Source organism: Cetorhinus maximus, chromosome 1 (genome assembly GCF_964194155.1).
Source record: "Cetorhinus maximus chromosome 1, sCetMax3.hap1.1, whole genome shotgun sequence".
NCBI lineage: Eukaryota > Metazoa > Chordata > Chondrichthyes > Lamniformes > Cetorhinidae > Cetorhinus > Cetorhinus maximus.
The window spans coordinates 86,435,523-86,697,883 of NC_135879.1; the positions used below are offsets into that span (position 1 = coordinate 86,435,523).

Consider the following 262,361-nt stretch of genomic DNA (forward strand, 5'->3'; position numbering starts at 1 on the left):
AGTTGTATAGAACCTTGTTGAGACCATAGCTGGAGTACTATGCACAGTTCTGGTCGCCACATTAGAGGAAGGATATGATTGCACTGGAGGGAGTGCAGAGGAGATTCACCAAAATGTTGCCTGGGATGAAACATTTAAGTTATGAAGAGAGGTTGGATAGACTTGGGTTGTTTTCGTTGGAGCAGAGAAGGCTGAGGGGCAACCTGATCGAGGTGTACAAGATTATGAGGGGCATGGACAGGGTGGATAGGGAGCAGCTGTTCCCCTTATTTGAAGGGTCAGTCACGAGGGGACATAGGTTCAAGGTGAGGGGCAGGAGGTTTAGGGGGTATGTGAGGAAAAACTTTTTTACCTAGAGGCTGGTGACGGCCTGGAATGCGCTGCCTGGGAGGGTGGTGGAGGCGGGTTGCCTCACATCCTTTAAAAAGTACCTGGATGAGCAGTTTGCATGTCATAACATACAAGGCTATGGGCCAAGTGCTGGTAAATGGGATTAGGTGGGTAGGTCAGGTATTTCTCACGTGTCGGTGCATGCTCAATGGGCTGAAGGGCTTCTTCTATGATTCTGTGATTTCTTGATATCACGTGGAGTGAATCAAGTTGGCTGAAGACTGGCACCTGTGATGCTGGGGACCTCAGGAGGTGGCCAAGATGGACAATCGACTTAACACTTTTGGTTGAAGATTGTTGCAAATGCTTCAGCCTTATCTTTTGCACTGATCTGCTAATCTCCCCCATCATTGAGGATGGGATATTTGTGGAACCCCTTCTAAAGTTAGCTTTTTAATTGCCCACCATTCACGGCCGGACGTGGCAGGATTTTAGAGCTTAGACCTGATCCATTGGGTGTGGGATCACTTAGGCCTGTCTATCACTTGCTGTTTATGCTAGTCAGCATGCAAGTAGTCCTGTGTTGTAGCTTCACCAGGTTGAAGCCTCATTTTTCAGTATGCCTGGTGCTGCTCCCAACATGTCCTCCTGCACTCTTCATTGGGCTAGGGTTGATCCCCTGGCTTGGTGGTAATGGGGGATATTCTGGGCCATGATACAAATTTTAGTAGAGTACAAATCTGCTGCTGTGAGTGATCCACATCATCTCTTGGATGCCCAGTCTCGAGTTGCTAGATCTGTTCAAAATTTATTCCATTTAGCACAATGGTAGTGCCACGCAAGACAATGGATGGTATCCTCAATATAAAGCCTTGAACATTTTAGTTCATTTCGCTTTCCAAAGGTAAGCTGCGGATTTTAGTGTCACCTCAAAAATGGCCTCACATCCCTGCCCTCTGAAATATCCTAGCAAACCACTCAATACAAGAGTGGTTACAGATGGGCATCATATGCTGGCATTACCAGCAACACCTACATCCCATGAAAGAATAAAGAAAAGGAAAGAATGATCGGGTGGGATGTACAAAGTGTATTCAATCTGTGTTTGCCGGTTTTACTCCATCACTGAAAGTTTAAAATTGAAGTTACAGAGGTGGAGTAGGAGCAGCTCTAAGGGATTTCCAGGCTTATAGGTCATATGATAATGCATTGTTCTATAAACTGTTTTTACTTGTCTTGTTTTACATTTGTCACATTGTATTTAAAGGTTCTCAGATTTTCATAAGTATATATTTTGTTAAGAAATTGAGATAGTTTAAGGAAGTCATATGTGTATTTGGATATGTAAAAATAAGGTTTATCTTCAAGTTTAAGTTAAATTTATATTGTTTTTCTATTTGTGGGTTAATGTGAAACCTGGGATGTAGTTTCATTTTTTGATTGGAGACAGCAGGCCTAAAGCTCTGTTTGTACACCTGCATTTCTAATGTGTTTTATGATCCTTGAAATGGAGGTCTGTGTTATCAAGGTGGGTAGTGATTTAGGGAAGTTAAAAGAAGGTTAAAAAAAAGTGTGCTGTTGCCTCACAACAGGGGTCCAGAGAGATAGGCCCCTCATACACACACACACAAAAAGAGGAAACTACAAAAACGGTTTTAGTTCAGTTGAAGCCAGGATTCCAGAGAGGCTGGACAGCAGAGGATCAGATAGCAAGTACCAAGCTAAAGTTGAAGCCAATTTCCAAGAGAGGCTGGACAGGAGAGGAAACTGCAGAAGCAGGTTCCAGAAACTAAAGAAGAAAGTCCCCAAACTCCCCAAAAAGGGGAGTGGAAGAGGGAAGATCCAAGAGGACAGTCTGGTCAAAGAACAAGGATGGGAATCTAGCAAAGGTCCTGTTCTGTGGAAGTGAAAGTGAGGAGCAGAGAGGAAGGTTCAAGCTTCAAGCTTAAGGGGGAAAAGCTGCAGGATGCAGATTTAAAGTAATATAGGCATGCAAGAAGCCAGGAGATCCAAGGGGACAGTCAAAGATCTGTAACTCATTACTATGGGCATGTGAAGCAGTGGTGTTCTGATGGCACAGCTGAACATTTGAGAGAAAGTGCGTGGAAAGAAGTTTGAATGCACGTGGTGATCCATGGGAGAGGAACATTGGAAGGAGAGTTCGAAACCCTGGAGCCTGGGGGTGGACCCTTGTGGAAGCTCTGAGAGAAAACGTTGTTTGAGGGAAGATTCCAAAGCGAGTTCTTCAAGAGTGAACATTGAAATCCCTGATGTGAAAGAGAGATTTCAGTGAGACCAGTTGGCTCACATTGTGACAAGCATCTGGGGGAGTTGATGAGAGATCCATAGCATCTGTTTGGGGTGGCATCTGTCACTTGATCTCAGAGTGCCGTGTATCTGACCCACAGGTCATCTATTGATTTACATGGACTGTGTACTTACTGGGAACATTAGAATATAAGATAACCTTTGAAACTTGTGTTACCCTTACAAACCTGTAAAGTTATAGTTGGAAGGAGTATTGTAATTTAGTTCATTTTTTTCTTGTTTAATAAATGTTCTATTCCTTTGTTAAAAGTTCATCAGCTGAGTCCTGTGACTCTGTTCGGTAGCCACTTTCCACGTATCTAAGCAAAAAATAAAAGTTAAGATCTATCAAGCCAGATTCCAACCTAGGATTTGGCTTGTTAGCAGTAACATCAGCTGGGATCATAACAATTTTTATTCTTTCACAGGGTGTGGGCAACACTGGCTAGGCCAGCAGTTTTTTTCCCATCCCTAACTGCTCTTGAAAAGGTGGTGGAGAGCTGCCTTCTTGAACTGCTGTAGTCCATGTGGTGTAGGTGCATCCACAGTGCTGCTAGGGACGGAGTTCCAGGGTTTTGACCCAGCAACAGTGAAAGAACGGTGATATAGTTCCAAATCAGGATGGTGAGTGGCTTGGAGTGTAACTCCCAGGTGGCAGTATTTCCATGTGTCTGCTTCCCTTGCCCTCCTAGGTGGTAGAGGTCGCGGGTTTCGATGGTGCTGTTGAAGGAGCCATAGTGAATTGCTGCAGTGCATCTTGTAGATGGTACACACTGCTGCTACTGTGAGTCGGCGATGGGGGGAGTGAATATTTATGGATGTGGTGCCAATCAAGTGGGCTGCTTTGTCATGGATGGTGTTGAGCTTCTTAGCTGTTACTGGAGCCGCACTCATCCAGGTAAGTGGAGAGTATTCAGTCACACTCCTGACCTGTACCTTAAAGATGGTGGGCAGGCTTTGGGGAGTTAAGAGGTGGGTTACTTAGCACAGAATTTCCAGCCTCTGGCCTGCTCTTGTAGCCACAGTATTTATCTAGCTAGCCCAGTACAGTTGCTAGTCAATGGTAACCTCCAGGATGTTGATGGTGGGTGATTCAGCAATGCCATTGAATATCAAGGGGAGATGGTTAGATTTTCTCTTGTTGGAGATGGTCATTGCTTGGCACTTGTGTGGCTTTAATGTTACTTGCTTCTTATCAGCCCAGGCCTGAATGTTGTCCAGATTTTGCTGCATATTGACATGAACTTTTTCAGTGCCTGAGGACTTGCGAATGATAGTGAACATTGTGCAATCATTAGTGAACATCTCCACTTCTGACCTTATGATGGAGGGAAGATCATTGATGATCTGAAGATGGTTGGGCCTGGGACACTACCCTGAGGAACTCCTGCAGCGATGTTCTGAGGCTGTATTGACTTCCAACAACCACAACCATCTTCCTTTGTGCTAAGTATGACTTCAAACTTCATGGGCAGGATTTTTTGCTGAGTGGGCAGGCACGCACCTGACCCGCTCAAGCGTAAAATGACACGCGATGACGCCAGGTGAGCGTCCCGACGTCATCGCGCACTCACGTGATATTTCAGTCATCGGGCGAGCACAGGAATCAGCAGCGCGCCCACTGACAATTAAGAGGCCTATTAAGGCCATTAGCAATGTAATTTAAATTTTTCACTGCCCGTCCAACCTTACAGTTGGCTGGCAGGCGAGAAGGCCAAGCGGCCTTTGCATTTGTTGCAAAACCTCATCCACGAAGCGGTATGAGGTTTCAATCTGTCATTAAAAAAAAACACATTTCACCCTAATTTCTAACATGCCCCTGCTCATGTGACAGTTACATGAGGGGACATGTTTTTCAACATTTCAAAAATCATCATTTTTAATTGTTAAAATTCTTCATCTCCCTGAGGCACAGAGCTTTTCCAGCGCGCACCCGCACGCATGTGCAAACTTGTGCTTTCGACCTCCTCCCCGCCACCCCCCACAACAGGTAGTGCTGAGCCTGCCAAGCGCGTTTCACACAGGGCAGGTCTTACTTGGCCTGCCAGCGTGAAATTGCTGTCTGGCCCCGATCATGGGCGGCAGTTGGCTTCCTGACCACTCCCACTGCCCCCGCCGAGCTCACCTGATGAGGGAAAAATCCTGGCCTATGTTTTTTTCCTGATTCCCATTGACTCCAGTTTTGCTCGGGCTCCTTGATGTCCCATTCAATCAAATGTTGCCTTCATGTCAAAGGCAGTCACTCTCACCTCACCTCTTGAGTTCAGCTCTTTTGACCATTTTTAGGCCAAGGCTGTGATGAGGTCAGGAGCTGAGCGGACCTGCCGGAACCCAAACTGAGCATCAGTGAGCAGATTATTGCTGTGTAAGTGCCGCTTGTTGGCACCAAATCTATAACTATGGAGAGAATATATTAGATGGTGAAAGCTATTTTGTGATTTCTTATTATCTCAGCTAGTGACACATTGATTTTGCATTGATTTTATGAAGTCTGCTATCTGCTGCATGTATTCCAAATCAACCAATTAATGGACATAGTCTGTCTACATGGGATCATATGTTCATTAACCAACTTTTACTAAAAATTAGAAGTAATACATAGTTAATGTCATTCAGTTAGGAGGTAGTCAACATTTTAAAAATATTTGTTTATATTTATCTATAGAAGGGCATATTTTGATATTAAAATGAATCCATAGGCAAACCTGAGTTGAATACAAATTAAGTATATTTTATTTGGCTTAAATTATGAATTATTATGAGACAGAGACTTTTTATTTATTTGAATACCACAACACAAGCCATATTGTACTTATAACCCCAAGAATTTCTGTATTTTGGAAGAAAATATTCACTCAAAAGTAACTGATGCAAGGAATCTCTGGGCTGTGGTAAATAATTATGTCTAAACGAATGTGTTGTCAGGAAGAAAATTTTGAAAATGTGAAGCTAAAAAAAGTGTTATTAGTTACACGTGACAAGTTCAGTGACAGAGCCAATGAAATATTCCATAATGGGTTATTATTCAACTGCATGCCACACAAAAAGTGATGGATTCCGTCTCAAAATAGTAAAAATAATTGCACTTCATCTTCCTCCTGACTTGATATTGACTTTATTTGGACTGTATTTTGATTAAACCGTATCAAATATCTCTTCTTATCTTGCCTCAACAATTACTGCATTGGGATAAATACTTTTAAACTGAAGTACATGAACTGTTCATAAATATGTGTCTTTTCTTATAATATAAGAGTCATATAAAGTGTCCTCTCACAAATTTCAAGATGTGATCAGATTTATTAGATAAACATTTCTTCCTTTTAAACACCAAAAGCTTTTTTTCAAAACTCAATCTCTCACTGTTTAAACTTTTTCTCAGAAAAAAACTATGCTTTTACAGACAGAGAACAGGATGTGAACTGAAAAGAATGCAGCATCTCGAAATGGAGTAGAAAGGAGTGCACATTAGGTAGGTGTCAGTTCCTTTTTTCATGGCTTTTAAGCAGACTCCTTTGTAAAGTTACCCCTATGGTATGTGTCACAGGAACTACAGCTATTTGGAAGAATTGATACCTGATCCAAGTGTGAGAGTACAAGATGTCTTTCCAATTTATTCCATTGCATTGTTTTGATCCTAAATATCACATTGATCACAGGATAAAATATTTTGGTTAGTTTGGTATATTTGTCAAAATGTAACCAAATCAACAAATATGGTGTGATGCGTTTTGGTAGGAAGAATAGAGCGAGGTAATATAAACTAAATTATACAATTTTAAAGGGGGTCCAGAAACAGAGAGGCCAGGGATGGATTGTATGTACACAAGCCTTTGGGAATGGCAGGATAAATTGAGAAAGCTGTGAAGAAGGCATACAGGATTCCTGACTTTATAAATACAAATTTAGAGTAGAAAAGCAATGAAGGTGTGTTAAGCTTTTACAAAATACTAGTTTGGCCTCAGCTAGAATATTATGCTTAATTCTGGGCATCTCAATTTAGGGAGGTTGTGAAGACTTTCAAGAAGGTGCAGAAAAGATTTGTGAGAATGGTTCCAAGGATGAGGGACTTCAGTTACAAGGATAGATTGGAGAAGCTGGGTGTTGTTCTCCTTAGAGAGGAGAAGGCTGGGAGGAGATTTGATAGAGGTGTTCAAAATCATGAGGGATCTAGACAGAGGAGATAGAAAGAAACTGTTCCCTTCAGCAAAGGAGTCATAAACCAAAGGACACAGATTTAAGCTGATTGACAAAAGAAACAAAGGGGACATGAGAAAACATTTTTTTATGCAATGAACATTTGGGATCTGGAGTGCACTGCCTATGGGTGGTGGATGCAGGTTGATCAATGATGGAAAGGTTTTTTGGGTAACAGCCAACATCTACATAAATAACAACAATATTATATCAATGGAAAGGGAACTATTATGAAAGATTTTTTTGCGAATAAAGTATGGTACTTTTTCTATGTATACTATTGATGCAGATTTGACTATTGACATTGGTGTCACACATACTGTAACAGCATAAGACAGAACCCTATGAGTGTCACAGGCTTTTGAGGACGATCTATCAAGAATAGGAGTACAGTTTTATGAGCTTGTATAAAATGTCAGAATGAGCAAGGCAATATAACTTTAAGAGATCTTTAAAGGCAATTAAGGTTAGTCAGGAATGACTCCCAGTCTGGAAGGATATAAGTCAGGGAAATAGTTGACAGAAGGTTGGAGAGGAAGGAAATGAGAATGAGAATGTGTATGTTTAAAAGTAGGTCCCTGTACTGTTTTATTCATCACTACAGCAAAAGACTCAACAGACATGGTGAATGAAGTCCATTTATTTTGAAAATATCTAATTATCTAATTAACCACTGGAGCCTAGGAAAAGGGGCAAAGGGACACATGAGGGAAGATGTGGTAAATTGGAACTCCTGCAGTGATGTCCTGGAACTGAGATGACTGATCCCCAACAATGACAACCATCTTCCTTTGTGCTAGGTATGACTCAACCAGCAGAGTTTTCCCCCTGATTCTCATTGACTCCAGTTTTGCTAGGGGTCCTTACTGTCACACTTGGTCAAATGCTCCTTGATGTCAAGGGCACTCACTCTCACCTCACCTCTGAAATTCAGCTCTTTTGTCCATGTTTGAACCAATTCTGTAATGAGATCAGGTGCTGAGTGATCCCGGCGGAACCCAAACTTGGCATCAGTGAGCAGGTTATTGCTAAGCAAGTGCCGCTTGATAGCACTGTTGATGACCCCTTCCATCACTTTACTGATTATGAAGAATGGACTGATGGGGTATTAATTGGCTGGTTTGGATTTGCCCTCCTTTTTGTGGACAGGACATACCTGAGCAATTTTCCACATTGCCAGTTAGATGCCAATGTTGTAGCTGTACTGGGACAACTTGGCTACAGGCGCAGCAAGTTCTGCAGCACAAGTCTTCAGTACTAATGCCGGAATATTTTCAAGGCCCATAGCCTTTGCAGTATCCAATGCCTTCAGATGTTTCTTGACATCACGTGGAGTGAATTTAAGGTTGTCAGTCAGGCTTGCAGTGTGGCATCATTGCATGTACTAGAAGTTACATATATTAATACACAGGGCCCTGTACTTTGCAGACAGAAAGAACATGTACACACATTGCACCTGTTTCAGTTAAACAAAATAAGTGACAACCATTTGCTGGTTCATTCCTCAGGGTAATGCCTTGACCAATCAGAGTCAAACTGCCTGCTTTAAATTTCAAATGATGCTTGGTGGTTAACTGTCAGTCATCATAAACTGGTACATTCTCCATGGCAACTCCTCTATCAATCAGAGTCCATGTACCAACCAATCAATACTCATTTCCCATATAGTATAAATTGTTGTTCCCTTTACATTCTTGCAAATTTTCCTGATTCATCTAAGACAAAAAGCTTCAAATGAAAAATGTCTCTTTTATCAGCAATAATCTATCATTAAGGAAGTTATAGCAGGGCACCTAGAAAATCTTCATGCAATCAGGCAGAGTCAACATGGTTTTGTGAAATGGAAATCATGTTTGATTAATTTATTAATGTTCTTTGAGGAAGTAACAAACAACATGGTGTTGCAGCGGGTGGTAAGTGCCAGGTGGACCAAATCCACAAGAGAAACTTGGCCACACTACCACAATGGTTTTGCAATTTGTATTTATTACAAGAATATTTGTGCAATTAATTCTTAAGTAATGAGTCCACTAACACCTTTAGAGATTTTAAAAATTAAATTAAACCAAATATTAACAAAAGAAAATAATCCAAACATCTACATAAGATTACAGTTACTTGATATTATAACAAATCCCAAAATTCCTAATTAACCTGACTCCCAACTACACACCCCTTTTAAGGCAACAGTCTAAAATAAATTTTAAATTTAAATAAGCAATCCAGCAAGGTTACTACAGCACCCACTCGGCAGTGCAATTCCAAAAGCTTTTAACACAACTTCAGTTACTGGAGCAGCATATCCTCAGAGTGGCTAGGGTTTCTTCTAAGTCTGTGTCACACAGTGTACCTTTCAAGACTTTACACAGCCACCCCCACATAGTCATCCATCCTTCTTCATACATGTTTCTCTCTCTCTTTAATGTGTAAAATCCCATTGTTCTACATGTTTTTGGAAATTTACTTTTCCCATAATATAGAAATCTTTCATGTCACCATTATGGTCAGCACTTCTGGGAAAAATAAACATATTGCTTTGCCTCACTTTTATTGTTAGTTGTAAACATTACACCATCCATTTGAAAATCAAACAACCCCTTCACTTATTTGTGGAACCCTCATCCTAGCTTATTCTTCTCCATTTCAAAAGCTTGTTTTGCGCCTACTCTTTTGATATTTTCAACCTTGCAGTTTCTCTGACTCTAATTCAATTAAATCAGCCACCCACATAAGCCTACCTTACAATATCCTACGATACTATTATGAAAAATATGATAGTTTTGTGACAGTGGATAAAGGGGAACCTGTAGATGTGGTGTACTTGGTTTCCAAAAGATATTTAATAAGGTGCCACATCAAAGGTTATGACACAAAATAAGAGTTCATGGTATAGGGTGTAACATGTTAGCATGGATAGAGGATTGGTTAGCTAACAGGAAGCAGAGATAGGAATAAATAGGTCATTTTCAGGTTGGCAAGCTGCAACTAACTCTCCCAGCAAACAGCCAGATAAATTGAAACCAGGGAACTTCCCTGATCTCCAGCCACCTCCATAACAACATCACAGACTCTGTGCTGTTCTCAAATTGACCTTTAGCTTAATTATCCCTTGTTTGCAATTTCTTCTTTGATATGATGAAGTAAATGGGTTTTACAACATTTCAGGGTTGACTGAATGCTTTTAAACTAATTTAGCTCTGCCTCCCAAAACAGAAACATCTCTCTGGACTACTATTACTGCAACAGTTACAGATATAATGTCTCCAGCTCTTTAGCTTAGTAAGCCCACCTGCTGTTACGTAGCTGTTGCCTTTCAAGCTGTTAAGCTCTTAAATCAACATGGCCCCAACCTTTTAAAAGTAATAGACTGCAAACTTGCTTTAATTGCATTTATTCCATTTTCTACAGTTAAAATTTATTTCCTAAAACTAAATGTTATATACTAAGACACTTGAATTATGAACTAGATATTCACAGCAGATGAAGGGGTTATATTATGAGGAATGGTTGTACAGGTTGGGCCTGTATTAAGTGGAGTTTCAAAGAACGAGAAGTGATCTTATTGAAACATCTTATTGATCCTGAAGGGGCTTGACAGGGTGGATGCTGAGAAGAATGATTCCCCTTATGGGAGAAAATAGAACTAGGGGACACAGTTTAAAAATAAGGGGCAGAATTTTACACCGGTGGGATTTTATAGTCCCGCTGAAGTCAATGGGCTTTTGAATGGCTCGCCATAGATTATGGCCCCTCCCACGTTGTAACGGGGCCGTAAAATTCTGCCCAAGGGGTCTCCTATCTCTCATTTAAGATAGAGATGAGGAGAATCTTTTTCTCTCAAAGTGTCATTAGTCTGTGGAATCTTCTTCCCCAAAGAGCAGTGGAGGCTGGGTCATCGAATATTTTTAAGGCTGAGTTAGATAGATTCATGATTGACAAGTGAGCCAAAGTGTATAGGTGGCAGACAGGAAAGTAGAGTTGAGGCCACAATCATGATCTTATCAAATGACAGAGCAGGCTTGAGGGGCCAAATGGCCTACTTCTGTTCCTGATAAATATGTTCATATGTAGGCCTGCTTCAATGTGTTATCATACCTGTTATATTAATGTCAATAAGTGGACCCCCACAATATGCCCAGATATTGTGATTATGCAATGCGAATGAGATATTTAATGGACAAGTGTTGCACAGCTGTAATATATTTGAATGATTGTAATCACGAGAGCCTCAATTTTCTGATGTTGATGCAGTTTAAACACAAAAGGTTTTAATTGAGTGCTACGCTGACTCAAAGTGAATTGTTCTGTTTGCAGTCACTCTTTGTAGTCAGTTCATTATAATAATTTTGCAGATTTCCAGGTGTAGATTTAAACATGTGCAGTGAACACACAATTGTGTAGGTTTTGATTTAGGATAAAATGGTTGACATCCAGTAGGCAGTCCATTTTGCATCTCTACTGATTTTTATTGCCATAAAAGTCATAGAAGTATAAAATAGATTATGTAAAATGGGCTGCTGGATTCCCATCATCCATTTTACACAAAGTCAAGATCTACCGCAAGTAGTGGGAGAGGCAAATTTCATCTAGATGGCATTTAAAATCATTCAATTAAAGGGAAGTGTCAGAATAGAGAGACATAGGGCTAAAAATTGAATAAAGTACATTAGAGGGCACAGGGATTGTGATGTGCAGTTGTCCGGGTGGGACTGGTGGAAGCAGCATGCTAACTTCAGGCTGTTCAATGATTGTGGCATGAATCCCAGTGGTACACATGCTGCGAGGGATTGTTCTAAGCCAGCACCAGTTAAAGTCAGCCTGCATTTCTTAACAGGCAGGTGTTTTCTAGCTCAACTGCAACTGGTCCTGGAAGAGGCTGGAAAAGACTCTGAGAAGCAAGAAACTAGAGCAATGGAGCAGTAGGTCAGGGAGAGGGCTCCAAGCTTCTCAGAGCTGGAATCGTTAGTGCAGCAGTGGTAAAGGAATAGGGTAAGAGGTGGAAAGGAGGAGAGAGATTATTGTTGCGCAGGGGATGAGGAGGCTCTCCTGATGTCCATTGCAAAGGCAATTCTGTATTTTGCCCCTCATTCCAACCCCTGTGCAGGAATTACCAGTTTATGTGATTTCAAGGCTCAAATGCATAATGGATAAAGGTCAAGGTTGAAAAAATATAATGTTATGATCAACTAATCATGGCTCACATCTATTAAGAGATATGTGACAAAGGTGGGTACATGGAGTTAGGTTGCAGAGCAGGGCATGATCTCATGGAATGGTGGAACAAGCTCCAAGGGCTGAATAAAGGGAGACACTGATGTAGTGGTAATGTCAGTGGGCTAGTAATCCAGAGCCCCAGGCTAATGTTCTGGAGATATGGGTTCAATTCCCACCATGGCAGCTGATGAAATTTAAATGCAGTTAATTAATTTAAAAATCTGGACTTAAAAGCTACTGTCACTCATGGTGACCATGAAACTAATATCCACCCATCTAGTCAGAAGCAATATTGGCCCAAGGATAAGTAGGAACTTTGTGAGGCAAAAATGGTTCCTTATCCTGATTTGGCATATTTTCCCGACATGCCTCCCAGTTCTTACCTGCGACATCAATGTGATTGTCCACACCCAGACAATAGACTGCCTCTCTTACTAGGCTCCTCGTCTGATCTATGCCAATGTGTGACTGATGAAGTTGCTGTACTATGTCATGTCATAATGATTTCGGTATGATGACCTGGTTGCCCTTTAAGATGACACCAGGGATATGCCTAGCTTGTCCCAATAAGACCAAAGCTGTCTCATATGCTTGTGGATGTCCTGATTGGAGTCTGGCCATCCTTCAATAATCGTTTTCCAGAGTTTCTGCAGCATTAAATCCTTTGCTGTCTCCACTTGCCTTCGCTGTCACATTTGATTTTTTTTTAATTCATGCATGAGATGTGGGCTTCGCTGGCTGGGCCAGCATTTATTGCCCATCCCTAATTGCCCTTTAGAAGGTGGTGGTGAAGTGCCTTCTTGAACCGCTGCAGTCCATGTGGTGACAGTGCTGTTAGGAAGGGAGTTCCAGGATTTTGACCCAGCGACAGTGAAGGAATGGCGGTATATTTCCAAGTCAGGATGGTGAGTGACTTGGAGGGAGAATTCCAGGCAGTGGTGTTCCCATCTATCTGTTGCCCTTGTCCTTCTCGACGGTAGTGGTCGTGAGTTTGGAAGGTGCTGCCTAAGGAGCCTTGGTGAATTCCTACAGTGCATCTTGTAGATGGTAAACACTGCTGCTACAGTGCATCGTTGGTGGAGGAAGTGAATGTTTGTGGATGTGGTGCCAATCAAGCGGGCTGCTTTGTCCTGGATGGTGTTAAGCTTCTTGAGTGTTGTGGTAGCTACACTCAGCCAGGTAAGTGGGGAGTATTCCATCATACTCCCGACTTGTGCCTTGTAGATGGTGGACAGTCTTTGGGGAATCAGGAGGTGAGTTACTCATCATAGGATTACTAGCCTCTGACCTACTCACGTAGCCACTGTATTTATATGGCTATTCCAGTTCAGTTTCTGGTCAATGGTAACCTCCAGGATGTTGATAGTACAGGATTCAGTGATGGTAATGCCATTGAATGTAAAGGGTTGATGGTTAGATTCTTTCTTGTTGGAGATGATCATTGCCTGGCACTTGCATGGCACGAATGTTATTTGCCACTTGTCTACCCAAGCCTGGATATTGTCCAAGTCTTGCTGCATTTGGACACTGTGTTGTGTGGCACTACCACCATGCTAAATGGGATAGATTTTGAACAGATCTAGCAACTCAAGACTGGGCATCCATGAAGCGCTGTGGGCCATCAGCAGCAGCAGAATTGTACTCGAGCACAATCTGTAATCTCATGGCCTGGCATATTCCCCACTCTACCATTACCATCAAACCAGGGGATCAGCCCTGGTTCAATGAAGAGTGCAGGGGGACATGCCAGGAGCAGCATCAGGCAAACCTAAAAATGAACAGTCAACCATGGTGAAGCTATAACGCAGGGCTACTTGCATGCCAAACAGCATAAGCAGCAAGTGATAGACAGTGCTAAGTGATACCACAACCAGCGGATCAGATCTAAGCTCTGCAATCCTGCCATATCCAGTCGTGAATGGTGGTGGACAATGAAGCAACTCACTGGAGAAGGTGGCTCCACAAATATCCCCATCCTCAAAGATGGGGGAGCCCAGCACATCAGTGCAAATTATAAGGTTGAAACATTTGCAACAATCTTCAGCCAAAGGTGCTAAGCGGATTGTCCATCTTGGGCTCCTTCTGAGGTCCACAACATCACAGGTGCCAGTCTTCAGCTAATTCGATTTACTCCACGTGATATCAAGAAACAACTGAAGGCACTGGATACTGCAAAGGCTATGGGCCCTGTCAATATTCCGGCAATAGTACTGAAGACTTGTGCTCCAGAACTTGCTGCACCCCTAGCCAAGATGCTCCAGTACAGCCACAACACTGGTATCTATCTGGCTACATGGAAAATTATCCAGATATGTCCTGTACACAAAAAGCAGGAAAAATCCAATCAGGCCAATTACCGCCCCATCAATCTACTCTCCATCATCAGAAAAGTAATGGGAGGGGTCATCACCTGTGCTACCAAGCATCGCTTGCTTAGCAATAACCTGCTCACTGACGCCCAGTTTGGGTTCCACCAGGATCACTCAGCTCCTGACCTCATTATAGCCTCAGTTCAAACATGGACAAAAGAGCTGAACCCCCGAGGTGAGGTGAGAGTGACTGCCCTTGACATCAAGGCCACATATGGCCAAGTGTGACGTCAAGGAGCCCTAGTAAAACTGGAGTCAATGGGAATCAAGGGGAAAACTCTCCACTGGTTGGAGTCATACCCAGCACTTCTGATGCGTGAAATTCAACAGGTCAATGTTTTGAATATCTTCAAGTTCAATGTAAATCAGGTCAATAGGTGGATCAATGGTCACATTAGTGTTCTTCGCTGGATAGGGCAGTCTGTTAAGCACATCAGATGTAGCTATGAAGTTACCAGGTTTATACTGAACCTCAGAATAACTTTGCTGGTAGACATTGCAGCTTTGGCAGTGCACTAATCAATAGTTTCCCCCAAATTACTTCTAGTGACTTGTGGTTGGTTTCTACCACAAATCTCTTCCTGAATAGGGAGATGTGAAAATGCATAATTCCAAACCTCAAGGCTAATGCTTCCTTCTCGATGTTCAAGTAATTGGACTGTGCTGCAGATTGGGTTTTTGAGTGAATGTGATGCGTTTACCCTTTCGCAATATGCATGCTCCTCAGCCTTTTTGGGTTACATCCACTTCTATACTGGTCACTTCTCTGGGATCGTAGAATTGCAATAACAATGCTTCTGAAAATCACTCCTTTAGTGCCTCACTAAATGTTGGTAGTCTTCATGCCACAGAAAGGACACCTCCTTATTTAACAATTCCCAGAAAGATAATGCTTTTTGCACAAAATTAGGAATGTAAGGAAACAAAATGTTGAAAAGACCTAAATATCCTCAAAAATCCTCATTATGTGGGGGTGTTAACATAACATATCCTCCAGTTTGCCTGTGTCAGGATGGATACCAGCACTGGAATAAATGAACAAAGAAATTGATTTGCTACACGTTAATGTTGCATTTGCGACTGTTGAACACCAGCCCTTCTTTCTATGTCACTTGCATCAGCAGATGTAAATTCTGATCATGCTCCTGTTCTGTCCTTCCCATAACAGCTATATCATCTGCAATGCATATGCATCTTGATACTGTACAGATGATATGACCCATAGGTACTTGAAAGGGCTCTTGGCTAATGGATAGTCCAAAAGGAAGTCATTGGAAGCAGTAAGGACCAGATAGCATATGAAACGTATTCAGCTCCTGTGACTTCTCTGCCAGAGGTCCTGAATACCTATTTTTTTGCATCAAATCTTGGAAAGAGCTTTGCTCCCTCGAATTTCAGATGAACTCTTCTAAAATAGGGATTTTAAGTGGACGTTTGGCACTTTGTTCAAATGTCTTGGATACAGGTAACCCATCCTTCTTGAGGACACGTGATTGAGTTGCAAATGTACATTCCAAATGATCCCATCCATTTCCATTTTGTCCAATTTGACTTTCAACTTGGCCTGCATGTGGACGCTACACTTGCATGGTGGATCAATCAATGGTATGGCATCATATTTTTCCCAAGATAAAAAAAAAATGTTTTGAATGAGGTTTTTCTAAATTTCTCAAAATTAATCTTGATTACTATGGTTACCACTATTCTCCCTTGAGGGGCAGATCTGAGGGGTTGGACAATAGCTTAGTTTCTGTCTCTGAAATAGGTGGCTATAGGTTCAAGCTCCACTCCTCAATTTAAGCACATAATCTAGGTTGAATAAGTATTGCCTTTTGGATGGTATGTAAGACCATGGGCCTTTCTGCCAATTCAAGCAGATATAATAGTTGTTATAGCACTATTGAGGATAGGTAGAAGCTGTGAAGTTGTCCTGGTTAACATTTATCCATGAATCAAAATAAATTACCTAATCATTTATTTCTTTGCTGATGGTGGGACCTTTCCATGTGCCAATTGGTAATTCTCCAAGACAGTATTTGTTCCTGGCAGAAATTATTATCAAATCAGTAATTTAGTTATTGACTTTTTCCTTAATATCTCTACTTTTACCTTACTGAATGCACAATCCTGAAATGAAAATAATGATGACCATGCCATTAAGATGTGCTTTATGCCAAATAATGTTTTTTAATCCACCAGCTAGAAACATGAATTGAACTTTTAAAAACAGACTTTTTAAAGCACAGACTAAAGTGACTTGAACTCACAGCCAATTTGGCTACCTAATTGCATTGCTGTACAATCCACATTCCAACCCCATTGAGATGGAGACAACATGTCTACAAAAGCCCATCAAAGACAATGACCTCAAAGCAATGGGAATGAACCATAAATAAGTAACTTTGTCTCTCCAGAAGAACAAATAGACCATCCATCTGCAGTTTTAAACCAAAACAGAATTACCTGGAAAAACTCAGCAGGTTTGGCAGCATCGGCGGAGAAGAAAAGAGTCGACGTTTCGAGTCCTCATGACCCTTTCCAGGTAATACTGTTTTTGTTTTGGAGACTATTTTCTTCTCCACCGATGCTGCCAGACCTGCTGAGTTTTTCCAGGTAATTCTGTTTTTGTTTTGGATTTCCAGCATCCGCAGTAGTTTTTTGTCTCTGCAGTTTTAAACCACCTTGATGCTGAAAGCAGGAGTCCACCAAATGAAAGCAGCAAGACAACCAGAATCAGCCTGAAGCCAGCCGGGTCACCAAACTACAGACTGTGAATTCCTTTTAACTTTTCTGGACTCTAATTTGGCCACCCTATCCTTCCCTACTCTGTAATCCGTATTTGCGTATGTGTGAACTTCGAGTGTGTGTGTATGTGTGGGGAAGAATTGATGTCATGGACTACTGATATGATGTCTTCTTTCATTGATCGAGTGGCCAGGGCCATGGACCATCATTCACTCCAATTAACTGAGTCCACGCAAACCCTCAACACCACTGTGTAGATTGTGAATGCCAGCATATTAATAACTTAAATCAATTTATGGATACCTTAGCCTGGGCCTTACAGGGCTGCACTGATCTCTACAAAAGTGTTCTCCAGCACAGTGGTAGCAGCAAAATGCAGATGGCTGTGAGAGGGATGGTTGTGAAAGGGGTGTGGAAACGGAGACTCCACACAAAATGCTTTGGCTTCTCACTCACAGCCCAACTGTAATCAATAGTCTTCATGCTGCATCACCTCCTGATGGCTGAATCTGCACAGGTGCAAGAGGAGTAGTCTTTGTTTCAAAGGTTCTAAAAGCTGGAGGCCAATGGGCAAGAACGTGACAGAGCAGGGATTGAGCAGCCTGTTTCCACTCCACTGAAGCAGCAGGAATTGCACTGCATGGGAGGAGCAAAAAAAGCCTTCATAGTTGTAGAAGGATATGCATATTGGTGTATGATGTTGTTTTGATAAGTTTTTTTCTTTATTTAGGTCACATAAATGCTATTCTTTGTTGGCTCTTCCCTTGTCCATCGTTGGACACAGGGCGGTAATGGCCTCCTAATTTGTTTGATGAATGTGGAAACATTAATTGATAGGACTAATGGAGGATTGTTGAAGGAGTGATTGGTTGTCAGACTGCTTGTGTCAGGGGCATTGACTGGGGGATGGCAGCATTGTTGGGCTTCAGTGGTCAGGTTTCTGCTGGGTGTCATGAGCAAAATTTGAAATGAGTATCCTTTTGTCACCTAGCAGCCAATCCTTATATCTGCTTCCGGGTTTGAAGAGATCAGAGAATGTGGACTGCCGCAGCATGAAATTATCATTGGTACCTGCCTGGGATTCTTGCACACACCTACATAAAGATCTTTTTGCAATTGCATATCAGCTGCATTTTGAGGCTCTTGTGGTTGACAAGTACTCCTGTTTGTGTTGGGGATGCATGGACTGCCATGTGTTGATGTACCTGATGACACCCTGCACCTGTAGGAAGCCAGCCAGAGGTGCAAACCTGAGCTCCCGTTCATTTTGACTTTCAACACTTCGGAAGTATACTCTATCACATCAGAATGGGTGCTGCTTACACTGCCTTAGATTGAACCTCAGACCAGGTCTAGATGACCAGAAATGGCACCTGCAGTAGCTCACATTGTTGTTAACTCTGGAAAATAGTCCATCAGTCATCTGTCTTATACATTTGTAGGCCTTTTCCTATTGGAAGTTCCTAGTTATGTCTTCTATAGACCCTTGGAAGAGACAACAAAGGTTGAGGGCAGTGTGACTTTGCGAGCCACATGTGGCCACTAGGAACAGCAGGGAGCAAGGCTTCTTCTAGGAGGCTGCAGGTGCCTTCTACCATCTGACATGACAGCCTGAGGCTCCTGAGACATTGGCGTTCAGACATGTTGAGGAAATTCAGCCTCCATCTGTGGTCGTTGTGTAGTGGGTAGTACCTTTTGCAAGCTGCACCTCTCTGCTGGTCCTCTCTCTGCTGGTCCTCTCTCTGCTGGTCCTCTCTCTTGCTCCCCCCATCTCTGCTGTACTCTTTCCCGATGAAGCTACAGGTCAGTGAGGAGCAGGTTGCTCTGGGTACTGTTGCAGGTGCTGTTTCTGGTCATCTTTGACCTGATCTGACATTCAATCTAAGGCAGTGTAGGCAGCAACCATTCTGATGTGATAGAGTAAATTTCCAAAGTGTTCCAAGTAACATCTCAGCAAAAGTACTGTGAACAAACCCCCAAGCAGGTAAGAAAGTAGCCATGAGTGATGAATATTTTTTGGGCATATTTCCCAGGGATTAATTCAGGCTCCTCAATTGCCATTGTATACTCACCTTGCTTTCACTGATGAGCTTCAGGAAAAGAAAAACCTACATTTATACAGCACCTTTCACATCCACTGGATGTTTTAAAGTGCTTTACAGCCAATTAAGCACTTTTGAAGTGCAGTCACTGTTGCAATGTTGGAAACACAGAAACCCAGCTGCGCACAGCAAACTTCACAAACAGCAATTAGATAATGAGCAAATAATCTGCTTTTGTGATGTTGACTGTGGGATAAATATTGGCCAGAACACCAGGGATAGCTCCCCTGCTCTTCTCTGAAGTGGTGTGTGGAACCTTTTACATCAACCTGATAGGGTAGACAGGCTTAATGTCTCATCTAAAAGATGGTACCTCAGACACTACAGGACTCCCTCAGTACTGGAGGGTCATCTTTGGTTTTTGTACTCAAGTTCTGGAATGGGATAGAATGATAAGCCCAGGAAGCCCATTGACCCAACAATAAAGTCAAAGGGTGAAACTTTCCCAAAACGAAACCAAGTGCGGTGGCGGGCGGTTCCAGCGACGCCCAGCCCGCTGTCTGTAATGGTGGATACTTGCGCCCTGTTCTGTACTTGGAGCCTCATTAATTATGCAGAGGCATGTTTCACTCTGAATCATCTGGCAGTCCTGGGGCTGATTCGTCCGCCCGCCGTCAGCTGGCGGGTTTGAAGTTCCGGGTGCCATATTTAAACACCAGTCCAACACACAATCTCAATCTCTCCAGCCCACCAGAGATGTCCGCAACCCATAAAAGAAAGGCCAGGAGCCTCAGCATGAAGTCTGCACCCCGCTTCCCCCAACAGACCCTCCGGGCCTTGGTCAGAGGAGTGCAGGAACAACGGGACATGTTCTACCCCAGGGATGGCTGCAGGAAGCACAGCAGCCTCACCTCTCGGCCTGGGACACGGTAGCGGAGCAGGTCAGTGCGGCTGACGTCCGCACCCAAAGTGCCACCCAGCACAGGAAGAGGGTGAATGATCTTATTTGCTCCACCAGGGTAAGTCATCCTTCAACACCCTCCAATATTAAACTCTCATCATGGCATCATGTCCTCAAACGGCTACTCTCTTCAGGGGTTTCACACAACCATTAGCCAGGGACACATATCAACACTCGTTCTCTCACTGAGATTGTCACATCACCACCATTCCACCTATGTTAGCAATACCACTATACCATCTAGCCAGGAAGGCGATAGCGTAGTGGTATTGTTGCTAGACTAGCAATCCAGAGACCCAGTGTAATGTTCTGAGAACCCGGGTTTGAATCCTGCTTCAGAGATGGTGGAATTTGAATTCAATAAAAATCTGCCTTCAGCTGGCTGGGGAAGACAAGGATCATTCCTGTGGGGAAGGGGAGATCGGCCTCTCCAACCAGCCTAGTATGGATCACAGATCCATCAACCCATCAAATCCTGACATTCACAGTGACTCACATGCAGTCTAGCTCGTGCTCATTAACCAAAACTCTCTTTTCCATTTCCTAGGCACAAGCACATCAAGGCCCCTCTGCCAGCCCAGCACCGCCCAAGTGCAAGACCCCGGACCTCACCCGAGGAGGAAGCCCCGGAAGAACTGTTACGGTGCTCACATGCACCCTCCACCAGCTCAGAGACACACGTCAATGGGGCACAGATGTAGATTAGGCTCAGACTCACTTTCTGGGGAACACCTCACTGACACGTCCCTGCAGCATCCGGAGGCAAGGACAGCCAGGTCTCCGGCACTCGGAGGGCTGCTGGAGTCCAACCACCCGCTCAGTCCAAGTCAGGTGATGAGCCTCTGGAAGTGGCTGACAAATCAATGCTGGTGATGTAAAGACAGGCGGCGGAACATCAGGCAGAGATTCGGTAATCACTCAGCAGACTAGAGCGGATAATAGAGGAGTCCTTCCACATTCTGTCTGATGTCGTGGCTCTGACATGCGAGCGCCTTGATGTCACTATGAGAAGGCTGGTGTCCGCCATGGAGACCTTGGTCCAGTGGACTTTGCCGGATTTGCGTTTGGCCCTGCACTCCATGGCCACACACCCTGGTGGGCACCATAAGAATGTAGGCGACATGGGGACGAGACACCTTGACCTTTCTCCGGGTGCACCATCTCCTGCAGGAGTCAGGGAGGGGCCCTCGGGCTCCCACAGGGAGGATGAGATTTAGCCGGACACCCTGGGGGTCTCCTCTCAGGACGCTCCAAGGGTATGCAACCGTTCACAGTCCCCTCTGCCTGTGACCCCTTCCACTCCAGCTTCTCAGGCCGCCAAGATTCTGCCCCTGAACAGGTGACCCTTATCAAGCCGGGGCCCTCCAGGCCTTGGGCCTCCAGAGGACATCTGGCAAGGTCATCACAGACATCAGGATGATGCAGCCAACAGGCTGCCTCCACCTATGCTGCGGATGTCGGGGCTGCATCCACAGGTAGCACTAGAGTAAGGAAAATATAAGAAAAACTGATGTCACTTTTGGGACACAGTTGTGCTAGACGTACAGCTAGATTGCACTTTTGTTAGTACATTTGATGGTTATATGAGCGTTCATGTCAACAGGAGGTGCTGTGATTTTGTACTTTGGAGCCGTCTTATTTTGAGGTTTAGCCTTCCTCCCACTGAGTGGTAGTGTCCCACTGTGCGATTCGCATTCCTGTGATGTCAACCTCAGTTGAACTAACCCTCGCACCCTTGTGTGATGTCAGGGAGATGTGTTTAAATATTTATTTGAGGTTTGTGCAGTCAGCGTTCCTACCCTTCTTCCTCATTGAGTGAGGGCAGCTCATCAGCGTTGATAATCTAGAGACATTTCTGTCTCTTCAGTGGTAGTGGCAAAAGAAAAGACGTGCATAAGAGGGGGAGATCCCTGGGCATGTCCACATCTCAGCCACAGCTGTGTTTGCATCATTAGATTGTGGCGAAGTCTTCAAGTCTTCTCTCGCATTGCTCTTGTCCCTCAGTGGGCTCAGTTCCCAGAGTGAGCTCACTCACAGGGCCCCATGGACCAAAGCAAAGATCATGGCCTGGCGATTCATGAGGCCAGAAAGGCGCGAGTGTGAATGTAGGATTCGTTCTCGCTGCAAGTGGCGGACATCTCCTTAGTTGAAAGAAGATCGCACTGAGGGCTAGGAGAGATGTGGCCATATTCCCTCACTTGACTTTACTCTTCCAGGAATCTGTTAGTGATTAATGTACCACAGGCATGTCTCCCACGTCTTCCTTCCTCCATGGCATGATCACGCTCATACTGACCCTCAGCAGGGGCCAGAGGTTCTTGGGCCTCTGGACCCTTATCCTCCAACGAGCTCACATTCTCCTCCAGGTCAGCTACTGGCAGGGATTCATCTCTTTGCATTGCCAGATTGTGAAGGGCGCAACACACTGCGATGATGCAGGAAACCCTCTCAGGAATGTATTGGAGTGAGCCACCTGAGTGGTCCAAGCATCTGAGTCGCATCTTCAGAAGTCCTATGGCCTACGCTGTAAGGGATCGTTTGGAGCTGTGAGCAGTGTTGTACCTCTCCTTGGAACGACTCTGAGGGCGACACACCGGTGTCATCAACCAGCGCTTCAGCTTGTACCCCTCATCCCCAAGCAGCCATCCCTGCAGACATAATGGCCCCTCAAAAATCTCAGGCACCTGGGAGTGTCTCAGGACATAGGAGTCATGGCAACTCCCAGAGTACCGTGCACAAACGTGCAGTATGTGCTTCCAGTGATCACACACCAGTTGTACATTGACAGAATAATAGTCCTTGCGGTTTATAAACATTAGGGGCTGCTGCCACGGAGTCTGTATAGCCACATGGGTGCAGTCTATTGCACTCTGCACATTTGGAAAGCCTGAGATGGTGGCAAAGCCAATGAATCTTGCAGCCTGGCTATCTTCATCCAGAGCAAACCTGGCATAATGATGGGCATTCCTGTAAAGGGCATCTGTGACCTCCTTTATGCATCGATGTGCTGCAGACTGAGAGATGCCACATAGGTCACATGTTGATCCTTGGAAATAACCAGGGACCAAGAAATTGAGTGCAGTGCTCATCTTCAAAGCCACTGGCAGGGGATACTCTCCAACTCCAGTGGTGTCAGGCCTTAACGAAGAATGTGACATATGTGATGTACCAGATCTCGGGACAAGCACAGACGTGCATTGCATTAATTCTCGCTCAGTTGTAAATAGGAGACTATTGGATGATAAACCTTAGGTCTGGTGAGTCACCCCCATTGCCTGGGTCTCGCCTCCTGAGCCTCCTGTTTATGCTCTAGCTCTGCTTAATCATGTCTCTCCTACTGGAGCTGCGAGTGGAGTCGCCCCTCCCTCCCTCACCTCCTCCATTGCATTAGGACCCGGACAAAGGCAGCATTGAGCCCTGGATCCATATGTGCTTTTGCTTTCTCTCTGAAAGGAAACATTAAATACAATAATGATTCAAGGGGCAAGGAAGTGAAGCTCAGAGGATGATACGATTGGAAACTATAAGTATCCATCATTTTTCCTGCCCTACTACATGGTGTCTGATGCTGCCTTGTCCCTGAGACATTAGCACACGCATTGAGGTGACCAAGATGGCATCGCAGATATGTAATATCTTGAGCGCTGCGTGGGATGATAAGGTTTAATTCAGATAAGTGACCCAACCTAGCTCTGCGCTCCAATCTCTGATGTGGCATATTAATGACCAATCAGTTGCTCATGGTCAATGACTGGATGCCCTTTGGCCTGTTAGGAGTGTTAAATCTGGTGAACATGTGACAGGCCTTCATTGATGGAATGCCATCTATGATACAACTGTGTCTCCTTCACTATTGCCTGCATTCCCAAATTCTACATTCCTGTGTTACTCTTGAGATGCAGCGATTGTGATGTGAAGCCACTGGGCAGGATTTTACCATCGGCGAACGGGGGCGGGGCCTGCTTGCCGACACGTAAAATGATACGGGATAACGTTGGGCGGAACTCCCGACGTCATCCCGCCCCATTTAAATTTTCAGGAAGGCGGGGGCGCAGCAAAATCAGCTGCGCACCCGCCGACCTGTCAATGGCCAATTGAGGCCATTGACAGATCAATTAAAGTAATTAGTGGACCTGCCTGTCCAACCTTAAGGTTGGCGGGCAGGACAGGAGCCCCGGCGGGAACTAGAAGAAACATGAAACCTCATCCACGGGCGGGATGAGGTTTCATGTAGCGTTTTAAAAATTTTAATAAAGTTTTGTTGGAAATTATGAACATGTCCCAACTCATGTGACATTGTCACGTAGAGCCGATCTCCCTGAGGCTTCACTTGGGCTCAGGGAGCTGAGTGCGCTCTTTCGTGTGCATGTGCGAAAGAGCGCACTCTCGATTTTAGGTATCCTCCCCACTCGCACATGGAACACACAGCGCTTCCCTGCGGATGTTACGCTGGGCGGGCCTTAATTGGCCCGCCCACGTAAAATGGCGTCATGCCTCCGATCGGGGGCACCGATCGGAAGCGTGCCCACATGCGCCCACCCATCAACTTCCGCCCCGACGGGGGGAAAATTCAGCCCACTGAGTTCTGAGTAGCCCTTTAACAGTGTCAATGAAGCCATTGGCTTTTAGTCGCTTTCATCACAAGGAGGTCTTCCTCATTTCTTTCTAAGCAGACTCCTGCTCACTCCAGCGGCAACAAGAAGTTAGAGGGCAACCCCAGAATGGCCTCCCTCATGTTCTCCCTTCCCCCGACTGCCATCCCAAAGCTTTCCCTCCTTGTTGACCCCCTCATGTTTATCAGCCTGACCCCTCACCTCACAGCCTACCCCCGGTTGAAGTGCCTGTCTCTGAAAGTGGAGGCCTGCATGAGTACCACGTAATTTCCCACTGGCATGGTGGAAGATTGGAAGGCGCAGCATGATTCCGACGAGCAGCTGTTTTAATGAGCATTCATGACATGCTAATGAATGCAAATGGAATTCGCGCCAATAGTCAGCCGGATAACCGACCCACCATGAAAACATTGTCGAGAGAAATGTGACCTGTTTTTACTATGTTGGGTTTCCAATTTTTTTGCCTCCGGCTGGATTCTCCATTGTCACCCGGCGCAAAACCCGCCGTGGGCGATATGGGAGAATTCTGGCCAGAGTGTCAGTTACTATCACTCTTATCATGTGATAAATATATTTAATTGGTAACCCACCTCTCCTGAGGGGATTGTGCACAAGAAGCCTAATGCACTTGAGTTAAATGTGGAAATCAACAGGTTTCCACTGACTTCCCAGTGTGCATTTTTCCGAGTTTTAACCTCCACCTGCACTCAAACCAATACATTCTTCTATGTTAAAATTCAGCCCACAGACTGTAAACTAGAAAATGTACATTAGAATGTTTAATTCAATACTAAATTACATACAGAAAGTGTAATAAAAAAGGGCAATAAAGGTAGGATTAAAAGAGAGATAAAGGACTCTGAAAGAAAAAGTTACAAAATTAAATTTTTAATATTTTAAAATACCGAACAATAATTAAAAACAGAAGGAATGCGATTCCATACTTTCAAAAGTTAATTTTCAGTGCCAGAGAAGTTGTTTGATTATACCTAAGGCCTCTATTGCTATTAAAAATTTAACTGTGCTTGAATGGACAAGCCCTAGCTTTTTCTGGCAAGTTTAGTATGTATCCAGGAAGCAAGTATCACAACTTCACACTCTTCGTGTATTTGAATGCTGAGTTTCTAAGCAAGATACTGGATAAGTTGGAGTGAAGCTTCTGGAAGAGCAAGGCAAATCGGTCAACAACTTCCTGATTTCTGTGTTTAACTGCACATGTGTATTCAGCCGAAGTTACTGTCTGATTTACTCATTAATACATGAACGCTGGTAGCTTCACCTTTATTCATCTCACAAAATATGAGCCATTGGCGTAGAAGTTGGATTGCATGCTAAAGGTGCCATAGAACCATGAAATATCACTGCTAGACTCATTCGTATATTACCAGTGTGGTGTGGCCCCCAGTCATGGCCCCAGAGGCATCTCAATGGTTGTGGAATGAATGAAATCAGATGGCTCGAACTAAGACCAGGGAAGGAGATGGAGTGTAGCGGGAAGGGGCTGTGGGAGGTGGAAGGGCAGAGACAAGCAGGAGAGGAGCAGTTAACGTTCCAGTTTTAATTTGGAGGCATGGAGAGCAATGCTGCTTCTTCTCACCTGTTAAGGATGGGAGAGAGATGGTGGGATAAATTTTCCCTCACCTCTCAATTGTTCACAACAAGGTGTATATCTTACAGGAAGTATTTTGAAACCGTTTAGGTGTTATGACTTTTAATAATAGACACGAGACAGGCTTTCTGACAATTTTAAATCAGAAGAAAAGATAAAAGTTTACTCGCACAGCACCACAAAATGTAAACACACAAACACACACGCAGGAAAAGAAGAATTCTAGAAATAAAATCCTGCACTCACGTTATTCACAGAATGACAAGAAGTAAAATCACATGTTTGATTCAGTCCTTTTTAAGATGCAGTGTTGTAGACCTAGATGGGTTCTCTCTCGTAGGTGTTCGGAGATAAATGAAAGTTGGACATCTCTGAGTTTCCAGATGAAGTTGTGGCCAACTTTCTGTGAGATTAATCCATACAGGTGAAGGCAAATTAGCCTCTGTCTTTCTGGGTTGACTGATTGTATTAGGCAGGGTTCCTCTCTTCTTGTTGGAGGATGGTCCCCCTTGTGCCCTGTTGGTCTCCAGACTGACTTGAATCTGGCTGGTTCTTGGAGTAATTAGATGTATTATCAGAAGTCAGTTTTACTCATGTGACCACATGATCACTACTTCTACGTCCACACAAGTTATTCAAATTTAGAAGCCAATCAAGCTACACAATGGAGGACGAATGATGGCTGTTCACACCTACTTGTGATAAATTGGTTTCTCTATACCAATCTTTGTTAAGTTTTGAGCTCACAGGCACTGAGGGGGAGAGGCCAAAAATCGGATTCCCACCGGTGGGAAATCAGTTCGGCATTTTCCCCTCATCAATTTCATGATGCGCTAATGGTGGGTCAGGTTTCCTGCTGATCCATGTCGGGAATGCCAGCTGCATGCATTACCACGTCATGAATGCTTATTATAAATGCTACTCGCCAGAATCATGTTCCCCCTCCAAATCTTGCACCAAGCCAGCGGGAAACTAGACTGGTCTAAATCATGTTCAGAAATGAATAGTATGCACCTGTCTACCTTCACTTCATTTGTGACTTTGAGGTGCGGGCAACATCCAAAGCTACTTGCAGCAGCGCTTCTCTGGTTTCTGAGCGATGGCGGTGTAACACCACACTGGTGGGGATGTAGGATTGGTCTGCTCATGCTGGGTGCCTCCATATCCCAGGAAGACACCATTGTGCAGCAGCTCTCAGCCAGGGCTGCACCCTGAAACAGAGACCAGCATTGTAACTGGTGGTGGGGAAGGTGGAAGGATGATGGAGACATGGTGGTCAATGGTGTATGGCAGGGTTGGAAAGGAGGGAAGGATGACAGCGACATGGGGGGGTCAATGGGGTACGGTGAGTTTGGAAGGGAGGGAAGGGTGATAGACACATGGGGGTCAATGGAGTATGGTGGGATTAGAAGGTTGGGGAGGAGGAGCAATGGCAGGCAGAGGCAAGACCGTGGGTGGAGAAGCTGGAGCCTGCATGGAAGTCTAGAATGCAGACAGAGAAGTGGGTGGATGGGAATTGAACTGTATGAATGGGAGGGGAATAGGAGTGGGGTGGGGATTGTGTTAGTGTTGCACAAGAGGGGTGGGTTGCACAGGCACTCATGGAATGGGGGGTCAGGTGGAAGGGAGACTGTGTTGTGATCCATTATGAGAGAACAGGAGAGCTCATTACAAGACAGTCATTGTCCCTGGCCTGGGGCCAAGAGGTCAGAATTTTTTTTTTTTTTTGTAAAAATATACTTTATTCATAAAAAATCTTCAATCACATTCAAAACCATTTCAAAAACAACATTACAAGGGTACAATCCAGGTTAAACTTTTACAAAATGTATCACCAGGTGCATCAGTACAAACAATATTACAATCATTTACAGCCTTTCATTTTGATCTGTACAGCCCGAGGGGCTCTAAACAGTTCCCAGTCTCTCGGTGCGCTGTGGTAGAAAGGTCTTAGACAGCGACCCTTCCCCATTGCGCCTTTGCGGCAGCTGCCCCAAGCTTTAGTGCGTCCCTCAGCACGTAGTCCTGGACTTTGGATTGTGCCAGTCCGCAACAATCGGTCGGGGACAACTCTTTGTGCTGGAAGACCAACAAGTTTCGGGCAGACCAAAGCGCGTCTTTCACCGAGTTGATGATCCTCCAGCTGCAGTCGATGTTTGTCTCGGTGTGTGTCCCTGGGAACAGCCCGTAGAGCACAGAGTCCTGTGTCACAGAACTGCTCGGGATGAACCTCGACAGCAACCACTGCATCTCTCTCCAGACTTTCTTTGCAAAGGCACAATCCACAAGGAGGTGAACAACGGTCTCTTCCCCACCACAGCCACCTCGAGGGCACCGTGCAGAGGGGGTGAGACTCCTGGCGTGTAGGAAGGATCTGACGGGGAGGGCCTTTCTCACCACCAGCCAAGCTACGTCTTGGTGCTTGTTGGAAAGTTCTGGCGATGAGGCATTCTGCCAAATGACTTTGACAGTCTGCTCGGGGAACCATCCCACAGGGTCCACCCTCTCCTTTTCCCTCAGGGCCTCTAGGACGTTACGTGCTGACCACTGCCTGATGGACTTGTGGTCAAAGGTGTTTTTCTGCATAAATTTTTCCACCAGGGACAGGTGGTACGGCACGGTCCAACTACTTGGAGCGTTCCGCGGCAGCGTGGCCAGACCCATCCTTCGCAACACCGGGGACAGGTAGAACCTCAGCACGTAGTGACACTTGGTGTTTGCGTACTGAGGGTCTACGCACCGCTTGATGCAGCCGCACACAAAGGTGGCCATCAGTATGAGGGCGATGTTGGGCACGTTTTTTCCCCCTTTATCTAGAGGCTTGTACATCGCGTCCCTGCGGACACGATCCATTTTCGACCTCCAGATAAAGCGGAAGATGGCTCGAGTGATCGCCATCGCGCAGGAGTGTGGAATGGGCCAGACCTGCGCGACGTACAGCAACAGCGAGAGTACCTCACACCTGATGACCAGGTTCTTACCCGCAATGGAGAGGGAGCGTCGCTCCCACATGCCCAGTTTCCTTTTCACCATAGCCACTCGCTCCTTCCAGTTTCTAACGCCTGCCCCGGTCCCTCCGAACCATATCCCCAGCACCTTCAGGCCGTCAGCCCTGACAGTGAAGGGGACAAAGGATCGGTCAGCCCAGTTCCCAAAGAACATGGCCTAGCTCTTCCCACGATTTACCTTGGCTCCCGAGGCCAGTTCGAACTGGTCGCAGATGTGCATCAGTCTGCGCACCGACAGCGGATCCGAGCAGAAGACGGCGACGTCGTCCATGTACAGGGAGGCTTTTACCTGAGTGCCTCCACTGCCTGGGATCGTCACTCCTCTTATGCCCGGATCCTTCCTGATGGACTCGGCAAAGGGTTCTATGCAGCACACGAAAAGGACAGGCGAGAGAGGACAGCCCTGCCTGACTCCAGATTTAATCGGAAAGCTATCTGTTTCCCACCCATTGATTGAGACTGCGCTACTGATGTTAGTGTAGAGCAGTTGGATCCAATTTCGAATTCCCTCCCCAAAGCCCATTTTGGAGAGCACATCCCCCATGTAGGTGTGCGATATTCTGTCAAAGGCCTTCTCCTGATCCAAGCTGATGAGGCAGGTATCCACACCCCTGTCCTGTACATAGGCAATCGTATCCCTGAGCAGCGCCAGGCTGTCAGAGATCTTCCTGCCTGGCACAGAGCAGGTCTGGTCAGGGTGAATCACCAATTCCAGAGCGGATTTGACCCGGTTGGCGATGACCTTGGACAGAATCTTATAGTCCACATTCAGCAGTGAAATGGGTCGCCAATTTCTAATTTCCTCCCTTTCCCCCTTGTGCTTGTAGATGAGGGTGATGATGCCTTTCCTCATGGATTCTGACATGCTGCCGGCCAGGAGCATACTCTCGTACACTTCTAGCAGGTCTGGGCCGATCAAGTCCCACAGAGCCGAATACAACTCCGCCGGCAGGCCGTCGCTTCCGGGGGTTTTACTCTTCTCGAAGGACTCGAGGGCCTTAGTCAGTTCGTCAGGAGTTAGCGGTTTGTCTAGGCTCTCCCGCGTACTGTGGTCTAAGACCTCCGTGATAGAGGACAGGAAGGACTGGGAGGCCGTGCTGTCCGTGGGCTTCACGTCATACAGACCGGCATAAAAGGATTTGCTGATCCTCAGAATGTCGGACCGTGATGACTTTACTGAGCCGTCTTCTTCCTTCAGGCTGCTGATCACAGAGCGCTCTCTGTGTACCTTTTGGAAGAAGAAACGTGAGCACGTCTCATCCTGCTCCACGGAGCGGACTCTGGAACGGAAGATGATCTTGGAGGCCTCCGAGGCAAAGTGCGAGGCTTGCTGGCCCTTCACCTCTTGGAGCTCCTCCTTGACATCGACCCCCATCGACTGCAGCCGGAGCAGATTCTGCATCTTTTCCTGGAGTCGGGACATTTCCCTCTGTTCCTTTCTAGCTTTCTGGGTGCCTTTGCGGATGAAAAACCTCTTGATGCTTCCCTTGGTCACTTCCCACCAGTGTGTCAGGGACTCAAAGAGGGGTTTCACGGTTCTCCAACCTTTGTAATCCCTCTTGAGCTCCTCAATGTTCTCTGGGGTCAGCAGTTGCACATTTAGCTTCCATGCCCCCCTGCCCACCCTCAGGTCTTCCTCCAAGTGGCAGTCCGCCAGTAGGAGGCAGTGGTCAGAGAAGAACACCGGCTTGACTTCGGTGGATCTGACTGTGAATGCACGGGACACAAACAGGAAGTCTATCCTGGAACGAATGGACCCGTCTGGCCGCGACCAGGTGTATCTACGCTGCGCTCCGTCTGCAGGGTTGCTGAAGACGTCGTGCAGCTTGGCATCCTTAACTGTTTCCATCAGGGATCTGGACGTAGCGTCCAATCTGCTTCCGGCCCTGCCGGATCGTCCAGCCGCATCGATGATGCAGTTGAAGTCCCCGCCCAGAATGACCGGCCTGGAGGTCGCCAGCAGCAGTGGGAGCTGCTGAAAAACCTCCAGCCGCTCAGCCCCTTGTGCCGGGCCGTACACGTTAATTAACCGGAGTGGAGCGTTCTTGTACATTACGTCTGCTACGAGGAGTCGCCCGCCCACCACCTCCTTGACCTCGGAGACGGTGAAGTTGCCTGCCCGCAGCAGAATACCCAGGCCGGAGGAACGAGAGTCGTTTCCGCCCGACCAGATCGATGGCCCGTGGGACCACCATCGTGACCATTGCCTGTAGGAGCTGAGGTGCGGTATCGCACACTCCTGCAGAAACAACAGGTCAGCTTTGACCTTGGCTAGGTAGTCCAAGGTCGCAACACATCGCGTAGTAGATTTAATGCTACGCACATTTATGGATACAATCTTTAAACCCATTTTAAAGCATTTATTCTCCTACCAAACCCACTGTCTCTGAGAGTCCCAGACCTTTAGTCTGCTCCTTCATACCCGTAGTGAGCTCAAATTCCTTCACTTTGGCTGGGCTGAGGTAGATCTCCTTGGCCGTGTTCTGCTCCAGTGGCATCTGGAGGTTCACGTAGTGAGCGGGTTTTGAGATGACCTTTGCTGGAGAAGCTTCTCCAAAACTCACCCCCTCTGGGGGGTTGCTGTTCCCGGCTTCCTGGAGCTGGGGTGCGATGATTGCCTCACTGCTCCCAGATTCCAGGGGCTGTGGTGCACTGGCCTCCTCAGGTTGCAGGCAAAGTTGGGGTGCGCTGGGCTCCTTGTTGTCTCCAATTTTCTGGAGCTCGGGTGTCTCGTCCTCCAACGCCCTGGAGCTTTGCCGCCTCTTCTGTCGGTGCCGCTCTGGCACTTCATCATCCGAAGAGCTGCTGCCCTTGTCAGAGGTCAGAATGAGAGATGAAAGGCAGTGCTGGGGTTTTGTACACCTCATAGTCAGGTTGAGAGATTAAAGGCAGTCCTGGGGCTTTGTGCACCTTTTGGTCAGGGTGATAGACTAAAGGCGCACCTGGGGCTTTGTGGGCCATGCTACAGGGCTGTGCATGGCACACATGTCACTGTCCTACTCCAGAGAGGGGCAAGCCCTGTGCATTCAACTGGAATAAGACACAGCTTGGTGTGCAGGGCGTGTTCATTGTCTTACAGTCACTGGCGATGGGCTGCCTGACTTGGTACTGGGCTGCGGATGGATGATCAGGGGAGGCATCTGCAGCCTGTGAATGCAGAAAACATAATAAAGCGGTGGGGGGTGGGGGGCTGGCGGCAGTGGGGGTGGGGTGGGGGGGGGCAGCAGGGTGGGTGGCCGGGGCACACAGTACTTGAAGCTCCCTTGCGGGTCTCTCCTTTTTATGTGACCATGCACACAGCCTCGAGATGGGGAGAGGTGAGGTCCACATGGGGACATCAATAGTGATGGGTTCAGGGGTGAGGGCTAGAACACCCACCACAATGACAATGGGATCCAGGGTTACTGGAGGACACTGGAGAATAACCCGAGGCAGGTCTACGTGCACATCGTGAGGCTCCAGGAAAATTGGAGGGACCTGAACACTGATAGGGGGAGGGTCGAGGTTGGTCTCAAAATAAAAATGGAGCACCACCATCTTGAAACCCCGAAGTTATTGTGCAGTTTAAAATCGAAACTGGAAAAGAATCTGCATGGGAGGGGTCTGGGGAAGCGTGGGATGAGCCCACAGTTGGACTAAGGGGCCCCTTCAGAAGTCATCCTCAAACTGCTTAGAGTCGCAACATTGAAAACGAGGCAGAGCAAAGAGAAAGGAGGATGACTTCCTTGAGAAGGTGCCATTGGAACCCATGCCTTTTGGTGCACTTTAACAAGACACTGCAGGAGTCATTGACTTCGCAATACAGTTGCTCCATTTGAGCATTAACTGAGAGGTATGTAAGAACGGGAAATGAAGACAACCTTAAGGAAGCACAGCTGCTGCATATCTGCCAGGTTATCAATGAAAGACTGTAATCTGCTTTCTCCAACTGGCATGGATCATGGGCTAAAGGGCATCCAGTCATTGCTCATGTGCAAGTTAACCTTCATCAGTATGCCAGATCAGAGATTGCAGGAGTGCCTTTGGTAAGGTGGAACACTTCATGAATGCATCCAAACCTCTTCCAAACTCTGTGGAATGGAGATGTCAAGTATCAGGGTTGGCATCTTGGCCACTTCGATCTGTGAGTTTGCACCTCAGCTACAAGGCTGTTATCAGCAAAAAGCTAGTAGCGCAGATGCAGCTCTAGGGCATGACAGTGGCTGTTTGTGAGTGGGAACTTTACTTTATTTGCTCAATATTCATTAATCTGTTGTATATATCAGTCCACAGTCAGAAGGAGGATTGAATAATGAAGTCTGAGCTCCATGCTGCCTTCCTGATGGCATTGATTTGATTAAGGAGGAGGAGAAGGAGGGCCTGGCACCACCTAGCACAGCCTCGAGAGGAGGCCTTGCCTGGGGTCCATGGTCCAGGGGAGCCCCAGCAAGAACCAGAGGACGATAAGGTTAGACCCATTCCACAGAGGCAACTCGGACATCCAAGGGTCTACCGAAAAAGACTTTCCTATCTGGAGATACAGAAAAAGGCAATGCCGTGCATGTCTATGCTTGTCTAGGATCATATCTGCCCAATTCTGCAGGAGGATCTAAAGCCCCATGGACTGGGAGGACGTCCCCTGCCAGTGTCACTGAAGGTCACCGCCATGGACAATTTTTTTGTCTGCCGATCATTCCAGGGATCCACAGGGGATATATGCAGCATCTCACAGTCCTCAACACATAAATGTATCAAGTAGGTGACAGATATCCTCCACAGTAAGGCACATCATTATGTAAAGTTTACACTTGATGAAACTAGCCAGGCTGCTAGAATTCTGGGGTTTGCAGCTACCTCTGGTTTCACTAGAGTACAGGGTGCAATCAATTGCACATATGTGGCTTTGAGAGTTCCATGGCAGCAGCCCCTGATGTTCATTAACAGGAATGGGTTCCACTCCATTAATGTTCAGCCAGCATGAGATCATCAGAAGCAGATCATGCATGTTTGTGCCAGGTACCCTAGGAGTTCCCATGACTCACAAATCCTGAGTCATTTCCAGATGCCTCACATTTTTGATGGGCCCCAGTGATTACAGGGTTGGCTGCTTGGGGAAAGGGCTACCTATTCAAACGATGGCTCATGACGCCCATGCGTCATCCTCAGATCTCCTCGGAGGAGAGATACAATATAGCTCCACACGACCCATCATCAAGAAGACCATTGGCATCCTGAAGATGTGCTTCCGATGTTTGGACCGCTCAGGTACTCTCATGGGCTCTGCAGTACTCTCCACAGAGGGTGGCCCAGATCATCATGGTCTGTTGTGCCCTTCACAACCTGGAGCTTCAAAGGGGGAATCCCTTGCCAGAGGGCGACATCAAGGAGGCTGAGAGCTCCTCAGACAATGAAGATCAGGAAGGGCAAGAAACTGAAGAGGGAAATGAGTGTCAGCTTCCACGTGAGGATGTTATCGAAGAAGCACAACGTGGAAGATGTGCCCATGCCAAGCTGATAGCCACAATGTTCCAGGGGGAATAAGGTGCAGGTAACGGGACATGGCCACATTCCTCCTGTCCCTCCGTGCCATGCCAGTGCACTGACAGGCTTTTACAACCAGTAACATTGAGAGCAAGTTCAGCATTCGGACTTGCACATTCAACCCTCATGATTCACCAAGCCCTAATCTTTGGAAAAATCAGCAGCGAAACCTGTATCCGTGCGCTCTGGGAAGTAAAAGTCGGCACAACAGCTCAAACGCTGCATCAAAGGACTTCATGCAGTCATCACCACCTTCATGAGAAATTTTTAGCAGACACTGAGATGCGCCCATGGTTGGAGAGAACATCATGGCTGCAGCTCTTGTGCTTTGGCACTAACAATGAAGACAGTCTTCTCAGTTTGAAAGGCAATTACAGCTAACCCTCATATTTAGCCTGCCTAGCTCCATGATGTATTGTAAGGAGTTGAGGTTACTAACGCTTTTTGCAAACACTTCCAATAAAGAGTTTGACACATCTCCCTGACATAACACAAGGGTAGAGTAACTATCATGAGTCAACTAGACAAAGGGAGGCAATCATGGAGTGTGAGTAAGGCTCGCCCTTGCAATAAAAGGGCATATAGATGTTATCTGCATGATGTTTTCAAATGATGAGACCATTCTCATGAACAGCAAATGTATTTACAAAGGTGCATGTTATACACAGTGATTGAACACCCGTGACCCAGAAGTGATGTCAAAGTTTCTAACCCTACCGCCATGCCTGGGTCCATCTCCGACATCCGCAGCAGAGGTGGAGGCAGCCTGCTGAATGCTACGCCATGTTCTTTTTGACGACTTTGGCAGGCATCCTCTGGTAGGGGGGGTGCTTGAGGCCTGCTTTGGGTCTTCTGCTGTGGGGCAGATGCACCCTCCTCGGCCTGTGCAGCTGGAGATGGTAGGGTCACAGGCAGAGAGGATTGGGATCATCTGGACACTCTCAGAATCACCTGGGCGGATGGTCCTGGGGTGTTCTGCTGCTGGTCCTCCTCCCTATGGGTACCCAAGGGCCCCTGCCTGACTCCCTTAAGAGAATGGGCTCTTGGAGGGATGTCAAGGTGCCCCATTCCCCTCTCACCTAGCTACAGGTGGACCCCACCAATGCCTATAGTGATGAAGCGCAGGTCCAAGCGCAAATCCAGCAGAACCTGCTGGACTAAGGTCTCCAAGGCACCCACCACCCTTCCCACGGTAACCCCGAGGTGCTCGCACGTAAGAGCTATGACATCAGACAGAATGCAGACAGACTCCTCTATCCTTTGCTCTGGTCTGTTGATTGCCTCTCGCAACTCTGCTTCATATTCCGCCACCTGCCATTGCATCTCCAGCATTTTTTCCACAGCCGTTTCCAGAGATTCATTATCTGCCTCGGACTCAGTGGGTGCCTGATCTTCAGCAGTCCCCCGAGTGCCAGAGACCTGGGCTGTGACTGCCTCTGACTGCTGCAGAGGTGTGTCAGTGAGGTGTTCTTCAGAAAGTGACCCCGAGCCTAATCTAGATCTAGGACCCACCGGGGTGTGTGTCTCTGTGCTGGTGGAGGGTGCAGGTAAATGTGGTGATTGGTCTTCAGTGAATGGATCCTCATCACCCCCTCCTGAGGTGGCCTAGGGAGCTGGGGCTTATGTTGTCTGTGCTGGTCTGTCTGGACCTACAGCTGCCTGTGAGAGAGAGAAGATAGATTTAGTTCATGAACAGGCTGAATACAATGCTGTATGTCATTCACTGAGAATGTCAGGATGTGAGCAACTCATGGAGGGTTCATCCACACTGTCTTTCTGGGAGAGGTCAGTCTCACCTTCCCTACAGAAGCGACCTCTCTCCCCACCCTGCCAACTCATCGAAATTGGAGAGCTCCTGAATGTCAGCCCTCCCTCCTCCAGTCTCTGATCTCCCTCTTGTTGTGGTCAAGCTTGGCCTGCATGAAGACAAATGGATTGAATGTGATGAGAAGGGATGGAGCAGAGGTTGGGAAGCATGCATGCCTGCTGTGTGTGCTGAGCCCTCCCCATTAAGGGCTGAGAATGGAGTTTGTGCAGCATGATAGATGAGATGGTGGTGATGTTAAAGTGCTTGTGAGACAATCAATGCTGATGCCTCCCCTGCTGACATTGCGTGAGATCTCTGGGCAGTGTAACCCTTTGAGTACATGATGCCATTATGAGAGTGTGAGATTGGAGTGAGCTGAAGGTTGACTCACCCTGGCAGATCAGATGAGATCATTCATTCTCTTCCTACACTGGTTGGCGTTTCTCTGGCAGTCTCCCTTGCAACCACCTCTCAGACCAGCGAGCTGAGGCTTGTGGGCCTCCTGGAGCCATCCACTGGGTAGAGGACATCCCGGTGCTGGTGGACTCCATGGATGAGAGCCTTGAAGGAGTCAATGCTGAACCTTGTTGCAGCCTTCTTCTTGTGCGCAGCCGCCTAGAAACATTTCCTCCAAGAAGCTGGGCTGGAGTGAATGTGTGTGTGTGTGTGTGTGTGTGTGTGTTCGGGTGGCGTTTAAACATGGTGCCCGGACATTTGACCCCATTAGATAATACCGGGGCGGATGAAGCAGATCCCGACCTGCCATGTGACTTGGAGAGCTACTCACCTATGCGTAATTAGTTAGCCTCACAACACGAAATTGGGTGCGAGTTCCCGCTGCATCACCCAACGGGAAACGTGCTGCAAAAACCCGCCCGCCACTGAACTTATTCTCCAAAAATGGAAAATTCTGCCCTGAGTCTGGGGTGGGGGAATTGAATTTGACTTTTGGTAATAGGAGGTGTAATTTCACAAGCGGGTTTGTGTTCAGCATGCCCATTCAAAGAAGGGTGCTTCATCCACAGTCATTTACATTTCAATGACTTTCCAGAAGCATGTTCGGACATAAGTTAACTCTTGTCCATATATAAATCACAAAAGGTCACCTGACCTTTGGAGGCCATCTTTGTAGCACATTGCACCACTTTTTAAAGAAAAAAATCAATTTCAGAGAGTCCACATTGAATTAAGTCTGTATCTTGAAAGTCAGGAACATAATATATCTTCATTAGGCATGATAGGCCATACATTGAGATTAGGTATAAACTTTACATCTTTTGAGACCAAACAATGAGCTCACAGAGAAAATGAATTCCAAAGCCTCCCTTCGTAACTGCCCCATTAAAACCCTGACATAGAAAAGAGTTCTCACTCAGCATTGCCGAATCAGATTATGTCCAGGGATTAATGGAGACTTTGCAAGTAGTTAAAACCCGGGTATACTTTCCTTCAGTTGGTCTTTCAAGTTGATGCATGAAAGCTGTTGCTAAATTATACAGGTAATTGCCAGCATCAATTCAACATAAGCTCAAACAACTGATCACAAAATCAGCGGACCTACACAGAATGTAATGTAAGTAATGAAAGCAACTAGTACGTTCATCTTGTCTCTAGCGATGGGTGTTGATTGCCTGTAGAGGCATTTTTAGTTTGTATTATCATAACTTTTCTCACTCAGAATTGTCTGCATAACTTTGGGAAAGTAAACTGATTAATATAATATCCAAATGTCAAAATTTAAATAAGAATGATGCTCTAAAAGCATGACTATTTGATATAGTGTTTCTCTTCCTATTAAGAATGTCAATGATGTATTACTGCTGTTATCAAATACATTAATGACATGCAGAGCAAAGCAATTAGTAGTGGTCTAATTATTGCTCCTTATGATTATTGATAATCAATGGCAAAGCCCCTAAGTGGCAAAACCTGAAACAATGGGTGTAATATGGTCTGTCACAATGGGAGGCGCCTTCCAGCCAAAGGAATACGTTTGAAATGTAATTGTAACATAGGGAATGCTGATAGATGTAGAGCGGGATTAGCAATGCTTGCAGTGGTAGGAGTAGCAAGGCCAGTGTCAGTGTGAGAAGGAACTGCAAGATATGAGGCTGTGGAAGTGAGAGTAGCAACGTCTCTGAAAGTAAAACAAGAAAGTTAGTTTAAAATTTAAAGGCATAAAATGTTATTTCTTTTACTATTTACTTGCATTCTAAATCCTCCTTTACCTTTAAAGGTAAAGATGGCAGACTATATTACACCCATTGCTTCATGCTTTGCCACCTTTACCTCTTCCCCACCCATCATAAACACCCAATTTCTGGCATTGCATGTGCCGAACATTTATCCAGTTTTATGATCATGCACTGACCATGGGAAATGGAACAGAATTAATGGTATAAGTGATGAGTGACTGGCTATCCTGCCCTGTCTCACTTCTGATGGGAGAATGAAGCCTGAGAAAAATCTGAGCCATGGAGAGAAACTCACAGAAGCAAACTTTTGGTATTATTATTAAAGAAAAACAATTAAAGCTCAACATGATCCAATTCTTTACAATGTTGGTAGGAATAGGCAATATGGATGCATGGAGATTCATGAGGAGCACAAACATACCAACAAAAACAGCTTGGATTGTGAAATCCCAAATAGATTTGCCAATAATTCTAAATTAAAGAGACAATAAATTCTGATGTAGCAGTCATAAAACCTACAGAAGGGTCAAGACAAAATTTGCAGGACAATGACAGATGAAATCAACAAAGACAATTACAAGGTGTTAGACAGAATTATAGAATAACAGCCCAATGTGTGTGTGCCAGCTCTTTGAATGGAATATCTAATTCCCGCTCTATGATACTTCCCAAATAGTCTGCCTTTTTTTCCCTTTTAAGTATATATTTCTCTTTGGAAAGATACTTGAAACTGCCTTCACCGCCTTTTCAGGCAATGCTTTCTTGACAACTTGTTGCTAAAACAAATTGCCCACATCTTTCCTCTGGTTTTTTTTACCAATTATTTTCAATCTACTCATTACCAACATTCTTGCCAGTGGATACAGTTTATCCTTCTTTAGTCTACTAAAATCTCAATGCCACTATTTCTCTTTACTGCCTTTGACATTAAGGCAGCATTTGACAGAATGTGGCATCAAGGAGTCCCAGTAAAATTGAAGTCAATGGGGATCAGGGGAAAATGTTCCAATAATTGGAGTCATACCAAGTACAAAGGAAGATAGTTGTGATTGTTAGAAGCTAATCATAGCCCTAGGACATCACTGCAGGAGTTCATCTGGGTAGCATCCATCTTCAGCTTTATCGTCAATGGCCTTCCCTCCAACATAAAGTCAGAAGTTGGATGACCTTTGATGATTGCACAGTGGTCAATTCCATTTACAACTCCTCAAATAATGAAACAGCCTGTGCCTACTTGCAGCAAGCTATGGACAGCATTCAGGTTCGGGCTGATAACTGACAGGAAACATTCACTCCACACATGTGCCACACAATGACCATCTCCAATAAGAGAGAAGCTAACCATATCTCCTTGACATTCAATGGTATTATAATCCCTGAATCCCCCACTGTCAACATCTTACGGGTCAGCATTGACCAGAAACTGAACTGGGCCAGCCAAATAAATACTGTGGCTACAAGAGCAGTTCAGAGGCTAGGAATTCTGTAATGAGAAACTCTTGACTCACCAGAGCCTATCCACTATCTACAAAACACATGTCAGGATTGTACTTTGCCACTAGCCACTCTCCACTTGCCTGGATGAGTGCAACTTCAACAACACTCAAGAAGCTCAACGCCATCCAAGACAAAGCAGCCTGCATAACTCAGCACCCCATCCTCCATCTTGGCAGCAGTGTGCACCATTCACAAGATGCACTGCAGCAACTCACCAAGGCTCCTTTGACAACACCATTCAAAAATATGATGTCTACCAGCTAGAAAACAAGGGCAACGGGTATGTTAGAACACCATCAGCTGCAAGTTCCCCATAAAGGCGCATATGATTCTAACTTGGAACTCTACCATTGTTCTTTCACTGTTACTGAGTCAAAATCCCAAAATGCCTTCCCTGACCACAAAGTAGGTGTATCAGTGGTGCAGATGACAGTATCGGTAGGAGTGACTGCCACACAGCCCTTGTGGAGCCAAAGTCCCATCTTCACATTAAGGATATCCTCAATCGTGCTGTGTAGCCTTACCACAGTGCTAAATAGGATAGATTTCAAACAGATCTAGCAAGTCAAGACTGGGAAACCATAAGGCACTGAGGGCCATCAGCTGCAGTAGAATCCTAATCTGTAACCTCATGGCTTGGCATATCCTCCGCTCTACCATTACCACCAAGTCAGAGGATCAGCATGGTTTAATGAAGAGTGCAGGAGGGCATGCCAGAAACAGCACCAGGCATATCTAAAAATGAGGTGTCAACCAGGTGAAGGTAAAATACAGGACTACTTGCATGACAAACAACATAAACAGCGAGTGATAGACAGAGCTAAACGATTCCACAACCTATTGATAATTTTTAAAAATTCGTTCTCTGGATGTGGGCTTCGCTGACTGGGCCAGTATTTATTGCCCATCCCTAGTTGCCCTTGAGAAGGTGGTGGTGAGTTGCCTTCTTGAACCGTTGCAGCCCATGTGGTGTAGGTATAACCACAGTGCTTTTATAAAGGGAGTTCCAAGATTTTGACCCAGCGACTGTGATATATCTCCAAGTCAGGATGGTGAGTGACTTGGAGGGGAACTTCCCGGTGATGGTGTTCCCATCTATCTGCTGCCTTTATCCTTCTGGATTGTAGTGGTTATGGGTTTGGAAGGTGCTGTCAAAGGAGCCTTGCTGAATTCCTGCAGTGCATCTTGTAGATGGTACACACTGCTGCTACTGTGCGTCGGTGTTGGAGGGAGTGAATGTTTGTGGATGTGGTACTAATCAAGTGGGCTGCTTTGTCCTGGATGGTGTCAAGCTTCTTGATTATTGTGGGAGCAGCACTCATCCAGGCAAGTGGGGAGTATTCCATCACACTCCTGACCTGTGCCTTGTAGATGGTAGACAGGTTTTGGGGAGTAAGGAGGTGATTTGGTCTTTGCAGGATTCCTAGCCTCTGAACTGATTTTGTAGCTACAGTATTTATATGGCTAGTCCAGTTCAGTTTCTGGTCAATGGTAACCCCCAGGATGTTGATAGTGGGGGATTCAGTGATGGTAATGTCATTGAACATCAAGGGCAATGGTTGGATTTTCTCCTGTTGGATATGATCATTGCCTGGCATTTGTGTGATGCGAATGTTACTTGCCACTTTTCAGCCCAAGCCTGGATATTGTCCAGGTCCTGCTGCATTTGGACATGGACTGCTTCAGTATCTGAGGAGTCACGTATGGTGCTGAACATTGTGCAATCATCAGTGAACATCCCCATTTCTGACCTTATGATGGAAGTAAGGCCATTGATGAAGCAGTTGAAGACGGTTGGGCCGAGGACACTACCCTAAGGAACTCCTGCAGTGATGTCCTGGAGCTGAGATGACTGACATCCAACAACCACAACCATCTTCCTTTGTGCTAGTTATGACTTCAACTAATGGAGAGTTTTCCCCTGATTTCCATTGACTCCAGTTTTGCTAGGGCTCCTTGATGCTACATTCTGTCAAATGCTGCTTTGATGTCAAGGGCAGTCGCTCTTACCTCACCTCGGGAGTTCAGCTCTTTTGTCCATGTTTGCACCAAGGTGGTAATGAGGTCAGGAGCTGAGTGACCCTGGTGAAACCCAAGCTGGGCATCAGTGAGCAGGTTATTGCTAAGCAAGTGCTGCTAGATAGAAAACAAAAACAAAAATAAAAATACCTGGAAAAACTCAGCAGGTCTGGCAGCATCGGTGGAGAAGAGCACAGTTGACGTTTCGAGTCCTCATGACCCTTCAACAGAACTAAGTAAAAATAGGAAAGGGGTGAAATATAAGCTGGTTTAAGTTGGCGGGGGGTGGGGGGGGTGGGGGGCGGAGGTTTGGGTCAAGAAGAGCTAGGTAAAGGGCCAGTGATAGGTGGAGATAACCAAAAGATGTCACAGACAAAAGGACACAGAGGTGTTGAAGGTGGTGATATTATCTAAAGGAATGTGCTAATTAAGGGTAGAAAGCAGGACAAACAAGGTACAGATAGCCTTAGTGGGGGTGGGGTGGGGTGATGGAATCTAAAAAGGCTAAAAGGTAGAGGTAAAACAATGGATGGAAATACATTTAAAAATAATGGAAATAGGTGGGAAAAGAAAAATCTATATAAATTACTGGAAAAAACAAAAAGGAGGGGGAAAAAACGGAAAGGGGGTGGGGATGGAGGAGAGAGTTCATGATCTAAAATTGTTGAACTCAATATTCAGTCCGGAAGGCTGTAAAGTGCCTAGTCGGAAGATGAGGTGCTGTTCCTCCAGTTTGCGTTGAGCTTCACTGGAACAATGCAGCAAGCCAAGGACGGACATGTGGGCATGAGAGCAGGGTGGGGTGTTGAAATGGCAAGCGACAGGGAGGTCTGGGTAATGCTTGCGGACAGACCAAAGGTGTTCGGCAAAGCGGTCACCCTGTCTGCGTTTGGTCTCTCCAATGTAAAGGAAACCGCATTGGGAGCAACGAATGCAGTAGACTAAGTCGAGGGAAGTGCAAGTGAAATGCTTCTTCACTTGATAGTATAGCATTGTTGATGATCAGCTCTCAACATCTTGAGGCCACTTGCACAGATCAACATGTGCCCCTGCACACATCCTGGAATACTCCCCCTTACCCCAGGCAAGCCCTAGCCCTGCAGCCGTTGAAAAGCCAAGCCCATCTTATGGCTGGCCTGGTAGGTAGAATCCTGCCCTTGAGCCCTCCTAAAAATGATGTGGTGCTGCCTGCGAAGCCTGGCACTGATGATTGTGAGTGCTGCCTGAAGCAAGGTCAGCAAACAAACCTCAAAGTCCTGAGCAAATTGCAGCTCGCCAGGTGCACATTGTCTGTTCTACCATTGTGAAACATGTCAGCATGCAATCATGCCAACGTACCCGGATTGTCCAGGGTGGGGCAGGATGATTCCAGTGAACAGGGCTTATAATGAGATGCTGAAGCATTGAAATACTGAAATTAGGTTCTCAACGTGCAACAGCTAGGCTGATGGGTGGAGTGGATGATTGCAAACTGGTTTTACAATGCTGTGAAGCCAATTTTTGCGATCTCCTGATATTTTCCGTTCCCGCCGCTATGGTGCCTGCACAAACCGGAACAGAAAATCTCGGCTGTTAACTCTGTTTCTACCTCTACAGATGCTGCCAGATCTGCTGAGTGTTTCCAGCACTTTTTTTTTATTACAGATTTCCTGCATCTGCAGTGTCTTGCTTTTACAATTTTAAAACTTAGACGGATGCAATTTACAATACTGTTATTAAATAAACACAGTTTCTCAAAAAATAATCATTGTACACACATAACAGCATCGAGAATGGTAGTTTCCCTAGCAGTCTGAAGGCTGGGCAAGCACATGATTTACAGCGATATGAATCAATAGCTCAATTATTGGCTGAATCCATGGTGATGAAGGCTCTCAGGCTGTGTACAGTAACAAAGAGAGGGAAAGAGTTAACTAGGAAGCTTTGCAGAGTCAGCGACTGACAGCTGTGAGAGGCATGAATGGTACAGGTGACCCACATGAGGAAAATTGAGACCAAATGCACTTAAACACAGCTCTGCTTAGTAACCCTTAGAAATTTTCTGTGCCCCAATCTCACTAAATCAAGTCTTAATGAGACTTTTAATGAAAGAACGTCAATAATAAACCCAGCTAAATTTACTTTCAATAATGGTGAGATATTGGCAGATTCATGTAACGTTAAATTAATCCTTGTGGAGTTCCCATTCCATTGCTCCTGGGAAGTCAGCAGAAATGTGTTTTATAAGGAATTGAATGCGATGTGGTGTTGGTGATGTTAAGTGAGAAGATGGTGTCAGAATAGTTTGAGGGGCTGTGAGTTGTTTGTGGAGAGTAGTTTGGAAGGAAATTTTTGAGGATTTGGAGAATAATGTATATCTCGTGTGTTTGTGGAGATTGGGGTAGTGATCGGGTAGAACATATGAGAATGCATTTTTGGGACAAATTGGTTATTACCTGGGGAGGCAATGAGTATGGAGTAGTGAATAACTGATGGGAGGAGCGGGTGGTGGAGAGTGGTTACTTGTCAGAGAAGGTAACAAGGGCAGGTAGCATAATTTTTATATCCACAAGCTGAGTTATACTGCAGAGAACACCACCAACTTTGAAGGTACAACTAGAAGGTCCACGCTTGGAAGTTTCTGATAGAACATGAGTACATGCATTTATTTTGTGACTGAAAAACATGACAGATATGTGTGACAGATAGAGTAATGAAAATAGGCATAACAGAGGTTCCAGCAATTGTTATGCAAGACCTTTAGATTTGCATATGTTTAACAAAAGAGTGGAATTGGGAGCTAGCTGGCTTTCAGAAACATCTTTTGCTGCACTCCAGTTAACCCTAAAGGTTTATTAGCAAACAGAACATTGTTGCAAAAATGCTCTAAATTTCAAAGAAAAGCAGATTGCTCAGGTTGTGTGTTTGACCTATGTGCACATTCTACCATCTACTCAGCATCTACCATCTACTGGCTGCCCCAAAGTTGCTTGGGTCGCACCAATAAGTAGTAGGCAGTTTTTGCAATAGACATTCCACAGCAGTTCAAGATGTTGAGGCAAAGCAAACACAACACTTCTCATGACTATAATTCAACTGTTCTATACTAGGATTTTAACACTAATTTTAACACCAAATTTATGTCACTACTCATGTAACTTCGCAAATGCTTAAAGGAAGTCAGCCCTGATAAGAAACGTGATCGGAATAGATTATTGATTAAAGACTCTAGGCATAGATTGTACATTTGTAAAAGCTGAAGCAGAAGGTCAAATAACAGCCAAGTAATGAAAAACCACTGCATCGTTGCCGATAGGGGATGACCTATTGAGCTGTCAAGGAGCTGAGGTTGTTTAAACAGAGTCTTACACAACTGTTATTGAAGAACTAAGGCTGCTTCAATTTGAAGAAGCAAGAATTATGGATGAATAAACATTGTACGGAAGGGCTCTTGAATGCTTGTTAAGAAGATAATTTCTTAGTCACCACCTAAATTAGAATGCAGCCATTTCATGAGAGACATCTTTTTCCTTTCCATGATATCATTGTGTTTCAAATAAAGCATATAAGCTGCACGTGTTTATGATTATAATGTATCCAAAACAGCACCATAACAGAACATGTTGTATTGAGGGATAGGTTTGCCAGTGCTTCCAGAGATGGGAGTAAGAGGTTAAACTCACTGACCTTTCCAACCCCGCAACCCTTACCACCATTGGAACACAGTTTGGGTGAGGTTGTCTGCACCCTTGATCTCAAAATTGTATTTTTTTCTTCTACGACATTGTGGCGTCAAAGGAGCCTGCTCCGCTTTGACAGCTTTTCGTGATTCCTTTTCTGCCTGTTTCCCCACTTAACTATCCTTCTTCAGCTTTAGTCGAGGAGGGGATGGATTAAATATTTTTAAAAATTAAAAATTTGAAATATAACCCCTAATCCATCTCCAACATGCACACTTTTATTTTTAATGGAGGTCCTAATTTAATTGTTTTAACAAGAAACTGTATCTCAAATTTTAGATGTGTTTTAAATTTAATGGTTGTGTTTGGTCTTTCCCTGTGCTCGGTAAACCCAATAACTGAAAGGAGGCATGAAAGGCTGGATCCAACAGATAAGTTCTTTTTCAGCACTGCTTGTGGGCCAAGAGGAGCAGAAGTGTTTCTTTCTAGCACCCCTGACTCCTGGGGCAACTTTTTCCCCCCGTCGGGGGAGATGTGCGGGAGCGGGAGTAGGCGTGGGTGGGCGGGTTCCCAATCAGCACCCCCAGTTGGGGGTGCGCTGCCATTTTACGTGGGTGGGCCAATTAAGGCCCGCCCAGCATGATGTCTGCCAAGAAGCGCTATGCGCTCCCTGTGCGGGCAGTGGGGGGGGATTCGCTGAGCCGGGACTGTGCTCTTTCATGCATGTGCATGAAAGAATGCACAGATCTCCCTGAGGCAAAGTGCTGCCTCAGGGAGATTGGTTCAGACTTGAAACTTTAAATAAAGATAAGGAAAAAATTTTGCTGCCTTGTCCCCTCATGTGACACTGTCACATGAGTTGGGACATGTCCATAACTTTTATTTTAACATGCTCTGAAATTTTAAAACCCCTCATGAACCCTCATCCCGCCCGTGGATGAGGTTTCATGCTTTTTCAGAAGCCCGCCTCGGCTCCCAGCCTGCCCGCCAACCTTAAGGTTGGACAGGCAAATGCACTAATGACTTCAATTACTTTTCTAATGGCCTTAACAGGCCATTGACAGGTCGGTGGGTGCACATCCAACTCGGCTGTGCCCCCGCTGACCTGAAAATGTAAATGAAACAGGGTGACGTTGGGAGTTCCCCTCTCTGAATTCTTTGGTCAGGATCTGCAGCCCACCTCGATCTATCTGACCTGAAATCTATCCTTGGCTGCAGACCTTCTTGCCTGACAGCCAGCGAGCTGATCTATCTGGCTTGCTGCTAGCCAGGAAACAGAGACAAACCAATTAACTGAGATAAAAGCAAAATACTGCGGGTGCTGAAAATCTGAAACAAAAACAGAAAATGCTGGAAAAACACAGCAGGTCTGGCAGCATCTGTGGAGAGAGAAATGGAGTGAACGTTTCGAGTCTGTATGACCCTTCTTCAGAGGGCCAATCTGACTGGCCAGCAACTCTCCAGTCCCTGCAGCGACAGTGCTGCAGTGGACAGAAGAAGACATTCAGGAGTATGTCAGAGCCTAAGTCCAGGCACCAGAGGTCCAGCTAAGCTCAAGAGGTCCCAGGGCGGGAAGGGTAGGTAGGGCCTGGTGGGGGCGCGAAGGGGGTGATCGGAGCCTCAGGGAAGAAGCCTGGGGGGAGGGGAGGGAGGGCCGGAGGCCACTGGACCTTAAGGAGAAGGGTGCCCCCAGTCTGAAGGGGGCTCCGGAAGAAGGTGCCCCTCTCCCTCCTCCCACCAACTTCCCGTCCAGGATCGAACTCTGTTCTCTTTCAGCATTCCCCCACGGATGTTCAATGCCCCTGCCAGCCTAGGAAATGAGGATGGGCGGGAAATGGCCTTAATGGCCTCAACTGGGGCAAGGGCAGGCTCCCCAACTGAAGCCTTGCCCACCCCAGCATAAAATCGCTGTATAGTTGGGGCAGGCGAGAACCCAGAGGGAATCCCACCCCTTCAATTTCACGCTCCCTCCCTGCCTAAAATCCTGCCGGTGGGGGAGCATTAAATCCTGGGCCCAAGTGTCTCAGGTACCTCTTCGACCTCCCCTTTGACCAGAAGCAGTCTTTGAGATGATGACATTTCACCAGGACCAGTGGTGCAGTGGCAATGTTACTGGACTAATAATTCAGAAGTCCAGGCAAATGCTTGGGGACATGAATTCATATCCCACCACAGCAGCTGGTGAAATTTAAATTCTAAAAAAACTGGAATTGAAAACTAGCCTCAGCAATGGTGACCATCCTGCTGATTATCACTTACAGCCCACCCCTCAGCTGATGAATCTGTATTCCTCCATGTTGAAGACCACTTGGAAGAAGCATTGAGGGTAACAAGGGCACAGAATGTATTCTTGGGCGGGGGACTTCAATGCCCATCACCAAGAGTAGCTCAGTAGCATCACAGCTGACCAAACTGGCCGACTCCTGCAGAATATAACTGCTAGACTGAGTCTGTGGCAGGTGAGAAGGAAATCAACAAGAGGGAAGAGCCTGCTTGACCTCTCCCTCACCAATCTACCTGTTGCATATGCTTATATCCATGACAGTGTTGGTAGGAGTGACACTGTGCAGTCCTTCTGGAGATGCAAGTCTATCTTTACTTTGAGGATACCCTATATCGTGTGGTATGGCACCATCAGCATGCTAAATGGGATAGATTCAGAACAGATCTAACAGTTCAAAACTAGGCACCCATGAGGCACTCTGGGTCATCAGCAGCAATAGATTTGTATTCAACCACAATTTGTACCTCATGGCCCAGTACATCCCTCACTCTACCATTGCCATTAAGCCAGGGGATCAACTCCGGTTCAATGAAAAGTGCAGGAAGGCATGCCAGGAGCAGCACCAAGCATACCTGAAAATGCAGTGTCAACCTAATGAAGCTACAATACAAGACTACTTGCACACCAAACAGTAGAAGCAGCATGCGATAGATAGCGCTAAGTGATCCCACAGCCAATGGATCAAATTAAAGCCATGCAGTCCTGCCACACCCATTCATAAATGGTGGTGGACAATTAAGTAAGCAGGGGAGGAGGAAGCCCCACAAACATCCCCACCTTCAATGATGGGGGAGCCCAGCACAGCAGTTCAAAGGACAAGGCTAAAATGTTTGCAATGTCTTCAGCCAGAAACAGATGATCCATCTCACCCTCTTCTGGAGGTCTCCAGCATCACATATGTCGGCCTTCAACCTATTTAATTCACTCTACATGATATCAAGAAACAGCTGAAGGCACTGGATACAGCAAATACAATGGGCCTGACAAAATTTCGGCAATAGCACTGAAGACTTGTGCTCCAAAACTAGCCTGGCCTGTGGCCAAGCAGTTCCAGTACACTACAAACACTGAATCCACTCAACAATATGGAAAATTGCCCAGGTATGGCCTGTCCACAAAAATCAGGACAAATCCAACCCAGCCCCATCAGTCTACTCCCAATCATCAGCAATATGACCAAAGGTGGCTTTGACAATGTTATCAAGTGGCACTTTACTCAGCAATAACCTGCTCACTGACACTTAGTTTAGGTTCTTTTTTTAAAATTCATTTACAGGATGTGGGCTTCACTGGCTAGGCCAGCATTTATTACCCACCTCCCCTTGGGAAGGCGGTGGTGGGCTGCCTTCTTGAACCACTACAGTCCCTGTGGTCTAGGTACACCCACAATGCTGTTAGGAACAGAGTTCCAGGATTTAACCCAGCGACAGGGAAGGAAGGGTGATATATTTCCAAGTCAGGATGGTGTGAGGCTTGAAGGGGAACTTCCAGGTGGCAGCGGTCCCATCTATCTGCTGCCCTTGTCCTTCTAGATGGCAGCGGACAAGGAGCCTTGCTAAGTTTCTGCAGTGCACCTTTTAGATGGAACACAATGCTGCCATTGTTCGTTGGTGGTGGAGGGAGTGAATGTTTGCGGATGGGGTGCCAATCAAGTTTTGTCTTGGATGCTGTCAAGCTTCTTGAGTATTGTTGGAGCTGCACTCATCCAGGCAGGTGGAGAGCATCCCATCACACTCCTGACTTGTGCCTTGTAGATGGTGGACAGGCTTTGGGGAGTCAGGAGGTGAGTTACTAGCTGCAGTATTCCGAGCTTCTGACCTACTCTTGGAGACAAAGCATTTTTATGGCTAGTGCAATTCAATTTCTTGTCAATGGTAACCCCCAGGATGTCGAGAGTGAGGGATTCAGCGATGGTAATGTGTTTTGATATAGCGGGTGGTAATTGCCTGGCTGACCAAATCCCAAAGGAAAACTTGACCAAGCTATAACAATGATTTGCAATTTATATTTTTATTATGAGAAGGTATGTGCACTGAAGTCAGAAGTAGAGTCCACTACCACTTTTGGAGATTTTAAAAATTAAATTAAAACATTCATTAACAAAAGAAAAGAAAACTTAAACATACAATATTACAGTTACACAGTTAAATTTAGTCTTACAACATTTCCCAAAAGATTTCTACTTAGCTAGACTCCCAAATAAACACCCTTCTCCCAGGCAACAGTCCAAATAGATTCTTAATCTATTGAATTTCCAGTAATATCACCACAAGGCACCCACTGTTGCTGTAAGGAAGCTATTTCACAGCTTCTCTCTTCCACTCACTCGGAACAAGCAAGCACTTCTCCGGGGTGTCTACAGGTAGCTTTTTCACAAGTCTGTCTTCGCACAGCCTGCCTTTCAAGATCTCACATGGCCACCCCTCAAACAGTTTTCAATCTTTACATAAATATATTTTCTCACCTTTTATTCTTTAAATCCATTGTTTTAAATTTTCTTTGAAACTCAAACTCTTCTAAATATAAGATCTTTCATGTTTCCATCTTGTCTTTGATTTTGGGTCAATAAAACATGATACCCCCACTGTTTACCTATGAACTCCTGCAAGATGCAACTATTTTCTTTGTAACCTTCTAATCCCCTTTTGAAATTCAAACAACCTCTCAACTTATCTACAAATGTAAATGTTAGCTCATCCATTTCCATTTGAAAATGCCTGCTTTTACACCTAACCCCTTTGATGATTTAAATCTTGCAGTCTGACTATCTTCCATTTAATTAAATTAGTGTCACACACACACACACACACACACATCCTACAGCAATATTAGAGAAAAAAAAATTACTAATGCCATTGAATGTCAAGGAGCGATGATTAGGTTCTCTCTTGCTGGAGATGGTCATTGCCTAGCACTTATGTGGCACAAATGTTACTTTCCACTTTTCAGCCCAAGCCTGGATATTGCCCAGGTCTTGCTGCATTTGTACATGGACTGCTTCAGAATCTGAGTCACGAATGGTGCTGAGCATTACGCAATCATCAGCATACATCCCCACTTTTGAACTTGTGATGGTAGGAATGTCATTGATAAGGCATCTGAAGACGGTTGGGCCTAGGGCACGACCCTGAAGAACTCTGCCAGGGTTACTCAGCTGCTGACCTCATTAAAGCCTTTGTACAAAATTGCTGAACTCAAGAGGTGAGGTGAGAGTGACTGGCCTTGTTATCAAGGTAGCATTCAACCGAGTGTGGTATCAAAGAGCCCTAACAAAATTGAACTTATTGGGAATCAGGAGGAAAACGCTCCGCTGGTTGGAGTGACATCTAGCAAAAAGAAGTGGTTGTTGGAGGCCACTCATCTCAGCCCCAGGATATTGCTGCAGAAGCTCCTCAGGTTAGTATCCTAGGCCCAATCGTCTTTGGCTGTTTCATCAATGACCTTCCCTTAACCGTAAGATAGAAGTGGGGATGTTCACTGATGATTGCTCAGTGTTCAGTATCATTTCCGACTCCTCTGATACTGGAGCAGTCCGAGTCCATATGCAGCAAGACATGGATCACATTCAAGCTTGGGCTGAATGGCAAGCAACATACGTGCCACACAAGTGCCAGACAATGACCATCTCCAAAAGAGATAATCTAAACATCTCCCCATGTCATTCAATAGCATTACCGTCGCTGAACCCATTGCATCAACATCCTGGGGGTTAGAAGCTTTTTCCCAGGGTGGAAGAGTCAATTACTAGGGGACATAGATTTAGGGTGAGAGGAGAAAACTATAGAGGAGAAGTGCGGGACAAGTTTTTTACGCAGAGTGTAGTGAGTGTCTGGAATTCGCTGCCAGAGGAGGTGGTGGAAGCAGGTACGATAGTGGTGTTTAAGAGGCAGCTTGACAAATACATGAATAGGATGGGAATAGAGGGATATGGACCCCAGAAGTGCAAAATGTTTTAGTTGATGGGCAATATGATCGGCGTAGGCTTGGAGGGCCGAAGGGCCTGTTCCTGTGCTGTACTTTTCTTTGTTCTTTGTTCTTTGTTACCAATGACCAGAAACTGAAATGCATCAGCCATATAAATACTATGGTTACAAGGGCAGATCAGAAGTTGGGAACTCCACAACAAGTAACTCACCTCTTGACTCCCCAAAGCTTCTAGGTGACATAATAGAAGATGCATGTAATATTGTTCTAATGCAGGTACTATAGTTCTGACAAAAGTCCGTTGACCTGAAACATTGGCTGGAATTTTACCATGGATGTTGGGACCCTGATGTTGCAGCAAAAAGTGGGTCCCAAGCTCACATTTGTGGGCAGCAGGACCTTCTTGACAATTTTCTGACAGGCAGTCTCCTGGTCTCCTTTCGGCCCACTGTCCAATTAAGGACAGCGAGTGGGCTCCTGATGCTGTCACCCAAAATTAGGGCCAGTACTCTGAAGCTGCAGCAGCACTGAGAAAGGTGGGCACTGCTGAGGCAGGCAGGAAATCTCGGGAGGTCGGCCAGGTAGGTAAGTTTCAAAAACTATATTAAAGAGTCCGAGTATCGGAAAGGAAACCTTCCAGGGAGATCAATGAAAAATTATCGGCGTGAAGTGTGAACTCTGTTTCTCTCTCCATAGATGCTGCCAAACCTGTTGAGAATTTTCAGCATATTCTGTTTTTATTTCAGGTTTCCAGCATTCTCAGTATTAGCTTTTCTATTATGTGGTACTTTGTCAAACGCCTTTTAAAAGCCCATTTACAGAGCATCAATGACATTACCTTCATCAACACTCTCCTTTATTTCATCAAAGAATTCAATCAAGTTAGTCAAACATGATCCTTGTTGAAGTTCATTATTTAGCCCATACCTTTCCAAGTGCCAATTAATTTTGTCCTCGATTATTATCTCTAAAAGTTTCTCCATGACTGACAATGGGCTGACTGCCCTGAAGTTCCTGGGTTTATCCCCCTGCCCTTTTTTGAATGGGGCATAACATTTGTAATCCTCCAGTCCTCTGGCACCACCCCATATCCAAGGAGAATTCAAAGATTTTGACTAGAGGCTCTATAATTTCCACTCATACTTTCCTCAGTAACCTAGGATAAATCCCATCCAGACTGGGAGACTTTCTTACTTTGAGGCTGCCAATATTTAAGTACCTCCTCTTTATACTTTTTTTATTCTATCCAATTCACCACTGCTTCCTTTCCTGCTACATTGACAGTATCTCTGGTGAAGATAGACGCAAAGTACTCTGCCTCCACAAGAAGACCTTTCTTGTCCCCAGTCAGCCCCACTCTTCCTTTGACTACCCTTTTACTATATATGTGATGCTGAAATTTTGAAACTTAGACAGAAACGGTAGAAATACCGAACAGGCCAGGCAGCATCTTTGGAGAGAACAAACAAGGCATTTTTTGTACATACCCAGCGTCTTCTGCTTCTCTTACAAATCAGCTGCAATGACTTCTGCTTTGAAAGAGCTACAGTAGAATGGAAATACAGCAGGAAAAACTTTAGTGCATACATTTCCATTTGGCTTTCTCATATGCTCAATGTTGAATTGAATTCCAAAAATCTGACCAACTTCCACACAGCAGAGAAATAAAAACCAACGACAGTGCAAATACGTTAGGTTTTAATAAAGTTGGAAAAGATTGCAATTATGCAATCTCAACAAAATTTTCAATAACACGTCACTCCCTGCCTGCCTAAGAAAAAGATACTTGGTTTTGCATCGCCACATTAATCAATAATTCTGGAACTATGTTCATCAGCTCATTAATTTAATTGGGTGTTGCTTTGACTTTACTCAGCCACATTCTCGCCTCCTGAATGTTTCCTTGGAATAAGGCTCATGTCAGAGAAAGCATTAAACGTCACGTTAGAAAATAGTCGCACTGGAAATTTCTGTGCGTTTTGATGTTTTTTCAGTGATTCCAGTCAGATCCTTCATTGAATATAACCAACGTTTTGGCATGATCTATCAATGTTCACGCTGTAAGATTTATTTTATCTTAGTTTCTGAGTTTAACAAACTTTCTAATTGTAGCTACTACAGGAGGAAGAGCACTGTGCCAAAGCAAATTGTTTATGGGAAAATGATGTGGAGGACCATCTCTCATTGGATGTTGCATTCAAAGGAAAAATAAACAGAATTGTTGCTGTCTAAATAAGCTCAAGACTTGTAAAAGACTCCACAGGTTGGGCTCAATGATCACACTCAGACCAACCTGGAACATTTAGTTCTGATGAAAAGGCTATTGAGACTCTTCCTCCCTCCACAGACGCCGCCTCACAGCCTGAGTGTTTCCAGAATTTTCTGTTTTCATTTCAGATTTCGAGCATCTGCAGCATTTTGCTTTTGGAACATTTTAGTAATGTGACAGGGAATTTATTACAGACAACATAGTTGGATGCGCTTTCAGATCAAACAAAGCACACAAAATGGATTAAGATTGAAAGAGAAGGTGCAGGGCTTAAGCAGGATTTATAAGGTATTGTTGGATATAAGGAATAGTACAGTATGGTAACAATATGCTGTATGGTTTAGTTAAACATGGCCACATCTATTTTATCAATAACTTGAGACCGAGCCTATCGCTAGTCATTGCATTGCCCATTTCCAAGTATCCATATTTCCAGAGTCTACTATATATTCAGAGTTGCCATAATCTGGTCATATATTTCCTGTAAATCATACTTTCATCTTTTCATTACTCCTATATATAAAATTATAAAATCCCTAAAAAGAAGGTAGAAACATTGAATGCTACTTCTGCACATTATTTGTTTCCATTTACATGTGTAGTCTTTTAAAACATACTATTATATTGCAGTAATTCTAATTTATGTTACTCAGTTTTGTTACTTAATTTGTATTCTGTTGGCACCCTTCCCAGTTACTTGAATCCCCTTGCTGTTTTGTTTGTCAAACTCAAATTCCCTGGCTTCTTGTTTTATGTTGTTTCCCTGGCTGCTCTTTGCTGTTCTCTTTTAATGAGAGATTTTCTGTTTCTTTACCACTGGTACATGACAGCAGTACATATCAAGAAACTGTGCATTCCCAAGCCATAAATTCTCATCCAACTGGATGGAAAGTCATGGGCCAAGGGTGCACAATTTCCTATTATGTGCTTGCAGCATGTGCCAGAAACACTGAAGTGGAAAACCTGCCCTATACTTTTCCTTTGCTATTTCTCTTTTCCATTCCTTTTCAGCTGTTTACATCTTCACTCAAGGCATAGTCAGGAGCGTGATGGAATACTCTCCACTTGCCTGGATGAATGTGGCAAGAAGCTCAACAGCATCCAGGACAAAGCAGCCTGCTTGATTGGCACCCCATCCACTACCCTAAAGATTCACTTGCTCCAGTGCTGCTGCACAGTGGCAGCGGTGTATTCCATCTACAAGGTGCCCTGCAGCAACTCACCAAGGCTCCTTTGGCAGCACTTTCTAAATCGTGATCTCCACCACCTAGAAGACAAGGGAAGCAGAGGCATGGGAACACCACCACCTGCAAATTCTCCTCCAAATCACATACCATGCTGACTTGGAACTATATTGCCGTTCCTTCACTGTTGCTGGGTTAAAATCCTGGAACTTCCTAACAGCACTATGGATGTACCTACATCACATGGATTGCAGTGGTTCAAGAAGGCAGCTCACCAATACCTTCAAGGCACCCACAAGGGCAATTAGGAACTGTTAATAAGTACTGGCCTTGCCAGTGACACATTCAATGAACAAACAAAAAAAAGTCTCCAATTCTCCTCCCAGTCCACCACTTTCTTCCCCCTCTGTACTCAATCTTCCTTGCCTTCCCTGAAAGTTAAGCAATACTATTGGAAAGTATATTGGAAATTAAGGTCCACATTATGAAATCAAATGTTTCACTGCCAGTTGAAACAAGGTTATCATTTATTAAAGGCCCCATGTAACAACATAAGCTCTTGATTTTCCTTGTAGCAGCAAAACTGGCAGGCAAATAAACAGAACAGGTAAGAGATGGCCTGGAGGTAACCAGGGAACAGGCAAGAGGAGATCAAGAAGAAAGGGAACAAGAGTCAGTCATAGAATGAGAAAGGAAAAAAGATGGGGAATACTGATCTGGAACCAGGACATTGTGCTTTTCCATTTTCTCTTCCACTCAACTTTCTACTAATCAACTAACCTAGTGGAGAAAATCACTCACCTCTAGTAGAACCATACAATTTTCACTCCATTGACTCTAAAATTAAAGTGTATTTGTTACTGAACAAATTCGCAAAATTAGTGACATTCCCCAGTGCACATTGTCTTGTTCTGCAAGCATTGGAGGCCTTATCCTTCATATGGCTCTGCAATTGAATTATCACCTCCATGGATCTCGTTGGTCTGCTGGAGACTAGCGGGTGACTTTGAATGTGAAAATGAGGATAAGAAACAGGGGGTCATTTTGTCCACCTCCTGCATCCCAACAAGCTGCACTGTCAAAATGTTTTACATTTTCATTCTTCACAGTTCTTACAACTGAACATACAGGAGGATAGATCCTTTGGGGGACATCTGAAATAATGGTGCGGGAGTGGAAGAGAAGCCAGTGTAGGTGCTTCTCTGATTACAATTAGGTAGGTAAGAATGGAACCAAGGTGAGCACAACACTGAACATTAAGCACTAAACATTGGTCAGTCAATAATACTGTTTAATATCTTGTCTTGTCTGCTAGTACATGCTATTTAAATGCAAATTCATTCAATACAATTTATGCTAATTTTGTTTTTATTCATTCATGGGCATCACTGGCTCGGCCAGCATTTATTGCCCATCCCTAATTGCCCTTGAGAAGGCGGTGGTGAGCTGCTTTCTTGAATGCTGCAGCCCCTGTGATGTAGGTACACCCACAGTGCTGTTAGGAAGGAAGTTCCAGGATTTTGACCCAGCAACTGTGAAGGAACAGTGATATATTTCCCAGTCAGGATAGTTAGTGGCTTGGAGGGGAACTTCCAGGTAGTGGTGTTCCCATTTGTCTGCAGCCTTTGTCCTTCTATATGGAAGCGGTCATGGGTTTGGAAGGTGCTGTCTAAGGAGTCTTGGTGAGTTTCTGCAGTGCGTCTTGCAGATGGCACTTACTGCTGCCATTGTGCATAGGCAATGGAGGGAGTGAATGTTTGTGGATGGGGTGCCAATCATGGGCTGCTTTCTTGTGGATGGTGTCAAGCTTCTTGAGTGTTGTCCAGGCAAATGGAGAGTATTCCATCACACTCCTGATTTATGCCTTGTAGATGGTGGACAGGCATTGGGAAGTCAGGAGGTGAGTTCCTCGCTGCAGGATCCCTAGCATCTGACCTGCTCTTGTAGCTACAGTATTTATATGACTAGTCCAGTTCAGTTTCTTGTCAATGGTAGCCCCCAGGATGTTGATAGTGTGCGATCCAGCGATGGTAATGCCACTGAATGTCAATGAGCGATGGTTAGATTCTCTCTTGCAAGAGATGGTCATTGCCTGGCACTTGTGTGGCATGAATGTTACTTTCTATTTTTCAGTCCAAGCCTGGATATTGCCCAGGTCTTGCTGCATTTTGACATGGGCTGCTTCAGTATCTGAGGAGTTGCGAATGGTGCTGAACATTGTGCAATCATCAGCGAACATCCCCACTTCTGACCTTATGATGGAAGGAAGATCATTGATGAAGCAGCTGAAGATGGTTGGGCTGAGGACACTACCCTGAGGAACCTCTGCAGTGATGTCCTGCAACTGAGATGATTGACCTCCTACAACCACAACCATCTTCCTTTGTGCTAGGTATGACTCTGACCGGCGGAGAATTTTCCCCCTGATTCCCATTGACTCCAATTTTGCTTGGGCTTCTTGATGCCACACTCAGTCAAATGCTGCCTTGATGTCAAGGACAGTCGCTCTCTCCTCACCTCATTCATATTTAAGTCATGTTAATCATATATAAGTCTATTAACAACAACTATTCATATTTATATTGCACTTTTAACAAATAAACATGTCTCAACACAGTTCAACAGAGCATTATAAAACAAACTTGATACCAACCATATAAAGAGATATTATGGCAGGGGAGGTAGGATTTAAGAAGCTTCTTAAAGGAGGAAAAAAAGGCAGGACATTTGTGCAGGAAATTCCAGCGCTTAGTGCCTGGACAACACAAGGTAGTTGACTGGTGGAACAATTAAAATCAGGGATGCTAAAGTGGCCAGAATTAAATAAGCCAGACATTTTGCAGGGCTTTGGGGCTGGAGGAGATTACAAAGATGGGGAGAAGTGAGGTTGTGGAGGAATTGAAAACAAAGATGAGAATTTTAAAATCAAGATGTTGCTTGACCAGGAGCCAATGTAGTTCGGTGAGAGCAGGGCTGGTGGGTGAACGGGACTTGGTGTGAATAAGGGCACGGGCATTAGAGATTTGGATGACCACATGTTTACAGAGAAGTAGAAGGTGGGAGACTGGCCAGGGATGCACTTTAGAAAGGATGTAAATGCTTTAGAGTGGGTGCATAACAGATTCATGAGAATGGTTCCAGGCATAAGGGACTTCAATTATATGACTAGATTGGAGGGGCTGTGGTTGTTCTTTTTAGAGAAAAAAAGATTAAGAGGAGATTTGGCAGAAGCCTCCAAAATCATGAGTTCAAGACAGAGTATATAGGGAGAAACTGTTCCCATTGGCAGAATGATCGAAAACCAGAAGACACCAATATAAGACAAATGGCAAAAGAACCAATGGCAACATGTAGAAAACCTTTTTATGCTCTGAGTGGTTAGGATCTGCAAGGCGCTACCTGAGGTGTGGTGGAGGCAGATTCAATCATTACTTTCAAAAACAATTTGGATGAGAGAAACAAATTGCAGGGCTACTGGCAAAGGGCAGGGATTAGGACTAGCTGAATTGCTCTTGCAGAGAGCCAGCATGGATATGATGGGCCAAACGGCCTCTTTCTGTGCTGTAACCATTCTATGATTCCATAAATATTCAAGTCTGGAAGTAACATGGGCATGGATGAGCATTAAAGCTGAGGCAGAAGTGCATTTGGATCATATGTTATGGAGGTGGAAATAGGTGGAGTCCACTCCCAATCATCAGTGCTGTGATAGAAGGTGTCATCACCAGTGGCACTTACACAGCAATAACCTGCTCACCAGTGTTCCGTTTGGGTAGTACCAGGGCTACTCGGCTCCAGACCTCATTACAGCCTTGGACATGGACAAAAAAAACTGAATTCCAGAGGTGAGATGAGAATCACTTCCCTTGACATCAAGGCAGCATTTAACAAAGTGCGACATCAAGGAGCCTGAGAAAAATTGAAGCTAATAGGGCTCAGGGAGAAAATCCTCCTATGGTTGGAGCCATACTTAGCACAAAGGAAGATGGTTGTGTTTGATTGAGGCGAACCATTTCAGTCCAGTACATTGCTTCAGGAGTTCCTTAGAGTAGTGTCCTAGGCCCAGCCATCTTCACCCTGTTTCATCAATGGCCTTCCCTCCATCATAAGGTCAAAAATGGGGATGTTCTCTGATGGCTGCATCATGTTCAGTACCATTCGCAACTCCTCAGATAATAAAGCAGTCTGTATCAATATGCAGCAAGAATTCGACAACATTCAGATTTGGGCTGATAAGTAGCAAGTAACATTTGCATCACACAATTGCTAGGCAACAACCATCTCCAACAAGAGAGAATCTAATCATCTCCCCTTGACATTCAACAGCATGATGATCGCTGAATCACCCACCATTAACATGCTGGCAGTTACCATTGAGCAGAAACTTAACTGGACCAGCAAGATAACTACTGTGACTACAAGGGCAAGTCAAAGGCTGGGAATTCTGTGGTAGGTAACTCACCTCCTGACTGCCCAAAGTTTTCCCGTCATGTACAAGGTACAAGTCAGGACTATGATGGAATATTCTCCTCTTGTCTGGATGAATGCAGTTCTACCAACACTCAGGACGCTCAACAGCATCTAGGACAAAGCAATCCACTTCACTGGCACTCCAACCGCCAACTTAAACATTCATTCCCTCCGTCACTGGTGCAATGTGGCTGCAGGGTGTACCATCTACAAGGTGCATTAGAGCAACTCATGAAAGCTTCTTCAACGGCATCTTTCAAATCCATGACCTTTAAGACCTAACAGGACAAGTGCATGGGAACACAACCACCTGCAAGCTCCCTCCAAGTCACACACCATCCTGACTTGGAAATAATTTGCTGTCCCTTCACTGTTGCTGTAGTAAAATCCTAGAATTCCCTCCCTAACAGCAATCTGGATGCACCTACATCACCGGGGAATTTGGGGCGGAATTGTCCGTGCCTAGTGGCGTAGGGTGTGTTCGTCAGTGTGAGCGGACAATATGGTGAGAAGGCCAAAAATCAGTTTCATGAAATCAGTTTTCGATCATCTGTTCAGCCCATCGATGGCAGATCGGGTTTCCCACCATCGGAGGTCGGGAACCTTATTGTAATATTTCTGCATATCATTAAAAGGCCAGCCTAGCGGAATCATCGGCCCCCCCGTTGGATCGTCTGTCTACATTGGCATGGTTGCATGCCGACATGTTTCACAACAGCGTATATAAGGCTTGCACTGGGAGGGCTGCAATTTGAGAGGAACTTGGAGGTGAGTGCACAGTAACGCTGTGCAGCACACACAAGGGTTGCATGTTGGACTTCAAGGGTGAGGCGCTTTGGGAGGTGGCAAGGGCTGCCCTGCAGTTGAGGCGAGTTGGGGCGAGGGGGGAGCAAGGGCTGTACTGTGGTTGAAGGTAGCACACAAGCACGTATGGGATGGGGGAGAAGTGGGCGAGGGAGGCGGCCATGCATTAGGGACGCCTTATATAAAGTGTCTATTTCTCTGCAGCTGAGACAGTTCAAGCGCAGCCACATTGACAAGTGTGGAGTTGGGTCTCTCGCTTATCTGCCTCTCAAGCAATGCAGGGGTATGAAAGTGACATCAAGTGCCCCAGAGCTTTTCACCCCTTGGGCACAGACTGCAAACTAATGAGATTTTAGTGGGCTGCAGAGCAGTTGGACGACTGGGTGCATTGTACAATCTCCTTACTAAAACAGGCCGTGGAGCAGTCACTGATGGTGGCGTTCCCAGCCCCTTGGAATGTCATCATCCCAGTTTGGACCAGATTCCCCATAGTTCAAGCTAACAGTGCAGTCTTTCAGTGTGGGTCAGGAGAATGCCTGTGCCTGAGCTGAGAGCACAACATGCAGTCCAGTGGGCAAAGCTGCCGTCCATTGGTCAGGTGGAGTGGGGCAGATGAGATGGGGTTTTGGGCAGCCATGTAGCACACTAGGCTCTGACCATCCACGTGGTGGCTAGCACTCTCTGGGATGCGTTAAGGAGCATCAGACTTAACCAAGGGAGGTTCTTAGTACACCCTAGCTAACCCACAAGTCTCTCCTTTTCATCCAGCAGGAGGAGTACATCAAGAGAATGGAGCCTGGTGACCTAGCTGTATGCTTCGTGGCGCATAGAGAGTGAAGACGATGGAGAAGAGAGCAACTGAGGTGCCTGTCTTGCAGAGGGAGGTGCAGCACCCTCTGGAAGAAGGGCGGCTGTGGCTCCCATGCACATCACCAAAGAGCCACAGTGAGCCATCACTGGTTGGCGCCTAGCTAGACCCAGAGTCTATAGACATCGCCTTTCATTCCTGCAGATGACTGAGAACAAGTGTTGCCGAACACTGCGCATGTCCTCACCTCATTCATATTTATTCACAAGAGGGCAGCCACCCAGTGCCTCAAGAGGATAAATTATCTCATCCGTTTTGCCAGGGTAATTCACTCTTCACATCACTCTCAACTCACACACTCACAAACCCATCTCACATCCACAGGGCCCTCACTCACTGCCAGTTCAAGGACATCACCATTCACTCTCTCACGCTCACCTTCATTGTCCTCATTCCGTCCATGGGACCATTCACCACCCAGGCACACTTATCATCTGGCCTGGTAGGCGTCCTGCTTACATTCTCTCCATCTCGGCAGGACAAGCTGCCACGCAACAACAGGGAGAGGTCACAGACCGATGGAGGAATGTCTGAGATCACGGTCCTCACCAACTTTGAAAACAGAGCCATCCATCTGGCCGGTGATGATCTGGACCAGTCCTGTGCTGATGGTGAGGTTGGCGCTGCTCTACCAAGTGAGGGTCCAGCAGTGCAGCCTCCATCAGACAACCATGCCATAAGTGATGTGTCCTCTTTCACAGGCCACTGCCATGCACTAATTATCTTCCCTTGCTTCCGCAGACACAGCCAAGAGTCCATGACCCAGGGCCTCCAATCAAGCCCCAAAGACACCTTGGAAAAGGAATCTGGAGGCACCCTCCTTGAAGTCCCATCACAGCGCTCACCCATACCCTCCACCTGCGCAGGAACACACACCTCAGTGGGACCTAGCTTTAGAGTAGCCAGGGTATCACAGTACATTACACATTACAGAGCACATTACACTGTCTGATCTACATCAGGTGGAGGCAGGGACTTCCCAGGTCCCCAGCACTCGGAGGACTGCTGGAGGCCAGAATGTTGCTGAGTCTGAGTCAGGTGATGAGTCTCTAAACTCGGTCATGTCACAGTCGCTGGAGCTGCAAAGACAAGCTAGGGAACATCAGGAATGGATGTCGCTGCACTCCTCAGATTGCAAGAGTCTGTCCGCCTTCTGACTGAGGTGATAGCGCTGACCAACGCAGCAAGGTCAACACTGGTAGGATAGTGGCCACCATGGAGACCTTGGTCCAGGATGTCGCTGCTGCACTGCAGCGCAGGCTCAACCCCATCATTGACGCCATAGTTGGCCTCCAACAGTGTGTACATGAGAAGTGTGGAGGGCAGACAGATTTCACTCCAGCTTCCCCTTCTCTTCAAAGAGTCAGCCTGGGGCCGTCGTGCAACCATAGGGAAGAGGGTCAGCTGCTGCACACTCTGGGGTCATCCACCTAGGTGAATCGGAGATTGTCCGGCCTATCCAAATCCCCTCTTCCTGTGACCTCAGCAGCTCCAACTCCAAAGGCTGAGGGGGGTCGCACTGCCACACAGCAGGACCCCGGAAGTAGACCAGGGCCCTCCAAGTCTCGGCTCCAGGGGACGCCCGCCAAGGTCATCACAGACAGGGCATAGCAGTCAGCAGGCTGACTCCACCTCTGTTGTGGATGTCCGGGGAGCACCAAGTAGCGGCAGCATTAGGAAAATTAAGGAGAATGAGTTGCACAGCCTGGGCACAGGTGTTAATCACTTGTACACAATGTTCACTATTGTCAATAAACTCCCAAGAATGTCTCCCTGCCTATGGTTCCTTGTTCTGATGAGCAGTGTTCGTGTCACTGAGATGTGAAACCTTTCTGCACAGGATAAAGGCAGATGTCTCAGTCCAGGGCCTCTTCCCTGTGCTCTGTGCAGCCTTCAGGCCAAAGCGATGGTCCAGCCTCACACTCCCTGGACACATTACTGATTCCTGCACCTCAATGGTGTTTGTCATTGCTGCCAGAATGTAGTGGGCAGGCGTCAGAGTTCCGTCATTCTCTCTGCGTGCTCTCACCACCTTTAAGGTGGGGCTGGCCCCCATCTCTCAGCATCTGTGACCAGTGATGCTGTGCTCCTGAAGGGGTCAGGTGTTGAAGGCGGACAAAGGTTCAGGTGTTTTTAAAGTTTCATGGCTGCGTTTCTATGATATGACCCTGATCACAGAGCACAAGCAAGCTGTCCTCAGCTAGACTGGAGTCAGACATTCTCAGAGGTTATGTCAAGATTTATGGAGTGTCCTCACTGCATGTCACCATTATCCTCCTGCAATCCGCTGCACAGGTGTCATCAGCCACAGCCTCTGTGGGTAGCCCTCATCCCTGAGGAGACATCCCTGCAGCTTCTGTGGACCCTGGAAGACCCCAGGGATCTGTGATCGACTGCGGATGTAGGCGCTGTGCACACACCCTGGAAAGTGCATTTCCATGACAAGAGCATTCTCACAGAGGGTATTCGTGCTGCCATAAGCTAGATTGGAGTCAAACATTCAAAGATGCAATGTGAGGACATATGGTGTCACCTCACTGCATGTTGTCATCATCCTCCACAAATCGGGCAGCTGCGAGGGCCTCCTGAGTGCCCCTGCCTCATCTAGCCAGTGCGAGGGCCTCATCCCTGTCATCATCTCCAAGGGTCTCCTCGCTCTGATCCCCATCGGCGTCCTCCTCATCGGAGAAGACGTGCAGCTCCTCCATCTCCTCCTCAGTCAGCTCACCTCCCCGCTGCAGCGCCAGGTTGTAAAGGGCACAGCAGACGACGATGATGCGTGAGACCTTCTGCGGACTGTATTGTAGGGCTCCACCAGACCAGTCCAGGCATCGGAACCGTATCTTCAGCATTTGCTCCACCAAGTTGTGAGCTGCAGCATGAGCCTCATTGCACTTTCTCTCTGCTGCAGTCTGAGGCTGCTGCATGGGGGTCATCAGCCACGGCCCCTGCGGGTAGCCCTTACATCCCTGCAGCTTCTGTGGACCCTGGAAGACTCCAGGGACCTGTGACCGACTGAGGATGTAGACGTCGTGCACACTCCCTGGAAACCGTGCACACACACCTGCAGTATGCGTTTCTGGCTGTCCACACCAGCTGCACATTCAGCGAATGGAATCCCTTGCAGTTGATGTAGCTCACAGTGTGTTGGAATGGAGATATGAGCACCACAAGAGTGCAGTCGATCGCACCCTAAACCTGTGGGAAACCTGTGATCTGGACGAATCCAATCGCTCTTGCATCCTGGCTGTCCTGGTCCCGAGTAAAATGCACAAAGTTGTGTGCCCTCGCAAAGATGGCATCCGTGACCTCATGGATGTATTTGCGGGTGGAGGCCTGTGATAGCCCACAGAGGTCACCTGTGGAGCCCTGAAAGGAGCCACTGGTGTAGAAATTGAGTGCAGCAATCACTTTCATGGCCACTGGGAGTGGATGCCCTCCATGTCCCCTTGGCACCAAATCCTACAGTAGCTGGCAGATGTGACCACCAGTTCCCTGGACATGCACAGTCTTTGGCGACACTGGTTCTTGGTCATCTGCAGGAATGAAAGGTGGTATCTATATACCCTGGGTGTCACTAGGCGGCAACCAGCGACAGCTCGCTGTGGCTCTTCAGCGCTGCGTGCGGGGGGCCACAGCCACCCCTTATTCCTGACGTTACTGCTCCTGCCTCTGCGAAGCCAAGAGCCTCAGTCGCTCTCTCCTCCATTGTCTTCGCTCTCTGTAGGCCATCAGGCATACAGCTAGTTCGCCAGGCTCCATGATCCTGATGTACTCCTTCTGCAGGATGAAAGAGAGAGACACGTAGTTAGCATGGGTGTAGTAACCTGATGTGTAATACACCTTTAAGACAAATGTTGTAATGTAAGATCACATGATCTTTGTACCCAATAGCAGAGTAGTGTGGGCTACCTCTGTAGTCAGTTAGAGTCTGAAGAGTGAAGACAGAGTTTTGAGTTGTAAGCACACAAGTGTAGCTGCCGAGTTGCTTTTGTAAATAAGCAGAATGTGCTTCTTCTAAGAATGGTCTACTGACCTTCTCTGTCTTGGTACCAACTCGGTCACTCCGAAACAAGCATACGACCCGGATCCTTGAGCCCCAACAAACCAGGGCACTGGATCCAATAATGGGTGCACTAAGAACCTGCCCTGGGTAAGTGTGATGGCCACTTAATGCTTCCCGGAGAGTGCTGGCCACCACTTGGATGACCAGAGATTAGTGCGCTGCATGGCTTCCCTGTTAGCTTAAACCATGGGGAGACTGGTCCAAACCGGGATGCTGACATTGCAAGGGGTTGTGAGCGCCTCCAGCAGTGACTGCACCATGGCCAGCTTTAGCGAGGCAATTGTACAATGTGTGCAGACGTCCAACTGTTCAGCAGTCCACGAAAATGCTCATGAATTTGCAGTCTGTGCCCACCCCAGTAGGAACCAACCCCAATCATATCAATGTGGCTGCTCCTGACCTGTCTCAGTTTCAGAGGAGTGGTCAGTTTATACAGGTTTCCCTAATGTGTGGCCACTTCCCTCCCCCACCCCCTACCACCCACCCCGAATGCTAGTGCGCTATATTGAATGGCAGGGTTTCCCTTGCACTTCCCCCACCCGTTGCCTCAATGGCAAGGCTGCCCTTAACCCTGACCCCCCAACACCCCTGAAGCTTGAAGTCCAACAGGCGACCCAGGCCAGCACTGCTAAGCGTTACTGTGTATTCGCCTCTGAGTTCCCCTCAAAGTGCAGGCTGCCAAGTGCACGCCTTTTATGTGCTACTGTGAAACACGTCAATGCGCTTTCCCGCTGACGTGGATGGATGATCCAGCAGGTGGGGGTCGATTCCGGCGGGCTGGCCTGATAATGATATGCTGATGTATTACGATGAGGTTCCCAATGTCCGATGGTGGGAAATGCGGCCCGCCATTGGCGGCTGAGCAGACGATTGTGAACTGGTTTCCTGTCGTCATAAAACCAATCGTGCCACATTGTCCACTGATGCCACTGATCATGCCCGACATCGGCGGACATGGAAAATTCTGCCCAAGGGCTACTCGCAGAGGATGTGGCTGATGATACCCTTGCAGCGGCCTCAGGCTGCAGCAGAGTGAAGGTATAACGTGGCGAACTTGGTGAAGCAAACCATCGGGATGATGAAAATGAGGTTCCGGTGCCTGGACCAGTCTGATTGAGCCCTGCAATATAATCCACGGAGGGTGTCACACGTCGCTGTTGCCTGCTGCGCAATTACAACCTGGTTCAGCAACGGGGGGAGGAGGCGGCTGAGGAGGAGATGGATGTTTCCTCCAATGAGGAGGATGTCGACGGTGATGACGACAGCGATGAGGCCTTTGCGCTGGCCAGACGAGACAGGCACACTCGGGAGGCCCTCCTAGCTGCTAGATTTGTGGAGGATGATGATGACATGCAGTGAGGAGACCCCATGGAGCCTCACATTTCATCTATCAACGTTTGACTCCAGAATGGCTTATGGTAGCGCATATACCTTCTGTGATAATGCTCCTGTATTGGAGACGCAGTAGAGGTCCTAATAGTCACTTGATCATGACAACATGCAGTGAGGACACTCCATAGATTTTCACAAAGCCTCTGTGAATGTCTGACTCCTGTCTGGCTGAGGGCAGCTTGCTTGTGCTCTGTGATCAGGGTCATATCATAGAGATGCAGCCATGAAACTTTAATGGCAGCTGATCCTTTATCAGCCTTCAGCAACTGACCCCTTCAGGAGCACAGCATCAGTGGAATTAGATGCTGAAAAGATGGGGGCCAGCCCCACCTTAAAGATGCCGAGAGCACACAGAGAGAATGATGGAACTCTGTGATGCCTTCCCACGACCTTCTGGCAGCAATGACAAGCACCATCAAGGTGCAGGAATCAATAATATGTCCAGGGAGTGTGAGGCTGGATCATCACTTTGGTCTGAAGACTGCACAGAGCACAGGGAACATAAGAACATAAGAACTAGGAGCAGGAGTAGGCAATTCAGCCTCTCGAGCCTGCCCCGCCATTCAATATGATCATGGCTAATCTCATTTCAGTCTCAACCCCAATTTCCCGCCCTCTCCCCATAACATTTCAACCCGTTACTCATTAAAAATCTGTCTATCTCCTTAAATTTATTCAGCGTCCTGGCATCCACTGCACTCTGAGGTAGTGAATTTCACAGATTCACGACTCTTTGAGAAAAGTAATTCCTCCTCATCTCTGATTTAAATCTACCACCCCTTAGCCTAAAACTATGGCCTCTCATTCTGGAATGCCCCACAAGGGGAAACATCTGCTCCACGTCTACTTTGTCTACCCCTTTAGCATCTTATATACCTCAATTAGATCTCCTCTCATCCTTGTAAACTCTAGCGAGTATAGGCCTAAACTGCTCAATCTCTCCTCATAAAACAAGCCCCACATCTCTGGAATCAATCTACTGAACCTCCTCTGAACTGCCTCCAGTGCAACTACATCCTTCCTCAAGTAAGGGGACAAAAACTGTGCACAGTACTCCAGATGCGGTCTCACCAATGCCTTGTACAGTTGCAACAACACTTCCCTATTTTTATACTCTATTCCTTTAGCAATAAATGCCAAAATTCCATTTGCCTTCCTTATTACCTGCTATACCTGCATACTAGCTTTCAGCGATTCATGCGCGAGGACACCCAGATCCCTCTGCACTGAATTTTTTTTTTTTTGCAAAAATATACTTTATTCATAAAATATCTTCATCAAAATTCCAAACCATTTCAAAATCACCATCACAAAAGTACAACCAGGTTCAACTTTTACAACATGTATCACAAGGTGCATCAGTACAAACAATGAATATTACAATCGTTTGCAGACATTCATTTTGAGCTGTACAGCCCGAGGGGCTCTACACAGTTCCCAGTCCCTCGGTGCACTGTGGCAGAAAGGTCTTAGGCTGCGACCCTTCCCCATTGCGCCTTTGCGGCAGCTGCCCCAAGCTTTAGTGCGTACCTCAGCACGTAGTCCTGGACTTTGGAATGTGCCAGTCTGCAACACTCGGTCGGGGACAACTCTTTGCGCTGGAAGACCAACAAGTTTCGAGCAGACCAAATAGAGTCTTTCACCGAGTTGATGATCCTCCAACTGCAGTTGATGTTTGTCTCGGTGTGTGTCCCTGGGAACAGCCCGTAGAGCACAGAGTCCTGTGTCACAGAACTGCTCGGGATGAACCTCAACAGAAACCACTGCATCTCTATTCAGACCTTCTTTGCAAAGGCACAATCTACAAGGAGGTGAACAATGGTCTTTTCCCCACCACAGCCACCTCGAGGGCAACGTGCCGAGGGGGTGAGACTCCTGGTGTGTAGGAAGGATCTGACGGGGAGGGCCTTTCTCACCACCAGCCAAGCTACGTCTAGGTGCTTGTTGGAAAGTTCTGGCGATGAGGCATTCTGCCAAATGACTTTGACAGTCTGCTCGGGGAACCATCCCACAGGATCCACCCTCTCCTTTTCCCTCAGGTCTTCTAAGACGTTACGTGCTGACCACTGCCTGATGGACTTGTGGTCAAAGGTGTTTCTCTGCATAAACTTTCCCACGAGGGACAGGTGGTATGGCACGGTCCAACTACTTGGAGCGTTCTGCAGCAGCGTGGCCAGACCCATCCTTCACAACACCGGGGACAGGTAGAACCTCAGCACGTAGTGACACTTGGTGTTTTCATACTGAGGGTCTACGCACCACTCTGATGCAGCCACACACAAAGGTGGCCATCAGTATGAGGGCGATGTTGGGCACGTTTTTTCCCCCTTTATCTAGAGGTTTGTACATCGCGTCCCTGTGGACACGATCCATTTTCGACCTCCAGATAAAGCGGAAGATGGCTCGGGTGATCGCCACCACGCAGGAGTGTGGAATGGGCCAGACCTGCGCCACGTACAGCAACAGCGAGAGTGCCTCACACCTGATGACCAGGTTCTTACCCGCAATGGAGAGGGAGCGTCGCTCCCACATGCCCAGTTTCCTTTTCACCATAGACACTCGCTCCATCCAGTTTCTAACGCATGCCCTGGTCCCTCCGAACCATATCCCCAGCACCTTCAGGCCGTCAGCCCTGACAGTGAAGGGGACAAAGGATCGATCAGCCCAGTTCCCAAAGAACATGGCCTAGCTCTTCCCACGATTTACCTTGGCTCCCGAGGTCAGTTCGAACTGGTCGCAGATGTCGATCAGTCTGTGCACCGACAGTGGATCCGAGCAGAAGACGGCGACATTGTCCATATATAGGGAGGCTTTGATCTGAGTGCCTCCACTGCCTGGGATCATCACTCCTCTTATGCCGGGATCCTTCCTGATGGACTCAGCAAAGGGTTCTATGCAACACACGAAAAGAACAGGCGAGTGAGGACAGCCCTGCCTGACTCCAAATTTAATTGGAAAGCTATCTGATTCCCGCCCATTGATTGAGACTGCGCTACTGATGTTAGTGTAGAGCAGTTGGATCCAATTGAGAATTCCCTCCCCAAACCCCATTTTGGAGAGCACATCCACCATGTAGGTGTGCGATATTCTGTCAAAGGCCTTCTCCTGATCCAGGCTGATGAGGCAGGTATTCACACCCCTGTCCTGTAGATAGGCAATTGTATCCCTGAGCAGCGCGAGGCTGTCAGAGATCTTCCTGCCCAGCACAGTGCAGGTCTAGTCGGGATGGATCCCTCTAGATCCCTCTGCACTGAAGCATTCTGAAGTTTCTCTCCATTTAAATAAGAAGTCACCTTTTTATTCTTCAGACCAAAATGGATTACCTCACACTTATCCACGTTAAATTCCATCTGCCAAATTTTGGCCCATTCACCTAACCTGTCCATATCCATTTGTAAATTTCTTATTTCTTCATTGCAACTTACTTTCCCATCCATTTTGGTGTCATCCACAAATTTAGCTATAGTACCTTCTATCCCTGAATCCAAGTCATTAATATAGATTGTAAATAGTTGGGGCCCAAGGACTGAGCCCTGTGGCACCCCACTAGTTACAGCTTGTCATCCAGAAAAAGACCCATTTATCCCAACTCTCTGCTTTCTGTTGGTTAGCCAATCCTGTCTCCAAGCTAATATATTACCCCTAACTCCGTGTGATCTTAGCTTGGACATCTAATCTGTCCAGAGAGTGTGAGACTGGATCATCACTTTGGTCTGAAGACTGCACAGAGCACTGGGAAGAGGCCCTCAACTGAGACACCTGCCTCTATCCTGTGCAGAAATGTTTCACATCTGAGTGACACAAACACTGCTCATCAGTACAAGGAGCCATAGGCAGGGAGACATTCTTGGGAGTTTATTTACAATAGTGAACATTATGTACAAGTGATTAATGCCCGTGCCCAGGCTAGGCAACTACATCTTCTTAACATTCCTAATCCTGCTGCTACGTCTTGGTCTCTCCCCCGACATCCACAGCAGAGATGGAGGCAGCCTGCTGACTAATACACCCTGTCTGTGATGACCTTGACAGACATCCTCTGGAGGGCTGAGACCTGGGGGGCCCCAGCCTGCTTTTGGGGTCCTGCTGTCTGGCAGTGGACCCTTCTCGGCCTGTGGAGCTGGAGCTGCTCGGGCCACAGGAAGAGGGGATTTGGATGGGCTAGGTAGCCCCTGGGTCACCTGGGTGGATGGGTGCGGGGGTGTGCACCTGCTGATCCTCCTCCCTCTGGGTGCCCGAGGGCCCCTGGCTGACTCCTTGAGTAGAAGGGGAAGCTGGAGTGGGATCGAACTGCCATGCACCCCTCTTGCGTACACAATGTTGGAGGCCAACTATGGCAACAACGATGGAGATCAGCCCACGTAGCAGTGCAGGGCCGATGTCCTGGACCAAGGTCTCCATGGTGGTCACTATCCTATCAATGTTGAGCTCGGTGTATTGGCATGCCAACGTTATCACCTCAGACTGAAGGCGGATGGACTTCTCCATCGTGCCTTGCAATCTGAGGAGTGCAGTGGACATCCCTTTCTGATCTTCCTGAGCCTGCCTTTGCAGCTCCAGCAACTGTGACATGACCGAGTCCAGAGGCTCGTCATCTGACTCGGACTCAGCAAACTTCTGGCTTCCAGCAGTCCTCTGAGTGCCGGGGACCTGGGAAGTCCCTGCGGCCGCCTGCTGTGGATCAGACAGTGTGATGTGCTCACCAGATTGCGCTCCCGAGACTACTCTAGAGCTAGGTCCCACCTAGGTGTATGTCTCTGCGCTGGTGGAGGGTGTGGGTGAGCGCTATGACGGGACTTCAAGGAGGGTGCCTTCAGATTCCTCTTCAGAGGCTTATTCGGGGTTTGAATGGAGGACCTGTGTCGTGGACTCCATCAGCTGTTTCCCAGCTGTGCCTGGGAAAGCAAGGGGAGATAATTAGTGTATGGCAGTGCCCTGTGAAACAGGACACATCACTCACAGCATGGTTGTCTGATGGATGTTGCACTGCTGGATCCTCACTTAGTAGAGAAGCACAGACCTCACCGTCAGCACTAAAATGGCTCGGACCCTCGCTGACCAGCTGGATGGCTATGTTTTCAAAGCCCATGAGGACCTTGATTTCAGGCTTTCCTCCACTGGTAAGTGGCCTCCCCTCTTCTTCTGTGCCAGCTTGTCCTGCATGAATAGAGATGGAGATGATATGTATGCCTGGCATGTGTGGGTAGTGAGTGGTCCCATGGATGGTATGAGGACAGTGAAGGTGTGTGTGAGTGAATGAATGGTGATGTCCCTTGAACTAGCAATGAGTGAGGGCCCTGTGGATGTGTGATGGGTTTTGAGTGTGAGTTGAGAGTGATGAGAAGAGTGACTTACCCTGGCAGAATGAAGGAGATCATCCATCCTCTTGGGGCACTGGGTGGCTGCCTCTTTTGAAGGGCGTTGGTGCTGACAACTGCTGCCACTGCCTCCCAAGCCAGATTGGTGATGTCGCTGACCATCTTACGGCCAGAGGACCTCATGGCGGGCATCCACTGTGTCCAAAAAGCGCTCAGCAAACGCATCTTTGAACCTGGGGCTGCAGTGTGTTTGCTTTTCAGGGCCATGTCTCCCGTGCAGCAGTCATGGGCTGGAAGCACTAAGAGGTGCGCGCGCAGCTGGACTTTTAAATATGGCGCCACCGTGATGAAGTGGCGAGGTGATGGCATGGCGGGCAAATAAGAGCCTGCCCACCATGGAAATGGCGTGTTTCCTGGGAATGCATGATTAATGCAGCAGGACTGGATGATACGGCTTGAGAAACCACCATTGCGGCCAGCGGGTAAAATGTCGTTTTTCCCACACGCTATCTCAATTAGTGCAAATCTGGGCCAATTCCACCCTTGACCTGCTCAATCTCGCTATTGTCACCACAAGGGAAAGTTATAGAATTGCTGGCTCTGGCAGAAAAAAAACTCCTTGAGTGACCTGCCATATACATTTATATGCATTTGGCAGGCAAATCTTGGATATTCTCTAGTAGTCCTCTGGTAGGGTCAGATGCGAAACACTGAGGACGGTGTTCAGCTTGACAACCGCTGGTAATGCCTGATCACCTGGTCCAGCAGGGAGCAGGTCTTTTCCTAGAAGGCTACATGTCTCTGATATGACCTGTGGGAGCACTGCTCTTCTGAGAGGTCAAAGAAGCTGAACCTCTGCCTGTAAAACCTGTAACATGGATAGTAGCTCCTGTGATCTCGGTCTCTCTCCTGTCCATTTCCCTTTCGCTCATCTCCCTCCTGTCCACTTTCCTCCTGTGCACCTCCTTCCTGTGCACCTGCCATCTGTGCACCTCCCTCCTATCTATGTGCTCATAAGGACATACAAACATAAGAAATAGGAGAAAGAGAAGGCCATTCAGCCCTTCAAGCCTGCTCTGCCATTTAATAAGCCCATGACTGATCTTGTATCTCAGCTCTACCTTCTCACACTATCCCTATATCACTTGATTTCCTTAAAACCTAAAAATCTATTGATCTCATATTGAATATATGTTATGACTGAGCATTCACAGCTCTCTGTGGTAGAAAATTCCAACGGTTCACACCGTTATATGTATTGCTGAAAAAAGAGGCATGCTGTCGGAGCTTTTCGTCTTGCGCTCATGTTATGGCAGATGGATGGTAAATGCTCAGCTGCTCAAAACCCAAAGGGAAACTTGAAACAATTGCCACAATTGTTTTACAATCTTTATAAATTGCGAGATGCATGCCTTGAATTCAGTCGTAATAAAACCACCGAGTTTTATAGGTTTCTTATAAAACTAAATTAAACCTTTATTAATAGAAGAAATGATTGTAAGTACATACATAGGTCCACAAATTACTACTATGATAACTTATAAATCCCCTGGTTAATCCAACCCCAGTTACACTTCCGTTAAGGCAACAGTGAGACACATGGGGCTGAATTTTGCATTTGTCGGGCGGGCGGGCCAATTAAGGCCCGCACAGCGCGTTTCAGACTCCCGTGTTCATCGGGAAAATTAAATTGGCGGCGGGCATGTTCAGACCACCGGTTCCAGTGGGGAACCGGCAGTCTGTATAAAGAACGGCTACGCAGCCTCCTTTAGGATGTTGACCATGGCCAGTGACCGGGCTCCACAAGAGGTGAGGGCAGAGGAGGAGGAGGGGGGCAGGCTGCAGGGTAGGCCAGCGGGGGGCCACTGTGCCCCTCGGTTCTCCGATGCCTGCCTGCTGTCCTCCTAGAAGAGGTGTCCAACCATCGGGAGGTCTTGTTTCTGGAGGATGGGAGGAGGAGGGCCCCCCACGTGACCAGGCAGGCGTGGCAGGAGGTGGCGGAGGCTGTTAGCTCTCAAGCTGCTGTGCGGTGCACAGGAACCCAGTGCCGCAAGCGCTTTAATGATTTGTTGTGCTCTGGAAGGATGTTAGCCTTGGCCATTTTACCCAGCAGGTAGCCTTTGCCTTTGAGGCCCCCCACCGCCCCCAATGTCTTAGTGTCGTTACTGCATTGGGCATTTGGCGCATGCTGGGTGGGCAAACAGATAGTGACCATGCTTACATCAGCCTTAGTGGTTGAGGAGAAGATGGGTTCTCCCCGCAGCATATGTTGGTGTTTGTCGCATTTGAGTAGTCTGGGGGCAACCTGCAGTGGAGGCGGCTAGACACATACTCAGAACTCCAACACATGTCTTATTGGTGTTGATGAGATGGTGGAAGGAGAGCCTCAAGGTGTTATGGCCAAGAGCCATCTGCTGGCCTCGGCGCTGCACCTAGTTGTGCCTCCTTGCCATGGGCGCTAAGACCCGTGTGTTATTCAAAGTGATGGACGCCGAATGTGTCCAAGGTGGCCGTTGGGGGAGGGGGTTGGGACCAGCCGTATCTTCTGGTGACTGATCACCAGTAGTGTGGACAGGAGCCACTGGAGGCTTCAGATGGGCCACTGTGGTTGGGGTGCGGTGTGCACGTGCAGAGTACATGAGCGATCAGCCCCAATAAATGCTCTCCTCTGTTCTGCAGGCAGAAACTGAGAGCAATATCCGGTAGCGTCGGCGTGGACAGGTGGTGGGCACGCCCTGCTGCAGCGCCTCACCACATATGAGGAGCAGGTCATGGAGCTGGGGAGGAGGCAGGCGCTGCACCCGGCGAGGTTGTGGTGCAGAGGCCAGGTATTTGAGGGCCACAGTCCCATCCACTCTGTCTCCCCACCATCCAAACCACTGATGGCTGCTGCAATCGTTAATGCAGCAACACTGCTCATTCACAGACTGATACAGTCAGACGTGTGAGTCATACACAAAGGTGCCTCGGCCCTTTGAGGATGCACGTCTCTAGCACCTTCCAAAGTCGCCTTATCCCATTTGTGACCACTATCCCCTTGGTCTAACATGCCATGGCATCGCTGATGCACATCGAAAGACTTATAGCATCTTAGGAGGGTTTGTACCTCCACCACCCTTTCAGCCAGTGCGTCTCACATTACTCTGTCCAAAAGGTCCTCAGGACCTCACCTGTCAACCTCATGGCACTCAACTTAAATAAACGCCACCACGTTAGTCATCCCTGCGCCAAGGGGAAATGTTGCCTTCTGTCCACCCGTTCTATGCCCCTCATAATGGTATGAAGGTCAATAATGTGACCTGTCAATCTCCTGTGCTCCATGGCAAATGTCGCAAGTGTTTGCAATGTTTCCTCATAACTCCAACTCTCCAGGCCAGCATGCGTCCAGGTCAGGAACCTCTGCAGTCTCCCCACTCCAATGCCATCCCTCCCATGAAGCACAGGTCACAACTGAACGCAGAAGTGTAGATGTGGCCTCGACAGCGTTTTCTGCATTTGCAACATGATCTCCCTTTTCCTACATTCTATCCCTTGGCTAATAAAGGCAAGTTTGGCTTTGACCTTGTTAAACGCCTTATGTTCTTGTTCTGCTACCTTAACAGGTCTGCCCAGCAAGATCCCTGTAATCGCCGTGACTTCCCACGGTCCTACCATTGCTCATGTATTTCCGTACCTTGTTTGTCTTGCCCAAGTGCATAACCTCACACTAATCCACGTAACATTCCATGTGGCATTCCTCAGGCCATCTGACCAGCCTGTCTGTATGCGCGTGTAATGTTTGGGCCTCCTCTTGGCTATTTACAACCCCGCCAATGTTCGTCTCCTTAGGTTCTTGAAGGGTGAGCGACTCATGAGGCTGGAGGGGAAAGGGATGAAAGGTGTTACTGACTGAACACTAACTGATGCAGTGTCCTTGTTAATTTCAGCATCACCACCACATGGCTACCAGGAACAAGTCCAGAGCCCCCCCTCCACACCTGAGGCCCAAGACTTGCAATTTGCATCATATCCTTTCAGCGAGCTAGGCACCAGCGCGGACACAAACACTTCAGTGGGGATTATGATGTCGGCTAGTGTCCCGGGGCACAGTGGAGAGGGCACTTCACAATCGCTGGAGGAGATGGCATGGACAGAGAGTACCGATGGCGCCAGCAGCAGGAGGACTGCAGGGGACCAGGCACATGCTGGGTCGGGCAGTGATGATGTGCTTCTGGAGATGTCAGCCATGCAGCAGCTGCAGGACAAGCGGCCGGGTGCGTGGGAGCATCTGACAGGGTTGCAAGATGGTGTGCTTCACTTGGTCCCTGTCGTGGAGGAATCCAGGCAGAGTGTCAGTGATGGCATGAACCTCAGGACAGAGTTTCAGGCTTCCTTCATTGAGAGATTGGCAATTCTCATGGAGAGGGGCTTCCAGCAGACTGAGAATTTTCTCATTGGGTTACGCTCTGACCTGCAAGCCCTCACAGCGCTAATGGCCACAGGTGGTCATTCACAAGGTGGGAGATGTTCTGGGCACCAAGTGTCGCTGCTCAGTGCCCATCCATCTGCAGTGAGCAGGGAGACCCAATGTGACCTCACGTCGGTGCAGCAGCTGCCTGTCGTCGCTGCGAGCTCCTCTCAGGGCGCTCTGGATGAGGGCAGCAGCTCCTCTGCCCCTCTGCCAGTGACCGTTGCATCTGTTGAGGCTGCGACAACTGGGGAGGTGCTAGTTCTGGAACTGGACACTCCCTCCCAGGCGGGGCCAGCACAGGCTCCATGGGCCAGAGGACGCCCGCCAAGGTCATCGAGGCCAACAGGACAGCAGAGTCAGCAGGCTGTCTCACAAGCCACTCCGAGCGATGGGGCGGCACCTAGATGTAGCACCCGCAAACGTAAGCATAAGGCACGTTAGGCACTCCACGGGTTTGTCGCTGGTGATTTTGTCTTAGCCCTAGATTAGGGAATGTTTCATTATGTGCGTCAGAGCGACGTTTGTGCTTTATTTTGGTGGGAATAAAGTCCACTTTTCTGACCATGGCTGAGGGTGTTTCCTTTGTGCTGCATTTGTATGTTTCACAGACATATCATGAGTGTTTGAGTGGACATTGATGTTTCTGTACTAAGCCCTTAGTTGCAGCTGATGAGGTGGAAGATGTAGCACCTAAGTGCCGCGTGTGGATGCGCCAGGCAATGCTTGTCCTGCAGATCCATGTGTGTGGAGCTAGCTGAAGGTTCATTGGATTAAAGTGTCCCGGTTGTCCCTGCCTCCTCGGTGTAGTTGCGGGTCAGCGTGCTGCCCCTCATTATTGCCCTGTGCTTCCTCATCCTCCGAGCCACTGCTGGATTCATTATGTGCAGACTCATCCACTGTGTCAAGGTCTTCATCATCAACTGCATCCCCCCTTTCCAGCGCAAGATTGTGCAGAGTGCAGCATGCTACCACTATCACAGAGACGCGATCTGGAGTGCGCCCCTTGAGCTGTCCAGGCAACGGAAGAACATCTTGAGAAGACCGATGGCTCTCTCCACCACAGCCCTTATGGTGCCCTGGCTCCTATTGTAGCTTCTGTTCTTGGATGGCAGAGAGGTGTCATGAGCCACCTTCTGAGGGGATAGCCCTTATCACCCACCAGCCAACAATTAAGCCAAGCGGGAGCACTGAAGAGTGCCAGCACCTGGGAGTGTCTGAGGATGTAGGTGTCGTGGGAGCTGCCTGGGTACCTTGCACAGACTTGTAGAATCTGCATCCCGTGGTCACACACTATCTGCACGTTCATGGAGCAGAATCCCTTCCTGTTGACGAAGGCACAGGGCTCACCTGCTGGCTCCTTGATGGCCACATGTGTACAGCCTATTGCACCCTGGACGCGGGGGAAGCCAGAAATGGCCACAAAGCCTTTGACTCGTTGTGCTTGACTTGCCTGGTTGCAGTGTAAGTGGATGAAGGACAATGCCCGTCTGAACAGAGCGTCTGTAACCTGCTTGACACAAGTGTGTACAGCTGATTGGGAGACACCGCAAAGATCACCCACCGAGCCCTGGAAGGAGCCAGATGCATAGAATTGGAGGGCAACTGTGACCTTCAGAGCCACTGGCATGGGGTGTGCATCCACACAGTTAGGGGAGATCTCAAGGCCAATCATCTGACAGATATAGTTGATTGTTTCCCTTGACAGTTGGAGCCTCCTTCGGCACTGCACCTCAGTCATATTGAGGTAGCTACTTCGCCGCCTGTATACCCTGGCAGCAGGATAGTGGTGTCTTCTGCGGCCCCTTCCACCTTGGACAACCTCTTGGCTCTGAGCCCCTTGTTCCTGCACCTGGCCTCCCAAAGGTGGCTCCCCTGGAGGCTGATTGTCCACTCCTGGCCTCCTCCTTATTCTATCCCTCCCTTCCTCCTCAGAGGAGCTGTCTCCAGTGGAGTTGTCAGAACCTATAACCAGGCTAAATGGAGGCCTCCAGAAAGCTGCAGGCCCAATAAAGATTACTGTCTGCAGACTGCTGAGCTGAAGCTTCAAAGTACACAAAAAGCTATTGGAAATCGATCTGAACTGCTAACAATCACACAGGCAAGTTTAAAACACTTTCTGCATTAAATACTTCCTGAAAAAACATTAACAACCCCCCTGAGCCCACATATCCCGCCCGTGGTTGAGGTTTGTTAAAAAATCATTTACCTGCCTGCCCGATGGGCCATGCGCCGATGCGAAGATTGCACGGGCTCCTCAAAATCAGCTTCAATCACCGAGTTAAGGACCTTAACAAGGCCTTAAATTAATGGCGGGTGCGCGTCACACTGCATAGCGCACCCGCCCACCTAAATATCGCGATGCTGCGCGCTGACGTCAGGACGCTCGCACGACGTCAGTGCGCGACATTTTAAGCGCTAACTTGCAGGCTCGGCCATCCGTGCGTCAGCCATAAAATTCTGCCCATAGATTTTGAAAGACCCAGACAAAGTAACACGATACCCTGAACAGTCGAATTCAAAGTGAGTTTTCTTAGCTTCAATTCTTTGTAGGCAGCAGCTTGAGGCTCAGATGCTGGAGGCTTTTCACACTTGTTAGATCTTAGGATTCCTTCCCTTACACCCAGCCTTCTCTCCTTCAAACACATTTTCCCCTTTGAATGCAAATTCCCATTGTTTCACTATGTCTTTGGACTTTAACTCTCTAATAATAAAAATCTCTCTTGTTCAATTTTACCAGTAATCTTTGGGAAAAATAAACACTGTTTCTTAACTTCTCCCGGCTAGGTGTAATATTTCACCCCCTCTTTTGAATTCAAGCTAGTCTGGTTTATTTAAAAATGCAATTTTTCCCTTTACACCTCACATCCTAAAACTTCCCCCATGTTTACCTACTTAACATTTCAAACCTAGCTTATCTTCTGACACATCAAAGTCTTCAGACCAGCTGCCTTTAATTCAATTAAGTCCCCCACACACACAGACAGACACAGACCCCACTGTTACTCTACAATAAATTCAAAATAACATTATGAAAATTATTATATCTTCCTGACACTCATCAAGACAGATCCGCAAGAATACCACATTTCAAAGGGAACAACAATTTATACTGCATGAGGAGAGGGTGCTGATTGGTTGGAAATTGGCCAACAGCAGTAATAAGTGAGCATATATTCAGGTGCAACAATGATTAACTTAAATACAGACTTAAACTGCTGCTCAGTTTCATCTCTGTTTTCCTGGTCAGTTTCACAAGCCCTGGGAAACCTGTGCTGCACACGTTAAATTTGGAGCAAAGTTAAAAGGCAATTTGCAAAGACCTCATTAATTTTGGAGAACTTTAATTGCACCAATAACTACTTGGCAGCCTGCAGCGGTTAAATTTTCAATTTTGGTGTATAATTTTCTCACCGGCATCCAAACGTACCTCTGTTAAACTCAAAAGTGGGCTCATTGCAGCTAGGTCACACTCCTGATTGAAAAAACAAAAATTTAGTTCTATTGCCCTCTCTTTTTACTTTAGAAATTTGTGGTTATATTTCTCTTTCGCAATAAACACCATGGGCAGAATTTTGCCCTTGATGGGCTGCCGGGTCCGATTGGCTCGGCGGCTGGCGGGCGGCCGATCACCGCTGCCAAAACGGGCCCCGCCGCCATTTTAAGTGGGCGGGCTGCCCGACCGGAAAGACTATGCGCTTCCTGTGTGGAGGGGGGAGGAATTCCCCGACTGTCAAAGTGCGTTCTTTCGTGCATGCGCGTGAAAGAGCGCACTGCTCCCTGAGACTAAGTGCTGTCTCAGGGAGATCGATGAAATGTTTATAAAGTTCAAAAATAGAAAAATAAAAAAATTATTAACATGTCCCCCTCATGTGACAATGTCACGCGAGATGGGACATGTTAATAAAAAGCACAGAAGCTTTATTAAACTTTTTAAAAACAGGCATGAAACTTCATCCCGCCAGTGGATGAGGTTTCATATTTTTTCAGAAGCCTGCTGGGGCTCCTGGCCTGCCTGCCAGCCTTAAGGTTGGACGGGCAGGGCCTTAAATTGGGTTAACTACCCTGTCAATGGCCTCAATTGGCCATTGACAGGTCGGCGGGCAGACAGCTGATTTCGCTGTCCGCCTGCCTTCCAGAATATTTAAATGGGGCGGGATGATGTCGGGGGGAATCCCTGACGTCATCCCATGTCATTTTCGCGTCGGTGAGCGGGCCTCGCCCCCAACGTGCCAACAGAAAAATTCTGGCCCATGTCAGCTTTGGAGGCCAAGCCTAGGGCACTGATTGCTCGTTTTTCAAACCGACATTTTCTTACTTCTAGAAAAGCCTATATTTTCTGATCCTTTTTTGTTTATGCTTCCAGAATGCACTCTGTCACATCCATCCTACTCAGGGCCAATTGGAATTAAATCTATGGGCTGAATTTTCTAGGCCCTGGGTGGCAGACTAGAAGGGCGGGGGTGGAGTGCTGGGAAAATAGTGGAGAGCCACATCAGGATTGTTCCCTGATGCATTCCTGCCACTGGGGAAATTTCCCAGGGGCGGGGGCGGGAAGAAAACAGGCTGACAAGTTTAAATACCCACGTGACCTGCTGCCTAATCTTACCTCCATTTCCCTGGTAAGTTTCTTGAGCCCTGGAAAATCTGTGCTGCACACGTTAAATTTGGAGCAAGGCTAAAAAGCAATTTGCAAAGACTTATTTAATGCCTTCGGAGGCAGGCAGCCAATTTACATATTTAAGGCACCACTTAGGGGTGATTTTACCAGCTCACTGGCATTTTGCCATTGGCAGAGCAACCAACACCCAGTCCCCCTCTCCACCAACCCCCACCCACTGTATACGGAGGATGCCAGCTTAATGGTGTTAGGCTCTCAATTGCAATTTAGGAAGCCTTCAGAAATGGAGGCTCCATCTCTCATAAAGGGGGATGTGGGCAGGAAAAGATGATCCATATCTTCAACAAGCAATCTGAGGGATCTACTTGCTTCCCCCTCTGATTAACATTGTTATAATCCATTTAGGGACCATTAACATTTAAAAAGAAATCCGAACACCTTGTTTTAACCAATAGAACCAATACACCAAATGATTTCATTATTCAAACAAAAACAAACTTTACTGTATATAAAAGACACAAACAAGACAAGCATTATTAATCTAACAATATGGTTTATAACTGCATTTGTATTGTACTCAGTTTTACTTCTTATTTCCCGCAAGAATTATCTTATGCTTTATGATATCTTAGAGTTATTTACTTCTGTCAGGACTACCCAAAAGTGTTCCACAGTCCTCTAGAAACTACTTTAATTCTCCTCAGTTCTACCTATTCTCAGAGATAAGACTTTCATTTGCTACCTCTTGACTGTGGATGCCTCAGTTCCTTGTTCTAGTTGCCTTCTCAATGCTTCCAAGCAAATCTGCTGGGTACTTTATTTTGCCACAAGACTCTATGAGGACCACTGTAGATTTTTCCACTAGCTTCAAACTAGACAATCTTCCAGCTTTTTTCCCCTCATGAAATCCAAACTGAGAATAAGCCCTAATGCATTCCATACAATATATGATGAAGTTAACTTTTTCTCTGCTTAGAGTGCAAGCCTACTAACTTTTACTTACTTTGGCTAGCTTCTCTCAATGAGCTGCAAATTGCACACCCCAGGTCCAAGCTGCAGCTAACTCTCTCAGTAACCATTCAGATTAATTGAAACCAGAGAATCTCTCTAAGCTCCACCCATTTCCATGATACTCTTTTCGAGTTATCAACAGTCACAGATTGCAACTCTGTCGAGTACAATCACAGTTCTTGGTTTGCGGGAGTGGGACATGAACCCACAACCCTCTGATTCAAAGGCGAGGGTGCTATGAACTGAGCCACAGCTGACACCATGTACCATGCTCTGGGATGCCCTTAAACAGATCGTTAAGTTAAGTATCCTTCATTTAAAATTCCTTCTTTGATCTGATGAAAGAAATTGATTTTACAATCCTTCAGGGTTCACTGAATGCTTTTAAACTAATTTAGCTCTAACTTCCAAAAACAAAACAGGACTGCCTTTACTGCAAGGATTGCAGACGTCATATCTCCACTTCTTTAACTAAGTAAACCAACTGCTGGTTTATGATCTTATCTTTCTAGCTGTTAACCTTTTAAATCAGCATGGCCCAAAACTTATAATTGTTCAAACTTGTTTTAAGTAATTTATTTTCAGGCTGCTTTTACCAGCTTCTCAACCAGACCCCCAGTTCTACAGCTGAAACTTTAATTCCTAAAACTACAAGTTATATTCTAAGACATATGAACCATGAACTAGATATTCGCAACAATATATTTAATCTTATGCCATTTACCTGAAACTTCCCTCCTGGTGAGGCTGCCAAGGTTTCAGAACTGTCAACCCAGTGACTGGGCCAGCAGCACTGGGAGCCCGTCCACCATGCTTATTTAATTGGACAGCAAGCACAGAGGCAGCCAGTTAGGAGACCACCTCCGTAAATATTGTTGAGCCAGTTTTGCTGTCATTGAGCACGGGCTTGGGACCCCATCCCTGCCATTTGGTCATGACTTTGGGGGCCTGAAGCCTGTGAGAAAATCCTGCCTTAGGTGCTTGAGAGATTTTATTTTCTGTCTATATATGAACTACATTAAGAGAAACATTAACAACTTTTCAGGGTCTATTTTAATATGGAATAAATATTTGTCATTCAGCAACGGGTTCACTTTACTCCATTTCTTCTCTTGCTATTACAAAAGCTTGGGTTTCTTCAAACAGTTATCCTACACACAGTCGTCTCAGTGCCCTGACCAGAGTTTCCACTCCCTTGCCCCACACCGGGACTTTCAATGGCTTGTCATTCTCGGCCCACTGTAGGACAACAGTGTCAGAGAAGTGGGAAGATGACGATAAGCGCCTGGAATAACAATAATCGCTTGCATTTATATAACATCTTTCATATAGAAAAAACATCTTAAGATGCTTCACAGAGATACAATCAGCCAAAGAAACTTGAATAAAGATGTGATTTAAAATTACTCCAGATTTTGAGGCCTAGGCAGTGAAGGCAAAGCTACAAATAGTGCGCTGAAGTGGGAAGCTGATACACAAGGGAACAGAGCTGGAGGAACAGGGAGTTTTGAGGAAGTCGTGGGTGTTGTGTATTGCACTGAGTAAGACTAACAGGTGCTCAGCTGCAGGCAACCATTATTGAACTGGCTTTATTTACACCTCCATTTACACCAGAGAGGGCAGCAGAGAAGGCAATATCATAAAATGGTCAGATCTTGCAATATACAACACTCCCTCCCACTTAAAAAACAACTTATATATTAAAATGTAAAACGGTACAAGCACAAATGTTCCCAGAATACAATATGACTAAACCATCATCAACAGAACATGAAAATTTAACAGGTTGGGTTGAATACTTGTTTTTACTGTAATCACAATCAAAACATATTTAACCCATACTTCCAGAGTAATTTCAGGATTTTATAAAGTTTCCCCTTAATACCAACATGCGTTTAACAAAAATATTATTTGTCAGAAATAATGAAAAGAACAACATTTTCTTCTTCCTTCCTACATACTTTCAATTAACATAACTGGCTTCTTTCTCTTTCTGTTTGGATATATCCTATTTCCATTTGCTTGACTCTACTCTCTCAACATCTCAGACTGTGTCAAATCTGAGCTTTGACTTTGACGACCAACTCCACTTAATGTTTGGGACTGTTACATTGATTGATTAACCTTAATCAAAGATTCTGACTGACTTTGCTCGACTGGTGGATTCTGTCATACTGGCAAACTTTCAGTATCTTTGTGATGCTTACTTTCTTTCTGACTTTCACTTGGGACTGTAGGAGGAATTTGGACTATAGGAGATTTAACATGCCCTTCCTGAGTAAGATTTCCACCTTCAAGCATTGGGTGGATACCTTCACCATCTATTTGATGGCCCAGACACTTGACACCGTGAAACAACATTATGCTTATTAGCTTTGATGCCATACTCTTGAAGTCGATATAGGACTGTGTTCAACCTTTCAATATGCTCTTTCTCCATCTTATTGTTAATTAGAATGTCATCTCAGCAGCACACTCCTTTCATCCTACCTAGTACCTGAGCTATGACACTCTGAAACACTGAGGGAGCAGTAGACAACCCAAATGGTAATCTTTCGTACTCTTTGTGTGTATAAATGGTAAGCAATTCCTCCCACTTGTCAGTTAATTCTAATTGAAAATGTACATTTGACAAACCTATTTTACTGAACGTCTTTCCATTAGTTAAATTAGAAAACAAATCTTCACTGTTAGGCAGCGGGTATCATTTTTGATCACCTTATTTACCTTTTGCTTATAATCTCCACAAATCCAAGCAGACCTGTCTGCTTTTTGAATTTCCACAATGGGTGTGGCATGTTCACTGCCCTTCACCTTCTTAATTGTTTTGCGGAAGTTGAAAGCTGGAGGAGGTTACAGAAATAGGAAAGGGTAAGGCCATGAAAGGGTTTAAAGACAGGAATGTGGATTTTAAATTGGAAGTGTTGGAGGAATGGGAGCCAACATAGGTCAACAAGAAAAGGAGAGGTGGGTGAGCAGAATTGAAGATGGGCAGCAGAATTTTGAACAAACTAAAGTTGATAAAGCATGGAGGATGAAAGGTCAGCAAGGAGAGCACGGAAAAGATGTGTCTGGAGCTGATAGGGCTCCAATTTCCTTGTTAGAGGGAAAGAACCTCCTCCCCTCCAATTCAATTCCAGCAATTATGCATTGCAGAACTCAAAAGGTTTAAGCTGAGACCTATAGTAGGTGTCATGAATCGATCTTCTGGTCACTCTGTCCCTTTAAGGTGTTCCTTTGGCTCTTCCAGTGCTGCATTTGCTTCCCTGCTGCAGCACTACCAGACTTCCCTCATTGCACAAATGGATTCTTTCTTGAGGGTGGGAAACTCTGCCATGCATATTGAATGAACCTCAAACAAGAGAAAGCCAGAGATCTGTGTGGACACCCTGCTCCACCTGTCACCAATTCCCCCACCCACGCGCGGTGGTGAGCTACAACCCTCATACATCAAGCTTGGCAAGTCCCATTCAGGAGTTACAAGATTAACTCAGATTTCTGTGAAACCTTTTATTCGTTCTCAATAATAAGTTTCCAGTCTGAGTAAATTCATGTAGAGGAAGCAATGCATAGCTTCTTATGAAGTAGCGTTGACAGGAGCTTGTCTGACCTATCTGTTGAACGATATTATATGGAATAGAAGACCTAAAGAGAGGCAGAGGCTAAAACTAATAATTCCCTTTAGGAGAGGACAAGATTAAGATTAAATGATTCATCAGTCAAAGGCACTGTCAATGTTGATAACAAGAAAATTCTAAATTCATAGGTAACTCATCAATCCTTGCACATTGCAATTATCCAGTCTCAATACCAACAACATTTTAATCTCAGCATGTCTCTAGAATCTTGGGATAGAATCATAACATGGTTCCAGCAGAGCAGGAGGCCAATCGGCCCTTTGTGTGAATGTCAGCTCTCTGCAAGAACAATTCACTTTGTGCCACTCCTCCATCTTTTCCTCATGGCTTTGCAAATGTTTCCTCTTCAGATAATGATCCAGTTCTCTTTTGAAAGCCACAGTTGAATCTGCCTCCACCACAATCTTAGGCAGTGCATTTCAGATCCTAACTATTTGCTACATGAAAAATCTTTCCCTCATGCCATCATTGCTTCCTTTCCCAATCACCTTGAATCATGGTCCTCTGTTTCATGATCCTTCCACCTCTCCAATGGGAACCATTTTCTAGGTAACGTACTTTGTTAAGTTTACTGGAATGCCGTCATGACTAGTACTTTAGCACCATTTAAAAATGTTATCTTTTGCATTAATTAGGACAAAGTATAACACAATAATTTGCAATTGTTTTTACAGTGAACTTTGTTGTGAGATTTTCTGAGTACCATTGTAATTTCTGTTATGGAGGCTACCAGATCTCTTATCTTGCAACTTAGTCTATTCAACACAAAAAGTTCTATGTCGAAGGGTGTCAGGTCAGGGCTGTAACTCAAGACAATAAGCTATGATATTGCAGAAGTAACAGCACCTTAAAGATGATGAAAAAACCACAATTCCAAAATCAAAAAGGAATTATCATAATTAAATTATGACATTTCAGTTCTGTAGGATTCTAGAGTTAAAAGAAAATGAAGAAAATGCATTTGAAAGTTTTCCTTGTCAGAGAAAAGAAACATCCAGAGTCAATTTTTTTCAATTTTCTTGAGGATTGTATTGTCAATTAGAAGCAAATATATTTCTGAATAAACCATTTTTGAGATGGCTCACTTCTGAATACAGCATCTACTTGTATGGATCAACAATGTTTTGACTCAAGTAGTTAGCTATTACAAAAGTAAAATACTGCAGATGCTGAAAATTTGAAATCAAAACAGAAAATGCTGCAAGCATTCAGCATGTTAGGCAACATTTGTGGAGGGAAAATCAGAGTTAATATTTCAAGTCGATGATCTTTCATCACATCTGGCAAAAGTTAGAGATGTAACAGGTTTTAAGCAAGTATAGAGGCATGGAAAAGGGTGAGAGGGATGAAAGAGCAAAAGGGAATATCTGTGATACGATGGAAGGCAGCAGTGATTAAATGACATAAGGAATGATGAGGAAAGGCAAAAGGAGTTTGTTAATGGGAGAAGTAAAGACACAAAAGATAGGTCTAGAGGAGCTGCAAACAACAACATCAGGATTATGACCAGCACATGCTATCCAAAATATGTGGTCATGCTCTGAAATTATTGAATTCGATGTTGAATCCACAGTCTGTAAAGTGCCTAATCAAAAAATGAGGTACTGTTCCTCGAGCTTTGTTAGATCAGTGCAGGAGGCTAAGGACAGAGAGTTGGGACTGGGACAGAGAATTAAGATAATAAGATAATATGATCATGTTTGCAGACTGAATGGAGGTATTCGGGGAAGCAATCACCCAGACTGTGATTGGTCTCCCCAGTTTAGGGGAAACAGCATTGCATGTTGTGAACAGGGCATACTAAATTGAAATAAGTACAAGCAAATTGTTGTTTCACCTGGAGGGAACATTTGGGGCCCTGAACAGTGGTAAGGACAGTTACAGTCAATGGTTATCGCTTTGGGTTAACAAGATCAGTGCTTGCTGATTTCATTAACCTAAGTGCAAAGGGAACAAAATCATATTTATTTTCCCTTGTTGACAATCTTTACTACTTATGTTCTCAATCTCAAGACATATCATTCTTGGTTTGACATTGTTTATAATTCTTGCTTGTATAAAAGAGTTCAGCGGCTTTGAGCCCAATTACCTATCCTACAACAATATATCCAAACAGAGAAAAGATAGAACAGACGCTAACCCAAATACTAGTACGTATTTTTAAAAAAATCTTTCAGTCTGCCAGGGTTTTGTTGAAGAGGTCTGCCTTTTTCTTCTAATGTCTTGCAGATTAGCATCGGTGTATTTTGCAGTTGGCAAAAGGATGTCCTTCACTTCCTTTACACCTCTTGTTAATGCCAGTGCAACTGCTGGTTCCTTTGTCCTTTCGAATACCCTTAGCATGTGGCACACCACTACGTTGCTTAAGACTCTCACCATATTATACCCCAGGTCATAACCAGATTGATCAGGACATCTGAAGTGCACATTCATCCCAAGAGCATAGATAACAAGGGCATTTGTGACTTTAACAGTCACATGGACAGCATATAGTATAGATGGGATTCAGGACTTCTTGCTGCATGAGGTATAACTTTGTCCATCTTCCTTTGTAAAGTAGAAGATCTGCAGGGCCCAACTGCAGGCAAGTGCATCCATACTCTGGTGTGAGGGTATTGGTGGGTGAGTGCAAACACTTCTGTTTTTCTGCCTCACTAGCCTGGTTTTGCTCTATTGATTCAAAGAAGCAAAGAAAGAAATCTTCAAGAAGCACCCATCTTGTCCTGTATAAAAAGTAAGAGGATTGTAGAAATGTAAACCCTTCATCAAAGGCAGATGGCAAAGAGTTGGCAATGTCAAGAAACTGAATAACATAATAATGAGATTTGATTATCAACAACTTAATAAGTTTGTTTCTTTAAATAGTATTTAGTGATCCTGAAGAGCAGTTTCAATTTTTCATAATTAAAGATCAGCGTAAATGAGGCAAATAATGGAGGTGCCATTACCATGTTCTTCGCACCTTATATCTTCCATCTGCCAAATATGACGATGAAAGATTTGTTAGCAGCCAAAGTGGACAGGGATCCCATTTCCTGACTCCCGCCCACAGTTGAAGAAGAATTGACAGACTGAAAGATAATTGAAAAGGTACAAAGCTAAAAAGCCTGAGTCTCACCTATTGCTATGGCACTGATACTGAAGCATTGTGGTAAGATTAGGCTAGGTGTTGTCATGAGTGTGCGCACTGTATTAGACAAAAATAAATTCTGTCTAGTTTTTTTTAAGTAGCTTGGTGACTGTTAAGCATCTTTATGGATTTGTGTGCATATTGGACATTTTAACTGAGAATGACTGTGCTGTCAGCTACTGACAGCTTTTAGCATGTCATCAGAAATACACACAGTAATAATAATACCTGGGGTACTCAGTATCAGAGATACAGTTTTGGTATTTGACATAAGGGGGAATATGATAGCTAACTCAAAGCAATCTGAATCTATACATAAAGAAATGTGAATACAATAAGTAGACTTAAGAGGGTAGTTTAGTGATCTTGTGTTTGGAACTCAGCCAATTAAAGGTATGTGGTTCTATAAAGGAATATTGCAGACTCCTCCTCATCTTGCTGCTTGCTCATTGCTTGAGCTGCACACAGATCACATCATAGTTCATAAGCAACATGCAGTAAGGCAACCTTATCATACTGGGGGAAAAGGTAGCCAGTTCCTCAAAGGGGAAGTTGGCAGATGGGTTCTGCTGCATGGGATTTGGGTGAGGACTTTGATGGGGCAGCCTACAGGAGAACCCTGATGGCGGTGTACACCAAGATGCTTCCAGACAGCCTCCATTCACTGACTAGTAACATGGAGATGTCTGGCTCCAAAATGGCATGGAGCATTGCACAGAGCTTGGAACCCAACCTTTCCAATATGGAAGCGATTGTCAACTCCATGAAAGCACTGGCAGGCAAGACTAGATTGGAGTGTCTGGTGGCTGATGTCTCAGCTTCCACTGCAGATGCCACCCAATGTCTCAGAGCTGTAGTGGAGTCCCTGACAGAGGTCACGAGATCCATGTTTGCTGCTATTATGGCTAAGGATCTCAGTGCTCAATGGGTCTCTCACAGCACCCCAGCAACCTGTGCTCCAGCAGATCGCTAGGTTCATCTGGCTCTGTTGATTGTTACTTTGTGTTGGTTGAATGTTGAGCATTGAGACTCCTGGGACATGAATTTGGGTACCGTAGCACCATCTACCACTGCTTTCCAAGTGTGCAATGCATCACTAGCCACTTCCTGTGTGGCACTTGCAGTATTCTGGGAAGATAAGGACACACACAGGGGCATCCCTAGCATGCACTGGGGAGTTCTGATTCAGTGATACACTGACGTCACAGAGCCTAAATGGCAATTATAAAGCCAAGATTCCAAATTTGGGCTACACTAGTATAGGCCGCGCATTCGTGCATCACTCAACAAAGATCAGATGTTCTGCTGCGAGATGGACAGAGAGTGCAGCAGTGATACTGTGGAAAATAGCCTGCTGTCCCCTTTCAGAGTGACATCATTCATGCTCCACCACTGCTATTCTGCCAATAGATGCAGAGAAGATGTCTTCACTTGTTGGGGGCACTAATACTAGGGGCCATAAATAACAATAATCACTAATAAATCCAAAAGTGAATTCAGGAGAAACATTTTTACCAGTTCAATAGCTAGAATATAGAACTTGCTACCACAAGAAGTAGTTAAAGCAAATAACATAGGTACATTTAAGGAGAAGCTAGATAAACACATGAAGGAGAAAGATAGAAAGTTATGCTCATGAAGTTAGATGAAGAAAGCTTTCAGGAGTTCTTGTGGAGTATAAACACCGACATAGACCCGTTGAACCAAATGACATTTTATGCAATTCTATGCAAATAGAGGGATTTTCTGATTCTAGATGGATAGGCTCAGATAGATTGAATAACATGTCTCATCCATAAATACCTTGAAATTTTGTAATGTGTTCCTTAAAAATAAGGTTAGGAGGTTTAAGCCAACTTTAAAAAAAGATAATTAGATCTGTAACACCAAGAATATTAGTAATGTTGCTTTAAGACTCTTCTGAAACCTACATAATTCAGAACATTTACATAATCGACTTAAAAATATAATCAGAGAGGACAGGCTGAAACCAATAATAGAGACTGAAAGAAAGTAAAATATTTAACTGACACTACTTGCAGTTCTTTGTAATTTGTTTTATTAATATATCTCTATTAACAATACACCACGAATGGCCAGCAGGCAGTCATGAGCCATTTGTGTCTCTCTTGTGGCGTAAGTGTAGCTTTTTGAATGTTTTGTTCAATTGTCCAATCCAAATGTCCCAATAAGAGATGCAAAAATAACAAAGTGCATGATCAGCTACAACAAGTATCCTTTCCTTCCATTCTGCTGATCTATTTTCTTTAATTGATTGTAATCTATGCATCATATGCGGCTCGTTCTGAAATCACATTTATGTTACAATGCACTTACTTTGAAGATATTCCAAATACTCTTATCCCAAGTACTGGCTATTATTTTTCTGATTTCAACAAACTTGCTAGTAGATTGCAACAAAGTAAATTATATGAAAAACAAGTTTTTCAGTTGATTCCTTTTTGGGGATTAAAAACAATGAATTATTATTATAGCATTAAATATACATTTTTTGAAACAAAAACAAAAATAGCTGGAAGAACTCAACAGGTCTGACAGCATCTGTGGAGAGAAAGACAGTTAACATTTTGAGTCTGTCTGACTCTTCATGTACAGAAAGCAGTATTTTGCTTTTGTACATTTTTTGAACTTTGATGCTCTATAATTAGTTTGTTACAAAGCACTACTTTCTAACTTGAAATATTATACACCCATGGGTCCATAATCTGTTTCCAGAGATATTAGTGAGCTTTTTTTTTTGCTACAATTCTGTTCGGTTCCTTATCTTTTTTCCCCATGGCAGCTGGTGGAATTTGAATTTGATTAATAAAATCTGGAATTAAAAGCTAGTCTGAGTAATAGTGACCATGAAACCGTTTTGATTGTCATAAAAACTGATCTGGAAGGAAATCAGACTTACCTGGTCTGACCTACACATGACTCCAGACCCACAGCAATGTATTTGGCTCTTAACTGCCCTCTGAAATGACCTAGCGAGCCACCTAGTCAAAGGGCATTTAGGGATGGGCAACAAATGCTGGCCTTGCCAGCAACACCCACATCCGATGAAAGAATAGATAAAGAAAAAAATTACAAAATGCCCAGGAGGCATAATTTTGCATGTGTCAGAAGATGAGAATATAATCGATGTTTTGCCAAGATCCTAATCTGATGTGCTGTAGGAAAAGATTTAGAATGAGTAACGTGCCCAATCTTCAGATTAAAAATCTCCATCATTTGTGCAGATCCCTCTCAATCAAAACTTGGTGTTTATTTTGGAATGGACAGAAACTAGACTAAATCCAAGTTCTGAACTATGTAGTTAAAACAGGCAATGGCTTTGTTGTTTGAGGAAACTGGAGACATTATGGAAAAAATTGACTTTTTGATTCATGTCAATTCTCATAGTAAACGGCAGTTAAAATGAGGTTTGGTGACTGAGGTTCTTTAATTAGAATAATCTTTCAATTCACCAAAGTGAAAATGGGAATGTATTCTCTTGATATCTGATGGAAAATTGAGTTTTTCACCCACATTCTAGTTCAAGGAACTAAACAACGCAAACAGATTAAGAGTTGAAACAAGACACTTGCAAATGTTTACCAAACAACAGGCCATATATTAAATTTGGAAGTATCATTTTTAATAACAAAAAAGTGGAATGCTGGTTTCACAGTTATATATTACAGGACAATATGTGTCTAACAGTACATATTTAATACACCTCAGGTCTGAGACAAATAAGGAATAGGGACAGCAATGTCAGACAGGGGTTCACAAGAGGCTATTACATCTTTTCCAGGGTTGGGTCACTTTTTGTGCAGCTTTTTGCCAAGTACCATTTAGAAGGGAATTTCCAATTTTTTTTGATAGTTGAAACAGTTTTAACTACAGGCACACAAATGATTCTGGAATGGACAAGTTTGAATATTGCTGGGATAATTTTTAATTCATCTATTTTAATTTGAATGCACCACATTATCCTCCAGGGGATTCCCCATTCAGCTTTCAAACCCAGTCTGGAACACAACAAAGGAGCAAATGAATGTCAATACCACAAGCACAGACTGCAAGAAAGAACTAAATGGTGTCACCGGAAGTAGAGGCAATAGTTGAGTCTACAAAATAAAGAGATGCCATCATTGAATATACGAGAAGCATGGGAAGAGTAAAGGGGGAGCGAGGCAAATAGAGTAAGAGGAAATGGGAATGAAGAAAGAGAACAAGGGGATTAAGACAAGATAGATTGAGAGAAAGGGGTAATAAGGGAGTGAAATAGGGAAAATGACAAAGATGGAAAAGTAAATGGGAAAGACAAAGTAAGTTAAACTGAGAAAGGAGAAGAAAGAAAGAATGGAGGTAATACAGAGATAACGAGGAAGTGGGAGAATAAGTGACAAAAGATGAAATGAGGGAGGAAATAGTGAAACTGAAAGCATAATAGGGAGAAACAAACAATAAAAACTAGTAAGCAACAAATGAGAGTGAATGAGAAAGACAAGAGGAAAGCAGACAGGAAATGAGAGAAAATGGGAAGAAGGAAGCAAAGAGGCAATGAAGGAGGGATAGAGAAATTGAGATGGGAAATGAGAAAGAAAGGATGAAATATGGCAAGGTGATAAGGAAGAAAAGAACAGAGAAGGTATGACAAAGGTATGCAGGACTGAGAGAATGACAGAGACAAGGATGGAGGAAACATCAGACATAATGAGATAATGGCTCAGATCTTCCGGTCAGCATTGATATTGAGTGTATTGATGCTACCCGCAAAGATTTATGTGACCCGACCCTTTTACAATTCTCCAGCTGTATCTTATGATCACGGTGGAAGCATTAAAGGGCCAGTGCAGCCTCTAAAGGGAAAGATCATCAGGCACACGAAAAAATGGAATAAGGAAGGACACACCCCTTTCTTTGACAGTTGTTGTTGTCTTCAAGTAAGTTTTTAAAGGACAAATATTAGAGTAAGTGAATGAGTTGGTGAGTGGATGAATGGGTAGGTGGGTGGGTGGGTGAACAGGTAGGTGAGTGAGTGGGTGAGTGGGTGAATTGGTGAGTGGGTGAATGGGCAGGTGGGTGAATGGGTGAATGTGTAGGTGGGTGAGTGGGTGAATGGGTAATTGGGTGAGTGGATAGGTGGGTGAGTGGGTGAATGGGTGAATGGGTGAGTGGGTGAATGGGTAGGTGGGTGAATGGGTAGGTGGGTGACTGGGTAGGTGGGTGACTGGGTGAATGAGTGAGTGGGTGAATGGGTAGGTGGGTGAGTAGGTGAGGTGGGTGAGAAAGGCAAGGCATGTGAGGTGGGTGAGGTGGATAGGTGGTTGGTGGGTAGGTGGATGAGTGAGAAAATGGGTGAGGTGGGTGAGGTTGGTAAGTAAGTATTCAGGCCGGGGGTAGTCAGCTGGTCGGAGAATGTTTGGGTGGTTGGGGGGTAGTAGGATGGCAATGAGAGTAATCAGATTGGGTCAGGGGGTACTCAGGTGGTCGGGGTGGGGGATTAGCCAACTGGTCGAGGTTAGTCGGATGATCAGGGGTAGTCGGGTGGTGGTTGGAGGCTAGTTGGGGGTAGGCAGGTGGTTGGGGGCTAGTCAGATAGTCGTGGCTAGTCAGGTGGTCAGGGGAATGATAGGGCAGAGGGCGATTGGGGTTAGTCAGGTGATGGGGGTGGTTGGGTGTTCAGGGGAATGGTTGGGAAGAAGCTGGGTGGTCGATGGGTGTCAGGTGGTCGGGGAAGAAGGTGGTGGGGGTTAGTTAGGTGGTTGGGGCTAGTTGGGTTGTCAAGGGTAGTTGGGTCGGTTTGTGGCGGGGGGGGTGGAGGGGGTGGTGTGGTGATGGACGAATGGGTTGTGTTGCTAAGTTGAGTTCCACTGGCTGATGAATGAGTTAGACCAGTAGAGTTCCACTGGTTGATGACTGAGTTAGACCAGGTATTTATCTTTGTAACATTTCCAGGGTAAATATCCAGTAAGTCACGTGTATCTTGTCCAACTCTCTGGCCTGAGCTCAGGGTCAGAGACATTCGTGGAGGGTCACGGGCGCAGAAATCAGCCCATCGGATGTTTAAACTTCCTGGGCAATTATGGCACATTTGTGTGCATCAGGTCTTCTGCAGGGCCCTGATGTGCACCTCCCAACTTACATCCCATCTCTGATGATCTGGAGACTGGAAGACTTTCGCCATTATATAAGAGGTGGATGTCCTAAATAGAGTGAATGAAAGAGAGCAAAGGAATGGGAGGTCGCGGTATGTTTGAAAGGAGTGATATAAAAGATAATTTTAATGATGGAGATAATGAAAGAATTTGAGAGACAGTGGGTTTGTATGTGTGTGTATGTGTGAGTGAGAGAGAGACAGGAAAAAAGAGGAAGTGAGGGTCAGAGAATGAGCAATGGGGGATGAGGCAGAGAGGGAAGGAGAAAATACAATCCAGATGCGAAAAACAAAGTATTGGAACATTCATGTTGATAGCTAAGGTTGCAATGTTTGGGATTAAAAAAATCCTGCAAGGCCTGCTGACCTCAGTGCTCAGATTTCCAATATGCATTCCTGGTGTGAGAAAATCTGTGCCAGGAACATGAATTTGTAAAGTCTGCCCTCCGATTTAAATATCGTGTCTCTATATTAGTAGATAGCTTCTTTTTCAAACTCCTGAGCTTTGAAAAGTTGTGCAATACAGGAAAGGACATATTTCAGGGAGGTGGCCTGTGAAGATTTCCAGGATTTGGTAAGTTTATACAAAACATACACTAATAAGATTGACATCATTTTGATTAACACAGGGGACAGTACCATGTTTTAAAAGCAGCATATTTATGAGTCAAGTCAAAAAGGCTGAAAAAAGATTCCAGAGTAAATATTATTAGAACAAAATCTAATTTCTTGGTGATTTTTGACACATTAATACTGGTGGTTGCCTACTGCTAAAATATATATACTTTAAATGGTCACTGCATTGTGAACAAATTTCTAAGATGACTGATGTGTTAAAAAAAATGCAATAAAATGATAAGTAGAGCCAAAGCAAAAATGAGGTCTAATAGCAGGCACTGTCTGACAGGGCCAAATATATATGTACCTCATATCCATGAATTGTTTGTGATAAATGATTATGACAGATCAGGTCAAACACGCTAGAGGATGTTTTGTGTGTGGGAAGCTGAAAGCCAGTCGATAGTGAAATCCTCATCCGTGTTTTGGGGGTGCTCCTCGTTTCGTTTGTTGCCGGTGACTTTTAGGGACTCTGCAGGCTGGGGCGGCCAGCTAACAACTGGAATTTTAGGGTAGGAGCGGGTGAAAGAGGATTTTCTTTTTGCTCCTGTGTTTGGGGGCGTCTCTCGCTCTCGCTCTCTCTCGCTCTCTCTTTTCGGCGGGGAGTTGCTTTCTCAGTCATCGGCTGCACTCGCCCGAGCTTCAAGGGCAGCAATGTAAAACCGGAGCGACCGGCCGAGAGGTTAAGCCCGGGAGAGAGAGAGTTACAGTCCGGGGAAGAGAGAGTGACAGCCCGGGGGGAAAGACTGACAGCTGGGAAAGAGAGAGAGAGAGACAGCCCGGGGAGAGAGAGACTGGCAGCCCGGGGAGAGAGCGAGAAAGTCCGGAAGAGAGGGAGTGATAGCCCGGGGAGAGAAAGAGTGACAGCCAGGGGAGAGAGAGAGTGACAGCCCGGGGAGAGAGAGAGAGAGTGACAGCCCGGGGAGAGAGAGAGAGAGTGACAGCCAGGGGAGAGAGAGAGTGACAGCCCGGGGAGAGAGAGAGAGAGAGTGACAGCCCGGGGAGAGAGAGAGAGAGAGAGAGTGACAGCCCGGGGAGAGAGAGAGAGAGTGACAGCCAGGGGAGAGAGAGAGTGACAGCCCGGGGAGAGAGAGAGAGAGAGAGTGACAGCCCGGGGAGAGAGAGAGAGAGTGACAGCCAGGGGAGAGAGAGAGTGACAGCCCGGGGAGAGAGAGAGAGAGTGACAGCCCGGGGAGAGAGAGAGAGAGAGAGTGACAGCCCGGGGGGAGAGAGAGAGAGTGACAGCCAGGGGAGAGAGAGAGTGACAGCCCGGGGAGAGAGAGAGAGAGAGAGTGACAGCCCGGGGAGAGAGAGAGTGACAGCCCGGGGAGAGAGAGAGAGAGAGAGTGACAGCCCGGGGAGAGAGAGAGAGAGTGACAGCCCGGGGAGAGAAAGAGAGAGTGACAGCCCAGGGAGAGAGAGAGTGACAGCCCGGGGAGAGAGAGACAGAGTGACAGCCCAGGGGGAGAGAGAGAGAGAGAGTGACAGCCCAGGGAGAGAAAGAGAGAGTGACAGCCCAGGGGGAGAGAGAGAGAGAGAGAGACAGCCCAGGGAGAGAAAGAGAGAGTGACAGCCCGGGGAGAGAGAGAGAGAGTGACAGCCCGGGGAGAGAAAGAGAGAGTGACAGCCCAGGGGGAGAGAGAGTGACAGCCCGGGGAGAGAGAGAGTGACAGCCCGGGGAGAGAGAGAGAGAGAGAGTGACAGCCCGGGGAGAGAGAGAGTGACAGCCCAGGGAGAGAGAGAGTGACAGCCCGGGGAGAGAGAGAGAGAGTGACAGCCCGGGGGGAGAGAGAGAGAGTGACAGCCAGGGGAGAGAGAGAATGACAGCCCGGAGAGAGAGAGAGAGAGAGTGACAGCCCGGGGAGAGAGAGAGTGACAGCCCAGGGAGAGAGAGAGTGACAGCCCGGGGAGAGAGAGAGAGTGACAGCCCGGGGAGAGAAAGAGAGAGAGACAGCCCAGGGGGAGAGAGAGTGACAGCCCGGGGAGAGAGAGAGAGAGTGACAGCCCAGGGAGAGAGAGAGAGTGACAGCCCAGGGAGAGAGAGAGAGAGAGTGACAGCCCGGGGAGAGAGAGAGAAAGTGAGAGCCCAGGGGGAGAAAGAGAGAGACAGCCCAGGGAGAGAAAGAGAGAGTGACAGCCCGGGGAGAGAAAGAGAGAGTGACAGCCCGGAGAGAGAGAGAGTGACAGCCCGGGGAGAGAGAGAATGACAGCCCGGAGAGAGAGAGAGAGAGAGTGACAGCCCGGGGAGAGAGAGAGAGAGTGACAGCCCGGAGAGAGAGAGAGAGAGTGACAGCCCGGGGAGAGAGAGAATGACAGCCCGGAGAGAGAGAGAGAGAGTGACAGCCCGGGGAGAGAGAGAGTGACAGCCCGGGGAGACAGTGATAGCCCGGGGAGAGAGAGAGTGACAGCCCGGGGAGACAGTGATAGCCCGGGGAGAGAGAGAGAGAGAACCCGGGAGCAGGGGTGTGTGACAGCCCGGGGAGAGTGGGAGTAACGGCCCGGGGAGAGAGAGAGTAACAGACCGGAGAGCAGGGGGGTGGGGGAGGGGGGGTGGGTGGTGGGTGACAGGCCGGAGGAAGCGAAGCCGAAGGCAAGGAAGGTCCCAGCCAGCCGGGACCATGGCGACTTACAACCCCACTGAATACGAACGCACGGAGGCTTGGCTGGATGATCATTTAGACTTTGCACATTCATACTTTGTCCGGAAGGCCACCAGGTAAGAAGGGTTAAACCAGTGTTTTTAATGAATTGTGCTCAACGGTTTAAAGTGTGTTTTTTTTAATTTTAATTATCTGCAGTTTGCAGAGGATTCATTGAGGCAAATTAATTTACAGGTCTATTGTGGGATGTGGTAGGCAACTTGGTGCGGTAACGATAAAATAACTTTGTAATGCTTAAATGGGAGATGGGACAGTGAAAAATGTTCATTACTGGTTAGGTGTAAATGCCGGCTATTATAAGTATTGCTGCACAATCATATCAATGATAATATTTTAGTGGAACATTTACTATTCCCTTATTGTGTCATGTGCTACTGGCAAGGTGCCAAGTTAGAATAATGTCGATTTCATGACTGTTCACGGAATATCAAGAAATCATCCTTTTTCAACATGTCCCCCCACATCCCCGACATGTATGACCAAATTTTCACTACAACGGTAAACAATGACAAGCCACAGTTAATAGTGAAGAGTGTCACACATTGCTGTAGGTAGGCACAGCACATGTCAGATTAAGGTTATTAAATGAGTATTAGATAAATAATCCCTGAAATTGAAATTCATGGTGAAAATATTGTGGTATGAGCACAATCTTTCAGAAGAAACAGTGAAGAAAGATTTGTTCACATCAATCATAATTATGCTTTATTAATTAACATAATTCCTAAGTAGCAACATGCAAAAAAGTGCCAGAAAGCACTGACATTTTTCTGACAATTTAATGTGAAAAATTAAAACAGCGTATGACACATCATTTTCAAATTATGCACCCACAGTGTTGTTAGGGAGTGAGTTCCAGGATTTTGATCCAGTGACAGTGATGTATTTCCAAGTCAGGATGGTGAATGACTTGGAGAGGAACTTCCAGGTGGTGGTGTTCCCATCTATCTGCTGCCCTTGTCCTTCTCGGTGGTATTGGTCGTGGTTTATAAGGTGCTGTCGAAGGAGCATAGTAAATTCCTGCAGTGCATCTTGTAGATGGTACACACTGTTGCTACTGTGCGTTGGTGGTGGAAGATGTGAATGTTTGTGGATGTGGTGCCAATCAAGTGGGCTGCTTTGTCCTGGACGGTGACAAGCTTCTTGAGTGTTGTAGGAGCTGCACTCATCCATGCAAGTGGGGAGTATTCCATCACACTCCTGATTTGTGCCTTGTGAATGGTGGACAGGCTTTGGGGAGTCAGGAGGTGAGTTACTCACTACATAATTCCTAGTCTCTGATGTGCTCTTCTATCCACAGTATTTATATGGCTTGTCCAGTTCAGCTTCTGGTCAATAGTAACCCCCAGGATGTTGATAGTGGGGGATTCAGCGATGGTAATGCCATTGAACATCAAGGGGCGATGGTTGGATTCTCTCTTGTTGGAGATGGTTATTGTCTGACACTTGTGTGGCGCGATATTGGATATTGTCCAGATCTTGCTGCATTTGGGCATGGACTGCTTCAGACCTGAGGAGTCAGGAATGGTGTTGAACATTGTGCAATTATCAGTGAACATCCCCACTTCTGACCTTATGATGGAAGGAAGGCCATTGATGAAGCAGCTGAAGATGGTTGGGCCCTGGACACTACCCTGAGAATAGTAAATGTCAAAAATTATAGTCATTATTCTTTTTCAATTTAGTTGTTACATTAGTGAAGAAAGCCATATGTAAATATATCACTTAATTGCTTTTATATTAATAATACATATACTTTGGATTTGCATCACATTTAAGTGAATAAAACATTCTGGCAATGCTGCTAGACAGTATTTGCTATATATTAATCGGGCTTTGATGTTTTCCCATCAAAAACATACTGTTTGTAGAGGCTTTTTGTTGAAGGAAATGGCAAACTAAATACAGTTCTCTTATTACTCTGAGATACTTTTTGAAGGTGTTTCTTTAATTCTCATAGCCCCAGCATTGTCAACAGATAACCATAGCAAGGCAGTGCTTCCATTAACAAACCACAAACAGATTGCATTTCCAGAAATCAATCAACGTTTTCAATATTTTTCTTTTGAATTTCTATTTACACTACCAGTTACTTTATGTTAATCAAATAGTAAACAACACAGATGAAGGTTTCAAAGAAATGGGAAACAATCAACAATTTGGCAACACCAATAGCATTCCGAGGTTATAACAAGAAGCAGAAATTAATGTCACTCTGTGGGCATCTGCATGACCAAATTGACTGATGAGATGATTAATGGATCTGTCTTCCGTAATAAGATATGTATGTTTCAGAAATTCATAAGTAAAACTGCTAACCTGTGAAAAATGATATCTCTTTCTGGTGATGGCACTATTGGATGTTGTGGTATAGAGGAATTATTGAGCCCGACATTATGTGGAATCTGAAGTAGAGCTGAATAAATGAATATATTGCTACTGATATTGGTTTGTCTCCTTTTTACTGGCAGCCTCAGTAACTCATCCAGGCCAGTAGCCACCGAGAATAGTTTACATTATGTTAAAGGATTTAAATTGACAGAAAAAGAGAAATACACAAAACGGTAAGTAGGTTGAAGTACATCTTTGTTTAGGTAACCAAGCTATGTTCATTAGAAAAAGGATTATGGGCTGGATTTTCCTGTGAGTTTGGGAAAACCTGACCTTTTGCATCTCTCGAAATGCATGCCTGACTCATGTCTGACTTCGCCTGGGATCTTTGTCTTTTCACCCAGGGGTCGGGTTTGCAGTGCATTTCATGAGCCGTGGTAGAGTTTGTGTGGAGTGTGGGTGGGCAGTGGGCCAGTTAGATGGCCCGCCTTGGTTCTCCAACACAGCAGCCCACCTCCCAACATAGTTTAAAGGCCCCTAAACTGCACCTCTCATCCCCGCCTACCCCATGCTACCTATGACTTCTCATGTCGCTCATGCCCCCTTGCCCCAACCCTCCCCCATGCCACTTCCATACCCCCCTATGTATCCTTCATGCATTCATCCAGTATGCACTATGTATAATCCCCAGTAGCCATGCAATAGGAATGGGAATTATTTTAAAATCATTGGAAAAAATTAAATCTTTAACAATCTAGTAAAACTCAGAATTCAGGGTTTAATTAAAATAATAGATCGCATTATCATTGATCCTGAAAAAATTATTCCAGTGCAATAAAAAAATTGGAATCCTTTAAGTGCCTATTGGGTTTGTGAACAAACAATAAACCATATCAATGGTATATTCTGCTATTACAGCCTCTTAAAAGTTTAAATCCTTCTTGGATCAAAAAACCACCTGTTAAGATGAAAACATTATCAGCTTTCAAAACCCAGCCAAGCATTCATAATCACTATAGCTGTCATAACAAAGGCTTCCAGCTATGTTGCCTGAAACTGACAGAACCGAATGGTGTCCTTTTTCCATTTCAAAGCAAAATACCTGTCAATCAATGGAGAGGAGCAAGTGCAGAGATTTTATTCAACTTTAAAAAGCACACCCACCCCCCCGTCCCTCCTGTCCCTTCCCCTCCCCCCACCCCACCCCCACGAGGGCTATCTGTCACGCTCATTCTGCTTTCTGCTCTTAATGTCACCATTAGCACCTCTTTTAGCCAGTACCACCACCGTTAACACCCCTTTGACCTTTTGTTTATGACATCTTTTGCAATCTCTCCTTTGTCTCCATCTATCGCTGGCCTTCTATCCAGCTTCATCTGTTCCACCCCCCTTAAACAGTATATATTTCACCACATTTGTACTCCTCTTTAGCTCTGAAGAAGTGTCATATGGACTCGAAATGTTGACTCTGGGCAGAGTTTTCCATTTGACATTCGGGGGGCGGGCCCCGCACGTCTGTGCATAAAATGACACGCAGTAACGTGGGGCGAGTGTCCCGACATCACCACGCACCATCGCGACATTTCGCTGGGCGTGCGCGCGATGAAGTCTGATCCGCGCGCACCATTAATTAACTGGCCACTTAAGGCCCTTTAGTGTTCAATCGACGTCGATTTTTTGGCGCCCGTGTGATTTTTGGGTCGGCGCATGGGCACAATGGGCAGGTGGGCAGGAGACATTTGTATTAACCTCATCCACGGGCAGGATAAGAGAGCTCAGTGGGGTCGTGAATCTGCTCTGTGAAGTATTTATTGCTGAAAGTTTTCCAAACTTGCCTGTGTGATCTGCAGCACTTCAGAACGCATCCCAGCTGCTTTTTCTGGACTCTTAAGCTTCAGGTCAGCACTCTGCAGTCAGGAATATTTTCCAAGTCTGTAGGTTTCAGGAAGCTTTTCCATAGCCTGGAGTGGGAGCTGATCTGTCCACTGGAGGCACCTCCTCTGAGGAGGGAGAGCTAGAAGGGGAAAGTGCCAGGAGTGCACATTCAGCCTCCAGGGGAGCCACCTTTGGGAGGAGAGGTACAGGCACAAGGTGCGCAGGGCCAAGAGGCAGTCTAAGACAGAAGGAGCCGCAGAAGACGCCACAATCCTGCTGCCATGGTATGCAGGCAGTGAAGCAGCTACCTCAATATGTCTGAGGTGCAATGCTGAAGGAGGCTCCGTCTCTCAAGGGAGACAGTCAACTATATCTGTCAGATGATTGGGCCTGAGATCTCCCCTAACTGTGTGGGCAGACACCCCATGCTAGTGGCTCTGAAGGTCAACATCTATGCCTCTGGCTCCTTCCAGGGCTTGGTGGGTGATCTTTGCGGTGTCTCCCAATCAGCTGTCTACACTTGTGTCAAGAAGGTTGCAGGCGTGCATTGACCTTCATCCACTTCCGTTGGGACCAGGCCAGCCAGACACAGCGAGCCAGAGGCTTTGCGGCCATTGCTGGCTTCCCCCGCGTCCAGGGTGCTATAGACTGTACACATGTGGCCATCAAGGCGCCAACAGGTGAGCCCGGTGCCTTCGTCAACAGGAAGAGCTTCCACTCCATGAACGTGCAGATAGTGTGTGATCACAGGATGCTGATTCTACAAGTCTGCGCAAGGTACCCAGGCAGCTCCCACGATGCCTACATCCTCAGACACTCCCAGGTGCCGGGGCTCTTCAGTGCTCCAGCCCGGCTGGATGGATGGCTGCTGGGTGACAAGGGCTATCCCCTCAGAAGGTGGCTCATGACACCTCTCTGCCATCCAAGAACAGAAGCTGAGCAGCGGTACAATAGGAGCCACACCTCCACAAGGGCTGTGGTGGAGAGAACATCGGTCTTCTCAAGATGCGCTTCCGGTGCCTGAACCGTTCAGGGGGCACACTCCAGGATCCCCCAGATTGTGTCTTGGTGACAGTGGTTGCATGCTGCGCTCTGCACAATCTTGCGCTGGAAAGGGGGGATGCTGTGGATGATGAAGACGTCGACGCAGTGGCTGCAGCTGCACACGATGAGTCCAGCAGTGAGTCCGAGCAGGCACAGGGAAATGCTGAGGGTGTAGATGCTCACCCGGGACTCCTCCAGGGAGGCAAGGACACCCAGGAGGCTTTAATCCAACGAACCTTCAGGTTGAACAATACAGATGGATCACCAGGACAAGCCTGGGCTGCCGCCTCGGTACTCGACACCTAAGTGCAAAATCTACCAGGTCAACAACACTAATTAAGGGCTTTGTAAATAATGCTGAATGTACAACAAATCACTCATTATATTTTTGCCAACCATACACATGCAGAAGAAACGAGGCACCCTCAGCCATGGTCACACATCTGCATTTAATGCATGAAGCAAAAGAACTTATCAAAAAGAGAAAACAATAGTGTAAACAATCAAAAAGAAATCATAAGGACCTCATCTCAGGCCAACACAAAAGCACCAGTGAAAAACCCGTGGTGTGCCTAAGGTGCCTTATGTTTTTGTTTTCGGATGCTACGTCCTGGTGCTGCCTCATCGCTCGGAGTAGCACCTGAGCCAACCTGCTGACTCTACTGTCCTGTTGGTCTTGATGACCTTGGCGGTTGTCCTCTGGCCCGTGGAGCCTATGCTGGCCCTGCCTGGGAGGGAGCCCCTTGTTCTGCAGCTGGCATCTCCCCAGTCGTTGCAACCTCACCGGATGATATGGTCACTGGGAGAGGGGCGGAGGAGCTGCCACCCTCATCCAGAGCACCTTGAGAGGTGCCCTCAGAGATGACAGGCAGCTGCTGCGCCGACGTAATGTCGCTTCGGACCTCCCTGCTCACCGTGGATGGAGGGCAAACTTGGTGCCCAGACCATCTCCCACACTGGCACTGACCAGCTGAGGTCAATGCCAATGTGAGGGCTTGCCGGTCCGAGCGCATCCCCAGGAAGCCCTGGCAGGTCTCCTGAAGGAGCCTCTCCACGAGAGTCGCCACTCTCTCTATGGAGGACACTTGGCACTTGAATATGTAGCTCATTGCTTCAGCGAGCATCCGCGTAGATTCCTCCACAATGGACAACAAGCCAAGCATAACCTCATGTACCTCCCCCAAATGCTCTCGCACACCCGGCTGCGTTTCCTGCACCTGCTGCGTTGCAGACAACTCCAGAGGCACATCATCAGGTTCCTGGTTCCCTGTAGTCCTCCGACTGCTGGCGCCATGGGCACTCTCTGTCTCTGCCAGCTCCTCCAGCAAGTTTGAAATGCCGTCACCACTGTGCCCCAGGACACTAGCTGTTGTTCTAATTCCCACCGAGCTGCTAGTATCTGCGCTGGTGCCTGCCTGGCAGAGATGGTGTGACGCTGGTGAGACTTCAGGCCCCTCGGGTGTGAGAGGGGGCCTCTGCTGCTCCTCCTCCCGGCCCTGCTCCGATGATGCTGAAAGGAAGAACAAAGACAGTGGATCAGTTAGCATGTAGACAATTACGAAGATCATCCCTGATCCCCCAGCTCATTATGAGCTCCACCTTCCATAACCAATGGCCCAACAATGTTGCAACAATAACTAATTTAACAATCTTCAGTACTTTGACTGTTGGGAGGACAATGCTGACCTCACTGTTGGGCATAAATACCTGGCCGTGGCATCCCAGCCTCACTGACACCAGTAGACCTGGGTGCATGGCGCCTCTTCAGTTCAAGGGCCTCCTGCTTGAAGTGGCTTAGTATGGAGAGCTGTGCCTGGCCGCCTCCAGTCCTCACACGCTCTGCCGCGTTCTGCGCATTCTTCTCCTGAGAAAGAGAGAAGAGCATTGATTAGGGAAAATTGCACATGGACTCTGTTCACGCATGGCACACCCCACCCAGAGTGGGACATGTCAGGCCTCCAGTGCCTCCTCACCCCGCTGCAGCCGATCACTCAGACAAAGTTGCTCCCCACCCCCCCACCCCGCACTTGGACACATGCTGCCTACATCACATTAGGAACCACAAGGTATTTCCTCCCATAGCAAGGAGGCACAAGCGCGCGCAGGGTAGAGGGCAGCAGCTGGTTCGTTGCCATGGCACCTTGAAGAACCCCTTCCACCATCTCACCACCCTGACTAGGACATGTCCTGGAGTTCTGAATCTGTGACCAGGTGCAGCTCTTCCAGGTTGCCCCCAAAACAATCATGTGGGACTCAGATCACCACATGCTGCGGGGGAAAACTCATCCCCTCATGACCCACTCAGGCTGACCTCAGCATGGGCACTATTTGCTTGCCCACCCAGCAAAGGAAAAATGCTGCCAATGATTCAATTCAAGTCACGACACTGAGACTTGTGGGGACGCAGCAGAGGGTAAGGCTACCTGCTGGATCAAATGCTCAATGCCAACATGGTACTCACCCTGCCAGAGCGTAACAAATCGTTGAAGTGCTTGCGCCGCACCATGTTGCGGGAACTCACCACCTCCGCCACCTCCTCCCAGGCACTTTTCATCATGTGGGAGGGCCTCCTCCTCCCATCCTGGGGGATCAACACCTCCCGCCGTGCTGCCACCTCCTTGAGGGGGGCAGCAAGGCAGTCATCAAAAAAACGAGGGGCGCACTGGCCCCCCTGCTGGCCCACCCTCCAGCCTGGCCTGCTCACCCAAACCCCTCTGCCACAGCCTAGCACCGGCCACTGTGAGCAGCCTACAAAAGGCTGCCAGGCCTTCTTTTAAACAGTCTGCTAGGTCACCATTGGACCCGGCGGTCTGTGTACGCCCGCCGCTGCCAGCCCATTCCCGCTATCCTCGGGAGTCGAGAAATACACTGGGTGGGCCTTAATTGGCCCAGCCGTGCCCGCTCCCAATCCACCCCCCACACCCCCCTCCCCTCGCCAGATGGAAAATTCTGCCCTCTGTCTTTCTCTCCACAGATGCAGTCAGACCTGCTGAGTTTTTCCAGCATTTTTTGTTTTTGTTTCAGATTTCCAGCATGTGCAGTATTTTGCTTTTATTTTGTTTTTATCTTAGGTTTTTTTTTAATGGCCAGCGTTGCCAGTCATTTTAAAGCACAGCACAGAACATGACAGCAGAGGCTGACAGGACATTTTCTTTTGCATTTTTAAATGCATTACGACACTCTCTTCAATGGAAAAAAAGTACTGTAATGCATGTAAAAGTAATGCATGATACATTGACCACCATTGTGTAAGTGTTAAGAGTCAACCTACCTTTGCAGGACAAATCCGTATGATGAATCATTGCGTTAAAAACCTCTACATTACAATGCAGCATCTAATAGTGACATTTGACGGTGTCAAAACATTTTATACTTATCTTTCAGAGTGTTCCTGACCCCTCAGTGGGTTTCCCCGAGTGGTCACAGACTCTCCAAGGAGGTGTGTCTTTTTTTAAGGGCTTCCAAAACCCACACCAGCAAACTAAAATAGTGTGCGGAAGGAGATACAATTTTCTCTGGTCCTCACTATGGGGACCCTGACCTTGGAAAAGGTGCATGTGCATTTTTCACTGAGCGGCGCAATGAAATCCCAACATGATTTTGGAAAATGACGTCAGCAAACAGGACCCGGCAACCTACCCGAATCTGGCAGATGTCTGATTAATCATGTCTTCTTCTTATCGTGTCCACGGACAGTCCATATATGGCCCAGCCAGAACTGGACACATTTTTGCACCTTGTTGTTGAATTCGGCAAGATCTGCAACAGTGCAGGGTTCCTCTAGCGATAGGCATTGCAGGAGATGTTGCATAGTCTGTGGCTCAGTTCCACATTCACAAGTTGTTGGGCAGGTTGTATATCCCCATTTGCTTAGTGACAACTTTGAAAGACCTACACCTGTCCTAAGTCTGTTAAGGCACTTCCAGGTTGCCCAGTTGCAATTAGCTCCTGGGGGAAGGCTTTCATCCAGTAGAATTTCCATCGCTGGGGTTGTTCAAGACTGGCGAGCCGGTCTTTCCACAAAGCGATGCGGGCTTCAGATGGGGTTGTTTGTAATGGAACGACACTGTTCATGAAGCTCTTCCTTGACTTTAGACGGCTGGGTGTAGGTGTATGACCATGCAGAGGGTGCCTCTCATCTGGTGTTTGATGGAGCCGCTCTTTCTTGCTGGCTACCGTTCTTCTTATATCGGGGGGAGCGATACCCGCCAGGATATATAGGCTGTTGGTGTTTGTTGGTTTTAAACAACCTGTGATAAGTCGGCAGCTTGCATTCAGAACGGCATCCATCTTCTTAGCATGAGTAGATCTTTCCCATGCAGGGCAGGCATCTTCGGCAGTGGAATAGCAAAGAGCAAGTGCACAGGTTCGCAATGTTTTCGAGCTTGCTCCCCATTTTGTGTTAGTGAGCTTATTCAGGATGTTGTTTCGTGCGCTCACTTTTGCCTTTGTCTTTTCGATGTGGATCTTGAAGGTGAGGCATCTGTCAAGGGTGACTCCTAAGTAGATAGGGTGCTCGCAATGCGTCAGTGTTGCTCCACACCAGGTTACTTTAAGCTGGCGTTTGGCTTCACGGTTTCTGAGGTGGAATGCACAAACTTGCGTCTTTGATGGGTTTGCGCAAAAGTGGTTTTCTTCATCATAGGATGTTAGTCCCTCCAAGGCCTCAGAAAGCGTTTTCTCCACGGTGTTAAAATCAGTGCTTTGGGCAGTGACACATAAGTCATCAGCATATATAAAATGGCGTGTGACTCCGTCTATAGGTTGGTCATTCGTGTAGATGTTGTACAGCAGCAATGCAAGCATGCTTCCCTGAGGAAGAGCAATCTTCTGAATACGCCACCTGCTGCGCTTCCCACCTAGTTCAACATAGAACCGATGATTCTGAAGCATGCTTTCTAACAGCTCTGTTAGTGAATATCTTTTGTCATCTGTAGGATCTTTCAGAGGAGACGTCTATGGTTCACTGTATCGTATGCTGCTGACAGGTCTACAAAAACAGCACCTGTTATCATCCCTTGCTCAAAACCATCTTCGATATGTTATGTGAGGTTGAGCAGTTGGCTTGCTGTTGATTTGCCGGGGCGGAAACCTGCTTGCTCTAGAATGATCTTCTCATCTACAGTTGGTACTATCCTATTGAGTATCAGGCGTTCAAATAGCTTATTGGTGTGGCAAAGCAGTGAAATTGGCCAAAAACTCTTAGGATCTGAGGGATCTTTTCCGGGCTTTAATAGTGCTATTACATGTGCCTTCTGCTAAATATTAGGTAGCTTGTGTGTTGCCAGTCAGTGGTTGAACAATTGTAGGAAGCTATTTCTTTGCTTGCTGTCCAAAATGCTTTATCTGCTCCGTTCTATGTTGTTAAGACCAATTGCTTTCCCGTGTTTTAGACTAGATATACCAGTTTCCAGCTCTTCCATGGTGAACGGTCCAGTGAAGCCAGGGTCATTGCTGTACTTCTTCCTATCTAATTGTGCTCTTGGTTGTTTCTTGTTGATTTTTCCATTTAGGAGCAACTGGTGTGCAACTTGGTTAGCAGACACATTTAGATGTTGGGCAGCTTTCTTGGGATCACCTCCAAGTTTGCGTATGAGAGCCCATGCCTTCTTGTTGTTTTTTGTAAGATCTGTTGTCTCTATCAAGGTGTCCCAGGTGTTCTGACGCTCTTGAGAGATACTTAACATCACCCTCTCACCGGTAGATATTGTTTCCTCTGAGAAGGGGTCAGATTCAAACATTGAGACATACTTCCAGTAGAGTTCAGCATTCTCCTTGGTGAGACCAGAGATGTAGTGTGCTCTACACCTCAGGGGATCTTCCTTCTGGCTGTTTTCTGGACAGCTTTTGCAAACAAGTTGTAGTGCTCAGGTAATGGTTTAATGCGTTTAACCTTACGGTCAAGTGCTCGTTCCATTCGGCTTTCTTGAAGCTGAAGCACCTTTTGAATGGTACGACGGTTGGTAACACTGCTGCATTTACCTGGATACCAATAGGACGGTGTTGTGTCTGTGGTATTGGGTCTGTGACAAGCTTCTTGCAGAGGCCAGCGATGTCGTTGCTGACAATGGCAAGATCTGGGTTATAACTACACTTCCATCGGGCACTGTGGAAGGAGGCTGGCAATTTAGGATCGTGGATGAGACTAAGCTGGTTAGCGTCCATCCATTCTTCGACTGCTTCTCCATCGTTGTTAGACTCCTTGTCCTCCATTGGGTACTGTCGCTATTAAAGCCTCCAATGATGATCTGTGGTTTACTTTGCAGGTTGGGTACAGGGTTAGAGAAGCTGAAATCTGTGCCAGGTGGCTTGTACACTGGGGTCACTACTACTTTGCTCAGCTCTACAGTTAGAATTTCGATGTTGTCCTCCTCTGTTTTAGAAGTGGCTTCTACAACTGAACCAGCTCTAAAAAATACAGCACTGCCATATTGTCGATGAGGTCTTTCAATAACCAGGAACATTCCTGGTATTTTTGGGCGGTTGTTCTCACTTCCTCTGTGTGTCTCCTGCAGGCAGAGGACATCACACTGCAACTCATTGCATAATGTGGCGAGGATGTTTTGTTTAGCTACAGAGAATCCTTCAACGTTAGCAGATATAACAGTCAATGCCGGTCTTGAAAAAGACCCGTGTTTCTGATATCGACAACTTCCGTCTTCAGGCATGATGTTGGTACTTGATCAAATCAGCGGTACGAAAATGTTGTATACACTACTTGCTGTGCGTGGTGTTGGTAGAATTGGTTGAAACAGGGCCGCGATGTGAACACTTCTACCTTGGCCCCATTAATCATGTAAACAAGCTATTTTTCATCTTGTTAAGGGCTGATTTATGATTTTAACAGGAGATACGGGAACCATAAGAGGCCTCAAACTTGTTGATGAGGAGGTGGAGGCAACGCTGTGGAAAACCAGCCGTGGCCGCAGGAGATTATCATAAGACAGCATAAACGGGGGAAGCTCAAGACAGAGAGATAAGACGATGCTGTTCTTCTTTGCCACTTCCAACGGTACAATCACATAAGATGTAACAGTCTTCAGTGTTCTCTACAATAGTGCTAGGGTCCTGAGCTCGGCTCAAGCTCAGCAACGCTCCTGGTCAAACAGTTCTCCTATGCTCACGAGCACCATGCATCCTCAGGCTGCTCAGCTTGTGTGTATGCTGGCGATACAGACCTGGAGGTATCACACCTGGCTGTTCTGTTACACTCACCTTGCCAAACCAAACAAGCTATCACATAAGCAATGTTTATAAATCGTAGAGAGGTGTTTTATTTTTTATAGGTTGCATTTATTGTTCAAAGTCTGAAGTCATTGGTGAATTTTATGGTGTTTTGCATTAATGTTTGGAGGCATTGATAAATTTTATAAGGCTCCCATAACTTCATGAACTTGATGCAACCAATACAGCCCATTAAATACAGCACTAATCATAAAAAAATTGCACTGAAGTAATTTTCAAGGACTATATCCTTAAAAGATGCAGAGTGATAAGAGATTTTTTTTAGGTTATATTGAAACATAGTTACATCATACTAAATTACTAAATAACAAGTTATGGCAGTTGAAATTTTGGACTTGGTTAAAAATGTCACGCCATCATTGTTTTTCAATCCAGTAAAACGGAATTTACATTTAAAAGTGACTTACATTTAGGGTTGTGTTTAAGCGGGAGCTCAAGGTGGCAGTGGCTCAGATTATGTGGGTGGGGTGTGAGGACGCAGTCTTACTCTGTGGCCTGTGGAATTGTTGGAGCTGTGAATACAAACACAGCGATTGGGTTTACTGATGACACCTCAACTGCACATTTAAAAGGACCGACAACCTGAAACAATCACTTTGGACACTTAGCTGTAGGCCAATTTCAAAATGACACCACTGCATCATCCAAAAGCAGCAATGTTACTGGCCCCATTCTGAGACCACAGGCGCAACAAGTTAAAACTGGTTCGAGGGACAGATATGCAGTCAGGTTAACCCTCCCCATGCACCATTCCTGCCATGGGGGATGGGGTGAAGGCAGGGGGAGGGAGCGGGGCATGGGTGGCTTATTCTCAGTTACGTATCTTTTAAAACATTTATTAATATAAATAAATATATGTATAAAAGCCTAGGATTACAATTGATTTTTCTGCCCTCTATTCCCTGTTCACTCATATGCTTGTCTCCCCTCCCCTTAAATGGATCTACACTATTCACTTCAACCGCTCCCTGTGGTAGTGAGTTCCACATTCTCATCAGTCTTTCAAGTAAAGAGGTTTCTTCTGAATTCCCTGTTGGATTTCTTGGTGACTCTCCTCTATTGATGGCCTCCTGATAGGCTCTTTCCCAAGAGTGGAAACGTTGTCTCTACTCCAACTACTCCAACAAATCTTTCATAATTTTAAAGGTCTATGTTAGGTCACCCCAGCCATCTTTTTTATCAAGCAAATGGAGGCACAGCCTATGCAGCCTTTCCTGATATTTTACACTCACTGCTGCTCTCAGGTTGAAGTATTTTCTGAAGTTTGTAGAATGCAAAAACAACAGCTGCAACTGGTGTGTGATCAATGCTTCCAGTGGTAGGAAGGTGTAATTGCAGCTTTTTGTGGGAGGAGTAAGTGGGGGCAATGTGGGTCATGGCACTCGATTTTACAGGTGGGGCATACTGAATCACAGAATTGTTACAGTGCGGAAGGAGGCCATTCGGCCCATTGTGTTTGCACAGCTCTCCAAATGAGCAACTTACTTAGTGTCATTCTCCTATCTTCTTTCTGTGACTCTGCACATTCTTCCTTTTCAGATAATAATCAAATTCCCTTTCTGCAGGCCCCGATTGAATCAGCTTCCATCACACTCTCAGGCAGTGCATTGCAGACCTTAACCACTCACTGAGTGAAAAAGTTTTTTCATGTTACCTTTGCTTCTTTTGCCAATTACTTTAAATCTGTGCCCTCTCGTTCTCAATCCTTTCACGAGCAGGAACAGTTTCTCCTGATCCACTTTGTCCAGATCCTTCATGATTTTGAATACCTCTATCAAATGTTCCCTCAACCTTCTCTCCTTCTTGGAGAACAGTTCCAACCTCTCCAATCTATCTATGTAATTGAAGTTCCCTATCCCTGGAACCATTCTCGTGAATCTTTTCTGCACTCTCTCCAGTGCCTTCACATCTTTCCTAAAGTGCAGCATCCAGAACTGTACACGGTACTCCAGCTGAGGCCAAACTAGTGCCACATACAACTTCAACGTAACCTCCTTGCTCTGTACTCTATTAATAGAGGCATAAAGTCTAGAATACTGCATGCTTTATTTAAGAGAGGTGTTGGTGGTGGTGTAGTGATATTGTCACTGGACTAGGATTCCAGATACCCAGGGTAATGCTCTGGGGACCTGGGCTTGAATCCCACCACGGCAGTTGGTGGAATAATCTGGACTTAAAAATCTAATGATGACCATAAAACCATTGTCAATTGTCATAAAAACCCATCTGGTTCACTAATGCCCTTCAGGGAAGGAAATCTGCCATCCTCACCTGGTCTGGCCTACATGTGACTCCATATCCATAGCAACATAGTTGACTCTTAACTGCCCTCAGTTGTATAATCGGCTACAAAGGAATGGAACTGGTCAGACTTGGCATCGACTTAAGGCACTGGAAACGACAAAGGCAAACTTGGCCCTACTGACACTCAAAGCCCTCCTGACAGCTGGGGGGCTTCTTCCAAAATTGGGAGAGCTGTCTCACAGACTAGTAGTCATACTCATGGAATCGTACCTTTACAGATAATGTCTGAGACACCACTATCAGCATCCCTGCTGGTTGGACAGGACAGACCCAGCAGAGGTGGCAGCACAGTGGTAAACAGTCGGGAGGGAGTTGCCCTGGGAGTCAACATCAACTCTGGACCCCACAAAGTCTCATGGCATCAGGTCAGACATGGGCAAGGAAACCTCCTGCTGATTACCACAAACTGCCTTCCCTCAGCTGATGAATCAGTGCTCCTCCATGTTGAACACCACTTGCAGGAAGCACTGAAGGTGGCAAGGGAGCAGAATGTACATTGGGTGGGGGACTTCAATGTCCATCACCAAGAATGTCTTGGTAGCACAACTACTAACCGAGCTAACTGAGTTGTAAAGGAAATAGATGCTAGACTGGGACTGCGACAGGTGGTGAGAGGACCAACAAGAGGGAAAACATACTTGATCTCATCCCCACCAATTCACCTGCTGCAGATATATCGGTCCATGACAGCATCGGTAGGAGTGACCGCCGCACAGTCCTTGCAACAATCTTCAGCCAGAAGGGCCGAGTGGATGATCCACCTCGGTCCCCAGCATCACAGATGCCAGTCTTCAGCCAATTTGTTTCACTCCACATGATATCAAGAAATGGCTGAAGGCACTGGATACTGCAAAGGCTATGGGCCCTGACAATATTCCGGCAATAGTACTGATGACTTGTGCTCCAGAATTTGCTGCACCCCTAGCCAAGCTGTTCCAGTACAGCTACAACACTGGCATCTAACGGACAATGTGCGAAATTGCCCAGGTATGTCCTGTACACAAAAAACTGGACAAATCCAGCCCGTCCAATTACTGCCCCATCAGTCTACACTCGATCATCAGTAAAGTAATGGAAGGGGTCATCAACAGTGCTATCAAGCAGCACTTGCTGAGCAATAACCTGCTTATTGATGCCCACTTTGGGTTCTGCCAGGGCCACTCAGCTCCTGGCCTCATTACAGCCTTGGTTCAAACATGGACAAAAAAGCTGAACACCAGAGGTGAGGTGGCAGTGACTGCCCTTGACATCAAGGCAGCATTTGACCGAGTGTGGCATCAAGGAGCCCGAGCAAACCTGGAGTCAATGGGAATCAGGGGGAACACTCTCCACTGGTTGGAGTCATACCTAGTACAAAGGAACATGGTTGTGTTTGTTGGAGGTCAATCATCTCAGCTTCAGAACAAGACTGCAGGAGTTCCTCAGGGTAGTGTCCTCGGCCCAACTATCTTCAGCTACTTCATCAATAACCTTCCTTCCATCATAAGGTCAGAAGTGGGGATGTTCGCTGATGATTGCACGATGTTCAGCACCATTCATAACTCCTCAGATACTGAAGCAGTCCATATCCAAATGCAGCAAGACCTGGACAATATCCAGGTTTGTGCTGACAAGTTACAAATAACATTCGCACCACACAAGTGCCAGGCAATGACCATCTCCTACAAGAGAGAATCAAACCATCACCCATTGACACTCAATGGCATTATTATCGCTGAATCCCCCACTATCAACACCCTGGTAGTTACCATTGACCAGAAACTGAACTTGACTAGCTATATAAATACTGTGGCTAAAAGAGTAGGTTATAGGATAAGAATCCTGTGGTGAGTAACTTACCTCCTGACTCCCCAAAGACTGCCCACCATCTACAAGACACAAGTCAGGAGTGTGATGGAATACTCTCCACTTGCCTGGATGAGTGCAGCTCCAGCAACATTCTAAAAGCTTGACACCATCCAGGACAAAGCAGCCCACTTGACTGGCACCACACCCACAAACATTCACTCCCTCCACCACCAATGCTCAGTGGCTGCGGTGTGTTCCATCTAATAGATGCACTGCAGGAACTAACCATGGCTCCTTAGACAGCATCTTCCAAACCCACGGCAGCTACCTGAAGGACAAGGGCAGCAGATGCTTGGGGACACCACCACCTGCAAGCTCCGCTCCAAGCCACTCACCACCCTAACTTGGAAATATATCGCTCTTCCTTCACTGTCGCTGGGTCAAATGCCTAGAACTCCCACCCTAACAGCACTGTGGGTGTACCTACAGCACATGGACTGCAGCGCTTCAAGAAGGCAGCTCACACCACCTTCTCAAGGGCAACGAGGGATGGGCAATAAATGCTAGCCTAGCCAGTGATTCCCACACTCCATGAGTGAATAAAAATAAACACTCTCTCAACCTGTCCTGTTGCCACCTTCAATGACTTTTGCACACGGACACCCAGCTCCCTCTGCCCCTGCATCACCTTTAGAGTTGTACCATTTATTTTATATTGTTTCTCCATGTTCTTCCTACTAAAAGTAATCACTTCACATTTCTCCACATTGAACTTCATCTACCACTTGTCTGCCGATTCCACCAATTTGCCTTTGTCTTTTGGAGTTCTGACTATCCTCCTCAGTTCATGATGCAAGTTCGTATTATCCGCAGATTTCAAACTTGTGCCCTGTACACCAAGGTCTAGGGTCATTAATATATATCTGGAAGAGCAAAGGTCCCAACTCCACGACAAACCTTCCTCCTGTCTGAAAAATATCCATTAACCACTACTCTCTGTTTCCTATCAGTCATCCAATTTCATATCCATTTATTTTTATGGTCCTTTTACTCCATGAGCTACTGCGCGGTCTCCAGGAAGAAAAGTGGGTTGGAAACCGACCAACTTTAAAAAAGGCCAGCCCACAGTAATAACATGCTGCAAGGCACCTTAACAAGCAGGGAATGGGAGATTGAGAGATGCTGGCCAATTTGATTGGCCGGCAACTGTTGCAGTCCCCGCAGTGCTCAGAACTCAGGAGTGGGCGCTGCTGGAATTGCAAACAGTAATCAGGCACCCAGGGAGGGTGGTGAGGAAGGTCAGCAGCGGGGGTGGGGTATGTTTTGGAGGCCAGGTGGGGAGGCACAAAGTGGGGTATGATCTTAGTGGGGGAGGTGCTCCCAATGCACATAGGTACCCACCACAAACTCCGCCCCCCCCCCCCCCCCCCCCCAAAGGATGTACACTGCCCCCCGCCTTCCATCCTGCCTTTTCACCAACTTGGGTGAAAAAACAGCCCTTCCCACTCTCACCCGCCTTCCACTGCTCGGTATATTATAGTGTGGAGGTGGATTGAGGGCCTTAAGTGGGCAATAATTGGCCACTTAAGGGCCTTATTTGGCTTAAGGGTGGGCGGGCCAGTGGGCACCTTACCCATCCTCCGTGTTATGCAGACCAGCCTGGGGGTCGGCGGAAGGGCGGTGGGATACCTGTGCAACATATTTTACACCCCCCTGCTGAAAACATGCCCGGTGGGGGACCCATATAATTCAGCCCATGGTGTTTAGTTGCACCATGATGATATAGCACAGGCACAAAAAACACTGGCTTTTACCTGACTATCACTTTGTATGCTTGCATTCAACTTTTACAGAAGATCAGCAGAAACACTCAGAAATGGCATACATGAGAGAACCCCTATGCAATTTGCTGGTGTCGATATGTACCTCCAATTAGTGCATCAGACCATTTTGACAGAAATTAAATACATAAGTAAAGGAAATTACATAAAATTAAGACTGCTCATTTACAGTTGTCACAAAAGCAAAGGATCGAATTGTGAAATTTTGTTTTTCCCACCGTCCCCATTTCACATGTTTAAAACCTATCACGTTTCTATTCTTTTCCAGTTCTGATGAAAGGATAGACCTGAAACGTTAACTCAGGATCTCTCCCACAATGCAGCTAGGCCTGCTAAGTATATCCAGCATTTTCAGTCTTTATTTATGATAGAATTATGAAATTCAATCCCCAAAAGAAAAAAGAAAATTCCCAGAAGAGCATTTAATAAAAATAGAATTTGACTTATTCAGTTACTGTAAATCAGTCGTCCTGATGTTACCCATACATAGCATAAACATCTGTGTTGTTATAAAACTCTGAATCCTCTGACTCATTATGAGTAACTCCATGGCTGATTGTCTAGTGTCATCAAAACTCCTTGAGGGTGAAATTCTTCTGTTCACCAATTATAGCAAAATGTCATTGCAAGAATTAATTAGTATTCATGGCTTTATAATCACAGCAGCTTTCTCAATAAAATTAATAAATCTTATCCTTCTGTATGTAAAGTAACTCATAGATGTGTTTTGAATTTAGAACTCAGTTTTCATTTATATCTCCCTCCCACCCTGTCTCCTCCCATGTCCACACCATAATATTCTGTACAAAGTTTCCTTGAATGGCCTTTAAAATGTCTCAATCATTAGGGAGGAGATTTTGTGGCGTAGTGGGCAGCATCCCTGTCTCTGAGCCAGAAGCTCTGTGTTCAAGTCCCACCCCAGGGTAATTCCATATATGACCAAGTTGCAAATTCTTCCAACATGCACCCAGTTGTAAGAGTAGAAGGGATTCCTGGTCAGCCATGTGATGGAAAGATTGTTGGAGCCTCTCCCATCGCTATGGTGCCACAGCAACTTGGACTCGCTGAGTGATCTATAACACACCACTAATAGTCAGGAATGCAAAGGATACAGAATAGAGGTAAAAAAAAACAAATAGAATCCACGATTGCTTTCTACTGTTATTGCTCTTCTGCTTATTTGTATCTAAATCTAGAAATTGCTGCAACTGTTGTTAGAAGACAAACTCTTAATCTATTTGTATGACATTTTCCTGTCGGCAGTTGTGATGCAGGCATTAATTGGTTGGAATAAATGACTTAACATTTCCTCTCAAGTAATAAATTGAAAAGTTTTTGTCCACTAACATTGGCAATAAGAATTCCTTGCTTTTCTTTTTGTTCATGTTGCTAGCCAGATGAAAACATGACCTTGAGTTACATGTAAATATTTGATGGTGAATAGGTGCGTTGTACTGTGGAGGGGTGATAACAAATGCATAAGGAATATTTGAGATGACAAAAATATGTCCTATGTTTGATGTCTTAACATTGATAGAAATGCAGTTCAACTATACAGTTCTTTATAATGCATGTTTTGACTGAGGAACAGACTGGTTAATCTCATCGTTGTAACTTCACAGTGTAGCAATTAGTTATAGGATGTCAATTAATCACTGCTCTTTATTGTGCCAGTGGTATTGGAAAGATATCTACAAAATCCTGAGAGCACCATAGACTTTTCTCGACTGCAAAGGCACAATAAAATTGTTTTAGGAATTACAGAAGCTAATCAAATAATAATGATGGCTGTGCCAGTCTTAGTCTCATATCCTTTCGATCAACCTTTCCCATGACCCAAATTACAATTCAGGAGCTGGATTAAATTACTGTTAACATTCTTATGTGAAATTTTGAATATATTTAGGGTACAATTCATGTGAATAATTGGCAATTCAACCTACAAAAAATATGACTTAAATAGACCCATGAGCTGTTAACAGGGTAGATCATATTGCCACAATACACAGATCATCACTGATCATAACTTTGCGTGACAGTGAATGAAGGATTTGATTGCTACCGCTGTAGGGAAAATAATTATCTAACTTTTTAATGTCTATAAATATATCTTTTATATATTTACTTTTGGTTTCTGTCCAGTATTTATCTCATTTTTTTACCTTATGTATTTGATGTTATAAATCAATTGCGAAATATTTTGATAATCCACTGCAAATTAGTCATGGACAAGCCAACAGGAATGACACCACTATTATTAAAAAAGTGAATATAATGATTGGTGTGGGATATACTGCCAAAGCCTGTATTGACAGCAACTGTCAGTATCAGCAGAACCCCGAATCAGCTTATTGTAGTGTGTTTATGTCTAATATAACAAAGCTTTATCTTTGTTTGCATTTAATGTCAAATCATTCATAATTCCAGGCAAATTTATTGTGTGTACATTTCTTGCATCATTTTCATATGTCTTCCCACCGGTCCCTCCTCTCTTTCCTATCCTCTCTTCCGATTTGTTTCCCACAGATAAGCTTATTTGATTTCAAAATTGTGTTCTAAAAAAAGATGCTACAATGAGGAAAGTAATTATCTATCCACCTTTCTCTTTATTTGTGCCTTTCCCTTTATATAGCTGATTAAATGCCCACCGTACCATCAATCTCACCGCAGGGAAGGATGATAATTCAGCCTATTATTTCCTCCATACCACTACTCATTACTTGCTTACAAAAAAATGAAGTTCATAGCTTTTTTAAAACTCTTTTCTTCCTTATGGCTTTGCTGATGGGCTTTCCTTTAAAGATATTGGATAGAATTTTCAGGTTGGCATGCGGGCGTGCGCCCGACCCGCTCGAGTGTTAAATAGCGCGTGATGACATTGGGCAAGCATCCCAACGTCATCTCGTGCTCGCACGATATTTCGGTTGGCGGGCGTGCGCAAAAGTCAGAAGCGCGCCCGCTGACGTCAAAGAAAACAATTAAAGTTGTTAAGTTTCCAATTGTCCCCGATTTCTTGTGGTCCGTCCAACCTTATGGTTGGCGGACTGGCAAATCTGCCAGGCGGACTTTGCATTTTTGATGAAACCTCATCCAAGGGTGGGGTGAGGTTTCCATTATTAAATTTATAAAAATGTATGTGCAGAATTTTCATCATGGCCTGAATTTTTCAGGCGGCAGGCGGGCTGGACGGGAGCGGGCGCGGGCAGGTGTGCAGCTGATCGATGCCCGCGAACGGTTGCGCGCCGCCATTTAACGTGGGCGGGCCAATTAAGGCCCGCCCAGTGTGATGCACACCCGGAAGCGCTGACTGCTCCCTGTGCGGGTGGGGGGAGGAGGGAGAGTCGGGGCCTGCGCTCTTTCGCACATGCACACGAAAGAGCACAGAAATCTCCCCGAGGCACGAAGCTGCCTCAGGGAGATCACTTTGATGTTAAAAAATTGAAATAAAGAAAAAGAAGAATTATTCAGACATGTCCCTTCATGTGACAGTGTCACGTGAGCTGGGACATGTCAATGAATTTTAATAAAATTTTTTATTACATTTAAAAACCCTTCATGAAACCTCATCCCGGGCAGCCCTGTCAATGATTTTAATTGCTATTTAAATGGCCTTAACAGACCTTTGATAGTTTGGCAGGTACGCAGCCGATTCTGGTGCGCACCCGCCGAACTGAAGATCGGAATGATGCGCGGTGACATCGGGACACACGCCCAACGTCACCGCGCATCATTTTATGCATCGCGAGTGGGGCCCGCCCCCACACACCAACCAGACGATTCAGGTATATGTTCAGGTGACTGATTCTGACGTGTGGACATTTTTTTCCCGGATTTTAAAATCTTTATTTAATTGTTTTGAAGTCTTCAGCTCCCTGAGTCAGCTCTCTGCCTTCAGGGAGCTTTAATTCCACGCTCATCCGTGCCTGTGCTTACATCAGTGACCACCCTCCTCCCACCCCCACCCCGCAGTTGAGGGCCGATTGCAGGCGGCAGTTCGTTCCCTGGCCGCTCCTGGGCCCGCCGATCGCATCAGCATACCAACCTAGGAATCCTGCCCATTGTTGTTTTCTTGGCAAAATTAAATGACCATGTAGTAATTAGCACAGCTGATAGGGCAAGAGTTAATTCAATGATAGAGCAGCTAAATACTTCGGAGAGTAGTTTTTCAGTTATTAGTAACTGGTCAAGCTTCACTGACCCCTTGCATCCCCAAAAATTGATTTCAATATCTTTTTCCTCACTTTCACCCTGTTGTTCTAATCTTATCCCCTATGTTTACCTCCCACCTTACTTCCATGCACATCATATTCTCCCTCATGCTATCCTATTCCTCATTCACTCTCCTCTTCCATTTTGGCATCCCTTTCAGTCAGTATGAACTCTTCAATCTTGTTATTTCCTTCCCTGTTTCGACTGAAAAACTTTTCTACTGTGTTTTTAAGCACCACACCCCACTTTTTCTATTCTTCCTCTTGTTGCTCCTTGATGCCCAGTTTCTTTTACATTGTCCTGTAATGCATAGTTATTTGTTCTACTGAAGAGTGCATTAGAAATATATATTGTTATTTTCAGTAAATGTTTAACGACCATAACAGTTGGATGGAAACGCTCTGGATTTTTGCCTGGGATTTCTACAGTGGCTGTTGAAGAACAGGGGATGGTGGTTGGGGAGGCGGGGGTTGCTGGGTGGCTAGAAGGAAGGGAGTGGGAGATGTGTGGAACACCCATAATAATGGTGTAAATAGGGGAGGCAGTAGTGTAGTGGTATTGTCACTGGACTAGTAATCCAGAGAAACAAAAATAAAAATACCTGGAAAAACTCAGCAGGTCTGACAGCATCTGCGGAGAGGAACACAGTTAACGTTTCGAGTCCATATGACTCTTCAACAGAACTAAGGAAAAATAGAAAAGAGGTGAAATATAAGCTGGTTTAAGGGGGGGGTGGGACAAGTAGAGCTGGATAGAGGGCCAGCGATAGGTGGAGATTGCCAAAATATGTCATAGACAAAAGGACAAAGGTGTTGACGGTGGTGATATTAGCTAAGAAATGTGCTAATGGTGACATTAAGGGTAGAAAGCAGGACGAGCAAGGTACAGATAGCCCTAGTGGGGGTGTGGTGGGGGGAAGGGATTGAAATAGGCTAAAAGGTAGAGATAAAACAATGGATGGAAATACATTTAAAAATAATGGAAATAGGTGGGAAAAGAAAAACAATATATAAATTATTGGAAAATAGGGGGATTGGAAAGGGGGTGGGGGTGGAGGAGAGACTCTCTCACATTTCTTAGCTAATATCACCACCGTCAATACCTCTTTGTCCTTTTGTCTATGACATCTTCTGGCAATCTCCACCTATTGCTGGCCCTCTATCCAGCTTTACTTGTCCCACCCCCCCCCTTAAACCAGCTCATATTTCACCTCTCTTCTATTTTTCCTTAGTTCTGTTGAAGAATCATACGGACTCGAAACATTAACTGTGTTGCTCTCCGCAGATGCTGTCAGACCTGCTGAGTTTTTCCAGATATTTTTATTTTTGTTTTAGATTTCCAGCATCCGCAGTTTTTTGCTTTTATTTTAGTAATCCAGAGACCTAGGGTAATACTCTGGGGACCAAGGTTTGAATCCTGCCATGGCAGATGGTGGAATTTGAATTCAATAAAAAATTGGAATTAAATAATGATAACCATCTGGTTCACTAATGCCCCTTTAGGGAAATACATCTGCTGGCCTATATGTGACTCCAGACTCACAGCAATGTGGTTGACTCTGAAGCAAGCCACCACTCAGTTGTGTCAAACTGCAACAAAGCCTCAAAAAAGGAATGAAACTGGACAGACTGCCCCCAGAAACGTAGCCCTGTTGACCCTGCAAAGTCCTCCTTACTAACATCTGGGGGCTACAGGCTAGTGCTAAAATTGGGAGAGCTATCTCACAGACTGGTCAAGCAATGCCTTGCCATAGTCATCCTCACAGAATCATACCTTACAGATAATGTCCCAGACACCATCATCACCAGCAGAGCAGAGCTAGCGGCACAGTGGTATACAGTCGGGAGGGAGTTGCCCTGTGACTGTATTACCCAATGGCTATGTAGTACGGGCTACAACGTTAATGAGTAGTTTAGAATAGGGTCTGGCTGGAGAAGCATACATTGTGTTAGTGCTCTGTCACTTGTCTGCAGTATATTGTTTGCCAACTCACCCACCTGTAGATAGGCATGCAACTGTGTTCGGGAGCAAAGCAACCCAACAGAAGGAACATAATACTCTGGGAGTCCTCATCATCGACTCCAGACCTCATGAAGTCTCATGGCATCAGGTCAAACATGGGCAAGGAAACCTCCTGTTGATTACCATGTACCGCCGTCCCTCAGCTGATGAATCAGTGTGCCTCCATGTTGAACATCACTTGGAGGAAGCACTGAGGGTGGCAAGGGCGCAGAATGTACTTTGAGTGGGGGACTTCAATGTCCATCACCAAGAGTGGCTTGGTAGCACTGCTACTGGTCAAGTCCTAAAGGACATAGCTGTTAGGCTGTGTCTACAGCAGGTAGTGAGGGAACCAACAAGCAGGAAAAACATACTTGACCTCATCCTCACCAACCTGCCTGCCGCAGATGCATCTGTCCATGACAGTATCAGTAGAAGTGACCACGGCACAGTCTTTGTGGAGACCAATCCCACCTTCACAGTGGCACTACCACTGTACTAATTGGGTTTCCTAGCCTCTGGCCTGCTCTTGAAGCCACAGTATTTATATGGTTGGTCCAGTTCAGTTTCTGGTTAATGGTAACCTCCAGGATGTTGATTGTAGGGGATTCAGTGATGGTTATTCAACTGATAGAGTTCAAATCATCTCTTTATGCTGGCTTGAGCATCATACCTGAAATTAATTTTAGAATAGTCTGGGCCCGGTTCTTAATTGGGCCAGCTGTTCAAAATATATTGCCATTCCTTTACTGTCACCGAGTCAAAACCCTGGAACTCCCTCCCTAACAGCACTGTGGGTACCCACACATGGACTGCAGCAGTTCAAGAAGGTGGCTCACCACCATCTTCTCAAGGGCAATTAGGAATGGGCACTGAAAATGCTGGCCTAGCCTGTGAGGCCCACGTCACATGAAAGAATTTTAAAAATAATATTTATTGCCTATTTGCTACAAATCAGATTATTACGTAACCCAGGTTATAAATTTGATTGGTCTGGGGTATTGAAAAATTCACAATGGTGAAGATCGTGATAAAGGCTCTTTTTCGGAATGGAATAAAAGGAACTTGACGGTCGTGTTCTTGACCGAGGAGTGCTTGATGCAAACAGTGGTCTTTGCAGTAGTGCAAATGAATTGAAATTAATGGGGGAAGAAAAATTAGGCAGGGTGTAAACCTGAATGCCAATTCATTATTGCCCATATGTACACCTACTAAAGAGCAATTTCGCTCTGACTCTTCAGCTATTTTATCCTCAACCACTCATTATGGATGATTCATCACGTGTCCATACAATCATTCAATGCTCTCTCTTCACGTACTCAGTACTCACTGTATCCTCCTATAATCCCTTACCATAGAAACATAGAAACTAGGAGCAGGAGTAGGCCATTCGGCCCTTCGAGCCTGCTCCGCCATTCATTATGATCATGGCTGATCATCCAACTCAATAGCCTGCTCCCGCTTTCTCCCCATACCCTTTGATCCCTTTCACCCCAAGAGCTATATCTAATTCCTTCTTGAAAGCATACAATGTTTTGGTCTCAACTACTTTCTGTGGTAATGAATTCTACAGGCTCACCACTCTCTGGGTGAAGAAATTTCTCCTCATCTCAGTCCTAAACGGTCTGCCCCGTATCCTCAGACTGTGACCCCTGGTTCTGGACTCCCCCACCATCGGGAACACCCTTCCTGCATCTACCCTGTCTAGTCCTGTTAGAATTTTATAGGTTTCTATGAGATCCCCTCTCATTCTTCTGAACTCCAGCGAATATAATCCTAATTGACTCAATCTCTCATCTTTTACTACTTCATACTCTCTGTCACACATTACTCACTTTCCCTCATTGAATCTTAATACCACCATTCCCAGGCACAAACTAGCTCCTTTACTTCTCACCCTCACTCACCTATTGGTCGGGATTTTGTTGGGTCAATGGGGGAGGGGGTTCGCCCTCCAGTCAGAGAACTGGAGGGAACACCCAATCAGTTCTGTGGAGGAGGCCAGATGGAATTAAGTGTTCTTTAGGCACTTAATTCACTACCATTGGGACTTCTCTGTGATTGAGGTCCTCGCCAGTGTAAGTCCCACCCGCTGAGAGCTGCCGGCCAATCAGAGATCAGCAGCTTGTCATTGCTGCTGTGTCAATGGGAGATTGGCTACTGGCAACACTGCACCCACCTGAGGACCAGGATCACGGAGGGACCCCAGGCCACAGGTGAGTAAAGGTAGGATAGGGATCATGGGAGAAGCGGGGATGGAGGCTGGAGGCAAGGGTGATGGGGGGGTCTTACAGCAGCCCACTCGCCCAATGCCAGAACCCTCGATCGGGCACAGAGTGCCTGATCGTGAGCGAACCTCCCCCTGGGAGGCGACTGGCAAACCTGACAGGTTTAGCCGGATGGCCTTCTGAGGATGTGGGAGATCTGTGTGGGCCCCATTTAATCCCTGAGCCACCACTAAATTGCGGTGGGCTCAGGGATAATGGGTGTCAGTTGGCTCATTAAGAGCCAGATTGACATCTGACCATCGGCAGCTGGGAATCTCGTAACAATCTCTTGCACCCTCTGACTTAACCGGGGGAGGTTTCCCACCTCTGGGAGACTGACGTGAGGCCTCATCCACAATTAAGTGAGCCTGGCCACCATGATTCCCACCGTGATGGGCTGCATAAAATCCAGTCCATTGTCTCACTCCCATGGGGGGTAATTTTGACTTTAGGAGAAAGTGCAAAGTGGCGATATCACATCAGCTGCGTGTTATCATATCTCGCTCTTTTGCAAATGAAAGTCAGGAGAGATGTCTAATAGCCTCTGATTCAATATTACTCCCTTTACATCATTGTCCAATGTCAAAGTTACCCTCATACATCTTCTCTCCCTTACTCCCTCTGTTACATATCTATTCATCTCCGTTTCTTTCTCAAATATATTCTTTAGTAAATCACTGTCACATTTTAGCAATTTAATTGAGTATTTCCGGCAGAGTAAGAGAGAGCCATGGGTTTCAGAAGTTATATAACCCAATTTGTGTAAGAACACACTCCATACCTAGCTTGCATGCTATCAGATGCTCCAATTCTAGTTCCTATGTGGGCCTGAACATTGCACATTATGTCTGTTATGGGCAGATTGGCACTCTCCGAAAAGAATATGTGTGGAGCTGACTTTTATGCAACTTACATATATCTATTACAGTAGAGACTTGACTGAGGATTAGTGGCTTTTTTCTTATTTATTCTTTCATTGGACATGGGCATCATTGGCAAGGCCAACATTTGCTGCCTATCCTTAATTGCCCTTGAACTAAGAGGCTTGCTAGGCCATTTCAGATGGCAGTTAGGAGTCAACCACATTGCTGTGGGTCTGGAGTCGCATGTAGTCAAGACCAGATAAGGAAGGCAGGTTTCCTTCGCTAAAGGATGTTAGTGAACCAGATGGGTTTTTACAAGAAAAAAATGATAGTTTGATGGTAGCTTTATAATCCGTATTTATTAATTGAATTTTAAATTCCACCAGCTGCAGTGATGGGATTTGAAATTGTGCCCCCAAGATTAGCTTGGGCTTACTGGGCTACTAGTCTGGTGACATGATCTCTATGCCACGGTCAGCCAGGCAGGCTGTTACCTTAATGAACTCACTGCTAACATATGCTAATAGTTATATTCAATGTAAAGTTTCTGATGGCAACCCTCGAGGAGTAGGTGGTAACACAAATAAACAGCATTTCCGTTTTCCATGAGGTGATATGTTTATATTTCACAGGGAGATGGTCAATGCATGGTTTGCAGAAAGAGTGCATACTGTTCCCACTACAAATGAAACTGTGAGAGATCTCAGCCTTGTGAATCAAATGGCCCAGCCAGAGAGTGCCGCTCCTGGGACTCCTACGAGGAAAATTTCTGTTTCAGAATTTGACAGACCCCTGAGACCCATCCTTGTTAAAGATTCTGTCGGGGGTTTAACATTTGTCTTTGACTCGGATAAAAAGGAACAGATGCCATTCAAGTTTCCAAAGGCTGCCTGTGAAGCCATACCTGTGAACGATCAGTGTTCCAGGCTTTTAGAACTTGTCAAGGATATTTCCAGCCATTTGGATGTCACAACGCTCTGTCACAAAATCTTTCTTCACATCAATGAAGTTATTGCTGCCGACAGGTATTCACTTTTCCTGGTGCACGAGGACAGCTCAAATGAAAAGTTTCTTGTAAGTCAGCTCTTTGATGTTGCAGAAGGGTCTACTCCTGAAGAAGCTTCAAATAACTGCATCCGGTTAGAATGGAACAAAGGAATTGTTGGATATGTAGCAGCTACAGGAGAGCCACTGAATATTGAAGATGCATATAAGGTACGTGAAGAGCTCAATTTACTTTTACTGCAGAGGTTTAGGCTTAATCACTTCAAATTTCACTGATGGTACTTCTTCCTTTTCGTAACAGTTTTAGTGAGTGCAGTTACATTTATATATTTTTAAGTTGATCCTCTTGTCCAAAGGAAGCTATTTCTCCATATAACACTTGTAAGAAAAAAATCTGAACCTTTCTACTGATTGCTATAATGAAATAGACTTGGGAATTGCACAGAAATATAAAACTTATTGGAATTTCAGGGTGCTGGGAATTAATATAATAAAATTGTATTTAGTTTTGATTTTAGCTCCTGGAAATGTTGAAGATCAGGGACATGGAGTGTCTGGAGTGATCATGAAACAGCATACCCAGCAATAACAAATGATTCAGGCTTGATAAAAGCAAAATACTGCGGATGCTGGAAATCTGAAACAAAAACAGAAAATGTTGAAAAAACTCAGCAGGTCTGACAGCATCTGTGGAGAGAGAAACAGAGTTAATGTTTCGAGTCCGTATGACTCTTCCTCAGAGCTTGAAACTGTATCTAAATTAACAAATAAATATTGGGAAGTCTGCAGCCACAAACTCCACTCCCTTGCCATTGATTCTATCCCTTTCTTTGTCTGAGGCTGAACCATACTGTTGTAACCTCAGTGTCATATTTGACCCAGTGGTGAGGCTGCAATCATATATCTGAGCCGTCACTAAGACCACCTATTTCCACCTCCATAATGTCACCTGCCTCTGCCCCTTCCCCTGCTTCAGGACTCCTGTTACTGAAACCCTCATCCATAACTTTGTTACCTCCTGACTTGACTACTCTAACACACTCCTGGCCGGCCTCTCATATTCTACCCTCTGTAAACTTGGGGTCATCCGAAACTCTGCTGCCTGTGTCCTAACTCGCTCCAAATTCCATTCAGCCATCAACCCTGTGCTTACTTACCTACACTGGCTCCTGGTTAAACAATGTCTCAATGCTAAAATTCTCATCCTTATTTTGAAATCCTTTGTAACCGACAGTGTGGTGTCACCATACTCACAACTGAGGGGAAAATATGAAAAAAATAAAGCCAACCAGCAGAATAATTTTTTCATGTTTGTCTTAAATTATAACCCAGTTTAACTGAATTGAATATCAATATTATTTGAAGATGAGCTCTCCTCTAACACAGAGTTTACAAGGACTTTAATGTGATGCTAATTAAATTTGAGAACATAATCGATATATTGTAGTTACAGTCTCTGTGTTAAATCTGTATTCCTTGCTTCTGGTTACAAAAATGCTGCACTAGCACTAGAGTGTGAAAAAACACAAGAAACATCAACAGCAAGCTAATGCCAGTATAAGCAACTGACGGTAATAAACTCCAGCGTGTTTTCTTTTGCTAGCCGGTGCTACATTACTGCTTTGTAGGTGGTTATTTTCTAACAGAACGTCTTTTTGAAAATATATCATATCCTAGAACAAGTGATAAGAAAGCATCTGCAAAGCTACATATACTTTTGAAGAGAAGAATGTCATGGTGGCTACACTTTCAAGTAATAGACTAAAGGTCTCAAATGCACAAATGGATGGGAACAATCCAAAATGAAAAACTCAATCTGTGCTGGTTTATCGCTTTATATATTTGCAGCTCTGTAAAAATAGTGATAATATCTTACAGATCTGTCCTCTGACCCTCACAGGAGCCCAGGTTCAATGCAGAAGTTGACCAGATCACGGGCTACAAGACGCAGAGTATTCTATCGATGCCAATAAAGAATCACAAAGAGGAGGTGATTTCCATTTACTATCACAGTATGATTTATGATTGAGTTGTGATGTGATATAATGAGCAGGGGGCTGAGTCTTGTTATTGCATTCTGCACTACCCTTAGGCCCAACTTTTAATATTTTTGTGGCTAGAACTATATATAGTACAGTATTATAGCACTATATATAGTACAGTATGAACCGAACAGTGCACTTAGTATATTAGCATGGTGAGCATCAAGTTCATTACTGCTAGGTCTGTTTCAAATTGCTTTTAACAAGTTCTATCCCACCCAGAGTGTACCTAAGAACACAAGATCAGGAGCAGGAGTAGACCACATGGCTCATTGAGCCTGCTCCACCATTCAATATGATCATGGCTGATCTTGGGCTTCAACTCCTCTATCCTGCCTGCTCCCCATACACCTTGATTCCCTGACAGAGCAATAATCTGTCTATCCTGTAGCACTTATTTTTAACTTCAATTTGCATTTCCCCATATTGATAAATAAAAAACAAGATACAGCATAATGAAAAATTATTTTATAATTGATTAACCAAATACAAACCATGTTGGGCTCTCTTTGAGAAGTGTTTATGTCCACTGCCTCTCTTAACATTATGTCATCTGTTCATCTGTGAATTTAACTGTTGTGCATTAAGATTGTGGCTAAGATTACTTTCACATGCAAGAAATAGTATTTTTGTGTGTCAGAGCCAGGAGGAAAAATTCAGACATCCCATCTCATTATGTAACAGAAGCAGGAGGGACACCCTTTCATTCACCCCATTGTGAGTTAACTGCTCTTTAGCTATCCCCTGTTTTCTTCCCTTTAACTGTTTATCAATACATTATTTTTAACAACTTAATTCTTCAGATTTGGATGGTGCTGACAAATCCCCTATCATTATTGCTTTTCCACTCTCCTTCCTCCCCTCCTGTGCAGCTGAGCCACCTGTGCTGCCACAGACTTGGCTTTTGCTGCACTTCTTTGAGGAACCATCACCCTCACCAGTATCCAGAATGTTAGCAAGTGAGATAATCTCAGGGGACGCTTGCACTACCTGCCTGGTTCTTTTAGACTACCTGGCAGTCACCCATTCTCTCCCTGCCTGCATGCTCCTAATCTGCCGTATGACTACCTCCCTAAACGTGCTAAAAACCTAGGTCTCTGCCTCGTAGGTTCCCCACAGTGACTCCAGCTGTCACTCAGGTTCCAAACCCAGGAGCTCAAGCTTCTGCAGCCAGTGACACTTCCTGCACATGTTTGCCTATAAGACACATGGTGTGTCCATGATTTCTCACATTTCACAGGATGCACATTCCACTCGGCCGAGCTGTCCTGCCATACCTTAACTTACAAACTATTTATTATAAGTAAAATAAGTAGAATAGCTTACCAGTTGCTCACCAATCAGCTTGTTCCTCTGTACCAAAATAAGAACCTGAAAAAGGCAGAAAAAGAAGGGAGCACCTCCTTTCCCTCTTCACTGAATTCTCTCACTTAACAAACTCCCAGCTGCTCTCTCTGTCACGTCACACTCAATGTTGTGCAATCATCAGTGAACAACACCACTTCTGAGTTCATTGATGAAGCAGCTTGAAAATATTTGGGCCTAGGACGCTATTCTGAAGAACACTTGCAACAATCTCCTGACTTGTGTTTTGTAGATGGTGGATAGGCTTTGGGGAGTCAGGAAGTGAGTTAATTACTGCAGTATTCCCAGACTCTGACCTGCCATTGTAGCCACAGTATTTATATAGCTAGTCCAGTTCAGTTTCTGGTCAATGGTAGCCCCCAGGATGTTAATAGTGGAAGATTCAATGATGGTAATGCCATTGAGTGTCATGGAGAGATGGTTAGATTCTCTCTTGTTGGAGATGGTCATTGCCTGGCACTTATGTGGCTTGAATGTTGCTTGCCACTTATCAGCGCAGGCCTGAATGTTATCTAGATCTTGCTGCATATGAACATGCAAGTGTTCCATAAATAACTATTTGTCAATGAGGTCCTTTGTTCAGCTGCCTCCACCATACTTCTGCTCCCCAACTACCACCCCCCCACCCCCCTTTTCTCGTGCCTACCCAAGCCAAAACTCCTCTGAAGGTCTTTCCCTGCCCTAGCTCTGAGCCTGGATCTTTCTTTAGTGTCTCCCCTATCTACCCTTATGCTATTTCCAAACTTATCTTGTCCATGTTTCTGGACTCTTGACCTCATTGCTACTAAACCACCAACCTTCCCTCCTTGGTCCTTTGCTAAATGATTCCATGTTTCCAATATTGTTGTCCTCCCTTTCAATTCCCACCCTTAGGCCCTATATGCTGCCCTTTGCCACGGTCATCTGAGAACATTGGGTCACCCTTTACATCTATACCGGTGACACCCGACTCTAATCTATCTGCCATCTCTCTTAACCGTTCCATTGCTTTTGCTCCAATATTGTGAGACTGCTTGCCTGAAATCCAGTCATAGATGAGCTATAATTTCCTTTAGTTTAACATTAAGGAGAAGACCAAAGCCATTGTCTTTGGCCCCCACAACAAACACCCATATCCCTCCTCCCAATTCCATTCCCCTCTGCAACCACTGTCTCAAGTTGAGCCAAACTGTTTTTATTTTATTCATTCGCAAAGTGTGTGTCGCTTGAAAGGCCTGCCTTATTATCTATCCCTAATTGCCCTTGAGAAGGTGGTAGTGAGCCACCTTCTTGAACTGCTGCAGTCCACAGTGCTGTTAACTAGGGAGATCCAGGATTTTGACCCCAGTGATTATTAAGGAACAGCAATGTATTTCCAAGTTTGGATAGTAGGTGACTTGACGGGGAACTTGCTTAGTGGTGTTCATATGAATGCACTGCTGTTGTCCTTCCAGTTGAAGAGGGTCATGGGTTTGAGAGATGCTGTCGAACAAGCCTTGGTGATAGTGCACACTGCAGCTATTTGCACACGTAGTGGAGGGAGTGAATGTTTTAGGCGGTGGATGGGGTAAGGATTTTGTCAACTGGGCTGGATGTACCTTTGTTATGTCTGAATCCGATGTCTAGTTTGATACCAAGTTTTCCATAAATAAATTAATGATTTGATATAACTGAGTGGCTTGCTTAGCCATTTCAAAGGGCAATTAAGAGTCAAGCACATTGCAATGGGTCTGGAGTCACAATTCAATGCCACAATTCATGGGAAATTTCCTTCCCTAAAGGACAGTAGCAAAGCAGTTAGGTTTTTATGAAAATATAACAGTTTCATGGTCATTATTAACAAATACTAACATTTTATTCCATATTTATTTAATTAACTAAATTCACAAACTGCAGTGATGAGATTTGAACTCACTTCCAGAGCTCCCCGGATGAAAAAGGAGATTGAAATTAAGATAAAGAAGAAAAAGTGCGCTTATGACAGGTGTCAAGTAGAAAATACAATTGAGATCCAAGACCAATACAGAAGGTTCAAAGGGGAGGTGAAAAAGTATATTAGAGAAGCGAAGAGGGATTATGAGAAAAGACTGGCAGCCAACATAAAGTGGAATCCCAAAGTCTTCTATAGGCATATAAATAGTAAAAGGGTGGTAAAAGGAGGAGTAGGACCGATTAGGGACCTAAAAGAGAATTTACACATGGACAAAGGGGCCATGGCTGAGGTATTAATTGAGTACTTTGCATCAGGCTTTACCAAGGAGGTAGATGCTACCCAGGCCATGATGACAGACGAGGAAACTCTGTCGCTAGAAGGGTTCAAAATTGATAAGGAGTAAGTGTTGAATAGACTGTCAGTACTTAAGGTTGACAAGGCACCTGGACTGGATGAGATGCATCCAAGGATATTGAAGGAAGCGAGTGTAGAAATTGCAGGGGCACTGGCCATAATCTTTCTTTCTTACCTAGACTCAGGGGTGGTGCCAGAGGACTGGAAAATTGCACACATTAAGCCCTTGTTCAAAAAAGATTGTAAGGATAAGTCTAGCAATTACAGACCAATCAGTTTAACTTCAGTGGTGGGTAAAATTCTAGTAACAATTATTCGGGATAGAATTAGTAGTCCCATGGAAAAATATGGGTTGATAAGGAAGAGCCAGCATGGGTTTCTAAAGGGGAAATCATGTTTAACTAGCTTGCTGGAGTTTTTTGAAGAGGTAACAGAAAAGGTTGATGAGGGTAATGCTGTTGATGTGGTGTACATGGACTTTCAAAATGCATTTGACACACGTGTCTGTGCCACACAACAGACTTGTAAGGAAAGTTATTGCTCATGGAATAAAAGGGGCAGTAGCAACATGGATATAAAATTGGCTGAAAAATAGGAAGCAGAGAGTAATGGTCAATGGATATTTTTTGGGCTGGAGGAAGGTTTGTAATGGAGTTCCCCAGGGGTCATTATTGGGACCCTTGCTTTTCCTGATATATATTCATGATATAGATCTTGCTGTGCAGGGGACAATTTCAAAGTTTGCGGATGATACAAAGCTTGCAAATGTTGTGAACTGTGAGAAGGATGCTGTGGAACTTAAAGAGGACAAAGACAAGTTGGTGGAGTGGGCAGATAGGGGGCAGATGAAGTTCAATGCAGAGAAGTGTGAGGTGGTGCATTTTGGTATGAAGAACGTGGACAGATAATACAAAATAAGGGGTGAAATTTTGAAGAGCGTGCAGGAGCAGAAAGACTTGGGTGATAATGTGCATAGAGGTGATAATGTGCATAGACCATTGAAGGTGGCAGGACAGGCTATAAAGCATATAGCATCCTGGGCTTTATTAATAGGGGCATAGGGTACAAGACCAGGGAGGTTATGCTGAATTTATAAAAGACCCTCATTAGACCTCAGCTGGAATATTGTGTACAGTTCTGGGCACCATATTATAGGAAGGATGTGAACACATTGGAGAGTGTGCAGAAGAGGTTTACAAGAATGTTTCCAGGAATGAGACACTTCAGTTATGAGGATTGATTGGAGAAGTTGGAACTTTTTTCCTTGGAGAAGAGAAGGCTGAGAGGAGACTTGATAGAAGATTTCAAAATAATGAGGGGCTGGACAGAGTAGATAGGGAGAAGCTGTTCTCGCTTGTAAATGGATCACGAAAGAGAGGGCACAGTTTTAAATTGATTTACAAAAGAAGCAAATGTGACGTGAGAAAAAACTTTTTCACACAACGAGTGGTTCGGGTTTGGAATGCACTGCCTGGAAGTGTGGTGGAGGCAAGTTCAATCGAGACATTTAAGAAGGCATTAGATAATTATTTGAATAGAAAGAAGCTGCAGGGGTATGGGGAAAAGGCAGGGCAATGTCAGTAGGCCATAATGCTCCTTTGGAGAGCCAGTGCGGACATGATGGGCTGAATGGCCTCCTTCTGTGCCATTAAGATTCTGTGATTCTCTGATATTATTCAATCTCTGCCTCCCATTTGACCTGAACTTTGCTCCAGACTCCACATCCTCTCCATCAAAATTGTTGCCTACTTCCATCCCTGTAATCTTACCTACACTCTTTCATGCCGAGGCCATCTACCATGGAAACTCTCATCCTTGTGTTTGTCACCGTTAACCTCAACTATGCCAATGCTCTCCTGACCAGCTTCCCATCTTCCACGCTCCACAGACTTAAACCCATCCAAAACGTTGCTGCCTCTATCCAGCCCCACAGCAAATTCTGCTCACTCACCATGTCTGTGAAATCAATGGAATGTAAATTCAATTGGTTCAGTAGTTGCCATCTCTTCCAGATTGCCAGCCAGGCGATGAAGATGAAAATCTATGCCAATATCTTAGTTATTTGAAGAGGAAAGTTAGTAATCTTCTTATCAAATCTAGATATGAAAGATACCAGGGGTAGCGTTAATAATTCAATGTACTGGTCTGGTCTACACTCCAATAAGATGAGACTTATTTCTTTGAAAGTTTACAATTTTTCTTGGTACTTCCTCCATTTCTTTAAGAATCATTTCCAATTCACTGATAATATTTTATAGGTAGCAAGAGTGCAAGTTAAAGCTAATGAGATTGTTGTATTAAGACCTTTGTGTGTATCACTACCCAGGGGTACAATAAAATCAGTACAAAGCCGAATGACCTTTGCAGGATTTTACTGTAATTCTCAATCTATACAAATTCCTAGTAGTAACAACTGGTAATATATTTCTGAAGTCATGTTGTGTGAATTCTTAGCGCCCAGACCAAATGTGTCTTCACACAGGAGAGTCTAGGCACACCAGTAGAGAAAAAAGATTTATGTAAGGAATATTGGCTTGCAATGTCTTGTGCAGCTGTAACATACAATAGAGGAACTGACCTGATTCAGTATTGAAGTGCCTGTTTCCATCTGTGTTTGATTAATTGTGCAAGAATTATGCTTTAATTTGTTTGAATGCTATCCTCAGCCAGTTAGAATAAATGCATAGCTTAGATAAGAGAATTTGTTGTAATTTGCTCTTGAAATTTGAATGCTTTATCTTTCTATTAAAGAGAATAATTTGTGTTGGCCAGTAATTATCCCTCAACTAACACCACCAAAACATGTTTCTTGGTTATTTGACTGCTGGTTTTGGGACCTGGCTGTGTTTGGCTGTGCATACCTACATGTAACAGCAGTGACTACATTTCAAAACCAATTTATTGGCCGTAAAACATTTTGAGGCATTCTGAGGATATGAAAGGCACTTTATAAGTGCAAGTTCTTTCTTTCTGTGCTTTTTACAATTAGCCTAACATATAGCCACGTGACTCGGTAACAGCAGAGCCACATTTTTGATTGGTCATACCTGATTAATTGATGTGAAGTGGACATGACTGAACAGAAAAAATGGTGAAGGTCTGTTGCACCAGATTTCCACCTTTTTGGTGCCCCATCCAAATTCCGAGTCAACTTGTGGGGCCAGAAGTGTTCATCAGCATGTATTTACTCTGCATTAAATTAGGCCTGTTGATTCCATGAAATTTTCCAAGCATTTTCATCAGTGTAGTGTTGAGTCACCTACCCAACCAAATATAATGGGCAGAATGTTCTCCCCTTGCTAAACAGCAGAACCACTAAGTTGGCTGGGAACCCATTGAATTCATCAGCAGGCTTTGCCGAGGCTCTTTAAACTGAGGCACAATATTAGCATCTCACTTCCGGGTTCCTGGCCAGTCAGGGAGGAAGGGTGGGATGATGCATTGATTCTGTCAAAGGAAGGGTTAATAATTAAAGGGACCCCCGCATGGGTTAGAATGGTTCAACGGGACTTGGATTTTTGAGGGTTCATCAATGGTAGGAATGGAGAGAAACCCGGTTGCTCCCTGGCTGCCTCACACTTATCTGGAGGTCTGGCTGCAGGATCTGAGGGGCTGCAGTGAGGTGATCTTTCCAAAGGATAGGGGGAAGAGGACAACCTCACCAAGTAAGCTGTCATGGATGGAAGTGACCAAGGATGCCAGCAGTCGTAATCTGATCCCTTCAACCGAGAGACAGTGCACGAGATGATCCAGAATCTCAAGAGGGCTTGAAAGGTGCGCAGTACAGCAATTTCAGGTGTCAAGCTCCATACTCTGACTTTCCCAGAATTCTCCTGCACAGAATTCCTCAGAACAGCACATTAACATTCAAGAAGTTGTCAGTCAATAGCTAAGCACTGAAAGCACTCTCTGAAGAGATACACTATGAGCAGCAGACTCTCATCTTGCCATGGCTGCAACTCTTCAGTTTCACTGATCAAAATCTATTCCCAGCCTATGGGCAGAATTTTGGCCTTGGCGCGCGGGCTCAACGGGGGCGTGTGGGGGCAGTCGGGAAGCTGACCGCCACCTGTGATTGGCAGCACACCATAACTTTACATGGGCAGGCCAATTAAGGTCCGCCCAGCATGATACGCGAGCGGCAGCACTGAGCGCTACCTGTGCAGGCGGGGGGGAGGAGGGGGAGCAGGCCGAGCATTCAGTTCACACATGCGCGCAAAAGAGCGGCGAATAATCTCCCTGAGGCACAGAGCTGCCTCAGGGAGATGAAGAATATGTTGAACAACATGAGGAGGGACATATTTTTAATTAAAAAGTTAAGTTTTTATTTTATTTGTATTTGCTTTTGGAAACCTCATCCTAACCGTAGATGAGGCTTCCAAAAAAAATGCAAAGGCTGCTTGGCCTTTTTGCCTGCCTGTCAACTGTTAGGTTGAAAGGGCTATGATAAATCAGACTCAATTGATTACTTAATGGCCTTAACAGGCCTTTTAATTGTCTGAACTATCGCGTGACTGCGCATTGACGTTAGCACGCTCAACCGATGTCAATGAGCATAATTTCACGCTTGGTTGGGTCAGGTGCGTGCACGCCTGCCAAGCATAATTTTCTGCCCTATCGGTTTCAATGAAGTAATTCTCCCTGTTATGTACTCACCTCAGTGACCCTGGTGAATACAACACAGTTTGGAAATGAATTTTCTACCTGTTAAAAGCAGAGTAATTGACTGAAACAGCAGTTAATTGCTTATTATAATATTTGAACCTCTTACCTGCAGCTGCATAGAGTTTTTTGCTCACCTTCGAATGTGCCTAGGTGAAAGCCAGAAACAGGCATGATGATGTTGGGCTCTCTGCCGGATGTCACATTTTAGGGGGTTTAACTCCCCGTACACACCAAAACCCTCTCCCATTTGCTTGTGAAAACTCTCCACAATGGGTGTAGAGAACTTCTAAGACATGTAGTTTACAAAACCCTATAGTAAAATGTGTAGCAGCATGATGAGGCTTAAAATTTTCAACCTGTTTTTCTTATTTGGCTTCTTTTCTCTCCTCTTTCTGCTTAGTTGATCCAAAGACATTGTGCCAAGTGCTCCAGTATGTTCATAAAATTGGGACTTTAAGTTTCAGAATGGGACATTCTCTTTATTTCTGATTTTTGAAGAAGGAAGAGCAATGAGAAATGCCAGTCAGGTTTGGCTGAATCACAGGCAGACTGCTAGTAACCTCCAGTGCAGATTTACAGGCAGAGGTGATATGGACTTTCCTGATAGCAGTCAGGTGGAAATAAGTAGCTAGGCTCCAGGTCAGCAGTCTTACAGAAGCAGAGCCATGCCATCTGCTGCAAGGACACATGCAGCAACATACTCCGTTAGGTTTGTACTGGTAGTGGCACTGTTCATCTGCTGTGCCATCTTCCTCTAACTCCTTCCAGGCTTGCTTCAACATTGCTCTGCTGAAAGTTTGCCCTGAAATGGCAAGTGACACCATCATCCTTGCCAGAAGTTCTTTCTGACCGCATCCATTAAAATAAAATAAGGGAAGGCTTGCATTTATATAGCACCTTTCACGTCCCAGGCCACCTCAAGGAATTAACAGCCAATGAAATACATTTTTGAAGTGTAGTCGTTGTTGTAATGTAGGAAAGGCAACAGTCAATATGCCCACAGTAAGCTCCCACAAACTTCAATATGATATCAACCAGATAGTCTGTTTTTTGTAATGTTAATTAGCCAGAACATAACACCCCTGCTTTTCTATGAAATAGCATCATGGGATCTTTTACACCCACCTGCTAGGGTAGGAAGGTTCACAGTTTAACATCTCACTTAAAAGAGAGCACCTTCAACAATGCAGCACTCCCTCAGTACTGCATTGTAGCATCAACCTTGATTTTTATTATCTAGCCCCAAAGAGAGATTTGAACCCATAACCTTGTAGCTCAGAAGTAAGAGCTCTACCAGCTGAGCCACAACTGACACTTTGACAAATGTTTAGCTTGTGGTTGACAGAAACTTGGGGGGCTTTAGTTAATACTGAGGAAGACCGGACCAAAATACAAGAAGGCATTAAGAAGAATGGATGTGTAAATGGCAAATTATTTTCAATATAGATGAGTGAGAATTGGTGCATTTTGGTGGGAGGAATAAATAAACAATTTACTCCTTGGAAGACAAGAGTTTAAATGGGTTAGAGGCTCCAAAGAATTTCAGGGTACAGATTCACAATCAGTAGCAATGCAGGTTTACAAACAATAAAAAGTGCAAACAGGCACTGGAGTTCATTTTTGGAGGAACTTGTTAACTTATATTGCACTTTGGTTAGACCACACTTAAGTGCACAGTTCTGATCTTCATATTTCAAAAAGGAACACTGGAGAAAGTGCAAAAAAGATTCGCAAGGATGAGTGGGTACGATAATCAGGGCAGACTGAACAGGCTGATAGAGAACTTTAAATCTCTGAACAGCACTGTTAGGGTAAATGTAGAGATGTTTCTGCTTGTGGGAATGACTCAGTCTAGGGGCCATAAATGTAAAATAATTGTTAATAAATCAAATAAGGAATCCAGAAGAAACTTTGTTACTCAGAGTGGTGAGAATGTGCATACCACATGAAATGGCTGTGATGAATAGCAGAGATACAGTAAAGGGAAAGCTAGATAAATACATGAGGGAGAAAGGAGTGGAAGGATATGTTGATAGGGTGAGATGAAGTCGGTTGGAAGGAGAATCTTATGGAGGATAAACATTGGCTTAGACCATTTGGGCTGAATGACCTGCTTCTGCGCTGTAAATTTTACATAATTCTGTGTAATTGCTAATTTGCTCCATCCCTTGATCAACAGACTTGGGCCTGAATTTTGCGTAAGTCGTGCACGCCCGATTGGCGGGACTGGAAGTGGAGGGGTTATCCACTCCCGCCCACAATTGCAAAATGGAGGCAATTTCATGCTGGCTGGCCAGTTAAGGGCCAGCCAGTGTGAAACGCAGCTGGATATAAGCTCTGCACTGCTGGCGGTGCGGGATCTTGTGGGGTGCCAGGCCCAATGTGGACACGGCAGGGGCTTTAAACAGAGCAGAGGCAGCTCCCTAGAGGCTGCCAGGAGGTTCAGAGAACTCTGAGAGAGCTGTCCAGGGAAGAACTGAAGACTTTGATGTTGGAAGGTGTCATGGTGTCAGCACCCGCTGTGCACGACAGGTAGGAGGGCAGTATCGGCGGGCACTCTGCCCCCCACATTTTGAACGGCTACCTGCACACTGTAGCGGAGGCAGAGTGCCAGGCATGACATACTGATGCTGCAGGATGGCAAGAGGAGACCACCAGACCAGACGAAGAAGGCATGGACAGAAGTGGCAGCCCAGGTGAGTGGGCAGGATGTGGCGCAGGACACATGGATCCAGTGCTGCAAAAGGTTCAGTGATCTACTGCGCTATGCAAGGGTGAGTACCAACTTGGCATGGAACTATGTATAGATGTCTTGGAGAGTGGCCATTTATCATGGCATTCAAGGGTGTAAGATTTAGAGTGCCAAATTATACCTGTACCAGCCAAGGCTGGGAGATCTGCTAGCTAATGTTGAGTGCACAGAAGGGTGAGGTGTAATGTGACAGGCACCTTAATCCTGTTCTCCAGGATGGGGGTGCAGTGTAGGCTTGTATGGTGCTGCAGGTAGACTAATGAATGCACTTTTGTCCGTACAGGAAAAGAGAAGCCATAATGCTGTGGTGCGCACACAAATGGGTAGTGCAGTGCCCAACCTGCTCATACTCAGCAAGTTCGAGATGGACGCCCTGGAGTTGGAATGTAAGCGTGGAGCTCACGGAGAGGCAGGGGTCTCAGAGGAAGGCAAGAGTCCAGCAGACAGGTGAGAGACTGGGGGAGAGTGCAAGAAATGTAGGGTCATGTCATCTCCAATGGGATGTTCAAACCAAGAGTCTCCATTGCTTGCCAAATCACAATGCTTCAGTGAGGCAGGTGTCCATGGTGTCAACAAATTGTCTTGCATGCACAGTCACTTTGTGATGATGACATCTACTGACATATTGTCTTACTCCCTCAGATGTGCCATGTTCAAGATGCAGCAGAGACCCAGAGGATCCTCCATTGACAACCAACGAGGAGCCATGGACAGAGGCACCTGCGTCACATCCTCTCTCAGAACCCAGTGCCAGGGCACGCTGGTGGGCTTTAGCGCATTGGCTCTGTTGGTATTGGACATTCGTGAGGGCGCATGAGGAGCTGGCGTAGGCAGAGAGTGCCCAAGGTGCCAGTAATAGAACGATTATTGGAGACCAAGACCATGCTGAGTCTGAGGCAGATGATTAGCCTATGGAGTTGTCCATCAGGCAGCAGATGCTGGATATCAGTGGGATGCATGGGAAGATCTGGCGGAGTTCCTTAAGTGTTTTCTTGCCACGGGCTCTATCATGGAAGAGTCCATGCGGAGCGTGAGCACTGCGTTGACCCGGAGCTCCGATCTCATAGCCTCCTCCACCACGACTCTTGTGGAGAGGCAGTTCCAGGAACAGAATCAGGAGTTCCTGGGGCTGCGCAGGGACCGACAATCCCACACGCTGGCAGTGACATCAGCAGGTCACTGCCAGTGTGAGAGATGGATGAGGCACCTAGTCTCTCTGCCAGCTGTCCATCCATTGATGGTGAGCGGGGAGGTTCAAACTGACCTCGCGCTGGTGGACCAGCTTCATGTTGGATCTGCGGGCTCCTCCCAGGGTGTTGCAAATGAAGGCAGTAGCTCTTCCACCCCTCTGCTAGTGGCTGTCACATCTGATGAGGCCACGATGACTGATGAGTGTCCAGCCATGGCGCTGGACACTACCGCCCAGACACTACTGCACAGGCTCCGCCAGCCCGACGACATCTCCCAAGGTCATCAGGACTGACAGGGCAGCACAGTCAGCAGGCTGTCTCTAATGCTGCTGCCAGCAGGGGGGGTTGGCGGGGGAAGGGGTACCAAGACAGCACTTGCAAGTAGAAATTTAAGGCACTGTGAATGCAAGAGGGGTTGGCACGGGTGATATAAATTAAATTGATACGTGTTCAATGTTCAAATTATGTAAATGTGACCACCATTTAAAGATGTTATGATGTGTCATGGCCTGATTATGCTTTATGTTTCTCATAGGTGTTGGGCATGGGAGTGGCTTGTGACAGACGGAAAGGGCTGCAAAGTTTATTTCAGAGGTAGTTAGTTAACATAGGGGGTCACAGGATGGCCTCCTTAGGACCATTCAGTAAGGAGGTGTCACCCTTGCCCTCACTTTCAAGCTATGTTTTGGATGCCCAGCTGAATGAGCGGAGAACCCAGGCCTCCCTGGTCTCCCACTAGGTCCATCACTTCTGCAGCCACATCCTTGCCCTGGACCTCCTCCAGCTCCTCATCAGACACATCAGTTGAGACATCCTCTGCGATCTGGGGAGCTGCCTTGCTGTCTTCACCCTCCAATAGGTCCCCCCCTTGACAGAACCAAATTGTGCATAGCGCAGCACACAACGACAATAAGGAAGACAAGCATTGGAGGATGTTGCAGTGCTCCCTCTGATCAGTCTAGGCAATGGAACCTCATCTTGAGCAGGCCAATGGTTCTCTCAATTACCATCCTTATAGAGGCATGACTTCTATTGTACTTCTTCTCCACTTCTGTTCTTGGATGTCGGAGCGGCATCATGAGCCACCTTTTCAGGAGATAGCCTTTGTCACCCAGGAGCCAACCATCCAACTGATCTGGAGCGACTGAGAGCCCTGGCACCTGGGAGTTTCACAGGATGTAATGCATCATGGGAGCTGCCAGGGTATCTGGCACAGACCTACTAAATCTGTGCCTTGTGGTCACAAACAATTTGGATGTTGATGGAGTGGAACCTCTTTCTGTTGACAAAGGCCCCTGGCTCACCCGCTGGCACCTTTATGGCCCATGAGTGCAGCCTGTTACTGTAATTATCCAACTTGATGTTCATTTACCTAATGTTTGCGCTCCTCAGTTACCAGCCCATATTGTGTCTGGTATTTGGAACGGGGCAGCCCAGCAATTGCAGCAAAGCTTCTGGCTCGCTCAGCCTGACTGGTATCATTGGACTAGAAATGAATGAAGTTCACCATCCGTCTGAACAATGCGTCAGTGACCAGCTTGGAGCAGCTGTGGGCAGCAGATGGACCCGGGGAGTGAAGAAGTTCAGGGTCACTGTCACCGTCAGAGCCATTGGCACCGGGTGGCCACCAACACAGTTCGAGGCAATCTCTTGGCCAATCATGTGGTAAATGGAGGTCACAGTCTCCCTAGAGAAGTGGAGGCTCCTTCGGCACTGGACCTCCAGCATGTTCATGTAGCTGGAGTGCAGTCCATAGGCTGTTGCTGCAGGATAAAAGGTATCTTCTTTGGACCCTTCCACCTTGGACTTCCTGCTGGCCCTGCACCCTATGCGGCTGTGCCTCTCTTTCCACAGGTCACTTTGGGGACACTGCCTGTGGACAACTGCCTTCCTCTCCATTCTGGCCCTCTCCTCAGAGGTGGAGAAGGAGGGCCGTCCAGCAGAGTAGACAATCCCCATTTGCCGGGATACAGGTGGCACAGGATAGTGCCCTGAAGGGTGCACTTGGCAGAAAGCCTCTAGAAAAGCTTGTAAGCCAAACAGTCCTCTAGAAAACACAGAAAATGCAATGAACTGTTAGAGAAGCAACTCAACCACCTCTCACCGTAAGTCCTACCTACTTACATAGCCACGGCTCTGGTCGACTCTTATCCTGCCCTGGATTGAGTTTGTCTTAAAAACAGGATGGCCGCTTGCCCATGTGGCCCGTACGTGGACCACAAAATCACATGGGCCATGTATAAATTCAGGACAATTGCATGTTTAATGGGCTTAATTGCCTTATTAGTTGTTGGCGGGCGTGCTTCAGGCTCCCGCGCCTGCCCGCTGACGGTAATATTGCACAAGTTTGGGTCAGCCGCATGCCTGATCCAGCAACGTAACATTCTGCCCTTGGTTTCCCACTTCCTGTTTATTGTGGCAGGAACGAGGTTTCCAAAGCAGCATTTTATGTTTCCCAAAATTTTGTTACCCGATTTTTGTTACCAAACCTTTTCATAGCTAAAGTGTATGTTTAGATTATTAGCAACGTTTATAATGACTACCAACACTTTTATCTTCATACACATTCATTTCCCTTTAAGTGGCTATGCCTCTAATTGTACCCATCACCATCTGTAAAAAGAGTTGTAAATGCCAAACATAATAAGGGCTGGTAACTGAGGAAGGCAAATATTAGGTAAAGAAACATCATGCTAGATAAGTACAGTAACATTTGAGGAGGTATTAAGAACACTTCACCCAACTAACACCTGAAGGAGGATCAAATAGAATATCTGTCTCAGTGTCTTAGTTTATCCAACTTTAGAAAATCAAAAGCTAAAAGAAGCAGTTCATTTAAAAGTTTGAAAAACCTCTCATTACAAACTCTTGATACAGAGTTTGACTTGTTATTTTTCCATGCTTAATAAGTTACCTATATGTAACTTGGTTGGTCTCAGTTGAAGATCCATCAAGAAATTCAACAATCACTCTCAATGAAAAATCAAAATTCAAGTCAGTTTGGCTTAGTTGGTTGATCTCTTCTCTACCTTTTCTGAATGTAAAATGCATAAATTCTGTTACAATTTAAATCAAATAAAATGGATATAGTGTTACAACCGGTTCCCGGGTGAGGTCCCCCAACTTGTTAACTTCCTGAATGGGACCCCAATTTTGTTATGCTCCCAGGTGAGGAGGAATGAGCTGGCTCCCCTTCTTTATTCAACCCTCCCCCCCCCACCCCCATCACCTGGTTGGTCACAACAAGGTTAATTTAAAGGGATCTCTTCCCCCATGGATACCTTTTTCTTGTCCAAATGTATTTGTTTTTTTAGAAGGAACCAATTTAATCAGGCTTCTTTGAGTCAAAGAAAGAGTAAGTTTATTAGTTACTAAAGACCCAAGAAAAATAATAAAAGTGCAACATACACACACAAATTAGAAATGAGAAGGTATGAGTCCAAAAATAAAAATTTAAAAAAGATATACGAATCAGTCTTTGGCTTGTCTGTGAGGCATAGATGGTGATACATTGAGGCCATTAAGTTGGGTGATTCCGATAGAGCTAACACTGAGGATTTAGCAATTGGTTTGGAGCCACATGGTTCTGCAGGTTGGCTGAAGAAGCTGACATATTCCCTTTTCGATTGTGGCTTTGCTAACTTGTCTCCAGCAACAGAGAGAGGGAGAGAGACTTTGCCTGCAACAGCAGGGGTGACTAGTTGATCATCTTCTTGCTGTCACAGACACAGCAACCCAGCACAGTAGCACCGCTCTGTAGCTAGCCTTTTCAACCCATTTTCCCCTGTGTAGTTCTGTAAGGGAAAAAAACCTTGCCTTACTCCCAGGGTCTGTTTTCTTTGATCGCCAACCATTTTACACATTCTGAGATATGAATCAACAGGAGATGGATTTTAGATGCCTGCTGAGTCATGGTAATCAGTTTTTCGTCTCTACAACCGCAGGAGATTAAAGTTCAGTCTTTTGTACTTTTCTTATCCTCCTTTTAAGTGTCTCTGCTTGAAGAAGGCCATGAAACCTTTTCAGGTGGGACATTCTATATTCTCTCATAACAGGTCTGTCAGTATAATCACATAGGAATTTTCCAAAAAGTGATCACTTTACATTATCAGCCATCTTTTGCTCAGCATACTTGCTTGTATTTCTTTCAAAACATGCACGTCTTCTTTAAAAAGCTCAATATGCCTGTGAGTAATTTGTGGCTGTAATCGGCTTTTTATGACAATAAGAATCAGAAAAGTTAACACATCCTCAGGAACTTCAGTGTGCTCTGTTAACTACTTTGTATCCTTTGTTAATTTAGACTTCCAAATGCAATGGTGTGAGCTTTCTTTCGAATTAGTGTGCACATAGCTGTACCTAGTTTCTACTTAATCATTTTTGTCTTACCAGGTTGTTGGTGTTGCCCAAGCAATCAACAAGAAATGTGGAACAAATGGAGCATTCACCAAAAAAGATGAAAAGGTAAAATAAATGCAACAATTTGAGGTTGATTACTCATTTTTTTGTTGAGCAAGGAACCTTGCTTTGTTTAAATGAGAAGGGATTACAATATATAATAGAGTAAGCGAAGGGGCAGGGCAGGTAACCAATTTCTAAATTATAGATGTCTTCCAGTAATATTATGCCAGGTAGATTATTACCTTGTGTGAGTGCAAGAATGGGATCATTTATTACTTGCTGAAAGATTTGTTCTTTGGTATGTCAGTCAGGTTTATTTATATCTATGTATAACATAAAGTGAAATAAAGGAAAGCAAGTATTTGCAAAATTTAATTTAAAAGGTTGAAAGAAGGTTTTTTTTAAACATCTTAACATTTTATTTTGCATTAAAAGTGCAACATTCTGCTCTAGTATTTGATGTATCTAATTTATTATTTCTCATTGTTGTATTATACACTGCAACTATTAGTTTTATGTTAACATGCCTTCATGATTTGTATGTTTAGTTTTCCAACCAATGAAGCAGTCTAAAGGAGGCTTTCACGCAAACAGAATTGTAAAGCATTGGAATAATACTTGCTAGTAAAGTCCCAGTTGCTTTATTTAGGTGTTAAATGTTTATTAGATTGGCACCTAGGTTTCCAGAAGTAATTCCTTGGAGTAAGTAGGCCTGTTATAGCTGATTCACCTTGGGTGTACTTTCTCTTTCCCCTTCTCTACTTGTCACCTCTTCACCCTCCACAGTTGAAGGCAGTGAATCGTGCTGAGGTAAAGTTCCACAATGGTGTTGGGCACCTAATGTTTTTCTCAAATGGGCATTTGTGAATGTGAGACTGGACAGTGAATGTTGCTGGGCTATTTACCGCTGTGGGCCTTGACAGCTGATTGATTTGTATAGTAGACTCAAAATCATTAAGTGCCAGGCAGGAGTATGTTTAAGTCTGTATTAGTTCAGCTAAAGGCACAATGGCCTTTTGTCAGAGGTAGTATTTTCAAGTTCTACCCCAATACTTTAATATGGAATATAAGTTAACAATATTGAAAAAATACATAATTGTGACTGTTGTTAGAATCATAAAATGCTACAGCACAGAAGGAGGCAATTTGGTCCATCATGCCTCTGCCAGTTCTTGGAAAGAACTGTCCAAATTTGTCCCACTTCCCAGCTTTTTTGTGATGTTGCCTTTAGCTGAAATAATTAAGGTGCTGTTTACTTGTTTTAGTGATTCAGGTAGGCATTATAGATCCCTTGCATGATAGCAGGGAGCTGTTTTACCAAGTTGATTCTGAAGGCAATGCTTTCAGAGCAGATGGCAACCAAAAGGAGCGCATCTTGTCTGAGATTATCTTTATATGAATTCCATGTGGTGTTGCGGGCACTCGATATGTGGAATCACCCATTTGGTATCCTGACCAACATACTCCCTCAATCAGCATCATACAAAACAGATTTATTCAATTGTTCTTTATTAGATCTGCTGTATGCAAATTTTAACCTATTATATGTGACATATATTAGGATATTATTGAGATATAGTAAGGTGCTGTATAAATGCAAGATTATTATTTTTATATTTAACATTTAAATGTGTAAATATGCCTCTCACAGGAATGTAGCATCTAAACACTACTGGGAGAAATTTAACCTAAAATGCAGATGGGTTTGGGTTAGGTAAAAGGAGTTAAAGCCTTAAAAACAGATTCTGAAACTCACCTCCAACTCCTCCATTTCCAGCTTTAATTGAGGTCAAAATGTGGGAGGGCAACCAGCCCACTCCAAGAAGGCAGGCTGGAACTTCAGATATGGCAATGAAGTTGAGAGTCTCATTGCCACACAGCTTTTTAACTTTAATTCTGGTCAACCGAGTTACCTGAGTATCGGTGAACCCAGTAGCTCTTCTAGCTGAAATTTCTAATTGATAGCTGATTGAGGTTGTCTTCTGATCATAAAAAATTCATCGTATTTGATTTTAAATTGAAAAATGAAAATCTCTGTTAAAAATTTAAATTGTTATAGTTGTGGCTATAGAGCAATAGTAAGAATACTGCTGGGTGTAACTGGGAATATGTAATTTGATTCAAGAAGTCCACTTGTGTTTTACCTACTGGGAAGCTGGCTAGTCACCTTAACCACCTAAATTACTGATTATCCAATATTTAGACTTTAGAGCCTTTTTAAGATAACTATTGTGATTTATTTTTCTGTTTAAGTTGTGAATTGATTCTCCTTGTGGTCCAAGTCTTAATCTTGACTTATTTTTAAGTTATACAACAGGAAAAGTTAGAAATTGGAAAGTAAATTGATACTAATTGTATCTTCTTGATGTTGAATTCTATTGTGCAGTATCATTATTGTAATTTGTTTTTAGGATTTTGCTGCCTATTTGACGTTTTGCGGGATTGTCCTTCACAAAGCTAAAGTTTATGAGACCTCATTGCTTGAAAACAGACGCAACCAGGTACTGCCAAGGACGAATGTGATATTCGCCGGATCCCAGCATTAGCACATTGGTTGAGTACTAGGGATGGGGAGATGGATTCCTGTGGGGTTCCCTTGTTCATCCCCTAGAGCTACGTGGAAGAGCCCTTGGAACCCCCCAAAAATTGCATTCACGCCATTTTTCCATGGTATCTAATACTCTACCACCAAAAATACAGCGGCTGCATAGCAACCCATGAAACTTTCCTCTGTGGGTTCCTGATCAGATGTTGATTTGCTGATTATTTTATTTATCTATCTATCATGCCCGTTACAGCAGGTGTTACCTTTGCACAAAACGCTAACAAACCACAGCTGAAGAGACTCAAAAATATATACGAGAAAAGAAGAGCAGTAATTTGCTGACCTTCAGATAACCTGGTTTTCCCCAAGGACAGGGGGCATGCATCTACTCATCTCGTGAAACAGCCAACTTTTACGGCACTGGATTAAATTCCACAGGGGATGTCCCTTTGTTCACAGGGTCCCAGATGGCCTGTTGCCCTCACCGTATTCTTATCAACATGTATTTTCAGTAAAAGCAAAATATATTTGAGCTGAAGGGTAGGAAAATGTCTAGGATTGTTTGAGTGCCTGTTACCAATATTGTAAATGTGTTCTTGGAGGAGTTCTCTGATGCCAACAGCAAAATAATACATATTTTCATTTTTAATGTGTTTGTAATTCCACTAGAAATGCTAATCAGAGGAATGTTTTTGTTAATGTATTTACAATATCACTGCACATAATTACCAGAGATACTCTTATTCCATATCACAAACTGATACAAATGACCTTTTGGGGGTTTCCTTTGAATTAAAAAAATGGCTTGTTGAATTTTTGTCACTTTAATAAATATGGAGAAATAACAATGCTTCACTTACTTATTATTTATACTTTCTTTCACAAGGTTCTACTTGATCTTGCAACTCTGATATTTGAGGAGCAGCATTCCTTAGAAATAGTTTTGAAGAAGATTGCAGCAACTATCCTTTCATTCATGCAGGCTCAGAGCTGTACCATCTTCATTGTGGATAACAATTCCTCTGTGAGTATTATAATGTCATATCGGCCCACACCTGTCAAAGATATGGAAGTTGGGTGGGGTGGGGAGGGGAGTGCAAAAATTCCTCAGCTGCACTGGTAGATTCCCATGGTTACTTTAGCAGAAATTCACCAGGCTTGAGGGGCTGAATGGCCTGCTCGTGCTCCTGTTTCTTATATCTTTATGATCGCAAAATCTACCAGGATCCAGATGCATTTTCATGACCATATATGAGAATTTCTGCAATGCCTAGATTCTGCAAAGAGCAGAACCTAGCTCTCTGGTGTACCAGGGTCAGGTGGAGTTTGGACTCCATATGCTGGAAGTTTCTGCATCCTAAGCCTCATGGGTATCTAACATATGGCTGGCATGCTGAGTGAGAGAGGTAACAGACACCTGAAGGGCGGAAATAGGCTTAACTTTGAGGGGGTTGGGGGGAACACAATGGGATCATGGCTAGGACCCTAAAGGAGCATATTTTTAATTTATTAAACTGCAGCCCCCCTACAAAAAGATTATTTTCAGTGTTTCCAGGGAGTTGTTAGGAGTTGGGGATTATGTGGGGGGAAGCTGGAATCACCTTACTCATGCCTCCAACCCCCAGATCTGGCAGTAAGGTTGGATGCTCCAGTACTTTGGATTGGTAAGTGTCTGCAAAGCACTCTAGAGTCCTAGGTGCTTGGCAGCCCTATTCAGATGGGGCACCTTCTCCTTGACCCGGCATATTATTGCAGGGTCAGTGCTGGAGAGTGTTTCTGGTATTAGTTCTGTGAAAAGCACTGAGTCTGTGAAAATTCAGCCAGAGATCATTTAGGAAGAACTTTTCCTCATTCGCTCTGAAGTGAGTCACCATTTCACCCTATTTCTTTATATATTTTCGTTACTTTTCCAATTATGTTAAGCTTTTAATTGTGGGGGTTGCTTGATGAGGTAACAAACAGCTTATTGTTTTTCTGAGATATATGTCCCCTGGGATCAGATGCAATAGCTTTGTAAATTTTAAATGCAAGCAGTTAATAAAAAGCCCATTGAGATACTGGTGATAAGGCCACATGCAGTCTTTTCATTATTCATTTAGCCTTCCTTTTAGTAATTCCTATTATGGCCTCCCAAATCCCTGATGCCAGCTTCCTTCATTTATTCTCCATGAGACTATTTTTTCAGTATTGCTTACTTGAACTTCTTCAATGGCATCAGTGCCAGTCTCATAAGCAAGAAAGAATGAATATACAAAATAATCAACAGCTAAAGATAAGTTTCAGAGCAATAGAAAACAGAGGTTAACCTGTCATCTTTGGGGTAGGCAATGGCATGGTGGTCTTATCACTGGACTAGTAATCTAGAGGCCTAAGCTAATGTGCTGGGGGCATGGGTTCAAATCCCACCACAGAAGTTGGTGGAATTTATGTTAAACTAAAATAAATATCTGGAATTAAAAACTAGTCTTAGTAATAGTGACCATGAAACTTTCATCCATCTGGTTCATTAATGTCCTTTCAGGAAGGAAAGAAATCTGGTGTCCTTATCTGGTCTGGCCCATATGACTCCAGAGCCACAGCACTGTGGTTGACTCTTAACTTCCTTCTGAAATAGGCAGTTAATGCTGGTCTTGCCAATGACACTTGCATCCCATGAACAAATAAGTAATCCTAACTGTTTTTTAAAGAGCCCTTTAAGTTTTACTGGCCTCTTCCAGAATAAGCAATTTGGAATAGCCTGGCCTGTGTGCGCATGGAACTGGCTATCAGAAGGCACATGCCATTAGTCCCAGCATGCTTTGTTATGATCCCAGCTGATGTTACTGCTGAACAAGTCGGATTCCATGGTGAAACCCGGCTTGATAGATCCTGACTTTTGATTTTTGTTTAGAAATGTGGAGAGCGGCTACTGAACAGAGGAGTCAGCTGATGAACTTTTAACACAAGAATAAAACATTTATTAGACAAGAAAAGATGAACTATATTACAAAGCTCCTTCACCCACAACTATACCTTTACAGAAATATATGGGCTTATAAGGATAGCACAAGTTACAAAAGCTATCTTATACTCTAATGTTCACCACAATAAGTACACAGCCCATGTAAACCAATAGGTGACCTGTGGTCAGGCACACCACACTCTGAAACTAAGGGCGGGATTTTCCACACCCGCCCACTGCCGCGATCTTCTGGTCCCGCTGCAAGTCAATGGTCTTCTGGCTGGGCTGCTGCTTTACCCGCGGCGGGTCCCACCCGCGACAGGGCCGGAAAATCCCGACCCAAGTGACAGGTGCCACCCCAAATAGATGCTGTTGATCCCTTATCAGCTCTCCCCAGATGCTTGTCACACCATGAGCCAACAGGTCTCACTGAACTCCGTCTTTCACACAAGGGTTTCCAATTTCCACTCTCAAAGAACTCGCTTTGGAATGTTCTCCCAAAATACACTTTCTCTCCTTCCAATATTCCTCTCCCCTGCATCGCCATGTACATTCAAGCTTCCTTCCACGTATTCTCTATCAGATTCAGCCATGCCAGCAGAACACCACTGCTTCACATACCCATAGTAAAGAGTTATAGACCTTTGGCTACCTCCCTGGATCTTCTGGCTTCTTGCAAGCCGATTTTGCTTTATGACTGCATCCTGCAGCTTTCTCCCATTAAGCTTAGAGAATTCCTCTCTGCTCTTTATTTTCACTTCTACTGAACAGGATCTAGTTCTAAATTCCTGTCCTTGTTCTTTGAATTAACTTAAAGGGCTTCTTGGGGCCTTTTTCTTTTTCCTTTAGAACCTGCTCCCTACTGTTCCTTTCCTAGTAGACTGCTGACAACTTGGTATCTCCCTTGGGATCCAGAACTCACTTGACATATACTGTTAGTTTAACTTTATAACAACTCATCTAAGATTCTTAGACATATTATCCTCAGCAAACTGCTAGTATGTCAGCTGGAGAGAGACTTAAACTGTTTCCTTCACCTTAGAGCACGATCACCTACTGAACTCAAACTGCTTTCAGTTTCTCCCTGGGGCAACAGCACAGTTTTTTCTACCTTTTTTTGTTTTAATTCCCCTTCAAAAGTCATAAAACCTCATTGTAATGCTGGCATCTTTTCAAATGAAACTAAATCTCAAGGTCCCACCCTTGACACACAAATGCAGAAACACAAATCAAGCCTAAACTTAAAGCTAAAACTCATTCCTAATACCCACAAATACAAATAAAACTCACTTAAATTATCCCAAGTACCTAACAGATTTGTTTTCTGTTTATTCCCTTACTCCACTTGGAAGCCACCTTATTTCTACTTACACCTTCCCTGAAAGTACTGCAAGGAAGATTGAAAACTTAGTGTATGGTGGAATCAAACTTGCATTCCACTGTACTGTGACACCATGCTCCAATGTGATTTACCATGATTAATGCATTTACTAATGATTCACCTTGTCAAATGTGTGATGTGTACAATCTAAATAAAGTGTACCAACAGCTTTACAGAAAGCCAACTTTCATTAAGTAGAATAAAAATTGTTTTTCTGCTATTCAGTGACAGCCAAGACTTAAGGAGATATAATTTACCACATAAATGTTTTAACACAAATGAATGAAAATTATCGTTCATGCGTTTCATCGGGCTGAATTTTACGTTGATCGGGCGGGTGTTCATCCGACCCAATCGGGCATGAAATCGTGTGAGGTGATGTTGGGCGAGCAGGACTGCTCCTGGCGACAGATGGCCCCAAAAGCCAGGAAGCCAGCAGCCCCCAAATTTAGTGATGCCTCTCTGGGACACCTGCTGGATGCAGTGGAAGGCTGCTGCGATGTCCTCTACCCCCGCTGTGGCCGCAGGAGGTCCAGCGTGCACTTGCATGATATTTCGCTTGGCGGGCACGCGCAAAAATTGGAAGTGCGCCCGCCGATAATTAAGAGGGCAATTAAGCCCATCAATGGCGCAATTATTTACCATTTTTCATCACCCGTCCAATCTTATGGTTGGTGAATGGGTGAATTGGCCAGAGTCACCAGTCCAGCCTGGGAGGCGGTGGCAGCATCGGTCAGCACCACTGGAGCACAGAGGAGGTCAGCCATCCAGTGCAGGAAGAGGATGAATGCTCTCATCTGTTCCACCAGGGTAAGTCAACCACCTCACCAGTCTCAACTCTCTCACTCCCAAACCCATCACACATCCACAGGGTTCTCATGCCTCAAGGGACAACACCACTAACTCTCACACACACCCTCACATCTCCATCAGGCTCATATCCACTGGAGCTCGCGTCCCCATCCTGTCCATGGCTCCACTCACCACACAAGGCAGCAGAGCCATGCTTCCTGTTCACACTCTCTCCATCTGTTTTCATTCAGGAGAAGCTAGCTCAAAGCAGCAGAGAGAGGTCCAAGATCAGAGATGGAGTGGCCCACACTAGGCCCCTCACTCACTTTGAGGATTGTGCCATCACGCTGACTGGTGAGGACATGGATCGTGCCTGCTGAGATGGTGAGGTCGGCAGTGAACACCCTCATGAGGATCCTGCACCACATCATCCCTCTCTCAGTGCAACTGTGAGTGCTCTCTCTCCTGCTTTTGACTCTGCTGCCATGCACTAATTATCTTTACTTTGGTTCACAGGGAGCTCTGCCAAGCGACCGATACCCCCAGCCAGCCAGTCCCTCAGCTCCATCCACATCCTCACCTCTATCGAAGAGGACACCTCATCCGTTGAAGATCTGGAAATAAGAAGCCTGGAAGACTGGTCATAGTGCTCACCCACACCCTCCACCAGCGCAGAGACACACACCTCGGTGGGACCTAGATCTAGAGCAAGCTCGGGATCAGAATCTGGTGGTCACTGCACAGACACATGTCCACAGCAGGAGGAGACAGGTTCAGACGAGCTCCCCGGCACTCGGAGGACTGCTGGAGAAGTGGCATCTGTAAGGTCTGAGTCAGATGCTGAGCCTCTAGATTCGGCCTTCCAACTCATCGTGGAAAGTCAGCAGAAGGCGTGGGAACATCACCCAGAACTGTTGGAAGCACTCAACAGAGTGGCATGTGATGAAGTGGTGCCCACATGTACACATATGGAGCTCTCCATGGGAAGGATGGCAGACGTCATGGAGACCCTGGTCCAGCAGAACGCGGAGATGTGTGCAGACCTGCACTCCATCGCGGGAGCCATGGGTGAGTTCCTGCAATGACAATGCGAGAGGGAAACGGATCACCTTGACGTACCTCCAGGTGCTCCCTCCCCTGAAGAAGTCAGGCCAGAACCCTCGGGCCCTGAAGAGAGGAGTGGCAGCTGGACACCCCTAGGTCAGCCAGAGGCTGGAATCTAAGAGGCTGTCTGCTCCCTCTGAGTCCTCTTTGCTTGTGACCCCCTCAACCTTGTCTTCTGTCACCACAAAGGGGGCAGCTGGCCCACTGGAGGACAGCCAAAGCAAGCTGGAGCCCTCAATGCCTCCTTCTATTGTTAGTAATGCACCTTCACCCTCCCACCCTACCAGCTCCCTCTGCCCCTCTCACACTCACCATTCCCTCCAACCTTGCTCACCCTCAGTTCACTCCCCTGAAGACAGCCATTGACTCCACAGACCCCTCCCTTGCATTTTCATCTGAACATCACCCCCCTCCCCCCTCTTTGCTCCCATTTCCACCCTTACTCCCTCTTCCACCCTTACTCCCACCTTCACTCTTACTCCCTCCGCCCCCTGACCCTGACACCTTCCCCTCTCCAAAGCCCCCCCCCCCACCATCCTGAACGTCTTCCCCTCTTCCCCTCTCCGAACTCCTTACTCTCCCCAAACACCTAACCCTCTCCAAACTCCCTCCTCCCCCTGGACAGCTTCCCCCCTCCGAACTCCCTCCTCACCCTGGACACCTTCCCCTCTCTGAACTCCCTCCCTTACACCTTTGTGCCCCCTTACACCTACCTCCCCACTTATAGCATTCCTCCCCATTACATGCTCCTCCCCCATAATCTCTCCTCCCCCATACTCCGTCCTCACCCCGGACATCCTCCTTCCCCCTCCCAACCTCAACCTCCTGATACCTTTGTTTCCCGCCCCCTGCCAACCTCACCCATCCCCAACTCCTCAACAGCTTCATCCCCACCCCCAACATCATCCCTCAGTACATCTTCCTCTCCCACTCACACCTAGGCCTTCCTCTCCCCCACCACCCCCTTCCCCGATCATCTGTAGCAAGCCATGGCCAAGACCGTGATGTTCCGAAGCAGGTTATAAAGTGGAATCTTCAACTGTAGAGTGATGTTTAATAATTACACAGCAGCATGAAAATTAATTCACCTTTAGGAATATAAACAAAAGAAAAGACTTAAAAGTCCATCTGGCAAAATAGAATTTGTTCAATTTCTCTCCTCTGATGCAGGGCCAAGAAATCATCATCAGTCTTTTCCCGGCCCAAATAAGCTGATGACTAATAGCTAACATTTGTTATAGAAAATCTAATGCAGATACAAAATTAAAACAAGAAGGTTTGCTATTTCCTGCATGTTCCTGTAAGACCATAAGACCATGGGCAGAATTTTGCATGGGGCTGCCTCAGGGAGAAGAAGAGATATGAAAAAAATATTAAAATGTAATGAAACATGAAACATAGGGACATATTATTAATGAAAAATTAAAGTTTTTATTTTCATTTTATTTGCTTTTGGAAACCTCATGCCGTCCATAGATGAGGTTTCCAAAATAATGCAAAGGCCGCTTGGCCTTTTTACCTGTCCGCCAACCATTAGGTTGGACGTGCAGCGAAAATGTTAATTTAATTGATTACTTAATGGCCTTAACAGGCCTTTTAATTGTCAGCATGGCTCCGGCACGCGCCCGCTGACCAAACTAACACGCGTCATTTCAAGCTTGAGCGGGCCGAGCGAAAATTTCTGCCCCATAAGATGTGGGAGCAGAAGTAGGCCATTCAGCCCATCGAGTCTGTACCACCATTCAATGAGGTCATGGCTGATCTGCTAATCCTCAACTCCACTTTCCTGCCTCTTCCCCATAACCTTTGATTTCCATACTGATTAAAAATCTGTCTTTTGCAGCCTATTCTTAATGACCCAGCCTCCATAGCCCTCTGCAGTAAAGAATTCCACAGATTAACAACCCTCTGAGAGAAGAAATTCCTCCTCATCTCTGTCTTAAATGGGCAACACCTCACTCTGAGATAATGCCTCTGGTCCTAGACTCTCCCACAAGGGGAAACAACCTCTCAGCATCTACCCTGTAAGACAAATTCTAAATTCTGTAAATTTTTGTTTTGGAAATTTACGGTGCAAAAACATGCCAAATTTTGAGCTACCAATATTTAAATGCTTTACTGCTCATCTATCTGAAACAAAATTATATGTTGATTCATTTTTGGGCACCACACTTTAGGAAGGACATCAAGACATTGGAGAGAGTGCAGAAGAGATTTACTAAAATGCGACCAGGGATGAGGGATGATGAAGAGACTGGAGAAGCAGAAGTTGTTCTCCTTAGAGCTGGAGGGGTTAAGAGGAGATTTGAAAGAGGTGGTCAAAATCACAAATAGTTTTGATAACGTAACTAAGAATAAACTGTTTCCAGTGACAGAAGGCTTGATAACCAGAGGACACAGGTATAAGGTGATTGGCAAAAGAACCAGAGGTGATATGAGGAAACACTTTTTTACACAGTGAGTTGTGATCTGGAATGTTCTGACTGAAAAGGTAATGGAAGCAAATTCAACAACAGCTTTCAAAACAGAATTGGATAAATACTTGAAAGGGAAATTTTACAGGGCTGGAAAGTGGGATTAGTTGGATGGCTCATGCCAAAAAGCTAGTACAGGCATGTGAGGCCAAATGGCCGCATTCTGTGATGTATTATTCAATGATTCTGCAATAAATTTCACAATTTATATCATGAAGAAAATGCCATCTCTAAGGTATAAATTGTTTCATTGTTCATATTTTGTTTTGCTTGTTTTTGTGCTTAACAAGTTGAAGCATGATAGTCCTGGAAATGGAATGCCCAGTGACAACATCATCTACCCCCAGGTCAGGAATGACACAGGTCGGTTGTAATGTTGGCCTCTCCTTACATTTCCCTGACTATGTGTCTCAATTTTCAACTCCACCTCCACCCTTGCCCCTTATTTCTTCTCAACCAAGATTAGATAAGGATACTTTCAACATCTCTTGTCCCTCCTACACAAGGGTTATATTTTTCTTCTAAGCATTGTCATGTCGCTAAAAAGTACTGCAAAGTGGAGCTTCCAGAACTCTTTCCATTTGTAAACTGGCCTGGCTGTCTGTGAGGGCAGACGTTCATCCCGTCTGTGGAGGCTGGCGCATGGGAACATTAAGAGCATTGTCGTAGGTTCTTTATGGTCAGCCTGTTTTCCTTTTGGACATTGTTTTTTTATTCATTCACGGGATGTGGGCTTCGGTGGCTGGGCAGCTCACCACCACCTTCTCGAGGGCAACTAGGGATAGGCATAAATGCTGGTCCAGCCAGCAAAGCCCATATCCCGTGAAATTTAAAAATGCCCATAGGAAAGCAGGTTGACCATAATTTGTTGTAATTCATGTGGTCAGAGTCGGCATGGGAGAAAAACAACTCCGAGAGTAATAGAAGATACATAGAACAAACCAGATTTTAACAGAAACCAATTAGAAAATACTCAAGTATTGACATAGTAGCACAAAACTATCATTGCTGTTTAGCATTATGAAAATATAGCCTTGTAGAATTTGAGAATTGCTTGATGCCCCAGATTGAAATATTTTTCTGGAGCAAAAGACCCTTCCTTCTACAACGCTAGGGTATGCCTATACATTGATAATTACACCAATGTTTTCATATGGACATACCAAATTGACAACCAGGAAAAGACTTAACTGTACATCGAGCCTGTCCCGTACATTCATGTCATGACTGCTCAAGATCAATGAGCTATCCTGTCTTAAATGCAGGCCTGACATAGTTTATAAAATTCTTACAGGATGGATGGTTACAAAGGAATGGCGATTGCGCTCTGCCATATTAGCAACAAGCAGCATGTTCCTAAGAAATTCTTTGTCTGCTATTATAACAGGCATTAATCCCTTCAAAATAAAATGTCAGGGATGACACAGGTCAGTTGTCCTTACATTTCCCCGACTATGTAGCTCAATTTTCACCTCCATCTCCACTAAATAGCAGAGTAAAAAGAATTTCATACAAACATGATTAGTGTTACAAGCTCAAAGGCTACAGTCTTTCTAGTGTAATGTCTTTATCAAACTGAACGTAACATGGCTGCCCCCAGACATTCTCTCATGGCAGAGGTCACATGACTAGGGTAGGACACTTAGTAATGATTGCATTTCAAAATTCAAACAGCCCTTTCTATAATGAACAACAGACAATTTTGCATGTGCTATCATGTGTAATTGTAAGTTACCCACAACACCACAACTGTTCTCATGCATTAAGCTGTTTGTTATTCTCTTCAGTCTCTACACGTGCATTTCACACATAGTTGTTAAATCGTGCAGGTCTCTTAATGGTACACGTGCATGTTGTCATTGGCTGTTTGCCTGGATGATGTTCCTTCTTACCACGATAACAAGTGCCACGGGAATGACACTCGGGAGTGTCGTTCCCATGGCACTTGTTGCCGTGGTAACTTTTGTTGTTCCATTTCCATTGTTGGATACCAGTGGACCTCTGGGAGTGATGGTTGTTTTGTACTCTGTGCAGCTGGTGAGATCTCATCTTCCTGATTGGCTATCTGCAGTGAAGGACCAGCTTCTCTAGTTATTCATATATGCCTTCTCTAGTTATTCATATAAATCATTATTAAGTGTCCTACCTGGATTGCCATAGTCATGTGACCTTAACCATGAGGGAATGTCTGGGGACAGCCATGTTACATTCAATTCAATAAAGACATTACAATAGAAAGACTGTAGTCTTTGAGCTCATAACATGGTGTTAGAAGTGGAGCTGAGATTGAGTTTTGAAAAGCTGGAAGAGAAGCCATAGCTACTGAAAGAGGAACGCTGAAATGTTCCAACCTGCTAAAAGCTGCTGAAGAATAAAACAAAACACAGACAAGCAAAAGCTAACACAAGCTGAAGGCTGCAAGTAAAATACTGGGTGACATGAAAATGGCTGCAAATTTTCCACTTCCAGCTCCTGTGGAAATGAAAGGAGATATGTGGAAAATGTGGCAATTTTTCCACTTGCAATGGCAAAACTATGAGATTGCAACAGATTTAATTAACAAGCCAGGTAGGACACTTAGTAATGATGGCATTTCAAAACCCAAACAATTAGTGTTTTACAATACACACAATGTCAACCCAAGAATAGGTCTAATTTTAACGTGAAGCAGTAAATCAAAATGAATTTATCAGGTAAAATCGCTTCAATTGCAATGTGGACATTGTGTTTATAGCAGGACTGTAGATCAAAACTCTCAGCAGCTTCTGGTTTATGATTCAGTCATTAATATAAACCCTCCTATAATACCATCATGGCATTTTTGCAACACTATGGGCAGAATCACCCCAGAATTGCACTAAGTGCAGTAGTGGGCAGGAAAAATTACCTTGTATTCGCCGGCCGCAATGGCGGTTTCTCACACCATATAGTCCCAAACCCGTTGCATTAATTATGCGTTCCTGGGAAACATGTCATTTCGATGGCGGGCAGGATCTCATTTGCCCGCCACATCATCACCTCACCAGGCCCCATATTTAAAGTGCAACAGTGCATTCAGCTCTCAGGGCTCCCAGCCCAGAACCGCCACACAGAAGATAGGATGGCCCCGAAAGGCAAAAAGATTGTTGCCCTCTGGTTTCATGACACGTCCCTTAAGTGGCTTTTAAGCACGGTGGAGGCCCATGGTGGGACCTAGATCCGCCCACTCAATGATCACACTCCCATGCAGCACCTGATATTGCCCACCGCAACTCTCGTTTCACTTTCAATGAAGACAGCATGGCCGTGATTCAGCTTTCCATGCACTCCCCGTCTTTTCCCCTCCCCCAGTCACCCATTTCCTTTCCCCCATTACTGTTGTCTGCCCTGGCATCACCTTCCACCTCCCCTCTGTGACCTACCAGCCACAACCCTTTTCCTTCGCGGATGCGCAGGTGAACGTGCAGGTTTCCTTTCTTCCCGAAAATCCACATTCACCTCCCCGACCTCCTCCTTCCCACCCCCAAGGTCCATGTCTGTATCCGAGTCCCTACCAACCACCCTCGCCGTCCCTTCCACCACTGCTGTTGAACCCTCACTCTCTCACCCTACTGCCTCACTCTGCCCTCGGTCATTCTCAGCATTCCCTAGTTCCATCCCTACCCTCAGTTCACTACCCAGGTGGCCAGCATGGACTCATCAGAGCCCTCCCTTGCACTTTCACCTGGACATCTTCCCCTCTGGACGCCTCCCCCCCCCCAGAACTCCTACCGCCCTTGGAACTCCTTCCCCCTTGGCAACCCTTCCCCACTTGGAAACCCTTCCCCCCTTGGAACTCCTCCCCCAACTCCCCCACCCCTCACCAGACTCCCCCTGCACCTTAGTCCTCCCACCCCCTGGACTGCCCCACTCCTAAGTCCTCCCCCCCACCCTCCCGGACTCCAACCCCACTTACTCCTTCCCCCTTCTTGACTCCTTCAGACGCCCCTATTTCTTCTTCCAGCCTTATTCCTGCCCCTCTCCCTCCTTCCACCCCCTCCCCTGGACCCTCTACCCTCCCCAAACTCATTCCCCCCTCCAAAGTCCTTCCCTTACAACTTCCACCTACCTTACACCTACCTCCCCAGTTGCTGTCTTCTCCCCTGTTACCCACTCCTCCCCCAGTACTCCCTCTCCCTCCCAACCTCACCCCCCGACACCTTCCCCATCCCCAACCTCACCCCCTGACACCTTCCCCCCCCTTCCAACTTCACCCCATCCTGACACCTCTTCCTCTCCCAGTCGATCCTAGACCTTCCCCTCCCACCCCCTGGAACTTCTTCCTCTCCCAAACACAGCTGGACTTTCCTTTTCATCCCCTCGACCATCATCCCTTGTGAGAAGACCCTCAATGGTGACTTTCCGCCTTCCATGAGCTGCTTTGCAGCAGAGCCATGTCATTGAGAATCCACCTGGTATACCATGGATGTTCCTCCAATGTGCCATTGTTTTCAGGCTTCAGCATCTTCTGCTCCTCGGACGCCCGCGATAAGTCCTGACTTCTGCATGTCACACTTGTCAAGACATGTTCTGCACCGGCGTGCAATCATGCCGACATGGGCAGACGACCCAGTGGCGGGGGGTGGAGGTGGGATGAGTCCAGTGGGCTGGCATTATAATGATTTGCAGATGTGTTCCAATGAGGTTCCCGATGTCCGATGGCGGGGAACGCAGCCCACGATCGACGGGCTGAGCAGATGATCGCAAACTGGCTTCACGATGTCGTGTAACTGATTCCTGGCCTTCTCGTCATATCGTCCGCTCCCGCCACCGAGCACGCCCGACGCCAGTGGGCAGTTTATTTTGATTGTTCTGATTATTTTTTGAAGAGAGTGTGACCAATTAATCAATTAGGTGGTCTCTGTTACAACAAAACATCAAAATCAGTCTTAACAAAAGAAATGCGAATATTGAACTTTCTCCTTTGAGAAATGCAAAGTACAGCTCTGTGAAAAATTCTCCCTGGCCTGTTATGAATTAAGGGAATGTTTTTACATTTTTTCCCCGGTGATGGTTTTTGAACAGTCTCCTTCCGTCGAAGTTTTAAACAGGGATGAAAGGAGAGTGAATTTATCCTCAGAACATAGAGCTTGGTTAGATCATTAAAAGGTGTTTGGCTTCACATCCCTGCAGCACTCTCTTATTTTACAGAATTATCCCTTCGCTACATTAAAAATAAACTATCCAATTTAATTGCATTTTCAGGATTCATTTTCCAGCGTCTTTCACATGAATTCTGCAGAGCTGGAGGATCCGGCAGAGTTCCAGAGGAGGTAAAATACTATCTCATTAATCATTCTTCCATGAAACACAGAATCTGAATTAGAAATGATGACATTCGCTTTAACAATAATTAGCCACACAGCTTTTATCCCATCATCGAAGCTACAGTTAAAGCTTAAATCTAATTTATTTTATTCAGAAAAGACCCCAGAGGAACTCATGAAAGGAAACAATAAGTCCATTTTGTTATTGTGACAGATGATTCCCAGTGTCAGAAATAGGTTACTTGACATGTTTTGAAGCAAGCCGAGAAATGCTCATTGACTCTCAAACTAGGCTCTGTGCTGGTATTTATAAATTTTTGAACAAGGTTTAGCAACCTTCGCCAACTTCCTTAGCTGATTATATCCTTCCTGCTAATTCGGAGGAGATCAAGTGAAAAGGATATTCAAAAACTAGTGGTCATCATTTTAAAAATTAAGGAATAGAGTTTTATTTTATTTTAATTATTTATTGTTATTTATTATTTAATTATGGAGTAGAATTTTACGGCTCCTCCTGCCGGTGGAATTTTCTGCTCCCGCTCAAGTCAGAGGACTTTTGAATGGCTCGCTGCATTTATTGGCCCACCCCCACCCCGAGAGGGCCATAAAATTCCACCCAGAGAATAAAAATGCAATCTGGCTATAACTATTTCCTCCAAAGCATCTAGACGGGTGGATTTATGTCAGTCAAAATGAAGTCTATGCTATAAAGTTAATTATTAGTAAGAACCATTGAAACAAGTTGGTTCAGGAGGTCACGTTTGCAGTGAAGTGATGGTGATGCGAGTTGACACTGACACAATGGGCTGGAATTTCTTGGTCCTGATCGAGTCCAAATGGAGGCGGAATGAGGGGAAAAGGAATGGCCATAGAGGCACGTGGCCAGGAATAACAACTCCATTTCCACCCTCCGCCATTTCCCCGAGAGCTGGTTGGGGGAAGAGCGGGCCATGCAACAGGCCGTGGAACAGATCCACTGCTACTAAAAAGCTCATTAAAGGCCTTGTGGGTTCATTAAGAGCCAGTCCAAAGGAAGTTTTTTCTAGTTTTCAGGGATGCAGCCTTAGTTTGGCCACTGTCTGGCTTCAGACTATTATTTTATGAAAATAAAAACTTTATGCAAAGATATTCATGCATGTAGTGCATTCCTGCTGATTCCCCAGGAACAAGCCACGACATGGGCCACTACTTACACAGCCCTCTCAGCATGCTTCAGAACATAGGAGAGAAGAACTTCCTCCTCATCTCCACCAGCCCCCACATACTACAGCTGCAACACATCACATTGCCCTGCCATCTTTATTGGCCTGAATCTTCAGCTCCTAGTTGCACTGAAATGCAGCCACACTTTTCTCACCCGATCTACTGAATCGGGCCGGGTAAGAATGGTGCAGCAGGTTCCCGAAACCTTCAGTTGAGTGCAGGAGAGTCGAGGGTAAGGAAGACACACCCCCATTTTTACGGCACTAGCTGCCGTAAAGCAGGTAATTTTAAAGGACCAGCCACTTTCAGAAGCCAGGGAGAAGGTAAGCGTGCAAGATAAGTGGGTATGATGGTGGAGGGGGTGTGGTGGGTTTGGGGGGCTTGGGAGGTCAGTGAGAGGAGTGTCAGATGGCCAGTGGGGAGATTGGTTAGTCGGGGATGGTCACCTGGGCTGGTCCTTGCGGGGGGGGTGGGGGGGGCATCAGATGGTCGGTGGTGGGGTGGGGGGGGGTTTGGTCGCAAGGGGCTTGGTTAGTGGGGCAGCCAGGTGCTCAGTGGGGTGGTTAGTGGGGGGGGTCGGGTGGTCAGTGAGGGTGTGGTTGATGGGGATGTTAGATGGTCAGTGGAGGAGGTTGGTCAGCGGGGAGTGTCAGGTAGTCAGTGGAGGTGATCAGTTGGGGGGGTTGGGTGGTTAGTGGTGAGGGTCAGTAGTCAATTGGGGGGCTAGGTTGATCATTTGGGGAGTGCTCAGTAGGGGGGTCGTGAGGGTAGTTGTGGGTTCAGGGGGTTGGGAAGAGTAGCCGAAGGGTAGTTGGGTGGGGCGGATAGTCAGGGAGTCCCATGGGGTTCAGAAGGGTAGTCAGACTATTTGGTGGGTGTCCGGGGGTTGGGGAGGGTAGCCAAGGGGGTGGAGGGGGGGTCGGGGGGAGCTGCCAGTACTATAGTAACCCAAGAGTTAGAAGTGGTTTTATTTCTTCTAACTTCTCCTGAGTAACTATTCCTGCAAGAGAGTCAGAACGATCCGAAGGCAGCGATTTAAATCAGAGTTCCTGATGGTTCCCAGTGCAGGGTAATTGCCCAGTGGTAGTTTGAACTTCCTGGGCAATTGCCATGCAATCCTTTCATAGGGATTTACGGGGTGGAGGGGCGGGGTGGGGGGGTGGGTGATTGTCCCAGCACCTCTTTGGTGTACCCCGGGATGCTTTGGAGAATGGAAGTTGTGGCCATTGTGTTTTATTTTACTAATTAGGCTTCAAGTTTAGAAATGTCACTCAATGATTATCAGTAGTTATATTATGGAGTTTGACTGGTTATTTTATAAGTTTAATAGAACGTTTATATCTCCCCAGTACCAGTTTAAACTACTTAGAGAGGAAAAAATAACTTAAAACTCTCCAACCAACCATCGCCTGCTCACCTAAGTAACGCCTTCAGGCTTCAGCTCTCAGGTCTCGCTGTCTCCGACTCCCTCGGACCACTCCTTTTTTCTAAAAGATCAGAACATTGCACCAAATTCCCTCACTTACCAAATTTGCAGAGTTAAGCACTCAGTCAAGCTGCATCTTTGTGCTGCTTACTTTGTGTTACCTGCAAGGCTTGCACAGTTTTCTTCATCAATAAGGAGGATGGAGTGCAAAAGTAGGGAAGTCTTGCTACAACTGTACAGGACATTGGTGAGACCGCAACTAGAGTACAGCATTTAGTTTTGGTCTCCTTACTTAAGGAGCAATACATTTGCATTTGGGCAGTTCGGAGAAGGTTCACTATGTTGATTCCTGTGATGAAGAGGTTGTCTTATGAGGAAAGGTTGAACAGATTAGGTCTATATCTACTGGAGTTTAGAAGAGGTGATCTTATTGAACCATATAAGATTCTGAGGGGACTTGACAGGGTAGATGCTTATAGAGGATATTTCACATTATGGGGAAATCTAGAACTAGGCTACAACGTTTCAAAATAAAGGGACTCCCGTTTAAGATGGAGTTCAGGAGGAATTTCTCCCCATTTTTCTTGAATATTTTTATCGTTCTTTGTATTTGGCACTTTTATACCTTTCACTTAACTCTTGTTTGTGATCAAATCTTTATTCATTTCCTGTATAATAGTCAAATATAATACATATTTCCTGTTTTCTTGCTGTCTCTGAAGGTTCTTCAATCTAGTGTATTAAACAACTTCCTTGCTGGTTGTCCTGCTCACAGATCTCCTGTAGAATGTGCCCAATTTAAGCTGATGTCAGAAGTCTGGCAAGCTGCACTGACAAGCCCCCTAAAAGTCTGTGGACATTTGTACATGAGGTGAATGGCAAAAGTCATTCCATTGCCGCTCACAGCAAAATTAGTGCCAGTATATTATTAAAATCTTACACCTGCTTACACTTGCTTCAACTTTTTCAATTAGACATTCCTGTGACCATTTTTTGTAATTGAAGATTACCTGTATAAAATTGTTGAGCTGTTTTTTCACCCTCTACCCAATGGAGGTGCTGCAGTGCCACCACTGACAAGAGGGTGTAATTACAGTGTTCTCCATTACCTAGGCAGTTTCCATTATAAATGTGGACATAAGAATTTATAATTGCAATATGAAAATGAAGACTGAATAAATTACTTTAAAACAGGGACTGAATTACATCATTGCATTGTGTTCAAATATACCCTGTATCTACCCTGACTTATCATATTTTTTTCTTGGGATATGGGAAATCCTTGCAGGACAATGGACAGAATTTTACAATGGTGGGATTTTATGGTCCTGCTGAAGTCGATGGGCTTTTGAATGGCTTGCCACATTTTACAGCCCTGCCCCCACTGCAACAGGGCCATAAAATTTCACCCAATGTTTATTGCACATTTCAAGTTAATCTGAGAAGATGGTGGCTGACCATCTCTTCAAACTGCTGGCATCCTTGTGTTGGTGGTAGTTCCATAGCAGTATTAGATACGTAATTCCAGAATATTGACCCAACAATAATGTAGGAGTGGCATTATATGTCTAAATCAAGATGGCTTGTGACTTGAAGAGCAAGTTGGAGGTGATGGTGTTGCCATGACATTACTGCTTGTAATATGTCTTATCTGCAGATGAGCAAGAACCAGTGTCAATGACGGTTCTGCATGTCCAGGGATCTGGTGACTCACATTTGCCACATTCTCCAGGAATTGGTGCCATGAGGACTGGGAGGGCATCCGCTGCCAGTGGCTGAGAAAGTAACAGTCGCTTTGAAGTTCTACACCAGTGACTCCTTCCAGGGCTCCACTGGGCACCTCTGTGGGGTATCTCAGGCATCCACGCGCAAATGCATTCATGAGATCACAGACGGCCTTTTTGCCAAGGCTCACAATTACATCAACTTCGACAGAGATAAGCATGCCAGGATGCCAGAGCACTCTGCTTTGCTGAGATTGCTGGATTCCCACAGGTGCAGGGTGCCATCGACTGCACTTGTGCGGCTATAAAAGCTCCCTGTCAACAGGCACTGCAACATATAAACTGGAAAGACTACCGCTCACTCAATGTACAGCTGGTCTGCAACCATAAGAAACTAATCATGCAGGTTTGTACCAGGTACGCAGGAAGCATCCACGACGCATGCGTCTTGAGTAGATCACAGATCCCGGACATCTTCGAGGGACCAAATAGGATCCAGGGCTGGCTGCTCGGTGACAAAGGTACCCCCAAAGGATGTGGCTGATGACGCCCATGTGGCAGCCTCAGACTCCTGCAGATAGAAGGTACAATGAGGCTCTTGGTGCGAGTTGAGCGTTGGTGGAGCACACCATAGGGATACTAAAGATGTGATTCTTAGGCCTGGAGAGATCTGGCGGAGCAACCCAGTACAGTCTCCAGATGGTCTCATGGATCATCATGGCTTACTGCGCACTGCACAACCTGGTGCTGCAAAGAGGGGAGGACTTGCCAGATGTCGACATGGAGGAGTTGTATGTCTCCTGCAATGAGGAGGACCCTGAAGAGGATGAGGGTGATGAATTCAAAGAAGACGAGGCTGCAGGTGAAGAGGCCATAGCATGAGCCAGATGAGACAGGCATGTGTGTGAGGCCCTGATAGCCACCAGACCCCACCAGGAGGATGACACCTTCTAGTAAGTATCCTCTTGGACAAGAGCCCTCCATCATGGGCCAGCATGAGCTTCAGCGTTGCAATTCCTCTAATTTCAATATGAGAGTGAATAGTTACACATCAGGCTCACATTGTCCTGATCCTATGAAGGAGGATGAGGCCTCAGGAGCATGTGTCCTCGCTGAGATGAGGTGCTAGCTGGAGAAGGGCGACCCGGCATCAGACATCAGAAGGTGCTGCCTCTTCAAGCGTCTCTGCAGCATCCCAGCCTACAAAAGCCAGGAGCTGCTGCACGATCCTCAGTGGGCTCATAACTGTATGCCTTCAGTGTGACAAGGCTCCTCAAGGAGATCCATCTCCAGCAACGGAACTACGCACTCGGTGTAACATCAATGGTGAATCAGATAATTCACACTTGGGCAAGGCAGCCGATGACGTTCTGCTGCTGTGAATCCATTTGTAGGTGGCTCAGTCATCTGACGTGCAATCTTTCAAATCACAGTGACCTCCGGCACTCTCAGGGATCCTGACATATATCCTCAGCTTGATATGGATGTGGACCACTTGAGCACAACAACGTCAAGCATTGCCAGACTTTAAAATGCCTCCTCTTTAACACTGACATTGTGCCCTCATGGCCAGCCCTGGCCCTTGCCAAGTCCATAATGCACACACACCATGAAGCCCTCTTGGCTACGTATTGTGAATAAAGAGCAGCTTCAGTACATCCTTACTCCTATCCCATTGCTCCACTACACATTGTCTAAAACAACCATGTGCGCTTCCAGAGCCTGCTTAAAGCTTCTATTGCCTGCCAGAAATGACCATTTGGAATTAGCATCAGTAACCTCGGTGAGTGCTAAGGTGAGGGGATGCAGAGCGCTGCATCACTAGTTTGTGATGAGAGCCTTGTCCCCGCAAGACACACAACTACAGGATGAGAGACGCACAGGGTTGGATGTTCGAGCGCCAGGGCAATAATGTGGCTGAGAAGGGCTGAGCTTCATCACCTTGAGGTGGCAAGGTGCCCCACTTATTGGTGAGCTTAGCAGATGTACGCTGTAAAAGTTGAAAACACAGCTGGCTGATACCAGCGCACACGAGCTCTGAGTATGGGCTCACAGCATGAAAACCCTGCCGGATGAGAGAGCACATGGAGCTGCACGATACATGCCCCTTCTCCATGTGTGAACACATCCCTCCTTGTACACTACACCTTCACCTTTTAAGAATGCAGACGAGATAGGAGAACATATGTAGCCAAGAGTAAACATGACATGACCCTGCAAAACACGTGAACAAGGTTTGTTCCACAAGCACACTCAACATTAAGGCATCACTGATGTCAAGAACGATGTGCAAATGGTGCCATACACTGTGGTGTTATGGAAGCACACTACTTTGGCAAGAGGCTCCTGATAGCGGCATGTGTGATAATTTGTAGGAGGGACCATGGTGTACCACTTGAGTGACTGCAAAGCAGCTCATCATAACAAAGAGGCATACACAAGAGATGTGGAAAGGGTGCGATTCTATTTACAGTTGTGAACATGACATACATGTTGTGAAAACCCGTGCCACCGTTGTGCTTCTATTATTTTCTTGATTCCCTAATCCTACTGCTACATCTGGGTACCGTGGAGGTGGAGGCAGCCTGCTGACTGCTATGCTCTGTTGTCTGTGATGACTTTGGCTGGCGATCTCTGGGGGTCGGGGTGGGGAGGCGGGGGTGAAACCTGGAGGGCCCCAGCCTGCTTTGGGTCTCCTGCCGTGGGGCAGGTGCACCCTCCTCAGCCTGTGGAGCTGGAGGTGATGGGGCCACAGGAAGAGGGGATTGGGATCGAGTGATACTCCTGAAGTCACATGAGTGGATGGCCCCAGGGTGTCTAGCTGCTGGTCCTCCTCCCTCTGGGTGCCCGAGGGCCCCTGGCTGACTCCTTGAGGGGAAGGGACAACTGGAGTGAGATTGAGGTGCCCCGCAGCCCCCTTGCATTGACACTGATGGCCATCAATGCCTACACCAATGAGGTGCAGCTCCTGCAGCAGTGCATGACCAATGTCCCGGACCAAGGTCTCCATAGCGACCGCCATCCTACCAAAGTTGACCTAGGTGCATTGAAATGATGGCACAATCACCTCAGACTGAAGGTGAATGGACTCCTCCATCGTCTGTTGCAATCTGAGGAAAGCAGCTGATGACGCTTCCTGATATTCCCATGCTTATGGCTGCAGCTCCATCAACTGATTTAGAACCAAGTCCAGAGGCTTGTCATCTGATTCGGACTCAGCTGAATCGTGGCCTCCAGCAGTCTTCCCAGTGTCGGCGACCTCGGATGTCCCTGCCTCCAACTGCTGTGGACCAGATTGTGCGCTGTGCTCATCAGATTGTGGCCCCGAGCCTCCTCTAGATCTAGGCCCTACCGAGGTGTGAGTCTCTACGCTGGTGGAGGGTGTGGGTGAGCACTGTGATGGGTCTTCAAGGCTGCTGTGTTCTGGTTCCCCATCCGAGGTGTCCTCGGGGCTGGAGCTGAGGGCTTGGCTGGTTGAGGGCATCGGGTGCTTGGCAGAGGTGCCTATTAAAGAAAGTAAAGATAATTAGTGCATGGCAGCCGAGTAAAAAACGGGAGATTGCACTCACAGTAGCAAGGGCTGATAGATGATCGGGAGCGGGATCCTTACGTCTCTGCAGGCATGGTCCACATCCTCTCCGACCAGGTCATTGCCTCTGTTCTCGAGCTCCGTTAGGAACTTGAGTTCTGGAACTCCACCCCCCATCTGGGACTTTTCACTGCGGTTATGCACGATCTTCTCCTGCATAAAGACGGATAGAGAGCAAGACACATGCCAGGGCAGATGAGAAGGATGCCTGGCATGCGTGGGTGGTGAGTGGTGCCATGGACATGATCTGCAGAAGTGTGTGAGAGAGAGTGAGTGGCTTTGTCTCTTGAGCTGGCCGTGAGCGAGATCCCTGTGAATGTCTGATGTGTTTGTGAGTACGTAAGTTGAAAGTGATGAGATGGTTGACTTATCCTGGCGGCACTGATGAGATCATTCATCTTCTTTCTACACTGGGTGGCTGACCTCTTTTTTGCAGTGATGGCACTGACCGCCGTTGCCACTGCCTCCCAAGCCGGAGCGGTGAGGTTGGGGACCACCAGCAGCCAGAGCGAGGGTAGAAGACATTGTGGCGGGCCTCCACGGCATCCAAAAGGCCTTCCAATGAGGCATCACTGAACATTGGTCCTGCCATCTTATTGGTTTTCAGGGCCATGTTTTGAGTGAAGCAGCCCTGGGCTGTAGACATTGAAAATTATGCACACAGCTGCAGTTTAAACATAGCGCCCAGAGTGAGGAAGAGGTGAGGTCATGGCTTGGCAGGCAATTCACAGGTCACCCGTCAGTGATATGGCGCGTTTCTCGTGTCTGCATCATTAATGAGGCAGGAAGTGGACGATACAGTGTGAAAACCTGCCTTTGCAGTCAGCAGGAAAAACACCAATTTTTTTTATGCCTGTTGCTGCACTTAGTGCAATTCAAGGAAAATCCTACCCATAAGCTTTTACAAATTTCTGTTCAATTTATAGTGTACTTTCCTGCCTGAGTAAAACTCCATTGCGATGCCGAGACCCCCTTTAGAAAATATTTAAAATTGTACACAAGTCCAATGTTAAAATAAAGCAATTTACAAGTTGGTTTTCGATTTACTAAATGAGTGTAAAATTCATAAACGGATCACTTGAAAGGTACAGTGCAACTTATAATTTAATTAGACAAAGCGTTTCGGAAGGATGCAGAGAAAAAAAAAGATATTTAACATTTTATATCAAAGCCAGTATTAACTGTCTCTAAATGGTGGACAGCAGTCTTGATAACTACTGAGCTTGTTAACATATATTTGTTTGATTTTAACAGGAGTTATGATATAAATAAAATCAACTATATGTTTGCAAAGTATGCGAAAAACACCATGGAAACACTGAATATTACAGACGTTAACAAGGATGCACGTTTTATGTGGACGGTAAGTGAACTTTATGAACCTCAACAAATTTAAACTGATTTCGCCCAAGGATTTTATCGTTTAGCGGCATTTGGATATTCCCGGTAGCTTTTAACCCTATTTTTATTTGCTTGATAGAATGAAAATGCAGAAAGTACAAACAAACAAATAAAAAGCTTGCTCTGCACCCCAATTAAAAATGGAAAGAAGAATAAAGTGATAGGTACTGGAGCTTCTCTGAACATTTTAATGTACATTTGTGTTGGTTGTATGTGCGGGATCTGTTTGCATGTCTGCACATTTCATTCATCCTATGAGCAATGCTTCCAAATGATTCACTTCATTTATTAAAAATCACAATGTATTGCAATGAAAGGAAAAATATGAGATCCTTTGGCTTTCTGCTGTCAGCTGCTTTAATTTCACTGGGGTGCATCAATTATTGAAGTAGTTTTATCAACTATTGATACAGAAATTCAGGTTTCAGCCCAAACTCAGAAAGTCATGACTAAATAAACCATTCACGTTCGTAATGAAGCTTTTAACTCAAGAGATTTCTCTGTTCAAAGGAGGTTCTTCCATTCTGTACCAATCTGTTTTTTTTTTAAATTCGTTCACGGGATGTGGGTGTCGCTGGCTAAGCCAGCATTTATTGCCCATCCCTAATTGCCGTGGTTCAGAGGGCATTTAAGAGTCAACCACATTGCTGTGGGTCTGGAGCCACATGTAGGCCAGATCAGGTAAGGACAGCAGATTTCCTTCCCTAAAGGGCATTAGTGAACCAGGTGGGTTTTTAGGACAATCGGCAATGGTTTTATGGCTGCTATCAGACTTTTAATTCCAGATTTTTATTAAATTCAAATTTCACCATCTGCCATGGGATTTGAACCCAGGTTCATTACCCTGGGTCTCTGGAATACTAGTTAGTAACAATATCACTATGCCACCGCCTCCCCCTATTTAGTATAGTCTTAGTATAGCTATTATTTCTATTAACAAAAATAAAAACAGAGTGTGCTGGAAATACTCAGCAGGTCTAGCAGCATCTGTGGAGCGAGATATAGAGGTAACAGGCAGAATTTTGTTAGTGGTTCGCCATTCCTGACGGCAGAAAGGAACTGTGCGTGACTTCCGCTCTCTTGCTTTTTCCCATTTCCCACGCAATTACAATTAAAATTTAAAGTGTCGCTGGTGTGTACGGGAAAGACGTACTATTCCGATGTGGCGATGCTATTCAGTGGTGAAACCTGCCATCAGCTGACAATGCTGCAGCTGCAGGCGAGCTACATAAGAGCCTCCTGGTCAAACAGGTAGGCTCTGCATCACAGCCACAACTTCCCAGCCCAACTCCTTTGCCATTAACATAGGACTTATTGAGTGTACAAAGGTGGCAGGATGTTTTTCCAACTTTAAATTTCACTTGTAAATAATCTATATTATATTAGTTTCACTTTATTCATGTGTGCATCATTATTATTTGTTGAGATATCTTAGTCAAAGAGCTAAATGCAGTGTTACGCCTCATAGTGAGCATGCATTGTTGATTACAGGGGAGTTAGGGACATTTCCTTTATTGTGGAAGAAACAATGTTGTATTTTTTTTGTTCACTCTTTATTGAATGTTCATGTTAGTGTCCAGTATTGTACTCACCACTCTGTGAAACATGACTGACCTTGAAGGCCCTCCCTTCTATGCGTCATAAAGGATATTGTCTGAGAACTATCTCAGTGGGGTTTATTGAAATATTGTAGGTGAACTCAAAGCCCTGTAAGAACTCAGCCAACCAATACCCTGAGATGGACCCATGTTTGGACAGTCCTGATACCATCTTTAGGCCCCTCATTTTCTTACCTTCACTGATTGTCCCCAACAAACTCCCACTACACCCAGGAAATCAGACCCTTCCCACTTCACTCCTCCATGAACCCAACTCCAGCCTCTGCCCTCTCTTGGACCCCTCTTCAATTCCTCCATGCCCCTGACCCCTCTCCATATACACCACCCCCCAACCACTGACTCACCCTCGCCAGTCCCAAACCTCCATTCAAGCTGCCATTCTCCTTGTGCTGTGGAGTTAAACAAGGAAAACTGCTGACCTTAGACACAACTACACAAAGCCCTGTAACCAGCCACAGACCACCTTTAAACAAATGTGAACTGGGTGCGATGATATTCTTGTGCACTACTGACTTTATCTTGAAGGTAGGACTTTATTGAAAAAGATTTTTGCTAATGAGTACTTATAGCAATGAGTACTATATTACAAGCACAAGACCATCACAGGATGGTATGAGGTCCGGCACGCCACTGGCTTAATCTCTGCATCTCAACCCACCATTGGAAAATCATAATTTGGCATCCTGCCTAATTCAGTCACCCCCCAGAAGAGCCATATTTGACTCAAAACATTAATTCTGTTTCTCTCTCCACAGATACTCCCAGACCTGCTGAGTATTTCCAGCATTTTGTTTTTTATTCCAGATTTTCAGCATCCGCAGTATTTTGCTTTAATTTCTATAAGTAGATTTTGAATTGGGAATTATTGAAGAGATAAAATTAACACCTACTTCTTTAAGTTTAACTAGCTATTCATCGTTTTGAATTGCATAAACCGTACTTTCTGGGAAGAATTAATTGGTTTAATTGAAAGGATAATATAAGTGTTATAGAGGAGACAAGTAAATGCATGTTTTTTTACTCTAGTCAAGGAATGGAGCTCCAATTAAGAGCACTTCATATTTTCAAAAGGAAAATGGGATTGATTTTTCATAATAGAATGTATATTTTGAATGATTGGATGGATGGATGGATGGACGAACAGATGGACGGATGGATGTCACATTATATTTCTGTAGAGATCCCAGTGCCCTGGGAATCTGCACAAAGCCAACAAGGCAATGAACAGACAAATAGGAATGCAGCCATCATATAGAAAGCATAGAAGGGTTGTTCCTCAAAGGCACTATTTCTGTACTAATGGGCAGATTTTATTTCCCCCGATATGGGGGCAAGAAAGGATGCAGGTTGGCCAGCGTGGCAATTTGCCAGCACCATCCCACTCCCGAGCCATTTTCCCAGAGGTGGGATTGGACCTGCCAGGGCTACATGCTTGGAAGTGGCAGGTAGCCAACCAAGGTAAGTAAAAGGTCAATTAAGAGTCTGTAGGTTCTCTCAAAAGTCTGGAACAGGTCTGCTGTCCGGAGGTGGCCTCCCATTCCACAACGGTGGTCTGGCAGGTGTGACAATTTTTTATTTAGATTCTTTAAAGTTGCTGAGGTGGCACCTCAAGATGAAGGTGCCCATCAGTTCCCAAGTCTGCAGTGGCAAGCTTCCACCCTTTAAGTGTTGGAGGGTCTCCTGTTGGCCCTCCACTTTCAACAGCCCACCACGAGCAAGCCTTCTGGTCACTAAATGGCCAATTCAGAGAAAATCACTGCCAGGTGACTGCTTCCAAGGCAATATGGGGATGGGACCAACATTAGCCGCTGGCATTGGGATCCCCACCCAAAGTGCAAAATCCTGCCCAAAAAATTTATGTAATGAAGAAACTGAATTTAAAACAATGGATTGAAATATATGCACGTCAATTTTCAAACACTGAAAGGCACAAAAGAGAATGAACTTCATCATCATATTCATAATTATCAGCAGCATTTTACACACTACCCAATGTCTTTTTCATGTGTGGTGTGTACAACAAGCTGCTAATGTGCTCTTGCCTGTTTTGCTTAACTAACAAAGAATTCTAAAATCATATATCTGTATACGTAGGCCAATAACTACACCCTGTTTCAAGCAAAAGCCACCACTATTCATTTTTGTTTTGAACAGTGCACCAAGTATTCCAATTCTGTGTTTTAGAATGAAGGGCCTTGTCTAAAAATAGCTGCATGTTTGAAAAGAAAAGAAATGGATACCCAAACACAGAGATGTCCACCCCTTTAACCTTTGAGTAGTCTAACCCGCTAACATGGTACAAAATCTAACTCCGTAACTGAAATGAAGACAAAATACTGCAGATGTTGGAGATCTGAAATAAAAACAGAGGACGGGATCGCTCCTGCTGGTGGGATCGTCCAGTCCCACCAAAGTCAATGGACTTTTGGCTGGCGAGACCCACCACACCAGAGCTGGAAAATCCCAGCCAGAAAGCACTGGAAATGCTCAGCAGACCTGGCAGCATCTGTGGAGAGAGAAACAGAGTTAACATTTCGAGTCAAATATGACTGCTTCAGAACTGGAGAAGATTCTGAAGAAGAGTTGCATTCGACTTGAAATGTTGGCTTTGTTTCTCTCTCCACATATACTACCAGACCTACTGAATAGTTGCAGCACTTTCTGGTTTTAGCTCCATAACTGATGTTATGTGGATATCTTGGCTAAAGTTGGGGTTGGGGGTGAGCTAAAGATAATGCTTAAGATAAAATTGATATTTTCTGTTGGTTGCTGAAAATAACCTAAACATCCACCCAAGCTTTGGTCAAAGCATGGCCAGCAACATTTGTTCTGAAGTACTTCAATGCAACTATGGTAATAAGTATTGCAGGATGATTGGAGTACAAGAATAAAGAAGCCTTCCTACAAGTGTATAACACTTTGGTGAGACTACACCTGAAGTATTGTGTGAGTTTTCGTCTCCATAGTTAAGGAAGAATAAACTTGCATTTGAGGCAGTACAACAAAGGTTCACTGGGTTGGATCCAGTGATGAGAGGCTGAAAAAATTGGACGTATACCTTCTGGAGTTTAGAAGAAGCGATCTCATTGAAATATGCAAGGTTTTGAGGGTGCTTGACAGGGTAGACACTAAGAGGTTGTTTCCCCTTGCTGGGTATCTAGAACATGGGGGCAAAATCACAGGATAAGGAGATGATTATTTAGGACAGAGATGAGGAGAAATTTCTTCATTCTTGTACGTTGTCATTCTTTGGAATTCTCTACCGCAGAGGATTTTGATGCTCCAGTGCTGAGTGTATTTAAGGCTGAGATAGATAGATTTTGGATCTCCCAGGGAATCAAATGATATGGGGAGCAGGTGGGAAAGTGGAATTAAGGTAGAAGATAAGCCACAATCACATTGAATGATGGAGCAGACTCAAGAGTGGTCTACTTCAAACCCTATTTCTTATGTTCTATGTAGGTAACGATGAGTACCACAGTGCCACTTACATGATTGTTGCATATAGGTACAACATAAACTGCTTTTATCATTCCTTCAGAACTGAAAACAAATGTTATTACTGTAGCCCCCATGGATTGTATATCCATTATTCTAAATTAATGACAATTGTGTCGTTCTTGAACCAGTTTTTTCACCCCTATGTTTAACGATCATGAACTCTATTTTCATATTGCCAACTCAATTAAAATCTATACAATAAAAGACATGCATCCATGAGGCATGGGAAAATGTCTGTCTTATTTCATACTAGCGAAATGGCCATCATACATAAAAACCTGTTGGGCACAAAAATGCCACATTTAATATTCACGAAAAAACAACAAATTGCTCTTAACTGACCGATACTGATCGCCTCAAATATGTTTGAAGAAATATAAATGCTATCAATGAAGAACCAGAAAGTAACAAAAAATAACTAATTAACAACTAGAAAGCTATTTGTTCCCTAATAAAATTGCATAAGATTTTTTCAAAGTGATTTTAATTCTGTTATGACCCTTGACCAGACCCCAGGACATGGGGGTAGATTGGTCAGGGACCAATACCACTTTGACCTACTTTAAAGACACTTACTAAGTGAATAAAGCCACAAAGTTCTACGGGTTTTGAACAAACAAAAATGAACTTTACTATACATATTCATGAAGATAAAACAATTTACAATATCTATCTTATACGCTAACATTCAGGGTTAAGTATGAGGCATATGTGAATTAACAGGCGAACTGTGGTCGGACACACCACGCGACACAATAGATGACAGATACAGCCAGAATAGATTCCATGGATTTCTCAAAAACCCACCCAGACATTTGTCACATTATGAGTCAACCAATCTTCACTGAAGCTTTGTCTTTTTCACAAGGGTTTCCAAACTCCACCTCTGAAAATTTTGCCTTGGAATTTTCTCCAAATGTCGCTCCTACTTGGATGGCTTCAAGAATGACCCACCTCGCAGCATTTCAACCTCGCCTTCCAAGATTCCTTTCCCCTGGATCTCCAAGTATACTCAAACTTCACCTTCCACACACAATTTCAGACCTTTAGCCATGTCAAGCAGAATACCACTGTTCCAAAGAGGTATCTTTGTCCCAATGGCTCGCAGCGCGGAGTCACCAACCCTTGGCTGTCTTCTCGGATCTTCAGGGCTCCTCTCATGCCCACTTCACTTAAAATCTGCTCCCTACAGCTCTTTCTTGAATTTGGAGCCTATTACTCTGTCCCTTTCTTCAACTTCACTTAAGGGATATATTTCTGTTCCCTGGCTTTGGCCCATACCTGGGATTTCTTCTTGGGACCTCTCCCTGTCCCCCTCCCGTGTCCTGCTCCCTAGCACATCTACTTGATGATGGGTCTCAATATCAGGTCATCTGACCTGCCTCTTTGTGCCGTTTTCTCTTTCCCCTTCTGCGCAGGTGCGCAGAGCTGATCCTTGGCCCGAAGAATTTTTTTTAAAAACGAACAGCGCAAGTACTTCTGGCCAGCGCTTGTACCAGAGACCCAAGGTTTGTGGGGAATGGGAGTTCCCGACCACCAAAGGTGAGTATAGATTTGTTAACAATTCCCATTTTGGTTTTTCAGCCACCAAAGAACTGAATGTTCAAATTAAAATTGCTAACCTTATAAGCATATGAAAATGAAATAATTAATAACAATATCTGTGTCTTGAGTTCTATTGAACTCCTACTAATCAAGAGGCATGAGCAGAGAAGAGATTTCTATGTTGTAGAGTTCACCAGTGTAACGTTATACTCCAGCAAACAATGAGGCGAGTTTTCCCAGGCAAGGGGAGGTGGGTTTGTGCGTGGGAGAGTTCAATACCCTAAAAGTGACTTTGGTTTGGGATGCTGATGTTGCTCCTCTTGCTTTCTCCTGGATGGGTGCCAAAGCCAGCGGAGAACTCCCTTTGATCTGGTGGGAACGCAAGTAAAGCAGTTATAAAAGATAATTAAGAGCTTCTTTAACCCTGCGTTCTGACTTTCCCAGTCAACACATGGGTTCCATGCTGTGCTTGTACTTTAGGAGGTTGGAGCAGGAAAGTGGGAGCGGAAAGTCATTGTTGACTGAAACTGACCTGCTAGCAACGGCATAAGTGCTGAAATTGGCAACCCTGTGGTTAGCTGCAGTGAAAGGCGAGCGCTGACAGTACCAGTTCTTGCTGCCTGAATTCACTGATCACTTTGGGAACAGCAATTTTTTTGAGTAACTTCCAAGTGCCTTGGCGCCCATTGAGCTCAATCTCAACATCTTGCCTGCCAGGCTTCCCTGTAACATGGGAGATACATGCTGTTCAGTAGCTAGGAGCTCTGAGGAGGAGCTGCAACTTGATCCAGACCAGCAGCCATAACAAGGACAGCATCTCAGGCAGCAGCAGCAGCTGCCTCCTCCACAGCCAAGTGCAGCTTTGGGGAATGGATACAGAACTGCACCTTGAAAGAGATGATAGCCCCCATTATAGTGTATGGAGGCCATAGGTCAGCTCCCTCGACTTCTCCAAACAACTGTCCCTCGGAATGCTCAGGCTCTCATAAGAGGTAATCAGACAACTGCAGTCTTTTGGAAGCAGACCTCCAACCAAGAGGAGTATGCGGCAATTCATTATCTGTGGCTGCCAAGGTGATAACAGCCCTCAATTTCTTTGCATCTGGATCCTTCTGGGTAAGAGCTGGTGGCATTCACAGAATATTGCAGCCCACAACCATTACCCAGGACACCAATGGCCTCTTTGCCAAGACCTCCAACCATATTCACTTTGACACAGATGAGGTCAGTCAAACCCAGAGGACTGACAACTTTGCTTCACTCACGGGATTTCTACAGTCCCAGGGGGTGATTGATTGCACTCATGGCAGTCAAGGCACTATCAGATCAGCCAGGAGTCTTTGTTAATTGGATGTGCTTCCATTCCCTTGATGTGCAGCTGGCCTGTGAACACCACAAGAACATGATGCAAGTGCGTGCTAGGTATCCAGGGAGCTGCCAAGGACCTGCCATCCTTCAGCAGTGTCAAGTTCCACAGGTATTCTCTCCACTAAACACTCTCGGTGATTGGCTAATGAGAGATAAGGGACACCTACTCAAAACCTGGCTGCTGACCCCAATAAGGAACCCTACCACAGAGGCATGAGTGGTACAGCAGGAGCCATATAAAAACTAGGGCAATAATAAAAAAAAGTCATTGGCTTGCTCAAGATGAGGTTCCGGTTTCTTCACAGATCTTGGGGCCCCCTTCAATATGCCCCAGCAAGAGTATTCAGGATTTTTGTGGTCTGCTGTGCCCTTCACAACATGGCACTGCAGAGAGGATAGAACTGGCACTGAAGGAAGATGTACAGCATCTAGCATCCTCAGAGGAGGAGGATGATGATGAGGAGATGAAGGAGCTCACCAGTTAGTAGATCATGTCCCCCACCTGCATATGGTCCTGCTTTTCTCTTAGGATATAAGTGGAGAAAATTCTGCCCATTGCATCAAAACACTTCATTAATATTCATCTGATGGACAACTCCTAAAATGCAGCTTAAGACTGCTACCTTCTGCTCAACCAGGCCAACTCTTATGAACTGGAAGTCACTCCATGCTCCATCAATGAGCACTCTAGTTGTCAGCCAAAAAATACCCTGGTAAAAACACCAGGATGTGGTGGATAGAGCATATTTTTGAGGAAAGAATTGTCGAAACTGGTCATTCTCCCTAATTGTAAATCCCAAGATGAATGATTATTGAGTAAATAACTGAAAGAACATGTAGAAAGAGCAGGAGACATTGCCGAAGAATTATTTGAAAGAGAAAAAGAAAGAAGAGCAAAATGAGTGAGTAAAAAAGAGGCAAAGGCAAATGAAAACAGGGACAATGACAACAGAAAATGTGTGAGAAGTTTACAAAAACAGTAAAAGAAGTAGACAAAAAGAATAGAAAGTAAACCAGAAAGATAGAGGCATAATTTTAAAGAAAATGTGAAAAACATGATAAAACACACCGAACTTGAAATTCTATGGAAAGTTTGAAAGTGACAGAAGAATAGCAGGGCAGGCATTTTGCCCGTCACTTTGCCAGGCCTGTACCCAACTCATGGGAACAGGGTAATTTACAGACTCAGGGTAGATGCCCCCTTCCTGTAGAAATAGAACAGAGGTGTCCATGCTACAGTGCTGACAGAAAATCAAAGCACCCTCTCCTTAAGGCCCGTGGCATTTATCAGGCTAAAGATTGAAATCAAGGAAAAAATTTCTGTCCCCAGTGAAAATTATGGGGCTACATACAGTAAATAATTCTTCTGTAATCAATGACCTTAGGGCATTAACATCTCTGGGGCCTTTAGGAGGCTCACCATGAAGCCCACAACTACTCTGGGCACATATGGGATTACTTGGGCCTAATGTGTAAACAGGTTGTAATTTTGACATTAGCCTGGGAACATCCCAAGCTACACCCCCAAATTGCTGAGGAAGACATGCAAGCCCCCTCTCACGATTGGGAATTCTGAAGAAGGGCAAATGAAAGAGAAACCTTGTGGATCTGGGTTCCATGAAAAATGACAATCTCCCTGTCAGGTTGCACTGCATTCATGCCCTCACGGCCCTCCAGAATTTGGATACATTTTATACTATAGCAGATGAGATGTTTTATATAAAATGATAATTAATTCATTAATTACCCTGTCATCGTGAAACAGCAACCTCAGATTGCAACTTAAGTTCAAAATTCAGTAGATATCCATAAAACACTTAAGTTTGGTTTTCCTGGCATACGATATCGTCTGAACCCAGATTTTATGTTACACCTTTATTACTCCCCGACATTCCAAATTATATGGTTGCACTGTCAAAATATGAATAAAGTGGGGTTCAATTTTACCTCTCCACCTGGTTAGAAATCAATGAAATGAATATTAGATAGGTTCTACAGGTTATGGGTAATCCACTCGACTAGATAATCATTTAGATGCTGAAGTGAAATGACATTTAATATGTCAAGAAAAAACTTTGATGAGTTTAGGTTGGTGTAAAGAATCCACTAATACGTCAACAAATGCAGAAGTACATTGTGGCTGCACCTTAACAGAAATAATATTTGTTTGGCAGTGCAGAACTTGAATATTGCTGAAAAGGGAGACATGTTGCAGAAGCTTTTTGTCTTGCCGTCATCAGGACAAATACAAGAATGCCAAATTTCAAAGGTTTACAACTATTTTTACTACAGGAGAAAAGAGTGCTGACTTACCAAATTGGGTTTACTCAAGATTGATATGAGTTGAAATATCTTAACTAGGGTGGTTAGCGAAGGCAGGAGCGGGCTGGGGGCTGGGTAAGGGGTGTGGAGACCATGGTTAAATGGGTAGCAATAAAGTGAAGGAAAAGGTGACAAATGCTAAAATACCTTATTTGCAAATTGTATTACTGTTTTACAAAGAACCTTTTTGGCCATCCATGTGTTAAAAGATTAAAGTTGTCATCATTTAGCGTTATTTCTGTTTACTGTGAAAATGGGGATGAAATAATGACTCTTTAGGAAATTGTTGGCCGAACAGGAAAGATTTGATGATGGCATTGAATTAAAGGATGCTGCTATTAACATTTAATCAGCCAACAATGATTGGTGAATGGTGTTGATAAAATAATTATAGTTTCATAATTCTTGCACCCAAGTGTGTAGTGATATATACTTCTCTTATTTTGACAACCATGTGTCTTGCTGGGCCCATTTTTCAGTGCATGTCTCTCCCTGTACCCTCAGTGTATCCTGCCAGCAAAATTTCTGCTGCTGTCTATGTGTAGCTGTGTGAGGTTGTGTCATCTACATATTTGTCTGACAATAGCATGAATATTACGTGAGCAATGGCAACAATGGTTATGGCAGTTTGGTTAACATTATTCTGATTACCTTGATTTTATGCTGCAGATTTCTCATTAATGTGACAAAGATATATTTCCTTTTATAATCCAAAATGTCTATGTTACATTAAAATAAACTTAAAATCTAGGGAGATTTAGAATATGGTTGATAAAATCTTGCAAGCTTTCTTTCAAAATGATGTTTAAGAATTAGATTGTCGCGTAAAAACAATTTTCAATGATTGACATCATAATATTTTACAGAGGCTTCACCCTTCAGCCACTGAATCTTATTTTCACCTTTAAAACCCACTACTTTTTCAAGCAGAATCAGAAAAATTGACTCCGTGAGCATTCTAATGTTGTTCTAAATTTGAATAATATAAACAATCCATGAAGTTGCTTCATTAACTTGAACAAAGAACTGAATCAGTATCATTAGCCCTTTAGTGCAGCCATCTTTGTGCATTAGTGACAAACCACACCAGCGGTGGCACATTTAGCGACTGCAGCTGAAAATGTAATATTAATCTTAAAATCACATTTACAATCAACAGGATGTATTGTACAGTATTACAAAGCGGTTTCAGGAAAGCAGTCTCAAAGGGACATAGGAATTGCTGGACAAAAAGAGACCAAGGCCCATCTAATTTGCCTCCTATCACTCTGGTTGTTGCATGATACAATAATAATGGATTTTTGACTTATCATAGCAATTCATCTCTATCAACTAATCAAACCAGACCCAGACATGAGACAAGGAAACACCCAGTGGTGGAGAGTTTTGCAAACCATAGGTCTAAAGTATTTGGCCCTGATATTTACCGAGGCACTATATCAGAGTTGGCTGGGTGCAGGGGAGAGTTGTTTAGGATGGGAATCCCCAAATGCCCTGGAACTCCAGGGTATGCTTGAAATTTTTTTCTAGGTTTCCTAGCCAGTAGCCAGCCTGAATGACAAGCTTGGTTGCTTACTTGTCTGGTGGAAAGGCTGCAAGTAGATTTAGAAGTTTGGGGTTGTGGTGGGGGGTGGGGGGTGGAGGGTCGTGAAGAGATGAGGGAAGCAGAGACATTGTACAGTTGGGAGATCAGAGCCATCACGGAGTTGGAGAGAGCAGAGACAATGTAAGGAGTTCAGTGATTGCAGGGAGCTCGGTGGGATTTGTGGAAGTGGAGAGCTAGACAAATCATTGTGAGGAAGGTAGAGAAAACACTCCTGCTCCTCTTGACCCACAAGCAATGCTGTAAACGTGCTTACCTTATGGATCCCCAGTCATTCTTGCCTCCTTTTACCTGTTGGGTTTAACAAGGCCAGGGGAACCTATTGGACAGCAGTTAAAAGTACAAACCTTACTAATACAGAAGCATGCAGCTTGCTTAAAAGCTTTCAACTGTAACCCTCATAAGAGGGGATTGGTTGCCCACATTTATTTCCATTTCTATTAAAACCGATAGTTGGTGGTTTGGAGGTAGTTTAGATTTGAATTTGATTTTTTTTTAACATTTTAATTTCCCATCTGACCCAAATCCATCCGTTTTTAGTGGGAGAATTTTCTGTTTGGCGTGTGGAGGCGGGCTCTACACGCCAACGTGTAAAATGACACGTGGTGACATCAGGCAGGCGTCCCGACGTCACCGTGCGTCATTCCAATCTTCCGTCTGGCGGGCACGCACCGAGTCGGCTGCACGCCTGCTGAACTGTCAAAGGCCTGTTAAGGCCATTAATAAATCAATCAAAGATATTGACAGGGCTGCCCGTCCAACCTTAAGGTTGGTGGGCAAGCGAAATGTCCAAGCAGCCGTCGCAATTTTCATGAAACCTCATCCATGGGCGGGATGAGGTTTCATGAACGGTTTATTACATTAATAAATATTTTTGAAACATTTAATAAACATGTCCTAGCTCATGTGACGCTGTCACACGGGAGGACATGTGTGAATGATCTTTTACCTTCTTTATTTAAAATTCTCATTATGAAATTAATTTCCCTGAGTCAGCTCCATGCCTCAGGGAGATTTCTGCGCTCTTTTGTGCGCATGCGCAAAAGAGCGCAGGCCCTGACTCTCCCTCCTCGCCCGCACAGGCAGCGCTGAGCGCTACCGGGCACGCATCACACTGGGCAGGCCTTAATTGGCCCACCCACGTAATATGGCGGCATGCAGCCGTTCGTGGGCGGTGATCGGCTCCACACCCGCTCCCGACCAGACTGCCCAACGGGGAGAAAATTCTCCCCTAGAATTTAAAATTCCCCCCTAGAATTTAAAATTCCCTTCAGGTTCCTTCTCCTAAACATGCTGCATTTAGCACACATTTTGTCTCAAATTCCATATTTTAGAATTGAGATGAATGGTTGTAAACTGTTTGGGTTCTGCTGTCAGTGTTTATAATTTTGTTGAAAGTCCTTTGATGTGCTTATTGAATGGTAATTAGTCTTGTATTTAAAACTGATCACGGTAAATAAGAAAGAGCTATAAAAATAAATTGTTGAGTTTTTAGTATTTGGTGTAGAAATGTCACTGAGGTTTATGAAGGGCTAAAACAATAGTGAAATATTTTAACCACTAACTAAAAAATGCTTGCATTTGCTGTCCTGGAAAGAGCTGTTCACCAATAGAATATTGCTTATTCTTCCACCACCCAAATGCTGTGCAGCTAACATGACATCTTCTGTCAAAAGTATAATCACTAGCTGATGCACAACCAAATGTATGTTATAGAGGGCTGAATTATATGGGGCACCATGGTCTCCACACCCCGGCTAAGAAGTGGGGTGGAGTGAGCCCCCCAGGAGAAGAACAGCTGCCCCGTGGTTACTTTAGCTGTAAATAGTTTGGAAATAGGATTTCCACTCCTCGGAGACTGGAAGGCCCAACTCAGAGAACTGCTGGCCAACCAGAGGCCGGCAGCTCACAATGTACCAATAGCACCAGCAGGAGTGGTGGCCATTGTCGGTACTGCACCTGGACAATGAGGAGGCGAGTTGCACTGGATTGGAACCTTATAAGTGTTTGGGTGTCAGCCAGGAGGGTGTGACGACCAGGGTTTGAGAGGCCATGGGGGGAGGGCAACTTGGGGGTATTACACTTTTACCTCCTCTCTGAGGAGCCCAGGGGGCCAGTTATAGAGGGACACCTCCCCTGTCTATCACCAGCTCACACAGGGAAACCTGCTGGGCCGGCCACTTGGCATCAGCCTCCCCTGCCTCAATAATTACCCATTTAAAGGACTCAATTGACTCACTGGTGGGCTGGCCACCTGGCACCACCCCCGCCACTGGTATAATTGCAGTGGGGTCATGGGTAGGCAGCTATTGACAACGGGCTGGATTTAACATGTCGCACATCTTCAAACCCATCAGCGGGGAAATGTTAAATCCAAACTAGAAAGTCATTAAAACAGTAACCATGACTAAAAATATGTTGTACTGAGATGTTAGGGCTGAGTTTCTTATGGGCTACGATTAAAGTGAGTGCCAAATGGTCGAGTCTTCCCAGGTGTGATACCTGGAAGATTTAAACTCCTGGCCCACACCTGCATAGACCTCAGTAATAGTTGGCTGATGGGCAGGAGGGGATTACTGCAGAGTCAAAGGGATGGTACATTTAGTAAGCAGTTGGGGTGGAATGGTCAGGAGGGTCTTGCTTGGGGAAGGAGAATGATCACATCTGCTCGTCGTAACCCAGAAGGAAACTTGAAAAAAACACTTCCTTTCCTGGGCCTCTACTGGTCTTGGCTCCTCTTGCCAGCAGGTTGGTATGGCGGGAAAGCTGCAACAGGTCTCTACACAGGCCCTGGGTAAAATTGAAATCAGGCCCCTTCTTACCTGAGCCTGATTTGCATATTTAAAGAAGAACCCAATGGCCAGGTTGTCCCTTTCACCTGCTCAGGAAAGCAGGTTAACATTGCAACCTTCAGGAAGGCAGTGTGACTGATGCACATAAGTTGCACAAGCCAGTTTAAATATTTGGCCACTTGGTTTCTACAGTCAGACTTCTACCAGTTTATAAACACAGTAGGTCATATTTTAGGAACATCTTTACAACACTTAACAGTGAATGAGTCTTCAGCTGCATGTGATCTGTATTCAAGCTCATCACACACCAACAAAGGATTCAGGATATTTTTCGATGAAATGTTAAACTGAGGCTCTGTGGGATCCTCAGGTAGAGAAGATCCCAAGATACTATTTTGAAAGAATGCAGAGAGAAACACATTACCTGGTCACTACTTCATTTCTGTTTGTGGGACTATGTGCACAAATTGACTGTTGCATTTCCTACATTACAACAATAACTATACTTCAAAATATTTTATTGGGTGCAAAAGTACATTGGGGCATCCTGAGGTCATGAAAGTTGCTACATAGATGCAAATCCTTCTTCTACTAAAATCTCTGACAATAATACAATTTTTTTTTACACAAGTTATCCAAATTCCTCATTGTAATTTATTTATGTAAGAATTATGAATCAAGACAATAGGAATGGATTAGCAGAAGATGATGTTATAAATGCTGACTTTATAAGACAGTTATGTTTTAAACTGCCTCCTTTAAATCAATTTAAAATGGAGTAGTTTGGAGAGGAGGATGTGACCTCCTATGGGATCTGCCCAGAGACAAGTACATATGAACTGCTTATTATGGAGACAGAAACTCAAATTGAACTTATTCAAAGTCAGGTTCAAGTTTTAACATCTGGACACAAAGAAGAAGGAAACTGGCCTTACTCTTGTCCAGACTCACAGACTCTCAGAGGCTGTCAGGGAGAGAGAGAGATTTAGGAGGGAAGACCAAAAGTAGGTGCTGCTGTTCTAGGCAGAAGAAAAGGATTGTTTCTGAGTTAATCAACAAGTGGAGATCTGGTGAGGACAGAACCCCAATTTGAGAAAACACGGATTGTGAAGAGTTAAAAGCCAGGGAATCACCAGAGGGCACCTTGCTGCTGGAAGTCCATTTGATTATGCTCAAGATTGAGTGAAAGGGAAGGAGAGTGCATTATAATGTATAAATGTGGCATGGGGTTTTGATTGTTTTAAGCTAATAAGGAATATCTTTTCTGTGTTTTATGTATTAACTGTCTACTAAGTAATGTTTAGTTTCTGTTGATTTTAGTTTGTTTGTTACAGTAAAAGTCTTAAAATGTGAAATCTTGTCATATGATTCTTTGTGTTGGTCACTGGGAAATTCATATCTCTTTTAAAAATTATCGGTCTCCACAGGGATCATAACAATGGAGCAAGTTCGTTGTTACAATTTTATTTTATAAATTAATTTCTCTCCCAATGGATTAATTGCAGTTCCCAGATTGATCATAATCCTGTACAATCCAGGAGCTGTACCTTTACACTGATCTGTTCTTTCAGTGATGGCCAGGATGAGGTTTGCATTCTGAATTAACGCTTTGCTATCACACTCACATTGGAGAAGGCTGATATGAGTAGAATCATAGAATGATACACCACAGAAGGAGGCCATTCAGCCATTGTGCCTGTTGTGGCACTTTGAAAGAGCTGTCCAATTATCCTCACCTTCTCGCTCTTTCCCCATAGCCCTGCAAATATTTCCTTACAAGCATTGATTCCCTTTTGGAAGTTACAATTGAACCTGCTTCCACCGCTCTTTCAGGCAGTGGATTCCAGATCACAACAACTCAATAAATTCTCTTCATCTCCACATCTTTGTGAATATATTACTGTTTAGGTTAACTAGTACATTTAGTTACAAAGATAAAAACAAAAAGCTAAAAGCTACTGCGGATGCTGGAAATCCAAGTTGAATAGAAATTGTAGGCCCCATTAGAAAAAAAAGTTGGTAGATCAACATTAGCTACTTTGCGTAATACTATGTGGGACATTGACAGAGTTCTGCATGTGTTAAGCTGATTTTTAGTAACCATATAAATTTTTTTTTTACAACCACCATTGGTGACTTCATGTTACGTTATCAATGTGATAATCCAGTCCATGTGCTATCTGATGTTCAATATTTCATATGCCCGCATGAACTGAACTGACATTGAAACCATTAAATCTACTATCCGTTTTTTTTATTGGTTACAGTATGTCATTTGTGCATTGCAGGTGTCTGTCAGCTGATGAATAAAATGGGAGAAACTTTTGACAAAATCAAGGCCTTCAATAAAAATGATCAGCAGTTTTTGGAAGCATTTGCCATTTTTTGTGGATTGGGAATACAGAACACTCAGATGTATGAAACTGTCGAAATGGCCATGGCAAAACAGATTGTGACACTAGAGGTAAGTGACAAATAAGGGTAGATTTTAATTTTCACCACTAGTCATTCGACTATGCAGTGCAGATCAGCATGTCATCATGCACCTGACCTTCCTTTACATGGTCCTTTATATTTGAGTAGACCCCTCATACAGGGGTCTATGTTGCCAAAAGTGTGCTGTTACAATTATCCACCAGTTGCTGCATGCTGCTCATGGTAGACTCAAAGGATGTGATCAAGTCCTATTACTCCCCTGACTCATGGTTCAAGGTAAGCTCTTGTTCAGAGAAACACCTATGGCTTTAGCCTGCCTTTCTCTTCCCTGGCCTAAACAAAGTTATCAGTATTAGTTGGGGTGGGGGCAGGTATGGCTGAGAAAGAGGACTTGCAGTCTGGGAATTTAATCACCCTGTCCTGAGAATCCATGAGGTGCTAAATGAAAGATTGGTACCAGCTGCTGGCTAGGAGAAATGGAAGCCAGAAGATGATCAAGGCCTGGATCCTGCGGACTGTCATACATCAGAAACTGTTTCCCTTTACCAGAGAGATGATTAATACTGATCTAAAGACTGCTGAGTTTAGGGACTCCAGGATACCTCCTGGTGGAACAGAGGAGTTTATGGGGAGATTTGATAGAGGTGTACAAGATTATGACAGGTTTGGATAAGGTAGACAAGGAAAAGCAATTCCCATTGTCGGATAGTACAAGGACAATTATTATCAAGGGCCACTCATACATAGACAAAATGAGTCATGAGCCTGTCATAAAAACCAACTTAATTTAATTTTTTTAGAGAGAATACAGAACCATTCAACTCACCCACAGTTGTGATGGCTGAGTTTGCTTTTCCTTAATGAGCCTTTTTATGTTTGCCTGCACTGATGATGTTCCTACTCACAACAGACTTTTCTCTTTCTGTCTCTCCCTCTCTCTCTGTCTCTCTCTCTCTCTCCTTTTCCACTCTATGGCCGGGATTTTCCGTGCCCGCTGGTGTCCAGCATATTTGGTGGCGTGAGCGGACAATATGCGAGAAGGCCGAAAATCGGTTTCACAACAATGTGAAACCAGTTTGTGATCGTCCGCTCTGCCTGCCAACGGCAGGCCGCGTTTCCCACTATTGGACAACGGGAACCTCATTGTAATACATCAGTATAATATTGTAAGGCCAGCCCACCAGAATCGTCCCTCACCGCTGGATCGTCTGCCCACGCCAACGTGTTACACAACAGTATATAAAAGGCGTGCAATTGTTGTCTGCATTTTGAGGGGAACTCAGAGGTGAATGTGCAAGGAAGGTGCAATGTTGAGTCCATGGCTGCCTCCTGGGGAATGAACTGAGGGTGGGTATAGTAAGAGGGAATGGTGAGAATGAGAGAGGGCAGAGTGAGGTGGTAGGCTGGGAGGGTGAGGGTGCGACGGTATTGATAGAAAGGATGGCGAGAGTGGTTGGTGGGGACTCGGAGGCAGACACGGACCCTCTATTGGACAGAGGATATTGGGGAGGTGAATGTGGAAGGGGGTGGGATTTTCAGGAAGATAGGGAATGTGCATGTTCAACTCGACAACCCTGAAAGAAAAGGGTTGTGGCTGGTAGGTCACGGAGGGGAGGTGGAAGGTGATGCTGGGGGGTTCAACAGTGATGGGGGAAAGGAGATGGGTGACTGGGGGAGGGGAAAGGATGGGCGAGTACAGGAAAAAACTGTAGCACAACCATGCTTGCTAAATTGAAAGTGAAATGAGAGTCATGGTTGGCGAGATCAGGTGCTCCATGGGGGTGTGATCATTGGGTGGGCGGAGATGCAGCTCAGCTCAGATGGACAACTGAAAACGAACCCCAGCAGGCAGCATTGAAAATGCTCAGGACATTGAGATGAGGGTGAAATGGGAAGGATCTGCGTGTGTGGGAGAGTGCTTGCACGAGGCTCCGAAAGGCCCTGCCACACACACACTTGCCCCTCCAGAATCACTTGTGGTCCAGCTGCATGCAGTGGGAGGACCCTATTAGCCTGTCAATGAAGCTGAAAGATACTATTACACATTATTCAGTGACAGTTAATATATTTTCAGATTGTAAAGTGACAAAATGTGTTCACCCGTTAACCAACTGTGATCAGAATTTCTTAACTTTTAGACTTAGACTTCTAGCTGCTTCCCTGACATCTGCAGCAGGGGTGGAGACAGCCTGTGCAATGGTTGGCCTTGTTGCCTCTGATGACTTCGGCATGGTTCTTCTGGAGAGCTGAGGCCTTGGAGGTCCCGGATTGCTTTGGCTGTCCTCTTGTGGGCCATCTGCTCCCTCTGTGGTGACAGAGGACGAGGTTGAGGGGGTCACAGGCAAAGGGGACTCAGGGAGAGGACAGCCTCGGAGATTCCTAAGTGGATGACCCAGGGGTATCCAGCTGCCGCTCCTGCTCCCTTCGGGTGCCTGAGGGCCCCGTTCTGACTCCTTGAGGGGAAGGAGCACCTGGAGGGATGTCAAGGTGCCCTGTTGCCATCTCACGTTGCCACTGCAGGAACTCACCCATGGCTCCCACAGTGGAGTGCAGGTCTGCATGCAGCTCCACAGTCTGCTGGACCAGCGTCTCCATGGCATCCCCTATCCTCCTCATGGAGACCTCCATGCGCGCACATGTGGGCACCACTTGATCAGAAAGCAGGCGGACGCAATCCTCCGACTTGTGTACCACTCTGCTGAACGCTTCCAACAGCTTTGCGTGATGTTCCCCCACCTTCTGCTGACTCTCCATGATGAGTTGGAAGGCTGAATCCAGAGGCTCGTCATTTGACCCGGACCTCACAGATGTCTCTTCCCCAGCAGTCCTCCGAGTGCCGGGGAGCTCGGCTGAACCTTCCTCCTGCTGCGGACATGTGTCCATGCGATGACCACCAAATTGTGAACCCGAGTCTGCTCTAGATCTAGGTTCCACCAAGGTGTGTGTCTCTGCGCTGGTGGAGGGTGTGGGTAAGCACTGTGATGGGTCTTCCAGGCTGCTTATTTCCAGCTCTTCAATGGAGGAGGTGTCCTCTTGGCTGGAGGTGAGGATGTGGATGGAGCTGAGGGACTGGCTGGCTGAGGGTATCGGTCGCTTGGCAGAGCTCCCTGTGAACCAAAGTAGAGATAATTAGTCCATGGCGGCAGAGTCAAAAGCAGGAGAGAGAGCACTCACAGTTGTGTCGAGAGAGGGATGATGTGGTGCAAGATCCTTACGAGGGTGTTCGCCGCTGACCTCACCGTTGCCACAGGCACGTTCCACATCCTTGCCAGTCAGCGTGATGGCACATTCCTCAAAGTGATTGAGGGGCCTAATGTGGGCCACTCCACCCCTGGTCTGAGACCTCTCCCTGCTGATGTGAGCCAGCTTCTCCTGCATGAAAACAGATGGAGAAAGTGTGAGCAGTGCGTATGGCACTGGGTGGAATGTTTTTGTGGTGAGCAGGGCCATGGACAGGATGAGGACAAAAACTCCAGCAGATATGAGCCTGATGGAGATGTGAGGGTGTGTGTGAGAGTTAGTGGTGTTGTCCCTTGAGGTGTGAGATCCCTGTGGATGTGTGATGTGTTTGTGAGTGTGTGAGTTGAGAGTGATGAGAAGAGTGACTTACCCTGGTGGAACAGATGAGACCATTCATCCTGTTGCGGCACAGGGCAACTGCCCTCTTTTGCAGGGCATTGGCACTGACCACCGCTGCCAACGCCTCCCAAGCCGCATTGGTGACCTTGCTTTCTGGTCTTTGCCTGTAGCAGGGGTAGAGGACATCTTGACAGGCCTCCACTGCATCCAAAAGGCACTCAAGGGACTAGTCCATAAACCGGGAAGGGTGGCAGTGGGTGGGGTGGGGGCTGCAGTCTTCTTGCTTTTTGGGGCCATGTCTTCTTTGTAGCAGTTGTGGGCTGGAAGTGCTGAGAGATATGTGTCCGGCTGTAGTTTAAGTGCAAGGCATGATGAAATGGCGAGGTGTTGGCATGATGGGCGAATGAGAGCCCCCTTGCCCTGGAAACGGCGTGATTCCCAGGAATGCATAATTAATGAAGCAGGATTGGGATGATACAGCATGAAAAGCCACCATTGTGGCCGACGGGTAAAACGTCCTTTTTTCCGCCTGCTACCACACTCAATGCAAATCTGGGACAGTTCTGCCCTCTATCTATCTCTCTCTCACTCTCACTCTCTCTCTCTCTCTCTCTCTTTCCTTTCCCACCCTGTCTCACCTGCAAACCATCCCAGGGCAGTGACTCAACAACCCATGGCTCTGGCCAACTCCCAGTCCGAGGCTGCACCTGGGCCTGGAGCCTGGGCTTCTTCTTCAGTCTGTAGGGGCTGAGCCCCTGCCCTGGGGCACTAATGGAGGGGGAGACGGGGTTAACCCCCAATGGAACTGGGTGTCGGGCTCCCTTTCCCCCCTGATCCAGGTTACTCACACTTCACCACCCACTCCTGCTCCTAGATCTTGGACCTCGATCTCCTCCCACAGCTTGGGCATCTGTTGACTGCGGCCGAGGTTCAGGCACCAGGACATGGGAGTGGCTGAACCAGAGTGCAGCACGCGGGGGAGGGAGGGCGGCGGGGCCATGTGTTGAAATCCTGCCGCAGGCCGGATGATGAAGTGCAACGGGCCGGATTCAGCCCTGGGCGGGGGGGTTTCCCACCCCTGGTTTAGGGCAAGAGATACAGAGGGATCGTTGTGAACTTTTTTTCAAGTGTCATGAAGCCTCCCTAAAATATTTTACAGACGACACACCTCCTAAGAGCAGATTAATTGCTGCCCTGACCTGCCTACGTTAAAATGGAAAGTGTGCTAATTGGAGGCAGGTTGGAGTCGGGATCCCCATTTTTGAATTTTTAATCCCCCACCAACGTACCCACAATAAGTTAACCCCAAGACCTCAGTTTTGGACTTCAAGAGAGGCCCCACTTCTGTCAGTGGTTGACATCATACACCAAGTCTCAACATGCATATTTCCACTGACCCTAAAAAGGGCCCCTTGGAGGGAAAGCAAGTGGTAATGACCTGGAACTTGCTGAACACGTGGGTGGTGGAAGAGCAAACAATCGGTGATATCAAAAGAAAATTTGATGGGCACATGAAGGAAATGAACCTCCAGGGCCATGGGGATCTAGTGGCAGAACGAGACTGACTGGCATGGACTCCATGCCAAATGGCCTTCTTCGGTGCTGTAAATAATTCTTTATGACTCTGTGGTGCGCCCCTGCTGCTATTTCCTGCACCCCCACTCTCCCCACCACCACCCTTCATGAAATAAGAGAAAGAGATGTGCCCAGAGTGCTTTAGCTACCTCCTGGCGATATTTAAACTGGAGAACTCTTGCAACCTCACATTGTCTGGTGGCAGAGGCAGAGGACCCAAATGTTTGCTTTGGAAATATTGCAGGCCAAATAAGCCAGGAGGGCTAAAATGTCATAGCTCATTTGCCATACGCCAGCTGTAACTTGAGAAGGAAGGGTCGCAAAATAGGCCAAGACCCAGACACACATGGTTGTGGGCTAACATTGGAGAATCTGGTGTGGCATGTTGATAGTAGAACCTTCACCTGCCTGGGTCAAGTTTATCAATGTAAGCTGAGGCTCTTCTGTATGAATATATATTGATAGTCCTCCGAGGGACCCTTTTTAGGGTCAGTGGAAATATGCATGTTGAGACTTGGTGTATGATGTCAACCACTGACAGAAGTGGGGCCTCTCTTGAAGTCCAAAACTGAGGCCTTTGGGGTTAACTTATTGTGAGTAGGTGGGCGGGGGATTAAAAATTCAAAAATGGGGAACCCGACTCCAACCTGCCTCCAATTAGCACACTTTCAGTTTTATTGCAGGCAGGTCAGAGTGGACAATCAATGTGTTCTGAGCAGGTTTGGTGTCTATAAAATATTTTAAGAAGGCTTCATAACTCCAGTTTAGCATCACTTTTATTTTTTTAAGCCCATGTGCTCTGGGCCTTGGGCATGTTCATATTTGAAGAAAAGTATGAAGGGCTGGAGCATCAGTTTAGTGCCCTTATAGCACTGTTTGTGACCCAGAAGGCAAAACAATGCTTCCCTTAGCCCAGCAAACAAAGCTATAAACCCCACCGCAATCTGTCTAACCCTCTCCTCATGTTCTGTCCACTGCACCCTCAGCACCCTACCCACCCCACCAAAGCTCCACCCTCCATGACCTGAGCAAATCCCTCCCAATGACGTACTCCAGCCCATGCCAGATCCCTGGCTGAAGGTGGTGGTGAGCTGCCTTGAACCGCTGCAGCCCATGGCCAGAATTTTATGTTGAAAGTGCGGGCGTGTGCCTGATCCAAAATCGCACGAGAAGACGTCGGGCGTGTGCCCCGACGTCATCACGCTCGTGAGCAACATTACGGTCGGCGGGCGTGCACAGGAGTCAGATGCGCCCCAGCGACATTTAAGTGGGCAATTAAGCCCATTAACGAGCCACTCGTCAGCGATTTTACGCAGCCCGACCACTTTTGTGGTTGGTGACGGGCCAGTCGGCCAGGCAGTCTTCACGTTTTCACTACAAACTACATCCAGGGCGGGATGAAATAAAATAAAACAAAACAAGGCCTTTGAGGGTTGAGGTACTGTGCGGTTTGCTGTCAGGTGCTTGAATTTGCAGTACTGAAACAGTTTGCAGCAGTTTATTGAGCTCATTTCATTTTGAAATTACTGCAGCTCCCTGAGGCAGCTTCGCAGCAGCCGTCAGCCTTCAGGGAGCGCCTGCCCACACCCTCCATTCTCTCGGCGCCTGCCTTCTTCCTTCACCCCCCTGGCAGCGCTGAGCCTATCTCAGCGCGCATTTCACAGTGGCTGAAGTTAATTGGCCAACCAGCACGAAATTGGGGTTGGGGGCCAACCGTGGTCAGAGGCGCATATCGCGTCCGCTTCTGGGCCTGCCGATTGCGCATGCCCGACGAGTGTAAGGTTCAGGCCCATGTGGTGCAGGTGCACCCACAGTGCTATTAGGGAGGGAGTTCCAAGCTGTTTGAGGCAGTTCCCTTTTGTTTACTGGTGGTTAGAGGGGTTCAACACGTAAGGAGAAACTTCTTTACTCATAGATTAGTTAGAATGTGGAACCCACTATCCAAAGAATAATTGATGCAGATTCCATAGAGTCATTTAAGAGGAAGCTAGATAAGTGCATGAGGAACAAAGGGATCAAAGGATGTGTTGATAGCGGTAGATGAAGTAGGGTAGGAAGAACCTTGTGTTGACCATGAATACTGATCATTTGAACTGAATGGCCTATTTGTCTGTGCTGTAAATTCTATGAAATTCTATGTAGCACTTACATCCCACCATCCAGCTATGTTCTTCATTCTCTACCTACGCCCTGTGCACACTAGGCAGCCATTCCCAAATAAACAGTGAACGTTCCCCAGCCTAGCATGGTCATGATGCGGTCCTCACAGATTTTTAGCTTTCATTATGTTTGGTTCATTACTACAGCCCACATTGAAGTGTATCAATTAAACTTTAAACTTTAAAAACATATTATGGTGGATAATTAATAAATAATTAAACATAATCTTTCAATTGTCTATCCGAGAAAAATGTTTCCAAGTCATCTGTTGTTACTTAATTGGAAATTAAGACGTTGGTGATGCCACAGCTATCGTCTGCAGCCACTGCTACTTGTCTTTTAAAACCATGTAGGAAAAGCTGTCAGATTTGCCCCATTTTCTGATGGTGTAGTCTTGATGGAAAAACAAGGGTAATTTTCAAAAGCGACAAGTAACTCTGCTGTATCCAGGAAATGGCAGCTTGCTCAGAATATGTTTTGCTGTTATTTCAGGTCCTTTCATATCATGCATCTGCCACTGAAAGTGAAACTGAGGAGCTTCAGGTAACAGCGGTAAAAGCACTTTTCAGTTTCCATTTGACTCACAGTTGTTGTTCAGCATTTAATCTTAATTCCATATAGTCTGTGCCCACCCAACTAGTAACCTCCAATGTCAGAGCAAGGAGATGAAACCTTGACAATGTAATAGAATTTGCCAAAGACAATAGCTTCGGTCTATCCAATGTTTAACTGGAGGAAATGTGCCACATCCAAGACATCTGAGTGGCAGTCTATCAATGCAAAGGCAATGGAAGAGTTAAAAGAGAAGCTGGCAAGGTGGAGCTAGGTGCCATTGGTGTACGTGCTGAGTCCATGGATGAAAATCACCTAATGAAAAACATGGGTCTGGGTGGGTTTTGGAGGTTAGCGCTTCGGGAATCCCACCCCTGACTTCCGGGTTTTACTCCAGTGCATTAGGATCAGTGTGTGCAACCCCCTTGGAAGATGTGGGTTACAATTAACATGGTATTTTTTTTACCAAACTTTTGAGTTTAACATTAGGCCCATGTATTTCCTGGGTTTCCTAAAACTTGCTAGTGATAGCAAAGTAAGTACATAGTGGCAATTGGATAGGTTGAATCAATCTCAAAGCAAGTAAAGCAATAAATACAAACAAAAAATTCTGGAAATCTTCAGCAGATCAGGCAGCATCTGTGTAGAGAGAAACAGAGTTAATGTTTCAGGTTCAGAAGGAAGATAGAAATGTAAGAGTTTTTAAGCCAGTGGAAGGGGGGAGGGAGAGGAAGCAGGAAGAACAGAAAGGAAGCTCTGTAATAGGGAGGAGGGTGGGAGAGATTAACTACAAAGATCTCGTGATGTAAGAGACAAGGAGTGGGAATAGGTATAGGGAAGAAACAGGTTGTGTCCAGATGAGGTGTGAATGGTTATACAACAGCCATCTGAATGTAACATGAAGGGATAAAGAATTAAAGAAACAAGCCGCAAAACAAACACACATAGAACAAGATGGAGGCAATTTACTGAGCTCGACAACTTTAGACCATAACCTCTGCCTTCAAATCCTTCCGTGTCCCTGTTCCAGCCATATGCAGTATCTCCTCGCAGAAGGTCCACAAATACATAAAACTGGTGACTGCTGGGGTGTTTGCCAGAGCCAGCAATTATGTGAACATTTCCTGTGATGAAGATAGAGTGAGTGGGTGCTCGACTTTGTGGCTCTGGCTGGCTGCCACAGGTGCAAGGCATCATTGACTGCACACAAGCAGCAATTCATGCATCCCCAGAACAGCCAGTATCATTTGTTGAATGGAAAGGCTTCAACTCCATCAATATACTGGTGGTGTACAGCCACAAAATGATATTTATGCTGCAAGATTTCTGGACACCTATCATGATTCTTTCATCCTGCAGAAACCTAAGCTCCCTGATATCTTTGGACTTGGAAGCAGACTAAGGCAACAAGGAATACCCACTTCAAACTTTGCTCTTGACACCCATGAGAAACCTGACAACTGAAGCCCTCATCATTACAATAAATGCCAAATCATTATGAAATATGTGATTGAGCGTGTCATTAGTATGCTGAAGATGAGCTTCGGATTCCTTGACAGATCTGGAATTGCCCTTCAGTGTGCAACAGCCATATGTAAAATACGTCCCACCCCTGTTTCCCCCTTGGCAAAAATGGTGTGCCAGATATGGGGGCAGAACTTCCAGATTCCGTGCTGTGGTGCCGCTTTGGCTAATGCACAGAGCCCTTCAGTCTTTGCAAAAATTTGGCCCTTGGATGCAGGTCATGCAACACTGTAAGGCCAAGGCTAGGTATCTATCAACCTATTTAAAGTGACAGACATGTTGACATCCAGAGTTTGCGTGACATTGGTCATGGCATGTATGGACTAAATTGATTGAAGTGTTTGATGTTCCACACTGGTGGCCATTCAATCCATGGAAAAACAGATTATCCCAGTGGCCTGCAATGTCAATCCACTTTCACTTGACATGGACTCCCCTGGTCTCTCTGAGGAGAGATGTGATGACAATGGTTTCAATCTTTGGTTAAGTCAGCATAAGTGTTTAGCTTTGTACCAATATATATAAAACAGATAAATGTCTTCACAACTAAGCTTCATAGCACTGAAGGAATTTGTCTCTGAAAATTGGTGTCTGAGGAAAAGGACCCTCTTGCCAACTAACATAGGAGCTGGGAGAGGAAATTGAGTAGGGGATCAGTGGGGAAAAGGTGATCTTCATGGAAGAGAGTGCCTGGGAGGAGATGGGGGAAGCTGCCAAATGTGGGATTGTGGGCTAGAATGAATGGGAGAGGTCAGGAGCAAGGTGGGAGGGACAGATGACAGCAGAGGCAGACACTCAGATGGTCTCAATTTGAAATGCAAGGGCAATCATGAGCTCTATACATGGAGTTATAAATGAGCCTGGGGCAAAGGTGTATACAGAGGCAGTTAATGATATAGGATAGGAATGTTGGCTTCTCCTTGCATTCTGGAATAGTGAGTTATTTTGGAGCATGAGACCAAGGCATGATTGATCCAGGTGTGATGCTGGATGACTAATAAAAATTTGCTCAAGCCTACAGCCTTCTGACTGCAGAGAATCACGGTTACACCTATACAGGGAGATGGTAGGGATGGGAAATGATGAATGATTTGGAGGGAGTGAGGGAAATAAGTCAGAGGTGACAAAACAGTTAGGTAGGTCCAAAGCAGCAGAGATTTGGGGGTTTCTGCCAAACAGAGTGGGTCAAGCCATTGGGAACTTTCCAACAATAATTTTCATTTCACTGCTGGGTTTTGGCATCTCCAATGCATGTCGGCGGGCATGATGGACACCAGCATGTCATAATCTCAACTTGACTGTTTAAAGATGGAACTTTTAGGTGTTTGGAGGTTTTGCATAAAAACAGTATTATACGAGATGGACTCAGCATATCAAAGGTTGAAAATTCCAGTCATAGAGGGACCGCAACAAATCTGAGAGGTACTGTCAGTTTTTCCACTCACACTGTCCACAGAAGCAGAAAGAGGGAGCAGTCTTTCTCATGCATGTTTGGATTGATGTTGCAGGTCATTGTGAGAATGTCTTCTTCCATAGATGGACTGTCCTTCCCTGTGGAACCTCAATCACAGCAATAAGATAAGTCCATGCAAGCCATGACTATTACGATACAAACTTTGGATGCCAATATGCCTGTTGGCTTAAACAGGATGACACATTCCTTAGACATGGCTCTACAGCATGTCACTGATCCTCACCTGCCTGGCCTAGATCAGAGTGGAAGGAGTGATGTTGCTGCTGGCCCAGGAGACGGATGGTGTTGAAAGGAGACATGAAAATGGAGACTTTACTCAAAGCATTCCCACATTTCACCTGTTGCCTCCTCCCCCCAACTCCAGCCAATACCTGACGTGCTGCCTTTATTCCTGATTGCCAAGTACGCCCCTGTACTGAGGCAGGTGCAGCAATATCTTGCAAAGTCCTTACAGATTCCAACATGTAGAGATCATCAGTTAAGAGCATCGCAGCAGTTAGAACAGGGCTCTGAACAGCCTGTCTCAGCCTCTGCTGCAACCATAGGGGATGTACCATGTAGGAGTGGTAAGAAAAGGAGGAGTAAAGCTTTCTTGTTAATCATGTGTTTGTGAAAATGTTTTGTTATTAAGTTTCCCCTTTTTTATTCAAATTAAATAAAACGCATTCATTTGCACCACTTTTCTTTAATACCCATTCTTGCCTGTTGGGTATCAACTTGTCTTTCAGTTGCTTGTTGAAGAAGATGAAGACATAAATTGGCAGATACCAATAGGACAATGTGCAGTGGATGGGCAGTTGGCTGCTGGACTGTTTTGGGGGAGGGGAGATTTTTGGACTTCATTGGCTGGGCCAGCATTTATTGCCCATCCCTAGTTACCCTAGTGGTGGTGAGTTGCCTTCTTGAACCGCTGCAGTCCATGTGGTGTAGGCACACCCACAGTGCTGTTAGGAAGGGAGTTCCAGGATTTTGACCCAGCGACAGTAAAGGAACGGCGATATATTTCCAGGTCAGGAGTGTGAATGACTAACTGAAGCTTCAAGCAATTACAGAATACCTAGTGTCCCAAACAATAATGTGAATAACTTGGTGTGGTGCTGGGTGCCTCATCTTCATTTTCCTCTTCCTACTCCTCTTCCTTTCCATTAGAATGATAATCAGATGACAAGTAAAGAACAGCTTGTTCTTCCTCCTCCTCTAGTCCTCACAGCTGCACTCTGTTGTACAGACTGCAGCACACACCAATTACCAGGGCCCCTCAATGACGAATTATAAAGGGCATTGCCCAGTCCTATCCAGGCACTTGAACTGTAGCTTGAATGTGCCAATGATGATCTATGTGGTTGTCATATAGTTGTCATTGTCACAATCTTGGTGTTTATTGGTGGGTACCTCACAGTGTCATCAATCAGGTTTGAAGGAGGCTACTTTATTGACTATCAGTCACCTCTTTAGGGGTACTTTCAGGTAAGAACAAGCCAGGATATTGGACTGGTACAGTATGAAAACATATGTAAGCTCCCAGGCAATTTAGCGCAAACCTGCCTGAAATATGAACTCTGTTTCTCTCTCCATAGATGCTGCCTGACCCAGTGAGTACTTCCAGCATTTCCTGATTTTATCTCTATCTGTGCACCTGGTTACATAGATAGTGCCTCCTGTGATCTTGATGCCTCTGCTGCTACCATTTCTGTTGTCCACCGTATCTACCACCATAGTAGGCCCTTGCTTCTGTCGATGCCAATTGCCTTATTCATTTGAAGTCCAATCTTAAAGTACCATGGCACCACTCATCTTGATGTTCTTTGTGTGAAGACCTCCAAAGTATAGAAGCAAGGTTCTCACAACAAGTACAGTTAGAGGAAACTAAGAAAGCAATTTGAGCACTAAGCCGATATTAATCTTTGGGCTTCTGACCTTTAACTAGACCCGTGAAATGCAGGTCAATCTCACCTCTGTCATAATGGCAGAATCCATGCTGGAGTATTAAGTTCAAATAGCAGTGAAAATGCCTTCAAAAGTGCCTCATTGAAATGTTATAATCACTAACCCAACTCTTAGTTCCTTATTTAAGAAAAGATGTAAATGCATTAGAAACAGTTCAGAGAGGGTTTACTAGATTAATAACTGGAATGGGCGGGTTATCTTATGAGGAAAGTCTGGACAGGCTAGGCTTATATCCGCTGGAGTTTAGAAGAGTAAGAGATGACTTGATTGAAATATATAAGATCCTGAGGGGACTTGACAGGGTGAATGTGGATAGGATGTTTCCTCTTGTGGGACAATGTAGAACTTGGGGTCACTATTTCAAAATAAGGGGTCACCCACTTAGGACAGAGATGAGGATTTTTTTCTCTCAGAGGGTTGTGAGACTTTTGAATTCTCTTCCTCAAAAGGTGGTTGAGTCAGAGTCCTTGAATATCTTTAAGGCAGAGGTGGATAGGTGGCAAGAAGGTGAAAGGTATAGGCAGGAATGTGGGGTTAAAATTAGATCAGCCATGATCTTATTGGATGGCGGAGCAGGCTTGAGGGCTGTGGCCTACTCCTGCTCCTAACTTATACGTTTGTCTGTTCTTCAGAGAGGGTTACTTGTCCATATCCAAACTCACCTCCATTAAAAGCAGAGTGGGCATGTTGGAGACAGATTGAGTTAGGGTTCCAATTCCTGCCGTTTTAATCTACACCCTGCCTCTCTCCCACCCATTAAAATTGCCCCACCTCCACCCTAAGATGTCTCAAATGCAACCTTTGTGTCACAAGATAACTTGCCCTTGTTCAATCATTACTTAATTAGAAATAAAGATCGAAGTGGAAATAAGTATATAATCATTCATCATTCGTGTTTTTATCATGTTCACTCTTGTAAATATTGTTTTCTTTTTCAGGCCATGATTGTCCCTTCTGCTCATTCACTAAAGCTGCTAGATTTTAGCTTCAGTGATTTTGACTTGTCTGAAGTTGAAACGACGTTGGCTGCCATCCGAATGTTCACTGATCTGAACTTTTTACAGAATTTCCAGATGAAATATGAGGTATAACATTGTATGTGGCAGCCACGACTCAGGCAAATGATCAATTCTATAAACTTAAACTACATCTGTGTAACCTTTATTAGCACAAATATACGTGCCTTAACACCTTCATCTGATAAGATGGGAAAACATGCAACCTATTATAGCAGTGTTAAAAAAAAACTTACCTGAATTTGAACGATATATATTCTTTGGTAACACAAGAGCTTGTTTTGACTCGGGAACTAAATGTTTGAAATAGATTCTACTTTGGATGTTTTTTTTAAAATACAATCTGAAAGAATCTATAAGATCTTGAACCCATTGAGCCAGCCTGCTGCCACCTTGGCTCTGGATACCAGCGTTCTCAAGGGTTTTCAGGGTGTCACAGCAGTCCAATGTTCTGTCCTCCAACAGTTTACTAGGATTGCTGAGGTGCCATCCAGGGGAGTGGCACTGACACTGTGGAACACATACCTGCTGGCCCCTCTCAGAATGACAGCATTTGTCCCCCCACCACTGCCACTCGATCAGTTCCATTGCTGTTGCCTGTCAACCAGCCAGCCCAGACTGCTGCCACCCATGCTGTGGTGGTGCAGTCTGAAGCCTGGCCTGCTCTAGGGTATCCTGCAAGGTCATCTGCAGTCTTGCTCTGTGACAGTTGGCAACCTTCCACCAGCCAAACTGCAGCCACTATGAGCACTGCAAGGGATCATTAGGCCAGGCAAGGCTAGCACTTTGGGAGTGCATGAGTGATTAGTTAACTTTTGTATGGAATATTAAATGGCTTGTTTGATAAAGTTGGTTTAGGAATGGCTTGTTTGTGGTGGCTTTTATTTCAGAATTGTGGCCAAAGGAACTGTATGATTATCTGTGACAGAGGCAGGGTAAGGTATGTGCCTGTTGTAGACTGGGGATTTTAGGTTGTGCTCAATGGAATATAGATGAACGAGGTGTTCGCAGACAGCCCGTCCAGAAAGGGGATGTGTTGACTGCCTCCTCTCCTCCTGCTCCCCCTTTCCCTTCTCATTCCCCCTCATCAGCTGCTTGCACCTTAATGGCAAGGACTGGGTCTCCATGGTGGCGAGGTTACGCAGCACAGAACAGATCATGATGAATATAGAGACATGCTCCAGCAAGTACTGCAGGATTCCTCCAGAGTGGTCCAAGCAGAAGCATTGCCTGAGCTGTCCCAGTGGTCTGTTTTATGATCCATGTGGCACCATGGCTGTAATTATATGCATGCTGCTCAATTATGGTTGAGTTGCGCAGAAGAGTCATGAACCAAGTGTTAAGTAGATAGCCCTTGTTGTCCAACAGCCACTTTCTTGATTGATGTAGTGGCTCAAATACTGAGAGTGCAGCGGGTGGGGTGGATAAGCAGGAGGCCTTATCCCCTTCTCCTCCCTCTGCAAGCAGCCACGTGCTCTTCTGTGCTGCTCCATCTCCCTGCTGCAGCACTCATGTCTGCGAATAAGTGATCTGACCAGAAACCTGGAAGTCAGAACTAAAGGCTTCTCTGCGTGCAGCACCACTCCATGCTTCACCAACTTTAAACTACGCTGCAAACCACCAGACACTTGGGCAAACTCAAATAGAGCCAGTAGCAACTAATCAGCAACTAAGCAGAGAGTGATTGATGATCCCTTTAAATTAGGCTTGTCCAACCTTTTCTCTTGGGGGCCACATTTCCATTCTTTTCTCACTCAAGGGGCTGATGAGCAAATTTCAGAAAGATAATGTTTGGCACAACATTAAATATCAATTTCAAAATAAAGTTGAGAAATGAAGAAACAATTTGCTAAGCAACAATAAAGTATTGTGAAAACAATAAATTGATAATTAAAAAGTGGAATTAATAAAGATCAGCATTAGAGTGTGAGAGGAACAGAGTCCGTCTGGCTCACTCCCAATCTCTTAATGTTCACTCACTCACCCTCACCCACTGTGCGAGTGGGTGGATTGTGTGTGGGGGTGAGTGTGAATGGGAATCCTGAGACTGCAAGTGAGCCAGACACGCACACAATGCCACCCTCGCTCACTAACTCTCTCTCACCCTCATTCACTAACTCCCTCTCTCACCCTCACTCACTAACTCTCTCTTTCACTCTCACTCACTAACTCCCTCACTCACTAACTCTCTCTCCCACCCTCGCTCACTAACTCTCTCTCCCACCCTCACTCACTAACTCTCTCTCTCACCCTCACTCACTAACTCCCTCTCTCACCCTCACTCATTAACTCTCTCTCCCACACTCACTCACTAACTCTCTCTCCCACCCTCACTTACTAACTCTCTCTCCCACCCTCACTCACTAACTCTCTCCCTCGTTCTCACTCACTAACTCTCTCTCCCACCCCTCACTCATTCATTCTCTCTCCCACCCTTATTCACTATCTCTCCCACCCTCACTCACTAACTCTCTCCCTCACTCTCACTCACTAACTCTCTCTCCCACCCCTCACTCATTCATTCTCTCTCCCACCCTTATTCACTATCTCGCCCAACCTCACTCACTTACTCTGTCTCCCACCCTCACTTACACTTGCTGTCCCACTCTGACTCACTATCTCTGCCACCCTCACTCATTCACTCTCATTCCCCCCCCACACTCACTCTCTTTCCACACTCACTTTCTCCCGCACTCACTCTCTCTATTCCACACTCACTTTCTCTCTGTCCCACACTCACTCTCTCTCTCTCTCGACCATCACCACACACCCCCACCATTGTATCCAGCCTCTCCCGACCTGGCAGGCAGCCTCCTCCCCAGTCCAGCCCAGCTCAGCAGCCTCACTCTGTCTCTCTTTCCCTCTGCCAATACCTTTTTTTACCTCAGCACACTCGCTACCACCAGTGTTGCTACTCCTCCAATCACAGATTGCTTCTCTCCCACATTTGTGAGTGAGCCTATCAGCAGCAACCGCAGGAGAGGAAAAGCCTGTGATTGGAGGAGCAGTTTCTTTCAGAATCTTCCATTCCACTTATTGACATTTTGAAAACTACCTCCAGGGGCCACGTTGGGGGGCTTTGCAGGCCACATTTGGCCCATGGGCCATGCTTTGAACAAACCTGCTTTAAATAGAGCTGGTGAGGGTGGTCCTTCCTGCTGCTGAAATCGAGCTTTAACTAGAGTGGTGAAGCCCAAAATGGCAGCACTGGCATCAAATTAATGTTACATGCTGACTGATGTCATAATCTGCCTACTCTGCAAACCAGGTGCACGCTCCTGACACCCGTCATCCCCAAAATGGCATTCAACAAGGCTGCACCAGAAGTGAGAGTGTGGCACCAATGTCATTTTAGAACCAAAATGGCACCCAAAACACTGAAACTACAGGTGCCGTGGAGCCTAATTTCGTGGTCCTTATCTCTCTTTTGCTACAGCATGCTCCTTCAATGGCTGAAAGGAGAGGTAGTGCAATTTAATTTCAACATGATACTCTGAGGCTGAACAACTGGGGAGACTTTGAGCATTGCCTTATAATCTCCTGATTTTCCCTTCCCTTTAGCGACGAGGCTTGTGACACTATTGGTGCTTTATTTCAGCAACTCACCTGAGGTCAGATGCTTTGCCATAGGAGAGCCAGGGGTTGAAGCCCACACATCAACACTGACATGACACACCGTTACTCTGAACATACTGCCCAGACAGTCTGCTATTTTGCACAGAGAGAAAGAAAGAAGACCTGGATTCATATAACTCCTTTCACAACCTCAGGACATCCTAAAGCACCTTACAGCAATGTACTTTTGAAGTGTAGTCACTATTGTAATGTAAGAAACGTGGCAGACAATTTATGGTCAGCAAGGCCCCACAACAGCAGTGTGATAATGACCAGATAACCTTATAATGTGCTGATTGAGATTTTAATAATGGCCAGGGCACTGAAGAGAACTCACTTTCTCTTCAGAATAGTGTCATGGGATGTTTTATATCCACTTCAAAAGGCTGATAGTCCCACGGTTCAACATCTCATCCAAAAGTGGCACCTCAGACAATACAGCAATCACTCAGTATTGCACTGGAGTGTCAGCCTAGATTTTGTGCTCAAGTCCCTGGAGTGGAGTATCCCCCCAGCTTCTGAATCTGTATTATCAACAGAGCCACAGCTGAGAACGGTCAGATTAAGTATGGTCAGGGATAGAGGGTGGAATCGTCCCAGATTTAGACTAAGTGTGGTGGCAGGCGGATAAAACAACGTTTTAACTGCCAGCCACGATGGCGGGTTTTCACGCTGTATCGTCCCAAACCCGCCACATTATTTATACACTCCCGGGAAACACACCGTTTCCATGGTGGGCGGGCTCTAATTCGCCCACCCGCCGTCACCCCGCCGCTGCATCACTCTGGGCACCATATTTAAAGTCCAGCCGCAAGCATACATTGCAGTGCTTCCAGATCACCACTGCTGCACAGAAGACATGGCCCTGAAACTGAAGAGGACTGCAGCCCCCAGGTTCAATGACATGTTCCTCGAACACCTTTTGGATGCCATGGAGGCCCGCTGGGATGTCCACTACCCCCACTCTGACCGCACGATGGGCAGCAACAGCACTAACCCGGCTTGGGAGGCAGAGGCAGCGGTGGTCAGTGCCAATGCCCTTCAAAAGTGGACAGCCACCCAGGGCCACAAGAGAATGAATGATCTCCTCCGTTTCACGAGGTGCTGACGGTGAGGTTGGCGGTCCTGTACCAAGTGAGCGTCCAGCAGTGCAACATCCATCAGAACCATGCTGTAAATGATTTGTCCTCTTTCACAGGTCAGTGTCATGCACTAGTTATCTCCCCTTCCGCTCGCACATCTGGGAAACAGCCAACAGAGTCCACAACCCAGGGATTCCAACCAAGTCCCAAAGAAATCTCTGAAGAGGAATCTGAAGGCACCCCCCCTGAAGTTCCGTCACAGCGCTCACCCACACCCTCCACCAGCGCAGAGACACATACCTCGGTGGGACCTAGCTTTAGAATAGCCCCGGGATCACAGTCTAGAGAGCAAGTTGCACCATCCGATCCACAGCAGGTGGAGGCAGGGACTTCCCAGGTTTCTGGCACTCGGAGGATTGCTGGAGGCTAGAAGTTTGCTAAGTTGGAGTCAGATGAGAGCCTCTGGACACCGTGATGTCACAGTTGCTGGAACTGCATTGCCACAGTCCCAGTCTGTTATAAGCAACAGACAGCCCAACTGCCTGTGATAATCATAAAAGGGGAGGGGCCCAGTCTTTTAGGTCGAGATTGGCTACAGAAGAAAAATCTCCACTGGTCCGAGATATTTCACCAACAATCAGTTAGTATTGTAAATACTCCCGTTCCACAAGAATTAGTGCTGTTATTGAATTTCTTAGATTCTTCACCCGATATGCGAAATAAATTAGGGATTGGATGAACAGAGATCCAATATTGTTGAAAGTCAGAGACTTTGTTTTGCAAGGATGGCCAAACTCGCCTGTATCTGAAGAATTGAGACCATTCCATGTCAGAAACACAGAATTTAGCTGTCGAGTCAGAATTTTGTTGTGGGGGTTGAGAGTTGTTGCCTCATCACAAGCTGGATATTCAAAATGGACAGATGTATTTGAAGTCAAACTGCCAACATCGAACGCAACAATCGAGAAGCTACATTGCAGTTTCAGCATACATCACCAACCTGAAATTGTAATTTCTGATAATGGTACAGCCTTTACCAGCACTGAGTTTCAGAAATTTATGGATCTGAATGGAATCTACCATATAAAGACAGCTCCATGGCATCCCTCATCGAATGCTCTAGCCAAGAAGGCTGTACAAACTTTTATGTCTGGTATGAAAAAGTTATCGGAAAGCACTCTGGAACCTCAACTTCCCTGGTTTCTCTTAAGTTATCGTACAACACCATATTCGACTACAAGTTCAACACCGTTGGAGTTAATGAAATGCCGTCTGCATGCATGTTTACACTTGGTGTTTCTGAATTTAGAGAGGAAGGTAGCGCGGAACCAGAATAATCAGAAATTTAACCATGACATACACAGTAAAGTTCGCACATTCAGTGTAGGTGACACTGTACACATGCAAAATTTCAGCAGTGGACCCCACTTGTCTTGGGGAGCCATTGTTTCAGAGACAGGTCCATTATCTTTCCAAGTACGAGTAGGGGATAAAATCATCCGTAAGTACGTTGATTACATTCGTGCCAGAGGGGCATTCCGATAATTGACCCATCAACCTATGATTAACATTGAACCGTTGACTTCTGAGGTGTGTGATCGATGTAAAAGAGACATTCCAGATCATTCAGAGGAGTTGCCAAATCCTGAGCTGCCCAATTCCGATGATGTGTCTTATAGTGCAGTTCCAGATCCTGTCGATCCTGTTCAGGAACCTCCAGTGGTAGATCTACGCCGCTCTAGCCGTACACGAAGAGCACCTCAGAGACTTGATTTATAATCACCTGGAATTGTATATATATTTGTTGGATTGTTTAAATGTGTTTTGTAAAGAGTAATTGTAAAAAACTGAAGGGGGAGGAAATGTGGTAACTGCATGTATTGTCCCTCCCTCCTGTCAATGGCGGGTCATGTGATGCACTGTGGGGCCTTTGACCAGTGAGCTCTTAGCGTGGGCAATCCGGGGTGGGGTAGTGAAGCCTTTCAGCCAAGGGATCAGGTCCAGGTGCAAGCACTCCGAGATGTCTCCGTCATAAAGTTTTACTGTTTCTTTACGATACCTGTCTGCTCCATGGAGCTATCACAAATAACTTGCATGAATTTCAGGTACTCAGTGAAGTTCTTGCTTTCTTTCAGCGAGAGTATATTTCACCCAGTTATATCTACTACCAATATATCATACACCTTAGAAATCAGATAAGACACATGTACAGTCTGTGTCAAATTCCCAGCTAGAGGAAGGTGCTCCAGCCAAGAACATGTAAGAATGTAACTGGGCACCTGAAATGAATGATATTTGCTGTTATTGCCTCACTTTCACTGGGGCAATGGATAAGAACATATTTGCTGTAACAGAAGTGGAACATTTTAAACAAATCATAATTTTCCATGTCCTCTGCTAAACAGTTACTTTGTAGGCTAATGAGGTAAAAATGGACAGGAATAGCACCTTCAGTTCTCAGTCTGAGTGGATCCAAGTTGCACATTTCTCTACAAATGATATTTGCATAAACTATTGATTTCTTTTATCCTCACAGGTTCTTTGTCGTTGGATTTTAAGTGTTAAAAAGAATTATCGAAGACATGTAGCATATCACAATTGGAGGCATGCATTTAATACAGCTCAATGCATGTTTGCTGTGCTGAAGTCTGGCAGGATTCAGGTTTGTCACTGCTCAGTTTACTTTTAGATATTCTTCATTTGTTGCCAATTATTATTTAGGTGCCCTGCTCTTCATTATTGTTACACACCATTCTGTAAATGTCAACAGTTGCACTGTTAAATATCTGTGGCTATAATATTGCTGACCAAGCTAGCAGAAAAACACCACTTGGATAGTTAATGCTAGAATTTTCCAAAAATTATTAAAACTTTAACAATTAACATAAATTTGAATAACCAGACTTGAAACACCTTGTTATTTGCATGCACAATTTACATGCATAAGTTGCTTTGTTCATTTTAGTATTGTTTTTTAAAATTGGTATTAAAATATGCTTTTAGGGGGAAATGTGCCAGTACTGGGAATTGAATTAGGTGAGAAATGGTATGGTTTAACTCTCCCAGAGCAGCACTGACATTTTTGTGAGGCTGTGCTCTGAATATGTTAATTTGTATAATTTACCCAATATTTTCCACTTTTGACCACCACCAGAATTCCTATATCAGGCACATGACACACAAGGTTTTCCCTCTATAGACCCAATCATTTTCACTAATCACAAATAGCACCTTGTATTGTGCCAGTGTAACTTTTCCTTTCTCACACCTGCCATGTTTTTTGCTATTGACATTAGAGCAATTTAGTGATATATAACAAAGAATGCTGGCAAGGTCTTGGCCATGAGTTTACAGTGGTTACTAATTTGAAACTTTCCAAATACTGTTTGGTGATCTTTGCATTTATCAGGGAAAGGAAGCATTCATCCCATCGTGTCAAATTCAAACTGAGGCCCTAGAGTAGAATGGACAGATTGTTAACCCATTGCATCAGCCAGTCAGCCCACCTCCAAAGTTTATTTTTTAGGAGCTAGACTCTCACGGCATTGCTCATAGTGAGCCAGAGGGAACCGGGTGGAATTTCAACTTTGGACATAAGGCCTACCCTATATGGAACCTTCCAGATTTTCATTATAGACTCAAAGAATCAATTCACAGGGCAGAATTTTACATCCCGTGGGCTGGTGCACGTCCGACCCAATCAGGTGTAAAATAGCGCTCAATTATGTCAGGCGAGCATCCCGATGTCATCGTGCACTAGCGCAATATTTTGGTTGGCAGGTGTGCGTGAGAGTTGGCAGCGAACCCGCCAACAATTAAGAGGCCTATTAAAGCCCTTAATCAATTAAGTTCTACCTATTTTTCTCTGCCCGTCCAATCTTACAGCTGGCGAATGGTCGAATCACCAGGCAGCCTTGGGCAGGATTTTCCAGTTGTCGAGTGGGCATGTCAGGCGAGCCCGGGAGCAGCCGGGAAATGGTCCGCCGCTGCCTGCGATCGGCCCCCGACTGCGATTTCAAACTGAGGAACACAGCTCTCCCGGGGTGGGGCTGGGAGGAGTGTGAGCGCAAAAGTCTGCGTGGGGGAGCGTGCACTGAAAGCTCCCTGAGGGCACACAGCTGCCTCAGGGAGCTGAAGAATTGTGGATTCCAAAATAAAGATTTTAAAAATGATAGAAACATGTCCCCATATGTGACTCAGTCACATGAACAGGGACATATTAAAAATGACGTTTAATCATTTTTACTGCTTTTTAATTACTGTTGGAAACCTCATCTACGGGCAAATGAGGCCATTTGAACTGTCAAGCCCACGTGGGCTCAATGGAAGGGTAATTTCTCTGGTCCCACTTTCCTACCTTTTCCCCTTAGCCCTGCAATTTTTTTCCTCTTCAGGTGCTTATCCAATTCCATTTTGAAAGCCATGATTGCATCTGCCTCCACCACACTCCCAAGCAGTGCATTCCAGATCCTAATCACTGGCTGCCTCAATCGTTTGTTTGGCATGTTTCCATGTCATTTTTTTTTTCTGCCATTGCTCTTTCGCCAGTCACTTCTGGTTCTTGACTCTCCCAAAAATGAGGACATTTTCTCTCTGTTGAAATTTAATTCCATTGGAATAAAAAATCAGATGGGTTCTATAACCCAGCGCAGACACGATGGGCTGAATGGCCTCTTTCTCCGCCGTGACTTTTCTATGGCTGCATGGTTCTATAACGAGTGGGTGATCCATTCTACCAGATTATAACCACGTGGTGAAGACTAAATCTCCTGTATGGGAGGCTGTCAAAACAGGTTGAGGGCCTAATGTGTCCCTGATGTAGCAAGTAAGAATAATGAGGATTCTCTGTATTGCCCATTGATGTAAACCAACTGCAGTTGTTGCTGCATTACAAACTATACGATATTTATATATTACGAGTTGATCTCCCATGGAGTTCCACACAGGAAGGCAAGGCCAAATGTGGATTGGTGTTTGAGGACAGTGAAGCTTTGGCCAGTGCTTGCAAACATACTTCTATCCCAGTTTTAATGTCATATCTTCTTTCCTTATTTTTATATTTCTATTATAAATTCCAATGTCTGCATTTATAATGCTGGATAGAGTGGCAAGGAGGCAATCATTGATGGACAGAATGTGAAGGAGTCAATCAATGGATAAAAGCTTGTAATTAATTGGTTAGTGGAGGTGAATCAGGAACAAATGATAGGAACATATAGAACAGGGCTTAACAGGGATAAAACCCTATCACTGGGCTGGATTTAGTCAGCCCAATGGGGGGTTTAACCCACCAGTCGGTGAACTGGTGGGGAATCCCTGTCAGTTCAGTGGGGTGGCCTGACGGTATTAAGTGCCCATCAAACACTTAAGTGGCCAGCATTGGGTTTCCCACGATTCCGGACCCTGATGGCGGAAGTCCCACCTACTGAGGGATGTCAGCCAATCAGAGACCAGCAGCTCCCCATTGCTCATCAACGCCACTGGGAGCTGTGCTGGCTGCCAGAAATGCACCCACCAGAGGCCTAGGTTCACCAAAGGACCCTTGCCAAAGGTGAGTGAGAGCGGGATGGGAATTGCAGGATAGGGATTTGTGGGAAGAGGGGGAGGGGATCAGAGGCAAGGGCAGGGGGCTTGCTTTCAACAGCCCCTCCTTTCCCAATGTTGGGATCCTTGGTTAGGCACAGAGTGTCTGATAAAAAGGGACCTCCCCTGAAAAGCTGTTTGGAAACCTGACAAGGTTTACTGGCTGGCCTTCGAGAGGGGTGGGAGAGTCCTGCAGCTCCCATTTAATCCCTGAGCCACCACTAAATTGTGGTGGGTTCAGGGATAACAGGTGTCAGTTGGCTCATTGATGAGCTTAATTGACATCCTGCCGCCAGCAGCCAGGATCCATGTCAGTCCCTTCCATCCTCTGACTTTAATCGGGGAGGTTTTGCTGCCACAGGAAGACTGATTCCTGTGATTGATTGGACCCGGCCACCATGTTTTCCACTGCAATGGGCTGAATTATTTTATTTATTCTTTCATGGGATGTGAGCATCACTGCCAAGGTCAGCATTTGTTACCCATCCCTAATTACCCTTGAACTGAGTGATTTTTCTAAGCTATTTCAGAGGGCAGTTAAATGTCAACCATGTTATTGTGGATCTGGAGTCACATGTAGGTCAGACCAGTTAAGGATGGCAGATTTCCTTCCCTAAAGAACATTAGTGAACCAGATGTTTTTTTTTACGACAATCAACGATAGTTGTCATAGTCACCATTACTGAGTTTTCAATTCCAGATTTTTTATTAATTGAAATAAATTTCCACCAGCTGCCGTGGTGGGATTAAGCCCATGTCCCCAGTTGCATTAGCCTGGGCCTCTGGATTACAAGTCCAGTGGTATTACCACCACTCCAGCATCTTCCCAATTGAATACAGCCCCTTGTTTTTAAAAAAAAATTAACTCTTGGGATATGAAGATTGCAAAGCCGTAGCTGGTCTTGAAATGGTGATGGAGAATCTTCTTGAGATGCTGCAGTTCATGTGGCAATGGTCTTTCAACATTGCTGTTAGGTAGGAAGTTGTAAATTTTGCCTCAGTGATGGTGAAGGGATGGTGATATAGTCCTAGTCAGGATGATGTGCATCTTGGAGAGGAATCCGCATGTGATGATGTTTCCATGGATTATGGCTCTTGTCTTTCTAAATGGCAGAGGTCACAGATTTGAATGGTGATGTCCAAGAAGCTTTGGCACGGTGCTGTAGTGCATCTTGTGAGTGATACATACTGAAGCCACTTTAAACTGCTGGTAGAGGAAGTGGATATTTACAGTGGTGGCTGGTTGATCCTGGATCATGTTAAGCTTCTGAAATGTTGCAGCTGCACTTATCCAAGCTGGTGGAGCATATTCCATTACAACCCTGACTTGTAGATGGTGGAGAAGCTTTGGGGAGTCATGAGCTGAGCCACTCGTCACAGAATGACCAGCTTCTGGTCTGTGGTAATAGCCACGTCATTTGTTTGGCTGATCGATGACTTCCAGAATATTGATGTTGGGGACTTTGGTGATGGTTATGCCACTGATGTCAGGATGTTTGACTGTTTCTTGCTGGAGATGCTCATTCCTGGCACTTGTATAGTGTGAATGTTACTTACAAGCATGGATTTTTTCCAGGTTTTTCTGTATCTAGTCATGGACTTGTTTCTTATCTGAGAAATTGTGTATGGAGCTAAAAACTTTGCAATAATCAGCAAACTGCCACACTTCTAACCTTACAATGGAGGGTAGGTCATTGAAGAAGATAGTTGAGCCAAGGGCACTGCTTGTGGAACTCGTGCACTGATGTCCTGGGGTTAGGATGCTTTCCCTCCAATAACTGCAACCAGCTTCTTTTGTGTTAAGTATGATTCAACCATGAGAAAGTTTGCCTCATAATCCCCATTTTAGGACTCGTTAATGCCACACTTGGTCGAATGCTGTTCTGATAGCAAGGAAAGTCACTCTCATCTCTTCTATGGAACTTGGCTTTTTTTTATCCATATTAGGACCAAAGTCGTTATGTGGTCTTGACGGAACCCTAACTGAGCATTGGTGGGCAGGTTATTGATGAGCAAATGCTATTTTTAGCACTGTTGATGATTCCTTTATTCCTTTGCTGGTGGTTGAAAGTAGCTTAATAGGGCAGTAATTGACTGGGTTGGATTTATCCTGCTTTTTGTGGACAGGACATACCTAGGCAATTTTCCACATTGTTGGGTAGAGGCCAGTGTTGTAGCTGTACTAGAACAGCTTGGCTAAAGGTATAGCTAGTTTGAAAGAACCACAGCCAGGATCATCTTGGTACCTATAGTCTTGTTGCATTTCTTGGTTGCAGGCCACTCAGCCCAGTGATTCATCACATGCAGGTCTCACTCCTAAGCTACCTTCTAAGTTACACACTGTGTCAGTGTCTGAGTTAGCGGCTGTGAACATGAGGGCAAGTGACAGTGTTTCTTCATCATCACTGTCTTCCTCCTCTTCCACCTCTTGGTATTCCACCGCTGCCTGGTCAGGCTGCATCACTTGCCCAGAAGGAAAAAACAGTAAAAACTGGGAAATAAGCGTACTGTCCGAACTGGTCTTGTATACCTTAAAATGGAACACCAATAAAAACTGGCAAATGTGAGCACTGGTCCGAGCTGTTTTTTCCTTCTGGATGTGTTTCTAAAAGGGGTAGGGAGGGGGGTTACTAAGGTTACTAAGGTGTTACTACAACTTAGTACTTACACCATCTGCAGCATATAAATCAGAAGAGATTGTGGGACAAGGGGGTAGTGAGACGTGAGAGAAAGGGTTAGGTATGTGGATATCGTTGTCCTCTATCAGTTCAACCATGCTGCTGGCCTTAGCCTCAACAAAAGCCCGCTCCAATGATGATCACCACCATCTCCTCAATGGGGATAAAAACATGCACCAATGCCTGCACCCCTGCCAATTAGCACCCGCTGCCTCCAGTAGTGCACCACCTTGCCCTGCAAGGCAGGGGAAAGTGTGTCAGTAAGTGTGATGTAGTCGGTTTGGGCAAGGTGGCTGTCATGGTTGAATAACTAGAAAAGTCCGTGAGCTGTGAGATATGGGTGTGATGCTTGCAGCAATGCTGAGTGTGTGAGGTTGAGGTGAAGCTATGAATGTAAGATATGAATCATGATTGATAGAGATTGTTTATGGGGATGTGGTGCATTGAGCAATGTGTGAGGCTGGTCGTGAAGTTGGTGAAATGGCAGTCAAAGATACATTTGATGACCCCAACCACTCGTGTGAGGTCATTGGACTTTTCGGGCAATGAATCCAGGTCTTCGGGGTTTGATTTATTGCATTGACCACCTAAACTATCTGCTCCCACTGCTTCTCAGAGTTTGTCTGTAGGGCCTCTTGTCCCCTGTGAATAGAAAGCTTCTCTCCTCCTCTGCACCTTCTCCACCAAGTCCTCCAGTACAGTGTTGGAAAGTCTTGGAGCTCACTCTGCCCCATGTTGTGCCATTTTTCTTTCCCAGGTCAGGATCAGTCGTAGAATGACTCCCAGCACCTGCTTCAGACACAATGCACGTCCATGTTAAGAGGTGCAGACAGGTTTTAAGTAGTGCATGCTAGCTTGAACTGGTGCTGGCCTCTCACGATTTTGGGTCACCTACTGAGGTATGCAGCCGCTCAACAACACAGTTAGTGTTATTCACATTACAATCATGGTAATGAGCAGGCTGCACAAAATTGACAGCAACGGGCACAGGTCAATCACGCATCACAATCCACATACTAATTTTCAGCAGTTATCGTATTTTGCAGCCTCAAAGTTGAGATGAATAATGAAATTCTGCTGTTAAGTTTCTTGTCAGCATTTCACTCTAACTATTAGCGTGAAAAATGTTAGATTCCTCGCCGTCCACATTCCACCTACCCTTACAAATAGTAAATAACCTGAGTATTGAGAATTTGAAAGTTCCTTGTTTTCTTCCGTTGTTACAGAACAAGTTAACTGACCTGGAGACATTAGCTCTGATCATAGCAACCCTGAGCCATGATCTGGACCACAGGGGGGTGAACAATGCTTTCATAAAGAGGTATGAACCTTTCAAATGTTGTGAGTATGATATATTCCAGGTGGTGATTATTGGATACTGAGGTTATTATTGTACCGAAGTGAGTTGGTGCTCCAATGCACTTTCCCTCAGATTGGTTTTCAAATAGTTCCATGGCCTTGCTCCTCCCTATCACTGTAACTTCCTCCAACCTTACAATCCTCCGAGATCTCTGCGCTTCTCCAAATTTGGCCTTTTGAGCATCCTCAATTTTCATTGCCTGACCATTGGTGGTCACCTACAACTGTCAAGCACTGGAATTCCTTAGCTAAATCTCTCCATCTCTTTACCTCTCTCTCTCCTCTTTTAAGGTGTTCCCTACCTCTTTTGAACAAGCTTTTGGCTACCCATCCTAATATCTCTTTATGTGCTTTATGTGTTTACTAACACGCTTGTGAAGCATCTTGATATGCTTTACAATGTTAAAGATCTTTTATAAATGCAAGTCATTGCTCATGTTGCTGTATGTAGTATGTTTTCATGGGCTGTTCTTTTTTGGATTACTTTGTTACCTGCTGGTAAATATTATGAACTTTACTGGTCAGCATACTCCAAGTCTATCATGACCTCCACATAAAAGGATAAATTGCTGAGCAGTTTACTAGCGATAAGGCTAGATGACTACTGGAAAGTGCTTTTATATATTGATCAATATAATGAAACTTCCAAATATTGTATGCACTTCCTGTGCTCACTGAAAAGATCACTATTCCTTTCCTGTATGTAATCGCACCTGGGAGTTTGGTTTAGAAAGAAAAGAATGAATTTACATTCACCTCATACCTTTCATGATCTCAGTCCCAAAGTGTTTTACAGCCAACAAAGTACTTTTGAAGTCTAGTCACTAATGTAGTGTACAAAAGACAACAACCAATTTACACATGCACAACAAGATCCCAAAAAAAAAATGAAATAAATGAACAGATAATCTGTATTAGCTGTTAATTGAAGGATATACATTGTCAGGACTCCAGGAGAACTCTTCTGGACTTCTTTGAATAGTGTCAAAAATTTTCCTGTCCACCTGAGAGGGCAGACAAGACCTTAGGTTATCATCTTATTTGCACAGCGACACCTTCAACTGTACAGTACTCCCTCATGGACTGGAGAGTCAGCATTGCTTATGTGCTCAGGTCTCCGGAGTGGGATTTTAATGAAAAACTTTGATGACCGTAAGGTATGAGTGCTACCACTGAGCTGTAAGGCAGGTGTAATTCATGTGTACATTCAGCTAACCTTGGAACCCTCCAGATATTAGATGGCGTCATTGCTTCTCAATCCACCAGCTCCAACGTTCAACCTGCAGGTTTATGTTTTCTTGCCCAGATCACCTCTGTTATGGGTGATGGTGGTGGCCAACTTACTTGCTGCTGCCCTTCCCACCAGGCCTGCAGCAGTACAACCTGCTTCAAAGGTGAAACATGATTACGGAAAGAGCCAATTTAGTGCATTATTGTGTGGTGGTTTTGCTTTCTGTTTTTGAAAGTTGAGTGCAACTGTTTACATGGAATCTTCTGTTTATTTGATGTTGTGCAGGAGTGAGCACCCTCTTGCTCAGCTCTACTGTCACTCCATGATGGAACATCATCATTTTGATCAGTGTGTCATGATACTCAACACCCCTGTAAGTGGATCACTGCGTTTGTGTTTCATTCAAATTAATCATGTTGATACTCAAACGATGCAAGGGCCAAGAGCTTTATTTTCAGAATTTGTCTATGTTTTGTTACTGTTGCTGTGTTTTTTGTGAGTTTCTGCAAATTCTCTATTTTTAATGAAGACAGGGGTATTTTACTTTACGACTGAATAGCCATGTTTGGATGCCTTGTTCATTATTTTTGAGCAAATTGTGTTTGACACGGGATATAAAATTGGCAAAGACATTTTTATAGTCAGTGATAAGCTTCTTCACCCAGTATAAAAATTGACACCACAAAATGTTTTTATTCTTTACAATGCTTAAAGCTTTGAAAATTTGTGGAAAGTATAGAAATTGTGTTAGAATGCATGTTGAAATTGGCCAAGGGGATCTTTCCAAATAATGCTTGCACAATTGCAGGATCTTTTCAATGTCAGGATGTTAAAAAAATACTTTGTAGAAGAAACAAACGTGAGTACAGCGTGTATGACAGACATACTGAAATCATTGTCAATTGATGCAATTATTTTGAAAAAAAAGAGGCCCTAAACACTTTTAAATTATGCCTTACTGATTCTAGGAGAAAGACTTGGACAGTTAAAAAAAATTTGATTTTTGAATTGAATCTTAAATCCTGCTCCTGCTTGATCTTATGTACTTATTTTTTTTACTCATTCATGGGATGTGGGCTTCGCTGGCTGCACCAGCACTAATTGTCCATCCCTAGTTGTCCTTGAGAAGGCGGTGGTGACCTGCCTTCTTAAACCACTGCAGTCCATATGGTGTAGGTACACCCACAGTGCTGTTATGGAGGGAGTTCCAGGATTTTGACCCAGTGACAGTGAAGGAATGGCGATATATTTCCAAGTCAGGATGATGAGTGACTTGGAGGGGAACTTCCAGGTGGTGGTACTCCCATCTCTCTGCTGCCCTTGTCCTTCTAGGTGGTAGTGGTCGTTGGTTTGGAAGGTGCTGTCGAAGGAGCCTTGGTGAATCTCTGCAGTGCATCTTGTAGATGGTACACACTGCTGCTACTGTGCGTCGGTGGTGGAGGGAGTGAATGTTTGTGGATGTGGTGCCAATCAAGCAGGCTGCTTAGTCCTGGATGGTGTCAAGCTTCTTGAGTGTTGTGGGAGCTGCACTTATCCAGGCAAGTGGGGAGTATTCCATCACACTCCTGACATGTGCCTTGTAGATGGTGGACAGGCTTTGGGGAGTCAGGAAGTGAGTTACTCTTCGCACAATTCCTAGCCTCTGACCTGCTCTTGCAGCCACAGTATTTATATGGCTAGTCCAGTTCAATTTCTGGTCAATGGTAAGCGCCAGGATGTTGATAGTGGGGGATTCAGGGATGGTAATGCCATTGAACTTCAAGGGCGATGGTTGGATTCTCTCTTGTTGGAGATGGTCATTGCCTGACACTTGTGTGGCGTGAATGTTATTTGCCACTTGTCAGCCCAAGCCTGGATTTTGTCCAGGTCTTGCTGCATTTGTACATGAACTGCTTCAGTATTTGAGGAGTCGCAAATGGTGCTGAACATTGAGCAATCATCAGCGAACATCCCCACTTCTGACCTTATGATGGAAGGAAGGTCATTGATGAAACAGCTGAAGATGGTTGGGCTGAGGACAGTACCCTGAGGAACTCCTGCAGTGATGTCCTGGAGCTGAGATGATTGACCTCCAACAACCACAATTATCTTCCTTTGTGCTAGGTCCGACTCCAACCAGTGGAGAGTTTTCCCCTTGATTTCCATTGACCCCAGTTTTGTTAGGGCCCCTTGATGCCACACTCTGTTAAATGCTGCCTTGATGTCAAGGGCAGTCACTCTCACCTTACCTCAGGAGTTCAGCTCTTTTGCTCATGTTTGAACCAAGGCTATAATGAGGTCAGGAGCTGAGTGGCTCTGGCGGAACCCAAGCTGGGCGTCAGTGAGCCTTAAGCAAGTGCCGCTTGGTGGCACTGTTGATGACCCCTTCTGTTACTTTACTGATGATGGAGAGTAGACTGATTGGGTGGCAATTGGCCGGGTTGGATTAGCCCTGCTTTTAGTGTACAGGACGTACTTAGGCAATTTTCCACATAGCCGGGTAGATACCAGTGTTGTAGCTGTATTGAAACAGCTTGGCTAGGGGCGTGGTAAGTTCTGGAACACAAGTCTTCAGTACTATTGCTGGAATATTGTCAGCGCCCATTGCCTTTGTAGTATCCAGTGCCTTCAGTTGTTTCTAGATATCACGTGGAGTAAGTCGAATTGGCTGAAGACTGGCATTTGTGATGCTGAGGACTTCCAGAGGAGGCTGAGATGGATCATCCACTTGGCACTTCTGGCTGAAGATTGTAGCAAAAGTTTCAGCCTTATCTTTTGCACTGCTGTGTTGGGCTCCTCCATCATTGAGGATGGGGATATTTGTGGAGCCTCCTCCTCCAGTGAGTTGTTTAATTATCCACCACCATTCACGGCTGTATGTGGCAGGACTGCAGAGCTTAGATCTGATTTGTTGGCTGTGGAATCACTTAGCCCTGCCCATCACTTGCTGCTTATGCTGTTTGGCATGCAGGTAGCCCTGTGTTATAGCTTCACCAGGTTGACACCTCACTTTAAGTATGCCTGGTGCTTCTCCTGGAATGCCCTCCTGCACTCATCATTGAACCAGGGTTGATCCACTGGCTTGATGGTAATGGTAGATTGGGGGATATGCCAGGCCGTGAGGTTACAGATTGCGTTTGAGTACAATTCTGATGCTGCTGATGGCCCACAGCACCTCATGGATGCCCAGTCCTGAGTTGCTACATCTGTTTGAAATCTATTCCATTTAGTATGGCGGTAGTGCCACACCACACGTTGGAGGCAATGTTAAGGCGGGACTTCATCTCCACAGTGACTGTGTGGTGGTCACTCCTACTGATACTGTCGGATGCATCTGCAGCAGGCAGGTTGGTGAGGATGAGGTCAAGTATGTTTCTCCCTCTTGTTGGTTCCCTCACCATCTGCCACAGACCCAGTCTGGCATCTATGTCCTTCAGGACTCAGCCAGCTCAGTCAGTATTGGTGCTACTGAGCCACTCTTGGTGATAAACATTGAAGTCCCCAACCCAGAGTACATTCTGCACCCTTGCAACCCTCAGTGGTCCTCTAGGCGGTGTTCAACATGGAGGAGCACTGATTCATCAACTGAGGGAGAGCGGTAGGTGGAGGTTTCCTTGCCCATCTTTGGCCTGATGAGATTTCATGGGGTCCGGAGTCAATGTTGCTTGACTAGTCTGTGAGGCAGCTCTCCCAATTTTCACACTAGCCCCTAGATGTTCGTGAGGAGGGACTTTGCAGGGTGGACAGGGCTAAGATTGCCATTGTCATTCAGGTTACATTCCTTTTTTTGACTTTGTAGCAGTGGTTTGATACAACTGAGTAGCTTGCTAGGCCATTTAAGAGTCAACCACATTGCTGTGGGTCTGGCAGATTTCCTTCCCTAAAGGGTATTAGTGAACCAAATGGGTTTTTACAACAATCGACAATGGTTTCATGGCCATTAGTAGACTTTTAATTCCAGATTTTTATTGAATTCAAACTCCATAATCTGCCATGGCAGGATTCAAACCCAGGTCCCCAAAGCATTACCCTGGGTCTCTGGGTTACTAGTCCGGCGACAATACCACAACGCCCTGCCTCCCCTTATTTGAATGATCCATCCTTAATCAATACCTTACAGGTAAAAAGGTCATGCCAGTCACTTCTATTATGTGTGATGTAAACCTGACAATATACATATTAGATCTTGGTGAATCTGACAATCTAGAGTTGACAATCAGCCCAACATGAATTTTGAACATCTTTCTGAATGCTTCCATCTGGTATTTGCAGGTCAACAAAAATATTTAGTTAAGTAGTGTTTGTTAAGTTTGGCCAAAGTAGTAAAATAGTTAGTTATCCAGAATAACAAATTGTGGGTTTTCATTAGCCTATTGATAAATGGTGATATTAATGATGTGCTGTTTTATTATAATAATAATAATAATTATTATTATTAATAATAATAATTGTTGTGTCAGAGATATTGGGCGCAATTTTATGGGGGAGGAAAGTCAGCCAGCAGCCAAAACACCATAAAAACTCCAAGTCACTCATCATCCTGCCTTGGAAATGTATCGCTGTTCCTTCACTGTAACTGAGTCAACATCCTGGAGCTCCCTTCCTAACAGCACTGTGGGTGTACCTGCACCACATGGACTGCAGAGGTTCAAGAAGGCAGCTCACCATCACCTTCTCAAGGGCAATTAGGGTTGGGCAATAAATGCTGGCCTAGCCAACCAGGCCCACATCCTATGAATGAATGAAAGAAAGAAGCCCATCCCACAGCCATAACATGCTGGGGACAGGCCAAACTTGCTGAGAGTGGACTTCCAATTTGATGGGCCAGCAGCTCGAGCAGTCCTGGTAGTGCAAAGGAAAGCAATGGCTGCCACAGAAAAGTAAGTCCCAGGATTTTAGGGCAGGGAGGGATCTGAGAGCCCAGGGATGGAGGAGAGGTGTATGTGCTGGGCTTTGGAGGGCAGGTGGCGAGGAGGGAAGGGAGGGGGTGACAGCTTGGGGTGGGTGTTCCCCTAATGCACAGGGCATGCCCCACCCCCGAATAAGGTGCCCCCCTTCCTTCCCACTGTTTTTCTTCCAGGCCATAAAAACACGGCCTGCCCACGCCTGCCTGCCTGCCTACGCCAACTGTACTATGTGGGCAGCGTATTATCCAGGTCAATAGGCTTGCTAATAAGCTTAATTGAACTTTAATTATTCATTTAAATATGGCATTCAGGCTGCCGATTTTAGCACCTGCCCACCTAGCATGTTGTGGGGGTGAGCTTGAGGGCAGGCAGGAAGGTGGTGGGCTAGCCACCTGACATTTTATGTGCGCCCCCCCCCTCCCCCACACCCCACCAAAAACGCGCTCGGCGGTGGGAGGGAGGATAAAATCGAGCCCATTATCTGAATCATAACTCCCAAGCAAAGCAAACATGAAAAGCATGGATTATCATTGTCAACCAAAAACTATAAAAGTTAATATTTCATGAATGTGTATTGAATTTATAAAGCGTTATCTAGAGAGTCATTCATCTTATATAGAAAATTAAATTTACCATGATGCACAGTTTTTGGCAGCTTATTGAATGTCTAATAATTCTTTATTTTCCTCCAGGGAAACCAAATTCTGAGTGGCCTTTCTCTCGATGAGTATAAAGTGACTCTGAAAATGATTGAGCAGGCCATTCTAGCCACAGACCTAGCAATCTACATGAAGTAAGTATTGAGGACAGGCACATCATAGTTCTGAAGTTCAGTCTTGCAGGGTTAAGATTTTAAAACTGTTTGAAGTGCTGAGTCTTTAAATTGCAAAATTCATACACATGTTACACATGACAGAAGAATGAAAAGAAGTGGTTTATGTTTTACATTAGCAAATGTAATTACATTCAACACTGCCCGATAATCTTTTAGGATTAACCTGTTAATTTCCTTCGCAATGATAATTAATGAAATATTAATTAATATAGTGATAATACCTGTACTCATTAAGCTGTACAGCTTTCTACAATTACATGTATCTCTAAAGGGCTAACTTGCATTTATAGAGTGTCTTATTATATATTCATGACATCCCAAAGCACTTCAAATCCAATTAAGTACATTTGAAGTGCAATTACTGGTGTAATTCGAGTAAGCAAACCAGCAAATTAGCACAAAACAAGGTCACCCAAAGAGTAAATGAGATGAATGGCCAGTTAATTGGTTTCTGAGTATGTTGGTTGAGGGTAGAATGTTGGCCAGAATTCTGTGAAAACTCTGCTCTCTCTGAATAATGCTAAAGGATCTTTTACATCCACCCAAATAGTTAGATGGCATCTGCGGTTTAATATCTCATCACCTCTGACAATACGGCAGTCAGTCAGTACTGCATGGTAGCATCAGCATGCATCATATGCTCAGATTGTAGAATAGGCCTTTAATGTAGAAATTGTTGCAAGATATTTTACAGAGATATAAAAAAGTGTCAAAACAATTGGAGAAATGTTTGGGGAGGTGGCTGAAAGCGTGGTCAAAGAGGTAGGTTTTAAGGAGAATTTTAAAAGATGCAAAGTGGAGAGTAGGGAGATTTAAAGAGATTTGCAAAGTTGGAACAATGGTGCCTGAGAGTCGTAACACCAAAGGAGGGGGAACAAAAGGCAGCCAGACTTGGAAGAGCAGAGGGCACATGTTCTCAAGCAGGGCTGGAGGAGGCCATAGAGATACGGAAGGAAAAGGATTTATGATTACTAATGGAAAATGGCAAGGATGGAGCAATAGGGAAGTAGGAATTATTGCAAGACAAGATGTGAGAGATGGAAATCTGGATAAGCTGGAGTTTATATTGGAGGAGCTCCTTGGCAAGGAGCCTAACAAAATAGCTTAGTATTGCTGAAAAAAGAGACATGTCTAAGCATTTCGTCTTGCACTCATCAGGACACTCGCAAGAATACCAATATGAAGGGGAAAACAACAATTTATATTATATGTGAAGAGAGTGCTGATTGATTGGCAAGTGGCGTTGCCATAGAAAATGCGCCACTGATGGTGACTGACAGTTAACTGCCAAGCATTGTTTGAAATTTAAACCAGGCAGCTTGACCCTGATTGGTCAAGGCATTACCCTGAGGAATGAGTCAGCGAATGGCTGTCACTTATTTTGTTTAGCTGAAACAGGTGCAATATAATGCACATGTTCTTGCTGTCTGCAAAGAACAGGGCACTGTGTATTGAAATATGTAGCTTCCAGTACATGCAAATTCACCAACAGACAATCTTAAATTGGTTGTCAGTGTAATTCTTAGCACATTGAGGGTTATTTAGCAAATGTTGTCCAATCGCGGAATCACATGTAATGTCGGACACTGTGTTTTGAGTTTTGCAAGCCTGTTGTGAACAGCAGCTGGGACATGCTGTTTGCTACGATCCACCAGCCTTTGGATACACGGCCTTGCATCACACCGGCACTGAAATTCACATACCACATTACTCATCTGTGTGATAGGCAGAACGTATTTTTGGCTGAACAGCAGCATCCTGTTAGTGGCAAATACCAATCATGTTGCTACTGCACAGTAGCAGCATGAAACAGCTAGCTTCACCTGTTGCTCAAATTTTTGAGATACCTTGCCCTTTCAGGGTAACCTGAGGTAGACTGGGCACTTTTCAAGGCCGAAAGTGATGGCCTTAGGCCTGTTCATGAGTTTACATGATATACAGTGCAAAATGACCTGACCAAGGTAGCAATTATCCTGCACAATATCTTTGATGCGCCCTATCTCAGCATCAAGCCTGCATGGTGAGCAAATGGCTCGGGCCCTATTTACAAGGTTGCCGATAAGACCAATCTTATAGCATGGGGGAGGTGGTGGCATAGTGGTATTGTCACTGGACTATTATTCCGGAGACCCATGGTAATGCTTTGGGGACCTGGGTTTGAATCCCACACGGCAGATGGTAACATTTGAATTCAGTAGAAATCTGATGATGACCATGACACCATTGTCGTAAAAACCCATCTGCCACCTTTGCCTAGTCTGGTCTACATGTGACTCCAGACCCAGAGCAATGTGGTTGACTCTTAAATGCCCTCTGAACAAGATGGGCAATGGGCAACAGGATGGGCAATAAATGCTGGCCTAGCCAGCAACACCCACATCCCATGAACATTTTTTTTTTACAATGTGGAGCCGTCAAGGAATGGAAGTTCATTTGACTGCTCCATTTCAAAGGTGATAGCTTAACCTTGCTGATACTAAATTGGAGAAAATTCTAGCTCATCCATAACTTGGTGTCAAACAGTCAGACAGCACATTGGCCAACAAAGAGCTGAGGATGGTGGTGGACAGCAGATATTTTAGTATAGTAAGCATTCATATGGAAGGGTAGATTTTCATCATCACAGCCTTAGTGGTAGTCTGGCAAAGTGAATCATCCATCCTTTATAGAACCCACCGATTATTTTATTGTAAGGGTCAACAACCTGCTCCACCAGATTACCACTAGACAATGAAAACAAAAATCCACCCTGAATGCTAAGGATGGTATCATGAAAGGAAAGAAGAGAATCTGTGTAAAACTTAATCTCATGCAGTTAAAATTAACCTTTTTTTTAGGAGAAGAGAAGAATTTTTTGATCTGCTGAAAACCAATCAATTTGACTGGGAAGTTAAAAGTCACAAAGAGCTTTTAAGGTAAGTAATAATCTAAAGCAGGCATCGATATCACACAAAAAATGTTAAACCTACACAAGATATTCAACTGTGCCTAAAAGATAGAAAATAAAGTCAGCGGACAAAGAAAGAAAAAGGAGTGAAATTTGGAGAGGAGGGTAGCGAGACACACATCTGTAAGCCTTGGGGCTGACTGCTCCGCTGACCTGCACTCCCGCCTGCCCTGTTCGGCAACGACGTTCTGCATTGCTGATCTATAAAGTCATAGGCAGCCATAGCACGGCTGCCTGCGCCATTTTTGAATAGGCTGCCGGGTCACGATTGGACCTGGCAGACATTGGCCTCCTGCCCTGCCAGCCCCTTCCCGCTGATCTTGGAGACACGTATTACGCTGGGCAGGCCTTAATTGGCCCACCCGCGTTATCTGGCGGTGCGCACCCAATCGCGGGCGGTGGCAGGATTCCCGACCGCCCGCTCCCGCCGAGCCCGCCTGACGCGGGAAAAATTCAGGCCACAGTTGCAAAAGGCAATCATCACAAGAGCTATGCAATTTAACAACAAAGTTTTGAGTCCAGTTGCACAGACCAGCAACAAATTCTCATTAGGTGTACTAGCATTTACATATCTGGCACTCACAGTGGAGAGGGGTGCTCACAGGAATTGTATCTTGTAATCATGCCCAATAATACCCTGAATGCCGTTACTGCAAATGCTAACCCTCACTGAAACACGAGATAGAAGATCACCAATATTATATTGGGTTTGAGGTTTGGATGGCCCATCCTTAACAAAAATTCACTGGTTGTGCAGGGAGCGTATTGGATGTGCGGGGAGTGAATTGGCTGTGCGGGGTGTGTATTGGCCGTACGGGAGTGTATTGGCTGTGCGGGAAGTGTATTGGGTGTGCGGGGAGTGTGTTGGCTGTGCGGGAAGTGTATTGGGTGTGCGGGAAGTGTATTGGCTGTACAGGGAGTGTATTGGCTGTGCGGGGAGTGTGTTGGCTGTGCGGGGAGTGTATTGGCTGTGCGGGGAGTGTATTGGCTGTGCGGGAAGTGTATTGGGTGTTCGGGGAGTGTATTGGCTGTGCGGGGAGTGTATTGGCTGTGCGGGAAGTGTATTGGGTGTGCGGGGAGTGTGTTGGCTGTGCTGGAAGTGTATTGGGTGTGCGGGGAGTGTATTGGCCCTGCGGCAAGCGTATTGGCTGTGCGGGGAGAGTATTGGCTGTGCGGGAAATGACTTGGCTGTGCGGGGAATGTATTGGCTGTGAGGGAGTGAATTGTTTGTGCAGGAAGTGTGTTGGATGTGTGGGGAGTGTATTGGGTGTGTGGCAAGTGTATTAGGTGTGCGGGGAGAGTGTTGGGAGTGTGGGGAGTGTATTGGGTGTTAGAGAAGTGTATTTGCTGTGCAGGAAGTGTATTGGCTGTGCGGCGAGTGTATTGGCTGTGTGGGGAGTGTATTGGCTGTGTGGGGAGTGTATTGGGTGTGTGGGGAGTGTATTGGGTGTTAGAGGAGTGTATTGGCTGTGCAGGAAGCGTATTGGCTGTGCGGCAAGTGTATTGGCTGTGCGGGGAGTGTATTAGGTGTGCGGGGAGTGTATTGGCTGTGCGGGGAGTATGTTGGCTGTGCGGGGGTGTGTTGGCTGTGCGGGAAGTGTATTGGATGTGCGGCGAGTGTATTGGGTGTGCGGGGATTGTATTGGCTGTGCGGGGATTGTGTTGGCTGTGCGGGGAGTGTGTTGGCTGTGTGGGGAGTGTGTTGGCTGTGCGGGAAGTGTATTGGATGTACAGCAAGTGTTTTGGCCATGCGGGGAGTGTATTGGCTATGCAGGGAGTGTATTGGCTGTGCGGGGAGTGTGTTGGTTGTACGGGGAGTGTATTAGGTGTGCGGGGAGTGTATTGGCTGTGCGGGGAGTGTATTGGCTGTGCGAGGATTGTGTTGGTTGTGCGGGGAGTGTATTTGCTGTGTGGGGAGTGTATTGGCTGTGCGGGGAGTGTATTGGGTGTGCGGGGAGTGTATTGGCTGTGTGGGGAGTGTATTGGGTGTGCGGGGAGTGTATTGGCTGTGCGGGGATTGTGTTGGTTGTGCGGTGAGTGTATTGGCTGTGCGGGGAGTGTATTGGGTGTGCGGGGAGTGTATTGGCTGTGCGAGGAGTGTATTGGCTGTGCGGGGAGTGTATTGGCTGTGCAGTAATTCCTACATCAACTTACCAATATGATAATTTGGCTGAAGGGATATTAGCTTGGAGCATGGTCCTTAGAGAAAAAGATATAAATGATGCCTGAAGTGTTTAAAATAATGAAGGATTTTAAGAGTTATTTTTCTCAGGGTATGGATTACATGGCAGTGTTTATTGTCCACCTTTGGTTGCATGGAAGGCATTAATAATTAACCATGTAGTGTGGGACTGGAATCAAAATTGTACCAGACCAGGAAGGGATACCAGGTTTCCTTTTCTGAATCAGTTTGGTTTTTCAAGATTGGCAGGTTTAATGGTTAATTTCTGATGCTAGCCCAGAAGATACCAGATTTATTTTCATAATTTGCCAGGGGCTGTATTTGGATGCTAGACTGCTGGGTTGCTAGTCCCAAGGCATTAACAAATAGTCTATTGTCAGGATGGATAGGGATACTAATAAATGGACCCAGAACATGGGGGAATAAGCTTAAAATTGAAATTGAAGTATAATAGTGAGCCCATACTGCAGCAACAATTGAGGCAAAGAAGAGGAAAATAGATACTTGGGATATAATGGGACATGTAGAAAGGTTTGGGAATTGGAATTACGAAAGTGAAGAGCTAACAAATCATGGAGCAAGCATCTTGGACTGAATGAACTATTTTTGTTCTCAGAGCCAATTATTCTCTTGACGCTTAAACTACCCAGAGCCATGGATTAGATCGGTGTCTATGCTAAGCTTAATTAGTGCTTCACTGATTGTAAAATTACAGCAAAAGTAGATTTTTTGGGGGTTAGGGGTGTGGTTAATAGAATAGCAAGAATTGAGAATCAGCAGACTGCAAGCCAAAAACTGTTAGGGCAGAATTTTCCTCTCAGTGTGCGCGTGCATGCCTGACACACTCGAGCGTGCAATAGCGTGCGATGACGTTGGGCGAGCGTCCTGACATCATCGCACTTCGCACGATATTTCAGTCGGCAGGTGGGCGTGAGAGTCAGCTTCGTGCCCGTCGACAAATAAGAAGCCTATTAAAGGCCATTAAAGTAGCAATTGATGGCAATTTTTCACTGCCCGTCCAAAGTTATGGTTGGCGAGCAGGCAAATCGGCCAGGTGGTCTTTGCATTTTTGAGGAAACCTCATCTAAGGGTGGGATGAGGTTTCCGTGATTCAATATAAAAAAATTAAAATGTTTTGAAAAAAATTTCATCATCCGTATGTTGAGGTGTCTCATTCTGAAACGTGGACATTTTTTCCCGATTTTACATTCTGTTTTTATTCATTTTAAATTCGTCAGCCCCCTGAGGCAGCTTTCTGCCTTCAGGGTGCTTTCCTTCAGCGCTCGCACTCCCCCTGCTCCCACACCAGCATCGCTGAGCCTTTCAGCGTGCGTTTCACACTGGCTGGCCGTTAATTGGTCAGCCAATGTGAACTCGCGGTGGGGGGCCTATCACGGTCGGCAGTCCATTCTCCAGCCACTCCCGGGCCCGTCAATCATGGCCACCCGCCAACCCAAGAATTCTGCCCCTAGTTAATTAGACTGGCATGATCCTGGTGAATTAGACTTATGTGACTCACTTACTTTTGAGCTTGTGAGTTTTGAACTCACTTTTGGCATCACTTTTATTTTTCTATAGCAACACATCTCATGTTTGTATCTTCTATTTTTTCATCCTTGACCTACTCTTTCATTTTAACTCCCATCAGCAATACCTCTGATTTTTCAAGTCAAGAAGGAATTTGCGTCTATTAAACACTTTTGCCAAATCCTCAGGATTTCCCACAGTGTGTCATAGTCAATTATTATTTTTTTTAAATGCAACTACTATTGCTAATTTGGGCAAACGAAGTAGATGGTTTGTTCGCAGAAAGAATCCACAAAGACTAAATGATATAAATGACCAATTAATACATTCTGACGGAAATTGTTCAAAAAAACCTAAAGAAAACAGACTGATTACACTGACATCAGGTGATCTATTTGGTGATCACCACAGAGCATCTGCCCCATTGGTATCCATCATGGGCTGATGCATTTCTCCAAGGAATGATTCAGAAACAAAGATTGCAAAATTCATTTTTAAACCAGTAAGTTAAGTAGCTTTGGATGCTGTGGGGGAAATAGTTACTACTGATATTCAGATTCTGATTCTGATTCAGGGTAAATATTTGTAAGCATTTTCATTTTTCATACATGTGTTGTTTTAGAATAGATTTACAACTTCAACAGAAACATTAAACAATTTTTAATGGCATTGCCAAATGTAGCAGCCAGGAAAGTTCTGACCCAAAATTGTTTAAATAATTGCAAGATAACTACAAAACATGTTGATGAATATAATGATATTTCACTGAGTTTTTGTATTCATTTTACTGATGTTGACAGGGCGATGTTGATGACAGCATGTGATGTGTCTGCAATAACCAAACCTTGGCCTGTTCAACAAAAGGTAATTCAGACAGTATCAGTCCATAGTCCTTAAAAATGTATGAAGCTATGTAATATTAATCCTGCCTTTGGAAACATGTTTTTTATATATGTGTATCTATATATATGTATATAATGGTACAGGTTATGCTGTCAAAATAACATTAATAATAGTTATAAAAACGTACATACAAATGGTAAACCTCAGGCTTGAGACGAATGCAACTAAAACTAAAGAATCCAAAAGTTACTGCCCAAGTTTCTTTTATTCATTGATGGGATGTAAGTATCATTGGTCAGCATTTATTGCCCATACGTAATTGCCCTTGAGAAGGTGGGGGTGAGCTGCCTTCTTGAACCGCTGCAGTCCATGTGGGGTAGGTACACCCACAGCACTGTCAGGGAGGGAATTCCAGGATTTTGGCCCTGTGACAGTGAAGGAACGATGATATAGGGCTGAATCTTCTGGTCAGCATGTGGGGGCGGACCCAACACGTCGATACGTAAAATGGCGCGCAATGGGGTTGTCATGCGTCCTGATGTCATTGCGTGTCATCTTGATATTTTGTTCGGCGGGCGCGTGCCAGAGGCAGTTGTGCGACCGCCAAAATGTCAACGGCCTATTAAGGCCATTAAGAAAGTAATTAACCTAGTTAAGAACGTTGCCCGTCCAACCTTAAGGTTGGCGGGCAGGAGTAGAGCCCAGGCGGCCTTCACGTTTTCCAGGAAACCTCATCCACAGGCGGGATGAGGTTTCCTGAAGGGTTTACAAAATAATGAATTAAATTTTACAAAATTCACAAACATGGCCCAGCTCATGTGACACTGTCCCTCCTCTCTCCCTCCTCCCCCCGCCCACACAGCTGAGCGCTATGGAATGCGTATTATGCCCCCATAAGACGGCAGCACGCAAGCGATCGTGGGCAGCGATCAGCTCCACGCCCGCCCCCGCCCGTTCCCGCCCAGCCAGCCCGACATAGATAAGATTCAGCCCCTAGATATTCAATTTCCAATCAGCAAAATTTGGTCTGAAGCATGAGAAACCTCATTCCTGATTTTAATAAATTTAAATACTTTTAAATTTAAATATCTGGATCATACATCCCGGCAGGACCTGCACTTACCTCTTTTGTGCTGTAACCATCTGTAGTTATTTTCATTTATTACATGATTGCAAATGGTTAAGATGGATGACACAAACAGCCAAATCTCATACAATCCAAATCGCAGTAAATGATAAACTGATCTAAATAAATAATTATCAGTTTCCTCCCTTTTCTTGTATCATATAACTGTTACCAAGCATCATTTCATGATTGAGGGTGGGCAGGTGAGTCTGGTGCTCCCAAACCTGCCAATGTTGCTCTCATGTTTTCTTAGTTTCCAGCTTTCCAGGAGCTTATGGAGCATGCTGGCTGAAACATGAGGCAGAATCTTCAGGTCGATGAGCGGAGGGCGAGCCCCGCTCGCCGACGCGTAAAATGATGCGCGGTAATATTGGGAGTGCGTCCCAATGTCACCGCGCTTCATCCTGACCCTCAGTTCGGCGGGCGCGCAGCAGAGTCGGCTGCGTGCCCACCAAACTGTCAAAGGCCTATTAAGGCCATTTAAAAACTAATTAAAGTAATTAATTGAGCTGCCCGTTCAACCTTAAAGTTGGTGGGCAAGCGAAGAGCCCAGGCGGCCTTCGCATTTATCATGAAGGGTTTATAAATTAAATACATTTTTTAATTAAAGTTCATTGACATGTCCCAGCTCATGTGACACTATTACATGAGGGGACATGTCTTAAAATTTTTGTTCTCGTTATTAAAATTTTTAAAAATCACACAGAGCTGTCTCAGGGAGATTTCTGCACTCTTTTGCGCGCAGAGGGAGCGCTCAGCGCTTCCGGGTGCACGTCACACTGGGCGGGCCTTAATTGGCTTGCCCACGCAAAATGGCGGCGCCTGCGCGCTGGCCTGTGCCTGCTCCCGCCCAACCCCACCTCCAATGGGGAGAAAACTCTCTCACTTTGTGGCAGCATATGTTGCAATACCAAGCACTGGGCTAATATGCCATATAAGTAAATTGGTATCTTGATTATGGCTCATCCACAACTACAGCCCTTATTATAAAAGCATGCCTATCAAATAAAACTGATTTTGCAACTTCAGTTGGTTTTAACAAGTTTTTTTTTCAAAAAACCCTGTATGTTTTAATCCTGCAACTGCATTTTTCAGATAGCTGAACTTGTGGCCACAGAATTTTTTGAACAAGGTGACAAGGAGAGAGAGGAGCTAAAAATCGAACCCATTGTAAGTATCAGTTTTACGATTTCTGCATAAACAAAATACAGATGTAGTCTAATAATACAGCTGCCATTTAGTTTTAAAATGTAAAGGTGTTTCTTTGTTAGAGCAATACTGTGTTCATTTTGAATGACACTTCTCCTGCATTAATTTTTTAAATTCCGTTTGAAGGATTTAATGAACCGAGAGAAACGTGACCAGATCCCCAGCATGCAGGTTGGATTCATTGATGCGATCTGTATTAAGCTATATGAGGTAATTCTTGGCAGCTTCCAAAAAATGCATTTGCCTGCAATTCCAGTGGTGGGGGCCTGGGGTGGCTATGGTTTGGGGCATGGAGGGTTAGTGTTAGGGTACGGTGAGGGTGGTGTGGAGCTTTTGAGGGGGATAGGGATAGAGTGATGCAGCACTCCCTGGTCTTTTGCTGTAACTTTGGCAAAAAATCAACGGAAACCCAACGAATTGTCATAAATTGTCATTTGCACCATTTCTCATGCCAAAGTTGCAGCTGAAGATCAGTGAAGGGCAATGAAGAAATTCTCCCCTATTCATTTTTTTCTTCGGGATAGAATTGTATGAACATTAGCTTCTGGAAATTTCTTACAATTAAGGTTTTTAAAAGAGATCAAGTTGGTTCCAAGATTATACGCCTGGCTAGAGAAGATTGGAACGGAATCTCTAGGCAAACTGTGAGATCATAATAAGATCATAAGAAATAGGAGCAGGAGTAGGTCTTTTGGCCCCGATTGAACCTGTTCACCAAATAATAAATCATAGCTGATCTTTACTATCTGTGGCCTTTACTACATTTTCCTGTCCTTTCCCCATAACTCTTGACTCCTTGCAAATCAAAAATCTGTCAAACTCAGACTCGAATATATTCAAAGACCCAGCCTCCACTGCCCCCTCCTGAAGACATAACACGCGTTATGTCTTCAGGAGGGGCTGGCATGGAACAGCTTGGCTCCACGTCGACTTTGCTTCTGGGGAGCCAAGCATCCCCGCCTCCATTTTCTTGGGCCCATTAACTGTTTTGGTCCACAGACGCTACCTGAACTGCTGAGTATTTCCAGAATTTTTATTTTATAGTGGCTTAACAAACCACTCATTGGGAGGAAGTCCTGCCCTTTGGAACTGCTGGCCAACTGGATTAGCTGGCAGCTCCAACAGTCCTGACAGCACCAAGAGCGCATTAGTGGCCACTGCCGGGACTGCACTGAGGAGGTGGAAGGCCCAATGGATCCACGGAATGTGTAAGTACGGGGTCTCAGGCAGGGAGGGTTCCGGCTGGTCAGGGAGGGAGGCGGAGGGGGGTATTTCGGTCTTAGGGAGGTCACCCCTCCAACCCGCAAAGGGTAGCCCCCTAAATTTTAAACCCCAATCCCTTCCTTCTCTCCCATGCTTTGAAGGTTGCATTTAAAGAATCGGGCTGCCCACTGCCATCCAGCTGCCCATGACAATCATTTTATGGCATGGGCAGCACATTAGCAGGGCCAACTGGCTTGGTAACAAGCCTAATTGATCCTTAATTATCTATTTGAATATGGCAGGCAGGCTGACAATTTGGCGCCACCCACCCTCCATATTATGAGGGTGAGCTCAGGGTTGGGTGGGAAGGTGGTGAGGTGGGTACCCACCCTGTTTTAAGCGTGCACCCCGCCAGAAACACACACGGCGGAGGCACGTAAAATACAGCCCAATGTTTCTGGTCGAGATGATCTTTCATAATAACTGAAGAAAGATAGAAAAGGAAGAGTTTTTAAGCCAATTAGGGGTGATGGGGGGACGGGGGTGGTGGCAGGGAAAACAAAATAGGAGCTCTGTGATAGGGCGGAAAGCAGGGAACATAAGCGAACAAAGATTTCATGATGCAAAAGCCTAACAGAGTGGTAATGGGTATAGGAAAGAAGCAAAGGTTGTGTCTATATGAGGCGTGAATGGCAACATAGCAACCACCTGAATGCAACATGAAGGGAATGAAAGAAACAAGACAAGACCAATCAAGAGAAAGAAAGAGAGAAAAAAACACATAGAACAAGATGGAGGCAGAGGTTATGGTCGAAAGTTGTTGACTCGATATTGAGTACAGAAGGTTGCGGAATGCCGAGATGAAAGATAAGGTGCTGTTCCTCGAGTTTGCATTGAGCTTCATTGGAACACTGTAGCAGGCCAAGGACTGAAAGGTCAGAGTGAGACCGAGGTGGGGAACTATAAGAACAAGCAACCGGAAACTCAGGATCGTGCTTGTGGAGTGAACAGAGATATTCTGCAAAGCGGCCACCCTGCCTGTGTTTGGTTTACCCAATGTAGAAGAGACCACACAGTGAATAGCGAATACAGTATACTAAATTGAAAAAAGTACAAGTAAATCACTGTTCTCCCTGCCGTTCTTCAAACAGTGCCCTGGGATCTGTAACATGCACCTGAGAGAGGAGATGGAACTTTGCTTTAATATCTTATTGGAAAGATGGTACCTCTGACAGTACAGCATTCGAGCGTTAGCCAGGATGATGTGCTTAAGTCCTTGAATGGGGATTGACCAATAACCTTCTAACTGAAGTGAAAGTGCCACTATTGAGCCAGGGTTGATATTTAAATTTTTTTTAAAATTAGATGTGACCCATTTGTCATCAGCAGTGGCTGCCAGGACAGATATCAGCTACTCAACAACTATGACAATGAGGGAGTTAGAAGAAATGATTGGCCTGAATCTTCTGGTCAGCGTGCGGGGGGGTGGGGGCGGACCCTGCTCGCTGACGCATAAAATGACGCGCGGTGACACCGCGCGTGTATCCCAACGTCACTGCGCATCATTCCCACCTTCAGTTCAGTGGGCACGCAGCGGAGTCGGTCGAACTGTCAAAGGCCTAAGTGTCACATGAGCTGGGACAGGTCAATGAATCTTTTTAATAATTTTTATTGAATTTTAAAACATTACATGAAACCTCATCTGGCCCATGGATGAGGTTTCATGAAAAATGCGAAGGCCGCCTGGGCTCTTTGCCTGCCCGCCAACCTTAAGGTAGGACAGGCAGCTCATTTAATTGTTTTAATTAGTTTTTAACAGGCCTTAATAGGCCTTTGACAGTTCACTGAACTGAAAATCTAAATGACGCGCGGTGACGTCGGGACACCCGCCCAACGTTACTGCACGTCATTTTACGCGTCGGCGAGCGGGCCCCACCCCCCGCTCACCGAACGGAAAATTCTTCCCCAGTTTCAGACCTAATAATGTTTTCTTTCCATCCACACCTCCGAGGGCGCCTCCATCAGCTGACTCAGTAGCGCCCACCTCTCCTGGTGTTGCTGCCAAGGGTCCAGAACTGCCAACCTCCTAATTGGGCTTGCAGCATCGCAAGTCCACCTTATACAATGGCGAGTACAGAGGCGACCAATTCGGAGACCCTGTCCTGGAGGATTGCGCGGTTGGCTACTGTGGGCTCAGCACCCCCAGTTGGCCCCAATGCCGGAGTCTCAAAGTCTGCAGAAAACTGAGCAAATATGTAAATTATTGTGCAAAATCATCTCTACCATTAATGGAAATTAGTGTACATTGCCAATTTGTGACATTAATACAACTCCTTTTTTTATGTGCCCCTTCTAGGCTTTGGCAGGAATATCTGAAGCTTGTCTCCCATTGCTTGAAGGTTGTAGGAATAATCGAAAGAACTGGGAAATGCTAGCCGCACAAAAACTGGTGAATGGGGAAAAGAAGTGATGTATAGTCTCATTTAGATACCATGCTCCTTTCAATTGTGGCTTCCCACTGGGACTATGAGATTGGTGATTTTACCCATCAGTTTTATAAAAAGAGTGACCCTAATAACCACTCACGTTGGTACTGCATTGTCATAGTGGCCATTATCCTTTATATCTTCAGGGTATAGTTTGGAAAATTAGATTATCTACATTGTAACATCATTTTTTTTTATTTTAAGGCAGTACATATTGCAGAAATTAGTTCAGTTTATCAATGTTAAAAGTCATAAGGCCCTAGTCCTCTTAAATAAAGCAGGTAACATCATGATATCGGGACTGTTCCCTTGTAACCCACTCAATCCATCATGTGTAAAGCCACCTTTCCTGGTTGGCATTTTTCTTCTGGGGAGGCAAAAGCTATTGTCAAATTTCACAATCTGAGGTAGGGTGAAGAGACACTAATTAAGATAATTCTTGTTATGTGGTTTACTCTTCCGTTTAAAGAATGAGGAGAACAATACCAAAATGTAGATAATGCCATGATTTTTCCAAGGACAACTCTGAGAATGCTGCTTAAGGGGGTAACCCGTTAATGTTAGACCAAAATGTAAAAATCCTTATGATTTTTTAATGTGGAGGGTACTGCAATGAAGATATTTCTAGACCATGGATGCTACAGTATTGAGCTTAGATATATAAGATAGGAACTGAGTTCACAGCTATGATTTATAACCGAGATGACCCATGGGCTTCAAGTGTACAATTCTGCCAAGGTCAGAAAGTAGCAGTACTGGACAGATTCTCCTGATTATGTTAAACACTGGTGGATAAATAATAAATATCTGTAAGTTTAATTAATGATGACAACCTCATTAACTATGCCGAGAAATTCAAGGTGAGCAAATCAACTTGAATGATGTGACGGCTCCTTCAACTAGTGCACTGTTTTCAGTTTCCCTATACAGTGCAGGTGAAGCTACCTTATGATATTTGATCACATTTCAGTTGTTGATTAAACTGCTTCATTGCTTTCCTGGTTTTTTTACAGCCTTCTCAAATCATTACTAAGGGATAACTGATTCTGAGATCATTGCTGACAGGCAGAGAACTCTTGTTGGTATTATTTTGAAGGGGAGATTGGCTTGGAACTTTGGAATGCCTCATGAGGCCATCTTCAAAGAGTCTGAATTTATTTTCAAACATTGTATCAAATAGTTGTGCTGTTTTAAAGCTGTAGCATATAAACAAGTGGCTTTGATAGGAAAAATGTAGGTAGTTATTTTCATAAATTATTATCACAAGTTGTCAAACAAATGTGTGGTTTCTGCATTACGAAGACACTACAGTGCTATCAATACCTGACAGACTTTTCTGTAACATCAGTGGCAAATCGTTCAGATTTGTAATGCTAAGTGGCTAGCTTATCAGTTCAATAGAATGTTGCTTAATTATTTGTTTTATTACATTAGATTGCTTACAAGTATTGTGAGTATTGTAACTTCTAAATTTCAATGTAGAATTATGGTGCAATGGATTAGCACAATTTTCCCATCTCCATAGTTTAGAATGTAGGTTGAAGGCTTCATCTGTTTTTTAGTTATAATATGACCACAGGTCTATAGCATGAAATTGTTCCTAATGTAATATTAAACTGGCATTCTCAATAAGGCTAAAGGAATGACTGACATGGAAATGGCAATGTCACACTGTTACATTAACTAATAATCTCCTAAAGTTGACGTTATAGCACATTGTTGGGATTGATTAGAGCGAACTTCATTTTGTAGCTGGTTATACTCTAGGTGACATAGGAGTGCTTAATGCCAACATTAGGTGCCTGAAATGGGGTTGTGTTCCATTCTCCAATAATAGTATCCCTTGCCTCCACCAAATATGTGAAAGCCCATTTCAGATTAGCTACAAAATACATGGACTTGGAACCAACATAAGACTCCATGAACATCTCCATCATCAACCATGGTGAAGCCAACATGAGAGCAAGAGCAAACATTGAAAAATTTGCAAATGTCTTCTGGCAAAAATGTCCAGTCAACGACTCTACTCACTTTTGTCCTTGGTCCCTGACCATCATCTAATTCAGCTCACTCCACATGAGATTAAGAAGCCAGCCGAGCCTATTTGGTCATAGTAAAAACTGTGGGTCCTAATAACATCCTGGCTGCATGCCTGCACGCTAGCCACCCCTAGTCAAATGGTTCTACTTTGGCTATTGGCACTGGCACCTACCCAACAAAGTCCCTTATTTGTAATAAGTCAACAAATCCACCTGGCCAATTACCAACCTGTTATCTCCCTCCGTGTCATCAGGAAAAGTGGGGACTCAAGCAATACGCACTAATCAAAAACTTGCTGACTGACTTTCATTTAGTTGTGACTAAATGGCTCCACTTGGCATTGAATCTTGTCCCAGCCTTGACCCAGATGTGGATGCAAGTGATAAGTATGAGAAGCAAAATGAGAGTAGTTCAGCTGAATACCAAGGCAGCATTTAAGAAAAAAGAAAGACTTGTTTTTATAGAGCCCAGGATATCCCAAATCACTTTACAGCCAATTGAGTACTTTTGAAGTGTAGTCACTATTGTAAGATAAGAAATCCAGCACACAATTTGCACACAGCAAGCTCCCACAAACAGCAACATGATAATGAACAGACAATTTTTTTCATATTGATTGAGGGATAAATATTGGTCAAGTCAGGAGGGATAACTCCCCTGCTCTTCTTCAAAGTGCCATGGCATCTTTTTACCCACCTTAAGGAGCAGTTGGCACCTCAGTTTAATGTCTTATCCAGAAGACAGCACTGCTCCTGTACTGCAACTGGAGGGTCAACCTAATTTTTTTTATGGCCAAGTCTCTGGAGTGGGACTTGAGCCCACAACCATCTGGCTCAGAAGTAAGCATGCTACCAACTGAGGCAAAGCTTGGATAGCATAACATCAAGGATTCCTCCGGAAACTGAGGTTAACTTTGAGGGGTGGGAGGTTGGGTGGGGTGGGGTGGGGTGGGGGCTGAAAGGGAAAAGTCACCAGTGGCTGGAATTAAACCTGTTACAAATGAAGATGGCCATGGCTGTCGGAGAGAAGTCAATGCAGAACAAGACATTATCATAGGAGTTCCTCAGGTAAGCATCCTTGGCCCAACCATTTTCCCCTCAGTCATAAGGATAGGGGTGGAGATGCTCACTGATTTTTGAGCTGTATTCGAAACTCTGCTGTAATCAAGTTGCCCATGCTGCCTGACAGCTGGATGTGGTCAATTTACAAGGTTTGGGCAAGTGACAAAGAACAGACATATCACATAAATGTGAGACAATGACTATTCCATCAAGAATAGCCCCAACCCCATCTCCTTGATCTTTAACAGCTGTACAATTACTGAGTTCTCCACCAATATCTCGGGAGTCGCCATTCACAGGAAACTTGACAGGAGCAGCCTGAGTAAAATGTGACTACAAGAGCAGAGCAGAATCTCTTGTACTCAAGAGTACTTACTTCCTAATATCCCAAATCCTCATTGTCATCTACAAAACTCAAAACTCAAGTTCAGAATGTGATAGAGTACTCACCATTCACCTTTGCAAAAACCCCTAAACACCATCTAAGTTAGAGCATTTTGCTCGATTGGTGCCCATATACTGAACTCAGTAACCACCCCTTCAACACCAGTGCACTGTGGCTGTAGTTATTACAATCTGCAGGATACACTACAGCAACTTACCAAGATTAATTAAACATCACCCCCACCAACTCGATCACTAAAAAATTATGAGCAGCAGCGTCATGGGAACATCGTCACCTCCAAATTCCCCTCCAAGTTACATACCATTCTATCTTATATCGTAGTTCTTTCATTGTTGCTAAGGCAGTATCTTAGAATTTTTTACCTAGTATGATCATGGAGCACCACTATCAGTAGAGGAGGTCGGTTAACTCAGTTGACTCAGAGACTGATGCAGAATAACACTAACAGCATGTGTTCAATCCCTGTACTTGCATAGGTAGTTCTTGGAGCCTACCCACTCGCATTGTCCCATAATGATATCATGGCATAAGTCATGATTATCAACCCTCAGTGGATTTTAGCAAAGGGACAAAAGCAGAGAAACACCTTGTGCCAGTCATCCACTGTAGCTGCCAGACTACCCAGACATCTTGTATCTTTCTCACCTTTGGGACCGTGCAAGAACAGCTGAGAGAGTGGGAGCAGCAGCCTTCCTCCACTACAATCAAATTCCTAAGTGTAGCTTTATCTGTAAAAGTACGGCCTTTGAAATCACAGTTTTGACATACTCAAACAATGATGAGCCTGCCACTACTACTGCCACTAAGACTACAATGGTTTCAGGAAAAGGCCCAACACCATTTTCTCAGAGCATCCAGAGATGTGCTATAACGTCTAAGTGACATCCATGTCCCAAGAACAAATTGAAAAAAACCGCATCTAGAAGTCTTCTTAGGTATGGTTCTTTTGTGATAACTTACCATTACCAGTGAGATACACTGAATACAACCTTCCTGTTCTTTCTTTCTCCCTCTTCACATTTTTTGTTGTCTTCCTCGAACATGAAATACTAAAAGTTTATAAGACCATAAGATGTAGGAGCAGAAGTAGGCCATTCAGTCCATCGAGTCTGTACTACCATTCAATGAGATCATGGCCGATCTGATAACGCTCAACTCCACTTTCCTGCCTTTTCCCCATAATCCTTGATTTTCTTATTGATTAAAAATCTGTCTATCTCAGCCTTGAATATACTTAATGGCCCAGGTCTCTACAGCCCTCTTGCGGCAAAGAATTCCACAGATTCACTGCCCTCTGAGAGAAGAAGTTCCTCCTCATCTCTGTTTTAAATGGGCGACCCCTTACCCTGAGATTATGCCTTCTGAACCTAGACTCTCCCACAAGAGGAAACAACCCCTCAACACCTACCCTGTCAAGCCCCCTAAGAATCTTATATGTTTCAATAAGGTCGCCTCTCATTCTTCTAAACTCCAATGAGTACAGGCCCAACCTACTCAACCTCTCCTCATAAGAAAATCCTTCCATACCCAGAATCAACCTGGTGAACCTTCTCTGTACTGCCTCCAATGCCAGTATATCTTTCCTTAGATAAGGGGACCAAAATTGTTCACAGTGTTCTAGGAGTGGTCTAATTAGTGCCTTGTATAGTTTTAGCAAGACTTCCCTATTTTTACACTCCATTCCCTTTGAAATAAAGGCCAACATTTCATTTACCATCCCTATTACCTGCTAAAGTTATATGTTAGCTTTTTGGGATTCATGCACAAGGACTCCCAAATCCCTCTGTGCTGCAGCCTTCTGCAGTCTTTGTCCATTTAAATACTATTCAACTCCTCTACTCTTCCTGCCTAAGTGTATAACCTTACATTTTCCCACATTATATTCCATCTGCCAAGTTTTTGCCCACTCACTTAACCTGCCTATATCCCACTGTAGGCTCCTTGTGTCATCCTCACTGCTTGCTTTCCCATCTATTTTTGTGTCATCCGCAAACTTGGCGATAGTACATTTACTTCCTTCATCGAAGTCATTAATATATATTGTAAATAGTTGAGACCTCAGCACTGATCCCTGTGGCATCCCACTAGTTACAGGTTGCCATCACAAAAATGCCCCCCTTATCCCAACTCTCTGTCTTCTATTAGTTAACCAATCCTCTATCCATGCCAAAGACTATCCCCAACACCATGGGCTCTTATCTCATTAAGTAGCCTTAAGTGTGGTACTTAATGTGTGGCCTTTTGGAAATCCAAATATATTATGTCTACTGGTTCCCCTTTACCTATCCTGCTTGTTACCTCCTCAAGGAATTCTAATAAATTTGTTCGACATGATTTCCCCTTCATGAAGCCATGCTGACTCTGCTTGATTAGATTACGTATTTCTAAACGCTCTGCTATTACATCCTTTATAATAGATTCCAACATTTTCCCAATGACAGATGTTAAGCTAGCTGGCCTTTAGTTACCTGTTTTTTTGTCTCCCACCCCTCCCCCCCTCTTTGAATAAGGGTGTTACATTGGCTATTCTCCAATCCTCTGGGACTTTTCCAGAATCTAAGGGTTCTTGGAAGATTAGAAGCTCTTACTGTCCGTTTTTATATTACTTGCTAGTTTACCCTCAAAGTTTATTTTCTCCCCCTTAATTATTTTTGTTCATCTTTTGTTGGTTTTTAAAACTTTCCCAATCCTCTGGCATACCACTAATCTTTGCCACATTGTATGTTTTTTCTTTCAATTTGACACTGTCTTTAACTTCCTTGGTTAACCATGGTTGGTTTATCCCCTTCCTTGAATCCTCCTTCCTCACTTGGATATATCTTTGGTGAGAGTCATGAACTATTTTCTTAAACGTCTGACATTGTTCATCAACCGTCTTTTCTGCTAAACTCCATTCCCAGTCCACTCCAGCCAACTATGCCCTCGTTCCATTATAATTACCCTTATTTAAGTTTGGCACAGTTGTTTCTGACCCAAGTCTTTAACTCTCAAACTGAATGCTGAATTCTACCATATCATGGTCACTGTTTCTTAGGGGATCCTTTACTCTGAGATCATTTATTAAACCTGCCTCATTGCACTTTACCAGATCTAAAATACCCTAATCCCTGGTTGGATTCAGATTCACAACATATTGTTCTAAGAAACTGTCCAAAAAACACTCTATGAGTTCTTGCTCGTGACTACCTCTGCCAATTTGATTTTCCCAATCTACCTGAAGATTAAAATCATCCATTATTAATGTACTGCCTTTTTTATATGCCCTCATTATCTCCTGATTTATTCTCTGTCCTATGGTATAGCTACTGTCAGAGGGTCTAAAGACTACTCCCACCAGTGCCTTGTTCCCCCTGTTATTTCTTACCTCCACCCATATGGATTCTACATCTTCCTCTCCAAGACCCTTTATTGCTATCGTACTTATTCCATCTTGTACTAACAAAGCTACCCCACCACTCTTTCCTTCCTGCCTGTCCTTTCAAAAAGTCACATACCCCTGAATATTTAGTTCCCATCTTTGATCTCCTTGTAACCATGTCTCTATAATGGCTATAAGATCATACACATTAACTTCTATTTGTGCCGTTAATTCATTTATTTTGTTCCGAATGCTATGTGCATTTAAGTAGAGAGCCATTAATTTTGCCTTTTTACCATTTTTCCCCTTTTGACCCTATTTGCTGCTTTTTTTTATGTTTGTATACCCTGTCCCTTCCTACCACACTCTGGGTATCATTATCTAAATAGCTGCCCTGTAAGGCTGCCATGTCCTTTTGCATTGCAAGCCTACGTATCCCCTTTCCAGAACCCTCCCCCTGCTCTATTTAGTTTAAAGCCAAAATTTTGATCAAACTGCTAACATGTGAGCCTCATGATGTCACAACAATGCCTTAAAGTCCCTTTGGATACCCTAGTGGGCAATGGCATCCCCAACTGTAGCAGTGGTCAAAAAATACAGCTTTAATTTGAATTGGCTTGAGCAGCGGTTGTGTTTTACTGTTGGTTTTCATGGCCATGAAGAAGGAGGAAAACATAAGCTATTGTTCGTATTCCTGATAGCCCCTATTAGAAAATGAGCACCTGTAAGTGTCAGATGGCAACAGTTATAGTTCAGCTTCGAAGACTTCCATGGTCAAAAAATCTGCAAATCTTCATTATCTACGATCACACATGGTGAACAGACATTAGGGTGAGGTAGCAGAGGATCGCTAGCACCCGTGGAACTGCACCTCAGTAACAGTCACAGAGATAAAACAGGGATTACCTAATAAATTGCACTGGTGACAAGTGATGTTCAAATAAGGGTACCACACAGACTTGTAAATATTTTGATTTTTCTTGGAGTGACAGACAGCGTACAACCATGTTTATTTAAGTTTGCCCTAAGCGAATGTAGCAAAGGATAGAGGCTATAAAAATGCACGTCTTCCTGATGTACTCCTGCTGATTTGGTTAGGAAAAACTAGTTCAAAATGTTCAAATCCCAGTGAAAGTCACTAATATTGGCGCCAGTAAAACTGGAATTCAATTTTAAGTTATTGTGGACCAGTTCAGACAGGTTTTACTGGCACCCTCCATTTCCAGGTTTTACTGGTTTTTCCTTCTGGGCAGGAGAAGGTGCAGAGACTGGGAGATGCCAGATCATAAAATTTACTTGGAGTTAGCATGGAATCCTGGCTGAGGTGAAACCCTCCTTGAACACCTAAGCCAGAAGGGGTAGGGCGGATAACAAAGTCTTCCTTTCACTCTGAGTTGCTACTTTGCAGCTGCAGGGGAACCCTGGGTAACTATGGAGACTGGCACGCTCAGATGTAATGTACCTGCCCCCTGAAGTTGCCGGAAGTGAACCCCATCTGCCTGGACCAGAAGTTCAGTCCCAGAAAGCAGCCCAGAGCCTGAAGAAAGGCAATTAAAAATAAAGATTTTGTTTATCCCCCTTTGTGAGGGGACCAAAACATCACGCCTGGATGCCAGCAGGTGTCAGAGCCGGGAGTGGGGTGGGCGTGTGCGATCCCTGTGGAATAACATCCCATGCAATTGCAGAGCCAATGTGTACAAAAAAGAAACAGCCAGGGGCTGATTTAAAAACTCAGCCCTAATACAATAGTCAAGTAGGAGTGCCAACCAAGATTTGTGCTAAACATTGAGTGATGTGAAATGCATGTCTAACCTCTGTGTGGGCAGACTATACAAGCACTAAGACTTAATATTAGTATATCAATCATAGTTTTAGGTATAATGCTTTGAGACCACACAGATGAGACCTTTTTCAAAGAACTGGCTTGAATGTGCATATTTTTGATTAAATGCTGTGATGCTTGTCACTTAGCAACCACAATAGAAATTATTCTCAGTAAAGAGATGTTATATGTATTTTATCTGTTACAGTTTGTGCAGCCTTTTTCCTAATGTATAATAATATGATACTTTTGGAAGGGTTTTTGAATAATAAAGATTGCAAAAGTAATACTGATCGCATTCCATTTTTCTGGTTTTATCCCTATTTTGTTTATTAGCGGGGCTTTTAAAAGAGAAACTCTACCCAAGATCAATTTATTAAAATTTAATGGATATTTGGAATGAATTAATACAATGAATGGGATTTAGATGACTTTGGATGCAGATTATTTATTATGTTATGGACATGGGAGGAGAGATAAACTGAAACCCTATTTCCCTTCCCTCCTGATCGTAATCAGTGGTGTTTTTGGAAAGTGCGTTTCTAAACCCCATTTACTGTGTGGTCAAATTAAAGAAACAGCAGCAGACTTTCATGGGTTCAAGAATAAAGATTATTAATTCACACACTCGCTCCGAAAAGTCTAAATGCTGTCCTTCACACACCACACACTCAAGAGAGATGCAATTAAAGAAGATAGTACATTCCTACAAGTGTTAAAATAAAAGAATAGTTAACAGTTCACATGTTTGTCTTGTTGCAGGAGATCAGTTGGTGCGAGCCCGGTAAAGAGGAGTCTTTTTCCACTCTTCATTTGTCATTCTGATGGGTCTGACAGCTGAAATCAGATATCCGGATTGTTGCAGAATTCTCTCGAAGAGATGAATGTTCAGCAGGTCCTGAAGTTAGGCACTTGTGGCTTCTGTATTAGGAGGTCAATTTCTTTACAGATGGACTTGGAGCTTTGGAATCAGGCAAGGAGATGTTTAAAGGCTCCCAGTTCTGAAAAAGGCAAAGATGACATAGCCTTTTGCAGCTGCTGCTTGCATTATTCTTCTGCAAACTGCCCTGGTCTCTCTGAGTCTTTGGATAAAACACATTGGCCGGGGTTTTCCGGACCCGCCCACAGTGGTAATTGTCACAGGCGGGCTGGAAAATGTGATGGACCAGGCAAAGGTCCCTTGATTTCAAACAGGAATTTCCATCCATTGGCGAGCGGGACCGGAAAATCCTGACCATTATCTCAAGACAGTTTTGACCACATGATCAATACTGGCATTCTCCAAACAGAATGGTTTGCAAGTCCAAAGCCATTACTGCACAACAGGCAATAGATGGTAGTCTTTCACACTTAACTGGTGGATAACTGGTCTCACAGCTTTCCTTTGTTGAATTGCAAACATGGAGACATAGGAGAGGATTTTCCCTTGTCGGGCGGGAGCGGTGGGCGGGCCTGTGAACAGCCGGGCAACAGTCCACCACCCACGATTGGGCCCCAACCACGGCCTCAGCAGGCTGGCCAATTAACAGCCAGACAGCAAGAATTGCATGTTGCCGGGGTGAGGGGGAAGGAGGGCGAGTGCGGAAGTCAGCGCATGTGCCCGGGTGCGCTCACAGAAAGCTCCCTGAAGGCAAAGGGCAGCCTCAGCTGTTCTGAAGCTGAAGACTTTTCACATTATAAATAAAGTTTTTAAAAATAAGGAAAACATGCCCCCTCAGGGACATGTTGCAAATGAGTTCTGCAAACTTTTATTTCTAATTTACATCGGAAACCTCATCCCACCCGCGGATGAGGTTCCCTCAAAAATCGGAAAGCCGCTTGGCCTATTCACCCACCCGCCAACTGTAAGGTTGGATGGGCAGGGAAAATTTCAATTGAATTAATCGATTAATGGGCTTAACAGCCCTCTTGATTGTCAATGGGCATGCTGCCAAACCCTGCACGCGGCTGCCGACTGAAATATCGCGCGAGTGTGCGATGATGTCGGGCTGCTGACCTGACATTGTCACACGTGATTTTACGCTTGTGTGTGTCAGGCACGTGCCCGCATGCCGAGGTGAAAATTCAGCCCATAGAGTCTAGGAGCCAATTTACTCTGTGTTTTGAGTGATCTTCGAACAATGGCAGGCGTGAATTCCACGGGTGGAGTGCTGTCTGGATTTCCCAGTACAGGGGGAGCCTCCAAACCATGGTTATTCAAGTTGGAACTTTCCAGATGCTTGAAATATTCTGTGTTGAAGTTGCAAAGGTCACCTGACCCTTGGCAGCTATTTTAGCAGTTCATCAGTGTCCATTTTAAATAAAAGACAGTTCCAGAAACTTCCATATGAACACAGAGTCCATGTTTAAAATTATGAGTGGGACGTGCCTTCACTGGGCATGACATATCTTCACCACGTGGGAAAAAAATTGAACTTTTATACTTTTTTTTAACATTGCTTTCCTGGTAAAACAAAAGAAGTAGGATCACACAGTCAACACTCATTCTACCATCTACACCTTAATCTTATACTGCAATTGCCTGTAACAGTTTTCTTTTCAAGTTTAGATGTCTCATCATCTTTGTTTGGATGAAGTACATGTGTAGTTAACTTCCCTCAGCTGTTAGGCTGGCTTTAAGAAGCTTTGTGTTCAGGACCCTGATGCCTTCAGTCCCTCATTTCCCTTTATAAGTTATATAAGTTATGTTTTCCCCTAGACGGCTAGGATTTTTATGACCATTTGGTTGCAGTGCTTTAGAAACTATAGCACCAGCAGATATGTGACTTCTGGTGAGTTGTGGGGTTAGTGGAGTGTCAAGTTTAAGCCATTCTGATTCAGATTTCACAGGCTGTTGAAGGACAACATGGTACTGTGCAAACTTCTGTTACTGCATGGCTGTCCTGTTTGTGCTGCCTGAACTCTTCGATGGCTGGTTCTACAACCCATGGGTTAGATCGTTCTGTTTCCGGTACATTGATCAATCTTATTTTTAAGGTGATGAATTGGTTTTAGACCCCTGCAATGTGTTCAGATTCAGCTTGTCTTCTGTAAGTTCTAAAGCTGAATTGTTGGGTTTGGTGATGTAAGATTTTCCCGGCCTCGGGGTCACAGATCCCTAAATAGGCAGTCGCTTAGTCATAAGTAATTTTAAGAAGGTTTATTAAGAAAAAACAGTTTAGATACAATACATTAACTACTTAGACAGAAAATGTATACGACCCATAACAACCTGTGATAACAGCATCCACTCACTAGTCGAAGTGTTAGGAAACTCTTCCCTTGATCTCTCGATCTTCCTCCTCCTCCTCTGGTCCATCTTCCATCTGCAGAAGGCAGCTGCACAACGAGCACTGGCAGCTCACCAACACCTCAACAGTCCCTCAGCTCCTATGACAACAATCTAGACACTTTTTTGTGGGGAGCTGGTAGCTTACCCATTGTCAATCATCTATCTAACTATTCTGACCAATGGATACAAGACAGGTACTCAAAACGTCAGGGCGGTACCACCCCAACACCGACTTAGCCCCACATGTGTCACCCTGCTCAAGGCCAGCTTTTTAGTTTACATTTTGCTGAAGTCATATCCAGGTCCATTTTAAACAATTTCATAGACAAGGGGGTACAGAAGATGCCATCTTAACTTAGGGATGAAGTAAGTGACCTCACCTGTTTCCACAGACTGTCTAAAAATTGTTGCCTTTTTAGAAAGCTTTTCAGGGGGTATTATATTATGCAGAAAATATCTGTGTATTCAAGACCCCAATTTCTTACAGCTCCCCACTTTGAGAAGGGAATTATCCTCATTGACTTCTCACAACTAATTTTTAGATAACATAGTTATTTCTAAAATACAAGCTGTTTTCCTAATTTCTTGATTACATATTGTAGATAACGTACTAAAGGCTACTAGATTTATCTGACTACTTGGTTTGGCACACCCCACCTGCAGATCTTATGGTTTCCCCCTTTGAGAGGGTAATATCCTTACAGGTTTTCCGGGCCCGCCCGCTGCCGGGATCGTCCGGTCCTGTCGAAAGCCAATGGACTTTTGGCTGGCCTGCCGCCTCCCCCACAGCGGGTTCCATCTCGGCACGGCCGGAAAATCCCGGCCTTATTCTTTTGCAGGAGTGCTGCTTTTTCCCAGGTTCCTAGGGGAGAATTTTCCCCATGTCGGGTGGGCCGAGCGGGCACAGACCTGATCGCCGCCCGCAATCGGGTTCGCCACGCTATTTTACGTGGGCAGACCAATTAAGGCCCGCCAAGCTTACTTCACGACTGCCGTACATAGCAGGAGTGCGGGGGCGGTGGCAGGCACGCTCAGCCCACCAGGTCCAGTGGCAACCCAGTGGCCTGTATTAAGGAAGGCCTGGCAGGCTGCTCACAATAGCTGGGTGAAAGGCTCTGCAGAGGGGCAATGGAGGTGACGCAAGTCTGGAGGGTAGGCTATCGGGGCAGGCCAGGCCAGAGGGTAGGTCATCGGGGCAGGCCAGTCCAGAGGGTAGGTCATCGGGGCAGGCCAGGCCAGAGGGTAGGTCATCGGGGCAGGCCAGGCCGGAGGGTAGGTCATCGGGGCAGGCCAGGCCAAAGGGTAGGCCATCGGGGCAGGCCAGGCCGGAGGGTATGTCATCGGGGCAGGCCAGGCCGGAGGGTAGGTCATCGGGGCAGGCCAGGCCGGAGGGTAGGTCATCAGGGCAGGCCAGGCCGGAGGGTAGGTCATCGGGGCAGGCCAGGCCGGAGGGTAGGTCATCGGGGCTGGCCAGGCCGGAGGGTAGGCCAACGGGACAGTATACCGCTCATTTTTCCGACAAGTGCCTAGCTGCCCTCCTGGAGGAGGTGGCATCGCGGCGGGATGTCCTTCTTCCGAGGGACAGGAGGTGGAGGCCCCCACACCTGACCAAACGTGCCTGGGATGAGGTGGCTGAGAGTGTCAGCTCCCATGATGTTGTGCGGTGCACATGGCTCCAGTGCCGCAAAAGGTTCAATGATCTCCTGCGCTCAGGAAGGGTGAGTATCATGTTGCCTCAAGTCAATTAATGCAGCCGTCACCATTTCCCCCCAACCCCCCACCAACTCTGAGTACAGTAATGGCATTGAATCCCTCATGGCATGGGTCCCTTGCTGGGTGTGACAGCAGAGATTGCCCATGCCCAGTTCCCCCGAGAGAGTTGAGCTAGGGTGTGTTCCGCATCGGCAGCATGTGTGACACTGACACCCAGAACATAGAATGGGGGTAAAGAGCCATAGAGTCATAGAGGTCTACAGCACAGATAAAGGCCCTTCGGCCCACCGAGTCTGCGCCAGTCAGACAAGTACCTAACTATTCTAATCCCATTTTCCAGCACTAGGCCCATAGCCTTGCATGCCATGGCATCCAAATACTTCTTAAATGTTATGAGGGTTTCTGCCTCTACCATCCTTTCAGGCAGTGAGTTCCAGATTCCCACCACCCTCTGGGTCAAAAAATTCTTCCTCACATCCCCTCTAAACCTCCTGCTCCTTACCTTAAATCTATGCCCCCTGGTTATTGATCCCTCCACCAAGGGGAAAAGTTCCTTCCTGTCTACCCTATCTATGCCCCTCAAAATTTTATACACCTCAATCATGTCCCCCCTCAATCTCCTCTTCCCCAGGGAAAATAACCCCAGTCTATCCAATCTCTCCTCATAACTAAAACTCTCCAGCCCAGGCAACATCCTGGTAAATCTCCACTTCACTCTCTCTAGTGCAATCACATCCTTCCTATAATGCAGATTCCAGAACTGCACGCAATATTCAAGCTGTGGCCTAAGCAGCGCTTTATACAGTTCCAGCATAACCTCCCTGCTCTTACATTCTATGCCTCGGCTAATAAAGGCAAGTATCCCATATGCCTTCCTAACCACCTTATCTGCCTATTCCGCTACCTTAAGGGACCGGTGGACATGTGCGCCAAGGTCCCTCTGATCCTCAGTACTTCCCAGGGTCCTACCATTCTAAGTGTATTCCCATGCCTTGTTTGTCTTGCCCAAGTGCATCACCTCACACTTATCCGGATTAAATTCTATTTGCCACTGATCAGCCCATCTGACCAGCCCATTTATATCTTCCTCTAATCTAAGGCTATCCTCCTCACTATTTACCACCCCACAAATTTTCGTGTCATCCGCGAACTTAATGATCAACCCTCCTACATTCAAGTTTAAATCATTTATATATACCGCAAACAGCAAGGGACCCAACACCGATCCCTGTGGAACCCCATTGGATATAGGCATCCAGTCACAAAAACCCTCGACAATCACCCTCTGCTTCCTGCCACTCAGCCAATTTTGGATCCAATTTGCCAAATTGCCTTGGGTCCCATGGGCTCTTGCCTTCGTTATCAGTCTCCCATGCGGGACCTTATCAAAGCCTTGCTGAAATCCAAGTAGACTATGTCAAATGCATTGCCCTCATCTACATACCTGGTCACCTCTTCGAAAAATACAATCAAATTGGTCAGACATGATCTCCCCTTAACAAAACCATGCTGACTGTCCTTGATTAATCCCTGCCTCTCCAAGTGTAGATTAATTCTGTCCCTCAGAATTGCTTCCAATAGTTTCCCCACCACTGAGGTTAAGACTGACTGGTCTGCAGTTTCCTGGTTTATCCCTTCCTCCCTTCTTGAATAACAGTTCAAGCTTCATAGCTGGCTGTCCTCCAGTCCTCTGGCACCTCTCCTGTTGCCAGAGAGGTATTAAAAATTATTGCCAGCCCCCCTGCTATCTCCTCCCTTGCCTCACTCAACAGCCTGGGAAACAATTCATCCGGGCCTGGAGATTTATCTACTTTTAAGCCTGCCTGACCACTTAGAACCTCTTCCCTGTCTATGCTAATTTCTTTAATTATATCACAGTCATTCTGCCTGATTTCCATACCCACGTTGTCCCTCTCACTTGTGAACACCAACACAAAGTATTTGTTTAGAACCCTACCTACATCTTCCGGCCCCACATACAAATTACCACTATGGTCTTTAATGGGCCCTACTCTTTCCCTAGTTATCCTCTTACTTTTAATGTACTTGTAAAATAACTTTGGATTTTCCTTTATTTTACCTGCCAATGTTTTTTCATGCCCCCTTTTTGCTCACCTTTTAAGTTCCCCCCTACACATTCTATACTCCTCTAGGGCTTCCGCTGTTTTGAGCTCTCAGTATCTGCCATAAGCCTCCCTTTTTCTCTTTATCCAATCCTGCATATCCCTCGACATCCAGGGTTCCCTGGATTTGTTGGTCCCACCCTTTGTCTTTACTGGAATATGTTGGCCCTGTACTCTTCCTATTTCCTTCTTGAATGAGTCCCTCTGCTCTGACGCAGATTTACCTAAAAGTAGCTGCTCCCAGCCCACTCCAGCCAAATCATATCTGATCTTATTAAAATCGGCCTTCCCCCGATTTAGAACGTTGATCTCTGGCCCATCCTTGTCCTTTTCCATAACAACCTTGAATCTAACACTATAATCACTATCTGCAAAATGCTCCCCCACTGATACCTCTACCACTTGCCCAGCTTCATTCCCTAAAATTAAGTCCAGGAACACCCTGTCTCTTGTAGGACCTTCTACGTACTGGCTTAAATAGCTCTCCTGGATGCATTTTAAGAATTCTGCTCCCTCTAAACCTATCAGACTATGACTAACCCAGTTAATGTTGGGGAAGTTGAAATCCCCTACTATTATTACCCTATTATTTTTACACCTCTGAAATTTGCCTACATACCTGCTCTTCTATTTCTTTCTTACTGTTTGGGGGCCTATAGTACACTCCCTGCAATGTGATTGCTCCTTTTTTGTTTTTCAGTTCTACCCATATGGCTTCATTTGAGGAGCCTTCTAAGATGTTATCCCTCCTTACTGCTGTAATTGATTCACTGATCAATATTGTGATACTCCCTCCTCTTTTATCCCCTTCCCTATCTCACCTGTAGACCTTATATCCTGGAATATTGAGTTGCCAATCCTGCCCCTCTCTCAACCATGTATCTGTGACAGCAATGACATCATACTTCCATGTGTTAATTTGTGCCCTCAACTCATCTGCCTTATTTGTCAGACTCCTTGCATTAAAATAAATACCATCCAACCTTGCCAAACTCCCTTGTGCCTGAACTGGCCTATAATTTCTATGCCTTCCAGACTCACTTGCTTTCTCTTCTAATTTTGGCTGTGCATCTCCCCCTGCTGAACCTCCTTTCAGGATCCCATCCCCCTGCCAAGTTAGTTTAAACCCTTCCCAACAGCACTAGCAAACTTTCCCGCAAGGATGTTGGTCCCATTCTGGTTCAGGTGCAACCCATCTACCTTGTACAGGTCCCACCGCCCCCAGAAATGGTCCCAATGTCCCAGAAATATAAAGCCCTCCTTCCTGCACCATCTCTCCAGCTGTGCATTCATCAGGACTAACTTCCTATTTCTATACTCACTAGCGCGTGGCACTTGAAGTAATCCAAGATTACTTTGAGGTCCTGTTTTTTAATCTGTTTCCTAGCTCCCTAAATTCTGCTTGCAGGACCTCATCTCTCTTACTACCTATATTGTTGGTACAAATATGCACCAAGATCTCTGTTTTCCCTCCCCCTTTAGAATGCCCTGCAGCCGTTTAGTGCCTTCCTTGACCCTGGCATCAGGGAGGCAACATACAATCCCGGAGTCATGTTTACGGCCGCAGAAATGCCTGTCTGTTCCCCTTACTATCACGTCTCCTACCACTATTGCTCCTCCCCTCTTTTTCCTCCCCCACTGTGCAGCTGAGCCACTCACAGTGCCATGAGTGTGGCTGCACTCCCCAGAGGAACCGTCACTCTCACCGTTTTCCAACACAGAAAAATGATTCTCGAACGAGATGCACCCTGGGGATTTCCCGACTACCTGCCTGACACATTTCTTCTGACTGATGGTCACTCATTCCCTCTCTGTTTGCACTTCTGTAAGCTGTGTAGTGACCACGTCTAAAAACGTGCTATCCACGAAACTCTCAGCCTTGCAGATGCACCTCAGTGCCTCCAGCTGCTGCTCAAGCTCCGAAACCTGGAGCTCAAGTAGATGCAGCTGGTGGCACTTACTGCACACATGGTCGGTCAGAGCGCAAGGAGCCTCTTGGACTTCCCACATGTTGCAGGCGGTACATAACATGGGACTGAGCTGCCCTGCCATGCCTCTAGTTGAAAAAACCCTTACTTTAAGTTAAGTGCAGGAAAAAAAAGTTAAATTATTTATGCACTTTAAATAAAAACTAGAACTCTTACCTTTCCTTAGCTTAATCTATTTTAAACTGGAGAAAAACTGGCGAAAAAAACTGGAGAAAAATACTTACCCACTACTCACCAATCAGCTATCATCTTTGTGCTGACATCACTTTTTGAAGTGACTGCTTCACTGCAATGCTGGCTGAATGACACTCTTCCCAGACTGCTTCACTGTGATGCTGACTGCAGGACACTCTTCCCAGACTGCTTCACCGCAATGCTGGCTGCACGACACTCTTCCCAAACTGCTTCACCGCAATGCTGACTGCAGGACACTCTTCCCAGACTGCTTTACTGCAATGCTGACTGCATGACACTCTCCCCAGACTCAAGAATGTCAAGGATCTGCACCTAGGTATATTGCTGGAACTGGGAAGCATGTCGAAGTCAGGGTGCTAACATGCTGGGAGGGGAGCTTCCAGTTGGCGGGGCACCAATCCACGTCTTTGCGCTCCATATGCTTGTGCCTCCTTGCTTAGCAAAGTGGCGCTTGTGGTGCCACATGTGAAGGAGGCAGCATTTGGCCCTGGCGGGGGGTGGGGGCTGGGTGCTCAACCCTGTCTTGTTTGGGTGAGTGTGCAGCAGCTGCGGGGTGATGAAGAACTGGAGTCCTGCAATTTACAAGTCTGGCTGGGTTGGCAGGGATATGATGGGAATTCAGGTGCAGGCTGGATTAATCAATTTTCAGTAGGAGACTGCGCACAATGAAGACTGGCGGAGGCCAGGCCCAGTTGGCCATTCTTATGCCTTTTGAGCAGCAGGCCATGGACCTTGAGAGGCGCCATGCCCCCTGGTCCACCAGTGCTGGTGATGCTGGGGTGCCATGGGGCGGTATGTTTGGTGAGCTCTTAGGTCACTATGTGTGTCCCAAAAGCCGTGGCACTGCTGAATACCCAGTGATTGAACTTAACAGCATGGGTTTACCCTTGATTATTGAAGGATGGGCGCATAATGATCTGGGGGACAGGAATGCAAGTTGACATTGTCTGCACTGTAACTAATCAAATGTCCTTTCTCTTCCTTTCAGCATCACTGGAGCAGGGCCGGGAGGAGGAGGCAGAGGGCCCAGCTGTCACCCCTGAAGCCCCCCAAGCAAATGCACTCTCCACCGACACATCATCTCAGCCAGGCAGGCACCAGCGCAGATACTAGCACCTCGGTGGGAATTAGATCTTCGGCTAGTGTCCCGGAGCATGGCGGTGAGGGCACTTCACACTCGCTTGAGGTACGGGCAGAGATAGAGAGTGCCCAGGGCGCCGACAGTTGGAGGACTGCTGGGGACCAGGAACATGCTCAGTCAGTGGCTGATGTTGTGCCTCTGGAGTCGTTTGTGAGGCAGCAAACGCTGGAAGTGCAGCAGAGTATGCAGGAGGATCTGGCGGAGATACATGAGGCAATGCATGGCATGGTGCCCGTGCTGGAGGAGTCCGTGCGGAGCATCAGGGATGCATGAGCCTCATGGCCGAGCACCATGCTTCCTCCATGGAGAGATTGGCAACTCTCATGGAGAGGCTCCTCCAGGAGAACAATCAGGTCCCCCTGGGGTTGCGCTAGGACCTGCAAGCCCTCACAGCAGCATGAGCCTCAGCTGGTCAGTGCTGTGTGGGAGATGGTCCGGGCACCAAGTATCCCAGCTTGGTGCCCATCCATATGCGGTGAGCAGGGAGGTCCAATGAGACCTCACATAGGCGCAGCAGCTGCCTGTTATCTCTGCGGACTCCTCTCAGGGTGCTCCAGATGAGGGCAGCAGCTCCTCTGCCCCTCTGCCAGTGACCATGGCATTCGATGAGGCTGTGGCGACAGGGGAGATGCCAGCTGTGGAACTGGCCGCCCCCTCCCAGGTGGGGCCAGCACAGGCTGCACTGGCCAGAGGACATCTGCCAAGGTCATCGAGGCCAACAGGACAGCACAGTGAGCAGGCTGTCTCAGAGGCCAGTGCCAGCAAGGGGACAGCACCTAGACATAGCACTCGTAAGCGTAAATTTAAGGCATCCTAGGCACACCACCGGTTTCTCACTGGTGCTTTTATGTTGGCCCATAATACTTCGTCGAAGACTCAGCGTGATGTGCAATGCCGTTTTTGTTTTGCTTTATGAATTTACTTCTGTTTGCACAATAAATTTGACATGTTGCCATGCCTCAGGGTGATTCCTTACTTCTGCATGTATACAGGAGGCCATGATGTTATGAGTGAGTTGTTTGACATTGAGCTTTATTGACAAGGGCCTTAGTTAATGTTATTATCCAGGCTGATTTAACACTCAGGTATCGAGTGTGGAGCCTGCAGCCCAGGCTTGTCCTGGAGGTCCATCTGTGGTGTACTACCTGAAGGTTCTTTGAATTAAAGCCTCTCAGGTGTCCCTGCCTCCCAAGTATGCTTGGGTCAGCATCTACCCCCTCAGCATTCTCCTGTGCATGCTCATCCTTGGACTCACTGCTGGACTCATCATGTGCAGCCGGAGCAACTGCGTCTACATCTTTCTTGTCCACTGCGTCGCCCACTTTCCAGCGCCAGATCATGGAGAGTGCAGCATGCAACCACTATCAGCAACACACGATCTGGACGGTATCGGAGTACGCCCCCTGAACGGTCCAGGCATCGGAAGCGCATCTTGAGAAGACCGATGGTTCTCTCCACCACAGCCCTTGTGGAGGCGTGGCTCCTATTGTAACACTGCTCAGCTTCTGTTCTTGGATGGCGGAGAGGTGTCGTGAGCCACCTTCTGAGGGGATAGCCCTTGTCACCCAGCAGCCATCCATCCAGCCGGGCTGGAACAATGAAGATCCTCGGCACCTGGGAGCTGCCTGGGTACCTTGCACAGACTTGTAGAATCAGCACCCTGTGATCACACACTATCTGCACGTTCATGGAGTGGAAGCCCTTCCTGTTGATGAAGGCACCGGGCTCACCTGCTGGTGCCTTGATGGCCACATGTGTACAGTCTATTGCACCCTGGACGCAGAGGAAGCCAGCAATGGCTGCGAAGCCTCTGGCTCACTGTGTCTGGCTGGCCTGGTCCCATCAGAAGTGGATGAAGGTCAATGCACGCCTGCACAGAGCATCTGTCACCTGCTTGACACAAGTGTGGACAGCTGATTGGGAGACACCGCAAAGATACCCCACCAAGCCCTGGAAGGAGCCAGCGGCATAGAAGTTGAGGGCAACTGTGACCTTCAGAGCCACTGGCATGGGGTGTCCACCCACACAGTTAAGGGAGATCTCAGGCCCAATCATCTGACAGATATAGTTGACTGTTTCCCTTGAGAGATGAAGTCTCCTTCGTCACTGCACCTCAGACATATTGAGGTAGCTGCTTCGCTGCCTGTAAACCCTGGCAGCAGGATAGTGGCGTCTTCTGCGGACCCTTGCACCTTGGACTTCCTGTTGCCCCTGCGCCCCTTGTGCCTGCACCTCTCCTCCCAAAGGTGGCTCCCCTGGAGGCTGAATGCGGACTCCTGGCCTCTCCCCCTTCTGGCCCTCCCTTCCTCCTCAGAGGAGGTGCCTCCAATGGAGAGATCACCTACCATTCCCAGGATAAGGGAAGGCTTTCTGAAACTGCTGACCCCAGAAATGATTTCTACTGTAGAGTCCTGACCAAGGCTTTTACTCCTGTCCTAGCAGCTGGTGTGAGTTTTGAAGTCTTCCTGTTCACTCAGGCAAGTATAAGTTACTTTCACACTTAAATCCCTCAAACATCACATTCGCGACCCCACTCACCCCTCTTATCCTGCCCATGGATGAAGTTTATACAAATGTCTCCTACCCGCCTGCCCGTTGTGCCCATGCGATGTCCTGAAGATTGCACAGGCTGCGAAAAATTGAATTGAATTGCTGCCTCAAGGGCCTTAACTGGCCCGTTAATTGATGGTGGGTGCACATCCGAACTTATAGCGCGCCCGCCTTCTCAAATATCATGATGGCGCACGGTGATGTCAGGACACTCGCCTGATGTCACCGCGCGTCAATTTACGTGCGGGCGTGCGGGGCCTGCCCCAGACGCCAACAGGGAAATTCTGGCCTTAGTGTCTAAGTACTTATAATTAAAACAATAGCAAAGACTTAAAGGATTCTGACTGTCTTAAAGTCAGTTTCTCTCTGGAATCTATGTCAGTGCCTTGATCATTTAGAAACGTTTTCTTACTCTTCAGGCCATTTTAACCATTTCATGTCACGCTATTTGTCAAGTAGCTGAGCAAGCCCCAGACCCGTTCTTCAGTGCAGCTGCATCATGTACTCTCGCATGTCAGTTACTTCACAAGTTACAAAACATTACTGCACACTCACACCGGTGTCCCAATTCCTCCTTTAAACCTCTGTTGGACTTTCACATTTGTAAGTCAGCTTCACACGTTTCCCTGTCTGTTGGATGTGGTCTCTAGGGATTCGCTTTTTACCAAATTTTCTATTCAGGCAGTGTTCCTTCCGTTACACATCACTTCATCACGCTTAGTGGCAATCTCTCTGTCCTCTCCCACAAATTCTTGTTTTGCATTTGTGGAAGGATTATCAGGGCTATAGGGATCATGCTGGGTATTTTGCCAATAAACTTCACCATCCAGGATTTCACTGTCTTTAAAAGGATGCACCATTTGATAATTCTTCTTGACTTTCTGGTAATCTTCTCAAAAGACCAAAGGGGGTCTCTCTTGTTTCAAGATATTCGCTTATCTCCCCCTATACAGTCCCAATGTCTCTGGTGGTGGCCAGATTATCAAATTCAGTTATCTTAAAAAGTTCATAGGCAAAGACACAAATATCTCCAAGAGAAAGCTGTTACCTTATTAATTTCATCTACACTTCCCTTTCGCTAGAATGTACACCAATACCCAAATTTATGTATTCCATTAAACTACACCTAAGGTCAGTTATTTCAATTCACATTTGATGTTGTGCCCTTTTCTCTAACTCTATTGCCAGGATTTTTCAGTCAGCATGCAGGGTCTGGCCCGACACACCAGTGCATAAAATGATATGCGATGATGTCAGGCATGCATCCTAACGTCATTGTGCTGTCTCGCAATGTTTCATTCGGCGGGCACGCACCGGAGTCAGTTTCTCACCCGCCATTAACTGATAGGCCTATTAACGAATTAATTAGCATAATTATTTACGCTGCCCGTCCAACCATACAGTTGGAGGGCCAGCGAAAAGGCCAAGCGGCCTTCACACTTCTTAGGAAACCTCATCCACAAGCGGGTTGAGGTTTCCTAAAGCTTTTACTACTTAAATAAAAACTTTACATGAAAAGTAAAAACATGTCCCATCTCATATGACGCAGGAGAGGACATGTCTCATTAAATTTTTAATATCTGTAAAAATGTTTATACAAATCGCTTTAATCTCGCTGAGGCAGCTCCATGCCTCAGGGAGATTGAAGCGCGTGAAAGGGCGCTGGCCAAGACTCTTCCTCTTCCCCTCGCCTGTACAGATAGCACTGAGCGCTACCGCTCGCGTCTTACACCAGGTGGGCCTTAATTGGCCCGCTCGCATACAATGGCAGTGTGGAGCTGATCACGGGCAGCGGTCAGCTCTGCGACCATCCCCGCCCGTTCCTGCCGAGCCCGCCCGACGCAGGAAAAATTCAGGCCTATCTTTTATCCTAACTGGGTCGCCCCATTACTTGCCATTGTATCTCCTTCAGGAGTTCTGGAGAAACTTTATAGTCCAATAACATGTTTTCATAATATCTCGAACACAGAAATTATTCTCACTTGATTTCAGGCATTTTGCTTGTTTGTTCCTTCACTTAAACAACGATTTATTTTCTCAAAAGTAACCCGCTAGATCAGGCTAGTCCAGGGGCTGGCCTGCGAGATGGATGTGGCAGGGCCCTGATACAGCACGTGGGGTGGGGAGGGAGAGCTCTTCACGGGCTGACAGACGGGCATCAGGCCTGGGGCTTCCATTCCTCTGAACCTGTTTCCTTTCCTTCCCGTAAATTGCACACTGGCCCCCCTCAAACAAAAAAGTTGGACAAGTCTGCACTAGATTGTGCCTGATTTTTCTTTAATCTTAAAATTATCACAAATCCAAATAGCAGTGCTGTTTGGCTGGCAGGTTTTGTTAGTGTTCAATTTATTTCTTCCAAAAACAAATTTATTTATTTTGATATTGAGAAACCACGTAAACTGTTTTTGCATTAGCTTTTTTTCTGAAAAAATTTTAATTTGTTTATCCCCTTAAATATCAGGTAAATTTTCTTCTGAATGTTTGAAATAGCAACTCGTGAATTGATTTATCAATTCCAATTTCAGAAGCAGGCTTGGTAGTTTCAAATGAAGGTTTTACGTCAGAGATAAAAGCGTTTCCCATCAGTTTAGAGGTGGTTTCCAGGTCTCCCATACTCAAACA

At 45.3% G+C, this 262,361-nt stretch overlaps 1 protein-coding gene across 5 annotated transcripts; it reads left to right on the plus strand.

Moving 5' to 3' along the window:
- The first annotated feature begins 6,034 nt into the window (after positions 1–6,034).
- On the plus strand, positions 6,035–238,951 carry pde5ab (phosphodiesterase 5A, cGMP-specific, b). Of its 5 annotated transcripts, none has more exons than XM_078543324.1 (21): positions 6,035–6,109; positions 127,348–127,930; positions 129,621–129,710; positions 146,393–146,464; positions 148,813–148,902; positions 149,833–149,970; positions 162,862–162,929; positions 172,120–172,228; positions 172,346–172,430; positions 189,305–189,480; positions 197,259–197,318; positions 203,202–203,348; positions 210,513–210,638; positions 217,464–217,558; positions 219,113–219,200; positions 224,406–224,506; positions 227,386–227,463; positions 232,005–232,068; positions 234,269–234,343; positions 234,509–234,592; positions 237,942–238,951. In XM_078543324.1, exons 2-21 carry the CDS (start codon positions 127,352–127,354, stop codon positions 238,053–238,055), a joined length of 2,439 nt encoding a protein of 812 aa, XP_078399450.1. In that variant the 5' UTR covers positions 6,035–6,109; positions 127,348–127,351; the 3' UTR covers positions 238,056–238,951. The 5 variants fall into 5 exon arrangements, with proteins under 5 accessions (XP_078399450.1, XP_078399434.1, XP_078399443.1 ...); XM_078543308.1 differs by lacking the exon at positions 6,035–6,109 and adding an exon at positions 38,201–38,295; XM_078543317.1 differs by lacking the exon at positions 6,035–6,109 and adding an exon at positions 96,172–96,243.
- Positions 238,952–262,361: the final 23,410 nt, after the last annotated feature.

What these genes read in the sequence shown, in the direction of transcription:
- pde5ab (XM_078543290.1), top strand. Translation starts at nt 98,906, where the DNA reads ATGGCGACTTACAACCCCACTGAATACGAACGCACGGAGGCTTGGCTG. An exon ending in TCATGATACTCAACACCCCT is followed by an intron (nt 219,201 to 224,405) that starts GTAAGTGGATCA and finishes ATTTTCCTCCAG; the next exon opens with GGAAACCAAATTCTGAGTGG. An exon ending in AGTCACAAAGAGCTTTTAAG is followed by an intron (nt 227,464 to 232,004) that starts GTAAGTAATAAT and finishes TGATGTTGACAG; the next exon opens with GGCGATGTTGATGACAGCAT.